Source organism: Taudactylus pleione, unplaced genomic scaffold (assembly GCF_031769625.1).
Source record: "Taudactylus pleione unplaced genomic scaffold, aTauple2 ptg001032l, whole genome shotgun sequence".
Taxonomy (NCBI): domain Eukaryota; kingdom Metazoa; phylum Chordata; class Amphibia; order Anura; family Myobatrachidae; genus Taudactylus; species Taudactylus pleione.
Window position 1 is genome coordinate 612,565 of NW_028285433.1, and position 288,358 is coordinate 900,922.

Consider the following 288,358-nt stretch of genomic DNA (forward strand, 5'->3'; position numbering starts at 1 on the left):
AATCTTGGGTCTTCAACTTGTGTGCATGGAAAGCAGTGTTATTGGTGTGCCGTATGAGATACTTGGTAAGGGCTTTGCAGATACTTTCCACAAGAACTGAATTAGTAAGGACAGCTCCCTCATATGACTCTTGCTAGGTTTGGCCAATCAGGTAGACACATATTGCCAGATTCTGAATCACATGCGACCAGATAGCATGTGCAATGAGTTAGAGTTGCAATTGAGGAGCACAGGAGATGCATGGTCTCAGAAATATCTTGAAAATGTAGTGGGGGTACCTGGGCGGTGGCAGGACTGTGGCATAGCGCACGATTAGAGATTGTCCGTCTTATGGGCATGTTATGGGAATGATGCAGGCATGTTGTTAGAAGCATTTTTGTATCTAGAAGCTGAACCACTCACATAGGAGGCCATAGCTGGACAGAGAAACTGAATCTAACATAGGGCTGATGCTAATTTCGTTGTTGCGACCAAAGACACACCAATCAGTCTTATAGCATTAATGGACACTGACAGTGGGTTTCTCAGTCCTTACACATTCTGACTCATGTATGTACACCAGGGAAGGGCTTTATAGCAGCATTTGCATAAAGTCGCATATGGGCGACCTCCAAAAGACACAGACACGGCTAAATACAAGGTTTTTTTTTTAAATGCAGTATTTTTTATTAATTTTAAGAAAATATAAACATATATAACAAAAAAAAAATACCCCAAAAATGTGGTAGACAAGAAATATATAAATGCGGGAATGATAATAGCATATATCATAACATGTTGAAAAATATATATGAGCAACAGGATATATATATAATCCCCAACAGATAATTGGATAGAACAGGTACCCGAAGGCGCCATCCGGATACCAGCATCTTGAACCAGTATAAGAAAAAAAGTAAAAAAAAGTCAAGACATAGAGAATAACCACACTATATAATATAAAATATATATATATATATAATTATATATATATATATATATATGTAAAAGGAAAAACAAATCTCATCTACCAAAATAAATCATACACCCAAAACAAACCACCCAATTACCCCCCACCCTATATAACCTATCTCCAACCCAGGCATACTTGGATCCCCATAACATCCAACCCACCCAATCTACACTAGCTACCTAAGAAACTAAACCCCCCTCCCTCCATCCCTAATACAGGATATTAGAACAATGTAAATAACCAGGGCTATAGATTAAGCTAGGTCAACTCAGCTCTCCCGCTTTAAAGAAAATAATTATGGAGCTCCCCCCATACAAATTACTTAAAACAGCACATTCAAATATATAAAAATCGGGATTTTATAAACTATAATATTTAGTCTCGCCAGGCCTCAACTTCATGCCAAAATGAAAACAGAAAAATGGTCCCGTCCCATCCTGCTCGGGAACAAATAAAAAAACATGTAAAATATTTGAGTTTCAAATCTTGGAATCTTAGCACATCTAATTTTAATAGAGACAGAATTTTGTGGCAAACCATTGTAAGCCCAACACCCCCAGACACAAAATAGTTGACAAATACGGGCAGGACCACAGCCAGTGGAGAAAATAAGTCCAGAATATCATCTTTTGGAGAGGGTATAAGGACAACAGGAAAAGGAGATTTAGGCACATCCTTCTCATCCCCATCAGATATCAACCAAGAAGCAGAACAGGGAATCATGGTATCCATCTGTAAGGAGAGAGAGAAGAGAAAAGAGAGGAGAGAGGAGAGAGAGAGAGAGATGCACTCACCAGTTTTCCAGAAAGCTTTTAATCCATCTTATCCATATGGGTACATGCAGTATAGCATCAACATTTCGGTCCTATACTTGGACCTTTGTCAAGATACCTATAAAAGAAGCCCTGTGGGTTCATAAACTGGATACAGTTTGGCCACGTGGCCTGAATGATTCTATTCACCTTGGAATTTTCTTGCATTAGTGACAAATAGGGGTGACTTACCAGCTTCATCAGTTCGGATGTAACTTTAGTTATTTGTTTTAATTTTATTTTTATTTTTAAAGTGACATTTTTTTTGGAGTGACATTTGTTCCAGTGACATCAGCTTTTTGTATTTTTGTTTTTTGCATTTTCTTTCATACTTCCTGTGATGTCTGTGTCCTTAGATATATATAAGTTTATGTAATTCTGCTATTGCACTGATTTTTATATCCCCTAATTGCGGTCTATATAGATGGCATCTAATTATATATTTGTTATAATTATAAATGGGGTATTTCTCTAGCACTTTCTAACTTCTTTAGAATGGTACAACTTATTTATTTACATGTATATGCCCGGGTAGCTGTGTTACTTGAGTCTTCCCACCAGCGGTCACGTGATTGAGTGGTATGAACCACATGATATGGTGTCACTTCCTGCTGATGTGCTGTGCGTTCCACCCAATAGGAAATGGAGCCCTGCTGGAACGCACGCCGCAATCATGCTGGATACATGCTTGATGGAGATGTCCAGTCTCTGTCTTATTAGGTAAGACTGCATGCTGTCTTTTTCATATACATAGGTGTGGTTATTAGTTCTTCACTCACCATGGAGTTTATTATTAAACTAATTGATAAATAGATGAGTGTTGGTTTTAATTATCGTGGGAGGTTCTATATGGGTGTTTAAGGTATATAAGGGCAATGGTATCACTTTTCTAGGTATCTTGACAAAGGTCCAAGTATAGGACCGAAACGCTGATGCTATATTGCATGTACCCATATGCATAAGATGGATTAAAAGCTTTTAGGAAGACTGTTGAGTGCACCCCTGTGACTGATTTCTCTGAATCTAAAGAGGATTATTTATCTGTCCTCTTTTTTTGGGTTGTCACCCCAGCATATGATATATAACCTGGTGAGTGTGGACCCTTCTGGAATTATATATATATATATATATATATATATACGACAGGCTCAATCCACGGCACTCGACCATCTGGGGTGCCCTTGGTATGTGACCACACCATCTACATAAAAAATATCATACAAACTCGGCACTCACATGCTTTTCAAACTGCAACTCCTTTGAACATAGGGAATGTTGGTTCCAAAATATTGCAATAATTTGTTAAGCTGGCCACCGCTTCACGGTCATTCCCATCTAGCCAGTCCCTACACTGATTCTCAGATAAATGAACTTGATCTGCCATCTTGGCCTCAAGCTTGCATACATTTTAAACAGAAAACTGGGTCCTGCCTTAAAGAGACAGGACCACACCCAGGGCTATCAGTTAATAAGCACCTGGAAAAAGAAAAAAGTTTGTCTTACATTTGAAAAACAGGGTGCCCTAGCAAGTGTGACCACAAAATTTAAATAAACGACAGGCTCAATCCACGGCACTCGACCATCTGGGGTGCCCTTGGCAGATCAAGTTCATTTATCTGAGAATCAGTGTAGGGACTGGCTAGATGGGAATGACCGTGAAGCGGTGGCCAGCTTAACAAATTATTGCAATATTTTGGAACCAACATTCCCTATGTTCAAAGGAGTTGCAGTTTGAAAAGCATGTGAGTGCCGAGTTTATATATATATATAGCCATGCGAAGGTGCGGCACTCTCAATAAATAAAACACGACAACTGTGTCTTCAATAATCAACGTTTCAGTACATTTGACGTACTATCTTCAGGGTACAAATACATACAGTGATTTCTGACCTTAAATACTATCGCCACTCGTGAACCGCGCCGGGAGCGGAACCAGCCACCCATCCGGCGTAAATTAGCCAGCGTAAATTTAAAGAGCATATGGCTCTGCATCGCTCTAATATTAGAACAGCGCTGGCTAATGGCGCGAGCGAACAACCCGTAGCATGTCATTTTCTTGAATTTGGGCACAATCTTGCCAGCCTGCGCTATCGCATGATTGACCACATCCCACTGCCTAAGAGGGGGGGGTGATCGTGGTCGTCTTTTATTACAACGCGAAGCGAGGTGGATTCACCGCTTGGATGTTATTTCCCCTAGAGGTTTGAATGATGCTATCCCACTATCCTGTTTTTAACTAATATTTGACCTTGCTATGGTATATACCTTTGATATCCTGTCAAGTTTTCCCATATATACGGTGTATATCTGGTTGTGCTTTATGCAGATATGCCATATTCTGATATGCCATCTTCTAACATTATGCTGATTCTTCCTATATATTTGATGTATATCTTTTTATTTTTTATGTAGATATGTCATCTTTTGATATCTGTCCGTTGTGTTTACATTACTATTTCAGCGCTGTAATGGATTTGTTTGCTTTGGTTGCCTGGTGATGGGTGCGCACTGCGTCACACACCCGCGACAGTGCGGACGTGATGACGTCATTGGTAGCCGACTCCGGACGGGTGGCTGGTCCCGCTCCTGGCGCGGTTCACGAGTGGTGATAGTATTTAAGGTAAGAAATCACTGTATGTATTTGTATCCTGAAGATAGTACGTCAAATGTACTGAAACGTTGATTATTGAAGACACAGTTGTCGTGTTTTATTTATTGAGAGTGCCGCACCTTCGCATGGCTACATTACTTTATATGTGAGGGCACCTCCAAACATTGTTGTCAGTTATTGGGAGTGCCGGACCTCTGGTGGACTATATAATATATATATATATATATATATGGAGCATAAGTCCAGGATATTAAATAGCAGGATATTTGGAAAACAACGAGGAGAATGCCGTAATATATTCAGCAGAGAGTCTCCCACAAAGCACAAAGAGGGCAGGAGAGATTACCCCACGGTAGGAGGCAATCTGGAGCAAAGACAACCAAATACAGGATATTTTATCAGGATTTCACCGGGAGAGCTGAGAGGCTGCTGTCTACTCCAAGCTACTCATACTATCTTTAACTAATACATGGGATATTATATATATGCACAGCCTTAAAAGATACTACATCGAGAGGCAGATTAGAAACTTACAGTGGCCCTGGCAAAAAAAGATACTGTAGGTGTAAAAAGAGCTCCCATCTGCCCACTGGGAAATGTCCCTGTGAAGCCAGTCCCTGTGAAGCCAGTCCCTGTGGCCAATTCACTCCTGAAAACATTAAAATCATGGCAACATAATTTTTGCATACTTTCCTTGTCATGCATTTTGCAATTCATAGATGCGTATTACTATTTACTACATAGACATGTTAATCCTAAACAATTTAATTATGTGTATACGGCTATTACCCACCATAAATAGTGAATATTAATAAACAGACAAAAAGATAAGAATTTCCTGCTTGCAAATGTGCAATATACAGCAAAATAGGAATTTAATACATTACATCAGAGGTTCCCAAACGCGGTCCTCAAGGCTCCCCAAACGTTCAGGTTTTAGAGATATCCATGGTTGAGCTCAGGTGTTAAATCAAATTGACTGAGGTACTAATTAAGTCACCTGTGCTCAGCCATGGATATCTCTAAAACCTGAACTGTTGGGGAGCCTTGAGGACTGTGTTTGGGAACCTCTGCATTAGATACTATAAAGCGGGACATGTGACATATTGGGTCAGATAACATGCTTAGTGTGTTTATATGATCCAGTCACTCTGTAATGTTGGTTGTCTAATATAAAAAAAGAAAAGTTTGAGTAGTAATTTGGTGGAATAGCCTAGAGCAGTTATCATTAGTATCACTGGGCTTGATTGGTTGGAATTGCAACAGTCAGTGTGGGAAATCAGTGCATTAATTACGTTTATTTTGTAAATATGAATTATGAATACGTATATTTGTATAGAAGATACAGATTGGATTTGGGGAACAAAGGACAGTACTGAAACAAGGATGCCACCAATATGAGTGACCGTTTACTATACCTCATATTAGTTTTTATTTCCTTAAATGTTATAATTTTTTGGTACTTGTGTACTTTACAGACTCATTGCATAGAGAACCCAATGAATGTTTTGTCGTCCTTGGGAGACCTGCCCTTCCACATCACTCCATCAATCAAAGGGAGGAGGGAACCTGAGTCTAGAAGGCGTGTCCATGATTCGTGTGGTAAGGAGACTGCGGAAAAAGTCAGGAAAGAGTCTTAAATGTATAACTGATGCTCTCTGTGTATAGTGACAGGAAATAACATTGCTGGGTATACATAACTCTCATCACCCATTGCCCTCCTGGCCGAGACAGTCATATGTGCAGCCGCTGCTGGCGGACCTGGTCTGCCTTGCAGTTACAAAGGGATGACGCGTCCGACTGGGAGATGCTGTGTGAGCTGGGCAGAGGGTGCTGCAGACTTATTATTATTTTTTCTTATATTCTTTCCTATGTTCACCCCACTGCTGCTGCTGCCGTGAAGTGTTTCCCCTCTGTCTGTTTCCTGGTGGCACTTGTAAGTGCTTCTTCAATTAATTGTTTAAAGTAAACATAGGGGAGACGCTTCCCGTGAGTAGCAGCATGCAGCGGTGGGGTGAACACAGTGCAGCCGTAAGCCTGAGGAGGGAGTGATGGAGAACCAGAGAAGGACCTGCTCACACTGAAAGCAGGTAAGTATAACCTGCCCTTCTGCTCCATGGGAGGTTTCTGTCCTCCCTGAGCTCGCCTTAGGATACCTGCATTACGGTTTGACAGGTCAAACTCCCCACCTGCCACTGTCCCCGGAGGAATGCAGGTGAGCGCTTTTGGGGGCTGTATGGCGTACATTTATATAATCAATTACCGAAAATCTAAGCTTTTCGGGCTTTGATAAATACAAGAATTTTGACATCCCCATATTACTACTTAACCAGGAGATATTAGTCATATCTTCTGCGTTAAAACTTTTAATGAATACAAGTGATACATAATTATGGCAAAAAGTAGCTTAAAAACTAAAGTTTAGGTTTGATGAATAGGCCCCTCTGTGTGTCTGGAGACCGGCTATGTCTGCGACAGCTTAGACTGACTCAGAAGGCCGATGGCCGCCTGATCTGAGTTTGATGTTTCTGGTTTTGTGCATGTGTGGCGGATGTAAGATGCTTTCAGTGGGCGGCGCTAAACATTGGACAGCAAATGGGTCATTATCAAATTTTTGCAATTGCCATACATGAGAAATTGCCACATCTGAAGCAGGTCCTAAGTTCTAGATTTTGGAAATGTACAAAAACATGTTTTTTTGAAAAGTGATAGTGTCTGCACAAAGAAGATTACATTTAGAAGTTTGCACTAGGGCTGATATAGTACAATATAATTAATATTATAAATTTTAATTATTACTATTATTCAATGGGAGTAGAGTTCATGGACACAGTGTTCCTATACCTAAAGAACTCATGCAGTTCAATCAACAATATTTAGGTATCTTTAGAAATATTTCATGTTTAAGGAATGGTTAAAAAAAAGTCTCTCAAAGTCTTACACATATTGATCATCTTTCCCTTATTTCCACACAATTTACATCAATTGGCCTTTACTGGTTATTTTTTATTTCAGCCTCCATTACAGAAGCTTGAACAAGTCTGGTCTGTGTCACAGAGTTCCTCAAAACCACATCATCCATTTCTTTAAGTTTCCTTTGTATTATGAGCCTAGGGTTTTTCAAAAGAGTGTAATACAGGAGCCATCTTGTTCTGGCTTTTACTGATGGACGAGGTCCTACAAAAAAAGAAAAATTGATCACATATTGTTTCCTGGGTAGCTAAACCATACATGCCGATATTTTGCCAGCCCCCTCCGGGAGAGGGTAGCCAGGTTGGACAAGCAGGGCTGCATGGTACGGTAGAGGGGGGCGTGGCCATGGATACTACCTGGCAATGGGGGCTGATCGGGAGGGCGTGGCCACTGAATCGCATAATTTTGGCCCAGCCCCGCTACACAGTGTCGAGATTTTCAGCATTGTGAAGCAGTGGGTGGGGTCATGATGACACGATTCAGCACGAAACGCGCCATTGCCCCCCCCCGATGCGGGAAATTGTCTGGGATTCGCGGGGGGTCACGGGGGTCGGCGGCCGGCCGGGAGGTTTACCTACTTTTCCGGGGAGGCTCTTGGACAAATCGGGAGAGTAGGTAAATATGAGCTAAACCTAAAGAACATGTTGATCCAAGGTATCAGAACTATAGACAGACAGTAAATAGGTTTGACAATGTCTAGATAAACACCAAATGTTAGACAGTCAATAGGTCGACAGGGACAAAAAGTTAGACAGGGACAAAAGGTCGACATGGTAGAAGGTCGATAGGTACAAATGGCCAACAGTATCAAAAGGTTGATAGACCTTTTGTATTTAGGCATGGATAAGGGTGACCCGGCTACAGATATATGTACAAGTCATTATACCAGTGAGAATACGTATTTAGTCCTGTGAATGCAATGCGGACACAATTACGGCCTGCTTGTATTCAACTCTGTGAGGGGATATGAAATGGCAGCTGAGAACAGCCACGGTGAACCAATTGTGATTGAATTACTCATACATTTTAGACATCTGACCACAATTTAGTTGTGTAGAGTGTTAACTCCATCCAATCCTTGCAACAAAGTGATTTATACCAGGAGAAAAACAGAATTGTGTCACTGACCTGCTGCATTATTGAACGCATTGTGTGCAGGTGATTCTTTCAGCCTTTTTTCAGCTCTCATTGTAAGAAGAATGTTGCAGAAACTTACAAGTACCGGGTTAGTATGATAGTGATCCACATATATCATGCCTATCCATGTTTTGTAGCCTTGAAAAAAAATAAAACAACATTTTTATAATTATTTCATTATAGTTTTTCTTGAATACTATTAAAATATTTCCTATAGTAATGAAATTAGGGCCCGATTCAGACCCGTTCGCTAGATGCGTTCGCTCGCAGCCGTCAGCTGCCAAAGTGTGCAAATCCCACGATCACATGGCAAGGCATTAGCACGCCCACTATGCCTTGGCGTACGATTGCGGTGTATATTTAGACGCCCACTTTCCCTTAGAAATATACATAATCTCCAGGAAGTGTATTCAACAATCTGTAACATCGAACCCATACACAGCACTTGTGGCTGACCATACCCTACCGAAAGCACTGCGAGTGCTTCAGTGTGTAATTCTGCCATGTGACGTGTATTATGATGCTGCGTCTTAATTATGCACGCCTCTGAAATGGCGTTAAGACGCACAAAAACACACCTGCGTTCGCACCACCACACCCCTGTTTCCATCGACCACCCCCTGTCACCACCCACAAATGGCTCGTCCTGTCAATCATTCTAGCGAGGCTTCTATGTACAAGGGGCGATCGCTTTGTGATCGCATGGACTAGTTCACGCACGCGCACTGCGACTTATATGCATGCGCAGATTGCAAACATCGGCAGGCTACGAGCGAACGCATCCTAGCGAGCGGGTCTGAATCGGGCCCTTAATCCCTAACCTCTAATTGTCAAATGTATGTCCCTTGTCTGTAATAAATTAACTGGAATAACAGCTGGGATGATCCATTTGACTACATTGCCAACCTTACTGTGATTAAAATGTACTTTCAGCATGTTGAATTACTTTCAGTATTGTGAAATACCTGTTTTAATTAATACTAGCTGTATGAAGGCTTGGAATAGAAAATGTCACTTTAAGGCATGGAAACACTATGTTGACAGTGAGTCCACACTCACTATGTTGGCAAGACAATGTCAGCACCAGGATCCCGACATGGGTGTAATGCAACTTAGAGCATTTTAACATGCGAGTCTTATAACTTTAAACATGCTGGTAAGTGTCATGTTTAAAGTTAGAATACCGGTAAGGTTGAATTCCGTATGCGACATTACACCTTTGTCTGGATCCCGGTGCCGACGTTGTCATTTTGACATAGTGACAGTGGACATACTGTTGACATGCTCACCGTATACCCCACTTTACAGAATACTTATTTATGGTTTTCATTATCCTAGGTTTTAGCTCAATTACTAAAATAGTTAATTTATAATATACTTGTCCCTATATTTGTATACTGGTCCCTGACAAAAACAAACATTATGTTTTATGCAATAAACACATGTAAAACCAATTGGTATGCTTACTGGGACAGTCACTCTTTTTGACCAAAATCCCTGTCTTTCAGTAGGTCCTTTGTTTGGGTCTTTTAAAAAAACTTTATAAATAAAATTATCCAATGATTGGAAAATGTGTCTGCCTAGATCCTAACTATACATGTGTAATGCCATAAACTGTTTATTATTATTGTCAGCTATTTTAAAGGTGACAGGACATTCTCTGCAAAAGTGCTTGTGTGGGTGAACCTTCATGTAGTTTTGCGTTATCTTAGTATTATAGTTAAATGAACACGTTTGGGTCAGAAATCAGGCTGAGCTGTCAGCGTGGTGTATCAGTGTGGTGAGTGTACTGACTGACAGCTGTCATCAGCCTACCTAATGTTCAGGATTGTTTGCAAATGATACAACAATATGAAGTACACCAAACTTACATAGACACTGTCACATACTATACTTGTATAGCGTCAGTTTTATAACATCATCATATATCATATTCAAACATACAATATAGAATTTATTCAAACATTTTTATTTTTATCACCATCCCAAAATAAAAGTTAATAATCATCATCATCATCATCATCATCAAACTTTATTTATACATTGCAACAGAGTTGCAGTGCCATGTAGAATAATACATATGTGACATACAGGCAAAGAGTAGAGCGGAATAAAGGGTGCATAGGTGCAATTAATGACCAAATTGCAAGTATGCATAATATATATGTAAAATTACAGTTAAGCAGAATACATCTAAATCTACGTAATTTCAACCTAATTCCATAGCAGGCAGGAAAATTCAGTATAAAACATACAAGACAAACAAGAAGTTTACACTTGACCAAATTGCATGGATAACAGAAGAATTCAACAAAAGGGGATTTATATACAAAGTGGCGGCTTTTGTAAGTCGCTGCTTTCTGGCAGGTTGGAGGTGAAAATTTAAAGCGGCACCCGCAGTCAGTGTAAAACTCGCTGGTCTTTGGGTGCCATGACTGTGGGTGCCATTTGAAATCTCCAAACCGCCTAGGAGCAGCGGCTTATAAAAGACGCTGCCTCATAGAGTAATAAAGCTCAAGATATGGTAGGATGAAAGAGGAGGAAGAGTGGACAGACAGAAAACAATAAGAAAATATAGCATTTGCAATTTATAAGGAGGGGTAACAGACAGTAATAATCCTTGTTAAATAGGTTTCCCTATGCATAAGAATAGGAAAAAACATAATTAGCAAAAGCCAATCAATCATTACGGTCAATAGGGTCAGCAATACCATCTGCTCGCAAGTAATAGGTCTTTCTTCACTTTGATAAATATGTTCTCAAATGCCTTACCCTTGTCAGCTGCCTCATATCCTCGCTGTAATATTGTACGGTCAATCCTTGCAACTAACAAACTTCCCAATAGCAGACTACAGAGAATCCGAAGTAGGCAGGCACCCAAACCAAGGATCACATTGTAGAAGAAGAAGAAATAATTAAAATTATGGAATGCCTTTCTGAAAAAATAAAAAAAAATGTGTTTAGTACAAGGATATGAGTATAAGAACTATGTACAAAAATAACATATAATTATGGGTTTCCTATGTGTTATGCATCATGTTCAGACACATAGCTTTTTAGGTATAAAGGATCCACTGTTATAAATTCTGTTTCTTTGTGCCACTAGACAGCAATGAGATAGGTGGCTCTTAGGTGACGGATAAAAAAGGGTGATTGGGTCATTTCCTTGTACTTTGGCTATATATAGCATTGCTCTTGGTGTGAACATTAGTGGTGGCATTTCATGCAGTTTAATAGACCTCTGTGCTATCTCAACTGCAGTTTTCTCATGCTGTGTCCCAGTTACAATGCAACTTGAGAAAACTCTCATGTTAATGTTCCCTAATATGTTTTTTTTCTGCACACTATCGGGTATGTTTTGCAAGACAGATACTGTACCTTTCTGCCCCTACACAGTACCATTTTTACAGTAGATGTACTGGCCACAACCTCATGGAACATTTTGTATTGGTTTACAGGAGCTGTACCTAAGGTACCCAGATCCTGTCAGTGTCAGCGGATTGTACAATTGGTGGGATCTGTCCTCTTTTGCCTCAAGTAGGATGCTGGTCGCACATTCTGTTTGCAATGCTGGAGCTTTATTGACTGCCTGCCAAGTGCAGGGGGCCCTGGCACAGAAGACAGAGAAGTATAGGGCAAATCATCGCTGGAGGGTATATTGACCAAACAGTGCTGGGATCACTAAATAAGTATGGAGATCAAGCGAAGAGAGGGAGGTAAAGAATTAAGAGGTGGAGTGAAACAGAAAGTAAATCAATTGGGGAGTTATTGAGCAATCAGTGCTGGGATCACTGCATAATCAACAATTTGTTGCACACTTTGAGACAGGGCCGGACTGGGACTAAAAATAGGCCCTGGCAGTTACAGAACACACAGGCCCACCTTGTGTCTGCACCTGACTCCTGGCATAGACACCTCCCCCTACTATTCCTGACTCTTCCTACTTCTTAGTCTATGCTTTTAGACATATAATTAATATCAGAACAACCTACAAGTATACATCATTAACTGTATTAAAATACATACAACAGATAACATTCTGCAGGGGATTCAAACATGTGCCATAGTCAGATATTTGGTCATTGGTTGGTTCTGTTAGGTAAAGCTGGCACTTCATTGGTGTAGGTCACACACAAAGAAAAGGGAAGGCATTTTCCCAATTGATGAAGCCCTAGCTTAGCAGTTGTAGAGGATTAGATATAGATCACTGTAGAGCTATTACTACACTTTTGGTGCCCTGTGTACCTAAAAAGTATTGGTGCCACCATTCATAGGTGCAGAAAATAGAGTGCGCGCCGAAGACGCGCATGAAAAAAACATTTTATAGTCTCACTGGGAAGGGGCATGATCATACAATAGTACCCCCAATTCAATTTATGCCACACTGTAGTGCCCCTTAGTTACATTACACTGCACAGTACTGCTCCTTCGTCACATTACACAGCACAGTGGTGCCCCTTAGTCACATTACATTGCACAGTATTTTCCCTTTGTCACATTACACCACACAGTAGTGCCCCTTATACACATTACACAGCACAGTAGTGCCCCTTAGTCACATTACATTGCACAGTATTTTCCCTTTGTCACATTACACCACACAGTAGTGTCCCTTATTCACATTACGCCACACTGCTCCGGTATCCCGATTGCCGACATCCCGAAGGTAATGCCGGTAATGTTGGGGGTTAGGGAAGGATAAAGGTGCCTACACACTTGGCAATATTTTACACGATTTGCCTGATTCCGACGCATCGTGATGACAAATCGTGTAAAATATGTCCAAGTCATGATTGTCCACTCACTATCACGATGCCGATGTGCGTCCCCGCAGTCGTCCATCGCATCTTCAGATCTGCCGTGCTGTACAGGAGATTTGCCGATCACAGACACAATACACTGGATAGTTAGGATGCACGGTAGATCGTGTGTCAATTTGGACAGTTTTTAAACACCAGATCGTCCCCACGACTGCCGGGGAGCTGCTGGGGAGAGTTCAGGGGGAAATCGGACACAATGTCGGATCGTGAGCACATCGCCAAGTGTGTAGGCACCTTCAGGTTTAGAGGTTAGGCACTAGGGGAAGAGATAGGCACTAAGCGGGGAGGGTTAGGTTTAGGGTGTAGGAAGGGTGGGTTTAGAGTGCGGGAAGGGTGGGTAAGGTTTAGGCACTAGGGGGAGGTTAAGTTTAGGCATGGGGAGAGAGGGTTAGGGGAAAGGGTTAGTGCTAGGCAGGTTACCTTGTAGTGTCAGGATTCTGACTGGCGGCATCTCGACTGCTGGGATCCCATACCCAACTGCAAGGAAACAGGTACAGTGGCAGTGAAGGCCACTGGGGGCAGGGCCGGCTCCAGGTCAAGCAGCACCCTGGTACTGCACCGGTGCCTTCCTCTGTCACCTCACATGGATGGGGAAGAACAAAATATAAAAGTGCAAGCAGGTGGCACTCGTAGTGACTGGCGTAAAAACAGGTAAAGGACCCCTGTAATTGTAAATCAACGTTTCAGAACTTTAATAGCGTTCTTTCGTCAGGATATAAATGAAACAATGAACAAACATACCTTTAAAGCTACACCTCGTGGAGACGCTTGCTCACCGCCCGGACGCGGATGGTGATGTCATTGTATCAAAGTGAAAAAAACCCCATCACCATGGTTACATCCAAAGTGGATAAATATAAAAACAAGCACAATTACAGTGACCACTAGTAACAGTTTAAATCCATAGTAGATTAACATTGTGACAATATAGGAGGCTACATATATCAACAACGCTAATTGCAATAAGGTTACTACGGAGGCAACCCTCTGTCTTAACTGGGATATCCAAAAGGAACATTGCATCACAAATATTTTACAAAAATTACGGAGTAATCCTTAAATATATAATCTTGTAACAACATAGGCTGCTGATAGCGATACTAGAGTTCAATAATATACAATGTAAAGCCATAAAAAAGAGGTCACAAAAAACACTAGGAAATCAAATATTCACAAAAAGCACTGGAGACCCAAATGTTCATTTAGTCCTAATGGAGACAAAGGGCTCTATTTATTAACATTATTTTTACTAAAATAAAGTGAAAAAGGGTGTTTTCACACCCTTTTCACATTATTTTAGTTTCACCTGTAGTTATTACAGGGCAATTGGAGTAGAATTAGTAAAATTCTACTCCAACCCCTAAGTATCACTTATTTTTAGTAAAGCAGATCGCATTTCCCATAATTGTAATGGGAAATGTGATCCGAACATTGGCCCTCATTCAGAGCCGTACGCTCTGAGCAGAGCGCACGCTCTGAATGAGGGCCGCCCTCCATAAAAATGGAGCGTCTTCCTGGACGCTCGTATAGCTGTGGGTCACCACCCACAGCCTATACGAGCGTGCATTTTGATGGCCGCGATGGTCGTGACCATCGCGACCATCGAAACTGCGAGCCGGAGCCTGCGGTTGAGGTTTTCAACCGCAAGCTCCGGAGTGATTTTGGCTCTATCAGAGCCAAAATCACTCACAGTGACATCACTAGTGATGTCAGTGGGCCGGCTTCTGACAGGAGGCGTTCCCGTGGGAACGCCCCCGTCAGGGAGGCACGCCCCCGGCACGCCCACCAAAGGGGGCGTGCTGTCAGTCAACATCGACAGCACGCCCCCTTTGAAGAGACACTACGAGCGAAGGAAAATCCTTCGCTCGTCGCGTCTGGCGCATCCGCACGACGGAGCTCCCTCCGTCGTGCGCATGCTCAGTGCAGAACATCGACCCACTTGCGAGCAGACAGCCGCTCGCGAGTGGGTCTGAATCAGGCCCATAGTTACTAAAAATAAATTGTAAAAAATACCGGGGGAAGCCCTGTGATAATAACGCCACCTGGAGGTTACCGGGCTCCCACTCTGCTCTAAGGGGGAGAGCAGAGGCGGGAGCCGGTAGCAGTAATCAGCTATGTGGTCTAAACAGACCGCAAGCTGATTGCTGTAAAAAAAAAAAAAAAAAAATTGAAACATTATTTTTTAACTTACCTGAATCCGGGGACCGGTGATCGGCCCTCCGGTGATGGCTCCTCTCCGGTCAGCTGGTCTCCCACAGTGCACTGCTGCCCGGTCATCAGGTGATCGGGCCCCAGTGCAGTATGGGAGATCACCTGATCGGGAAGCCCGGAGAAGATCTCCGGAGGCCAGGAGGATGCAGGTAAGTGTAATGAAGGTAGGGGGGGTTGCGGGGGGGGGGGGAGGGGGGACACGGGGGTCCGCGATCGCAGGGGGCAGGGCTTAGTGTCGGGGGGGTAGCAGCGACGGTGGGTCGGCGCATGCGCAGGCTCTTAGTCGTGGTATTTTTTCTGAAAATACCGCGACTAGAGTGCGGATGGGATCCGCAGGGACAGAGCTTTATCGCACGCTCTGCCCTTGCAAGGGATTCATAGTAAATCCCTGTGATATTTCCTGAATTCGCAATGCGAATTCACTCGGTAATATCACACATATTGAATGCGGATTGTAGTAAGTAGAACCCAAATTGTTTAATCTAAAAATCCAATGTGACTCCAATTGAAGCAAACGTTTTGATCTCCACCCCTCCACATTGGAGGGACATGGTCGATAATTTTATAGCGTAGAGTCGCAAGGTTATGTTTTGCCTGGGCAAAATGCAGAGCGACCGGCTGCTCACTGGTGCCCTTTAATAGGGCTGCACGGATGGCACTTCTATGCAGTGCCATCCGTTCTTTGAACATCCGTTCAGTTTTGCCTACGTAATTTTTGCTGCATGGGCAGCTAATTACGTAGACTACAAACTTAGTAGTACAAGTAAGGTAATGTCTTATAGTAAATATTTTACCTGTAGAAGGATGTCTAAATGTATTGCCTGTGGATAAATATCTACAAGTGAGGCAGTCTAGGCATTTAAAGCAACCTGTCTTCGAAACTTTGCCTGTAACACTATGTGTAATGTCTAAAGAAGTGCCGTCTACCTTAACCAGTAAATCTCATAAACTTCTACCTCTTTTGAAGCTCTGCATTATAGAGGTATTAGAAAATGATTTAAGTTCTGGATCCGAAGTTACTATCAGCTAGGGGTGAGCGGGTTCGGATTTCTGAAATCCGAACCCCCCCGAGCCCCCCCGATCCGAGTCCGATCCGAATCAGGCTCGACTTTTCCCGCCTGACTCGGATCTGAAATCGAGGCAAAACGTCATCATCCCGCCTTCCGAGTCTCGCGGGTTTTGGATCCTATATAAGGTACCCACGTCGGCGCCATTTTCTCACTCGGCTGTGGACAGTGAAGAGGGAGGGTGGGAGTTAGGGCTGTGTAGTGTAGTGTAGTGTAGTGCTGCTGTTGTCCACTACTTCAAAGTCCATAGGGGCTGGCTGTGTTGTGCTGTGCTGCTGTTGTTAATAGGGGCTGTGTCCACTACTTCAAAGTCCATAGGGGCTGGCTGGACTGTGTTGTGCAGTCAGTTCTCCATAGGGGCTGTGTCCACTCCAAAGTCCTGTGCAGTGTCCCAGTCCTAAAGGAGTGCTGCAGTGTTGTCCAGGGGGTGCTCTGTCCATCAGGGGTGCTCCCCCCAAGTGCTAAAAAAATAATATATTTTCTGTGTTTGTGAATTGTGCGCAGTAGCCGCACGTGCATCAACAAAGTAGTGCCAAGCGTGCGCCTGTGTCATAAGTAAAGGGCCGGCTGGCTTGACCGTTAAAGGGTGCTGTAACCCCCGAAAGTACACTCCAGTCCAAACCAAAAAAAAATTATTTTCTGTGTTTGTGAATTGTGTGCGCGGTAGCCGCACGTGCATCAACAAAGTAGTGCCAAGCGTGCGCCTGTGTCATAAGTAAATGGCCGGCTGGCTTGACCGTTAAGGGTGCTGTAACCCCCGAAAGTACACTCCAGTCCAAACCAAAAAAAAAATTATTTTCTGTGTTTGTGAATTGTGTGCGCAGTAGCCGCACGTGCATCAACAAAGTAGTGCCAAGCGTGCGCCTGTGTCATAAGTAAAGGGCCGGCTGGCTTGACCGTTAAGGGTGCTGTAACCCCCGAAAGTACACTCCAGTCCAAACCAAAAAAAAAATTATTTTCTGTGTTTGTGAATTGTGTGCGCAGTAGCCGCACGTGCATCAACAAAGTAGTGCCAAGCGTGCGCCTGTGTCATAAGTAAAGGGCCGGCTGGCTTGACCGTTAAGGGTGCTGTAACCCCCGAAAGTACACTCCAGTCCAAACCAAAAAAAAAATTATTTTCTGTGTTTGTGAATTGTGTGCGCAGTAGCCGCACGTGCATCAACAAAGTAGTGCCAAGCGTGCGCCTGTGTCATAAGTAAAGGGCCGGCTGGCTTGACCGTTAAGGGTGCTGTAACCCCCGAAAGTACACTCCAGTCCAAACCAAAAAAAAAATTATTTTCTGTGTTTGTGAATTGTGTGCGCAGTAGCCGCACGTGCATCAACAAAGTAGTGCCAAGCGTGCGCCTGTGTCATAAGTAAAGGGCCGGCTGGCTTGACCGTTAAGGGTGCTGTAACCCCCGAAAGTACACTCCAGTCCAAACCAAAAAAAAAATAATTTTCTGTGTTTGTGAATTGTGTGCGCAGTAGCCGCACGTGCATCAACAAAGTAGTGCCAAGCGTGCGCCTGTGTCATAAGTAAAGGGCCGGCTGGCTTGACCGTTAAGGGTGCTGTAACCCCCGAAAGTACACTCCAGTCCAAACCAAAAAAAAAATTATTTTCTGTGTTTGTGAATTGTGTGCGCAGTAGCCGCACGTGCATCAACAAAGTAGTGCCAAGCGTGCGCCTGTGTCATAAGTAAAGGGCCGGCTGGCTTGACCGTTAAGGGTGCTGTAACCCCCGAAAGTACACTACAGTCCAAACCAAAAAAAAAATAATTTTCTGTGTTTGTGAATTGTGTGCGCAGTAGCCGCACGTGCATCAACAAAGTAGTGCCAAGCGTGCGCCTGTGTCATAAGTAAAGGGCCGGCTGGCTTGACCGTTAAGGGTGCTGTAACCCCCGAAAGTACACTCCAGTCCAAACCAAAAAAAAAATTATTTTCTGTGTTTGTGAATTGTGTGCGCAGTAGCCGCACGTGCATCAACAAAGTAGTGCCAAGCGTGCGCCTGTGTCATAAGTAAAGGGCCGGCTGGCTTGACCGTTAAGGGTGCTGTAACCCCCGAAAGTACACTCCAGTCCAAACCAAAAAAAAAATTATTTTCTGTGTTTGTGAATTGTGTGCGCAGTAGCCGCACGTGCATCAACAAAGTAGTGCCAAGCGTGCGCCTGTGTCATAAGTAAAGGGCCGGCTGGCTTGACCGTTAAGGGTGCTGTAACCCCCGAAAGTACACTCCAGTCCAAACCAAAAAAAAAATTATTTTCTGTGTTTGTGAATTGTGTGCACTGTGGCTGCACGTGCATCAACAAAGGAGCAGCGCCAAGCGTGCGCCTGTGTCCCATAAGTAAAGAGCCGGCTGGCTCATTTCTTAAAGGGTGGTGTAACCCACAAAGTGCACTACTCTCCAGCAAAAATAAAATAATATTTTCTGTGTTTGTGTGCGCTTTAGCCGCACGTATATATATCAATATAACATAAATGGAGGACCAAACTTTCTCCGATAAAAATAAAATAGGGAAAGATCAAGAACCACTTCCTCCTAGTGCTGTTGCTGCTGCTGGGAGTTGTTCATCATCCCAGAGAGGAAGTAGGAACATCACTACTTTTACTAAACAATTGACCCTCCAACAGTCCCTAGCGATGAGGATGAAGTACGACAGCAGTCATCCTGAAGCAAAACGTATAACTGAGGCCTTGACTGCTATGTTGGTGTTAGACGTGCGTCCGGTATCCGACATTAGTGCAGTGGGATTTAGACAATTGATGGAGGTAGTGTGTCCTCGGTTCCAAATCCCGTCTAGATTCCACCTGCATCCTCAAAGCAGCAGCGACAAGCGTGCGTCTGTCTGTTAAAGGGTGGTGACACCCTCAAAGTGTGCTACACAAACAATTAAAATATTGTTCTTTTTTTTTCTGTCTTTGTGAATTGTGTGGGCTGTAGCCGCACCTGCATCCTTAAAGCAGCAGCGACAAGCGTGCGTCTGTCTGTTAAAGGGTGGTGACACCCTCAAAGTGTGCTACACAAACAATTAAAATATTGTTCTTTTTTTTTTGGTCTTTGTGAAATGTGTGGGCTGTAGCCGCACCTGCATCCTTAAAGCAGCAGCGACAAGCGTGCGTCTGTCTGTTAAAGGGTGGTGACACCCTCAAAGTGTTCTACACAAACAATTAAAATATTGTTCTTTTTTTTTCTGTCTTTGTGAAATGTGTGGGCTGTAGCCGCACCTGCATCCTTAAAGCAGCAGCGACAAGCGTGCGTCTGTCTGTTAAAGGGTGGTGACACCTCAAAGTGTTCTACACAAACAATTAAAATATTCTTCTTCTTTTTTCTGTCTTTGTGAATTGTGTGGGCTGTAGCCGCACTTGCATCCTCAAAGCAGCAGCGACAAGCGTGCGTCTGTCTGTTAAAGGGTGGTGTAACCCTCAAAGTGTGCTCCACAAACAATAAAAATATTCTTTTTTTTTTCTGTCTTTGTGAATTGTGTGGGCTGTAGCCGCACTTGAATCCTCAAAGCAGCAGCGACAAGCGTGCGTCTGTCTGTTAAAGGATTACATCGGTGACAGCATCCAAGTAGGCATGTCAGACAGTCCGTACCTGTACTGGCAGGAAAAAGAAGCAATTTGGAGGTCCCTGTACAAACTGGCTCTATTTTACCTGAGTTGCCCCCCCTCCAGTGTGTACTCCGAAAGAGTGTTTAGTGCAGCCGGGAACCTTGTCAGCGAAAGGCGTAGGAGGTTGCTTCCACAAAATGTGGAGAAGATGATGTTCATAAAATGAATTATCAACTCTTCCAGGGAGACCAGCCTCCAGAACGTACAGAGGGACCTGTGGTTCCAGCAGGGACGAATTAATACTCTGTGAGGATGAGGATGTACACACTGAAGAGGGTGAGGAATTGGTGGATGAGGAGGATGAGGATGACATCTTGCCTCCGTAGAGCCAGTTTGTGCAGGGACAGATAAATTGCCAGCTTGTTTTGTGGGGGCCCAAACGAACCAATCATTTCAGCCACAGTTGTGTGGCAGACCCTGGCGCTGAAATGATTGGTTTGTTAAAGTGTGCATGTCCTGTTTATACAACATAAGGGTGGGTGGGAGGGCCCAAGGACAATTCCATCTTGCACCTCTTTTTTTTCTTTGCATTATGTACAGTTTGGGGCCTAGTTTTTCAATGCCATCCTGTCTGCCACTGCAGTTTCACGCCTAGATGGGTCACGTGTTTGTGCCGCCCACTTGTGTCGCTTAGCATAGTCATCCAGCTACCTCGGTGCAACCTTTTGGACATAAAAACACTATTGTGAGGTGTGAGGTATTCAGAATAGACTGGAAATGAGTGGAAATTAAGGTTATTGAGGTTAATAATAGCATAGGAGCAGAAAAACCTACAAATTCTGTGATTTTAGCTGTTTTTATGCTTTTTTTCAAAAAAATACAGATCCAAAACACAAAACCCAGAACCCAAAACACGCAAGGGTGGTTTTGGCAAAACCAATCCAGATCCAAAACACGAAGAAAGATCCAGATCCAAAACCAAAACACAAAACACGAAAAGTGGCCGGTGCACACCCCTACTATCAGCCAGTATCTTTTGATATCTTGATTAATAGTTGATGCTAGATGGATTATAGTGGTTAATCCATGGGATTCTCTGCAATGTAGAGGTTGTTTTATGTTTCTGCATCAATAAAGTCTCACGTGAGATGATCCTAGCTTTCTCACGCCAGTCACTACGAGTGCCACCTGTTTTGTAATTTGGCCGATTCCAGTGCAATATTGTGCAGTGTGTATGCACTACATTGTGTAGTGTGCGCTCCCGTGGGGACGTCAGCCGCATCTCCTGATCTTTTGTACATGCAGTAAAATCTGGCGATGCAGCTGACGATCCCATGCAGCGCTTTGCATGAGGGCCGACATATCAGGAGGTCGTCCACCGGATTGCCCAGTGTGTCTGGACCGCCTGATATGTCGGCCAGTCAGCGCAGCGCTGGGGTCGTGGAACGCATCGCTGGGTACACTGGGTCTCATTCAGAGCCGCTCGTAAGCGGCCGCTCGTTCGCTCCGAGCGATGTTCGCACATCTGCACATGCTTATGGGTTTTAGTACGCATGCATGAACCAGTCAGTACGGTCAGAAATCGTGTGTTCGCAATATAGCGAATGCCTGCTAATTTGAGTGACAGAGTGAGGCGTTTGTGGGTGGTAACAGGGGAAGGTGCTTGAAAACGGGGAGTGGAGATCCGAACGCAGGCGTGCCAAACGGTCAAAACGGGCGTTTTAAGGGTGTGCATAATTAACAAAGCAGCGTCATCGACCACGTCAGTTTGGTGTCTTTTAGACAAAACTGCTCGCATGATTGCGGTAGGAAAATGCAACCACAAGAATAGCGAGCAGTTCATTCGCCTTTCGATGTACTCGATTCATCTAATAAATAGCGGATATGACGTATGATGCGAGCGGCCAGGGGGCGTTTTAGTCAAAAAAAAGTCTGCATGTTTTGTTCGCTCGTTCAGACCTAGAGGCTTCAACAGACCGCAAAGAGAGAACGGTCAATTTAAATAGCTGGCCCCTTTTTCTGGACGAGCGAGCGCAAATAGCGTCCGGCTCTGAATCAGACCCACAGTTGTTTAGTGTGTACCCAGCTTAGGATTCCTAGTGCCACCATATATTTCTTCATTATCTGTATTATATAAGAGGAGGGCACCGGAGCAGCGCAGTCTGCATAAAAGTGTGAGTGCTGAACTGCTATCACAGACTCGTGTGTATATGAATATATATATATATATATATATACATACATACACACACACACACACACACATATATATATATGTATGTATATATATATATATATATATATATATATAGAAAGAGAGAGAGAGAGAGAGAACATAATTTGGTAGTTTGACCTACCCATGTATCGATGAAGACTGGGGTGTAGCTGTCTCATCATTATCTTCACTGTTCTTAATTCTTTATAGTGCAGGCAGCAGGGAGAAGAGGGATTTCGGACTGCAGGGGGAAGGGGTCTTATGGGTGCAGGGGAAGGTGGGTTTCTGTCTCCGGGGGAAAGGGAGGATCTGAGCTGCACTGCAGGGGAAGGTAAGTTTATGTCTGCAGGGGAAAGGGGGGATTAGGGCTGCACTTCAGGGGAAGGTTCAGTATATGTCTGCAGGGGGGATTAGGGCTGCACTTCAGGGGAAGGTTCAGTATATGTCTGCAGGGGGGATTAGGGTTGCACTTCAGGAGGAAGGCTCAGTATATGTCAGCAGGGGGGATTAGGGCTGCACTTCAGGGGAAGGTTCAGTATATGTCTGCGGGGGGATTAGGGCTGCACTTCAGGAGGAAAGTGGGTTTCTGTCTGTAGGGGGAAGGGGGGGATCGGGCTGTATTGTAGAGGGAAGGGAGGCTTCTGGCTGCAGGGGGAAGTGGGGGTTTCAGTTTGCAGGGGGAAGGTGGGTACAAGCTGCACTACAGGAGGGAGGGGCGTCTGGCTGCAGGGGGAAAGTGGGTGTTAGTCTGCAGTGGGTCTTTTGGGTGATGGGGAAGGTGGGGCTTATTGAAGGGAAGGAAACAGACGCATTCGGGCTGCAGGGAGGAGGTATTCGGGGAGGGAAGGTTGCAGTGCTGATTGAAAGCAAGTCTCGTGAGATGTTGGTGCAGCATCCCACGAGACCTATACTGTAGCTCCACAGTGGCTGAACGGTCAATTGAGCAGGCTTGAGGACAGACCAGAGAGGCGATATAAGCTGCTGCCCTCCCCTCCGGCTCTGCAGACCGCACAACTGGCAGTATTCTCTCATTCTTAAGAGCAAGAGAAATACTGCCAGTTTGTGGTAATCTGGCTCTGCGCGGTCTGAAGAGCCGGAGGGGAGGGCAGCCGAGAGCAGCAGGTCCGGGTAAGCTGGAGGGAATCTAGACATGACCTACCTAAGCTTTTAAACAGGCGGGGACACCAGAAGGATGTCAGCTAGGGTTCCGAAGGGAACATAAGCTCTATCCATCTATTAGTCAAGGAGCTGCAGTGCAGAAGCTACGGGACTGAGCCTCTCCACCAGGGGTTGCTCTCACTCCCGGGCCTGGCAGGAAGGTTGCTCTGGCCACTCATTAAACCAGCCTGTGACATGTTGCCTCACTGCCACCACCAGGAACCCCCTCGCGGCACTGCCCGGATGGGCCCATCTGGCCATCGGCCCTTCTGGCATTTGCTAGAACTGCCCAATGACCAGTCCAGCCCTACTTTGAGATGTCACATGTATAGCTGAGTATATTGTGAGAATATTGTGCTTGGAGAAATACTGTATCTACAATGCTGGAGAACTGGGAGTTGTAGGGGAAGTCTATGGCCAGAATTGTTCTGCAGGGGAATATAGCATGCCAAAAATATGTTGAGAGGGCTGGCAGATGCATTGTGCTGCTGGGAATGCACTTGCATCATAGTGGGTGTGAAAATGCTACCAGTGGGCATGGGCACACCACAAGTGGGTGCGATTAGCACTTCTGAAGTACTAAGCCGCCCTCCACTACTTCTGAAACACCATTTTATTGTCACACTGGAAAAACCTACCTCCAATTTGTGTGATGGTGTATATTCATCCAAACCTACCACAAATGTGGACAAACTTGCCAATTATCGGTCGGAGAGACAGTCCATTCAAATTTGGACTGTTCTTGTAATATCAGGATGACTGGGAGGTATGTATATTTATGTAATGTCAGATATCCTCCTTTTTCATGATTGTTGATTTTTTGAAACTTTTTTGTTATATATATTTTCATTTGTCTCATGTATTGCCAGATCTGGCATTGTGATTGTGAAGTATCGTGCTAGCTGGCCCATTTCTTGGCTGCTGGGCATAAGTGGTCTCCTATTAAAATTGCATTGAGTAGTTGTTGATAAGCAGCTTTCATCACTTGCTGACACCGATGTGGCTTGATGTGCTGAGGAGGCCGACACTGATTGATCGCATTGTATATTAGTTTTGTATGAAAACAATACATAGGGCCAAATGTAATAGGGTGAGAGTTTAGAAAAGTGAGAGTTTCTGACACTTTTTAAACTTTGCCAATGTAATAGAGTCCAAAAACAAAGTAACAGAGCGAACTCGCATGTTTTTTTAGACTTAAAAAACTCTCACGATTTAAAATCTCATTCAGATGTTTTCCCATTTTGTAGATAAAACTCAACCAATGTGATAGTTTACTGCTAGACTCTCACATTTTCTAAACTCTCACCCTATTACATTTGGTCCATAGAGTTTAACTGGAAACGCTGTGGAAATGTGTTTATTGTCACTATACGTTTTTCCTGTGATACATTCCGCTGTATGCCTTACAAGATCAAGGCAAATTATTTTACTTCCACAAGATGTGCTGTTTTCTTCAGATTTTTGCTGTCAAGTCAATGACAACACATTGTGATGACACCTGTAAGACCTCTTACAGACTTCATAAAGGTGCATAGTATGCATTTTATGAGCACTGTGTTTGTGATTTCTTTATTTCTCATGGAAGAAGGAATGAAAGCTCATATACAGTAAGCACTGTCAAGCACATTTCAAAGCAGAACTGAATAATACCACCTTTCCACCAAAATTCCCGGGTCTGACCCGGGATTTGGGACACAGGGCCTGATTCAGAGCCGGACGCAATTTACGGACGGTCGTTCAGGAAAAGGGGGTGGCTATTCAAATGAACCGTTCGCTCTTTGCGGTCTGTTCACGCCTCTATGTCTGAACGAGCGAACAAAACTTGCGGTCGTTTTTTGGATAACTACGCCCCCTGCCGCTCGCATCATACGTCATGTCCGCTATTTATTAGATTAATCGAGTACATCGACCAGCGTATGAACTGCTCGCTATTCTTGTGGTTGGTTTTTCCTACCACAATCTTGCGAGCAGTTCTGACTATAAAATAACCCAGTGACGTGGGCAATGACGCAGCTGTATTAATTATGCACACCCATAAAACGCCCGTTTTGACCTTTAAGCACGCCTGCGTTCGGATCTCCACTCCCCGTTTTCAAGCACCTTCCCCTGTTACCACCCACATATGCCTCCTCCTGTACTCATATTAGCAGGCATTCGCTATTTAGCGAACAAATGATTTTCGGCCGCACTGACTAGTTCGCGCATGCGTATTACGATCCGTACGCATGCGCAGTTGGGCAAACATCGCTATGAACGAACGAGCGGCTGATTACGAGCGGCTCTGAATCAGGCCCACAGTTTCAAGCCAGGTCAGACCCGGGATTTATCCCTTTTCCATTGCGGCGTTGAAACGGGAATATCCAAGGTCGAAACCCTTCACACTGCACCCGAGTGTCATCACCAAGCGTCGGAAACTCTACAGTCCAGACCATATGGGGAGGCTGTAATCTCTCCCTCCCGGTGACAGCTGTCAGACAGACAGCCTACCGAATAACAGCCAATCACCATGTGGGAAACGGGTCCCAGGTCGGAAGACTCGGGTAACCCGTTTCCACTGAGCCTGACCAGGGTTTTACCCACGTAAAACCCTGTTCAAGACCCGGAAAGAAATTCTGGGTCAATCAACCCGGGATTATTTCCTAGGACCCTTTTCCACTGAGCAACTACCCGGGTTGACATGGCAATAATCCGGGTATTATGCCTGCAACAAACCACATAACCCTGCAATTGAAGCTACAAATAAAAGCTAAAGCTCATTTTCAAAGTTTTGTTTTGCGGCATAACTTGGCATTTGCAGTTAATGACAACTTTAACAAAATGGTTTCCAAGATATTCCTAGTCAATCTCTCGTTGTGTAAGCGTGTGTGTATCTGTGTCAGCGTGTGTCAGGCTTGCCTACCCTCCCGATTTGGTCGGGAGCCTCCCGAATATCGGGTGCCGCTCCCGACCCCCAGCAAAGGCAGGCAAGCCTCCCGGCTGCCGCCTAACCCCCAAGACTACTAGTAAAAACCCCCGCTGCCGGGGGGTCCGATGACGCGATTCGCGTACTCGAGGCTCCGCCCCCTGCTTTACAATGCCTTTTTTCTGGCATTGTGAAGAGGGGGCGGGGCCATAATGACGCAATCGGGCGGTAATGCCCCGCCCCCAAAACGGCATCATAGCCCGGCCACGCCCCCCACAGAATGCAGGCATTCAGCTCCCTCCCGGAAGGAGGGAGCTGAATGTCGGCAAGTATGACGTGTGTGCATCTGTCATTGTGTGTGTGTGTGTGTGTATCTGTGTCAGGGTGTATGTATCTATGTCAACGTATGGGCATCTGTGACAGGGTGTGTGCTTCTGTCGTTGTGTGTGCATGTGTGTATCTGTGACAGCGAGTGTGTATCTGTGTCAGGATGTGTTATCTCTGTGTCAGGGTGTGTGCATCTGTGTCAGTATGTGTGCATCTGTGTCAGGGTGCGTGCCACTGAGTCAGGGTGCGTGCATCTGTGTCAGTGTGTGTGCGTGTGTGTGTATCAGTGTCAGGGTGTTTGCATCTGTGTCAGCGTGTGTGCATCTGTCGTTGTGTCAGCGTGTGTGTATCTGTGTCAGCGTGTGTGCATCTGTCATTGTGTGTGCGTGTGTGAGTGTATTTGTGTCAGCGTGTGTGTATCTGTGTCAGGGTGTATGTATCTATGTCAGCGTATGTGCATCTGTGTCAGGGTGTGTGCATCTGTGACAGGGTGCGTGCATCTGTGTCAGCGTGTGTGCATCTGTGTCAGGGTGTGTGCATGTGTGTCAGGGTGTGTGCATTTGTGTCAGGGTGTGTGTATCTGTGACAGGGTGTGTGCTTCTGTCGTTGTGTATGCATGTGTGTATCTGTGTCAGTGAGTGTGTATCTGTGTCAGGATGTGTGCATCTGTGTCAGGGTGTGTGCATCTGTGACAGGGTGTGTGCATCTGGGACAGGGTGTTTGCATCTGTCGTTGTGTGTGCATGTGTGTATCTGTGTCAGCAAGTGTGTATTTGTGTCAGGGTGTGTGCATCTGTGACAGGGTGTGTACATCTGTCGTTGTGTGTGCGTGTGTGTATCTGTGTCAGCGTGTGTGCATCTGTGTCAGTGTGTGTGTATCTGAGTAACTGTGTGCATCTGTGTGAGGGTGTGTGTATCGGTGTCATTGTGTGTGCATCTGTGTCAGCGTATGTGCATCTGTGTCAGGGTGTGTGTATCTGTGTCACTGTGTGCATCTGTGTCAGGGTGTGTGTATCTGTGTCATTGTGTGTGCATCTGTGTCAGCGTATGTGCATCTGTATCAGGGTGTGTACATCTGTGTCAGCGTATGTGCATCTGTGTCAGCGTATGTGCATCTGTGTCAGGGTGTGTGCATCTGTGTCAGGGTGTGTGCATCTGTGTCAGGTTATGTGTATCTGTGGCATTGTGTGTGTATCTGTGTCAGCATATGTGCATCTGTGTTAGGGTGTGTGCATCTGTGACAGGGTGTGTGCATCTGTCGTTGTGTGTGCGTGTGTGTATCTGTGTCAGCGATTGTGTATCTGTGTCAGGGTGTGTGCATCTGTGACAGGGTGTGTGCATCTGTCGTTGCGTGTTTATCTGTGTCAGCGAGTGTGTATCTGTGTCAGGGTGTGCGCATCTGTGTCAGGGTGTGTGCATCTTTGTCAGTGTGTGTGCATTTGTGTCAGGATGTGTGTATCTGTGTCAGGGTGTGTGCATCTGTGTCAGGGTGTGTGCATCTGTGTCAGCATGTTTCTATCTGTGTCAGGGTATGTGTATCTGTGTCAGGGTGTGTTTATCTGTGTCAGAGTGCGTGTATCTGTGTCAGGGTGTGTGTATCTGTCATTGTGTGTGCGTGTGTATATATGTCCTTGTGTGTGTATCTGTGTCAGGGTGTGTGCATCTGATACACACACATGCACACATAATGACAGATGCCCACACCTTGATCTGTCATTGTGTGTGCGTGTGTATCTGTGTGTACACATTGGTTGTGTATCAGTGTGTCAGCGTATGTGTATCTGTGTCAGTGTGTGTGTATCTGTGTCAGCGTATGTGGATCTGTGTCAGGGTGTGTGTATCTGTGTCAGGGTGTGTGCATCTGTCATTGTGTGTGCGTTTGTATATATGTCATTGTGTGTGTATCTGTGTCAGGGTGTGTGCATCTGATAAACACACAAGCACACAAAATGATAGATGCACACACCTTGATCTGTCATTGTGTGTGCGTGTGTATCTGTGTCAGCTTATGTGTATCTGTGTCAGGGTGAGTACATCTGTGTCAGCGTATGTGCATCTGTGTCAGGGTGTGTGTATCTGTGCCAGAGTATGTGCATCTGTGTCAGGGTGTGTGCATCTGTGTCAGGTTATGTGAATCTGTGTCAGGGTGTGTGCATCTGTGTCAGGGTGTGTGTATCTGTGTCAGTGTATGTGCATCTGTGTCAGGGTGTGTGCATCTGTGTCTGTATGTGTGTATCTTTGTCAGGGTGCGTGCATCTGTGTCAGCGTGTGTGCATCTGTGTCAGGGTGTGTGCATCTGTGTCAGTGTGTGCGTATCTGTGACAGGGTGTGTGCATCTGTCGTTGTGTGTGTGTGTGTGTATCTGTGTCTGCGAGTGTGTATCTATGTCAGGGTGTGTGCATCTGTTACAGGGTGTGTGCATCTGTGTCAGGGTGTGTGTATCTGTGACAGGGTGTGTGCATCTGTCATTGTGTGTGCGAGTATGTATCTGTGTCAGCGAGTGTGTATCTGTGTCATGGTGTGTGCATCTCTGTCAGGGTATGTGCATCTGTGAGAGGGTGTTTGCATATGTGACAGGGTGTGTGCATCTGTGTCAGTGTATGTGCATCTGTGACAGGGTGTGTGCATCTGTGACAGGGTGTGTGCATCTGTTGTTGTGTGTGCGTGTGTGTATCTGTGTCAGCAAGTGTGTATTTGTAATTATTGGAGTGTGGTGTCCGCACTCTGAGGTGCTTTTGTGTCATGGAATGTTATTAAACTCTAGAGTGCATATTGGTGTATCTGTTATGATATGTAAGGGAATTGCGGATATTGCAGAATGTCTATACTCAGGATACAAGCTCCTGAGATTAAGGTCTTTATCAGAAATGTCATGGTGTAATCCACCTCATGAAATCTGTGGGTTGGTAGTTCTTAAAACAGCAATCCTGGTGGTATTTACTGGTGGGCAAAAACTTTTGGCAGTATGTTCATCTGTATGTAAGTCAAAGTTAAAGTGAGTGCTGTTTAAAGTTCTTGGATAATAGATGGCGTATATAAGGTGAAAGGTATATCCTCCCCTCTCCAATGGTCTCTGTCCCAGGAATGAGCCACTCCACCTCAGGGATTCACAAAAACAAATCGCAGTATCAGGTGCTGGTGGGCACTATAGTGCAGAAGGTAAGTAACATGTAGGACTTACCCAAGTCTCGACGTACTCCTGCTGGTCCACCGGGTATGCCTCCTTTTGCGTATGTTAGAGTGATGGGTGTAAAGGGCAGGGGAAATAACCGATAAGTCCTGGACAGAACACTAGGTATATGGAGTGGGGATAAATACTATTTATTGTTCTGCACCTAGCCCGGATGGGCAACAAACGGTGTCAGAGAATAAGAATAAAAACTTGTAAACATACAACATATGGTCTAAGGTTAGAAATTCTGAAGTCACATCAGTCAGTAATGTTCCAACACGTTTCATCCCATGTGGGAACTTTTTCAAGGGTAGGTGAACAGTTAGTCCCAGTAAAAGGGTTTAAATACCTTGTACAATGAGTCCATCTGGTAATTACACAGTTACTTCCGGTTTTCCGATGTGTTCGCGCCCTCTGCGTCTCCCGCTAGAGTGCGATCTTCTCCTGATCTGTACCATGTGTGTGGTGACATGCGCATGCTCTGCGGCCACAGCGCAGACACAATTTAGCATAGCAAGGTGTTCATAAGTGTAGCTTCAGCGCTTCTGTTATCCTAATCTCCACTGTTATTATTAGTGGAGATAATGGCCCTGATTCAGAGCCGTTCGTTAACAGCAGTACGCTCGTTGCGTTCCGATGTTGACTAACCGCGCATGCGTCGGTGTTACACTGCGCATGTGCGTACGGCCGATTGCGAGGTTTTTTTGTCTCCTTCGTCAAATAGCATACAGGAAGTGACATGTCAAATGTGATTGACAGAACAGGGCGTTTTTGGGTGTTGACGGGGGAGGAGATGGAAAAACGCAGGCGTGGCGAGGCGTTTTTGGGGCGTACATTCATTAACAAATGCGAACGTCAAATGTGTTCGTACCAACTCATTCGTCACTGGATGATCCTCTTTCCCTTCAAAATGCTTGCACAGCTTAGGGTCTGGATTACTCGACCACATTGGCGATGGCCTTCTCCTCCGTCCCGGCACTCCACGATGTAGCATCGATTAATCACGGCTTGTCAGAAAATCAATTAGTGTTGGATTGAAAACCGGCTTGGTATGTGTTTGGAAATCAGTTTTTTGGGTTAGCACAACCACCGGGACGACCAATTACATTTGGGATCAACTCACTAACATCTGCACTTTCCCAATATATAGATCAGTATCTACAGATTTATGTTAAAAAGCAAAAGATCATACTTGAGGGATACTACTCAAGTTTTGAACATACTGCAGAATATTAACTGTGCTAATGACTACTGGCTAGCAACAAGCGATGTAACATCACTTTACACTGTAATAGACCATACCCAGGTTCTGTCCAGCATTAAGTATTTCCTGGACCAAGATCCAGAAATAGGAACCACCCAATCAAACTTCTTACTCCGGGGAATAGAGTTCATCCTCAAACATAATTACATGTGGTTTCAGGATGAATTCTATCTGCAGCAATGTGGGACAGCAATGGGGACCAAGTTTGCCCCAAGCTACACGAATCTCTTTATGAGTCATTGGGAGGATAACAACATCTGGTCCTCCAGCGAGCTTGGGGCAAACTTGGTCCTATGGAGATGCTATATAGATGACGTGCCCTTTATATGGCAAGGTAGCGAAACATCATTACAAACTTTTTTGGAACACATCAATATCAATAATTGCAATTTAGTGTTCACCACACATTACAGCAAAGAGCGGGTACAATTCCTAGATCTCGACATCTTCATCCTTGACAATGAGATACACACAAAAACACACCATAAAAAGTAGACGTTAACAGCTATATTAGGGCCGATAGTAACCAGCATCCCAGTTGGCTGAACAGCGTACCCCTTAGCCAGTTTACACGGGTGAGGAGGAACTGCTCCAATATAGAACATTTTAAGGAACAAGGCAAAGATTTAATACAACTCTTCCATGAAAAAAATTATGATATGGATAAGGTGGAACAAGCATTCACTAAAACACTTGAAAATCCCTGAGCCCCCCTCCTAAAATACAAGGATAAAACACAAAAGATGGAGACAGACAAAGTCTTCTTTATTACGAATTACACCAAATCTGCTAATCAATTTAAAAAAATCCTACAAAAACATTGGCCGCTACTCCACATGGACGAGAAACTAAATAAATTTTTACCTACATGACCAGATTTAGTTTTTAGAAAAGCACCAGACTTGGGGAGAAAATTAGTGGTAAATCATATAAAAAATAAATATCATCAAAAACAATCCACCTTAGACAAACAGAAAGTGAAGGCTGGGTTCTATCATTGTGGATGCTGCAAAGCCTGCCAACAATTAAGCTACAGAAGCACAACACCAACACAACAACTAATCGCTTTGAACACTGGAAAGACATACGTTATTAGGAATATGATCACTTGTGATAGCCGTAATATCATCTATGTCCTACAGTGCCCTTGTAAACTACAATATGTAGGAAGGACAACCAGGGCACTCAAAGTGAGGATAAACGAGCACATTAACAACATAAACAAATCCTTTATTGGACACAGCGTATCAGATCACTTTAGGAGTACCCATAACAGTAAACCAGACGGCCTCAAATTTATTGGATTAGAACTAGTAGAACCCAACTGGAGAGGGGGGCACCATTCTAATAAGATTGACGACAGAGAAAGCCGTTGGATTTTTGAGATGAGGACATTGCAACCACAATGCCTAAATCTAGATCCATGATAATAGATTGAAGTCCCTGCATGACTTATATACACCTGCGCCAATTGTAAACATCTATTGGCCCAGAGCAATGAGGGAGATATATCTAACGTCAAAACATCAACACCAATCTATATCCACACAGTATGAAAGATCGGTGTATTGATTACTACAAACACGGGCCAGCAATTATTTTATTGGGTATGGACAATTTAGAAACACATTATACCTGCAATCTTAATTAACCTTCAGGCGCTAGAACAATGTAGTGAATACTAACACATCATTATTGCGCAAAATATGCAAAATTACAGCTACCGCAACTCCATCTATAGAACTGCAGTCAATAACCAATGTAACAATGTCATATCGCATTTAATACTGCTCTAATTATGCAAAGTCGCTTATCTACATACTTAGACTAGTACACCATGACTAATTACAGCACAATAAACATTACATGAAATTGTATTGCAGTCAATGGCAAAAAACATACCCAAAATGGCCGCCTGCACACAGGAGACATTATCTCCACTAATAATAACAGTGGAGATTAGGATAACAGAAGCGCTGAAGCTACACTTATGAACACCTTGCTATGCTAAATTGTGTCTGCGCTGTGGCCACAGAGCATGCGCATGACACCACACACATGGTACAGATCAGGAGAAGATCGTGCTCTAGCGGGTGACGCAGAGGGTGCGAACACACCGGAAAACCGGAAGTAACGGTGCGATTACCAGATGGACTCATTGTACAAGGTATTTAAACCCTTTTACTGGGACTAACTGTTCACCTACCCTTGAAAAAGTCCCCACATGAGATGAAACGCGTTGGGACATTACTGACTGTTGTGACTTCAGAATTTCTAACCTTAGACCATATGTTGTATGTTTACAAGTTTTTATTCTTATTCTCTGACACCGTTTGTTGCCCATCCGGGCTAGGTGCAGAACAATAAATAGTATTTATCCCCACTCCATATACCTAGTGTTCTGTCCAGGACATATCGGTTATTTCCCTTGCCCTTTACACCCATCACTCTAACATACGCAAAAGGAGGCATACCCGGTGGACCAGCAGGAGTACATCGAGACTTGGGTAAGTCCTACATGTTACTTACCTTCTGCACTATAGTGCCCACCAGCACCTGATACTGCGATTTGTTTTTGTGAATCCCTGAGGTGGAGTGGCTGATTCCTGGGACAGAGACCATTGGAGAGGGGAGGATATACCTTTCACCTTATATACGCCATCTATTATCCAAGAACTTTAAACAGCACTCACTTTAACTTTGACTTACATACAGATGAACATTCTGCCAAAAGTTTTTGCCCACCAGTAAATACCACCAGGATTGCTGTTTTAAGAACTACCAACCCACAGATTTCATGAGGTGGATTACACCATGACATTTCTGATAAAGACCTTAATCTCAGGAGCTTGTATCCTGAGTATAGAGTTATAGACATTCTCCAATATCCGCAATTCCCTTACATATCATAACAGATACACCAAATATACACTCTAGAGTTTAATAACATTCCATGACACAATAGCACCTCAGAGTGCGGACACCACACTCCAAACATTGCAATTTATAAAGGAAGGTGGGGATACCTTCCCGGTGTCCTCCTGCCAGAGGTACTACTCAAATAGCGCGAAACCTTATAATTACCCGTAAGTGTGTATTTGTGTCAGGGTGTGTGCATCTGTGTCAGGGTGTGTGTATCTGTGACAGGGTGTGTGCATCTGTCGTAGTGTGTGCGTGTGTATATCTGTGTCATCGAGTGTGCATCTGTGTCAGGGTGTGTGCATCTGTGTCAGGGTGTGTGCATCTGTGTCAGTGTGTGTGTATCTGTGTCAGGGTGTGTGCATCTGTGTCAGGGTGTGTATATCTGTGTCAGTGTGTATCTGTGTCAGGGTGTGTGTATCTGAGTCAGGGTGCGTGTATCTGTGTCAGGGTGCGTCTATCTGTGTCAGGGTGTGTGCATCTGATACACACACATGCACACAAAATGACAGATGCACACACCTTGATCTGTCATTGTGTGTGCGTGTGTATCTGTGTCAGCTTATGTGTATCTCTGTCAGGGTGAGTACATCTGTGTCAGCGTATGTGCATCTGTGTCAGAGTGTGTGTATCTGTGTCAGAGTATGTGCATCTGTGTCAGGGTGTGTGCATCTGTGTCAGCGTATGTGCATCTGTATCAAGGTGTGTGCATCTGTGTCAGCGTATTATTATCTGTGTCAGCGTGTGTGCATCTGTGTCAGTGTATGTGAATCTGTGTCAGGGTGTGTGCATCTGTGTCAGGGTGTGTGTATCTGTGTCATTGTGTGTGCATCTGTGTCAGGGTGTATCTTTGTCAGTATGTGTGTATCTGTGTCAGGGTGTGTGTATCTGTGTCAGGGTGTATGTATCTATGTCAGCGTATGTGCATCTATGACAGGGTGTGTGCATCTGTCGTTGTGTGGGCGTGTGTGTATCTGTGTCAGCGAGAGTGTATCTGTGTCAGGGTGTGTGTATCTGTGTCAGGGTGTGTGTATCTGTGACAGGGTGTGTGCATCTGTGTCAGGGTGTGTATATCTGTGACAGGGTGTGTGCATCTGTCATTGTGTGTGCGAGTATGTATCTGTGTCAGCGAGTGTGTATCTGTGTCATGGTGTGTGCATATGTGACAGGGTGTGTGCATATGTGACAGGGTGTGTGCATCTGTGACAGGGTGTGTGCATCTTTGACAGGGTGTGTGCATCTTTGACAGGGTGTGTGCATCTGTCGTTGTGTGTGCTTTTGTGTGTATCTGTGTCAGCAAGTGTGCATCTGTGTCAGGGTGTGTGTATCTGTGAAAGGGTGTGTGCATCTGTCGTGTGTGCGTGTGTGTATCTGTGTCATCGAGTGTGCATCTGTGTCAGGGTGTGTGCATCTGTGTCAGGGTGCATGAATCTGTGTCAGGGTGTGTGCATCTGTGTCAGTGTGTTTGCATCTGTGTCAGGGTGTGTGTATCTGTGTCAGGGTGTGTGCATCTGTGTCAGGGTGTGTGCATCTGTGTCAGGGTGTGTGCATCTGTGTCAGGGTGTGTGCATCTGTGTCAGGGTGTGTATATCTGTGTCAGTGTGTATCTGAGTCAGGGTGTGTGTATCTGTGTCAGAGTGCGTGTATCTGTGTCAGTGTGCGTCTATCTGTGTCAGGGTGTGTGCATCTGTGTCAGGGTGCATGAATCTGTGTCAGGGTGTGTGCATCTGTGTCAGTGTGTTTGCATCTGTGTCAGGGTGTGTGTATCTGTGTCAGGGTGTGTGCATCTGTGTCAGGGTGTGTGCATCTGTGTCAGGGTGTGTGCATCTGTGTCAGGGTGTGTATATCTGTGTCAGTGTGTATCTGAGTCAGGGTGTGTGTATCTGTGTCAGAGTGCGTGTATCTGTGTCAGTGTGCGTCTATCTGTGTCAGGGTGTGTGCATCTGTGTCAGTGCGTTTGTATCTGTGTCAGAGTGTGTGCATCTGTCATTGTGCGTGCGTGTGTACATATGTAATTGTGTGTGTATCTGTGTCAGGGTGTGTGCATCTGTGTCAGGGTGTGTATATCTGTGTCAGCGTGTGTATATCTGTGTCAGTATGTATCTGTGTCAGGGTGTGTGTATCTGTGTCAGGGTGCATGTATCTGTGTAAGGGTGTGTGTATCTGTGTCAGGGTGTGTGCATCTGTCATTGTGTGTGCGTGTGTACATATGTCATTGTGTGTGTATCTGTGTCAGGGTGTGTGCATCTGATACACACACATGCACACACAATGACAGATGCACACACCTTGATCTGTCATTGTGTGTGTGTATATCTGTGTCAGAGTATGTGCATCTGTGTCAGGGTGTGTGCATCTGTGTCAGGGTATGTGTATCTGTGTCAGGGTGTGTGTATCTGTGTCAGTGTATGTGCATCTGTGTCAGGGTTTGTGCATCTGTGTCAGCGTATGTGTATCTGTGTCAGCGTGTGTGCGTCTGTGACAGGGTGTGTGCATCTGTGACAGGGTGTGTGCATCTGTGACAGGGTGTGTGCATCTGTCGTGTGTGCATCTGTGTCAGCGAGTGTGTATCTGTGTCAGGGTGTGTGCATCTGTATCAGCATTTGTGCATATGTGTCAGTGTGTGTGCATCTGTGTCAGGGTGTGTGCATCTGTGTGAGGGTGTGTGCATCTGTGTCAGCAAGTGTGTATCTGTGTCAGGGTATGTGTATCTGTGTCAGGGTGTGTGTATCTGTGTCAGAGTGTGTGTATCTGTGTCAGGGTGTGTGTATCTGTCATTGTGTGTGCGTGTGTATATATGTCCTTGTGTGTGTGTATCTGTGTCAGGGTGTGTGCATCTGATACACACACATGCACACATAATGACAGATGCAAACACCTTGATCTGTCATTGTGTGTGCATGTGTATCTGTGTCAGTGTATGTGCATCTGTGTCAGTGTGTGTGCATCTGTGTCAGGGTGTGTGTATCTGTGTCAGGGTGTGTGTATCTGTGTCAGGGTGTGTGTATCTGTGTCAGGGTGCATGTATCTGTGTCAGGGTCCGTCTATCTGTGTCAGGGTGTGTGCATCTGATACACACACATGCACACAAAATGACAGATGCACACACCTTGATCTGTCATTGTGTGTGCGTGTGTATCTGTGTCAGCTTATGTGTATCTGTGTCAGGGTGAGTAGATCTGTGTCAGCGTATGTGCATCTGTGTCAGAGTGTGTGTATCTGTGTCAGAGTATGTGCATCTGTGTCAGCGTATGTGCATCTGTATCAAGGTGTGTGCATCTGTGTCAGCGTATGTGTATCTGTGTCAGCATGTGTGCATCTGTGTCAGTGTAAGTGAATCTGTGTCAGGGTGTGTGCATCTGTGTCAGGGTGTGTGTATCTGTGTCATTGTGTGTGCATCTGTGTGAGGGTGTATCTTTGTCAGTATGTGTGTATCTGTGTCAGGGTGTGTGTATCTGTGTCAGGGTGTATGTATCTATGTCAGCGTATGTGCATCTATGACAGGGTGTGTGCATCTATGACAGGGTGTGTGCATCTGTCGTTGTGTGGGCATGTGTGTATCTGTGTCAGCGAGTGTGTATCTGTGTCAGGGTGTGTGAATCTGTGTCAGGGTGTGTGTATCTGTGACAGGGTGTTTGCATCTGTGTCAGGGTGTGTATATCTGTGACAGGGTGTGTGCATCTGTCATTGTGTGTGCGAGTATGTATCTGTGTCAGCGATAGTGTATCTGTGTCATGGTGTGTGCATCTGTGTCAGGGTGTGTGCATATGTGACAGGGTGTGTGCATCTGTGTCAGTGCATGTGCATCTGTGACAGGGTGTGTGCATCTGTGTCAGGGTGTGTGCATCTGTCGTTGTGTGTGCTTTTGTGTGTATCTGTGTCAGCAAGTGTGTATTTGTGTCAGGGAGTGTGCATCTGTGTCAGGGTGTGTGTATCTGTGAAAGGGTGTGTGCTTCTGTCGTTGTGTGTGCGTGTGTGTATCTGTGTCATCGAGTGTGCATCTGTGTCAGGGTGTGTGCATCTGTGTCAGGGTGCATGTATCTGTGTCAGGGTGCATGAATCTGTGTCAGGGTGTGTGCATCTGTGTCATCGTGTGTGTATCTGTGTCAGGGTGTGTGCATCTGTGTCAGGGTGTGTATATCTGTGTCAGTGTGTATCTGAGTCAGGGTGTGTGTATCTGTGTCAGAGTGCGTGTATCTGTGTCATTGTGCGTCTATCTGTGTCAGGGTGTGTGCATCTGTGTCAGTGCGTTTGTATCTGTGTCAGGGTGTGTGCATCTGTCATTGTGCGTGCGTGTGTACATATGTAATTGTGTGTGTATCTGTGTCAGGGTGTGTGCATCTGATACACACACATGCACACAAAATGATAGATTCACACACCTTGATTTGTCATTTGTTTGTGCATCTGTGTCAGGGTGTGTGCATCTGTATCAGCGTGTGTGCATCTGTGTCACTGTGTGCATCTGTCGTTGTTTCAGGGTGTGCGTATCTGTGTCAGCGTCTGTGTATCTGTGTCAGGGTGTGTGCATCTGTTGTTTTTTCAAGGTGTGTGTATCTGTGTCAGCGTCTGTGTATCTGTGTCAAGCTGTGTGCATCTGTCGTTGTGTGTGCATGTGTATTTGTCAGCGTGTGTGCATCTGTCATTGTGTGTGCGTGTGCGTGCATCTGTGTAAGGGTACGTGCATCTGTGTCAGGGTCTGTGTCAGGGTGTGTGTATCTGTCATTGTATGTGCGTGTGTATATATGTCCTTGTGTGTGTGTATCTGTATCAGGGTGTGTGCATCTGATACACACACATGCACACATAATGACAGATGCCCAAACCTTGATCTGTCATTGTGTGCGTGTGTATCTGTGTCAGCGTATGTGCATCTGTGTCAGTGTGTGTATCTGTGTCAGGGTGTGTGTATCTGTGTCAGGGTGCATGTATCTGTGTCATTGTGTGTGTATCTGTGTCAGGGTGTCTGCATCTGTCATTGTGTGTGCGTGTGTATATATGTCATTGTGTGAATCTGTGTCAGGGTGTGTGCATCTGATACACACACATGCACACACAATGATCTGTGTCATTGTGTGTGCATGTGTATCTGTGTCAGCGTATGTGCATCTGTGTCAGTGTGTGTGTATCTGTGTCAGGGTGTGTGTATCTGTGTCTGGGTGTGTGCATCTGTCATTGTGTGTGCGCGTGTGTGTGTATCTGTGTCAGCGTGTGTGCATCTATATCAGTATGTGTGTGAGTGTGTGTATATGTGTCAGGGTGTGTGCATCTGTGTCAGGGTGTGTGCATCTGTGTCAGGGTCTGTGCATCTGTGTCAGCGTGTGTGCATCTGTCACTGTGTGTCAGCTTGTGTGCGTGTGTGTGTATCTGTGTCGACGTGTGTGTATCTGTGTCAGTGTGATTGCGTCTGTTTCAGCGTGAGTGCATCTGTCATTGTGTGTGCACGCATGTGTGTGTATCTGTGTCAGCGTATGTGCATCTGTGTCAGGGTGTGTTCGCCTGTGTCAGTGTGTGTGCGTCTGTGTCAGTGTGTGTGTGCATCTGTGTCAGCATGTGTGCGTATCTGTGTCAGGGTGTGTGCGTCTGTGTCAGCGTATGTGCATCTCTCATTGTGTGTGCGAGTGTGTGTGTATCTGTGTCAGCGTATGTGCATCTGTGTCAAGGTGTGTGTGTCTGTGTCAGCGTGTATGCATCTGTGTCAGGGAGTGTGCATCTGTGTCAGGGTGTGTGCATCTGTGTCAGGATGTGTTGCATCTGTGTCAGGGTGTGTGCATCTGTGTCAGTGTGTGTGTGTCTGTGTCAGCTTGTGTGCGTGTGTGTATATCTGTATCGACGTGTGTGTATCTTTGTCAGTGTGTTTGCCTCTGTGTCAGCGTGTGTGCATCTGTCATTGTGTGTGCGCGTGTGTATCTCTGTCAGCGTATGTGCATCTATGTCAGGGTGTGTGCGTCTGTGTCAGCGTGTGTGTGTCTGTGTCAGAGTGTGTGCATCTGTGTCAGCGTGTGTGTGTATCTGTGTCAGGGTGTGTGCGTCTACGTCAGCGTGTGTGCATCTGTCATTGTGTGTCTGAGTGTGTGTGTATCTGTGTCAGCGTGCGTGTATCTGTGTCAGTGTGTGTGCACCTGTCTCTGTGTGTGTGCATGTGTGTGTATCTGTGTCAGCGTATGTGCATTTGTGTCAGGGAGTGTACGTATGTATCAGAGTGTGTGCGTCTGTGTCAGCGTGTGTGCATCTGTGTCAGCGTGTGTGCCTGTGTGTGTATCTGTCGTTGTTTCAGGGTATGTGTATCTCTGTCAGCGTCTGTGTATCTGTGTCAGGGTGTGTGCATCTATCGTTGTGTGTGCGTGTGTGCGTGTGTTTCTGTGTATCTGTCAGTGTGTGTGCATCTGTGTCAGCGTGTGTGCATCCGTGTCAGCGTGTGTGCATCTGACGTTGTCCTTGTGTGTGTGTATCTGTGGCAGTGTGTGTGCATCTGTGTCAGAATGTGTGCATCTGTGTCAGCGTGTGTATCTGTGTCAGCGTGTGTGCGTCTGTCATTGTGTGTGCGTGTGTGTGTGTGTATATGTGTCAGCGTATGTGCATCTGTGTCAGGGTGTGTGCGTCTGTGTCAGCGTGTGTGCATCTGTTTCAGCGTGTGTGCATCTGTATCAGCTTATGTGCACCTGTTTCAGGGTGTGTTCGTCTGTGTCAGTGTGTTTGTGTCCGTGTCAGCATGTGTGCATCTGTGTCAGCGTGTGTGCTTGTGTGTGTATCTGTGTCAGCGTGTGTGTATCTGTGTCAGGGTGTGTGCATCTGTGTCAGCGTGTTTGCATCCGTCATTGTGTGTGCGCGCGTGTGTGTATCTGTCAACGTATGTGCATCTGTGTCACGGTGTGTGCGCCTGTGTCAGCGTGTGTGCGTCTATGTCAGCTTGCGTGTATCTGTGTCAGGGTGCGTGCATCTGTATCAGCGTGTGTGTATCTGTGTCTGCATCTGTGTATCTGTGTCAGGGTGTGTGCATCTGTCGTTGTTTCAGGGTATGTGTATCTGTGTCAGCGTCTGTGTATCAGTGTCAGGGTGTGTGCATCTGTCGTTGTGTGTGCATGTGTATCTGTGTATCTCTCAGCGTGTGTGCATCTGTGTCAGCGTGTGTGCATCTATGTCAGCGTGAGTGCATCTGACGTTGTGAGGGCGTGTGTGTATCTGTGGCAGAGTGTGTGCATCTGTGTCAGGGTGTGTGCATCTGTGTCAGGGTGTGTGCGTCTGTGTCAGCGTGTGTGCGTCTGTGTCAGCGTGTGTGTGTCTGTGTCAGCGTGTGTGTGTATCTGTGTCAGCGTGTGTGTGTATCTGTGTCAGCGTGTGTGCGTCTGTCATTGTGTGTGTGTGTTTCTGTGTCAGCGTATGTGCATCTGTGTCAGGGTGTGTGCGTCTGTGTCAGCGTGTGTGCATCTGTGTCAGCGTGTGTGCATCTGTGTCAGGGTGTGTTCGTTTGTGTCAGAGTGTTTGTGTCCGTGTCAGCATGTGTGCATCTGTGTCAGCGTGTGTGTGAGCGTTTGTATATGTGTTTCGGGGTTGTTTTTCTGTGTCAGGGTGTGTGCATCTGTGTCAGGGTGTGTTGCATCTGTGTCAGGGTGTGTGTATCTGTTTCAGGGTGTGTTCGTCTGTGTCAGTGTGTGTGTGTACGTGTCAGCATGTGTGCATCTGTGTCAGCGTGTGTGCTTGTGTGTGTATCTGTGTCAGTGTGTGTGTATCTGTGTCAGGGTGTGTTGCATCTGTGTCAGGGTGTGTGTATCTGTTTCAGGGTGTGTGCGCCTGTGTCAGCGTGTGTGCGTCTATGTCAGCTTGTGTGCATCTGTGTCAGCATGTGTGCGTGTATCTGTGTCAGCGTGTGTGTATCTGTGTCAGGGTGTGTATGTCTGTGTCAGCGTGTGTGCATCTGTCATTGTGTTTGTGAGTGTGTATCTGTGTCAGGGAGTGTGCATCTGTATCAGCGTGTGTGCATCTGTGTCAGTGTTTGCATCTGTCATTGTGTGTGCGTGCGTGTGTGTGTGTGTATCTGTCAACGTATGTGCATCTGTGTCAGGGTGTGTGCGTCTGTCAGAGTGTGTGCGTCTGTGTCAGCGTGTGTGCATCTGTGTCACCGTGTGTGTGTATCTGTGTCAGCGTGTGTGTCTGTGTCAGCATGTGTGCGTCTGTCATTGTGTGTGCGCGTATATGTGTATCTGTGTCAATGTGCGTGCATCTGCATCAGCGTGTGTGCATCTGTGTCAGTGTGTGCATCTGTTGTTGTTTCAGGGTGTGTGTAACTGTGTCAGAGTCTGTGTATCTGTGTCAGGTTGTGTGCACCTGTCATTGTTTCAAGGTGTGTGTATCTGTGTCAGCGTCTGTGTATCTGTGTCAGGGTGTGTGCATCTGTCGTTGAGTGTGCATGTGTATCTGTGTATCTGTCAGGGTGTGTGCCTCTGTGTCAGCGTGTGTGCATCTGTGTTAGCTTGTGTGCATCTGTGTCAGCGTGTGTGCATGTGTGTGTATGTCTGTGTCAGCGTGTGTGCATCTGTCATTGTGTGTGCGAGTGTGTATCTGTGTCAGCATGCGTGTATCTGTGTCAGGGTGCGTGCATATGTATCAGCGTGTGTGCATCTGTGTCAGTGTTTGCATCTGTCATTGTATGTGCGCGTGTGTGTGTATCTGTATCAGCGTATGTGCATCTGTGTCAGAGTGTGTGCATCTGTGTCAGCGTGTGTGCATATGTGTCAGCGTGTGTGCGTATCTGTGTCAGCGTGTGTGCGTCTGTGTCACCATGTGTGCTTCTGTCATTGTGTGTGCGCGTATGTGTGAATCTGTGTCAATGTGCGTGCATCTTTATCAGCGTGTGTGCATCTGGGTCAGTGTGTGCATCTGTCGTTGTTTCAGGGTGTGTGTATCTGTGTCAGGGTGTGTGCATCTGTCGTTGGTAATGCGTGTGTATCTGTGTATCTGTCAGGGTGTGTGCCTCTGTGTCAGCGTGTGTGCATCTGTGTCAGCATTTGTGCGTGTGTGTGTATCTGTGTCAGCGTGTGTGCGTCTGTGTCACCATGTGTGCTTCTGTCATTGTGTGTGTTCGTATGTGTGTATCTGTGTCAATGTGCGTGCATCTGTATCAGCGTGTGTGCATCTGTGTCAGTGTGTGCATCTGTCGTTGTTTCAGGTTGTGTGTATCTGTGTCTGTGTATCTGTGTCAGGGTGTGTGCATCTGTCGTTGTTTCAGGGTGTGTGTATCTGTGTCAGCGTCTGTGTACCTTTGTCAGGGTGTGTGCATCTGTCATTGTGTGTGCGTGTGTATCTGTGTATCTGTCAGGGTGTGTGCATCTGTGTCAGCGTGTGTGCATCTGTGTCAGCGTGTGTGCATCTGACATTGTGAGTACATGTGAGAATCTGTGTCAACGTGTATGTATCTGTGTCAGGGTGTGTGCATCTGTGTCAGGGTGCATGAATCGGTGTCAGGGTGTGTGCATCTTTATCAGCGTGTGTGCATCTGGGTCAGTGTGTGCATCTATTGTTGTTTCAGAGTGTATGTAACTGTGTCAGTGTCTGTGTATCTGAGTCAGGGTGTGTGCATCTGTTGTTGTTTCAGGGTGTGTGTATCTGTGGTTGTATGTGCGTGTGTATCTGTGTATCTGACAGAGTGTGTGCATCTGTGTCATCGTGTGTGCATCTGATGTTGTGTGTGCGTGTGTGTATCTGTGTCAGCGTGTGTGTATCTGTGTCAGGGTGCATGCATCTGTCAGGGTGTGTGCATCTGTCATTGTGTGTGAGTGTGCGTGCATCTGTTTCAGGGTGTGTGCATCTGTGTCAGGGTGTGTGCATCTGTGTCAGTGTTTGTGTGTATCTGTGTCAGTATGTGTGTATCTGTGTCAGATTGTGTGCATCTGTGTCCGGGTGTGTGTATCTGTGTTATATTTGTATATCTGTGTCAGGGTGTGTGCATCTGTGTGTGTGCATCTGTCATTGTGTGTGCATATGTGTGTATCTTTGTCAGTGTGTGTGTATCAGTGTCAGGGTGTGTGCATCTGTGTCAGGTTGTTTGCATCTGTCATTGTGTGTGCGTGTGTGTGTATCTTTGTCAGTGTGTGTGTATCTGTGCCAGTGTATGTGTGTATCTGTGTCAGCATAAGTGTGTATCTGTGTCAGGGTGTGTGCGTCTGTGTCAGGGTGTGTGCATCTGTCATTGTGTGTGCGTGTGTGTGTATCTTTGTCAGTGTGTGTGTATCTGTGCCAGTGTATGTGTGTATCTGTGTCAGCATATGTGTGTATCTGTGTCAGGGTGTGTGCGTCTGTGTGCATCTGTCATTGTGTGCGTGTGTGTGTGTATCTTTGTCAGTGTGTGTGTATCTGTGCCAGTGTATGTGTGTATCTGTGTCAGCGTATGTGTGTATCTGTGTCAGGGTGTGTGCATCTGTGTCAGGGTGTGTGCATCTGTATCAGCGTGTGTGCATCTGTGTCAGTGTGTGCATCTGTCGTTGTTTCAGAGTGTGTGAATCTGTGTCAGCGTCTGTGTATCTGTGTCAGGGTGTGTGCATCTGTCGTTGTTTGTGCGTGTGTATCTGTGTATCTGTCAGGGTGTGTGCATCTGTCGTTGTTTGTGCGTGTGTATCTGTGTATCTGTCAGCGTGTGTGCATCTGACGTTCTGAGTGCATGTGTGTATCTGTGTCAGCATGTGTGTATCTGTGTCAGGGTGTGTGCATCTGTGTCAGGGTGTGTGCATCTGTGTCAGGGTGTTTGCTTCTGTGTCAGGGTGTATGAATCAGTGTCAGGGTGTGTGCATCTATATCAGCGTGTGTGAATCTGTGTCAGCGTCTGTGTATCTGTGTCAGGGTGTGTGCATCTGTCGTTGTTTGTGCGTGTGTATCTGTGTATCTGTCAGGGTTTGTGCATCTGTGTCAGCGTGTGTGCATCTGTGTCAACGTGTGTGCATCTGACGTTGTGAGTGCGAGTATGTATCTGTGTCAGCGAGTGTGTATCTGTGTCATGGTGTGTGCATCTGTGTCAGGGTGTGTGCATATGTGACAGGGTGTGTGCATCTGTGACGGTGTGTGCATCTGTGTCAGGGTGTGTGCATCTTTGACAGGGTGTGTGCATCTGTCGTTGTGTGTGCTTTTGTGTGTATCTGTGTCAGCAAGTGTGCATCTGTGTCAGGGTGTGTGTATCTGTGAAAGGGTGTGTGCATCTGTCGTGTGTGCGTGTGTGTATCTGTGTCATCGAGTGTGCATCTGTGTCAGGGTGTGTGCATCTGTGTCAGGGTGCATGAATCTGTGTCAGGGTGTGTGCATCTGTGTCAGTGTGTTTGCATCTGTGTCAGGGTGTGTGTATCTGTGTCAGGGTGTGTGCATCTGTGTCAGGGTGTGTGCATCTGTGTCAGGGTGTGTGCATCTGTGTCAGGGTGTGTATATCTGTGTCAGTGTGTATCTGAGTCAGGGTGTGTGTATCTGTGTCAGAGTGCGTGTATCTGTGTCAGTGTGCGTCTATCTGTGTCAGGGTGTGTGCATCTGTGTCAGGGTGCATGAATCTGTGTCAGGGTGTGTGCATCTTTGTCAGTGTGTTTGCATCTGTGTCAGGGTGTGTGTATCTGTGTCAGGGTGTGTGTATCTGTGTCAGGGTGTGTGCATCTGTGTCAGGGTGTGTGCATCTGTGTCAGGGTGTGTATATCTGTGTCAGTGTGTATCTGAGTCAGGGTGTGTGCATCTGTGTCAGTGCGTTTGTATCTGTGTCAGTGTGTGTGCATCTGTCATTGTGCGTGCGTGTGTACATATGTAATTGTGTGTGTATCTGTGTCAGGGTGTGTGCATCTGTGTCAGGGTGTGTATATCTGTGTCAGCGTGTGTATATCTGTGTCAGTATGTATCTGTGTCAGGGTGTGTGTATCTGTGTCAGGGTGCATGTATCTGTGTAAGGGTGTGTGTATCTGTGTCAGGGTGTGTGCATCTGTCATTGTGTGTGCGTGTGTACATATGTCATTGTGTGTGTATCTGTGTCAGGGTGTGTGCATCTGATACACACACATGCACACACAATGACAGATGCACACACCTTGATCTGTCATTGTGTGTGTGTGTATCTGTGTCAGCGTATGTGCATCTGTGTCAGGGTGTGTGCATCTGTGTCAGGGTATGTGTATCTGTGTCAGGGTGTGTGTATCTGTGTCAGTGTATGTGCATCTGTGTCAGGGTTTGTGCATCTGTGTCAGCGTATGTGTATCTGTGTCAGCGTGTGTGCGTCTGTGACAGGGTGTGTGCATCTGTGACAGGGTGTGTGCATCTGTGACAGGGTGTGTGCATCTGTCGTGTGTGCATCTGTGTCAGCGAGTGTGTATCTGTGTCAGGGTGTGTGCATCTGTATCAGCATTTGAGAAACCGAAAGATTGCATAAGAAAAGAGGTGTTTTAAACCTCTAGGATGGGGGCAGGCATGTATGCAAATTACTTGTGGGAGTTAGCCTATGGCAAGCAGGGGCGGGTTTGTAACAGGAACATTATATAGTGGGATAAAAGTGTGGGCCAAAGCCTCTTTGTTCCAGATTCCTCCAGGACAGGGAAGTGCATTGTGTCAGTTGTCATTTTCCTTAATAAAACTCTTAGTGCTTCTCCTTCTTCTCTTCTTCTCTCCTCCTTTTCCTTATTGTATTTAGTCATTCTTTTCATTTACTTCATATCATTGCTTTTACTTTTCCTTTCTGTCCTCAATCAGTGTCTTTTCTGATTTCTTGTTCTGCTGGGGGTGGGTGTAGCTATGTCCTGCCTAGTAATGAGCCTCCCCAGACCCTGGTCCCTGGCTCCACAGTGCCCCCATGTTATTAGGAGCTGCAGGTGTGGTTCCCCTATTGATAGTTCTATCCCCCCTCAGGCTGCAGCAGCTTTGTGGAAGGTGTGCCAGTGCGGGGGAGGGGTGCTTCCCTTCAGTCCTTAATGCCCCTGGTCAATATCATCTTTGTGGCTGCAGTGGCCAGCACCATAGGCAAATGCAGGAGGGGTTTATGAGTGCCTTGCCTGAACCCCCCCTCAGCCCACACCATGAGGACTACAATAGAAATAGCATATAATACTAAAGTTGCATGTTTTTTAGGATCCCCTCAGTGTCACAAATGAAATAACTAGCACTACAGTCCCTGTTGATCTTTTAAATGTGTCAGCCAGTAGAAAAAGTTAAAAGCCAGTAATGAATATTGTTGTGCACCAACTAGATCTGGAAAACATGCACTGTACGGGGTGCACTGATATGGATCACCTATTGGATCAATTATTAATACTGGATAATACACCATCCAGTACATAAGGGGACCAATCTGTGCATCTATGTCCAGGACAGTGCACGGTTTCTTTTTCTGCCCTCTCCCAGATACCCCAACTTGCTCATATGATCTGTAAAGGAGCCTGCACATGAAATAAAAGATTCAGCTCAGACAGGATGGCTCTACTTCTACATATAATTGCTTACTGTGTTTGCTGGTCCTGTATATGCCAGAATTATATCATTCAGTACATTCGTATGATGTATTTTATAGATGGTCTAAGTGCTGATTATGGCTCTTAATGGTAGAAAACAGTTGCAGCAAACTGTCAGTATTATGCTGGGCATTGAGGTATCATTGGGGGAATAGAATGCTTTAGTGATGCGTTATCTGACAGTAAGGGGTAATGGCTTTGACACTGCTTTATTTATGTATGGCACCTTAGATCTAGCTTTTATCTCCTTTGAATCAGGGTGTGTGTATCTGTATCAGCATTTGTGCATATGTGTCAGTGTGTGTGCATCTGTGTGAGGGTGTGTGCATCTGTGTGAGGGTGTGTGCATCTGTGTGAGGGTGTGTGCATCTGTGTCAGAGTGTGTGTATCTGTGTCAGGGTGTGTGTATCTGTCATTGTGTGTGCGTTTGTATATATGTCCTTGTGTGTGTGTATCTGTGTCAGGGTGTGTGCATCTGATACACACACATGCACACATAATGACAGATGCAAACACCTTGATCTGTCATTGTGTGTGCATGTGTATCTGTGTCAGTGTATGTGCATCTGTGTCAGTGTGTGTGTATCTGTGTCAGGGTGTGTGTATCTGTGTCAGGGTGTGTGTATCTGTGTCAGGGTGCATGTATCTGTGTCAGGGTCCGTCTATCTGTGTCAGGGTGTGTGCATCTGATACACACACATGCACACAAAATGACAGATGCACACACCTTGATCTGTCATTGTGTGTGCGTGTGTATCTGTGTCAGCTTATGTGTATCTGTGTCAGGGTGAGTGCATCTGTGTCAGCGTATGTGCATCTGTGTCAGCGTATGTGCATCTGTGTCAGCGTATGTGCATCTGTATCAAGGTGTGTGCATCTGTGTCAGCGTATGTGTATCTGTGTCAGCATGTGTGCATCTGTGTCAGGGTGTGTGCATCTGTGTCAGGGTGTGTGCATCTGTGTCAGGGTGTGTGTATCTGTGTCATTGTGTGTGCATCTGTGTCAGGGTGTATCTTTGTCAGTATGTGTGTATCTGTGTCAGGGTGTGTGTATCTGTGTCAGGGTGTATGTATCTATGTCAGCGTATGTGCATCTATGACAGGGTGTGTGCATCTATGACAGGGTGTGTGCATCTGTCGTTGTGTGGGCGTGTGTGTATCTGTGTCAGCGAGTGTGTATCTGTGTCAGGGTGTGTGAATCTGTGTCAGGGTGTGTGTATCTGTGACAGGGTGTTTGCATCTGTGTCAGGGTGTGTATATCTGTGACGGTGTGTGCATCTGTCATTGTGTGTGCGAGTATGTATCTGTGTCAGCGATAGTGTATCTGTGTCATGGTGTGTGCATCTGTGTCAGGGTGTGTGCATATGTGACAGGGTGTGTGCATCTGTGTCAGTGCATGTGTATCTGTGACAGGGTGTGTGCATCTGTGTCAGGGTGTGTGCATCTGTCGTTGTGTGTGCTTTTGTGTGTATCTGTGTCAGCAAGTGTGTATTTGTGTCAGGGAGTGTGCATCTGTGTCAGGGTGTGTGTATCTGTGAAAGGGTGTGTGCTTCTGTCGTTGTGTGTGCGTGTGTGTATCTGTGTCATCGAGTGTGCATCTGTGTCAGGGTGTGTGTAACTGTGTCAGAGTCTGTGTATCTGTGTGAGGTTGTGTGCACCTGTCATTGTTTCAAGGTGTGTGTATCTGTGTCAGCGTCTGTGTATCTGTGTCAGGGTGTGTGCATCTGTCGTTGAGTGTGCATGTGTATCTGTGTATCTGTCAGGGTGTGTGCCTCTGTGTCAGCGTGTGTGCATCTGTGTTAGCTTGTGTGCATCTGTGTCAGCGTGTGTGCGTGTGTGTGTATGTCTGTGTCAGCGTGTGTGCATCTGTCATTGTGTGTGCGAGTGTGTATCTGTGTCAGCATGCGTGTATCTGTGTCAGGGTGCGTGCATATGTATCAGCGTGTGTGCATCTGTGTCAGTGTTTGCATCTGTCATTGTATGTGCGCGTGTGTGTGTATCTGTATCAGCGTATGTGCATCTGTGTCAGCGTGTGTGCATCTGTGTCAGCGTGTGTGCGTATCTGTGTCAGCGTGTGTGCGTCTGTGTCACCATGTGTGCTTCTGTCATTGTGTGTGCGCGTATGTGTGAATCTGTGTCAATGTGCGTGCATCTTTATCAGTGTGTGTGCATCTGGGTCAGTGTGTGCATCTGTCGTTGTTTCAGGGTGTGTGTATCTGTGTCAGGGTGTGTGCATCTGTCGTTGATAATGCGTGTGTATCTGTGTATCTTTCAGGGTGTGTGCCTCTGTGTCAGCGTGTGTGCATCTGTGTCAGCATTTGTGCGTGTGTGTGTATCTGTGTCAGCGTGTGTGCGTCTGTGTCACCATGTGTGCTTCTGTCATTGTGTGTGTTCGTATGTGTGTATCTGTGTCAATGTGCGTGCATCTGTAACAGCGTGTGTGCATCTGTGTCAGTGTGTGCATCTGTCGTTGTTTCAGGTTGTGTGTATCTGTGTCTGTGTATCTGTGTCAGGGTGTGTGCATCTGTCGTTGTTTCAGGGTGTGTGTATCTGTGTCAGCGTCTGTGTACCTTTGTCAGGGTGTGTGCATCTGTCATTGTGTGTGCGTGTGTATCTGTGTATCTGTCAGGGTGTGTGCATCTGTGTCAGCGTGTGTGCATCTGACATTGTGAGTACATGTGAGAATCTGTGTCAACGTGTATGTATCTGTGTCAGGGTGTGTGCATCTGTGTCAGGGTGCATGAATCGGTGTCAGGGTGTGTGCATCTTTATCAGCGTGTGTGCATCTGGGTCAGTGTGTGCATCTATTGTTGTTTCAGAGTGTATGTAACTGTGTCAGTGTCTGTGTATCTGAGTCAGGGTGTGTGCATCTGTTGTTGTTTCAGGGTGTGTGCATCTGTCATTGTGTGTGCGTGTGTATCTGTGTATCTGTCAGGGTGTGTGCATCTGTGTCAGCGTGTGTGCATCTGTGTCAGCGTGTGTGCATCTGACATTGTGAGTACATGTGAGAATCTGTGTCAATGTGTATGTATCTGTGACAGGGTGTGTGCATCTGTGTTAGGGTGTGTGCATCTGTGTCATCGTGTGTGCATCTGATGTTGTGTCAGCGTGTGTGTATCTGTGTCAGGGTGCATGCATCTGTCAGGGTGTGTGCATCTGTCATTGTGTGTGAGTGTGCGTGCATCTGTTTCAGGGTGCGTGCATCTGTGTCAGGGTGTGTGCATCTGTGTCATTGTTTGTGTGTATCTGTGTCAGTATGTGTGTATCTGTGTCAGCATTTGTGCGTGTGTGTGTATCTGTGTCAGCATGTGTGCGTCTGTGTCACCATGTGTGCATCTGTCATTGTGTGTGCGCGTATGTGTGTATCTGTGTCAATGTGCGTGCATCTGTATCAGCGTGTGTGCATCTGTGTCAGTGTGTGCATCTGTCGTTGTTTCAGGGTGTGTGCATCTGTCGTTGTTTCAGGGTGTGTGTATCTGTGTCAGCGTTTTTGTACCTTTGTCAGGGTGTGTGCATCTGTCATTGTGTGTGCGTGTGTATCTGTGTATCTGTCAGCGTGTGTGCATCTGTGTCAGCGTGTGTGTATCTGACATTGTGAGTACATGTGAGAATCTGTGTCAACGTGTATGTATCTGTGTCAGGGTGTTTGCATCTGTGTTAGGGTGTGTGCATCTGTGTCAGGGTGCATGAATCGGTGTCAGGGTGTGTGCATCTTTATCAGCGTGTGTGCATCTGGGTCAGCGTGTGCATCTATTGTTGTTTCAGAGTGTATGTAACTGTGTCAGCGTCTGTGTATTTGTGTCAGGGTGTGTGCATCTGTTGCTGTTTCAGGGTGTGTGTATCTGTGGTTGTATGTGCGTGTGCATCTGTGTATCTGACAGAGTGTGTGCATCTGATGTTGTGTGTGCGTATGTGCATCTATGTCAGGGTGTGTGCGTCTGTTAGAGTGTGTGCATCTGTGTCAGCATGTATGCATATGTGTCAGCGTGTGTGCGTCTGTGTCACCATGTGTGCTTCTGTCATTGTGTGTGCGCGTATGTGTGAATCTGTGTCAATGTGCGTGCATCTGTATCAGCGTGTGTGCATCTGTGTCAGTGTGTGCATCTGTCGTTGTTTCAGGTTGTGTGTATCTGTATCTGTGTATCTGTGTCAGGGTGTGTGCATCTGTCGTTGTTTCAGGGTGTGTGTATCTGTGTCAGCGTCTGTGTATTTGTGTCAGGGTGTGTGCATCTGTTGTTGTTTCAGGGTGTGTGTATCTGTGGTTGTATGTGCGTGTGTATCTGTGTAACTGACAGAGTGTGTGCATCTGATGTTGTGTGTGCGTGTGTGTATCTGTGTCAGCGTGTGTGTATCTGTGTCAGGGTGCATGCATCTGTCAGGGTGTGTGCATCTGTCATTGTGTGTGAGTATGCGTGCATCTGTTTCAGGGTGCATGCATCTGTGTCAGGGTGTGTGCATCTGTGTCAGGGTGTGTGCATCTGTGTCCTGGTGTGTGTATCTGTGTTATATTTGTATATCTGTGTCAGGGTGTGTGCATCTGTGTGTGTGCATCTGTCATTGTGTGTGCATGTGTGTGTATCTTTGTCAGTGTGTGTGTATCAGTGTCAGGGTGTGTGCATCTGGGTCTGGTTGTTTGCATCTGTCATTGTGTGTGCGTGCGTGTGTATCTTTGTCAGTGTGTGTGTATCTGTGCCAGTGTATGTGTGTATCTGTGTCAGGGTGTGTGCGTCTGTGTCAGGGTGTGTGCATCTGTCATTGTGTGTGCGTGTGTGTGTATCTTTGTCAGTGTGTGTGTATCTGTGCCAGTGTAAGTGTGTATCTGTGTCAGCATATGTGTGTATCTGTGTCAGGGTGTGTGCGTCTGTGTCAGGGTGTGTGCATCTGTCATTGTGTGTGCGTGTTTGTGTATCTTTGTCAGTGTGTGTGTATCTGTGCCAGTGTATGTGTGTATCTGTGTCAGCGTATGTGTGTTTCTGTGTCAGGGTGTGTGCATCTGTGTCAGGGTGCGTGCATCTGTATCAGCGAGTGTGCATCTGTGTCAGTGTGTGCATCTGTTGTTGTTTCAGGGTGTGTGTATCTGTGTCAACGTCTGTGTATCTGTGTCAGGGTGTGTGCATCTGTTGTTGTATCAGCATGTGTGAATCTGTGTCAGCATCTGTGTATCTGTGTCAGGGTGTGTGCATCTGTCGTTGTTTGTGCGTGTGTATCTGTGTATCTGTCAGGGTGTGTGCATCTGTGTCAGCGTGTGTGCATCTGACGTTGTGAGTGCGTGTGTGTATCTGTGTCAGCGTGTGTGTATCTGTGTCAGGGTGTGTGCATCTGTGTCAGGGTGTGTGCATCTGTATCAGCGTCTGTGTATCTTTGTCTAGGTGTGTGCATCTGTCGTTGTTTCAGGGTGTGTGTATCTGTGTCAGCGTCTGTGTATCTGTGTCAGGGAGTGTGCATCTGTCGTTGTTTGCATGTGTGTATCTGTGTATCTGTCAGGGTGTGTGCGTCTGTGTCAGCATGTGTGCATCTGTCATTGTGTGTGCGCGTATGTGTGTATCTGTGTAAGGGTGCGTGCATCTGTATCAGCGTGTGTGCATCTATTGTTGTTTCAGGGTGTGTGTATCTGTGTGAGGGTGTGTGCATCAGTCGTTGTTTCAGAGTGTGTGTATCGGTGTCAGCGTCTGTGTATCTGTGTCAGGGTGTGTGCATCTGTCGTTGTTTGTGCGTGTGTATCTGTGTATCTGTCAGGGTGTGTGCATCTGTGTGAGCGTGTGTGCATCTGTGTCAGCGTGTGTGCATCTGACGTTGTGAGTGTGTGTGTGTGTATCTGTGTCAGCATGTGTGTATCTGTGTCAGGGTGTGTGCATCTGTGCCAGGGAGTGTGCATCTGTCGTTGTTTGCATGTGTGTATCTGTGTATCTGTCAGGGTGTGTGCATCTGTGTCAGCTTGTGTGCATCTGTGTCAGCGTGTGTGCATCTGACATTGTGAGTGCATGTGTGTATCTGTGTCAGCATGTGTGTATCTGTGTGACGGTGTGTGCATCTGTGTCAGGGAGTGTGCTTCTGTGTCAGCTTGTGTGCATCTGTGTCAGCATGTGTGCGCGTGTGTGTATCTGTGTCAGCGTGTGTGTATCTGTGTCAGGGTGTGTGCGTCTGTGTCAGCATGTGTGCATCTGTCATTGTGTGTGTGCGTATGTGTGTATCTGTGTCAGGGTGCGTGCATCTGTATCAGCGAGTGTACATCTGTGTCAGTGTGTGCATCTGTTTTTGTTTCAGGGTGTGTGTATTTGTGTCTGCGTCTGTGTATCTGTGTCAGGGTGTGTGCATCTGTCGTTGTTTAAGAGTGTGTGTATCTGTGTCAGCGTGTGTGTATCTGTGTCAGCGTGTGTGCATCTGTGTCAGCGTGTGTGTGTGTATCTGTGTCAGCGTGTGTATCTGTGTCAGGGTGTGTGCGTCTGTGTCAGCATGTGTGCATCTATTGTTGTTTCAGGGTGTGTGTATCTGTGTCAGCGTCTGTGTATCTGTGTCAGGGTGTGTGCATCTGTCATTGTGTGTGCGCGTATGTGTGTATCTGTGTCAGGGTGCGTGCATATGTATCAGCGAGTGTACATCTGTGTCAGTGTGTGCATCTGTCGTTGTTTAAGAGTGTGTGTATCTGTGTCAGCGTGTGTGTATCTGTGTCAGCGTGTGTGCATCTGTGTCAGCGTGTGTGTGTGTATCTGTGTCAGCGTGTGTATCTGTGTCAGGGTGTGTGCGTCTGTGTCAGCATGTGTGCATCTGTCATTGTGTGTGCGCGTATGTGTGTATCTGTGTAAGGGTGCGTGCATCTGTATCAGCGTGTGTGCATCTATTGTTGTTTCAGGGTGTGTGTATCTGTGTCAGGGTGTGTGCATCAGTCGTTGTTTCAGAGTGTGTGTATCTGTGTCAGCGTCTGTGTATCTGTGTCAGGGTGTGTGCATCTGTCGTTGTTTGTGCGTGTGTATCTGTGTATCTGTCAGGGTGTGTGCATCTGTGTGAGCGTGTGTGCATCTGTGTCAGCGTGTGTGCATCTGACGTTGTGAGTGTGTGTGTGTATCTGTGTCAGCATGTGTGTATCTGTGTCAGGGTGTGTGTATCTGTGTCAGCGTGTGTGTATCTGTGTCAGAATGTGTGCATCTGTCATTGTGTGTGCGCATATGTGTGTATCTGTGTCAGGGTGCGTGCATCTGTATCAGCGAGTGTACATCTGTGTCAGTGTGTGCATCTGTTGTTGTTTCAGGGTGTGTGCGTCTGTGTCAGCATGTGTGCATCTGTCATTGTGTGTGCGCGTATGTGTGTATCTGTGTCAGGGCGCGTGCATCTGTATCAGCGAGTGTACATTTGTGTCAGTGTGTGCATCTGTTGTTGTTTCAGGGTGTGTGCATCTGTGTCAGCGTGTGTGCATCTGTATCAGGTTGTGTGCATCTGTGTCAGCGTGTGTGCGTGTGTGTGTATCTGTGTCAGGGTGTGTGCGTCTGTGTCAGCATGTGTGCATCTGTCATTGTGTGTGCGCGTATGTGTGTATCTGTGTCAGGGTGCGTGCATCTGTATCAGCGTGTGTGCATCTGTGTCAGTGTGTGCATCTGTTTTTGTTTCAGGGTGTGTGTATCTGTGTCAGCGTCTGTGTATCTGTGTCAGGGTGTGTGCATCTGTCGTTGTTTGTGGGTGTGTATCTGTGTATCTGTCAGGGATTGTGCATCTGTGTCAGCGTGTGAGAATCTGCGTCAGCGTGTGTGCATCTGACGTTGTGAGTGCGTGTGTGTATCTGTGTCAGCATGTGTGTATCTGTGTCAGGGTGTGTGCATCTGTGTCAGGGTGCGTGCTTCTTTGTCAGGGTGCATGAATCGGTGTCAGGGTGTGTGCATCTGTGTCAGGGTGTGTGCATCTGTATCAGCGTGTGTATATCTGTGTCAGCGTCTATGTATCTGTCTTAGGGTGTGTGCATCTGTCCTTGTTTCAGGGTGTGTGTATCTGTGTCAGGTTGTGTGCATCTGTCGTTGTGTGTGCGTTTGTATCTGTCAGCGTGTGTGTATCTGTCAGCGTGTGTGCATCTGATGTTGTGTGTACGTGTGTGTATCTGTGTCAGCATGTGTGTATCTGTGTAAGGGTGCATGCATCTGTCAGGGTGCGTGCATCTGTCATTGTGTGTGCGTGTATCTGTGTCAGGGTGCGTGCATCTGTGTCAGGGTGTGTGCATCTGTGTCAGTGTGTGTGCATCTGTGTCAGTGTGTGTGTGTATCTGTGTCAGTGTGTGTGTGTATCTGTGTCAGTGTGTGTGTGTATCTGTGTCGGTATGTGTGCTTCTGTGTCAGGGTGTGTTCATCTGTGTCAGGATGTGTGCATCTGTGTTAGGGTGTGTGCAACTGTGTGTGTGCATCTGTCATTGTGTGTGCGTGTGTGTGTGTCTTTGTCAGTGTGTGTGTATCAGTGTCAGGGTGTGTGTATCTGTGCCAGCGTAAGTGTGTATCTGTGTCAGGGTGTGTGCGTCTGTGTCAGGGTGTGTGCATCTGTCGTTGTGTGGGCGTGTGTATCTGTGTATCTGTGTCAGGGTGTGTGCATCTGTGTCAGCGTTTGTGCATCTGACATTGTGTGTGCGTGTGTGTATCTGTGTCAGGGTGCATGCATCTGTCAGGGTGTGTGCATCTGTAATTGTGTGTGCATGTGCGCGTATCTGTGTCAGCATATGTGCATCTTTGTCAGCGTATGTGCATCTGTGTCAGCATGTGTGCATCTGTGTCAGTATGTGATTGTCTGTGTCAGGATGCGTGCCACTGAGTCAGGGTGTGTGCGAGTGTGTATCTGTGTGTGTGTGTGTGTGTATCGGTGTCAGGGTTTCTGCATCTGTGTCAGGGTGTGTGCATCTGTCGTTTTGTCAGCCTGTGTGTATCTGTGTCAGCGTGTGTGCATCTGTCATTGTGTGTCCGTGTGTGTGTATCTGTGTCAGCGTGTGTGTATCTGTGTCAGGGTGTGTGCATCTGTCGTTGTGTGTGCATGTGTGTATCTGTGTCAGCGAGTGTGTATCTGTGTCAGGGTTTGTGCATCTGTGTCAGGGTGCATGAATCTGTGTCAGGGTGAGTGCATCTGTGTCACCGTATGTGTGTAACTGTGTCAGGGTGTGTGTATCTGAGTCATTGTGTGTGCATCTGTGTCATGGTGTGTGCATCTGTGTCAGGGTGTGTGCATCTGTGTCAGGGTGTGTGTATCTTTGACAGGGTGTGTGCATCTGTGTCATCGTGTGTGCATCTGTGTCAGGGTGTGTGCATCTGTGTCAGCGTATGTGCATCTGTGTCAGGGTGTGTGCATCTGTGTAGGGGTATGTGTATCTGTGTCAGGGTGTGTGCATCTATGTCAGGGTATGTGCATCTGTGTTTGGGTGTGTACATCTATATCAGCGTGTGTGCATCTGTGTCAGTGTGTGCATCTGTCATTGTTTCAGGTTGTGTGTATCTGTGTCTGTGTATCTGTGTCAGGGTGTGTGCATCTGTCGTTGTTTCAGGGTGTGTGTATCTGTGTCAGCGTCTGTGTACCTTTGTCAGGGTGTGTGCATGTCATTGTGTGTGCGTGTGTATCTGTCAGGGTGTGTGCATCTGTGTCAGCGTGTGTGCATCTGTGTCAGCGTGTGTGCATCTGACATTGTGAGTACATGTGAGAATCTGTGTCAACGTGTATGTATCTGTGTCAGGGTGTGTGCATCTGTGTCAGGGTGCATGAATCAGTGTCATGGTGTGTGCATCTTTATCAGCGTGTGTGCATCTGGGTCAGTGTGTGCATCTATTGTTGTTTCAGAGTGTATGTAACTGTGTCAGCGTCTGTGTATCTGTGTCAGGGTGTGTGTATCTGTGGTTGTATGTGCGTGTGTATCTGTGTATCTGTCAGTGTGTGCATCTGTGTCATCGTGTGTGCATCTGATGTTGTGTGTGCGTGTGTGTATCTGTGTCAGCGTGTGTGCATCTGTGTCAGGGTGAGTGCATCTGTGTCAGGGTGTGTGCATCTGTGTCAGTGTTTGTGTGTATCTGTGTCAGTATGTGTGTATCTGTGTCAGAGTGTGTGCATCTGTGTCCGGGTGTGTGTATCTGTGTTATATTTGTATATCTGTGTCATTGTGTGTGCATGTGTGTGTATCTTTGTCAGTGTGTGTGTATCAGTGTCAGGGTGTGTGCATCTGTGTCAGGTTGTTTGCATCTGTCATTGTGTGTGCGTGTGTGTGTATCTTTGTCAGTGTGTGTGTATCTGTGCCAGTGTATGTGTGTATCTGTGTCAGGGTGTGTGCGTCTGTGTCAGGGTGTGTGCATCTGTCATTGTGTGTGCGTGTGTGTGTATCTTTGTCAGTGTGTGTGTATCTGTGCCAGTGTATGTGTGTATCTGTGTCAGGGTGTGTGCATCTGTGTCAGGGTGCATGCATCTGTATCAGCGTGTGTGAATCTGTGTCAGTGTGTGCATCTGTTGTTGTTTCAGGGTGTGTATATCTGTGTCAACGTCTGTGTATCTGTGTCAGGGTGTGTGCATCTGTGTAGGTGTGTGTGCATCTGACGTTGTGAGTGCGTGTCTGTATCTGTGTCAGGGTGTGTGCATCTGTGTCAGGGTGTGTGCATCTGTGTCAGGGTGTTTGCTTCTGTGTCAGGGTGCATGAATCGGTGTCAGGGTGTGTGCATCTATATCAGCGTGTGTGAATCTGTGTCAGCGTCTGTGTATCTGTGTCAGGGTGTGTGCATCTGTGTCAGGGTGTGTGCATCTGTGTCAGGGTGTGTGCATCTGTGTCAGGGTGCCTGAATTGGTGTCAGGGTGTGTGTATCTGTGTCAGCGTCTGTGTATTTGTGTCTAGGTGTGTGCATCTGTCGTTTCAGGGTGTGTGTATCTGTGTCAGCATCTGTGTATCTGTGTCAGCGTGTGTGCATCTGACATTGTGAGTGCGTGTGTGTATCTGTGTGAGAGTGTGTGCATCTGTGTCAGGGTGTGTGCTTCTGTGTCAGCTTGTGTGCATCTGTATCAGCGTGTGTGCGTGTGTGTGTATCTGTGTCAGCGTGTGTGTATCTGTGTCAGGGTGTGTGCATCTGTGTCAGCGTGTGTGCGTCTGTATCAGCTTGTGTGCATCTGTGTCAGCGTGTGTGTGTGTATCTGTGTCAGCATGTGTATCTGTGTCAGGGTGTGTGCGTCTGTGACGGCATGTGTGCATCTGTCATTGTGTGTGCGCGTAAGTGTGTATCTGTGTCAGGGCGCATGCATCTGTATCAGCGAGTGTACATCTGTGTCAGTGTGTGCATCTGTTGTTGTTTCAGGGTGTGTGCATCTGTATCAGCGAGTGTACATCTGTGTCAGTGTGTGCATCTATTGTTGTTTCAGAGTGTATGTAACTGTGTCAGCATCTGTGTATCTGTGTCAGGGTGTGTGTATCTGTGGTTGTATGTGCGTGTGTATCTGTGTATCTGTCAGGGTGTGTGCATCTGTCATTGTGTGTGAGTGTGCGTGCATCTGTTTCAGGGTGCGTGCATCTGTGTCAGGGTGTGTTCATCTGTGTCAGGGTGCGTGCATCTGTATCAGCGTGTGTGAATCTGTGTCAGTGTGTGCATCTGTTGTTGTTTCAGGGTGTGTGTATCTGTGTCAACGTCTGTGTATCTGTGTCAGGATGTGTGCATCTGTGTAGGTGTGTGTGTATCTGACGTTGTGAGTGCGTGTCTGTATCTGTGTCAGCATGTGTGTATCTGTGTCAGGGTGTGTGCATCTGTGTCAGGGTGTTTGCTTCTGTGTCAGGGTGCATGAATCGGTGTCAGGGTGTGTGCATCTATATCAGCGTGTGTGAATCTGTGTCAGCGTCTGTGTATCTGTGTCAGGGTGTGTGCATCTGTCGTTGTTTGTGCGTGTGTATCTGTGTATCTGTCAGGGTGTGTGCATCTGTTTCAGCGTGTGTGCATCTGACGTGAGTGTGTGTGTGTATCTGTGTCAGCGTGTGTGTATCTGTGTCAGGGTGTGTGCATCTGTGTCAGGGTATGTGCATCTGTGTCAGGGTGCCTGAATTGGTGTCAGGGTGTGCGCATCTGTATCAGCGTGTGTGTATCTGTGTCTAGGTGTGTGCATCTGTCGTTGTTTCAGGGTCTGTGTATCTGTGTCAGCGTGTGTGCATCTGACATTGTGAGTGCGTGTGTGTATCTGTGTCAGCATGTGTGTATCTGTGTGAGAGTGTGTGCATCTGTGTCAGCGTGTGTGCTTCTGTGTCAGCTTGTGTGCATCTGTATCAGCGTGTGTGCGTATCTGTGTCAGCGTGTGTGTATCTGTGTCAGAGTGTGTGCGTCTGTGTCAGCATGTGTGCATCTGTCATTGTGTGTGCGCGTATGTGTGTATCTGTGTCAGGGTGCGTGCATCTGTATCAGCGAGTGTACATCTGTGTCAGTGTGTGCATCAGTTGTTGTTTCAGGGTGTGTGCATCTGTGTCAGCGTGTGTGCATCTGGGTCAGTGTGTGCATCTATTGTTGTTTCAGAGTGTATGTAACTGTGTCAGCATCTGTGTATCTGTGTCAGGGTGTGTGTATCTGTGGTTGTATGTGTGTGTGTATCTGTGTATCTGTCAGGGTGTGTGCATCTGTCATTGTGTGTGAGTGTGCGTGCATCTGTTTCAGGGTGCGTGCATCTGTGTCAGGGTGTTTGCTTCTGTGTCAGGGTGCATGAATCGGTGTCAGGGTGTGTGCATCTATATCAGCGTGTGTGAATCTGTGTCAGGGTGTGTGCATCTGTGTCAGGGTGTGTGCATCTGTGTCAGGGTGTGTGCATCTGTGTCTGGGTGTGTGCATCTGTGTCTGGGTGTGTGCATCTGTGTCTGGGTGTGTGCATCTGTGTCAGGGTGCCTGAATTGGTGTCAGGGTGTGCGCATCTGTATCAGCGTGTGTGTATCTGTGTCAGCGTCTGTGTATCTGTGTCTAGGTGTGTGCATCTGTCGTTGTTTCAGGGTGTGTGTATCTGTGTCAGCGTCTGTGTATCTGTGTCAGCGTGTGTGCATCTGACATTGTGAGTGCGTGTGTGTATCTGTGTCAGCATGTGTGTATCTGTGTGAGAGTGTGTGCATCTGTGTCAGGGTGTGTGCTTCTGTGTCAGCTTGTGTGCATCTGTATCAGCGTGTGTGCGTGTGTGTGTATCTGTGTCAGCGTGTGTGTATCTGTGTCAGAGTGTGTGCGTCTGTGTCAGCATGTGTGCATCTGTCATTGTGTGTGCGCGTATGTGTGTATCTGTGTCAGGGTGCGTGCATCTGTATCAGCGAGTGTACATCTGTGTCAGTGTGTGCATCAGTTGTTGTTTCAGGGTGTGTGCATCTGTGTCAGCGTGTGTGCATCTGTATCAGCTTGTGTGCATCTGTGTCAGCGTGTGTGCATCTGTGTCAGCGTGTGTGTGTGTGTATCTGTGTCAGCGTGTGTATCTGTGTCAGGGTGTGTGCGTCTGTGTCAGCATGTGTGTATCTGTCATTGTGTGTGCGCATATGTGTGTATCTGTGTCAGCGTGTGTGCATCTGTGTCAGTGTGTGCATCTGTTTTTGTTTCAGGGTGTGTGTATCTGTGTCAGCGTCTGTGTATCTGTGTCAGGGTGTGTGCATCTGTCGTTGTTTAAGAGTGTGTGTATCTGTGTCAGCGTCTGTGTATCTGTGTCAGGGTGTGTGCATCTGTCGTTGTTTGTGGGTGTGTATCTGTGTATCTGTCAGGGATTGTGCATCTGTGTCAGCGTGTGTGCATCTGACGTTGTGAGTGCCTGTGTGTATCTGTGTCAGCATGTGTGTATCTGTGTCACGGTGTGTGCATCTGTGTCAGGGTGTGTGCTTCTGTGTCAGCTTGTGTGCATCTGTGTCAGCGTGTGTGCGTGTGTGTGTATCTGTGTCAGCGTGTGTGTATCTGTGTCAGGGTGTGTGCATCTGTGTCAGCATGTGTGCATCTGTCATTGTGTGTGCACGTATGTGTGTATCTGTGTCAGGGTGCGTGCATCTGTATCAGCGAGTGTACATCTGTGTCAGTGTGTGCATCTGTTGTTGTTTCAGGGTGTGTGTATCTGTGTCAGCGTGTGTGCATCTGTATCAGCTTGTGTGCATCTGTGTCAGCGAGTGTGTGTGTATCTGTGTCAGCGTGTGTATCTGTGTCAGGGTGTGTGCGTCTGTGTCAGCATGTGTGCATCTATCATTGTGTGTGCGCGTATGTGTGTATCTGTGTAAGGGTGAGTGCATCTGTATCAGCGTGTGTGCATCTGTTGTTCTTTCAGAGTGTGTGTATCTGTGTCAGCGTCTGTGTATCTGTGTCAGGGTGTGTGCATCTGTCGTTGTTTGTGCGTGTGTATCTGTGTATCTGTCAGGGTGTGTGCATCTGTGTGAGCGTGTGTGCATCTGTGTCAGCGTGTGTGCATCTGACGTTGTGAGTGCGTGTGTGTATCTGTGTCAGCATGTGTGTATCTGTGTCAGGGTGTGTGCATCTGTGTCAGGGTGTGTGCTTCGGTGTCAGCTTGTGTGCATCTGTGTCAGCGTGTGTGTGTATCTGTGTCAGCGTGTGTGTATCTGTGTCACAATGTGTGCATCTGTCATTGTGTGCGCATATGTGTGTATCTGTGTCGGGGTGCGTGCATCTGTATCAGCGAGTGTACATCTGTGTCAGTGTGTGCATCTGTTGTTGTTTCAGGGTGTGTGCGTCTGTGTCAGCATGTGTGCATCTCATTGTGTGTGCGCGTATGTGTGTATCTGTGTCAGGGCACGTGCATCTGTATCAGCGTGTGTGCATCTGTGTCAGTGTGTGCATCTGTTGTTGTTTCAGGGTGTGTGTATCTGTGTCAGCGTCTGTGTATCTGTGTCAGGGTGTGTGCATCTGTCGTTGTTTGTGCGTGTGTATCTGTGTATCTGTCAGGGATTGTGCATCTGTGTCAGCGTGTGTGCATCTGACGTGAGCGCGTGTGTGTATCTGTGTCAGCATGTGTGTATCTGTGTCAGGGTGTGTGCATCTGTGTCAGGGTGTGTGCTTCTTTGTCAGGGTGCTTGAATCGGTGTCAGGGTGTGTGCATCTGTGTCAAGGTGTGTGCATCTGTATCAGCATGTGTATATCTGTATCAGCGAGTGTACATCTGTGTCAGTGTGCATCTGTTGTTGTTTCAGGGTGTGTGTATCTGTGTCAGCGTCTGTGTATCTGTGTCAGGTTGTGTGCATCTGTCGTTGTGTGTGCGTGTGTATCTGTCAGCGTGTGTGTATCTGTGTCAGCGTGTGTGTATCTGTGTAAGGGTGCATGCATCTGTTAGGGTGCGTGCATCTGTCATTGTGGGTGCGTGCATCTGTGTCAGGGTGCGTGCATCTGTGTCAGGGTGTGTGCATCTGTGTCAGTGTGTATGTGTATCTGTGTCAGTGTGTGTGTGTATCTGTGTCGGTATGTGTACATTTGTGTCAGTATGTGTGTATCTGTGTCAGAGTGTGTGCATCTGTGTCCGGGTGTGTGTATCTGTGTTATATTTGTATATCTGTGTCATTGTGTGTGTATCTTTGTCAGTGTGTGTGCATCTGTGTCAGGTTGTTTGCATCTGTCATTATGTGTGCGTGCGTGTGTATCTTTGTCAGTGTGTGTGTATCTGTGTCAGGGTGTGTGCGTCTGTGTCAGGGTGTGTGCATCTGTCATTGTGTGTGCGTGTGTGTGTATCTTTGTCAGTGTGTGTGCATCTGTGCCAGTGTATGTGTGTATCTGTGTCAGCGTATGTGCATCTGTGTCAGGGTGTGTGCATCTGTGTCAGGGTGCGTGCATCTGTATCAGCGTGTGTGAATCTGTGTCAGTGTGTGCATCTGTTGTTGTTGTTTCAGGGTGTGTGTATATGTGTCAACGTCTGTGCATCTGTGTAGGCGTGTGTGCATCTGACGTTGTGAGTGCGTGTCTGTATCTGTGTCAGCATGTGTGTATCTGTGTCAGGGTGTGTGCATCTATATCAGCGTGTGTGAATCAGTGTCAGCGTCTGAGTATCTGTGTCTGGGTGTGTGCATCTGTCGTTGTTTGTGCGTGTGTATCTGTGTATCTGTCAGGGTGTGTGCATCTGTGTCAGCGTGTGTGCATCTGTGTCAGCATGTGTGTATCTGACGTGAGTGCGTGTGTGTATCTGTGTCAGCGTATGTGTATCTGTGTCAGGGTGTGTGCATCTGTGTCAGGGTGTGTGCATCTGTGTCAGGGTGTGTGCATCTGTGTCAGGGTGCCTGAATTGGTGTCAGGGTGTGCGCATCTGTATCAGCGTGTGTGTATCTGTGTCAGCGTCTGTGTATCTGTGTCTAGGTGTATGCATCTGTCGTTTCAGGGTGTGTGTATCTGTGTCAGCGTCTGTGTATCTGTGTCAGCGTGTGTGCATCTGACATTGTGAGTGCGTGTGTGTATCTGTGTGAGAGTGTGTGCATCTGTGTCAGGGTGTGTGCTTCTGTGTCAGCTTGTGTGCATCTGTGTCAGTGTGTGTGCGAGTGTGTATCTGTGTGTGTGTGTATCAGTGTCAGTGTGTTTGCATCTGTGTCAGGGTGGGTGCATCTGTCATTTTGTCAGCCTGTGTGTATCTGTGTCAGCGTGTGTGCATCTGTCATTGTGTGTCCGTGTGTGTGTATCTGTGTCAGGGTGTGTGCATCTGTCGTTGTGTGTGTGTGTATCTGTGTCAGCGTGTGTGTATCTGAGGCAGGGTGTGTGCATCTGTATCAGGGTGCATGAATCTCTGTCAGGGTGTGTGCATCTGTGTCACCGTATGCGTGTATCTGTGTCAGGGTGTGTGTATCTGTGTCATTGTGTGTGCATCTGTGTCATGGTGTGTGCATCTGTGTCAGGGTGTGTGTATCTTTGACAGGGTGTATGCATCTGTGTCATCGTGTGTGCATCTGTGTCAGGGTGTGTGCAACTTTGTCAGGGTGTGTGCATCAGTGTCAGGGTGTGTGCATCTGTGTCGGGGTATGTGTATCTGTGTCAGGGTGTGTGCAACTTTGTCAGGGTATGTGTATCTGTGTTAGGATGTGTGCATCTGTGTTTGGGTGTGTACATCTGTGTCAGGGTGTGTGCATCTGTGTCAGGGTGTGTGCATCTGTGTCAGGGTGTGTGCATCTGTGTCAGGGTGTGTGTATCTGTGTCAGTGTGTGTGCATCTGTGTCAGGGTGTGTGCATCTTTGTCAGCGTATGTGCATCTGTGTCAGGGTGTTTGCATCTGTGTCAGCATATGTGCATCTGTGTCAGGGTGTGTGTATCTGTGTCAGGGTGTGTGCATCTGTGTCAGCGTATGTGCATCTGTGTCAGGGTGTGTGCATCTGTGTCAGCATATGTGCATCTGTGTCAGGGTGTGTGCATCTGTGTCAGCGTATGTGCATCAGTGTCAGGGTGTGTGCATCTGTGTCAGCATATGTGCCTCCCAATGAAGGTAGATGCAACACTCTTTATTATTAAAATAGTATCTGCAATTGACTGACACTTTTTTAAATATAGAAACAGTTACTTAACTTGCCCAATGCTCTCTGGATACTGTACCCTGAGAGCAGAGGCATCTCTGTTTCATATATCAGGCTGTGCCTATCTATGATTATTGTACATTGCAGAATTTCCACTTTGCAGACAATAGGGTCAATCCAATTTGGTGCGAGATGCGAGGTGCGAGTTGCCGTTTTCTCAGCGAATTCACATAGCAAATTCATTTTGCAACTAAATTAACAACTCACATTGAACCAGTCAGAGTAAAATCACATTTTTCCCTTCGCACCTCCCTGATCTGTGTCAGCGTGTGTGCATCTGTGTCAGCGTGTGTGCATCTAACGTTGTGAGAGCGTGTGTGTATCTGTGTCAGCATGTGTGTATCTGTGTCATGGTGTGTGCATCTGTGTCAGGGTGTGTGCTTCTTTGTCAGGGTGCATGAATCGGTGTCAGGGTGTGTGCATCTGTGTCAGGGTGTGTGCATCTGTATCAGCGTGTGTATATCTGTGTCAGCGTCTGTGTATCTGTCTCAGGGTGTGTGCATCTGTCGTTGTTTCAGGGTGTGTGTATCTGTGTCAGCATCTGTGTATCTGTGTCAGGTTGTGTGCATCTGTCGTTGTGTGTGCGTGTCTATCTGTCAGCGTGTGTGTATCTGTGTCAGCGTGTGTGCATCTGATGTTGTGTGTACGTGTGTGTATCTGTGTAAGGGTGCATGCATCTGTCAGGGTGCGTGCATCTGTCATTGTGTGTGCGTGTATCTGTGTCAGGGTGCGTGCATCTGTGTCAGGGTGCGTGCATCTGTGTCAGGGTGTGTGCATCTGTGTCAGTGTGTAAGTGTATCTGTGTCAGTGTGTGTGTGTATCTGTGTCGGTATGTGTGCATCTGTGTCAGGGTGTGTGCATCTGTATCAGGGTGTGTGCATCTGTGTCTGGGTGTGTGCATCTGTGTGTGTGCATCTGTCATTGTGTGTGCGTGTGTGTGTATCTTTGTCAGTGTGTGTGTATCAGTGTCAGGGTGTGTGTATCTGTGCCAGCGTATGTGTGTATCTGTGTCAGGGTGTGTGCGTCTGTGTCAGGGTATGTGCATCTGTCGTTGTGTGTGCATGTGTATCTGTGTATCTGTGTCAGGGTGTGTGCATCTGTGTCAGCGTTTGTGCATCTGACATTGTGTGTGTGTGTGTGTGTATCTGTGTCAGGGTGCATGCATCTGTCAGGGTGTGTGCATCTGTAATTGTGTGTGCATGTGCGCGTATCTGTGTCAGCATATGTGCATCTTTGTCAGCGTATGTGCATCTGTGTCAGCATGTGTGCATCTGTGTCAGCGTATGTGCATCTGTGTCAGTATGTGTGTATCTGTGTCAGGATGCGTGCCACTGAGTCAGGGTGTGTGCATCTATGTCAGTGTGTGTGCGAGTGTGTATCTGTGTGTGTGTGTATCAGTGTCAGTGTGTTTGCATCTGTGTCAGGGTGGGTGCATCTGTCGTTTTGTCAGCCTGTGTGTATCTGTGTCAGCGTGTGTGCATCTGTCATTGTGTGTCCGTGTGTGTGTATCTGTGTCAGCGTGTGTGTATCTGTGTCAGGGTGTGTGCATCTGTCGTTGTGTGTGTGTGTGTATCTGTGTCAGCGAGTGTGTATCTGTGTCAGGGTGTGTGCATCTGTATCAGGGTGCATGAATCTGTGTCAGGGTGTGTGCATCTGTGTCACCGTATGCGTGTATCTGTGTCAGGGTGTGTGTATCTGTGTCATTGTGTGTGCATCTGTGTCATGGTGTGTGCATCTGTGTCAGGGTGTGTGTATCTTTGACAGGGTTTATGCATCTGTGTCATCGTGTGTGCATCTGTGTCAGGGTGTGTGCATCTGTGTCAGCGTATGTGCATCAGTGTCAGGGTGTGTGCATCTGTGTCAGGGTGTGTGCAACTATGTCGGTATGTGTATCTGTGTTAGGATGTGTGCATCTGTGTTTGTGTGTGTGCATCTGTGTCAGGGTATGTGTATCTGTGTCAGGGTGTGTGCATCTGTGTCAGGGTGTGTGCATCTGTGTCAGGGGGTGTGCATCTGTGTCAGGGGGTGTGCATCTGTGTCAGGGTGTGTGCATCTGTGTCAGGGTGTGTGCATCTGTGTCAGGGGGTGTGCATCTGTGTCAGGGTGTATGCATCTGTGTCGGGGTATGTGTATCTGTGTCAGGGTGTGTGCAACTTTGTCAGGGTATGTGTATCTGTGTTAGGATGTGTGCATCTGTGTTTGGGTGTGTACATCTGTGTCAGGGTGTGTGCATCTGTGTCAGGGTGTGTGCATCTGTGTCAGGGTGTGTGCATCTGTGTCAGGGTGTGTGTATCTGTGTCAGTGTGTGTGCATCTGTGTCAGGGTGTGTGCATCTTTGTCAGCGTATGTGCATCTGTGTCAGGGTGTTTGCATATGTGTCAGCATATGTGCATCTGTGTCAGGGTGTGTGTATCTGTGTCAGGGTGTGTGCATCTGTGTCAGCGTATGTGCATCTGTGTCAGCGTATGTGCATCTGTGTCAGCATATGTGCATCTGTGTCAGGGTGTGTGCATCTGTGTCAGCATATGTGCATCTGTGTCAGGGTGTGTGCATCTGTGTCAGCGTATGTGCATCAGTGTCAGGGTGTGTGCATCTGTGTCAGCATATGTGCCTCCCAATGAAGGTAGATGCAACACTCTTTATTATTAAAATAGTATCTGCAATTGACTGACACTTTTTTAAATATAGAAACAGTTACTTAACTTGCCCAATGCTCTCTGGATACTGTACCCTGAGAGCAGAGGCATCTCTGTTTCATATATCAGGCTGTGCCTATCTATGATTATTGTACATTGCAGAATTTCCACTTTGCAGACAATAGGGTCAATCCAATTTGGTGCGAGATGCGAGGTGCGAGTTGCCGTTTTCTCAGCGAATTCACATAGCAAATTCATTTTGCAACTAAATTAACAACTCACATTGAACCAGTCAGAGTAAAATCACATTTTTCCCTTCGCACCTCCCTGATCTGTGTCAGCGTGTGTGCATCTGTGTCAGCATGTGTGTATCTGTGTCATGGTGTGTGCATCTGTGTCAGGGTGTGTGCTTCTTTGTCAGGGTGCATGAATCGGTGTCAGGGTGTGTGCATCTGTGTCAGGGTGTGTGCATCTGTATCAGCGTGTGTATATCTGTGTCAGCGTCTGTGTATCTGTCTCAGGGTGTGTGCATCTGTCGTTGTTTCAGGGTGTGTGTATCTGTGTCAGCATCTGTGTATCTGTGTCAGGTTGTGTGCATCTGTCGTTGTGTGTGCGTGTCTATCTGTCAGCGTGTGTGTATCTGTGTCAGCGTGTGTGCATCTGATGTTGTGTGTACGTGTGTGTATCTGTGTCAGCGTGTGTGTATCTGTGTAAGGGTGCATGCATCTGTCAGGGTGCGTGCATCTGTCATTGTGTGTGCGTGTATCTGTGTCAGGGTGCGTGCATCTGTGTCAGGGTGTGTGCATCTGTGTCAGTGTGTAAGTGTATCTGTGTCAGTGTGTGTGTGTATCTGTGTCGGTATGTGTGCATCTGTGTCAGGGTGTGTGCATCTGTATCAGGGTGTGTGCATCTGTGTCTGGGTGTGTGCATCTGTGTGTGTGCATCTGTCATTGTGTGTGCGTGTGTGTGTATCTTTGTCAGTGTGTGTGTATCAGTGTCAGGGTGTGTGTATCTGTGCCAGCGTATGTGTGTATCTGTGTCAGGGTGTGTGCGTCTGTGTCAGGGTATGTGCATCTGTCGTTGTGTGTGCATGTGTATCTGTGTATCTGTGTCAGGGTGTGTGCATCTGTGTCAGCGTTTGTGCATCTGACATTGTGTGTGTGTGTGTGTGTATCTGTGTCAGGGTGCATGCATCTGTCAGGGTGTGTGCATCTGTAATTGTGTGTGCATGTGCGCGTATCTGTGTCAGCATATGTGCATCTTTGTCAGCGTATGTGCATCTGTGTCAGCATGTGTGCATCTGTGTCAGCGTATGTGCATCTGTGTCAGTATGTGTGTATCTGTGTCAGGATGCGTGCCACTGAGTCAGGGTGTGTGCATCTATGTCAGTGTGTGTGCGAGTGTGTATCTGTGTGTGTGTGTATCAGTGTCAGTGTGTTTGCATCTGTGTCAGGGTGGGTGCATCTGTCGTTTTGTCAGCCTGTGTGTATCTGTGTCAGCGTGTGTGCATCTGTCATTGTGTGTCCGTGTGTGTGTATCTGTGTCAGCGTGTGTGTATCTGTGTCAGGGTGTGTGCATCTGTCGTTGTGTGTGTGTGTGTATCTGTGTCAGCGAGTGTGTATCTGTGTCAGGGTGTGTGCATCTGTATCAGGGTGCATGAATCTGTGTCAGGGTGTGTGCATCTGTGTCACCGTATGCGTGTATCTGTGTCAGGGTGTGTGTATCTGTGTCATTGTGTGTGCATCTGTGTCATGGTGTGTGCATCTGTGTCAGGGTGTGTGTATCTTTGACAGGGTTTATGCATCTGTGTCATCGTGTGTGCATCTGTGTCAGGGTGTGTGCATCTGTGTCAGCGTATGTGCATCAGTGTCAGGGTGTGTGCATCTGTGTCGGGGTATGTGTATCTGTGTCAGGGTGTGTGCAACTATGTCGGTATGTGTATCTGTGTTAGGATGTGTGCATCTGTGTTTGGGTGTGTGCATCTGTGTCAGGGTATGTGTATCTGTGTCAGGGTGTGTGCATCTGTGTCAGGGTGTGTGCATCTGTGTCAGGGTGTGTGCATCTGTGTCAGGGTGTGTGCATCTGTGTCAGGGTGTGTGCATCTGTGTCAGGGGGTGTGCATCTGTGTCAGGGTGTGTGCATCTGTGTCAGGGTGTATGCATCTGTGTCAGCGTGTATGCATCTGTGTCAGCGTATGTGCATCTGTGTCAGCGTATGTGCATCTGTGTCAGGGTGTGTGCATCTTTGTCAGCGTATGTGCATCTGTGTCAGGGTGTTTGCATCTGTGTCGGGGTATGTGTATCTGTGTCAGGGTGTGTGCATCTATGTCAGCGTGTGTGTATCTGTGTCAGCGTGTGTGCATCTGATGTTGTGTGTACGTGTGTGTATCTGTGTAAGGGTGCATGCATCTGTCAGGGTGCGTGCATCTGTCATTGTGTGTGCGTGTATCTGTGTCAGGGTGCGTGCATCTGTGTCAGGGTGCGTGCATCTGTGTCAGGGTGTGTGCATCTGTGTCAGTGTGTAAGTGTATCTGTGTCAGTGTGTGTGTGTATCTGTGTCGGTATGTGTGCATCTGTGTCAGGGTGTGTGCATCTGTATCAGGGTGTGTGCATCTGTGTCTGGGTGTGTGCATCTGTGTGTGTGCATCTGTCATTGTGTGTGCGTGTGTGTGTATCTTTGTCAGTGTGTGTGTATCAGTGTCAGGGTGTGTGTATCTGTGCCAGCGTATGTGTGTATCTGTGTCAGGGTGTGTGCGTCTGTGTCAGGGTATGTGCATCTGTCGTTGTGTGTGCATGTGTATCTGTGTATCTGTGTCAGGGTGTGTGCATCTGTGTCAGCGTTTGTGCATCTGACATTGTGTGTGTGTGTGTGTGTATCTGTGTCAGGGTGCATGCATCTGTCAGGGTGTGTGCATCTGTAATTGTGTGTGCATGTGCGCGTATCTGTGTCAGCATATGTGCATCTTTGTCAGCGTATGTGCATCTGTGTCAGCATGTGTGCATCTGTGTCAGCGTATGTGCATCTGTGTCAGTATGTGTGTATCTGTGTCAGGATGCGTGCCACTGAGTCAGGGTGTGTGCATCTATGTCAGTGTGTGTGCGAGTGTGTATCTGTGTGTGTGTGTATCAGTGTCAGTGTGTTTGCATCTGTGTCAGGGTGGGTGCATCTGTCGTTTTGTCAGCCTGTGTGTATCTGTGTCAGCGTGTGTGCATCTGTCATTGTGTGTCCGTGTGTGTGTATCTGTGTCAGCGTGTGTGTATCTGTGTCAGGGTGTGTGCATCTGTCGTTGTGTGTGTGTGTGTATCTGTGTCAGCGAGTGTGTATCTGTGTCAGGGTGTGTGCATCTGTATCAGGGTGCATGAATCTGTGTCAGGGTGTGTGCATCTGTGTCACCGTATGCGTGTATCTGTGTCAGGGTGTGTGTATCTGTGTCATTGTGTGTGCATCTGTGTCATGGTGTGTGCATCTGTGTCAGGGTGTGTGTATCTTTGACAGGGTTTATGCATCTGTGTCATCGTGTGTGCATCTGTGTCAGGGTGTGTGCATCTGTGTCAGCGTATGTGCATCAGTGTCAGGGTGTGTGCATCTGTGTCAGGGTGTGTGCAACTATGTCGGTATGTGTATCTGTGTTAGGATGTGTGCATCTGTGTTTGGGTGTGTGCATCTGTGTCAGGGTATGTGTATCTGTGTCAGGGTGTGTGCATCTGTGTCAGGGTGTGTGCATCTGTGTCAGGGGGTGTGCATCTGTGTCAGGGGGTGTGCATCTGTGTCAGGGTGTGTGCATCTGTGTCAGGGTGTGTGCATCTGTGTCAGGGGGTGTGCATCTGTGTCAGGGTGTATGCATCTGTGTCGGGGTATGTGTATCTGTGTCAGGGTGTGTGCAACTTTGTCAGGGTATGTGTATCTGTGTTAGGATGTGTGCATCTGTGTTTGGGTGTGTACATCTGTGTCAGGGTGTGTGCATCTGTGTCAGGGTGTGTGCATCTGTGTCAGGGTGTGTGCATCTGTGTCAGGGTGTGTGTATCTGTGTCAGTGTGTGTGCATCTGTGTCAGGGTGTGTGCATCTTTGTCAGCGTATGTGCATCTGTGTCAGGGTGTTTGCATATGTGTCAGCATATGTGCATCTGTGTCAGGGTGTGTGTATCTGTGTCAGGGTGTGTGCATCTGTGTCAGCGTATGTGCATCTGTGTCAGCGTATGTGCATCTGTGTCAGCATATGTGCATCTGTGTCAGGGTGTGTGCATCTGTGTCAGCATATGTGCATCTGTGTCAGGGTGTGTGCATCTGTGTCAGCGTATGTGCATCAGTGTCAGGGTGTGTGCATCTGTGTCAGCATATGTGCCTCCCAATGAAGGTAGATGCAACACTCTTTATTATTAAAATAGTATCTGCAATTGACTGACACTTTTTTAAATATAGAAACAGTTACTTAACTTGCCCAATGCTCTCTGGATACTGTACCCTGAGAGCAGAGGCATCTCTGTTTCATATATCAGGCTGTGCCTATCTATGATTATTGTACATTGCAGAATTTCCACTTTGCAGACAATAGGGTCAATCCAATTTGGTGCGAGATGCGAGGTGCGAGTTGCCGTTTTCTCAGCGAATTCACATAGCAAATTCATTTTGCAACTAAATTAACAACTCACATTGAACCAGTCAGAGTAAAATCACATTTTTCCCTTCGCACCTCCCTGATCTGTGTCAGCGTGTGTGCATCTGTGTCAGCATGTGTGTATCTGTGTCATGGTGTGTGCATCTGTGTCAGGGTGTGTGCTTCTTTGTCAGGGTGCATGAATCGGTGTCAGGGTGTGTGCATCTGTGTCAGGGTGTGTGCATCTGTATCAGCGTGTGTATATCTGTGTCAGCGTCTGTGTATCTGTCTCAGGGTGTGTGCATCTGTCGTTGTTTCAGGGTGTGTGTATCTGTGTCAGCATCTGTGTATCTGTGTCAGGTTGTGTGCATCTGTCGTTGTGTGTGCGTGTCTATCTGTCAGCGTGTGTGTATCTGTGTCAGCGTGTGTGCATCTGATGTTGTGTGTACGTGTGTGTATCTGTGTCAGCGTGTGTGTATCTGTGTAAGGGTGCATGCATCTGTCAGGGTGCGTGCATCTGTCATTGTGTGTGCGTGTATCTGTGTCAGGGTGCGTGCATCTGTGTCAGGGTGTGTGCATCTGTGTCAGTGTGTAAGTGTATCTGTGTCAGTGTGTGTGTGTATCTGTGTCGGTATGTGTGCATCTGTGTCAGGGTGTGTGCATCTGTATCAGGGTGTGTGCATCTGTGTCTGGGTGTGTGCATCTGTGTGTGTGCATCTGTCATTGTGTGTGCGTGTGTGTGTATCTTTGTCAGTGTGTGTGTATCAGTGTCAGGGTGTGTGTATCTGTGCCAGCGTATGTGTGTATCTGTGTCAGGGTGTGTGCGTCTGTGTCAGGGTATGTGCATCTGTCGTTGTGTGTGCATGTGTATCTGTGTATCTGTGTCAGGGTGTGTGCATCTGTGTCAGCGTTTGTGCATCTGACATTGTGTGTGTGTGTGTGTGTATCTGTGTCAGGGTGCATGCATCTGTCAGGGTGTGTGCATCTGTAATTGTGTGTGCATGTGCGCGTATCTGTGTCAGCATATGTGCATCTTTGTCAGCGTATGTGCATCTGTGTCAGCATGTGTGCATCTGTGTCAGCGTATGTGCATCTGTGTCAGTATGTGTGTATCTGTGTCAGGATGCGTGCCACTGAGTCAGGGTGTGTGCATCTATGTCAGTGTGTGTGCGAGTGTGTATCTGTGTGTGTGTGTATCAGTGTCAGTGTGTTTGCATCTGTGTCAGGGTGGGTGCATCTGTCGTTTTGTCAGCCTGTGTGTATCTGTGTCAGCGTGTGTGCATCTGTCATTGTGTGTCCGTGTGTGTGTATCTGTGTCAGCGTGTGTGTATCTGTGTCAGGGTGTGTGCATCTGTCGTTGTGTGTGTGTGTGTATCTGTGTCAGCGAGTGTGTATCTGTGTCAGGGTGTGTGCATCTGTATCAGGGTGCATGAATCTGTGTCAGGGTGTGTGCATCTGTGTCACCGTATGCGTGTATCTGTGTCAGGGTGTGTGTATCTGTGTCATTGTGTGTGCATCTGTGTCATGGTGTGTGCATCTGTGTCAGGGTGTGTGTATCTTTGACAGGGTTTATGCATCTGTGTCATCGTGTGTGCATCTGTGTCAGGGTGTGTGCATCTGTGTCAGCGTATGTGCATCAGTGTCAGGGTGTGTGCATCTGTGTCGGGGTATGTGTATCTGTGTCAGGGTGTGTGCAACTATGTCGGTATGTGTATCTGTGTTAGGATGTGTGCATCTGTGTTTGGGTGTGTGCATCTGTGTCAGGGTATGTGTATCTGTGTCAGGGTGTGTGCATCTGTGTCAGGGTGTGTGCATCTGTGTCAGGGTGTGTGCATCTGTGTCAGGGTGTGTGCATCTGTGTCAGGGTGTGTGCATCTGTGTCAGGGGGTGTGCATCTGTGTCAGGGTGTGTGCATCTGTGTCAGGGTGTATGCATCTGTGTCAGCGTGTATGCATCTGTGTCAGCGTATGTGCATCTGTGTCAGCGTATGTGCATCTGTGTCAGGGTGTGTGCATCTTTGTCAGCGTATGTGCATCTGTGTCAGGGTGTTTGCATCTGTGTCGGGGTATGTGTATCTGTGTCAGGGTGTGTGCATCTATGTCAGGGTTTGTGTATCTGTGTTTGGATGTGTACATCTGTGTTTGGATGTGTACATCTGTGTCAGGGTGTGTGCATCTGTGTCAGGGTGTGTGCATCTGTGTCAGGGTGTGTGCATCTGTTTCAGGGTGTGTGCATCTGTTTCAGGGTGTGTGCATCTGTGTCAGGGTGTGTGCATCTGTGTCAGGGTGTGTGCATCTGTGTCAGGGTGTGTGCATCTGTGTCAGCGTATGTGCATCTGTGTCAGGGTGTGTGCATCTGTGTCAGGGTGTGTGCATCTGTGTCAGGGTGTGTGCATCTGTGTCAGCGTATGTGCATCTGTGTCAGGGTGTGTGCATCTGTGTCAGCGTATGTGCATCTGTGTCAGGGTGTGTGCATCTGTGTCAGCATATGTGCCTCCCAATGAAGGTTGATGCAACACTCTTTATTATTAAAGTAGTATCTGCAATTGACTGACACTTTTTTAAATATAGAAACAGTTACTTAACTTGCCCAATGATGCCCAATGCTCTCTGGATACTGTATCCTGAGAGCAGAGGCATATCTGTTTCATATATCAGGCTGTGCCTATCTATGATTATTGTACATTGCAGAATTTCCACTTTGCAGACAATAGGGTCAATTCAATTTGGTGCGAGATGCGAGGTGCGAGTTGCCGTTTTCTCAGCGAATTTACATTGCAAATTCATTTTGCAACTAAATTAACAACTCACATTGAACCAGTCAGAGTAAAATCAAATTTTTCCGTTCGCACCTCCCTGAGGGTGAGAGATGGTAGGGAAAATCTTTATTTTAAGGTTAAAATGTCGGGGCACCATGCAGAACACCATGGACACCTCCCAAGTGACTAATTATATCATTGGAAGTCTCCAATTAGCTTAATTAGTCCAATAATTGCATGTCATTTTTGGGGTGTAAACAATATGGACTCAAATTACTTTAAAATCAACTATTTCATTGTTTTATGCATCCCAAATTTAATTGGACTATTTTTTAAGAAAAATATATAATTGCCTATTATATTTCTTTTATATTTTTTTAAAGTCACCTCAAAGTACCCAAAAGCATTTTTTTTCCTACTTTTTTCTTGCATTTATTGTATGTACCGTATATACTCGAGTATAAGCCGACCCGAATATAAGCCGGGGTATCTACTTTTACCCCCAAAAACTGGGAAAACTTATTGACTCGAGTATAAGCCTAGTGTGGGAAATGGCAGTAGCTGGTAGTGCCCCCAGTAGTAATTCCCCCTGGTTGTGCCCCCAGTAGTAATCCCCCCTTTCAGTGCCTCCAGTGGTAATCCCCCCTTTCAGTGCCTCCAGTAGTAATCCCCCCCAGTGGTGATCCCCCCTTTAAGTGCCCCCTGTAGTAATCTCCCCCTGCTAGTGCCCCCTGTAGTAATCCTCCCCTGGTAGTTCCCCCAGTGGTAATCCCCCCTTCTAGTGCCCCTGGTAGTGCCCCCTGTAGTAATCGCCCCCTGGTAGTGCCCCCTGTAGTCCCCCCCCCCCCCCAGTAGAGAGAGATGTGATAAGAATAAAAAAAAAAATCACTTACCTGAAACTCCCGCTCCTGGTCCCGCCGCTGTCCGCTCCTCCGGCCGCTTTGCATGGGAGAGACGTCGTCATGACGACGTGTCTCCCATTACCCACTGCGGGAGCCGGAAGATGGCTCCCGCAGTGGGAGCAGCAGCAGCCGCTGAGAGTCTGACAGACTCTCAGCGGCTGCTGATTACAGCAAACACACAGCTGCCGGCTCTTGTCTAGTTAGTGCCCAGATGGGCTAGCGTTTACTTTTATGTTTTGTTTTCATTTTACGTTGCACAATAAAGACTGGTGCCGACCAGCTAGTATGAGACCCCAGACTGGTGTACTATTTTTCCGGCTGCTGTGTGCGTGAAGAGGGAGTATGTCTACCCCAGGGACCCCTAATCTGGTCATGTTACACAATACATTGTGCACATGTGGAATATCTGGGGCTGGACATCAGAGCTGAAGAACCTGAACTCACATTTCAGTGATCCAAAGGCACAGGGGAGACAGGATTCCTGACTGTGGACAGAGCTGGAGCCTGTCCAATGGTAGAATAAGGTCCACATGGACTTGAACCTGAAATTTACAAAGGGCCACCACAGGGGGTGTGGCTAGTGATGTGGTGGGGCATGACCAGTGCTGTGGGTGTGTGATCTGCATAGGGGGTGTGGCATGCATCATGGGCTGTGGCTAGCACCTTCCTTTAATCAACTCAATTGCACTCCCCACTCCGCTTGTATCAAAAGTGTAATGTGAAAGTCTACAAACAAAAGCAAATACCCCTTTTTAACGTGACAAAAAAAGAAAAATCGCACTTAGCGATCAGAAAGGTATATTTCCCTTTCAGTTTTAGTACATGGAAGTGACGTGCAGTGAGGGTGGAAGTGCGTTTCCATGTCCATACAGTACACCAAAAAAGAGAAACTTGTCCCTTTGTGGGCTTCACCCGCCGCACTTCCCCTCTATGTCCATGTGCATGGTAGGAAATGACGTTGGACAGTAACTGATGACGTCAGGGTACAAAAACTGAAGGGGATCTATCCACTTACCTTAGTGATCACATGAATTTGAACCCTCTCTACTAAAGAGCATGTGGGTCAATTAGTGATGTCATGAATGTGACATCTATCTATATAAAAAGGACCTAATCTTATTAATAGCTATTCCAAGAAGATATTAGATATACTGTATACCCCATAGTGAGAACGAAAACAGAGTCACTAAGTGAAGCTTATAAATGTGTGTGTATATATATATATATATATATGTAAAAGCAGAGAGAGGCAGCATTCCAGGGACTGGCACAATATAGAAAAAATATGTGGTGACAAGTATTTTTTCTACATTGTGCCAGTCCCTGTATATATTTACTGTTTGGTTTTGGAAGGCACCAGGGCATCATATACTGAATTGACTGATTTACTTAAGTGTTCGGTGGCAGCAGTATGAGGTGACAGGAAAAAGATTTTCCTGTCAACGCTGTCAGTCTCCTGTGGGCCTATTTTTAATGGGGGCCCGGAGCTACAACTCCACCTACCCCATTGTTAATCTGGTCTATTGTGGTCATGGTGTGGGCTGAGGAGGGGGGTTTCCATGCAACCAGAAAACCCCCTGCGTTTGCCTATGCCTGAAGCTACAACACATGTATTATTATACTTTCTGCTCTGAACCAAAAGTTTTTAATCCCTGCCTTGACCACTAATACAAGATATTGTAGCCAGTGCTTAACTGATGGGAGTGAGAGGGCATGCTTGCCTACATTTGAAAAAGCTCTTCAGGGAGATCGTGAAAGAACCACCTATGAGCACGGCGGTAAAGAGGACGTGTACTACTACAGCTGAGAGGAGTGTCATAAAATTTACTTACTGTACATCCGGATGAAAACACACTGACACTTTTCAGAAAATGCATGTAGCCATTGGGATCATTATGCCTTAACCAATGCAGGGAAACTATACTAATGATCCCATTTGAATATACATATATCCAGAGGTGGGGCTGCAAGGCAGTCCTTAATTGAAATAGGGAAGCCAAACCAACCGCCACCCCAAATGTTGCCACACATCGCCAGCTGGGACTGCCATCAGAAATGATGGGGCCTGGGATTGGCAGAATAGACAGGGCCCGCCCCTTTTCCCCTAATCATTTTGCAACTCCATCACTGTAGTCTCTCCAGTTCCAGCCAGCCCCCCTTCTGTGTCTCCCCAGCCAGCCCCCCTTCTGTCTCCCCTGCCAGCCCCCCTTCTGTGTCTCCTGCCCAACCTCCCTTCTGTGTCTCCCCTGCCAGCCCCCCTTCTGTGTCTCCCCTGCCAGCCCCCCTTCTGTGTCTCCCCTGTCAGCCCCCCTTCTTTGTCTCCCCAGCCAGCCCCCCTTCTCTCTCCCCTGCCAGCCCCTCTTCTGTGTCTCCTGCCCAACCTCCCTTCTATGACTCCCCTGCCAACCCCCCTTCTGTGTCTCCCCTGCCAGCCCCCCTTTTGTATCTCCTCACCAGCCCCCCTTCTGTATCTCCTGCCAGCCCCCCTTTTGTGTATCCTGCCCAACCCCCCTTCTGTGTTAAATGTAAATTATTAGAACACTTCATGTAGTCATAAGCATGAACTGTATATAGCTCCCCCTTCTGTGTCTCCTGCCCTGCTTTGTCTGCCATTGTCCCCAGCCCCAGCCACAGCTAGCCCCCATGCTTGACTTACCTTCCTCTTGCTACTCGTCAAGCGTCAGCGACCCAGCTCCTCTCAGCGGTGCGGCATGATGTCACACGCGCCAGGAATGAGTCTCCAAAGATAAAAAAGTTTATTGCACGGTGCCGGCGGGCGCTAGTCACCAAGATGGATTGTGGGTGAGATGGATTGCGGGCGGGCAGCGGGATGGACTGCGGGCAGGCAGGCAGGAGGATGGATTGTGGACGGGCCCCGCTTTCTGTCCGGGCCCAGGACTACAGTCCCCCCCTGATGGCGGCATTGCCTGCAGCCCCAGCTCTGGAGCCGCCACTGCATATATCTGTTTTTTCTTTTATATAACAGCTTCATAATGAGGGTAAGCTCCAATCAGGGAGATTGCTGGACTCCTCAGGGAGTCAGAGAGATTGCTACTATTCCAAGGAGTCTCCCAGACAATCAGGGAGAGTTGGCAAGTATGTGATAGGGTTAACATTCGGGCTTTGTTGAAATTATGGGGCCTTATGTAATAGCCTGCGAGATGCAGGCATGGGTGCAATTTCAGCGAGTAAGCCTATATTTTCAAAGCTGCAATAATTTAACAGGCAAAACAAGGCTGGATTTGCCTTTTAAATTATTGTTGCTTTGCAAATACTGGCTTATGTGCCGGAATCGCACCCATACCTACATCTCTCAGGCTATTACATAAGGCCCCATAACCTAAACATAGCCCAAACCTTAACCCTAGAGCATGAAACAGTTATTTTCAGTACCCACATTTACTCTATTGACTTTATAACCTGTGTGTAACGTCCTTCGGGCTAGACACGTAATTTCTCTGTACACAATTTTCACCTATGATTCTGCAGTTGCAGATGAGGTCAAATACAGTAAATCCTTAATTTTAAAAACAGATCTCAGACTGGTTGCCCCTTCATACATCCTCACAGCACAATTGTCCCAGTCTCATATATTTTTAGAGCATTGGTACAAGTCTCACGGTCCTAGTCTCATGTAGTATTCCAGCACTGGTTCCAGTCTCATACACGTTTGCTGCAGTGGTAACAGTTTTATACACCCTTGCAGTACTCATTCTAATTTTAGACACCCAGTCAGCAGTGGTAGCAGTCTCATACACACTTGCAGCAGTGCTAGCAGTTTCATCATACTTGCCTACTTTTGAAAAAGCATTTCAGGGAGATAGTGAAAGCAGCACCTATCAGCGCAGCGGTAAAGTGGGCGTGTACTGCTACATCTGAGAGGCGTGTAATAAAATTGATTTACATCCACATGTAAATGAGGCACAAAGCAGTTAGTAAGATCTACTTGTTGATGAAAACACACTGATACTTCTCAGAAAATACATGTAGCCATTGGGATCATTATGCCTTAACCAATGCAGGGAAACTATACTAATGATCCCATTTGAATATACATATATCCAGAGGTGGGGCTGCAAGGCAGTCCTTAATTGAAATAGGGAAGCCAAACCAACCGCCACCCCAAATGTTGCCACACATCGCCAGCTGGGACTGCCATCAGAAATGATGGGGCCTGGGATTGGCAGAATAGACAGGGCCCGCCCCTTTTCCCCTAATCATTTTGCAACTCCATCACTGTAGTCTCTCCAGTTCCAGCCAGCCCCCCTTCTGTGTCTCCCCAGCCAGCCCCCCTTCTGTCTCCCCTGCCAGCCCCCCTTCTGTGTCTCCTGCCCAACCTCCCTTCTGTGTCTCCCCTGCCAGCCCCCCTTCTGTGTCTCCCCTGCCAGCCCCCCTTCTGTGTCTCCCCTGTCAGCCCCCCTTCTTTGTCTCCCCAGCCAGCCCCCCTTCTCTCTCCCCTGCCAGCCCCTCTTCTGTGTCTCCTGCCCAACCTCCCTTCTATGACTCCCCTGCCAACCCCCCTTCTGTGTCTCCCCTGCCAGCCCCCCTTTTGTATCTCCTCACCAGCCCCCCTTCTGTATCTCCTGCCAGCCCCCCTTTTGTGTATCCTGCCCAACCCCCCTTCTGTGTTAAATGTAAATTATTAGAACACTTCATGTAGTCATAAGCATGAACTGTATATAGCTCCCCCTTCTGTGTCTCCTGCCCTGCTTTGTCTGCCATTGTCCCCAGCCACAGCTAGCCCCCATGCTTGACTTACCTTCCTCTTGCTACTCGTCAAGCGTCAGCGACCCAGCTCCTCTCAGCGGTGCGGCATGATGTCACACGCGCCAGGAATGAGTCTCCAAAGATAAAAAAGTTTATTGCACGGTGCCGGCGGGCGCTAGTCACCAAGATGGATTGTGGGTGAGATGGATTGCGGGCGGGCAGGAAAGCCTGGGTAATGGTCTCATACAGAGTCAGGGGTAACAGTCTCATACAGAAGCAGTGGTAACAGTCTCATACAGAGCCAGTGGTAACAGTCTCATACAGAAGTAGGGGAAACAGTCTCATACAGTGTCAGTGGTAACAGTCTCATACAGAAGCAGGGGCAACAGTCTCATACAGAAGCAGGGGTAACAGTCTCATACAAAAGCAGGGGTAACAGTCTCGTACACTTTTGCAGCAATTGTCACTATCATACATCCTTACAGCAGTGGTAACAGTCACATATACCCTAAAGCTGCGTACACACTGGGCGATAAAGTGGACGACTGAACGATAACGATATCGTTATCGTTCAGTCGTCCACTTTATCGTCCATTTTTAACACCAAAAAGATGAACGATGACGACGACGCGCGTTCCCGCGGGTCGTTCGTCATCATCGTTCATCGGGCTGACATGCAGGCCAACCTGACGATCTCGTCAGGTTGCTGCATGTCAGGGAATGGGGGAGAGATATGATATCGTTCAGCGGCTGTGCTCAATGTCATGAACGACATTGAGCACAGCCTGCCGGGGACACACTAGACGATATCGCTCAGGGAGCATATCATCTAGTGTGTATGCACCTTAACAGCTACTGCAATTCTCAATGCTCTCGTCTTTGAACTATGGCACATTTGAATAACACCCAACATTCCAAAATCCTAAAGCACACTGGATGTGTGATCACACCACAGTGGACATGCTTAAGGTGCATACACATGGTAATATTAAAATGCACGATATGAATGATACCGATCATATAGTTATAGTTCATATTGTGCATTTGTCGGTGCCTCCAACCCACCAACGACCTGCGATGCTCGGGCACGTATGAACAATAAAGATATCTGTTGGCATGCAGGCCAACCAGGTCGATATCAACCAGGTTACTATAGGGACCCGTTATCTATGATCGCTGGCTGTTGGTGGTGTGCTGGATGATCGATATCGATCATCCAGTACACCCGGGAGATCGTTCAGCGATATCGTTATCACCGACGGTCGTCCCATGTGTATGCACCATTAGCACATCCCTGGAGCGCCAAGAGGAGGGGGGCAGTTAGTACTAATTACTCTGGCCCGGGCTTATTAGGGGCCCGCGTCAGCTACTTAAGGGGACAAATGTCCCCCTTTGCAGTGCTGTTGAGGGGGATAAATGTCTCCCTTTGTGGCACGTATTTTTCCTTTTTTGTTTTACATCACATCGCACTGCCGGCTGGGTCACACATTGTATAGTGTGTTCCCAGCTTTAGGATCAGCTTGGACAAGCAACTAAATATACAGTCGAAGTTCAAAAAATAGAGGATGAAACTGGGTGCTTCAGTAGAGCAGGCTGCAGCCTTTTCGTAACCAAATAAGATCTATCCCTAGAGATCTAAAAGAATATAATGTATGTAGGAATGGTAGAAAATGGCGCTAATTTCTACCATTCCTATATACATCATAACTTATATACAGTATCTTGATTAAAAAACAATACACTGATAGCAGGGTCTCGCCCATCACGTCCATGATCCTTTATTAAGAGGCCTATTAGTGGGGAAATAAAATTTTCCTATTTACTAAAATGGCATTGTCATAGTATTCATAGAGTGTTTTTTTTAACATAATTATCATGGTTAGGCCCATCAATGGGTTTACCATTACCAGTAGTTCCTAAACTGGGTGCGGTGGCACTTTGAGGTACCACGGTATCTATTATAGGTGCAGGGTGTGCGGTGCACAAGAGCACATGGGTTCGGGGGGGCCCACACCACACACCAATATTTTCTAATACTTACCTCTTGGAAGTCCTGCATTGGCTGTAGCAGCCCTGCACAAAATGCCCCAAAAATTGATGCCGCGGCCATATACCCGGCGTTTTGTGCATGCGCAGTGGGGAAATCGCTGGGAGAATGGCTGCTCTGCCATTTTCCCAGTGACCTGCGCATGCGTGGTAAACTCTGGGCATAAACTAGTGCCCAGAGCCTACTGCTACGGTCAGTCCGCTGCTGGCCGCCGGGGAGAGAGGAGGGGGCCCCAGACGGGGAATGCACACAGGCCACCTCCTCTCTTAATACGCCCCTGCACTGTACACTTGCAGGGGGTACCATGTGTTGATGATCCAGGACAAAATGTAATTATTTATGGACCATGTGATATGTAAAACCCTTTGCTGGTGTCTGCCAATCATAAAATATGTGGACAAACAGAAGCGCAGCCTTGTCCGCCATCACATAACTAAACCAAAGGATGACAGGTAAGCGCAACTGACATAATTTAATAATTTGTTTATAAATTTCTCAATAAGAAACTTTTTTTATGGGTTCTGTAAAACAACAGTACCTTTTGTGTACTTTACACATGTAAATGGAAATTGTGACATTGTAAAAGAATCAAAGTGAAAAAAAAAATCCCTAACAATTAAATAGAACCGTAAACAAGTAATAATACTTACATGGAAATTCCTAAGCCCTTCAGAAATATTATAGCTTGGCCATGTATAATTGGAAAAACAACAGTATATGCAAAAACTATGCCAAAAAGACTTTGCACTATGTGCAATATCAAGTACCCTGCAATATAAGAAAAATATGTTGGTAATTCTACAAACAAAATACTGTCCATTTTGTTCTCCAGGCGGAATTCTGAACATACCCCATAAAATATATGCAACTTGCCAGCCAGAGTATCTTGCTATTGCAGCCTAGGTATGATAAAGAAAGACATGTTGACACAGTTTATCACCATAGACATTGTTTTAAAGGCACATATACTGTGTATATATATATATATATATATATATATATATATATATATATATATATATATATGTGTATTCCATAGACAAAAAAGCCTACGGTTTCATATGTCCCATTAGGGCTTCTTAGACATGATCTGAAAATTCACAATATCTACTGCATTTGTGCCACACAAACTTCAAAAAGCAATGAAATTACGATCATTAAGGCTGACGCCTTAATGGACGTGTTTCTTGCATAATACAGATATGGTATGCCATGATACCATGTGGTTAACTGCAGATTCAGCACTCTCACAGAGTGAGATTGCGGTCATTAAAAAATGGTGGAGCTGCTAATTCACAGAATTGTGTGCTCATTGGAATACACACAGGCATGCTATGCAACTGAGGTCTGAGCAGTTATGTGGCACACACATCCCACTCAGTACCCACATTCTGCCCATTCAGTCACCACAAATATTTCACTGAGTTCTAACATCCTTCTCACTCTATACATCCATCTCATTCATTATACACATTCAGCTTCCCAATTGCTAAAACTATCATACTCTGTCTATACATGTACACTATCTTTGCCTCCATGCTGCTAATCCCTACAGCTGTGTGTTTTCCCAACTGTGCTAGTCTGCATGCCCTGATCCACACCAATTTGTCTTTCCCCATGTGCACCGCCCTGTCTTCCTGCATCTGTGCCACTGTTTCCTACCATCTGCACCACTGCCTTGCCCCCAGTCACGTCACTCTGTCTTCCCCTTATCTCTGCCACTCTTTATTCCTCCATCTGCACCAATCTATCCCTCCCAACCATGCCACTTTGTCTTTCCCCTCCCACCCATACCACTCTGTCTTACCCTCATCTCTGCCACTATTTCTTCCTCCATCTGCACCACTCTGTTCAACTTAACCATGCAAATCTGTCTTTCCCCTCCCATCCGCACCAATCTGTCTTCCCCAATCCATATTGTTGTGTGTTCTCTTATTGTGCTAGTCTGTATTCCTCCCCCACACCAACCTTTCTTTACCCATCTGCGCTGCCTGCATCCATGCTACTCTGTATTCCCCATTCATGTTGCTCTGTTCCCACATGGTGTCATGGCATACCATATCTGTATTACGCAAGGAATATGTCCATTAAGGTGTCAGCGTTAATGATCATAATTTCATTGCTTTTTGAAGTTTGTGTGGCACCAATTCAGTAGGTTTTATGAATTTTCAGATCATGACTAAGCAGCCTAAATGGGACATGTCAAACCATAAGGTTTTTAGTCTATGGAATTTCATCGCTTTTTTAGAATTTATTAACCATCAGGGTTTTGACAAGCAAACTGGGCCACCTGCAGCGCAGTAGGACAACAAATAGATACACTAACATGGGTGGAGGAGCAGACAGCACATAGGAGGTGTTTTAAGGGTGCAGAGGGAGAGACGGCTGTGGGGGCAGGCTTCAGGTGTGTGGGGACAAATAACGTAGGGGTTCCCTGTATAAAGCACAACCAGCACCAGGCTAATCAGAGCCAGTCCTGATTACCAAAATGCAGGGGACAAACGACGTAGGGGTCCCCTAAAACAAAACGGAATTTTCCCATAGAGAATTTCGGAGGGAGGGGGCATGGTGTTTAAGGAGCTACACCTCAAGAGCTATTGGAGTTACGGAGCTGAAATTTGGCATGGCCTGGTAGAATTGTTGCTCGGTGCTGCATGCCAAATTTCAGGGTAAAAGCATAAAAAACTTGGACTTGGAAGTAATCTAAATTTCCAACTGTAAGTTTATTCTGACACTAAATTAGGACCACTTTTCTGCTGTTCTCTAAATAAACCCAGAAGCACGGATGGGATCAGTGAGGCCCATCTATGCTTCTATGATTAAAAAAACCCTGTGAAAAAAAAAAATGGCGTGGCCCTATCCCCCCAAATGACAACCAGCACCGGGCTATGGAGACCCAGCACTGTTTGTGCTAAATACAGGGGACAAACGATGTAGAGGTCCCCCCGTATTAAGCAAAACCAGCACCAGGCTTTTAAGAACCAGTCCTGGTTACCAAAATATGGGGGACAAATGACGTAGGGGTCCCCCGTATTCAGCGCAACCAGCACTGGGCTCTGAGCTGGCCCTGGTTCTGGAAATACAGGAGGAAAAAATGCGTAGGGTCCCCCTGTATTTACCAGAACCAGCACTGGACTCTTCCTAGCAGGGACCACAGCCAGGGGAGCCCTTTCACTGGGCCCCCCAGTCGACCGCTAGTCAACTCAGGCCAGAGATCTGGAAATTATGGGTTAGAACTGCGCTCTACTGTATGGGCAGATGGGATGTGAGATGTATTGTTTGTGTCGGGGTGCTGCACCTTCCTAAAAGAAGGAGTACCGGGTCCTGTGTAACGATAGACTGGGGTAGAGGGTGCGTAGGGTGCGCTCGCCCTATGGGTGTAATGCTGGAGTAATAGTGTATTGTGGTCTTTTGTGTTCGATGTTGTGTGTGGAGTGATGGGGTGTAGGGAGGGAAGGGAGTCTAATGGACTGGAGGTGGTGGGTGAGGAAATGAAGACAGAGGCAGAAATGGGGACCAATGGGTTTATTGGAAAAAAACAGTAATAATCCTGTTCGGTCCCAGGCACCCAGGTGGGGTGAGCGATCCACTTAGGGTGGAGACTGGGGAGGTGAGTGGACCCTTTTAGGGGGCTCCTTTCCATGCAGTTCAATAGACCGGCACGTTACCCCTGCTGGACCTTTGGTCAACAGTCTTAGGATGTCTCGGGGGGAGGGGAGTGGTGGGTTGGCAGCGGGTCTGGCGGTTGTGGATGTACACCCTGGCGGCATCCCACGCAGGGGTATAAGTCTCGGAGTCACTTACCTACCGGTAGGATTTGTTGGTGAAAAAGGCTTGGGCTGCTGGTAGCTGGTGTTAGAGTTTCCTTTTGCAGATGCGGTGTTGGATGGCTGCTGCGGTGTCAGCAGTTGGAGGAAGCTCTGTGTGTGGTAGTGGCTTGCTGGTGCACTGTGGGGCTTGGTGCACCGCGTTGCTGGCATTCTGTTCCCGCTGCCTGGTGGGTGCCTGCTGGTGTGGATCGCTTAGGGATTGCTGCTGGATGAACAGCTGTGAGTGGAGCTGGTGTTGGTTGCTCCCAGGGGGCGGTGCGTGGTCGCCTGGGTCTAGCAGGTGGAGTGGTGATCAAGAGGGGTGCGCAGGGCTTTGCTAGGTGTGATGCCCAGCGCGGCCCTGCAGGTGGTGGGTAGAGAGGGTTCTGGAAGCAGCAAGGCTCGACCGAGTTCTCCGCGGGAATGAAGAGCTCTGGTGTAAGCTGGCTGTGGTGTCAGAATGTAGGGGGTTTCCGACGCGTTTCGGCAGGGGCTCTGCCTTCTTCAAGGAGGTAAGAAGTGTGGCTAGAAACACAGAACCCGGAAGTTCCACATTTAAACCTCACACATGCATAGCCACACTTCTTACCTCCTCTTACCACACTTATTACTCCAGCATTACACCCATAGGGCGAGCGCACCTTCCGCACCCTCTACCCCATTCAGGCCAGAGATCCCTGGGGAGCAGGAGATCCCCCAATAAAGGGGTCCCCCTTTCCAGGGCACCCCAAGCTGATAGCACGGGACTATCCCCAGCACCCCTGGGCGGTGGGTGCCGGGTTGATTATGTAAAGTGTGGTGCATATGATAATATAAATATTGTCTTTTGCAGTAGTACCACAGGTCCCAGCAGGCATCCCTGCAAACTGGTACAGTACTTGGAGAACCACAAGTACCAGTAGGTGGGGAATTAATGGGCCTGCCGGTACCTATAGTACCCCTGCAAAAGAAATATTACAATTTAAAAAAGAAGACAGTTTTTAAAATATTTTATTTTGCCAGACCTTCACCTTCATGGACCTTCAAGGCAGCCGCTCCCCCAGGACTTCTACGGAGTCTTAACTGAAGGGTGGCGGCCGCCGCCCATCCAGGACCTCTACGGCGTTGTCTTCCTTCAGCTGGTCTCTCCAGCTCCCCGGCCGACAACTGAGTGGACGGCGCCTCAAGCTGGCTGTATTTAAGCCAGCCGAAGGGACGGGGCGATGACGTTGTGAGCCGTGATTGGCTTGTGGCGGCCATCTTTGAATTTCAAAAATGGCGCTGAGGTGCCATTTTTATAAAGAGCATGCTCGGTTCTCACCATTGAAGTCAACAGCTCATTGGATGAGAAACGGAAGGCTCGCCTCTCTCAGCCAATGAGCGCTCCGCACCGGGATTTCTGAACTGAAATGCCGGGTGAAGCTGTCATTCGGGTAGTAGTGTCCTTAGAGAACGCTACTAATGTGCGAGGGTCCGGGTATCTCAGTTGTTTTTTTTTGCCAAGACCCTGGAATGCCTGAAGAGGACACAGCCACGCATAGGAGACGGTGAGTATGGATTTTTTATTACAGGTACTCCATTGGATTGTCTACTGGAGAAAAGGACAGATTGGCTGGATACATAGGTGAGTATGTGAGATAGTGTGCATGTATGTGTGAGTACATGTGTGTGTGCATGTATGTTTTAATAAAATTGTACTTTTCTATGGTGTGTGTGTTGTGTGTTTTTTTAATATAGCTTTTGCTGTGAAACTACAGTTACCAGCAGGCCCGTAATGCCCCGCATGCTGATACTTGTGGTTCTCCAAGTACCAGCATGTGGGGGAGGCATGCTGGGGACTGTAGTTCCACAGCAAAAGACAATATTTTAACTTTACTTGCACCACACAACACAATCAACTCGGCACCCACCACCCAGGTGTGCTGGGGATAGCCCCGGGCTATCAGCCTGGGCCTGGGGTGCCCTGGAGAGGGGGACCGCTTTATTGGGGGACCCTCAGCTCCCCATGGATTCCCGGCCTGGGCTGACTAGTGGTCAAGGGTGATGCTTCGGCTGGGGGACCCGGTGAAAGGGCTCCCCTGGCTGTGGCATCACCTCCCCCCTGCTAGAAAGAGTCTGGTGCTGGTCCAGGTAAATACAGGGGGACCCTACGCATTTTCTCCCCCTGTATTTCCAGAACCAGGGCTGGCTCAGAGCCCAGTGCTGGTTGTACTGAATACGGGGGATCCCTACATCATTTGTCCCCCATATTTTGGCAACCAGGACTGGTTCTCAAAAGCCTGTCGCTGTTTGTGGTTCATACAGGGGGCCCCTACGTCATTTGTCCCCTGTATTTAGCACAACCAGTACTGGCTTTCCAAAGTCCGGTGCTGTTTGTTGTTTTTGGGGAGGGGGCCTCGCCATTTATTAATTTTTTTTTCTACACAGGTTTTTTTATTTAATTAAACACAGAAGCACAGACGGGTCTCACTGACCCATCCCTGCTTCTGTGTTTTTTTTTTTGAAACACAGATGCAGGTATTAAGGATATACCAGATTCGAGCCTGCATCTGTGTGCTGCTACCTTCCTGGGTCCTAACACCTGCTACACCGCCGCCCACACTGCCACCACTAATGCCCGCTACCACCCGCTAACTCCTCTCCCCCGCATCCCGGCCGCAGCAAACATCGGCTTCCTTTCCCCCGGACCCGGCCCACGCTACCACCCACAAACGACGGCCATCTGAAGGCTCCTACTGCAGCTGCGCAACAAGTTGAAAACACCTATCTATACAATATCAGATTCTTGAGGTAATAGTTTAAAAACAGTAACTTTCTAATTTACCTGAACCACAAAAGGCCCTAGCCTGGCACAATACCTACCTAATAAAACAAACTCTAAATTTGCCCCTACCCTGAGTTATGCCCTCCCCCAAAAAAACATAGACTACAGCATAAAAGTGGTCCTAATTGAGAATGTCAGAAAAATGTGACAGTTGGAACTTTAGATTACGCCCAAATCCTAATTTTTGATGTTTTTGCCCTGAAATTTGGCATGCAGCACTGAGCGACAGTTCTACCCTCCCGTGCCAAATTTCAGCTCGGTACCTCCAATAGCTTTTGAGGTGTAGCCCTTAAACATCCTGACCCCCTCCGGAATTCTCTAAGGGAGAAATGCAGATTTTTACACACAGCCTTAATATAAGGGCACAACCGTGCCCTTATTATATATATATATATATATATATATATATATATATATATATACACAGTATATATACATACACATATATATCCAAGTGAAGAAAAGGCACTCATGGGACACAATTTCATAGCAACATAAACCAAGTGTGTCCTGACGAAGGGGCTGATGCCCTGGGACGTTGACCATGATTTAATACACTTGGTTTTTGTTGCTATGAAATTGTGTTCCACGAGTGCCTTTTCTTCACTTGGATTTCTATGACATTATGATTTATGGCACCGGCACTGGCTGCAGTGTTGATATAGAAGTGCCGGCAGTTTTGGAAGGAGATATATATTTGTCTATATCTATAGCCAAACTGACAAGACAAGTCCATTCAGTCTTTTGGGGCTGAACCAGATCGATTCTGTCCTCACTGGGGCCAGTTAATGCAACCAGAAGCCAATAGTGGTAATTTTTGGATTACAGATACCAAAATGTTACATATGATCTGATCAATAACAGTCAGATTACTATTGGGCATTTTGGATGTTTTTCGTGTCACACTCGTTGCCCAACTTCAGCTGTACTATGTTAACATGTGACTAGCATAATGTACTTACCGAGAATCCAGGAACAATTTATCCTCTCTTAGAAAATCGGCACTGACTACAATAATTTAATATGAAACATGTAACAAGTAGGGGGTAAATTTACTAAGATGGGAGTTCTATCTAAGAAGTGATGTTGCCCATAGCAACCAATCAGATTCTACTTCTCTTTTATCTAGCACCTTCTAGAAGATAATACCTGGAATCTGATTGGTTGCTATGGGCAACATCACTTCTTAAATAGAACTCCCATCATAGTAAATTTATCCGTAGCTGCTGTAGAATTAACTTTTCTCCATTTCTGTATTTTCAGCTAACAACCTAACACATTCTGTCTAATTTGTCAGGGTCAGGGTCATGTTGTGGGGCTAGGTAGTAAGTAGATCAGAGATGCTTGGGGGGGGGCGGCGGTGTTATGTGGGCTGTTAAAATTCATTCGATTGGGCTTGGAATGTGTGTAAAGGCCACATCAAGTTAACAACACTAGTCATTAACACAGATGTAAATATACATATTAACATACAATTTGCTGGACACATTGTTGGACATGTTAGGTCAGAAATAAACTAAATAAAACTATAATGATAGGACTCAGATTCATCTTCACATTCACCAAATTGGCCAATAGTGGGCACACTAATCTTAATAGAATTGGCTATATTGGTCATGTGGTGACGTTGCCAGAAATATTACTGACATTGCCTGAAATATTGCCTTGTGTGTGGCCAGCAATAGTAATAGCACCACGCAAAAGTCATCTTCTTTTGATATTCTGCCACTGAAAGACAATAATAAAGAATAACTTCAGGATGGTTTATTAGCCCTTTTCTGACATGATCCATACTTAGGGCCTAATTCAGAGATGGACGGAATTGCATAGCAACACACAAGCAGCTTTGCAATTCTGTCCATCTTAATGCAGATGGAGGTTTCAGACACCTCAGGCACCATCGCGACCGGTTGCTCCTGTTGTCAGGCTGCATCAGCTGAAGCTTCCCACAGCCTGACCTGGTGCCGGTCACTTCAGAGGCCAGGAATCTGTGTCCACCGATGCAGACTCTGACCTCATCCCGACACCCCCCGTTTTTGGTAATGGTGACCAGCCATGCCCCCACTCCATCCCCCAAATGCTGGAGCATGTCAGTTATGCTGTGGCTTGGGGGGTCTGCAAGCGTAATTGCAGGACCCATTCTGCACATGTGCAGAGCGGGTCCTGTGCAGGCACAGACCCATAACCATCGGAGATGTACAGTACGTTCATCATAGTGAACGTACTGTACATCTCTAAATCAGGCTCTGTGTCTGTGAATCAGTTTTGTGACTGTTCAGTTTTTAATTAATAACATGCCTCCTTTTAAATATTGCAGACGCTATTATTTTAAAGTTTAAATATATAGGGAACTGTGTAATAGAATTGTAAAATGACAGAATTTATTAATTGTACTGCACAATATGTTTACCCAGAGATTTTAATTTCCCTTGAATGGCTTGGCATCCCTTGTTCTGGGTCCTTTGCTTAAAGGGACAGTAAACACCTAAGGGGCATATTTACAAAAGATCACCAATCTTCAGCGGTTTTGAATGCTGGATTCAAAAGTACAATACTAATACCCACATAAATCAGACTTGCATTGCCTGTATCACTATTGCCCTTTTAAATCCAGCCCTGCAGAGAATTGCCAATTTTGAAAAGACAATCTTTAGTAAATATACCTTAATGCCACATCATTTATCACAATGCTGTTGGAAGACTGGGCAGCAGTTGGATGTACCTTGACGCTTACAGCCACACCTGGTACTACCTATTCTGCCAGGTATACCACTGCTGATTCATCCACCTGGCCGCAGTATGATATATGTATGTAGTGATACGGTCTGGGGTTTCAATGAACATTTGACACAAAATGTGTTCGGGGTTGAAAAATGTTCAGAAGAAGAAACTTACCACACATTGGGAGGATGAAGGTTTGTGATATTTTATAGGAAGGAAACCTTTTTCCCCAATCCAGAGTCTCCTCATGTGTTTTCTGTAAACATATTACACCAAAGGATTATTAGTTAAGTAGCCACATTGATGAACAGCTAACTTACCCTAAACAAATGTTATTTATAAAATGAAGTAAACAATGAGAAAGATTAAAGGCAGCTCTGAAATCTTATTGGCTGATACATTGTACTACTAGTAATGTTCTACAATAACCATCATTACACATCATCCCTTCAGTGGCCTGTTAGAGGCAAGCAATAGGAACTATCGCTGTATTGAGCCAAGTAAGAAGGACTCAGGAGTCATGGAGAGTGGCCACTGGCATCTATACAGAGTTGAAATCATATCAGCACTAACTGGTTTGTACAAAGTGAGCTCCCACCACGTAAAACCCTGTGCTTAGATTAGCAACCCCATAACTACCATAGCTGCATGCCTACCATTATAACCAACCTCATGTCCATTGTACCCTTTATTAGGCTTGACATATCATCCCTTTAATTCAGGACATACGTGAATTACACATGTTCTGTGGCTGATTAAAAATAGGTGAAATGGAGACTTGAAGCCAGCCAGCCAGCCAGCCACAGAATCTGTGTAATCATATGTATCTCTAATAAAAGGGATGAAATGACAAGCCTAACTATATACACTGAAGTGCCAAAAGTCATGGGATAACAGTATGTAAAGGAACAGTAATTGTAGGTGGCGTCACCGTACTGTGACATCTTGAAAATACCCAGACCTGCATCAGTCATAATGAAAAAATATATATATAGTCGAGCCACAACCTAACTGCGCACAAGCAGTCCAAAGGTATTCCCCTGAGTTCTTAAGGATATCACCTACTCCTCTAATACACAATAAACAAAATGAAATGAACACAAGGGTATAGTATTAGGCGCTAGTAAATATAAGAAAATAAAATATACATTCCTTAAAGGGTTGTAATTTGTAGAATTTCTGTTATCTTTTAAATGGATCTGAAGAATCGAAGCATATGCAGTTTTCTCATTCAATGCAGGTGAATATAAAAGAGAAAAACATAGCCAATGTTTTCACACGCTTATAGTGTATATGTTTACAATGGAAAAACAGGGAGGGGGGTGTATTTAAAGAACACCACTAAGTTGATGAAAGTGCGATTAGTTCCTCCCATAAAGGTTTCTTTTTAGGGGTCCACCAACACTCATTATGACGTATAAGAAACTTCCAACAGGTGCGTACCAAAACTCACATGGGCAGGGTGATGACGAAATACATAAAGGTATCTTTAAGGGGTATCCTTAAATACACAGGCGGCGTACCCCAACTTACTAAAAGTGGCATAGGAATCCTCACATCGAGGTATCTTTGTACGTCCACCGCTCGTGTGAATCTCTCCACACAAATTATTCCATCCCAAAAAAATAATTCTCCATAGCAAAAATAAATAGTCCAAAACAAATTTATTTAAATGTAACCAACATATCAAAAAATTATGTATATACGACCAGTGGCTAATACGAAACCACCAGGCTAGTATATCAGTAGAAATTTAAAAAACACATATAATAATGATGGTCACAAGATAAAAATGTTCAAATGATTATACCTCCGGCGTTTATGGGTCACAAAATCCTCTAGGTCGACGCGCGTTTCGGCTCACACTGGAGCCTTTGTCAAGACATCATTTCATTGGGGGGCGTGGCCTGGCAGCCATCAGGGACGGAAGTGTGGCTTAAGAGCTCCTGATAGCCCTTCTCTAAAACTGCCTACTGCTCAGGTTAAAGGCATCTTACTGCCAAATATTTACTTTCCCCTGCGTCTCTCACCCTGAGAGAGGCCAGCAGAGGTGTCTGCGGTGCCTGGGTGACCTTCCCTGCCTCCCCGAGAGCTGCGGCCTACCTTCCACCCTGCAGCCGGGACCTAGATTTCAGAGGCCCTCCGACTTCCATAGCTGCGCTGCCGCGAGTGTCCACCTGCTGCCTTCAAGCTCAGGGGCAGCAGACACATATCTAAAGGTACCCTGGGGACTTACCTAAGTTGTTGGGAGTTCCCCATATCAAGACCACAGTGTGGGGGACGCTGGGCTCCGGAGCCCCGGGACGACGCCATCTTGGTTTTTTTTTTCTGCAATATTCCCCATAGAAACAGAGCTTGTATGAGGTGTGAGCTCCCTCTGGTGGCCGAAAAGTATATTACATGGCACACTGATGCAGTTCTCTATGCCTGATGATTAAATTCTCTGTCCTGTCACCCTGATATCTCAATGGCCTAACACTTTTCTGAGTTAAGTGGAACATACATTCACGTGATACCCATTTTTATTCACTTTATTTTTTTTTATCGTGAGAGATTACGCTGGATTTTACTATGGGCCCGAAAAAAGTTAAAATCTCTAAATCTGTCTCAAAAATAGCCTTTTTCAAACCCTCTCCTCAAACTGTTAAAGCTATCGGGATGGAGACGTTGGCTCCCCAGAAAACTAAATTGACTACTCCATCTAATGCAAGTTCCTCCCCCACTCATACCGATTCTGCACCGAGTTCCCCTAAAGATTGTGACTCTCTCACAGTCGGCACCATGAAACTACTCCTCTCACAATTTAAAGTAGAGGTTGCTGCGGAATTTCGTGCCACTCTTCAAGCTTGTCAACAGTCAATTGACGACCTCGGTGATCGAACAAATAACCTTGAAAATAAAATGGAGGAGGTAGTCGGGTCACACAATGACCTCATAGTTCAGCATGAGTCTCTCCAAACTGAAATTACTGCTCTTCGGGAGAAAGTCGGAGATTTGGAGGACAGATCAAGACGCAACAATATTAAACTCCGAGGAGTTCCTGAAACTGTTCCCCATAGTGGTCTCCACGAATTTACGTTGAATTTATTTCGGAAGCTCCTGCCTGAAGCGCGATCAGATGACCTTCTTATTGATCGCATTCATCGACTTCCAAAAGCCAGAAGTGCTCCGGAGGGTGCATCTAGGGATGTATTAATGCGGATGCATTTCTTTCATATGAAGGAGGCATTATTGAAGGCAGCTAGACCTTCAGAGGAATCAGCAGCGGCTTTGAAAGGCCTCCAATTATTTGGTGATCTCTCTCAAGCAACATTGGCAAAGAGACGCTCCTTCTATCCAATTACTAGTGCCCTCAGGAGAGCTAATATACTTTATCGATGGGGTTTTCCTACCAAACTCCTAGTGTCACGTGATGGTTCCACAGTCATAATTACAAACCTGGATGAAGGGTGGAAAACCCTATCTAGGTGGAACATTGCTGGAAATTCTTTTGATTCTTCATCCAATCAAAACCTGCAGAAAGACTGATCTATAGCGGGATTTCAAGCATAAGTACACATTATAATTTTCTTTCTGCTGTATGCTACTATATATAGCCTGAGAAAGTTTTGTGAGTATTTTGAATGTCTTAGTCTATTCAGAGTGGCAATAATGCATTTTCACTGTATTATTTTACTCGAATTCTAGTATATGTTTCATTTACAAGTAGGCCAGTTACTTATTTAAATTTTTGTATGTATCTTTGGATACGTTTTTTTTTATATGTTACCAAGTTTTGTATGGCCATGTTCTCCTAGGGGGTTACACTTGGGTACTGTTTATTTACGGGTAATGTTTCCTGCCCCTTCCCCGTAAATTCGGGGGGGAGGCTGAAACTACGTGCTATCTTTTTCACATAATTGCATTGCCTGAGTGATCTCGTTTGTATGTAAAGATATGGTTCTATGCTTGGTTTATTTATAGTGTTAATTAACTTTCGTTTATGGGTGACGGGGATAGGCTACTACCCCCCAATCACAAATTCCTAAGAGTCGTAGTTTTTTACACGACTCTTGTTGGCTCCAAGTGGGGTCGTTTATGTTCTCTTATACCCCTTCTAATGTCTGCTGTTTTTTTTTTCCTTTTTATTTTCCTTTTTATCTATGTTACCCTGTTATGTGTTTCTCTTTTCCCCAGCCAGATTTGCAATCCCAGGATTGTTATTTTGATGTTGGTCACTGCACAGTATTTTACACCTTGTCTGTATAGATATGGTTAATTTATTATCAATCAATGCGAAAGGATTGAACTCTCCCCAAAAAAGAAATTTAGCACTGCGGTATTTTTCTAAGGTTAAAGCCCACATTGTTGCGATTCAGGAGACGCATTTTCAGCAGTCTGCCCCTCCAAGATTTTATAACATCAGATTCCCTCATTGCTACACAGCTAATGGGCCTCAAAAGAAAGCAGGAGTAGCCATCCTTATTTCTCAACATTGCGCATTTACACTAACCTCAAAATATGCAGACCCACAGGGAAGGTATCTAATTCTAGTGGGATTACTAGATAATGTTGAGGTTACTATTGTCTCATGTTATGTTCCAAATACAGGGCAATTGGCCTTCTGTAGAAAATTCTGTTTGACTTTACAAAAACACTCTAAGGGAGCATTATTGCTCCTCGGAGACTTTAATATGGTCCTGGATCCAACCATGGATAGATCCCATTCAACAACTTCCCGTTCAAATAGACCACAGGAGTTTTCTAAGGGTTTCCAGCAGCTTTTAGTAGAGCACGGGTTGTTTGATGCCTGGAGAGCAAAACACCCTACAGTAAGAGATTATTCCTTTTATTCGAATGTCCATAGGACGTATTCCCGGATAGACTTGGCCCTATGTGATAGATGGACCTTATCATCTATTAGTAGTATCAATATTCTTCCCATGACTTGGTCAGACCACTCCCCCCTTTTTGTTAAATGGGATATAGGGAATAGGAGAGTAATCCCGGGCCCGTGGAGACTAGGTAATCACCTGTTGACTCAGCCGGAGGCTCATAAAGCAGTTCAGGAGGCTCTTTCTATTTTTCTTAGTACCAATAAGCCGGAAGAAACTTCCATATTTAACTTTTGGTGCTCATTGAAGGCAGTTATTAGAGGTTCAGCAATTCAAGTTGCGGCTCGGCTTAAGAGAGAATATAAACAACAGTATGAGAAAGCGGAAGTTGAGGCAGCGCAAATTGAAGAAGCTCATAAAGCAGACCCCTCTAATAAAATATTATATAAACAACTCCTCAATGCTCGAGAAAGGGTGAATGTCTTCTCACTTAGAGAAGTACAGCGTAATATTGCCAGATTAAATCAAAAGTTCTATGTATTTGGTAATCGAGCAAGTCGACTGTTGGCTAATAAATTACGTGGACGAAGGGCTAGGGGGCAGATACAGAGAATCTACAATCACCATGGGGCTAAAGTATCGGACCCTGTAGAGATAGCTAATGCTTTTGCAACCTATTATGCGCAACTTTATAACCTCAAAGTTGACCCCAATATTGCCCAACCAACGGCAGCCCTTATTGAGCAATTCTTGAGTGGGCTTTCTCTCCCGAAATTGTCTTCTGAGGCTTGTCTGTCCCTTAGCACTCCTTGGACTCTGGAGGAAATAGATGTAGCCATTAGCAAAATGCAATCAGATAAGGCTCCAGGTCCGGACGGCTATTCTGCCAACTTTTACAAAACATTTAAAGCTGAGCTGGCTCCGGTTTTGTTGTCTGTGTTCGGTGAAGCAACGGAATCTAAGCAATTCCCTGAAGAAATGCTGGAGGCACGTATAATTGCCATACCAAAACCCGGCAAAGACCCTAATGCTGTAGCTAATTACCGACCTATTGCTTTGCTGAACACAGATGTCAAGTTGTTTGCCAAAGTGATTGCTAGTCGCCTGTCTCGGCTGTTGCCGGTTCTCATTAAACCGGATCAGGTCGGATTTGTGATGCATAGGCAAGCCCCAGACAATACACGTAGAGTTCTCAATATTATAGAATATTATGACTACCGTAGGGAGCCTTTATTGATCCTATCGCTTGATGCCGAAAAGGCGTTTGACCGCCTGCACTGGGGTTATTTGATGAAGGTTTTACACAGTTTCGGTTTCCAGGGAGGTATTTTAGATTCCATTTCGGCCCTATATACTTGCCCTTCTGCGAAGGTATTTGTAAACGGTTGTCTATCTGACAAATTTGACATAACCAACGGCACACGTCAGGGGTGCCCACTTTCGCCACTCATCTTTGCGCTTGCCATTGAACCTCTGGCGGAGATGATCAGAACCCTCAAATCCATACATGGTCCCTTGCTCGGAGGTTTCTCCCATAAAATAAACTTATTCGCAGATGATATTTTACTGTGTTTACTCCACCCAGAAGAGTCCCTTCCAGCATTGCATGCCATTTTGGATCAATACGCAGCAGTGTCCTTTTACAAACTCAACACAGCAAAGACAGAAGCCCTCCCTCTTAACATCCCAACTGTAATTTTGGAGAAACTACAGGAGACGTATAGATATACATGGAAATCTAGGTCCCTCAAATATCTGGGGGTGCATTTAGCTAGAGACCATGATCTTATTGATTGTAATTTTGGGCCCCTCTTGAAAGCTTATGAAACTTTAACAAAAGAATGGATGCTACATGAGGTGTCCTGGCTAGGAAGGATTGCAGCTGCAAAAATGGTGCTGCTCCCGAAACTAATGTATTTATTTCGGACCATTACTAGACCCCTATCCAAATCCATATGTAACAAATTTTACCAAATACTAACTAAATATATTTGGAAGGGGAATCAACCCAGAATAGCGAGAAATACCCTCTCCCTCTCTAAGGAGACAGGCGGAGTGGCCTTCCCAGACTTGGAGAGATACCATTCAGCATGTATACTTAGCCAGGCAAGGGACTGGTTCATAATAGACTCTCCCAAACCCTGGGTAATTATTGAAAGGGAACTTATGCGCCCCTTTCCCCTTCCTGATCTATTCTGGCTGCCCTCTTCTGAAATCTCCTTCAGACCGGGATTCTGTAAAGCAGTTCAGACTACAATAGTATGTTGGCATACCTGTGTTTCCTTAGATGAAGAGATTTCCCTGCCTTCTCCTAATCTGTCTCTCCGATCAATAGCCAATTTGATCCCTGATATGCACTTAGGTTCCTGGGCGAAGGTGGGCCTCTCTTCTTTGGGGGATGTATTCGCGGGGGAGGATTTGGCTTCTTTTGTGTCCCTTCAAACGCAATTTGGTTTAACGAGGCAGGACTTTCATAAATATTTACAGCTGAGACATTGGTTGCACAGTCACCTCCCTTCTCCACTTAAAAAACCTGCCTTCCCATCACTGCTGCTGACTCGCCTACGATCCTCTAATCACAAAGGTGGTATATCTTGCTGGTATCAGTATCAGATAATGTTAATGTTAAAAAAAAAAGGGAAACTTCCGTGTCGGCTTAAATGGGAGAGGGATCTGGCTGTGAACCTTTCTGATGAGGACTGGAATATTATTTTTCGTTCCAGTTTTACTATATCCAAATGTATCAACCATTCAGAAATGTATTACAAATTACTTCAGAGAGCATATTTTACTCCTGAAAGGCTGCATAAGATCTGGCCCTCTGTCTCGCAATATTGCTGGAGAGGTTGTGGTTTGGTGGGAGACATCTTTCATGTCTTTTGGTCCTGTCCTCTACTTCGCCCCTTGTGGAATGCAGTATTTTTTATGATTAGTAAAATAGTTGGTGTAACTATTCAGGCGGAGCCTCTAGTTGCCTTATTCCACTTCTATCCTGGGGAATTATCACGTGGCGAGAGATATATTATGGGTCATGTGCTGATTGCTACAAAAGCTACAATTGCTCAGGGGTGGAAGACAGCCTCTCTCCCCAACATCACAATCATAGAAAACAAGATCCATAAGCATTTTGTTTTTGAAACAACAGGTGAGAAATACTCCTCCTCCGTCAATTCCATCCATATGAAATGGTTTAAATGGGGAGAATATAGGGAAAAACAAGGCCATTCCACCATTTATAGTGTTCCGGTTGTTCCCGGTGTTCTCTGTTCACCTCACGCAGATCCGGGGCAGCTCCATTAACTGAATATTTAGTATTTTGTCTATATGTGTTGTGAAGTGTTTTATAAAACATTTTTCTTGTCCTAAAAAGTTTAAGTATCAATTATATGTACAAGGACCAAGATCGATTGATTTATATTGTGATATGCTATATGTCTGGCTTACCCCTTTTCCCTTCTTTTTCCTTCTGTATCCCCATTTCTTTGTATTAAACTTTCAATAAAAACTATTATGAAAAAAAAAAAAAAAAAAAAAGACATCATTTCATTGTGTTTATTCTGCATCAGTCATAATCTGACATCTTGTGAGTCAGTTTGAACACCGGCTAGGCTGTTCACGGCAAGGCAATGTGAATTATCAGAGTTTGAACAGGGCATGATAGTTTCCATTTCCGAAGTTGTGCGGACATTCAACATTCCTCATTCTACAGGCTCACGTGTGTACCGGTAATATCTCATGGAAGGCATTACCACCCACAGTGGACATCACAGTGACCGACCACGGATGCTCAATGACCATGGCCAGTGGCGCCTGGCCAGAATTGTCCGTGGTAACATACAAGTGACACTGGCTCAAATCACATCCACTTTCAATGCAAGAGGTACCAGATGTATATCCAGCAGGTCAGTGCAGCATTCTTTAGCTTCCAGGGATATGGGAGCAGAAGATCCACCTGAGTGCCCCTGTTAACAATACGACACCAGACATAGCACCTCACCTTGCCAATTGGACCCTAGAGGACTGGAAACATGTTGTATGGTCTGATGAGTCATGGTTCCATTTGTTTTGGACTGATGGTAGGGTTTGGGTGTAGCACAGACTCCATGAAGCCATGGACCCCAGTTGTCAACAAGGCACAATGGAGGCTGGTGGTGGTTATATAATGGCGTGGGGTGTGTTCATATGGCATGAGTTGGGTCCGCTGGTTTGTCTGAACAGGTTATTGACCAGTAACTGCTACGTTGCATTGCTTGATGAACATTTGCATGTACCCCCACATGATGGAATATTCCAGCAGCATAACGCACCATGTATTTGGTGCCAAGTTGTCCATAATTGGTCCAGGGAGCATTCTGGAGAGTTCCAATGAATGGTGTGGCCACCATGTATGTCCAACATGAACCCAATCGAGCATTTACACCCAAGATCCTACACCTACAAATATCAGGTAGCTATGGGAAGCTATCCAGGTGGCATGGGTCAACATCTCTCCAGAGATCTTTCGTCCTCTTGAGGAATTTATACCACATCAAGATGCTGCACTTCGCCAGGCTAGAGGGGGTCCTACACAATACTAGGCATCTATCCCATGACTTTTGGCACTTCAGTGTACAATCACTATCTCAATTAGAAGCCTCATGTCCACTGTGTGCTAAACAGCAATGTGCCCGGAACTTCAGTCTCATACCCACCAAATACATCTCTAAAACCAGGATAAACCACATTGTGTCCAATGGGACCAAAAGATGCCCCGGAACAGAAAATATGGCAAACTACTGTTCCAACCTCTTTTAACTTCTGTCCTCTCAGTTTCATTACCTTGTGTCTGTGGTGGTTTGGCATTCTCTCCACATTTGTAAAGATGAGAACGCCTTCCCAGTGTTCAGAGATAATGTATACATCAAATTAATTATGTGGGGCTGTTATCTGATGAGTTCAGAGGGTGTTTCAGCCAATAAAACACTTTGTCTTTATGTAGTGAAGTCACAGTGGTTTCATGCTGACATTGTACAGCTTCTACTACATTTCAACTAACGCAGTTCAAGATCACACCTAGAAAGTTGGACAGTACTTCTCTAAAACATGGCCCTTTGCCTATTTAGCACACATCTTAAATTTTATTTTTTTATAGAATGCCCCTCCCAATGTGTTACTTTGCCAATATATATTTGCCATCTAACATTTCGCTGCCCTGTTTTCACACTTGCATTTATCTTATATATCTTGTATGCCCCAGTTTTGGGTCTGCCCTGCTTTTTCTATTATCCAGTGTGAAGCAATATCTCTTTTTTTTTGTCCATGTATCCAAGGGCTGAAAGATTAGACCTCCATGACTCCATTACCAGTGTACATGTAACAGTGAGCACAACTGTACCTGCTATCTTTAAATTAACTGGGCTGTTCATAGTTTGAGTCATCTGCTGGTGTGTACCTATATAACTCTGCAGTATCACCACCTGCACACAGTATGCAGTCATATCTTGGCAAGGTACTAATGATAGGCGTCAAAATCCCGACACCTATCATTAGACTTACGCTGCGAGACCGACACCCAGCATATCGAACAAAGGTAAGGCGGGCAGCAGCAGGGGACAGCTGCAGGGGAGGGTTAGGTTAGGGGCTCCTGGGGGGGACTTAGGGTTAGGCACCCCCCCGGGAGAGTTAGGGTTAGACACCCCTGGGGAGCTTAGGTTTAGGCACACCCCTGGGTTAGATTTAGGAGAAGGGGAGGGGGGATTAGGTTTAGGCACCCCTGGGGCAGAGATTAGAGTAAGGCACTTGGGGGGGTTAGGGTTAGGTACCCCTATAGCAGGGTTAGGGGGGGAAAGGTTAGAGATAGATTAGATACCTTTAGTGTCAGGATCTAGTCCTCTCGAGCTTCCAGCGTCGGTATTACTGTACATCCTGTCCGGCGGGATATCATACCGATCCTCTGCACACATCATTTCCAACAATATAAGGAATAATTAACTTTCTCTGCTTCCACTAAGAAGTAGGGATGAGCGGGTTCGTATCTCGGAGATCCGAACCCACCTGAATTTAGGGGGTCCGAAGCAGATCCGAGTCAGCTCGGGTTTTCCCGCCTGACTAGGATCTGAAAACGAGGCAAAACGTTATCATCCTGATGTCGGATTCTCGCGGGCTTTGGATTCTATAAAGGTCCTGCGATCACTGCCATTTTTCATTCCTGCTGTGGAGAGTGAAGAGTGAGGGAGCTGTGCTGTGCTGCTGTGCATACGGCTGGCTACAGTGTTGCTTAATGTCCATAGGGGCTGGCTGTTATCCATATAGGGGCTGGCTGGCTGTTGTGTGACTGAGGTTGTCCTGTCAATCCATAGAGGCTGGCTGTCTGTTGTCCATATATAGTGGCTGGCTGGCTGTTGTCCTGTCCATAGGGCCTGGCTGTAGTCCATAGGGGCTGCTGTTGTCCATAGAGGGTGGCTGTTCTGATATGTTGTCCAGGGGGTGCTCTGTCCATAAGGGGTGCTTTTCACCCACCCCCAGTATGAAAAAAAACAACAATTTTTTTGTGCACTTGTCAGCAATGTAGGTGTGCAGGTTTGCTGTGCTGCTGTCTGTCAAGGGGCTGCTGCTTCTTTCAGGGGTGCACCCCCAGTGTTAAGAAAAGCAAAAAACTATTTTTCCTGTGCGTGTTAGCCACACTTGTCAGCAATGTACATGTGCAGTGGTGCTCTGCTGCTGTCAGTCAAGGGGCTGTTGCCTCTTTTAGGGGTGCTCTTCACCCCCAGTGTTAAAAATAAATAAAACATTTCTGTGTGTGGTTGTGTGCATTAGCCCCAACTTAACTGCACTATAATTGCTTGGTGACACTGCTGTTAGACCGCAGTGAGTATGGAGGACAGTCACATAACCAGACAGCAGGATCCACATACCAGTCTTGTAGCTGCCGGCAGCAGTCATGATGACCAGTCCAGTGTCACCAAGCTGCTCCCTTCTATCTAGATCCAAGCGCCTGTAATATCCACCACCAACACCATCATCAACATCCTCATTCATGATCGGAAGCAGTCCGGCATCCAATATCATAAGGACTGACTCCTCTCCTATCCGTTGTTCCTCAGAATGATCCTTGAGTGTTACGCCTGCTGCTGCTGCTGTTGCTATGAGTGGATCTTCATCCCAGAAGGGGACCAGGAAGAAAACTACTTTTAGTAGTTCAAGAAGTTCAAACAAACAATTCACTGTCACACAGTCCTTTGATTTGGCAAAAAAGTATGATGGCAAACACCCAGTTGCACAGCGGATTACTGATGCCATAACAGCTATGCTGGTATTAGATGTGTGTCCAGTATCCACCATTAATGCAGTGGGTTTTACACAGTTAATGGAGGTCGTGTGTCCCCGCTACCATGTCCCTTCTAGATTCCACTTGTCTAGAATAGCAATTCCCAATCTGTACAAGGACATTAAAAAACACCTTACTAATGTCCTCTGAAATGCCGTTGTGCCCACTGTCCACTTAACCACAGATATGTGGAAGCTTTTGCCCTTCTGCTCCATGGGACGTTTCTGTCCTCCCTGAGCTCGCCTTAGGGCAAACTAAAGATTACATGACTGTGACAGCCCACTGGGTAGGTATATTGCCTCCAACAGTGCAAACAACAGCAGCAGCTAACTAATGCCAGCTCATTCAGAGGCAGGCTACTCTGTGTATCACTGGTTTCAGTAAGAGGCATAGCACTAAGAATCTCTTAGAAAAACTCAGGGAAATCATTGCAAAATGGCTTACCCCACTTGGACTCTCCTCGGGATTTGTGATTTCTGACAATGCCAGCAATATTGTACGAGCATTACATGTGGTCGAATTTGAACACATCCCATGTTTAGCTCACACATTGAATTTGGTTGTGCAACATTTTTTTAAAAATGACAGGGGCATGCAGGAGATGCTCTCGGTGGCCCGAAAGATTTCTGGACATTTTCGGCATTCAGCAACTGCGTGTCGAAGATTGCAGCACCAGCAAGAACTGTTGAATTTGCCCTGCCATCAGCTGAAGAGGTAGTAACTAGGTGGAATTCTACCCTCTATTTGCTTCAGAAGATGGAGGAGCAGAAAAAGGCCATGCAAGGCTACACTATGGCCTATGACATAGGGAAAAGAGCGGGAATGCACCCTTTGAACTTGCCACACGTGAAGTCAGGGCCTGATTCAGAGCCGGACGCTCTGACCAGAGCGCTTGCTCTGAATCAGGGCCGGCCTACCTAAAATTGCAGTGGCCTCTTGGACGCTCGCATAGCTGTGGGTTACCACCCACAGCTTATACAAGCGTCCATGATGAGCGTCCTTGTGGTAGGGTTTCGTTGCCGCAAGCCCTGGAGTGATTTTGGCTCTATCAGAGCCAAAATCACCCCCACTGACATCACTAGTGATGTCAGTGGGGCCGGACCCAGACGGTAGGCATTCCCATGGGAACGCCTCCGTCTGGGCAGCCACACCCCCGGCATGCCCACCAAAGGGGGCGTGCTGTCACTCACCATCGACAGCACGCCCCCTTTGGTGCGAGACCCCGAGCGATGGCTTCCCCGTCGCTCACCGGGTCTCGTGCATGCGCACGACGGAGCAGCCTCCATCGTGCACATGAGCACTAGGGCACCATCGACCCGCTTGCGAGCATTCAGCGCTCGCGAGTGGGTCAGAATCAGGCCCTTAGTTCAGACACTGCCAGCTTGAGTCAGGTCATTCCCCTAATTAGACTTTTGCAAAAGCAGCTGGAGAGACTGAAGGAGGAGCTGAAACTGAGTGATTCTGCTACATATGTGGGACTTGTAAATCAAGCCCTTCATTCGCTTCTACAGAATCCAAAGGTTGTCAATCTCTTGAAATCAGATCACTATATTTTGGCGACCATACTTGATCCTAGGTTTAAGTCATACCTTGTGTCTTTCTTTCTGATGGACATAAATCTGAAAAGATGCAAAGAGCTGGTAGTGAAAAAATTGTCAGCTCAAGGGTAACGTGACATGGCAGCATCTCCTCCTTCAGTTTCTACAGCTGCCAGGAAAAAAACTACATTTTCCTAAGAGATGGTGATGCGGATCAGTCAGCAAAATCTAATAAAATCTGGTTGGGTCTGAAAGAACTGCCTACAATGAGTGACATGTCTACCCTGACTGTCTGATACGGTCACCATTCAGAGAATGGTGGATGACTATTTTAAGGATAGCATCCAAATAGGCATGTCAGACAATCTGGTTCACTACTGGCAGGAAAAAGAGTCAATTTGGAGTCCCTTACACAAACTGGATTTGCTGTACTTAAGTTACACAGTCTACAATGTGTACGCTGAAAGAGTTTTCAGTGCAGCCAGGAACCTTGTCAGTGATCATCGTAGGAGGTTACTTCCCCAAAATGTGGAAAAGATGATGTTCATCAAGTGAATTACAAATTCCATGAGGAAGACCTTAACCAGCACTTAAGTCCAAAAAATACAGAAGCGTTTGTAATGGTGGATTCCAGCGGGGACAAATTCATATTGTGTGAAGAAGAGGAGGATGCACACGCTGATGGGGATGACGATGATGACATCTAATAATCTAATGTATTGTAAAGCCATTTTGTGTATGGGACCATTGCCACCAATTTCCACTGCGCATTGGCAGCTTGTTTTGTGGGGGGTCCAAACAAACTAATAATTTCAGCCACAAGTGGCAGTCCCTGTTGCTGAAGTGATTGGTTTGTTAAACTGTGAATGTCCTGTTTCATATATACAACATAAGGGTGGGTTGGAGGGCCCAAGGACAATTCCATCTTGCACCTTTTTCCTTTCCATTATGTGCTGGTTGGGGCCTGACATTTTAATGTTATGGTTTATGAATGTCCAGAAATTGTAATGGCCACAAACAGTATCTCCTGCATGCTCCTTTAATTTTTTTAAAAGAAAATTCTGAACCAGTTGCTGCTTGTTGTGTCAACCCGACGGCACAAATCGCACAACAGTGACATTCAGCCAAGGGTGCTCGGCCCTTAAGGCTGTTACACGGCCCAAAGTCCGCACCCTGCTTCACGGCCCAAAAGCCACCTGTCGTCACTCCTCACCAGCCCTCAAGGCTGTAATGGCCGCAACTTGCTAAGAGTTCCAGGCCTCAAGGCTGTTGCAGGACTAATCTTAGCTCTGTATTACCAATTCTTCAGCCAGGGGCTGCACCAATTATCAATTCTTCAGCCAGGGGCTGCACCAATTATCAATATCAAATCTTCTCACTTCAGCCAGTGGCTGCACCAACTATCAAATATCAGTTCTTCAATCTTCAAGGGGTACCCCAACCATCATGTTTGCACAGTCCTGAACTCTATTTATCACTCAGTTTTGAGCCAGCTAGCTGGATGCAACCTTTTGGCCCTTTACTAGATGAAAAAATCAATATTGTGAGATGTGAGGTTGGCAAAATTGACTGGAAAAGAGTGGAAATAGATGTCATTGAGGTTAATAATACTGTAGGAACAAAAAAAAAAAGCCCCATGTTAAGTGATTTTAGCTGTTTTTATGATTTTTTAAGAAAAAATCCAGATCCAAGAATAAAACCAGAATACAAAACAGGGAGGTGAGGTTTTGGCAAAACCAATCCAGATCCAAAACCAAAACATGGGGGTCAGTGCACATCTCTACTAAGAAGTAACAATAATTTACCCAGGTACACATAAAGATAATGAGAGATCATTGCTTAGATTTTTTTAAGCAAAAACGTAACGATCATTTTTCATGAGGTCATAATATAAAAGGGTACATTTGCATCAACAGTCTCTTACCTGTAGCAAACTAATATGTGAAAGACGTATGACACAGTAACTGCACTTGCAAAAAAAGTAGTGAAAAACCAAACACCTAAAAAAATAAAAAAACAGGAAAGCAAATCAATACAAATGAAATGAACAATTATTACATGTAAAGCACTGTGTAATATGTACAGTACAGTCTGAAATGTCATAGGTCTTAATCCTACCATGTACAGCTCTCATATATTAGTCTGCTCCTTCTACTTTGGCGGACTTTATGCATTAAATGAGCAAAAATAACTCTTGCCTTATGTTTAGCATTTCAAGATGCTCCTTAGCACCTGTGCTGAAGTATCTTCATCTTCAAGTGTCAGGTCTTCTGCTTATAACGGCTCCTCACAGATGTGACCAAATACATCAGGTTTGAATGGAATATCACAAATGCTAACTATGCATCTCAGTTAAAATCTGCAGTACACGTACTTGATCTCACTCTGTTAGAATGTATCTAGTAAACATTTTGAACAATTAAAATGAAAAATAAAATTCTACTTAATACGTAATATTGTTGGTGAAATGCAAAGGTAAATATTGCCCGCCAGTGGTCCTTTCTGGAATTAGCCATACATAATAAGAAAATGACTGCATGTGCAGCCTTAAGGTGGCTACACACGGTACGGTGTACCCACTCATGCGACCAACGGTCCGAGGGCCAACATATCGGGCAGTCCCTACACACGGGGCGATCTCACTTCTAAAAACTCTCACTTTAGTAAATTTACCCCTAAGAGTTAAGTGTTATTTTTTTACTATACATTTATTGTTAACTCTATTTAAGAAATTCTACACTTAGGGGTATATTTAGAAGTGGAGATGTTGCCCACTTCCAAAAACTTGCACTCCGTAAATAAAACCCTTAGAGCCTTCTGGTACATTCTCCCTGGTGGTATGGTAACGTCTGACTGAGGGTGGCTTGTCAGAATTGTATATCCAAGCTCACTCACATGTGCTTATGCTTATTTCCTAAGTAATGTAAATCTAGCAACTGGTAATTCAACCAAACATAGAAATTACTTTGTAATGTATACAAGTGATTACCTATAACGTATAAACTAAAATAATTTGAATCTGAAAAGTAGAAGCATGTGCATTCATCATCTGAAAGCAGGAACAGGTCTTAACAAAGCTGGAAATTATCTGGCAGTTTGGCCTGGGCACCAAACATCTAGATGAGGTTGCAAAATCGTCAGTTATCCTGTTACTCTGCGCTCCAGCATAATGGCCACACAGACCAGTGAGTGGTTAGAGTTAGTATACAGTAAGATGATGATCTGCTATTTGGTCTATGTGATCCACTTATTGATGGTTTGTCTGCCTACAAAATCTATTCTAAAAAAATAAATTGTTTAACAAAAATGTTTTTAAAGAACTGCTTACCCACAACGATATCCTTAAACTCCTTAAATGAGGCAACGGATTGGTTGTATCGTTTCCATGGCACTTTAGGTGCCATCAGCACCATTTGTTCTTCCTTCTGCTCAAGCCGTTGTTTAAAAGTGGCAAAAACACGATATTCCAAAATAACACACTGTGGAATAAATTATCATAAAGTTAGAAAATATAGCTGAAATTTGACCATATATATATTTATACCGATCAACCATAACATAAAAACTACTGACAGGTGAAGTGAATAACATTGATTATCTCGTTACAGTGGCATCTGTCAAGGAATGGGATATATTAGGCAGTAAGTGAATTTTCAGTTCTTAAAGTTGATGTACTGTACACAGCAGCTGAAAAGATCTAACTCTCTTCTGGCATAAATTTAAATAGTTTATATATATAGGGCCGTATTGAATTGCCAACGAAAAGTGCCGGACTTTTCACTTGCCGGATTTTGCCGTCCTCGCAAGTTTTACCTCCGGGAAAGTATCGCGCTCGTCACCGCAATTCACCCTATTCAATTGCAAAGGACAGGAGAACGCGTCACGGCGAAACTGAAATCGGCGAAAAGTCCTGTCAGATTTGGTGAAATCAGCCTGACACCCCCCAAAACATGCACTGACATGGGGGATCACTATGGATAACCCCGAATAGACCTGCTGAAGGTATTTGGGATGCTTAAATGCTATCATTTGGTGCTATTTAGCATCTTTGTGGTGAAGAATAGCATTTAGCAGTTTTATTTTTACAAAAATAAGTAGTCCCAGCAAATTTGGAGTACATGAAAATGGGTGAAGCATGCTTAAAATTTGCTTAAATGTGTTTTTAAAAATACCAAAAAACTCACCTTCAGCATGCACCTGCAATCAAAAAAACACCTGGGGCATACTTGGGGGACCCCCCTAAGTCTACTCCGCTAGTTTTTAAGTTTTAAGTTGTCCCCCACCTTTGGACTTTTTTCCCCCAAAACAAAAGTACTTTTTTGGGGTGTTCTAAACTTTTTTTCCCACTTTTTTTGATGTAGTTTACCTTTGGGGGACTGTACCAATGCTGCAGGGGTGTTGTCACAACTTTGCACTCCAAACCCCCAATTCTGCACTTTTTTCCACCTCCTTTCAGAGGCGAATTTTGTCCACTGGTTACAAGGCGCAAGACTTTTCGCAGCGGCGGAAACTCTTTGCACTTGAATACGGGGAAAAGTTCTTGCCTGGTGAAATAACGTCACCGGTGAGAACTTTTCGCCGGCAATTGAATATGGCCCATAGTTGGAATGAGCTCACTCACTTGGTTGTATGTTTTTGCACATTCTTCTTTTTTTCGGCAGCAGCATCTCCACACTTTCAGGTTTTATTGGGAGCGCTACTATTCATCAGTTCTTTCTTTCATTTTCTTAAAGTTGATGTGTTGGAAGCAGGAAAAATGGGACAAGTGTAAGGACCTGAGCAACTTTGTCAAAAGCCAAATTGTGATGGCTAGATGACTGGTCAGAGCATCTCCAAAACGACAAGTCTTGTGGGGTGTTCCCAGTAAGCAGTGGTAAGTACCTACTAAAAGTAGTCCAAGGAAGGACATCCGTTGAACCGGCAACAGCGTCATGGGCGCCCAAAGCTCATTGATGTGCGTGGGTAATGAAGGCTAGCACATCTGGTCCAATGCCACAGAAGAGCTACTGTAGCATAAACTGCTGAAAAAAATGCTGGCTATGATAGAAAGGTGTCAGCACACACAGTGCATCACTGCTTGCTGCATATGGGGCTGTGTAGTTGCTGACCGGTCAGAGTGCCCATGCTGACTCATGTCTCCTGCCGAAAGCGCCTACATTGGGTACGTAAGAATTAGAATTAGACCATGGCGCAATGGAAGAAGGTGGCCTGGTCTATTAAGTCACATTATGTTTTACATCATGTAGATGTCCGGGTGCATTTGCATCGTTTACCTGGGAAAGAGATGGTACCAGGATGCACTATAGGAAGGAGGCAATCAGGGGAGGTAGCGTGATGCTTTGGGCAATGTTCTGCTGGGAAACCTTGAGTCCTGGTATTCATGTGGATATTACTTTGATACTTACCACCTACCCTAACATTGCTGAAAACCACATACACCCCTTCATGGCTATGGTATTCACTGATGGAAGTGGCCTCTTTCAGCAGGATAATGTACCCCGACACACTGAAAAACCTGTTTAGGAATGGTTTGAGGAACATGACTAAGATTTCAAAGAGTCGACTAAAAATTCCCCAAATCTCAATCCGTTTGAGCATCTGTGTGATTTGCTGAGTCATGGAGGCCCCACCTCGCAATTTACAGGACTTAAAGAAACTGCTGCTAATTTCTCTGTAACGTCTCTGTGCCAGAAACCACAGGACACCTCCAGAGGTCTTGTGGAGTTCTTGACTCAACAGGTCAGAGCTATTTTGGCAGGATGAGGGAAACTTACACAATATTAGTGGTGTAGGGCCAAGCGGTTTTAATGTTATGGCTGATGGAGTTGTGTGTCATGTATATATATATATATATATATATATATATATATATATACAAATCCGGAAAAGAGAGGGCACACTTGTCAAGCAAGATACTTAGAAAATAATGCTGACAAGCATAAGTCATTTTTAATGCTTTAAAAGGCAAGACATATCTTCATCACCACCCAGTGAGGGAATGTTTTAACTCTTTGCACATATTGGAGTAATGTCAGTCAGGTAGTGGCATTGCTGACAAAATGCATTAGCACTCCAGCTAATAAGGTAATACAGTGTCCATCATTATGTTAAGATAAGTCTTAAAGATACTTATTCAGTCTCAGTCTGTCGACCTCGGTCCCTTTGATACTGGACCGTTAAAGACCTGCAGCATAACAGCATGGTATTTCCACCTGCGCAATCCAGAGTAAACTAAATGAAACACTCACCCCAGGCCATCCTAAATGCGCGCTCCTTGATGCAATCAATCTACATGTGTGCCGCCGGATGTACTCTGCATGCGTCCCAACCAGATGACACTGGAGCTCCCGCTCTTCCGGGGGCATCTGATGACGTCATACGTTCCACCAGTGTGTTCCACTGCCCAGCCGTGTAGAACACAGCTGCTTCACTATATCCACACTGCCCCGATAAATGCCTGGCACATGCGCACTATATGGCAACCAGGACCTCAGGTTTACTCACTTAACCCCTCAATGTATAGGGGTAACCTCAATGAAATAAAGACCACTGGGGTAAAATAACTATCTGCCCAGGCGCACATCCCCTGTGTCCTTGAGATGAGTGTTTCTAAACAAGGTGCCAAATCTAACTATAAATCTGAACTTACATTACTCAAAAAAAAATGTCACTATAAACATAAAACACCTATGTGACAATAATTCAAGAAATACACAAAATGTGACAAAAATAGAAAAAAATTATATAAAAAAAAACTATAAATAAACACTGAACCTTAAATCATGAACTGTTACACTTGACTCACAAGAAACACCTAAAATTTATATTCTCATTTAACTCTCTCGGGGCAATTGTGTCCAAATTAAATATCCAGCGTGCCTCTCTTTGCAATAACAATTTATTGTGGTCACCACCCCTATCAGGCTTAGGGACATGATCAATCAAGATGAATTTCAATGATTTCACCTGATGTCTGTATTCCAAAAAATGATGTGCGACAGGTTTGTCACTCTGTCCGTCTTGTAAGGCTTGCCTAATAGAGCACCTGTGGTTCGCCATCCATTCAGGGAAACTTCTAGACGTTTTCCCAATATAATAAAGTCTGCACAGGCACATCAGGGCATAAATAACGTATGAGGACGTACAGGAAAGCCAATACTTTATGCCCAACTTTACACCTGTGTGGGGGTGGGCAAACTCCTTGTCAGCTATCATCCCCCCACAAGTGGTGCAGCCAAGGCAGCAGTAACATCCAACCTTTCTCCTGGTCAACCATGATGAACCACCTTCTCTTTTAAAATTTTTAGTTGGACTCATCAGGAGCTGTTTTAAGTTTGGCCCCCTCTGGAAGGCAACAAGTGGAGATCTCCTCAGGTTTTTTAGGTTGGGATCACTGTCTACAATCAGCCAATGTTTCTTGATTGCTTGTGCAAAAGTTGGTGCTGGGTGGTGACAATTAGGCGTCCCTCAGTTCTCTCACCTTTATTAGGTGAAGTTCTTCTACAGATATTCCTGGCTCTTTTCAGGCATCTGGCCACCACTCTGTTGGACTATGCCCTTTCAATAAAATGTGCAGCCATTTCTCCCAACTGAACATCAGTATTCTCTCCAAGTGTATTGTTGCGAATCACGAGAACAAACTGCGAGAGAGGTAACCCCTCTTTTAATGCCTTGGGATGGTGACTAGTCGCATGCAAAAGGGTATTCCGATCAGTGGACTTGCGAAAAAGAGTCCTACCTAAAGAGTGTCCTTGTCTAAAAATAGACACATCTAAAAACTATACTAGTGCTTTCAACCCTACTGGTGAATCCAATGGGTGTATCAAGTGTATCAAGCTCATCCACCATCATTTGAAAAGATTCACTGGTGTCCCGCCACAAAATAAGGTTGTCATCTATAAATCTAAAATAGTGCAGAATGCTGGGACCGAATTTGGGATAAATATGTGTACGTTCATATTGTGTCATATACAAATTGGTGTACTCAGGCTCCAAATTCAAACCCATTGCGGTCCCAGCATTCTGCACATAATACGAATCACAATATTGAAAGTGGTTTTTGACCAAAACACACTCAATAACATCGCAAATGAACTCAACTGGTGGACCAGCAAAATCAGTGGTAACTAGAATAACTCTTACCGCCTGAATCCCACAATGGTGGGGAATCACGGTATACAAGGACATTACGTCCATTGTCACCAACACTACATTCATTGGTGCCTCTACTAATGCTTGTCATTTTTGTAGGAGGTGTGGTGTATATTTGATGTAACTCTCACTCTGTACCATCACTGGTTGTAGTATTATGTCAATAAACTGTGCAAGTGGTTGCAGAACCGAGTTACAAGCTGACACTATTGGGCGGTCCGGTGGTGATGTTAAGGACTTATGGATCTTTGGTATGCTGTAAAAGATAGAATAGGCCAGATGGTCTACCATCAGTAACCTGACCATGTTCTCAACCAACCACCCATGGGACAATCCCATATTCAATAGACTGTCAACTTTGGTCTTTATGGAATCCATTGGATTTTGTCATACTTGCTGATATGTGGCCACATCTGCCAATTGTGTTCTAATGTCAGCATCATACTGATCCCAGTACAACACTACCGCCGCTCCGCCCTTATAAGCCACCCGGATAACAATATCATCATTCCTCCTCAAAGACTCAATTGTAGCACTTTGCTGTATAGTCAAATTGTGATATACACGATGTTCTTTATTCGTGGATTTGTAGTCATGCTCTACCATATGCAAAAAGGTCTTTATACTTGCATTAGAAGAGGAGGGGTCGAAATTGCTGGGATGTTTAGGCAATTTCAATTGATCCCCATCTACTCTCGAGGCCATGTCTTGAAAATGTTCTATTATACTTAGTTTCCTCCCCATTTTGTATAAATCCACCTCAAAATCAAAGTCACTACCCTTATACGTCAGGACAAATGTCAGTCCTAGGGTCAACACCGATTCCTCAGCTTGTGTAAGAACATGATTTGAGAGGTTAAAGACACTGTCTCTTACCACCTGCGTCTTCCTCTTTTTGTTCCTCCTCCTCGTTCGTGACCTCTTCCTCCCCTGGGTTCTAGATCTTGTGGAATATCCCCAGTTCCCCTAAAAAAAACAACTAGGGTCCCTAGGGGGGAGTTAACTATTGCTTTCTCTGTGACCTTTTGGTCAAAGCAGATATTTCTAAAAAATCACCTGATGTGACCCCCTCAACACTTTTTGTCAAACAAAAAGAAGGGGTGTTTTAAATGCACGTGTGTCACATGTAGATATCTGCTAACAGGTGATTCGTTTCACCACCCCCTATCAGGGAAAAAGTATTTCATGCAACACTCCCTAAATTGTAACAGCACATTTGTAGTGTACCAGATTGTATGCCCTTGTGGGCTATCATATATAGGGAAAACTCATCATAAGTTTAAGGAGCGGATGGTGATGCATTGCTATAAATATTAGAACAGCTTTGAATAACAACAATAGCGAATTCCCAGTAGTCCTACATTTTGTAGAGATGACACATACATTAGCCAGCTTACGATATAGAATGATTAACCACGTCTCACCACCCTTAAGAGGAGGTGATAGGGGACGTTTGTTGCTTCAATGTGAGGCCCGGGAGATTCACATATTGAGGGTAATTGCACCCCGTGGCTTGAATGATGGTTTGTCACTATCGTGCTTCTAATCTCTTACCCAGACATATTCCATGAGAGTTTATCTTTGAGGTTATTTTGGGGAACTTTATCTGAGAATTATTATACTGATAAATGTAATTGCTTTGATATTTAAAATGTCTCTGTAGACTATGCAATATTTTTTTAATATATACCCATTGTTACTAATTCCCTGCTTTAGACTTTAACTATGTGCAGGCTGTGTTCATGTCGTGCTTTTTTGTGTGTATTCATTTGTTTATATACGTTTTCAGCACCATGTTTATATTGTTTCCATGGTGATGGGTCTCTGCTAGTCACATGGGCGTCGCGATGAAGTCATTGACCTAGGAGGCTGAATGGATGTGTGGTTCTGTCTCCGGCATGGTCTCACATAGGGGCAGAGGCGTCACTTACCTCTGTGACACCCAGTGTGGCAGGACGGAAATGCTTTGCGCGCCTTTGACGTGCTCAAAAGGGGGTGTGGCTTTGTGAAATGGGGCGTGTCTTCATCTGCGAAGCCACGCCCCCTATGTGTGCCGATTCGGGAGGCGTTAATGTCTACCATTCTCGGCACACAGTAGGCTTCCCCAGCGCTCCTGCAGCTGCTGGGGCAGCCCACAATCTCTCCCCTTCCTCTCTCCATGTCACGGTGACACCATCTGATGGGGTGACACCAAAATAGCAGAGCAGCTCTGCTATTTTGGTGTCACCCCTTGGATGGTGTAACCCAGTGTGGCCCGCACCCCCTAAGTGACGCCCCTGTCTTTAAAAGGTAAGCTGTATTTTCTGTTCTCTTTTACATCCTGAAGATAGTGCTAATAAAGGCACTGAAACGTTGATGGCAATTACTTAAATGCGTGGATTGACTTTTTATCAGACGAGTGCCGCACCTTTTTATTGAATATATATATATATCTATATCGATATAGATATAGATATATATATATATCTATATCATATCAAGCAAATGAAAATGCTTTGTACAACTTTGGTCTTTGGTCTAAGAAGCAGACCCTGAACTGTATACATTTTATTTTATAGGCCTAAATGTAATAGAGGGAGAGATTTGCCAAGTGCAGATATTTTTGTAATTTAGCAGGAAGATTTAAAGCGCCGATTTTGTACAATGCAAAACCAACCTGTAACTTACAATGTATAGGCAGAACAGTGACAGGACAGTAGTACCAATCATTCTGCTGGGAAACTTAAAACATGGATCCCAGGTATATATTTTTCTTTCAAACCAAGACTTCTGCACCCTGTAATAAAGATATACATTGTTAAGTATGTAAAATTGAAAATTAAATTTTTTTTAAAGCAAACTGAGCTGCCATTGCGCAAAACTTGTCCATTCCCTCACTTGTTATGGAAACCTTGTGAAACCCTTAAGGCCCCCATACACCTGAACGATTTCGGGCCGATTACCCGATTTTCAACCAATCATAACATGAATCTTGTGAAAATCGTGTCTTTTTTTTAGTAACATACTATCCAAAGCGCGCTCCTGCAGCTCCTAGAATCGTATCTTATGATCAGATGTGCAGTACATATGGTCCATCTGATTGTGTGCATATCGTGACGTTTATTTTGTTCATGCGATCCATCGTGTGGCATTTCAAGTAATTTCAATGACTGTTTCCCATGAGCCTGTGAGACTGAAAGGATCGATATTACGACAGATCCTGTGCTTCGAAAGACAACAAACATGCTGCCAGGACTGCCACGGAGCTCCGGGGAATCATAGGGAAAACGTATGATTAATCTGATCTTATGCTGGTCGTGTAGGTGTATGTGCCCTATTACTCTTAGTCAACCTCCTCTCCTCTGATTAAGAGGAATCCTTTGCATATATATGTAATGAAAGGGGACAGGGCTCCTCCCCTTCATTGGGGCTCCTCCCCTGCACCTTGTTGCTGTCAATGCCAAAGCCCATCCCAACCTTAATGAATCCTCCGCTGATGCTGTTGTTTAGATATCTACTTTCTGCTAATTGTGTGGCCACAACCCCTCTCTTAATATCTGGTAATCCTGATGATTTTAATGTATGTCATTCTAATTGCATTATATGCTTGCTGATGTATTGTGCTTTCCTTCCCCTATACCACCTCACTCTATCTTTTCTTCTATATTCAAAACTCTTTTTGTTTTTAAACCTCAATAAAAATCTATTTATGATAAAAAAAATGGTTTCAGAAACTCAAGATATCAGTACTGGTAGAGCCCAGGGGTGAATTGGGAATTAAAAATTGTCCTGAAAAAAAAGTTTGGAAGGGGCCTCATGTAGGTGAGAATAAATAAAATGTAGGTGGGTTAGCAAACCATATGACCTAGGCACAATACAGTACAATACAATGCAATACAAAGAGCATCTACATGAGAGAGAGCAACCATATGACTCAATTTATATGAACAGCATCCAGTTATCACCATACCGTACAGAGATCAACCATGTGAATGCCAAACAGTATAGATGGCATCGCAGTGACCACAATACAGTAAAATGCATCCCCGTGTTTGCCATACAGTACTGTTAGCATTCCATTGTGTGTCATATGGTATAATGAGTATCCCTATGTCTGCTATGCAGCATCCCAGTGACCCTAATACAGTACAGACAGCATGTCGCTGACTGCCATACAGTATAAACACATTTCATGGAGTGCTATACAATACAGACATCATCCCAGTGACTACTATATAGTACATACAACATCCCAATGATATTTATATAGTACAGCTAATTATAAGAACAACATCATCATTGTTTATGCATAAAGCACCACACATTTTATTTTTTTTTAGAGAAAGTTGCAGTTCATACATAGGACAAGATGAGGACTTGAATCAATAAGTATAGAGGGCCCTGTCATGTGACACTTTTAGAGGGGAGAGCAATGTGAGATATTAGGAATCCTGTTAGGGGGCAGTGTCAAGTAGGGTGGAAAAGGCTATCGTGATGTGTTGCTATTTGACAGAAGGTAAAGAATTGACAGAGTATGGTGGCATACCCATGACTCTAACAGATGGGTTAGAGGTATGCCGCAGGAAGTGAGTGGTGGTGTGAAAAATGTGAACAGAGTGTGGGGTCCTGGTTAGGAGTAGAGCGAAAGACAAGAGGCTCAGAGGGTAGATTAAGTGACAGATGGATAGGTAGTGGAGGTGGTGCATGGAGCAGAGCATAGTCATGTTGGGGTTGCTGATAGGAGTGAGAATGGGAGTGAGGAGGTGGATTGCTAGGTCGACAGAAAATAACGGATAAATGCCTTTATCTTTAAGGCAATGAATGATGGTAGAGTAGGTGACCGCAGATTCCACCAGTAGTAGTCTTGGGTCAGCTACAGCTACAAAGGCTGCATTCATCAGATGCTGTCAGATCCAGGGGAGGATGTAGGCTTCTGGCCATGGGCTGTGATGCAGGTCTCTGCATAAAGGGTGTGCTGCAATGTAGGGATGGCCATTGATCATCATGATTTGCCACCGATGGCCGATAGTTTTGTATTGATGGTGGAGATCCAATGGTTCTCCGCCATTCTGTCAGCGATGGTTTGGGGTTTTAATTCCAGATGCAGGAAGGATGGAGCTTAGCCCCACCCCCATGTCATGCCACTAAGCCCCGCCACTGAACTTGATCTGCCTACGGCTTGCCATGCCCTACCGCAGGGACAGCCATTGATAGGTGCAAACTATTGATTGTTCTCTGTCAATGGTTTCATTTCATACCATTGATATTGACTGCTGATGGCACCATCGATGGTTAATGACTGATGGCCATCACTACTGCAATGACAGGCAGACTGCTTGTCTGTCTAACGTGTTCCTTCAGATCCGTCCCCATTAGGATGGGGCTGGCCCTGGTGAGTTCAGAAAGCAGATTCACACAGCAACAAAGCTCCACTCTCTTCCTCCCTCCCTCCACCTTCCACCCAATGGCAGCTATAAAATATAAAAATAATAAAAAAAAATCATCACTTGACCAAAAGGGCAAATCCCGGCGAATCCTATAGCTTTTCCGACTCTAGCAGTGCTGAATAACAGCTCACTCACTAATACTGTATTCCTCACAGCTGTTTCTACCATTATCAAACATATAGCAATGAAAGGAGGTCAGTCCTGATACTGATAGAAAGGTATGAAACTACAGAAGTACATCAGCACCCTACATAGCACATTTGTGATATATAAAGTTAAATGTGCAAGGCCATGCACAGTGTAAGATTTTGGACATATTATGAGAATGCCATATGAATACTTTCTTCCTGTACTGGACTCGATTGCAAAGATTGAGCAGCTCACTTCATTAAAGGAGACTCAATACATTGCAGGGCTGTTTGGGTTCTGGAGAATCTTTTTATTTAAGACTTAAGATGTATATATATACACTAGTGGAGGTGATTGAAAATTTGCATAATTAAGCCCCTTCCCTTTGCGGCAAAGTGCCACGATTGGCTCAAATTTAAATAGGGGGTGGGGGGCTAAATGATGTGAATCATGAAGAATAGCATAAAAAAGCCCCGCCCCTTTTCGGCAAAGTGCCACGATTGGCTCAAAATTAAATAGGGGGTGGGGCTAAATGACGTGAATCATGAAGAATAGCACAATTAAGCCCCGCCCCCTGCACGGAGACCCACGATCGCCGCAGAAATTCTCCCCATTCTGCCCACTTCACTAGGAAATGGGCAGAATGCGGGAGAAGTGCCTAACCTTCCGGGGGTTTGGGGAGTTACCCGAAAAATCGGGAGCCTCCCGCAAATTCCGGGAGTGTAGGCATGTATGGTTTATGCTCACCCAGAAAACGGTTTAAATAGTCCAGACAAGCCTTTATTTCTCAAGCCCCCCCATTACCTCCCCAAAACACTGACTACCTGTTACTCACTTTGCAAAAGAATACTCGGTGCATGCATTGTGCATTGTAAAATAATGCATAGCTCTGCAACTAATGGTGGGTACACACCTAAGCGATATATCTGCAGATCGAGTGATATATCTGCAGATGATGGTCATTCATACACACTGAACAACCATCATCTGCATGCTGCAGCAGGTCCCGGTGGCATGTCCCGGCAGGCGGGGGACGTGTCCCGCCCCTTTCCCCGAGGCTGCAGACATATCTGTCCATCGGACAAGAAAATTCACAGGTAATAAGCGCTAGTGCTACAAATTTATCCTCATATGATCAATATTACTAAAACTCTGTTGAATTAACTCATCAAAATCATGAAAACTAGGAAGGTGAATATAGAAGCGCTGACCAAAAAGAGCACAAATGTGGAAATAAAACACATATATTTTAATAAATATTATAATAATCTCTGTAGGAGATATGACCACTGTGTATTTACAGCTAAAAAAAGTCAATACTTAGCACCAGTGACCTGAACACAATATCAATATAACATCAAATAATCACATACATTGAAAATACCATAAAATCCCTAAATCTGCAGAGTCACAGTTCACAGTCCAATAAGGGTCTAAAATGGAAATCCAAAATTTGTATAGGCAATCAACCCTAATGGGTACCGTTGATATCCCTCTGCAGGGTTAGGAGGCTGGTTATGTATAGAGAAAGATACGTTTTTGTATCCAGAAAAAACTTAGTAACACCAATGTGGTGAACACCACCAGTCCTCATCCGATAATGTGCTTTGAGGGATGAAAATGAGACCATACAGCGCCCTGTACGCAGCTACCGTCCACAGTACTGTCTAGTGTTGTCTGGCCATGCACAGCTCTCTGAAATAGTTCCACAAACTGAGTACTCACTTGGTGCAGCGCTGCACTCGCAATGGGAAACTGTAAGGGCTCACGTGTCTCTGCGGGCTGATTGCACCGCTGCCCCGTCCTGTCTCTCCGTCCCCTCCTCATGCAGTGGTCCTCACCATGCCTGGGACCGTGTGTCCTGCGTGTGTAGCGTCACACTGGTGTATTGACAAATGACAACAGGACAGCCGATGTCCGGGCACGTGACTGCCGATGTGTTGGTGTGTCACGTAGCTGAGGAGTCCCAGGGAATCCCACGAATGGAGACGGTAGAGCTGGTGGGTCAGAGCTAGGCTTCCTGCCAAAGCAGCACTCATGCATGCGAATGAGGGAGTGTGTCTTGATGCCTTCTCAGCCGTATGAAGCAGGCTGTTTCCTCAGAAGTAACACCCCCTGTGTTAGATGTCCATTTATACTTGGTCAGACCAATCTGAAATGATCTCATTAATGAGACCAAAGGTTACTGTTAACCCCTCATAACCTATTTCATAGGTTGTAGCTATAATGGTAATATATTTCCTGATTCTTACATATGAGGTAAGTAAAATCACCATGGCACAGCATACTAAAAAATATATATATATATATATATATATATATATATATCCTGACACAGTCAGGTTAGGGGGTCCCTCTCCTGGGTAGAGGACGCCTTCCTTTCACACACAGCAGCTGGGAAACAGTACGCCAGACTGGATTCGGGTACAAGCTGGTCGGCGCCAGTCTTTATTGTACAATGTCAGAAATAACATAAAGAAAACAAACATAAATCCTAGCCCTGTCGGGGCACTAACTTCACAAGTGACTTCCCTCACTACAAGAACCTGGCAGGGCCTAATGCCCTCGCCAGCAACAAAGGCACAGCACAGCACTTACAAGTAGGTTTTCAAGTGTCTCTGAGCAAACTCCCTGCCTGCTCTCCCAGGTGAGACACTCAACCCTAAACACACAAGGCTTATATTGGCCACTCTCAGGTGGGAACCCTAACAAGCCTGTTACCAGGCTGCGAGAACCAAAACCCGGAGTGGCTGTGGGTGGAGCCCTCCCTCTCCTCTCACCCACAACCCCCAGGTCCCAAACCGGCTTTTCAAAAAGCCGAGACTCAAGCCTGCTACACTGCAGACTTTCTCCTGGGGGTTTAGAACACATAAGACAGGAATCTGGGACAAATGTACCTGCCACAGACCACTTTACCAGTGATCCTATCACATATCCCCCCCCTTTGTTTCGACCTGTGGGGTGGAACAACTGAAGCCCCCAAACAATGAACGCGTGACAACGCGTCTGCATTGGCCAGCTGGCTTCCTGGCCTGTGTTCCACTGCAAATTTAAAAGTTTGTAACGCCAAGAACCATCTCGTAATTCTCGCATTACTGTCCTTATTTTCGGACATCAACTTCAAAGGGGCATGGTCAGTGATCAATTTGAACTTTCTTCCAACCAAGTAGTACCTGAGAGCCTCTAACGCCCACTTTATGGCCAACGCCTCCTTCTCCACTGTGGCATAGTTTCTCTCATGTACATTCAACTTTCTGCTAACATAGAAAATAGGGTGTTCCTCACCCTCCTTGTTCTGGGACAGGACCGCTTCTATACCTACTTCTGATGCATCGGTTTGCACTATGAATTCCCTTTCAAAATTAGGAGTCATCAGGACTGGTTGGGAACACAACGCTACTTTCAACTCCTGAAAAGCTTTCTCTGCCTCAGGACTCCATTCTACCATGACTTTTTGTTTGCCTTTGGTCAGGTCAGTCAGTGGGACTGCCATGGTGGCAAAGTTGGGTATAAACCTCCTGTAGTACCCCGTAATTCCCAAGAAGGCTCTCACCTGCTTCTTATTCAGAGGCCGTGGCCAGTTTTGTATGGCATCAACTTTATTGAGCTGAGGCTTTATCAGGCCTCTGCCAATGGTGTATCCCAGATATTTTACTTCCTCCATGCCTAGACAACACTTTTTTGGGTTGGCTGTCAAACCTGCCTTATAGATGGAGTCCAACACTGCTTGTACCCTGGGTAAGTGAGACTGCCAATCAGGACTATGAACGACCACGTCATCCAGATAAGCAGCCGCATACTGTCTATGGGGCCTTAGAATCCTGTCCATCATTCTTTGGAAGGTAGCAGGTGCCCCATGTAGCCCGAAGGGCAACATCTTGTACTGAAACAAGCCCTCTGGCGCTGAAAAAGCTGTCTTTTGTTTGGCGCTCTCGGTTAACGGTACTTGCCAATACCCTTTGGTTAGGTCAAGAGTGGTTAAATACCTTGCCATCCCTAGTCTCTCAATCAGTTCATCCACTCTTGGCATCGGGTAGGCATCGAATTTTGAAACACTGTTCAACTTTCGGAAGTCATTGCAGAAACGCACACTCCCGTCGGCTTTGGAATCAACACAATGGGACTTGACCATTCACTATGTGATTCTTCAATAACCCCTAACTCTAGCATATTTTTAATTTCTTTCGACACCGATTCTCTTTGTGCTTCTGGTAACCTATAGGGCTTTAGATTACCTTTAATCCCTGGGTCAGTGATGATGTCATGCTTAATGACCGAGGTTTTCCCAGGTACGTCAGAGAACAGCACCCTATTTCTGATCAGAAACTCCTTGACCTCTTGTTGTTGAATTGCCGACAGGGTTTTTGCCACTGTCACTTCGGGAACTAAGGGCACTGGATTTACTGGAGGGGCTCGGACGGCCGACAGTACCGTTCTATCTTTCCAGGGCTTTAACAGATTTATATGGTATATCTTTTCCGGCTTTCTTTTCCCCGGCTGGTAAACTTTGTAATTGACCTGCCCCACTCTTTCTAAGATTTCAAAGGGCCCTTGCCATTTAGCCAAAAGTTCATTTTCCACAGTGGGAACCAATACTAACAATCTGTCCCCAGGAGCAAAGCTGCGTAACCGAGCATTGCGGTTGTATACCCTCTGCTGTGCCTGTTCCAGGTGCTCTCTCACTATCGGCACTACCGCAGCAATTCTCTCCTGCATTTTGAGAAACATACTCAATCACCGTTTTGTAAGGACTAGACTGCCCCTCCCATGTCTCTTTGGCAATGTCTTGTAACTCCCTTGGGTGTCTCCCATACAACAAGTCGAAGGGTGAAAACCCGGTGGAGGACTGGGGAACTTCTCCTATGGCCAACAATAAATACGGCAATAAGTAATCCCAATCCCTACCATCCTTGTCGACCACTTTCCTAAGCATGTGTTTTAACGTCTTGTTAAACCTCTCGACCAGCCCATCGGTTTGGGGGTGATAAACCGAAGTTCTTAACTGTTCGATTTTGAACAGGCGGCATAACTCTTTCATGACTTTTGACATAAACGGTGTACCCTGGTCAGTTAGTATCTCCTTAGGTATACCCAGCCTGCTAAAGACATGAACTAGCTCTCTGGCAATGGTCTTGGTTGACGTATTGCGCAACGGGATCGCTTCCGGGTACCTGGTAGCGTAATCCATTATGAGAATATACTGGTGTCCCCTGGCAGACCTCATTAAGGGTCCAACCAAATCCATCGCTATTCTTTCAAACGGCACCTCTATAATAGGCAATGGAACTAGTGGACCCTTAAAATGTGGCCTGGGAGCATGATACTGACACTCAGGGCAGGATGCACAAAAGTCAGATACCTCTTTATGAAGCCCGGGCCAGAAAAACCTCTGCATTATTCGCTCACTGGTTTTCTCTACCCCTAGATGGCCTGCCGTTATATGACCATGGGCCAGATCCAACACTGTTCTTCTGTAGGCTTTGGGAACTATTAGTTGTTCCACAACATCTTCCTCCTTCTTAGTCACCTGATATAACAAATCCTGTCACATTGCCATGTGGGGATAGGACAAAGGACTATCAGGGTCTACGGGTTTACCATCAACTACTTTTACATTCTCCCTGGCTTTTACCAAAGTAGGGTCATTCAACTGCTCCATGGCAAAGACCTCTCTTTTGACCTCTAAATCAGGCAGACGATCACCTGGACCAACAACACTTCCCACCTCAATGGGAGGCACATCAGTTGGCGGGCCACCGTCACGCTCCGCATTCTCTAGTTCGCCAATCATAGTAGAAAAAGGGAATAACTCTGACTCAGAAGAAACTCCCTCCTCCACTACATCGACAACCTTCTCAATGGATCGGGGTTGTTCACCTCTGGAACAAAACGGCTTTCCCACAACTTCCAGAAGTGAGCAAAGTCTCTCCCCAATATTGCATCATACATCAGATCATGCACCAAACCCACAGAAACTATAGCAGAACCACATGGTGTCTCGATGTTCACCTCGGCAGTAACATAATATCGAGTATCCCCATGTATGCAGGTCACACCAACAGTTTTCCCCTTACGCCTCAAGGGGTTCACCAGCTCAGCTTTCATCAGTGTCACCAAGCTACCAGAGTCTAACAGTGCCTCTACGCGGTTGCCATCTACAGTGAGTACACACATATGCTTATCAGTCTCAGCCTGCCGGTCAGCCGTACAGGCTGTCTGTGCAAAGAAAGACCCCCTGCGGTAGACATGAGCAGTATCACATTGCATAGGTTCAGTTGTAAGTGAACAATTAGCGGCAATATGGCCAAAGCCACCACATCGGAAACACTGAGTCATATTAATGTCTAGTCGTTTACGGGGCAAGAACCTTCCTGGCCTGGCAGGCCTGTCTCCAGGTTCTACACCCTCAGTCTTAGATACATTCCACCGCCCAGCACCCTTCTCCCCTGGAACAGTCTTACCAGTGTCTGTGGGAGTTCGCCGGTGCGCCATCGGGGCTCGGTGGGGCATACTCATCAGCTCCTCAGCCGCCACGTACCTCTCCACCAGCTCGACCAACTGGTCCGCGGACTTAGGGTCTGCATGGCTCACCCACTTGCGCAGAGTCGCAGGTAATGATCGCAGGTACCGGTCCATCACAACCCTTTCCACGATCTGTGGTCCCGTCAGCGTCTCGGGCTGTAGCCATTTTGAGGACAGATGGACGAGGTCATGCATCTGTGAACGTGGAGGCTTGTCCATATGGAACTCCCAGCGGTGGACCCGTTGGGCACGAACAAAGGTGGTGACTCCCAAGCGAGTTAGGATCTCCTGCTTTAGTTTTTTATAGTCCTTGGCATCAGCCAGGCATAAGTCGAAATAGGCCTTTTGTGGCTCCCCAGACAAAAAAGGTGCCACCAGACTTGCCCACTGCTCCTTGGGCCAACTCTCCCTTTCGGCCGTTCTTTCAAATGCGGTGAGATAGGCCTCCACATCATCACCCGAAGTCATCTTTTGGAGGAAGTGACTGGCTCGTACGGAGTGAGTGGTGGTGGGAGGACCAGTATTAACATCTCTGGGCCGGGCGATCAAGTGCTGTACCACCTCTTTTATGGCCTGGCTGTTTTCCGCTAAGGCCCGGCGGGTTTCCTCGATGGCAACCTGTTGTTGCCCCTGGGCTGTCTCCAAGGCCGACAGCTGCACCCTGGTGGATTCCTGCAGAGCCCTGGTAGATTCCTGCTGAGCTCTGGTAGATTCCTGCTGAGCTGCTGTAGCTTGGAGCAAGGCTTTAATAATGTCCTCCATTTTGTCCTGGGGTGTAGGTTGGAAGCTGAACCTTGCCTCTCTGAGCATGGGCTGACGCCTCCTCTATGGGACTCCAAGGACACAGCGTTATTTCCACACTCACAAATTGGGTGTCTGTCCCTTTAATTTTTAAACGGAAAGTTTTCCTCTTGCTGCAACTTCAGTGTGTGTGGGTGCCCGCATTCTCCACCATATTGTGACACAGTCAGGTTAGGGGGTCCCTCTCCTGGGTAGAGGACTCCTTCCTTTCACACACAGCAGCTGGGAAACAGTACGCCAGACTGGATTCGGGTACAAGCTGGTCGGCGCCAGTCTTTATTGTACAATGTCAGAAATAACATAAAGAAAACAAACATAAATCCTAGCCCTGTCGGGGCACTAACTTCACAAGTGACTTCCCTCACTACAAGAACCTGGCAGGGCCTAATGCCCTCGCCAGCAACAAAGGCACAGCACAGCACTTACAAGTAGGTTTTCAAGTGTCTCTGAGCAAACTCCCTGCCTGCTCTCCCAGGTGAGACACTCAGCCCTAAACATACAAGGCTTATATTGGCCACTCTCAGGTGGGAACTAACAAGCCTGTTACCAGGCTGCGAGAACCAAAACCTGGAGTGGCCGTGGGTGGAGCCCTCCCTCTCCTCTCACCCACAACCCCCAGGTCCCAAACCGGCTTTTCAAAAAGCCGAGACTCAAGCCTGCTACACTGCAGACTTTCTCCTGGGGGTTTAGAACACATAAGACAGGAATCTGGGACAAATGTACCTGCCACAGACCACTTTACCAGTGATCCTATCACAATATATACATATCTCACAAAAAATGTTAACAATATAGAAAAAGAAACATAATGAAAAATATATTTTATATGTAATCAAAGAAAAAAGGGGGAACACATTATACAATAGAAATCACATTGCATCTTCCCATTAGAATTCAATATTCTTATAAATACTCTAAAATATCATCCTATAATGGAAAGAACCCCATTCTTGTTGGATTTATATAATATATAACACATATGAAATTGCAATATAAAGAACCCCAGTGGACGAATAAATAAACAGATTTCTCTACCCATCTAATATATGTTTATAATGGTGAGATCCAACATCTCTGTCAACATATATATTACTAAACCCATTTCATAGTTTATATACAAAAGGGAAAGAAGAAGAAAAATGAAAAAAATTAACCAGAGAGAGAGTAACAGGTAAATAACAAATCGGCTATGTACTGCACATAGTGGCTAAATATTCTATACAGAATAGATACAGCAGCAGAAGAGTACTAAAACTAGTGGACTTAAAAACGAATATTGGTATAGGGATGGAGGGGAACCTCTGGGTAACAGATGTTATTGTCTATTGTGGATCTGTGCGGAATATCACTGTTGAACCTACAGGGTCCTGGAGTGTCCACTAATGAATAACCCCAAACAACACCCCCCAAAAACAATTTGTGCATATGTATATATATGCAAATACATGCACACACATACACATATGTACACATATGAATGGACATACAACCACACAAAAAACACGTGAGTGCATACACATGATAATTTCCTATATAGTACCCCAGAAATCCTATGCCGAAATTTGTCTCCTCCTCTAACCGTTGGTTTAATTTGTTCTATAGCTAATACTTTGATGTTTTTAATATCACCAGAGGGACATGTCGAGATATGGTTGGGAAGACTGTGTGTTTTACATTTTTTTATCACACCTCGTCTGTGCTCCAGGAATCTAACATTCAAAGTCCGGGTGGTACGACCCACATATTGCATCCCACAGCCACATGTAATAACATATATCACATAATTCGACTGACAATTTAAACCTAACTCTCCTCCTAACCACAATACTTACCATCAGGATTCCAGCGCCGGAATTCTAAGCGCTGACATCCCAACTGTATTGGTTATAACTACATTCCGTTTTTTCTAAGTGTAACCTGTCTGCATTACTGCATTGTAAAGGGGGTTGTGTGAATTTTGGCAAAGTATAACGGTAATGAGTAAGCTCTAAAAATAGATAGCTATTTTATCTGCATGACATTTATAGTGGTTCCAATGAGCACATGGAAGCAGGAAGCAAACTTACTGTACAGGTTTCCTCAAGAGTCTCTTGACATGTTTGACTTGATGTATATGTAAAAAACATGTTTCTTCCTTTGTAAGAAAATGAAAAATGAAATCATTATTAAGAAAGCATTATGGCACAGAAAAAAATGTGTTTTAGGTTTGATATAATATGGTATCTTAACATGGGTACTCTTTGTGAAGAAACTCAGTCTCTGCAAAAGTTTTGAGTACTGGAACAGGCTGCCCTCCGAATCCTCAAGAATCCATAAATACTAGAGATGTGCGCGGACCCCCGTGTTGTGGTTTTGGTTTTGGACCTGGAGTCATCTTTGTGTTTTGGTTTTGCAAAACCACCCTTAAGTGTTTTGATTTTGGATTAAAATCGAATAAAAAAAACGATAAAAATCGATAAAAACAGCTAAAATGTCCGGATCCAAAACCCAAGTTTGGTCTTTAAATCAGAGTTCCGAACTGGCAACAGATCTGAACCAGGACTCTGGGCCTGATTCAGACCTGGTCGCAAGCGCTGAGCGCTCGCAACTGGGTCGATGGTGGCCCACAGCGCATGCGCATGACGGAGCCGGCTCCGTTGTGCGCATGCGCGAGACCCGACTAGCTACGGGCAATCCGTCGCTCTGGGTCTCGCACCAAAGGGGGCGAGCTGTCGATGTTGAGTGACAGCTCGCCCCCTTTGGTGGGCGGGCTGGGGGGGGTGGCTGCCCAAACGGAGGCATTCCCATGAGAACGCCTACCATTTGGGGGCGGCCCCACTGACATCACAAGTGATGTCAGTGGAGACCTTCCGGCTCAATTTGAGCAAAAATCTCTCTGGGGCTTGCAGCCGCGAGACCCTACCAAAAGTGTCTTGTCGCAAGCCCGATGGTCGTGATGGTCTTGACCATCGCAACCATCATCATGGCCACTCGCAATAGCTGTGGGTGGCCACCCACAGCTATGCGAGCGGCCAGGAGGCAGCTCCAAAAAAAAATGGCCCGACCCTGATTAAGAGCGAGCGCTCTGTCAGAGCATCCGGCTCTGAATCAGGGCCTCTGGGCCTGATTCAGAGCCGGACGCTCTGAATGAGCGCCCGCTCTGAATCAGGGCGTTTTTTTTTTTATTGTTGCGGCCTCTTGGCCGCTCGCATAGCTGTGGGTTACCACCCACAGCTTATGCGAGCGGCCATGATGATGGTTGCGATGGTCAAGACCATCGCAACCATCGGGCTTGCGACGAGACCCTTGCGGTAGGGTCTCGTTGCCGTAAGCCCAAGAGTGCTTTTGGCTCTAACGGAGCCAAAAGCACTCCCACTGACATCACCTTTGATGTCAGTGGGGCCGGCCCCAGACGGTATGCGTTCCCATGGGAACGCCTCCGTCTGGGCAGCCACGCCCCCGGCCCGCCCACCAAAGGGGGCGTGCTGTCACTCAACATTGACAGCACGCCCCCTTTGGTACGAGACCCGGAGCGACGGCTTGGCCGTCGCTATCCGAGTCTCGCACATGCACACGACGGAGCCGGCTCCGTCGTGCGCATGCGCACTGGGCCACTATACTACCCACTTACGAATGCTTAGCGCTCGCGAGCGGGTCTGAATCAGGCCCTCTGTTCGAACCGGGACACAAAAGTGAATCTGAACCTTGACCTGGTTCTACGTGGTACCCCTAAATTCAAGTGTGTTCAGATTTTAGAAATCCATAACCGCACATCTCTAATAAACACAAAACCCAGGAACAAGATTTGTTTGATAGATCTCAAGTACTTTCAGAAATAAAACTGGTAAATTGTGAATGTTGGGAAAAGTTCTTACTTACATTTTGAATATCAGCTCCCATTAAAATTCTAATGAATTTTATGAATACGTGAACAAAACGTCCCATCAAGAAGACTAGACACAAAATGGATGGCCAATAAAAAATGACCTTTTCAAAACGTCCTATGACCTGCAAAACACACAGCGCAAGCCAAAGACCAATAACGGTTATTACATTATTACATTTATGTAACTGTATACTAAATAGCATTTTTGGGAATACACTTAAAAGACAAGCGCATCCAATATGAAAAGGAATATTGTAAGAATAGCAAATATATATATATATATATATATATATATATATATATGCAAAAATATTATAATGCGCTATTCACCAAAATATATTTAAGTTCAATAGATTGTAGTTCTGGATGCTTCTGTATTCATTAGCTATTATTTTAGACTTTTAGCACAGACAAGTGGCGCTTCCATGGTTAAAAAACGGTTGTTATGTTATAAACACAACCAGACATTCCGTAGTAAAATCACTTAGAATTTTTTTTATCAAAGACTATTTCCTGCTCCACCTTGTACACTTCAATACCACTGTGATAAGTGTTATTACTACAGAATGTCTGGTACCAATTTTTAAGGGTGTTGTTAACATAATAAAGAAAAAGTCTTTATACTTTGGAAGTGTCCCCTGCCTGTTTTGTATATTTCCAAATATACTGTTTGTTTAAGCTCCCATATATAATGAAAGATATTTGATGTTAGTTGTTGGTGCTAGCTAACCAGAGTAGTGTAATGGGCACCCTACTCTTCACCAGAGACCCTCCAGATTGTCTGTAATGGAAGTTCTATATAGGTAGCAGCCTACTTCTGAGTAAAATTAAATCTAATGTCGGGTACACACTAGACTAAATGTTATACGACCTTGCGGATTGTTCTGACATATCGGGCACATCATCTAGTATATACAAACTATGCGCACTCTCGCGGGTTATTCGTCGGGGTCGTTTCTTCGCCCTGCATGGAAGGCCGATGGAACGACCCAGCTGCCGACGCCGACAAGGTCAATGGTGATGGTGAACGATATATCAGGTGGTTGCTCACTGGTTCGTGCAGTGTGAACCAACCACCCAATATATATATTGTTCATCGGCACATCAGGTGTCACATTGGCGGGTCGCTAAGTGTATACCCAGCCTAAGCCATGACAGGTAGAGCCAGGGCCGCCGTCAGGGGGGGACTGCGGGTACTGGAGTCCCGGGCCCGGACCCTGGTTGAAGGAGGGGGGGCCCGCTATCGATATTGCACAGTATGCAGCCCGTGAACAGAAGAAAAAGGGCCCAGCCGCCGGCGCCGCTGTTACCGGCCACCAACCCGGTCCACATGAATGGAGGAGGCAGCGGGCCCACTCGGGCCGCTCCTCCACCAAACTGATAAACACCCGCCTGCGCCCTATGGTCAATAAAGTTTTTTAATTTGAAGCCGGCGCACATGACGTCATTACGTCGCGCCGCGCCGCTGGAGGGAGAGCCTGGAGTAGGAGCCGCAGATCGAGAGGAGCTGGAGCAGCCAGTGTCTGCAGTGCTGGGGAAGAGGCAGAGAAGAAGGAAATAAGGTAAGTGAAATCGAAAGTTATGCACAGCGGACAGAGGGCCTGATTCAGACCCGCTCGCGAGCGGACACTCGCAAGCGGGTCGATGGTGCCCGAATGCGCATGCGCACGACGGAGGGATTTCCATCGTGCGCATGCGCGAGACCCGGCGAGCAACGAGGAATACGTCGCTCGGGGTCTCGCAACAAAGGGGGCGTGCTGTCGATGGTGAGTGACAGCACGCCCCCTTTGGTGGGCGTGCCGGGGGCATGGCTGCCAGACGGAGGCGTTCCCATGGGAACGCCTACCGTCTGGGTCCGGCCCCACTGACATCACTAGTGATGTCTGTGGGAGTGATTTTGGCTCTGATAGAGACAAAATCACTCCAAGGCTTGCAGTCACCGAGACCCTACAGCAGGGTCTCGTCGCAAGCCCGATGGTCGCGATGGTCTTGACCATCGCGACCATCATCATGGACGCTCGCTATAGCTGTGGGTGGTAATCCACAGCTATGCGAGCGTCCATGAGGCCGCTCCAAAAACAGGTAGGAGGGCCCTGATTCAGAGCGAGCGCTCTGGTCAGAGCGTTCGGCTCTGAATCAGGCCCAGAGACTGGGTTTAAAACCATGGGGGGGGGGTGGGGTAAAAAAAAGTTGGGCAGAGACTGGGTTTAATACCCTGAGGGGGATGGTAAAAAAAAAGGCTGGGCAGAGTCTGGGTTTAATAACCTCGGGGGGGGGTGGGAGGGGGGGTTGGGGTAAAAAAAAAAAAAAGCTGGACAGGGACAGGCAATAGTTCGAACAAGGTCAAGAAGAGTCGGTGGTGAGACTGAAAGTCAGTTTTCAGGTTTGTTAGAGCAAACAATTGTTTAACGTTAATCTACCACATGCACATTGGTCCTGAAGACAAGGTCCGAGGAGACCTTGAAACGTCGACTACTTTTGTGTATAATATGACCTTTTAATACACATCGTGTTCTATATCTTTGGAGTGCCGCTTGATTCTTTCTACGTGGGGCTGCAGTGGCTCCTCATAGAAATACCTGGACTATATATCTATATGATATAGATAGAGAGAGAGAGAGAGAGAGAGACGTAACAAAACCTACCTTTCCATGAGGGCACGATGTAATGTATATCGTTGTTACTATAAACTAGGGATGTGCAGGCTCGGATAGGTTCGAGTTTGCACGTGGAGTTCGGATTTTTCCCTCCAAAAAAACGGAACTCAGAACGAGGCAAAACGTCATCTTACATGGACGAACATCATCATTCCTGGTCTTTTGTCCAGGAATGATGATGTTCGTCCATGTAAGATGACGTTTTGCCTCGTTCTGAGTTCCGTTTTTTTGGAGGGAAAAATCCGAACTCCACGTGCAAACTCGAACCTATCCGAGCCTGCACATCCCTACTATAAACCTAAAAATATTTCCATAATTAGTAAAATAAAATAAAAAAAACAACAGAAACACTTTATATTCATAACTGTATTGATGGCTCCATTAATGTACTTAGCATTGAAAAGATCATGTAAATATTATTGTAAGAGTTATTGAAGGGCATGCAACTTTCAGCCTGGGCAACTATGCCATTGCTGGTACTTTTCTATTTGGTCAACACATGTCTACAATGCATTTGCAAACCTGTTACTTAGGACAGTACTTCCATAATAATATATGGGATCGGTATCCGGCGGTTCAAATCCTGACGCTGGAAGACCGGCACCAGTGAAGATCCCAATTGGGAAGTAAAGTAAGTATCCCTAACCCTCTCTCCCCCCTAACCCTCCCTTAGATGTGTCTAACCCTAACCTCCCCCCTAGTGCCTAACCCTAACCCCCCATAAGTGCCTACACTTAACCCCCCCGTCCCTGCAGCCTAATCCGAAGTCTCCCGGGGAGGGTTCCTAGCCCTAACCTCCCCCCGGGGTTGCCTAATGCTAACCCCCCCATCCCCTTAGCCTGACCGTAACCCTCCCGGGGGGGTGCCTAACCCTAAGTCCCCCCGGGAGCCCCTAACCTAACCTTCCCCCCCCGCAGCTGTCCGCGCCCGTTGTCCGGCTTACCTTCGTTACATATGCCAGGCATCGGGCTCTCGGCGTAGGGATAATGATAGGCGTCAGGATTTCAACACCTATCATTGGTTCCCTGTCGGGATTGCACAGTCAGGAAGCTGGCGGTTGGCATTTTGACCATCCGTTTCCTGACTGCATCCCTAATATATATATTGTTTTACTGGTGTTTGTAGTTCATCATGTCCTAACTGATCAAATGTATGAAAATACAAGAAAGCTTCAACAGCTAATAAAATAATTGGACTAATCACAATATAATTATTATCAAATCAAATGAGCTTTTATGGTTTCACATGTGTGCACGTTTTCATTATATTTATTACCTTTAGACTTACTTCTTCATTATAACTATTGGTCCGTTACATATGCGGTCAGACCCGGTAGTGTAAAGTTATGTTGCTACTAATTTGCGGCGTAACTGCAGATGTTAGGGGTCGTGGGTACAGCTGCTTATTTTAGCAACTGTTCTTGCACCGGAACAATGCTGAATTGCTCTGGTAGTTACGTATCCACCACCACAACTCCCGGCGAGTTGAGTACTTAATTATCGGGGGCCTATTGCCCCCCAATAATGAATAGACCCCTTTAGATTTAGTAGTTTAGATCACAGGTTTTTAAACTCGGCCCTCAGGACCCCAAACAGTGCATGTTTTCCAGGTCATCTCACAGAATCACAAGTGACATAATTAGCTCCACCTGTGGATCTATTAAAATGTGTCAGTGAGTAATGACTACACCTGTGCACCTGCTGGGTGACCTGGAAAATGTGAGCTGTGTGGGGCCCTGAGGACCGAGTATGAGAACCACTGGTTTAGATTGTAGGCTTGTGAGCAGGGCCCTCTTACTTCTTTGTCTGTCTTACCCAGTCTTGTTTTATTACTGTTTTGTACACAATTGTAAAGCGCAACAGAATATGTTGGTGCTATATAAGTAACTGTTACTTATAATAAATAAGCATGGTCCCCGTTTTCAGGAGGGTGCACAGCTTTTTCACTCCTGAAGAAAAAAATTAAAGATTTTAATTTTCCACATCTTCTAAATGGGATGTAGTCGGCATTCTGACAGTCAGAATCCCAACACTCACTATACCGGCTGCGGGATCCCGACGGCTCAAAATGCTGACAACTTAAAACGATAAGTATTAAGGGGAATGCTAGGGTGAGGCTGCGAGGGTGAGGAAGGGTTAGGGTTAGGATGACGAAGGGGGAGGGTTAGTGTTAGGCTGCAGGAGGGGAAGGTTAGTGTTAGGCTGATGGGGGTGCAATTAGGGTTAGGCTGCAGGAGTGGTAGGTTAGGGTTGGGGTTCAGGTTAGACTTAAAATACTTACGGAAAATCGCCAGCATTTTCACCATTTGGATTCTACTAACAATATTCCAACCATCAGAATTCTGACTTTCGGCAGACCATACCCAACCTCTTCTAAAGTAGCAGAGATTATGCCAGGTCTTATGTTTTAGCGAGATGCATTATGTATATAATCTCTGAATCCAAGCCATATCAGTTGATGCGCCTGGGGCACACCTTTTCACACCTTTTCTCAGATTCCTGTATTCTAAATATCTTAGGCAGACTCTAAATAATTGCATTAGGCAAATACAAATGGCAAAAAATTTAAATAGTGATAAAAATTTATGTTTAAAAATATTGGCCCTCATTCAGAGGCGGTCGCAAGAAGCGACCGCTCGCTCTGAATGAGGGCGGCCGCTTCTCTTTTGAAGTGCGGCCTCCTGGTCGCTAACTAAGCTGTGGGTTACCACTTACAGCTTTAGCGACCGACCAGGGTGATGGTCGCGATGGTCAAGACCATCGCGACCATCGGGGCTTGCGACGAGACCCTAAGGTTGGGTCTCTGCAACCGCAAACCCCAGGGAGCTTCCTGCTCTGATCGAGCAGGAAGCTCCACACTGACATCACTGCTGATGTCAGTGCGGCCGCCCACAAAACAGCAGGCGTTTCATCAGGAATGCATCCGTTTGTGTAGCCACCCCCCCCCCGCCTACAAAACGGGGTGAGCTGTCGATCAACAGACAGCTGCCCCTTTTGTAGTGAGCTCCGGAGCGAGAGATTTTCTCTCTTGCTCTGGCACTTGCGCACGTGCAGTGCGGCCGCTGCACGTGCGAAGGGCCTAAACATCGACCTGGTTGCGAGCGCTCAGCGCTTGCGACCAGGTCTGAATGAGGTCCTTTGTCTCTATAGGATTGTGCTTGTAGAGCTCACCATTCAGCAATTGTTTATCTCTCCCTAGAGTTCTACTGCTATGTAAATGCAATGGGACATGGCTAAATGCCAAGATATATATTTTTGTGATTATTTGATGAATCAAGTTATTAGATTTCATGTAAACCTTTTGTATGTATTAAAGATATGTCCTTTCATTTCCAAGCTTGGTAACCTGCAGGTGACCTGTATTGTGTAAGGTCCAGAGTTGGTTTTAATTATTTGTTTAAAAAGTTGTCTCCCCTCTAACATACCTGGAGCCAAAGAGTCTGGAGATGTAAAGAGATACTGATTAAGAGACTAGATAATGGTGTTTGATGCCTCCTGTCTGAAATATACTGATGTCCCATGACATTTCAAAATACTTCTAAAATTCTGGTGCAAGACCTGTAGTGTGTCTCACCTCTTTTCTGCAAATTCTGATTTTCTATCAACATCCCTCCTATTTTGCATGAACACAGAATCCCATGGAAAGGGGGGATATTGAACAGCCCATTGCAGGCATAAAATGCCATGAAAAAAAGTCCATGTACATTTGAGATTGATCTTGAAACCCTTATGTCTTCCCACAAACAGATTCATATTTCATGTAAATTATACTGTTCACTTTTTTTTTTTTAGCAATCTATTTTTTATTGAAAACAGAACCAGTAACGGACACTGAGAAAGGCATATACAGTATACCAACACAGTAGACATAGTCAACAAAATAAAATGTTTACAAATTAAGAAATATAAGAAATAAAAATAAATATATGACACAGTAACCATTATTCAGTTTGAGTCAATGCTACATAAAACAATACAAAATGTGTAAAATAAAGGATAAGAAAAGTAAAAGGAAGGAGAGGGAGGGGGGGGGGGAATGAAATTGTCACCATATCTATGAAAATTAAATAGGAGAGGGAGAGGTGAGGTGGTTATTATATTATATTATAAGGACCCCTTAAACTCCAACCAGTCAAACCAGGTGGCCGTAAAGGCAGAGGAAGTCAGCTGTAAGGAAGATGTAAGGTCTTCCATAGTCATGTAATGGTCAATTCGCTGGAACCACCTGTAAATAAAAGGGCACACAGAAGTCTTCCAGAAACAAGGAATTGTTGCTTGTGTCGCATTCATTAAGTGTCGGAGTAGAGATTTCTTGTACTGAGAAATGGACATGTCCATTAAGTTGAAAAGTCAAAACTCAGGTGTGTTGGGAAGTGGTAGACCAGTTATCCTCTCCGAGATCTCATGGATGTTCCGCCAGAAGCCGGCCAAAACTGGACGATGCCACCAAATATGTAGCAGAGACCAGAGAGATCTGGAAACATTTGGCAAAGAATAGTGGGACAGCTATACCATTGAGACAGAATCTTGTATTGCGTCTCAGTACCTGTATTAAGGGAGAGCTGGAAAAGGTGTAACTTATCTGGGACCACTGGTCGTCCATCAATTCCCTCTTTAAGTCCCTATGCCATGCAGCAACATAAGCAGGCAGAGTATCGGTGAGGCCCTCTAGACAGAATTTATACAAAATAGATATTAAATGTCTAGGTGGTGTTTGGGAGAGACACAATGACTCAAACGGAGTTGGATCCCACCCATCATTGCATGCTAGCATCGACGAAACAAAAGACCTAAATTGGAGATAGGTCCAAAATGAGCTAGACGAAAGGCCAGATGCAACCCGAAGGTCTGTAAAAGATCGCAGCCCACCAGCATCCACCAAGTGTCCCAAGGAGACCAAGCAGAAAGTGAAGAAGGTGACAGCCCAGGTGGGAAATAGGGATTATAAAACAAAGGCTTTAGTAGCGAAACACCAGGGTTAAAAGAGGGGAGGCGTCTAAGTTTTGTCCAGCAGTTAAGAGTGGGGTCCATTGTAGGATGATGGAAACAAGAATTTTTTTTAAACCATGGAATGATTGGGGTGGGGATATTAGCAGAATCACCTTCAATAAGTGGCCATTGTTTAGTGGCTGGACATCTAGACATCTCCACAATTCTAGCCAAGTGTGTCGAGTGATAGTAACTAAGAAAATGAGGGAGTTGAAGACATCCCCTTAGAGCGGCTTTGGACAAGTATCTTTTGTGATAACCTGGGCCTACTGTTACCCCCAAACAAATTTCCCTACTATACCTTGAAGTTCCTTAAAATAAGAAAGTGGGACCTTAAAGGGGAGTGTTTGAAACAGGTAAATAATTTTTGGCAGAACTGTAATGACGACCATTTCAAAAAGTCAGTTTTAAATTTGATTAGCAAAGGGGAAAAATTAAGTTGAAAGAGGTTAGAATTGTCCTTAGTAAGGATGACACCTAGATATTTAAATTGATATGGGTTCCAATTGAACAAAAATGCCTCCCTCAGACCAGTCACTACAGAATCAGGTGTCGAAATACTAACAGCCACCGATTTTGCATAGTTAATTTTAAAATTAGCTAAGAGTGAAAACTTCTGAAACTCATGCATGAGAGCAGGGAAAGAGGTCACCGGGCTAGAGATGGAAGCAAGAAGATCGTCGGCAAACAATGCCAATTTATTATCAGTGGTCCCTACCTGGACCCCTCTGATGTCATTATTCGCCTTGGTTGCCCTTGCCAATGCCTCCATACAGAGCACAAAGATCAAGGAGGACATGGGGCAGCCCTGTCAGGTGCCATTTCAAATTGGAGAACAGTTTGAAAGAGACCCGTTAATTCGTACCCTAGCTAAGGGGAAACAGTATAAAGCAAGTATAAGATGGAGACAATGCGGACCCAAACCCAAGTGCCCAAGAAGACCCTCCATAAAAGTCTATTCGGTCAAATGCCTTCTCCACATCAGTGGACAGGAGGACTACGTGGGATCCACCCTGCCTGGGGAGGTGAATTAAGTCGATAATTTTGGTGGTGTTATCCTTAGCTTCTCTACCAGCAATAAATCCCACCTGGTCCCCATGAACCAAACCCGGCAGGAGAGGTCCCAATCTTTTGGCAAGAAGTTTGCCAAACAATTTTAAGTCTGTGTTCAGGAGAGCTATCGGCCTGTAACTCGAGCACTGGGCAGGGTCCTTCCCATCCTTAGGAATTATGGAAATATGAGCCTCAAGACTCTGGGGAAAAAAAACTGTCGCCCAAAACAGCATTACACGCCTTTAAAAAAAGGGGCATGAGAGTGGCATTGTACGTTTTATAGTAACTAATTGGGAAGCCATCTGGGCCTGGACTCTTCCCATTTGGAGCTGATGACAACGCCACCCTCAACTCTTCAATTGTAAACGGTTGTTCCAGGGAAGCTATATCTTCCTCAGCAATACGTGGGAAGTTAACAGAACAAAGATACGAGCCAATTGCTTCCTTTAATGAAGGTCGTTCAGAAGGTGAGTGGTCACCTCTTAAGATATAAAGACCTGTATAATAAGCCTGAAAGGCTACAGCAATCTCAGGGAAAGTATGAACTTTTCTCCCCACAGAGTCTCAAATGGAGTGAACATAGGACTGTAACCTCTGTGTTCTCAATGCTCTAGCCAGCATCAAGCTGGGTTTGTTAAACCATAGATAATAATATTTATGCCTACACTTTCGTATATCTAGCTTGGTCCTATCTTGGAGAAGATTAGTAAGTGCTAACCTAGCTTCTGTGAGTTCTTGTAGTACATCTGCCAAAAGTGTGGATTTGTGGGATGTTTCTAGTGCTTTAATACGATCTAGGAGCTGTAATCTCTGGGCCGTCTTTTCTTTTTTAATCTGTGAGCCCAGCTGTATGCACTTACCTCTAATAACACACTTGTGCACCTCCCAGACCGCAACCGGAGACATCCCTTGATCATCATTAAGAGAAATATAAATCAGATATGGCAGAGCTAAGTTCATCCTTAAGGTGGGGATCAGATAATAGAAGTTCATTGAGATGCCAGGTCCATGGCCCGGGAGGAGCCAAGTGGAATTTCACAGAAGCATACATTGGGGCATGGTCTGACCATGTGATTTGTCCAATCTCACTGCTAGAATAGAATTGTAAATATCTGTGGTCAACAATAAAATAATACATTCGGGAATATACCAAATGAGGAGCCGAATAAAAAGTATAATCCCTAACAGTGGGGTATTGTATCCGCCACAAATCTATTAATTGATGGTCATGGAGAAGTTGACGCATTCTGCGGCAGTCTTACATCCAAAAATGAGAAGATTCAGCAGAACAGTCAAGAGTAGGATCTAGAGACCAATTGAGATCGCTCCCTAAAACAAGGTAACCCTCCTTTAGAGGCTTTAGGAGTTGAAGGACTTTAGCAAAAAACTGGTACTGGTTACGATTGGGGGAGTATATATGTAGAATGTAAGCTCTCATGAGCAGGGACATCTTCCCTCATGTGCTTCTCTTTACATTTTCTTCTACTCTTTACTCCCCATTAGGGCACCTAACACGTGACTGCCAACTCCTGGCTGCTTATTGTGAGTGCTTTAATTGCTATTGCAGCAATGTATATAAATCGTGTCCTTGTCCTGCACTGTAATATACTGTAAGTTACATGTTTCTTTCACCTATTAGTTCTATGTACTATGTAAGGCGCTGAGAACACTTGTGGCATCATATAAATAAAGGATAATAATAATAATAATTTACAAACGTATACATTTGGGTGAATACCTTACATTTGAGGACCTGACAAATACTGTCCACTAAAATGTGATGGGAAATCTCAGAGAGTGGTAATCTATGGGAGAGAAGGATAGCTACACCTAAAGATTTACCCAGAGCATTATCATCACGAAAAGTTTGAGGGTAATAGTAATTACCTAATTTGGGGGAAGCGTGTAATTTAAAATGCATTTCCTGTAAAAACGCAACATGTACCTTTTCTGATCTAAGCTCTCCAAGTAGAGTAGAGCATTTTTCAGGGATATTAAGCCCCATCACATTTAAAGTGAACAGTTTTATATCATTCCGATCTACGTGTGCCATAGAAACCATGGTGGGGAGAATACAGAAAACTGTGATAGGATATGTTAATCGGAGGCATAAATTGCCTGTTGATCTCTAAGCAAAGTGGACATGGTGACAAAAGGAAGGATTAGAGTTTGGAACAGAGAAGACAAAAAAGGAAAGAAAACAAACATACAATAATAATAAAAACATAAAATAACAAAAACAGATATCAATAAATATTGATGCGACATAAAAAGCTAGTGGACCTATTGGGCGGACTAATACAACCCATGATTCAAGAATGCGATGCGGTATAACCCAACTGGGGTAGGGCAGCCACAGCCGCCATCTGGGAACTAAGGAACAATTATACAAGTAACAGCTACTGTCAACATAGTGTATAACCAAGAAATGTGATAAACCATGAAAAAAGGATACACATAGCCTGTATGAAAGTAAAACAAAAGTAGCATCACAGATAAATTTGTAAAAGGCATATAATAAGTTTGCTGTAAAACATAAGAGGGGAAAAACTTCTTATTAAGAAAAAAAAACAATTATACGGGGGGTTGTAACGGAGCCTATGATCATAGTAAACAAATGCCAAACATTTAACGTGGCAGTCCCATCTCCTGAGGAAATGAGGAAGTCTTGTATATAGACATAAAAGGTCTTCAGGTGACAGTCTCCGAGCGATCAGGGCGAGGAGAAGGTATCCCACGTTTGTGGCCACATACCAGTTGCCAAGGTGCTTGTTGTGCAGGTAGACTAGGAGGATCAAGGCGAGAAGACATCGGAGTCCAATCTGTAAGGGGCGGCTTTACAATATCAAGGGCAGTTCAAAATTTGTCCAAATCTTCAGAATCTTGGAGAGTAACCTGACATCCTTCATGGGAGACCTGGATGCTGAGCGGAAAGCCCCAACAAAACCTAATGCCTTTCTGTTTCAAAATATCAGTAAGTGGTTTAAGAAGGTGTCTCTGTTGAAGGGTGTTCCATGTAAGGTCAGGGAAGATTTGAATCTTGACAACATTAAAGTCAATGTCCTCTAATTTACGGGCTTTGCTGAGGACCTCTTCTTTTACAGTGTCTTAGTGTAAACGACAAATAATGTCTCTAGGAGCCTCAGATTGAAGACCACGTGGACGGAGGGCTCGATGTGCGTGGTCAAAGAGGATGATATTGTCAGGTTCAGCACCAGTAATGTCGTTGAAGACTTTGGTAAGCGCGTCTACAATACCAGGGCCTTGTATATCTTCCGTGATCCCCCGGAAATGGAGATTATTGTGATGGACTCTATTATCTAGATCGTCAGGCACCACTGAGCATGCATAGAGATGGTAGCATGCAATTGAGAATGGAAAGTGTCAATATTCCCAACATGATCCTCCAAGTCAGATATCTCTCAAGTCACTTGAGAGATATCCACTTGAAGCGCAGAGATTTCTGTTTTAACTGTTTCACGAAGATTCTTCTCAAGATCCAAAAAGTCCTGTTTGGAAGGAAGGTCTTTTTTTGTGGGGAGAGTATGAAGATGGGCCATGACATCCACCATGGTGAATTCAGCACTAGAAGAAGAGCTGAGATGTGCTGGAGAATCCATGCACCTTGTGTTATTAGACGAATGGGATGAGCCAGATTGAGAGGGGGCGTCCTCAGAAGAAGCATCAATGTCTGGAGTAGGAAAACGAAGCAGACTAGGGTAAGAAGGATTGTCACTCGTTTTCTTAGCACTGGGCGTCCGAGTCCCTTTTTTTATTTTTCCCTTTGAGAAAGTGTTACTAAAAGAAAACAGCAAGTAAAAAGAGCATGTTCACAGCATCAAAAAGGCCTTTTGCATAGGGTTCCCGGATCACAGCCACCAGCCACCGTTCCCCGTAATATGCGGGTGGTCATGGGGTCATGACCTTACAGGGCAGCAAGATTCAAACCATGTGTACAGATAAGGTAAGTCTCAGATACATGTGAGAAAAAATAAGCAGGCATTGACATGTAATTCGGAAGTTCTCCACTAGATGGTGTTGCACGCTTTGAAAATGGGAAACACAATATTTAGGTGTACAATTGGAATATTTAGGTGTACAATTGTCTAGAGAATGTGATATTGTTCACTGGAATTATGACCCCTTGCTGAGGGCTTTTGTGACTGGGGAATGAATGATGCATGAAGTGTCATGGTTGGGATGGATTGCAGCAGCAAAGATGGTCCTTCTCCCCAAATTAATGTACTTGTTTCCTACTATACCTAGACCATTACCTAAGTACATATTTAATACATTTTATAAGATTATTATTACATATGTTTGGAGAGGAAACAAACCAAGAATAGCAAGGAGCACACTCTCTCTCCCTAAAGGAGCTGGGGGAGTTGCTTTTCCAGATTTAGAAACTATCAATCAGCCTGTCTCCTTAGCCAAGTCAGAGACTGGTTTACACTTAACTCTCCCAAACCTTGGGTACTTATTGAAAGATCCTGTGCTTCTCCTTATCCCCTTTCAGATTTATATTGGATGCCCCACTCGACTATTCCCCCAAGAGCTAATTTATGTAAAGCAACCCACACTACCCTGGCTGTTTGGCACAAATTGACGTCCTCTGAAGAGGAGATATCCCTACCTTCTACTATGTTACGGTAGCCAAATTGATCACTAACCTATATTTGGGGTCCTGGATGGAGGGTGGCCTACTTACCTTAGGCGATCTGTTTACAGGAAATGATTTTGCATCATTAATATCTCTGCAGACGCGCTGTGGGCTTGAGAAACAAGATTTTTACAAATATTTACAGATACGCCATTGGTTACAAATTTATCTTCTGTCCCCACTCAAAAAACCTTATTTCCCTGTTTTATTGGTAACCCGGTTGAGATCCTTGAATCACAAAGGAGGTATTTTTTGGTTGTATCAATATTTGACACGAATAAATAAAAAATGGAAATTACCCACCCAGGTTAAATGGGAGAGGGATCTAGACCGAAATCTCTCTGAAGAGGAGTGGGATATAATTTTTTGCACCTGTTTTATTATATCCAAGTGCATTAATCATTCAGAGATGTTCTATAAGTTACTTCAGACAGCATACTTCACCCCTGAGCGTCAACATAAGATATGGCCATCTGTCTCTCAATATTGTTGGAGAAACTGCGGATGTGTGAGAGATATTTTTCATATATTTTGGTCATGCTCCCTACTTCGACCATTAAGGAAAGCAGTGTTTACTATGATTAGTGAGGTTGTAAACACCCCAATACTTCCTGACCCTCTCATGGCTCTATTCCACTTTCATTCTAGTAATCTGTCCCGAGGAGATAGAAACATTATGGGATACATTTTGGTTGCTACGAAAGCGTCCATCGCCCAGGGGTGGAGGACTGCTTCCCTTCCTAACCTAGTAGTAATAGAGAACAAGGTTCAAAAGCATTTTATATTCGAAACAATGAACAGCAAATACTCATCATCTGCTAAATCTATTCACATGTGGTGGTTCTGCTGGGGGGAATACAGAGAGAAACGGGGTAATTCTCCTATTTATAGTGAACCTATAGATATGTCGGACCTTGGATCCCCTTCATAGGTCCTAATTAAAAGGATTCTTTTCTGATGTCCCGTTCAGGGTTTGCTCTTATTTTCTTTTTTCTTTTTATATATAGTATTGGTATTCTGACTGTATATTTTACTATGTAACTGTGATCATATTATCATATTATTATTCGCTGTATAAATTTGTATATTCTGGCTGGAGCTCCCCTTCCTTTTCCCTTTTTCCTTCCCTATCTTAAGTTTGTTTGTTTGTTTGTATAAACATTTATTTGTCCTTGTAAAAATCTCAATAAAAATTTGTTGTTTAAAAAAAAAAAAAATGAGAAACACAATATTGTGAGCCAGCCACAGGCAGGGATTCCACTTAGTGCTGCCGGGCAAACTGTTGTGAAAGTAAACAATAAAAATAAGTATTTAAGATACTTCAATAGGTCAAAGGAGGCTCCAAGATGGCAGGTGTAGGAACATCCCTCAACACCGCAGGGAGAGTGAATATAACAATGCTAGATACACAGTTCCTTTAATGTATGGGGTTTTCAGGGAAGCCACACATCCACTATAGTAAGGAGCAAAGGCTGCATTCAAGTGCTGGTAACCGGTAGCTGGGAAAGCTCAGCACAGTGAGCAAGAGAGCTTAGGGAACACTGTTGGAATCAAGGGGTTAAAGCACTCACCCAGTGCACAGGCAGGCAGTGTGAGGGAGGGATCCGTCGGCTGGGCAGGCTCAGCCAAATCAATGGGGACACAGCCAGCTCACAGAAGGGGTATGAAAGAGGTCACCCATCAGTCCGAGGGCCTCACTGCGTCTGGCGCTGGGTATGGGGATAGCCACTGATCTCAGCGCTCCGCCGCGTGGCTCAGCAAGTCGGAGAGCTGTAGTTAGAGAGCGGCAGCGGGGGAACAGCAGAGCAGCCGCGTATACGACCGCAACTTCCGTCAGCCGTCACGCAAGGTCACCACTCCAGCCGCGGTAGTAGGAATCAGTGCTGGATCACAGTTCCCGCTGCAGCGCACCTCACAGGAGCAGCACCAGGTAAGGAAGGGGGGCAGCAGGAGCTCTCAGCATGTATTTGGAGGCCCAGATGGGTAGTATAAGGAGTGGGAATACCCCAAAATAGCGGGAGCTCACAAAGTGTATGTCCGCACTAGTCCACAGTTAGGCCATGCCCCGATACTGTTCCTTCTTAATCCTTTTTATTCAATAGAAAACTTTGCCTAAGACTATCTGTATATGTCTCTTTTTATTAAGTATTTTTTGGGTATATGTTAAGCATTGTGAATACATTTTGCATACTTAATTTCATTTAAAAAGACTAGTCTCTGCGATTCTTATCAGATCCACTGTGTCTATGGATTTGGCCAGGTCATGCTACATATATGTGTTACAGTTATCATTTGGCTAATAATAACTAGCCTAAAGTGTAAGCGCCTAGGAAACTTATTCCTATGGAGTGTGATATTTTTGAATTAACTTCTGTGTTGTCAGATCAATGATAAATGAATAGTGAGTTGGAGGATTTTGTGGAGTGTAATTATTGCTGTAAACAGATTAGGTGGTTGTTTTTAATTAACTCTGCATCTGACCCACATCACGCAGGCTTAAGTGAGTGCTGACCTGACGAAAGTTATGGACAGCAGTTAGAGATTGGAGCATCTTGAAACCAGGTCTCACACACACACACACTTTGGTATACAGCGGCTGTGTGATAATATGTTAATGCCGCAGAAGGTATCTTGTGTAAATAAACACCTCCTTCTTTGTTTCTTTGATCCGATGCTGCATCCAAGGATGCAGCATTGGATCATCTGTCTGAACACCAGTAACCTGAGTTACCCTCAGATGCTTCAGGATGGCTGAGAAATTCAAACTGTTGAAGTCAGTGAAGCTGCATCCTAGGACGCAGCCCCTGGCTTCAGCATGCCCAGAAGACAGAGCAGACATGCCTCCATTTTATGGGAAGCTGTCTGTTGCCTCCCCGAAACACCAGCACCATGTCAGCATGCTGTGACTTTTGGTGCACTGACAGCGACATCTCAGCCCGAGATCTGCGCATGTGCAAATCTAAAAGCATCCAAGATATGCATAAACATCAGGGTTTACATACATTTCTGAATCAGGTCCTAAGTATGTTCATAGAATGCCCAGAGGCATAACATAAGCTATGTGTAACAGGTATATTCCCCGTATTTTAGACACAATGAAGCACATAAAAAAAAGTTAGCGTCTCTTTAACACATACTGGGGTATATTTACTAAAGTGCAGATTTGTAGAAGTGGAGATGTTGCCCATAGCAACCAATCATATTCTACTTACCATTTATTTAGCACCTTCTTCGAGATATTAGCCAGAATCTGATTGGTTGCTACGGGCAACATCTCTAATTCTAAAAACCTGCACATTAGTAAATATACCCCATACTATCTCTTTGCTGAACTACGCACAACAAATAAATAGAAAAATCTAGTGATACTTGCCAAGTGAGTGTGTATAAAAATCCTGCGAGAGACCCAATTATTTTACTATTTGTGCTGAGACAGGCAAATATGGGATAATAAGACAGTCCAACTTCAATGGCTCCAACTAGAAGGCCAAGTGCTAGAAAAGAAATATAATCATTGTGTAATCTTTTTATTTTAAGGTAATATATGGTACAAAAGGCAGTGGAGAGATTTTCATAAGCGGTTACAAGAATTGTATTAATGAAAGATCAGAACACAGCTGTACAAATCAGATAACATTTGCATAAGGTAGTAACAAAAAGAATAAATAAAACTTCTACAGTATATACTGCACTTGGTAAAAGCTGTATAAATAAACAGGTCTGCCTTTGGACATAGATACATTAGGGACTCATACTGTACTAATATTGTATTATTCATATATGTAATTATATCTTATTACTTCTTTAAATTATATATTATTATTGGAGATGTTTAAAGCATCTGCTTTTTCCCTTTCTGGGCTTTGCAATACCCCACATGACTTGCAGAAGAAACAGAGGGCCTGATTCAGACCCGCTCGCGAGCGCTATGCGCTCGCAAGCGGGTCAATGGTGGCCCAGTGCGCATGCGCACGACAGAGCCGACTCCGTTGTGCGCATGCGCGAGACCCAGATAGCGATGGGCAAACCATCGCTCCAGGTCTCGTACCAAAGGGGGCGAGCTGTCGATGTTGAGTGACAGCACGCCCCCTTTGGTGGGCGGGCCAGGGGAGTGGCTGCCCAAACGGAGGCGTTCCCATGTGATCGCCTCCATTTGGGGGCGGCCCCACTGACATCACAAGTGATGTCAGTGGGAGAGATTCTGGCTCTGTGAGAGACGAAATCTCTCTGGGGCTTGCGGCCACGAGACCCTACCACAAGGGTCTCGTCGCAAGCCCTATGATTGCGATGGTCTTAACCATCGCGACCATCTTCCTGGCCGCTCGCTGTAGCTGTGGGTTGTCACCCACAGCTATGCAAGCGGCCAGGAGGCTGCTCTAAAAAACAAGAAGGCCGGCCCTGATTCAGAGCGAGCGCTCTGTCAGAGCGTCCGGCTCTGAATCACGCCCAGAGTACAATGGACTAAAGAGACAAATGTAATTTACAATTTGAAATATTGTATATTTTATACAAAATTTCAATTAATATAATTTCACTACATTTTAAATATATATATTTTTTTAATTGTGTTAAACGGCGGTTTTCTTGAATAATCGTTAACATTATAATGTAACAGCACTTCTACTGTTGCAGAAGTCAGAGTACACATTACCTGGTGTGCTTTATAGAACAATCCCTGAAAATCACAACATGTAAAATAATTATATGTAGAGGCTGGTATTATAATGATTTTTGGAATCCCTGTTCATGGGTATATCAGTGATCTATAAATATGACAATATTATTTCAATGGGTATAGCCATAGGAGTTTATAAATATGGGTTATTTCTTACAGATATAGTAGTACTAGGACTACATATATAGTATATAGTAGTCCTAGGGCCTGATTCAGCATGGATCGGAATTGCAACAGCGTACGCAGATCGGCCGATTGTTGTATACTGCGTAGTAACACTGCTACTATGGATGCACTGTGGAATCCATCGCAGAGTGAGTGACAGACCATGAGCGTTTGGAGGTGGTGACTGGGGAGTGGTTGCAGAAAGGCAGTCGTGCCTGTCCGTTTGAACACCGTTGCATGGGCATGCATAAATTAGCCACTGCAATTGCCTACGCAGCTGCGTGCAGCACTCACTGCGTGCAATGAGACTTGCAATTCTGACACAGGTTAGAGATACTGTAATTGTGCGTGATGGGCCAATGTTCTCCGATATTACTGATATATATACGCAGGACTGCGAGGTATTACGGATGTGAGATAGCGGTAGTGGGCATCCCTATGCCGGCTGAGCGGTGGCAGCATATTTTCGCAGATTCATTGCGTTTGATTACGCAGCAGCGATCCATGCTGAATCAGGCCCCTAGTGTTTACTTTCTATTTATTTTTATATTTCCCTCATTTCATACTTCCCCCTAATGTAGTGGGACAATACATAATAGAGTGATAACAAAAGTAATCTATAGAAAAACTATGTTTAAAATAAAGTGTTATATTCTGAATGGCCAGAAACGTTACAGGTTGTGGACCATAAGTCCAGTAGGCCCATGGGAGTTTATTTGAAAATTAAAATACAACAAAAGTGACTTTATGTCTAAAATTATCAGTTTCATTATGGAAATCAATGTGTAATTATTATAATTAATATTATTGTTGTTATTATTATGATCCACCTGTATTTTCTAGTGGTCAACTCATTTCTCATTTATTATAAACATTTATTTACTCACCAACATAGGCGAAACTGGGGGGTGGTCCGGAGGTGCACCGGACCACCCATTAGACCGATCCGCCATATTTAATTTAGGCAACAGTGCCTAGTTGAGCCGGGTGTCTGCAGCAGCCTAGCTTGCATAGTGAAACAGTGCCGGCCGCGAGCCAATCAGGAGCGGCCACTCCAGATTGGCTGACGTTTTGTAAGCTGTGATTGGCAGATCACAAAACTGCCAATCACAGAGTCGGGGGCGTGGAGTGGCATGGCGCGCAGGCTGCACAGCATGGACTGTGTAGCCAGTGAGAAAGGCTGGGATCCTGTGAGGGGTAGAGGAGGAAGTTATCTGCGATCTGCGGGCAGGAGACTCAGACCTCAGTGCGTTCAGTGAGAGGAAGAGGTGGAAGGACGGGATATGCAGTGAGATCTGATGTGGGATCCAGTGTAATCTGTGAGGGTGCAAGTGCGTTATGTCAGGGGGAACCGTGTGTTCTTTGAAGGGATAGTGCAATCTGTGAGGGGGGAGGGGGCAGTGTAAACTGTGAGAAGGGGGTGCTGTGTGAGGGGTGCAGTGTGATATGTTAGGGGATGCTGTCTGAGGGGGGCAGTTGGATCTGTAAGGGGGTGCTGTCTGAAAGGGGGCAGTGTGATCTGTAAGGAGATGCTGTGTGAAAAGGGGCAGTGTGATCTGTAAGGGGGTGCTGTGTGAGGGGGACAGTATGATCTGTAAGGGGGTGCTGTGTAAGGGGGCAGTGTGATCTGTAAAGGGGTGCTGTGTGAGGGGGCAGTGTGATCTGTAAGGGGGTGCTGTGTGAGGGGGGAGTTGGATCTGTAAGGGGGCAGTGTGATCTGTAAGGGGGTGCTGTGTGAGGGGACAGTGTGATCTGTAAGGGGGTGCTGTGTGAGGGGGGCAGTGTGATCTGTAAGGGGGCAGTGTGATCTGTAAGGGGGTGCTGTGTGAAAGGGGCAGTGTGATCTGTAAGAGGGTGCTGTGTGATCTGTAGGGGGGTGCTGTGTGAGGGGGACAGTACAATCTGTAAGGGGGTGCTGTGTGAAAGGAGGCAGTATGATCTGTAAGGGGGTGCTGTGTGAAAGGAGGCAGTATGACATGTAAGGGGGTGCTGTGTGAGGGGGCAGTGTGATCTGTAAGGGGGTGCTGTGTGAGGGGGCAGTGTGATCTGTAAGGGGGTGCTGTGTGAGGTGGGGCAGCGATCTGTAAGGAGGTGCTGTGTGAAAGGGGGCAGTGTCATTTGTAAGGGGGTGCTGTGTGAGGGGGCAGCGGGTATGTTAGGCTATAGAAGACATAGTGTGTTTGAGGCTATGGTGGCAGCATGCATGTGTGAGGCTTTGTGTCAGTGTGTGTGAGAGGCTATGGGGGCAGCGTGTGATAGGCTATATGGGGCAGTGAGTATGTGTGAGGCTAAATTCTCACCCTGGGCTCCACTGACTAGCACCTGCCGCAATAAAGGGGCTCACTGCAGACTGTAGCACAGAAGGGATGTTGTCTGGCAGGAGAAGGGCCCTCCCTTTTGCTCCCAATCCCTCCCAGAGTCCCCAGCACTTTCTCCCTATCTGCTAGTGACCTCCCTCTCCTCCAGCTCAGGTATCCTCCGCTGCTCTCCTGGCTGCCTGGTGCCGCTTGCTGCTCTGATTATGTAGTAGCTACAGTTGCTGTGGTGTTGGAATTTTCGGCAGCTGGTGGTCCCCGGTGCAGGCATGGAACAACTCTCTTTTCCTCATCCTGGGATCTCCCTGTGAGTTGTTCCTCCAGCTTCCTCCCTGAGGGACCATCGCTGTTTATCCAGACCTCCTCAGCCTGACTCAGGTACTGATGCTTATTTCTCTTCTGATCCTAACAGCATTTGGCCAGCTGCTAGCTGCACCTACTCCCTGACTGACCCTATTGTTGGAGACTGTGCCACCCTCTGACTTTTTGCTGTGTGACTGATTAGGGTGCCCTCCTGTTTGCTGATCTATCATCTTTGACTGCCTACAGGTTCTGTGCCTAGCGACGCAGCCTCTATTACTGCTGGGTCATTCCATGGTAACTCACATTACAAAGTTACATAGCAAACAATCAGCAACTCCTGTATACAGTCTTCCAAAGCATGACCCATCTTATCACTTTCTCAGCAAACAAAACCAACCTCACACAAACTGTTGCTGTTGATAGTCATGTACACACTCACCATGTCACCCTGCAACATGAGTTACCATGGAATAAGCCTACTCTCCCTCCAGGCCTCTCAATATTTACAACCTCTCGCCATCATCCACAGCCTCTCCCAGTCACCCACAACCTCTCCTACTTACCTACAACCTCTCCCCATATCCCACAGCACCCTCTATCTGTCACCCTTGCCTCTCCAAGTCACACACAGCCTCTCCTCATCTACCTTTTGTCATCATCATCTGCCTCTTACCACCCCCCACAGCCTCTCAGTCATCATCTCCCCCTCACTCGCTGCCTTTCCCCGTCACCCAATGCCTCTCCCCGTCACCAGTGGGGACAGCATATCCTGCAAGACCATGCCTCTTTCAGTGAGGCCACACCTCTTTCTTGGGAACACGCACACCAAAGGCGTGCACATATAACAGTGTCGAAACAAATTTCTGACACGGGTCTAAAACTGGGACCACCCATTACCAGATCTCTAGTTTCGCCTATGCTCACCAACACCCATAAAAACATTGCAATTACTTAAACAAAGGTACCTGTAGCCCATGAGGGGACTCCTACTGGCAGATATTCCTCAGAAAAGAGTGACATGACCTTGTTAGCAATTGCTCCAAATGCAAAGCCATATGTCCATCTGTTGTTAAATGTGCCTAGGAGATCTAAAGGACTGTCAACACAAAGCAATGGATTAGATGAACATCTATTTATGGTTTTTGTATATATGTAGAACATGTGATCATGAATTGTTTGAGCCCTCCACTAAATTTTACACAGGAGGTTATTTACCAAGGATGCAAAGTCAGCTGATCAGTGCAAATGCAGATTTAAACCTACTCGATTTCCATTGTAGCTCATGGCTTTATTTACCAAAGTGGTGGTGTTTGCGGAAGAGTAGAAGTTTGCACAGGCTGAGGCAAGGGAGTGAAGACTTGATGTACACCAGTGTCCTTCGTTTGGTGGAGCAGTTCAAATACAGGATCTCCTTTTGCAGAACAACATTATGTAAATTAGATCAAAAGGGGGGTGTTGGTGGACTTTTAGTGGCATTCTTGTATGAAGTGGCACATGGTCATTTCTATTTGGCTAAAGAGTGTGCATTTTACACAAACTCAGAGCTACTGTAGTGCCATTTATTTTGCCATATACTGTACACAGTACCTTTTAGAAACAATATTGAAAAATATGCAGTATCTGATATTTCAATTACATACTGAAAAGTCAGGTGTTCTTGAAATAGGATTTGTTTCAATACTGCATAAACAGTTACAGGTTGAGTCTCCCATATCCAAAATGCTTGGGACCAGGGGTATTTTGGATAACGCAATATTCCGTATTTTGGAATAATTGCATACCATAATGAAATATCTTGGGAATAGGACCCAAATTTACACACAGAATGCATTTATGTGTTATATAGACCTTATACACGACCTGCAGGTAATTTTATACAATATTTTCAATAATTTTGTGGCTCAAACAAAGTTTGTGTACAGAAATGAAATTCATTTATGTTTCATATACACCATATACACACAGCCTGAAGGTAATTTTATACAATATTTTTATTTGTGCCTTAGACAAAGTTTGTGTACATTGAACCATCAAAAATCAAAGGTTTCATTATCTGAGTCATGCCAAAAAAATTCTGTATTTTGGAATATTCCCTATTTCGGAATATTTGGATATGGGAGACACAACCTGTATATGGCCATTTGTGTTCCATTTTCAACATTTATCACATTTTATATTTTTATTGTCAGATTTATTTATTTTTTATTTGATTTTATTTCACTTTTTTTTCTTATTTTATATTGTTTCTTTTTGTGTCCAAGCCACCAACAATAATATATATATTATATAGTACTGTTAACAGTATCCTAGTAGGCAGTATAATTAAATATCCTTATCTTTTCATTTTAGAAGTGCAGACTATGGGGTATATTTACTAAAGTGTGGGTTGTTAGAAGTTGTTGCCCATAGCAACTAATCAGATTCTATTTATCATTTATCTAGCACTTTTGAAAAAATAATAGCTAAAATCTAATTGGCTGCTATGGGCAACAACTTCACTTCTAAACATCCACTAGTAAATATACCCTTATGATCGAACATGTATTATACTAGATGGGGTATATAGTGTTTGCTTAGCATTACAGACTGTTAAATAAGCTGATGGTGGGGGAAAAATAAGTGGAGTGGGTCTTCAGTTAACTTTTGTTCAGAGGCCGAGGTCCTGTTATTTAAAACTCATGTATAGTTACAATAAAATAACTAAAATGACATGTAAAATACTTACACAACAAATCCAAATCTTCTATCGAGAATCTGTATTTTGTCATCAAAATGTGACCTATTACTCCGTCTCTCAAGAAATGAAAGTGCCAAAATTATAATTACCTTAAAAAATAGAAAACATAAGATGAACTTAAGATTGTTATATACCACCAACTTTCAGAGATTTATAAATGTTTTACAAATAATTAAGTATTTTAAAATGCCTTTTCTATTGTCCCTGGATAATTTTAGCATTTCTGGGTTTTTTTACGTTCTTTTGAAATATAAATACATGGGCAACTAAGCTGTGTCACTGCCTGAGGAATCGGTCTGATGCACCAAGAAACTTGTTGCAGATACACAAGCTTCTTTCATGCAAGAAATCCATTGTTATTTTGTATTTATCTTTTATTTCTGACTTATCATCAACATTTTTTATTGCCTATGATGTTTTAAAAGTTGGATTTTTTGTGATGTTATTGTATATATATTGTATTGGTTCAGAACATACTTGCCAACCCTCCCTGATTGTCAGGGAGACCCTGTCTCCCTGAAGAGTCTGCGGGGTATATTTACTAAAGTGTGGAATTTTAGAAGTGGAGATGTTGCCAATAGAAACCAATCAGATTCTACTTACCATTTATCTAGCACCTTCTAGAAGACAATAGTTAGAATCTGATTGGTTGCTATGGGCAAGATCTCCACTTATAAAAACCCGCACTTTAGTAAATATACCCCTGCCAATCTTTCTGATTTCACCTTACCCCCATTATGAAGCGGTCATATAATATAAAAACAGAGATATATACATTCAAATGGGATCATTTTCCTGCATTGGTTATAAGGCATAATGATCCCTATGGCTACATACATTTTCTGAAAAGTATTAGTGTGTTTTCATCAACAAATAGATCTTACTAACTGCTTTTGGGTGCATTTACATTTGGATGTAAGTAAATTTTATGACACGCTTCTCAGATGTAGCTGTACACTTTCCCACCACGCTCATAGGTGTCGCTTTCACAATCTCCCTGAAATGCTTTTTCAAAAGTAGGTAAGTATGGTTCAGAAGCATTTTAAAACATCTGTTTTTTTAATACACAGTACTTGCTTTGTGTTCTCCACCTAGGTGGAAATGCAATTCAGCCCATTAAGTTGCCATGGGTAAAAAAGGGAGGAAGCCTTCGGGCTTTATCACCTGAGGTGTTAACTCATAAAGTCCGTAAAAAGTTCACAGGCTTATGCATCAACTGGGTGTTTTTACCCAGCATACTTATCGAGGAATTCTGTTTTTGTATCATGAGACCAGAAAAGAAATCCCAATAATTGAATACCTGCCGGCTGTCAATTAGCATCTGTTAACTTAACGGGGCTAACTGAATTCCGCCCTTACAAAACTTGCTTTATGAGACAAATATTCTAAATATAACCTGCTATATATCTTAGTACACCATTAGTTTCTGGGAGTGACGAAATGACCACCCCAGACATATGTGTTTCTTTAATTTGATTCAATAAAATGATTACAATAACCAATTGACTGATCTTTTCTATACTGTACATCAATGTCTCATTATCATATGAGTATGAAATTAGATCTGCACTATATGGGAATAACTATGACCACAAATAGAGCCCACAACATTTTATTTAATAGAGCTTGCACAGTGTTGGTCTAACTAATTTCTCCTGCTATTTGTAAAGAAAATATATGTTGTGCAGGAGAAACACACTTTACATTTTTACATAAGCCTTACTTATGCCAAGGACTATGATAAACTAGAAAGTGATATTTTGACTTGTTTGGGTGTCATAATGTCTGTTCGAGCATGAGTTCATCGCTGGGGATACCAAGTAGATAAGTCAACCTCACTCTCACACCCTAGATGTAACCCTGGTTAAGGGTTAAAATAAGAACTGTACTTATAAATCTATGTAATATTTATAAATGTACAATTTATGAGGTTATATATATATATATGTATGTGGTACTTTTTTATCTCTGTGGTGAGGCTGTGCTACAGTGTGTTGGATGCACTGGAGGAAAATGGGCGGAGTAATATAGGTGGGAGTGAATTGGTTCCTGTCAGGAAAAGAGGATCCGGTGAGAGGGAGGATATATAACAGCTGTTAGCAGCAGATGACAGGCAGTCTGCTGATCCCTCCCTCCAGTGCCTGCCCTCCTGTGACCCGGGCAGCCAGTGAGCAGCGATGAGCTGCCAGACGCAGGGGTGCAGAGCCGGAGAGGGAGCTCAGCTGGAGCTGGGGAAGCAGGTGGGCAGCAGTACTCACCCTGCTTTATTGTTGGAGCGGAAGACGCTTACCGCTGACAAGAGGCAGTAGAGCAGCAGGGGTGGTCCAGGCAGCAGAGCAGCAGTTACCAGAGGCATTTCCTGTGGGAGGAGGCAACCGCAGGGGCTCATCAGTGGCTCCAGATAGACAGCTTATCGGCTGTCAGAAGGAGGGGACAGACACCCAGCACCACTACCTGTAAAGCAATGCTGGCATATAAAGTCAGCTGTACAAAGGGACCGGCTTCAAGGAGGTGGTGAGAAATATTTTAATGGAGTAGACTTACACTTAGCAGCCACAGTTACTCTGTGGTTTACACCACATCAAATATAGAGGCTGTATAATGGGACCAGCAGCCTCCTGGCTGCCCCACAGCTGATAGGCTGTGATAAGGGAATGCGCAGCTGATAAGGAGAGAGGGATGACCTCAGCCAGTGTGAGGATAATCCTTCAGTGTGGAATTCCTGAGGCAGCGTGGAGTATTCTGATAGCAGTGAGTAACTAACCCACTCTGTACCACCACACAATGACTGGCCAGCTACTACAGTACAGAGAAAACAGGAGGGCACATAGAGCTCTAAGGGATCTGTCAGATGGGACAGTTATAAAATACCCATGCATTACAATGTACTGTCATCAGGATACAGCTATAATTGAAGCTTGGGGGAGCATGTTCTATATTTTTTGTAGTAACAGAGGAGCAAAAGCTAAAAAGTGACTTATTTCAGCTGCGGCCAGATAGGGAATATTCTATGCTATGTCAAAGTTTACAGCCTTATACTCTGGCTTCTGCGTGGCTGAACATATGAGGTATCGTTAGCGTCCAGCTCTTAGGCTATTAATCCTTAATGAACTTTTAGCTATATAAGTGGAAACCTATATGAGAGGGATACTTTGAGTGTTCACCTTGGATACTATTCATACAGGAGATACAGTGAATTGACGACTTGGACAAAATGTATTTAAGTTGTTAGGAGTGGTATATTCCAGCACAGTTGAAGGCATATTTACCACCGTATAGCATAACAGAAAAAGGACATTTTATTCTTCCGGATTCCAAGCATAACTTAATTTATGGCGATAAACTGTGCATCTGCTTAAAACTGTACAATTTGTTACAATCCTTTAATGTACAATTTAGAAAGCCACATATCTGCTTTCATTGTATTGATTTTACCATTTGCTACAATGTTCAGTTAATATTTATGTATACTTATATGTATATGAAACTGTGTATGATTTCATCTCTGAGTGTAAAGGAAGTATTTATTGCCATATTATATTGTTGACACATAAAGATGTTAAAGCTATAATTATAGTGAATTTAATTCCTGGAGGAGTCTGACAGTCCTTGGGTCTACGTGAACGAAGAAGAACAGGTCATATATTTATAGATATATATGTGATGTTACTCTGTAATATTATATGTCATTCAATCTTCATGCACAAACATCACATTACACTATCAGGACCTTATTAATATTATCCTATACTGATCCTAATAATTATTTATTAAACTCTTCACCCTTCCTTTATCTTATCTATTTTGGGTACTTGTATTCACCAGATCATAATCATATTTTGTCTTTCCATTATTAATTGGAAAGAATGCAGGAAGAGGTGCTAACCCTTCTCACTATATATATATATATACTGATTAAAGAAAGAAGAAAAGTGTGTGAGACTAATGGGTGCACTCTTGGGCGAATAAGGGAAAAAGAGCTAGACTCCAATCTATGTTTGTATAACAAAAATCATCATTATGTTAAAAATTAACTTTTATTAGTACATTAAAAAATATATGAACACTTGTAACATATCATTAATAAAATTAAAAGAAGTGGTATATAAAGTAGGAAAAGTGTTTAAAAAATCCTGATAAGACTGCTGGGTCCTTTGATTTGTTCTGAATAATTATTCTAAATTAAATAAAGGCACAGAGTGTGTGTAACTGCTCATTTATTCTAAAAATTAATTATTGCTGTTTAGTAGAGCAGCATGAAATGACTACCACGAGTCAGTGGCAACAATTGTTGCAAACAGTCACCACAGTTCTCTCTTGATTGATACAGTGTATTATTCTGTATTCTATTCCCTATTGTTGGCTACTACACACAATTAACCTTGTGTAAAATGCATTAGCTTGTGTTTAATCAGTGTTGTTAGAAAATATGCTTTGCATTATTTACAGTTGATAGATCCCTTATGATTCATTAATTATGATTCATTAATTGTGCATATAATTTTATTATTAAACTAGACCACTATAGTTGCTGTGATGTTTGGTATATTAGTTGAGTATATTACCAGGCAATGATATTTTATTACAGAATATTTGTCTCCACAGTGTTAATCATTCATATATATATCCCACATTGATCATATTGTGGTTAAAATGAGGCTATATCTGTGTCTCTTTCATATGTCTGTTCTGCTGTTCTTTATTCAATTCGATTAGAGACTTCTGTTAATAGATTAATACAGACAAGTCACAGACCCAGTTTGATATGGAGCTGTTAAATCACTGTTGTACTTGGTGTTAGATAGGCACCGCAGAATGCTTTCACTACACCTTAGTTGTTCCTGCTCACTGTTACACAATAAGAATGAAGCTGAGTCTGCCTGTCTGTGAAGCCGCTCATTGTGCTGGTTAGTTCCCGATTCTCTGTTAATGAGTAATTACAGGTTCACAACAGATCTATATTGATATAAATCTATCATTGAGGTGCAGATATCAGCAAATCATTGCTATTAAGCAGCTTATTTCATACAATTGCTATTAAGCAGCTTATTTCATACAGTATTAAGCAAGCACGTATTATCCTAAATCACTGGTGATCTCTGGAGTATAAAAAAAACGGCATGGATTGCCACAGCTTTATTGCAGCTAACTCCTTGAGTTCATATCAGTGCTGTGTTTTAATATATAAGGGGTCTATTATTTAACTTTTAATCAAAGCATTTCAGTGTGGACATGTGTGTCCTTCTGACCCAGTGGTCTCAGGTGCCGATGCACATTTCACCGGATATCCGGCTTCCTCAGGGCAAGCCGAGCGCTTAGCCTCTTTCAGTGTAAGTAGCTGTTCCTAGACAACTGTTGTTAGGGGGCGTGTCCGCCCTATCTTCAATAACCATAAAGAAAGTATGTGACATTCTTGTTTAATTCTAAAGTATAGTCATATTATTATCCTTTTCTACATTTTTATGGGAAGATAATACATCCCATTATGAACCTTGGAATTGCTGTTTATTACATAGTTCTTTATTTAATATTTTGCTCCATTTTGAGTAATAAATAGAGGAGCTATTCTACTACACTCTATACCATATTCAGATATAGCATATAATATAGTCTCCCCTTAATATATATATATAGTGGATTTAATTAATCATCTAATTAGTGTTGAATACTCCTTTTGTACTTTTAGTATATCATATAGTTATTTATCATATACAATCAAATAAATATAAACATATATTGTGTAAACGAATTAGGTGATGTGTGAAATATTATAATCAATAATTCCTAATGAATATTAGTGTTTATTTTTTGGTGTAAATTTTAATCCAAGAGTGGTAACAAGTAATATTTATTATAAATTAAGTGATAGGTATTATAATTGTGTATATAGATGTACTTGTACCTTGATGAAAAAAATATGAGTGAGAAGTAGTGAATAATAGGGTGTGAAAAATATATAATATAGGTGAATTTATATAAAAAAAAATTTTGTGAAGCTAGATTAAATAAAAATTATAAAGTGTAAAAATTAATATATTAGTGAATAATCATCAAAAGTGCTCTTGTATTGTATAAGTAATACCCTATTTATTTTAATAAATTTGCTCATAACCAATTTAAAACAGCAAACAAGGTCCTAATTATGTTATTAAATTCCCTTATAGATAATTTTTTAGATACTTTCAAATGTCACAGACTAGATACACAGAAAAAGACGATTTATTTTATTTAAAGAACGGTACATGTCTATAATTTGGGTATTGCTTTCACATGTAATAACCTGAGAATAAATATATGAAAAACATTTTTCGTAAAGTTATTGACTATTACGCATCCATTACTTATTAGGTTAGAAGCATTATATTTTCCAATATATGTAATTATAAGTACTGTTATTTTTGTCGTATTATCCAGAGAAACGTTTTAGGAGTTACTATATCCTATAAGTGGGGTTAATCTAAAAAAACTGTAAAGTTATTATTCTCTTTCATTCCTTTGGTACAATAGTATCCATCATATATATCATTTTTGTTTCTCTCTTTAACAATTCCTTCTTCAAATCTCCACCCCTGATCCCCAGGTGTACTTTCTCCATTCCAAAAGCCCTCAGATGTCCAGGATTTCCTCCATGTTTTTTCAAGAAGTGTCGGGCCACACTGGTAAGTTGTTTCATTCTTTGTTGATCCTTTTTAGCGTTCTTAATATTTCCTACATGTTCTAAAATTCTCTGTTTTAGTTTCCTACTAGTCACACCTATGTACTTTTTTTGACATTCGCATTCCAGGCAGTAGATGACCCCTTGTGTATTACAGTTGATGTACCCCTTTATTGTATTCATCTTATTATATCTGTCTGTGAAGTTTTTGGTGTTCTTCATATACTGACAGGCCTTACACTTGCCGCATGTATAACTCCCATCTAGTCTCTCTTTTCTATTATGCTGGGTAAAATGACTGTGAACTAATTTGTCACCTATATTTGTTGTTCTTCTCCAGCCAATGTCCACATGATCGTCCAAATGCCTTGCCAGGTATTCATCTGTAAGTAATACATGCCAGTGTTTTTGGAATGCCTCCCGAATTTCAGTCGATTGAATGCAGTAAGTACTTATAAGCCTGATTTTATTCTTTGTTGGATCGGTATCTCTTGTTTTAGGTGTCAGCAGTTCCTTTCTCTCCTTTCTTCTTGCATCTTTATAGGCTCGTTTGATGCATCTTCTACTATATCCCCTGTTTATTAGGCGATTTTCCAGTTCTTTTGCTCTTTGTTCAAATGTTTCGATGTCTGTGCAATTTCTTCTTATTCTCAACATCTCGCCTTTAGGGATATTTTCTCTAGTCGCTTTATAGCTGTTAAAGTGTAGTATGCTATTCGTAGCCGTCTGCTTTTGGAACGTATCTGTAGTTACTCTACCACTTTCACTTATATTGATGGTAATATCTAGAAAAGTAACAAGTTTTTGACTCATATCCATCGTTAATTTTAAATTGAAGGTGTTTTTATTCAATTCCCCTATAAATTCTTTAAATAGGTGTTCTGGTCCTTCCCAAATTATCAGGAGGTTGTCTATGTACCGATACCAAGCATTGATATGATTAGTAAATCTTTCCAATTGTTCTCCAAAGACATGTTCCCTTTCCCACCACCCGAGGTACAGATTCACGTACATCGGAGCACACGTAGTTCCCATCGCTGTACCTCGGGTCTGTAGGAAGAACTGTTCATTAAAAATAAAGAAATTTTTATTCAAAATGAATTCCAATAATTCACAGAGAAAATTGTTATGGTCATTTATTTTATCCATTTTCAGGAAATAGTCGACTGCTTGTATCCCAACATTATGGTTAATGCTGGTGTATAGAGATTCGATGTCACATGTGCAGATCCAAGTGTCTTCTGTAATATAAAGATCTTCCAGTTTTTTGAGTACATCCATGGTGTCCCTAATGTACGATGGTAGCTCTGTTACAAATTTTCTTAAATGTGCATCTACATACATGCTTGCCTTTTCGGTTAGGCTTCCCAGACCTGATACTATAGGTCTGCCCGGTGGCTTCTCTCTATTCTTGTGTATCTTGGGGAGAACATATAAGGTAGGAATTTTGGGGTTCTCCACCCATAGGAAATCGTATTCTTCTTTTCTGATGATATTTTCCACCTTGTGTATCACAAGGCTTACCCAGGCAAGCCTTATTTAATTAGCTTGGGTGGAGGCACTGGATTAATGATAATATAAAAGGTACAGTACCTAGAGAGGATAAGGGTGGGTGCATTATACAACATGGGAGTTAGAAACCTGGTGTCCCTTTAGAGGGTAAAGGGGGGTTACATAGATACTTCCCTATGGGAAGGATTCCTGGTCGCAAAGAGGGATCCATTCGGATCTCTCTGCCACAGCTCAGTTTCTTCCACCAGAAGTCGCATGTGCGTAAACCCAAGTTCACGCTTGCGCAGTAGCACTGCTGAGTCAGACTAGGCAGTACTAAGTTTCATTGCTACTAAAGAAGTGGTGAAAGGATTCCCGGGGAGAACTGATCTTCTGATCAGCTGTCTTCAAACAGGAGTAATGTTAAATTGACCTGGCGCACGTGGCGAGTTGAATACTTAGTTATCGGGGACCGTCTACCCCCAGATGATTAAAATAATGAATAGGCCTCTAAATGTTGTTTCTGCTGACTGTTATATTTGTACTGGCATACATACATTATTGCATTTTTCCTGTTGCTAATTTTTTCTTAAAAAGCCATCTCTATAAATGGTGTAACCAGGAGGGGGCTGGGCCCAAGAGCTGCGAGAACCAGGTAAGTGCATGTACTGTACATAACTATATTATTTTTTTAATAAAAATACCATTAAGGGGAACAAATAGAAAAATCCAACAGCACGCAGAAAACATTGTGTCCAGAGCAAACAGACAAAAAGTTGATATTAAAAAATTTAACACTGCCGCAGTGCTTAGTATGCCTGCCTACATTTACTAGCACTTAGGGTTTGGTTTCACATGGAGTGTTTGGGTATTGTTCCACATGGTGGTTGTTTATTCCTCTTACGGCTTACAGATGTTCATTACTGGTAGCCTGATTGCCGTCCTGTATAGCATGAACAACATGTTTGATATTTGTGGGGAAGGCAGTCAATCTATTGTACAGATACAGTAGCCATGTAGAACACATAAAATATATCTACAGTAACATTTCTGTAATTTATTCTCTGCTGTATAATACTCACGGAGGGAATTAGCGAATAGTGTAGAAACAAATCCATATCAACTTGACTTTCACAGGTGTCATTTGCTTGGATTGTTCTGTGAAATCAAATGCAATAAAAGGATTATAATGATACCACTATTGATACTAATGATACTATACAGCTACTGTTCTATGACATCGTCTAGTGTAGACATGTCAAACTCAAAATACCAACCGGGCAGAATATTCAAGGTCTAAGAGTGTGCGGTCCGCAAGAAAAAAAAAGTCTTATATGCAATTTTGAAAGGTTTATTATTAATAAAAACCAATGCCCCCTGTAGTAGTGCCCCTTATGCAATGCCTCCCTGCATTGGAGCCCAATATGCAATGTCCCCTAAAGTTGTGCCCATTATGCAATGCCCCCTGTATTTATATGCGCACGCAGGGGGAGTTTCTGAGTACCAAACCCCCCCCCTGCCTGCCGATCAGTAAGTGTAGTGCGGATCGCAGTGAGTTCAGTCCGCACTACACAGTAACAAGCACACCACCGCTGGCAATGGGTAGTACACTTGTACTACCCGGCGGCGATGTGTTTGTTTTAGCTGTCAATGAGAGTCAGACAGACTCTCATTGGCTGCTGCGCCCACTGCCGGAGCTGGCCTGGAGGTCACTCATGAGCTCTACCTTCCGACTCCTGCAGTTGGTGATGGGAGAGACGTCATGACGTCTCTCCCATAGTGCACAATGGGCCGGGAGGACAGAGGAGTGGACAGCGGCAGGTGTGGGGATCCAGGCAAGTGTTTTTTTCCTTGTCCTATATATATGTAAGGGGCACTGCATAGGGGGGACTACTACTGGGGGCACTAGATAAGGGGCACTACTGAGATTATTGCATGGGGGGGTCACTATTGGGGCACTGTATAAGGGGCATTACTGGGGGCACTGCATACAGGGGACCACCACTGGGGGCACTGCATAGGGGGGACTACTACTGGGGGCGCTGTATAAAGGGCACTGCATAGGGGGGACCACTACTGGGTGCATGGTATATGGGGCACTACTGAGGGCACTGTATCAGGGGTACTCCTGGGGGCACTACATAGGGGGGACCAGTACTGGGGGCACTTCATAGGGGGGACCACTACTGGGGGCACTGTATAAGGGGCACTGAATATGGGGCACTACTGGGGATACTGCATAAGGGGCACTACTGGGGGCACTGTATAAGAGGCACTGTACAAGAGGCACTGCTGAGGGCACTGCATAGGGGGACCACTACTGGGGGCACTATATAAGGGGCACTGCTGGATGGAGGGGGTGCCTTTAACAAATCATGCTGGCTGTATTTATTTGCCTGCTGCATTCATGTTTTTTAGTGATAGAGGTGTGTGTGTGTGACTGTGTCAGTCAGTGTGCGTGTCAGTGTCGGTCATGGGCTGAGTGGTATATTTTACTGTAGTGGTCCTAAATCCTGTGTAAGCTGTGCCTATTATATATATATTTTCCAAAAAATAAGTTATGCTTTAGTGCGCAAAAACAATCTTGCAGCTCCAATGGTACTAAAAACTGGAGTAATACCACCTCCACAATGAAAATTTCTACAGATATAAGTACCCTGATAGCGCTGATTGAAGATAAACCTAATTAAAATCGGGATACATAAATAGGATATCCCTGGGTATAAAATGATGTCACTTTATTCATATTTATACATAACATACGAAGAAATACAAAATCATAAAATATCATAGGGTATGACACGAAGGGGACAAGGGTTCCATACAATTTCTCACCCAAACAAGGTGCTGCGGTGGGCAAGTGCTAAATGAGCAAAGGGTCCCGGGCCTTAATGACTCGGCACCACCGCAGATAATGTGTAAGGTCCAACAACGTGGCTGGGTTTCCAAAACGTGTCCCTCTTGGTCCTTCCGATAGTCACCTTTCTGCAACGCGTTTCGGATCAATAATGGATCCTTTTTCAAGCAAAGGAGACTTGCTGTCTATCGCTTTCCCTTTTTAAACCCTGGATCCAACATCCGATTGGTCATCGCGTCCCCACGTATTGTCGGCGTGTGCGGCAGCCGCGTCACTTCCGGTGTTGGCCGGAAGTCTCATGCGTTCCACCTGACTAACTTCCTTCAGACATCCGGAAGTTATGTGCGTTCCACCAGTCGGCAAGGAGGGCTCTCTTCAGGATCACATATAGTGGTTACTAGGGGATAAGTACTTAGGTTCCGATCACGGCCATCTTTGTGTAAAATCAAAATCCAAAATAAATAATATCCTATCAGACTTTTCTATGTCTGCTGGATAAAAAGAAACTATGCCGTACTGCGTATTCCGGCACTGTCCATCCCTAACATCCAGCTAGACATTTCCTTATTGGTCCTCCCAATAAATTGGAGACAGTGGTACGGGAGAAAAATGAAGGGAAAAATAAAAAGAAAGAAAATAGGGTTAAATACAATATTAATTAAAAACTGAATAAAAATGTTAATCTAAAAACCACTTTAACTCAAAATCGGAGCCTAAGTACTTATCCCCTAGTAACCACTATATGTGATCCTGAAGAGAGCCCTCCTTGCCGACTGGTGGAACGCACATAACTTCCGGATGTCTGAAGGAAGTTAGAGTCAGGTGGAACGCATGAGACTTCCGGCCAACACCGGAAGTGACGCGGCTGCCGCACACGCCGACAACACGTGGGGGACGCGATGACCAATCGGATGTTGGATCCAGGGTTTAAAAAGGGAAAGCGATAGACAGCAAGTCACCTTTGCTTGAAAAAGGATCCTTTATTGATCCGAAACGCGTTGCAGAAAGGTGACTATCGGAAGGACCAGGAGGGACACGTTTTGGGAACCCAGCCACGTTGTTGGACCTTACACATTATCTGCGGTGGTGCCGAGTCATTAAGGCCCGGGACCCTTTGCTCATTTAGCACTTGCCCACCGCAGCACCTATTATATATATATATATATATATTTATTTATTAGGGATGAGTGGGTTCGGATACTGAGTCCAGCTTGGGTTTTCCTGCCTGACTCTGATCTGAAATCAAGGCAAAACATCATCATCCTGCTGTCGGATCTCACGGGTTTTGGATTCTATAAATGGTCCCCGCGTCGGCGCCATTTTTCACTCCGGCTGTGGACAGTGAAGAGGGAGGGTAGGAGTTAGGGCTGGCTGGGCTGTGTTGTGCTGCTGTTGTCCATAGGGGCTGTGTCCACACCAAAATCCATAGGGGTTGGCTGGGCTGTGTTGTGCAGTGTCCCATAAAGGCTGTAGTCTTAAAGGGGTGCTGTAGTGTTGTCCAGGGGGTGATGTGTCCATCAGGGGTGCTGCCCCCAAGTGCAAAAAAACAATTATTTTTTTCTGTGTTTGTGAATTGTGTGCGAGCAGTAGCCGCACATGCATCAACAAAGTAGCAGCGCCAAGCGTGCACCTGTGTCATAAGTAAAGGGCCGGCTGGCTCATCTGTTGAAGTGTGGTGTAACCCCCAAAGTGCACTCCAAAAAAAATAAAAAAATCTTTCTTCTGGGTTTGTGAATTGTGTGCGCTGTAGCCGCATGTGCATCAACAAAGTAGCAGTGCCAAGTGTGCGCCTGTGTCATAAGTAAAGGGCCAGCTAACTTGTCTGTTGAAGGGTGGTGTAACCCCCAAAGTGTGCTCCATCCCCCCCAAAAAATAAAATCTTTTTCTGCATTTGTGTGCGCCTTAGCCGCATGTATATATCAATATCACATAACTGGAGGACAAAAATTTGTCCGATAAAAATAAAATAGGGAAAGATCAAGAACCACTTCCTCCTAGTGCTGAAGCTGCTGCCACAAGTCATGACATAGATGATAAAATGCCATCAACGTCGTCTGCCAAGGCCGATGCCCAATGTCATAATAGAGGGCATATAAAATCCCAAATGACAAAGTTCAGGAAAATGACCTTAAAAAATACATTTAAATCATCTGAGGAGAAACGTAAACTTGACAATATGCCATTTACGACACAGAGTGGCAAGGAACGGCTAAGGTCTTTCCCTATGTTCATGACTAGTGGTTCAGCTTCACATGACGATGGAAGCCCTCCTCCCACTACAAATATCAAACGAGTTAAGCTGGCAAAAGCACAGCAAATAACTGTGCGTTCTAAGAAGATATCACAAATCCCCAAGGAGAATCTAATTGTGGTGGTGGTTGCGATGCCTGACTTTCCCAACACTGGACGGGAAGAGGTGGCTCTTTCCACCATTTGCACGCCCTCTGCAAGTGCTGGAAGGAGCACCCACAGTCCAGTTGCTGATATTCAAATTGAATATGTCACTGTTGAAGTACAACAGGATGAGGATACTGGTGTAGCTGGCGCTGAGGAGCAAGTTGACGAGGAGGATTCTGATGGTGATGTGGGTTGTTTAAATCAGGCTACGGGGGAGACAGTTGTTGTCCGTGGGATGAAAAAGCCCATCACGGTCATGCCTGGGCAGAAGACCAAACATTCCACCTCTTTGGTCTGGCAATATTTCTATCCAAATCCGGACAACAACTGTCTTGCCATATGTACCATATGTAAAGGTGGAATAAGTAGGGGTAGGGACGTTAACCACCTAAGAACATCCTCCCTTATACGCCACCTGCAGTGCATTCATAAAAAGTTACTGTCAAGTTCAGAAACTTTGGCTAAGACCGTAAGCAGTCCAGGGACACTTAAATCCCTTTGTCCTGTTGTATCCAAGTGCCTGCAAACCACACCGTCAACTCCCTCTTCGTCAATTTCCTCCTTAGTCAGGATTGGAAGTAGTCCTGCAGGCCATGTCACTGGTATGACTGACTCCTCTCCTATCCGGGATTCCTCCGGAGGATCCTGCATTGCTATGCCTACTGCTGCTGCTGCTGCTGTTGCTGCTGGGAGTTGTTCATCATCCCAGAGAGGAAGTAGGAACACCACTACTTCATTTACTATGCAATTGACCCTCCAACAGTCCTTAGCGAGGAGGATGAAGTACAACAGCAGTCATCCTGAAGCAAAGCGGATAACTGAGGCCTTGACTGCTATGTTGGTGTTAGACGAGCGTCCGGTATCCGCCATTAGTGCAGTGGGATTTAGACAATTGATGGAGGTAGTGTGTCCCCGGTACCAAATGCCATCTAGATTCCACTTCACTATGCAGGCAATACCGAGAATGTACAGAGACATCAGAAAAAGTGTCCTCAGTGTAGTAAAAAATGCAGTTGTACCCAATGTCCACTTAACCACGGACATGTGGACAAGTGGAATAGGGCAGACTAAAGACTATATGACTATGACAGCCCACTGGATAGATGTATCACCTTACGCGGCAACAACAGCAGCGTCACCAGTAGCAGCAGCTCAGAAACACCAGCTCGTTCCAAGGCAGGCTACGCTGTGTATCACCGGTTTCAGTAAGAGGCACACTGCTGACAACATCTTAGAGAAACTGATGGCTTACCCCACTTAGACTCTCCTGAGGATTTGTGATATCTGACAATGCCACCAATATTGTGCGGGCATTACACCTGGGCAAATTCCAGCACGTCCCATGTTTTGCTCACACAATAAATTTGTTGGTGCAGAATTTTCTGAAACACAACAAGGACGTACAGGAGACGCTTTGGGTGGGCCAAAACATTTCTGGCCTTTTTTGCCTTTCAGCGGCTGTGTCCCGAAGACTGGAACACCAGCAAACAGTCTTGAACCTGCCCTGCCATCACCTGAAGCAAGAGGTTTTGACGCGGTGGAACTCAACCCTCTATATGCTTCAGTTGATGGAGGAGCAGCAAAAGGCCATTCAAGCCTATACATCCATCATTGACATAGGCAAAGGAGGGGGTATGCACCTGACTCAAGCACAGTGGAGAATGATTTCCGTGTTGTTCAAGGTATCCAGCCCTTCGAACTTGCCACACGTGAAGTCAGTTCAGACACTGCCAGCTTGAGTCAGGTCATTACCCTCATCAGGCTTTGTGGAAGCAGCTGGAGAAAGTGAAGGAGGAGCTAAGACAGAGCGATTCTGCTCGGCATGTGGAACTTGTGGATGAAGCCCTTCATTCGCTTTGCCAGGATTCGAGGATGGTCAATCTGTTGAAATCAGACCACTACATTGTGGCCACCGTGCTCGATCCTAGGTTTAAAGCTTATGTGCTGTCTCTCTTTCCGGCTGACACAAGTCCGCAGAGGTGCAAAGACCTGCTGGTGAAAACACTGTCAGCTGAAGCGGAACATGACACGTCAACAGCTCCTTCTTCATTTTCTCGCGCAACTGGGGCTGCCAGGAAACAACTTCGGTATCCTAAGCAACCCGCTGGCAGTGATGCAGGGCAGGCAGGACCAAGTTTGGACATCTGGTCTGGACTGAAGGACCTGGCAACAATTTCTGACATGTCTACTGTCACTGCATATGATACTGTCACCATTGACAGAATGGTGAAGGATTACATCGGTGACAGCATCCAAGTAGGCATGTCAGATAGTCCGTACCTGTACTGGCAGGAAAAAGAGGCAATTTGGAGGCCCCTATCCAAATTGGCTCTATTTTACCTGAGTTGCCCTCCCTCCAGTGTGTACTGCGAAACAGTGTTTAGTGCAGCCAGGAACCTTGTCAGCGAAAGGCGTAGGAGGTTGCTTCCACAAAATGTGGAGATGATGTTCATCAAAATGAATTATCAATTCTTCCAGGGAGACCATCCTCCAGAACGTACAGAGGGACCTGTGGTGGTGGATTCCAGCGGGGACAAATTAATACTCTGTGAAGATGAGTATGTACAGAAGAGGGTGAGGAATCGGTGGATGAAGAGGGTGAGGATGGCATCTTTCCTCCGTAGAGCCAGTTTGTGCAGGGACAGATTAATTGCCAGCTTGTTTTGTTGGGGCCCAAACGAACCAATCATTTCAGCCACAGTCGTGTGGTAGACCCTGGCACTGAAATGATTGGTTTGTTAAAGTGTGCATGTCCTGTTTATACAACATAAGGGTGTGTGAGAGGGCCCAAGGACAATTCCATCTTGCACCTCTTTTTTTTCTTTGCATTATGCACTGTTTGGGGCCTCGGTTTTCAAACTGCCATCCTGTCTGCCACTGCAGTGTCACTACTAGATGGGCCACGTGTTTGTGCCGCCCACTTGTGTCGCTTAGCATAGTCATCTAGCTACCTCGGTGCAACCTTTTGGCCTAAAAACAATATTGTGAGGTGTGAGGTGTTACTGAGGTTAATAATAGCATAGGAGCAGAAAAACCTACAAATTCTCTGGTTTTAGCTGTTTTTATGCTTTTTTCCCAAAAAATACAGATCCAAAACACAAAACCCAGAACCCAATACACAGAAGGGTGGTTTTGGCAAAACCAATCCAGTTCCAAAACCAAAACACGAAAAGTGGCCGGTGCACACACCTAACATATATATGGCCAGATGTTTTTTTTATTGGTTCGGTAACCAAGGATTTGGAAACCCCCCTTTCAAAAACCTGCATTTGCCACTGATATTAGAGCCCATTATGTAATGCCCTGTGTATTAGAGCCCATTATGCAAAGCCACTGTAGTTGTGCCAATTATGCAGTGCCCCCTGTATAAGAGCCCCCTATGCATTGCCCCCTGTATTAGAGCATCTTATGCAATTCCTTTGTAGTTGTGCCCATTATGCAATGCCCCTGTATAAGAGCCCTGTCACAATCCTGGCTAGTTTTTACCTTTGCTTTGAGACTTACCTCTGCCAGCTGCTCCATGGATCTGTGTTTGTAACTCTCTGGGGAGATCTGCTCTGGCTGAATCATGCTGGCTGTGACATCTCTGTGTGTGCAAACTGCTCTCCTTCCCACACTGATTAATCATTTGGACTCTGCTCTGTCTGTGAGCATTGCTAGTCTTAATTGGAATCACAGGTGTGGTCCTGATTCTCAAGGGCTGCAGAGATGATTACTCCCTCTGCATGTTGTGCCTTGCTCCACTCAGAATGCCACTGCCAGACCACCTGTCTGTATCCACCAATTGCTGCCAGACTCTAGGTATATAGATCCTCCTCTGATAGCACTCTGTGCTTGAACATCTCGTTATGCCCCGTGGTGTACAACTTATGCTATAGCTGTACCTCTGAGTACAGGTGTGTCCCAGGCTCCTGTTGGTTCCTAGACCAGTGCTATCTGTAAGCCTGCTGCGTTCAGCTATCCACGTTACCATCTCTCACCTACGGCTCCCAGGCCGCAACAAGTAGCTCCCATGCTACCATCTCTCACCTACGGCTCCCAGGCCGCAACAAGTAGCTTCCATGCTACCATCTCTCCACACGGCTACCCAGCCGCTCCAAGTAGCTTCCACGCTACCAGCTTCTCAACACGGCTACTCAGCCGCTCCAAGTAGTTTCCACGCTACCATCTCTCCACATGGCTACCCAGCTGCTCCAAGTAGCTTCCATGCTACCAGCTTCTCCACACGGCTACCCAGCTGCTCCTAGTAGCTTCCATGCTACCAGCTTCTCCACACGGCTACCCAGCCGCTCCAAGTAGTTTCCATGCTACCAGCTTCTCCACACAGCTACCCAGCCGCTCCACGTAACTTCCACGCTACCAGCTTCTCCACACTGCTACCCAGCCACTCCAAGTAGCTACCATGCAACCAGCTTCTCCACACGGCTACCCAGCCGCTCCAAGTAGCTTCCATGCTACCAGCGTCTCAACACGGCTACCCAGCCGCTCCAAGTAGCTTCCACGCTACCAGCTTCTCCACACGGCTACCCAGCCACTCCAAGTAGCTTCTATGCTACCAGCTTCTCCACACGGCTACCCAGCCACTCCAAGTAGCTTCCACGCTACCAGCTTCTACACGGCTTCCCAGCTGCTCCACGTAGCTTCCACGCTATCATCTATCATCTACGCTTCCCAAGCCACAACAAGTAGCTTCCACGCTACCATCTGTCTGCAAGCCCATCTACTAGTAACCTGACCAGCTCAGTCAGCCTTCCTGCCAGTCCCAGTCCGGTTCCTCCAAGTTCCTCCTGGTCCCACTCCAACTTTTCAAGTTTCCAGTTCCAGTCATTCATCATCAAAGACAGTTCTCACTGCTACCCAATTCTTATATTAAAAGAGCTATTCATGTTACCCATGGTTCCAGTCCAGCCGGCCTCCAGTAATTCCAGTTCATCACCTGAGACAGGTAACTCACTAGCACCAACTGTGACAAGCCCCTCATGCAATGCCCCTGTATTAGAGCCCATTATGCAATGCCCCCTGTATAAGAACCCCTTATAAAATTGCCCCTTGTATTAGAGCCCCTTATGCAGTGCCCCCATTAGTGCCCATTTTGCAGAGCCCCCAGTAATGCCCCTTATGCAGTGCCCCAGTAATACCCCTAGTAGTGCCCCCAGTAATGCCCCTTATGCTGTTGTGCCCCCTCCCAGTGTAGAACAGACCCCACTCCCCTGTACAGTACTTCCCTCTGTTCATGCTGGCCGCTGGACACTGCTCCAGTCCACTTGTGCATTAGGGGTAGAGAAAGTACTGTGATTGCAAGCTTAGCTGACCAAAAATCCTGTGCTGTGTCTTTTAAATTTGAGGGGTAGCATATATTACTATACTTGCTGGGTTTTTGTGGTAAAAAAAATATTTTCGTCTTTAAGTCATTTTAGATATTTCAAGGGATGATTGTTTTTTGAGAGGCATCATATATTACTGCACCTCAAAATAATAAAAGTTTAAAAAATAATTTCTCCTAAAAAAAATTCCTCAAGTCTTTTAATTCAAGTTAGATCATTCAAGTGTGTTTTTTTTGAAAGGCAGTGTATATTATTGTACTTGCTGGGTGTTGTGGCCCCATCACAAAAAAATAAATAAAAGTTGAAAAAATACATTTTTATCTAGTTAGCAAAAAAATCTCAAGTCTTTCAATAAAACTGCATGGTAAAGGTAACGGTCCCTCATTTCACTATCTTATTGTACATTCACTTGGTGTGGTAGCAGTTACAAGTTCAAGTACAGTATCTTTGCTCTTGTCTTGATGTAAATCAATCATGACATCAGCATATAAAAGAATAGGAGCATCTCACTACTAGTGCCTGCAGTCATTGCATTTGTTCAACATCTACTTTAAAGAAGGTCAAGGGGTAAGAAAATGAAATCCAATCTAAACAATTTTGATAATATTTAAGAGAACATAACCACTAACTATGAACGGAAAAGTTACTGCTGAAAAAACATACAATTGTCAACATGCCATACACCATATGCAGTGGCAAGAAAAGGCCCAGTTCATGGAGTTGTGGTCCTGCTACTGCTCTTTCATGCATTAGAATGTCTATAGTGTCAGGCATTTTCTGTAACCTCATCTCTATGTCAGGGAAATCAGTGCACAAAATAAACACTTAGGCTGAAGAACAAACTGTGTGTACACAAACTTCACAGATTCCAGAGGAGAGTCCAAGGGTGTCCACGACTGCTATGTGTGAGTCTGACATTTCTGACACTGTAATCCTAGAGAAGCCTCCTTCCCCTATTTCTGAGCCCTCTGCAAATGTGAGGATGAGTAGTAGTAAAAGTAATGATGATGATGGTTTAGAAATTGAGGATGCTACTATGGAAGTTGTAAATGTGCATGACAAGTAGGATGAGAGGGATAATTGTGAAACTGACACTAATGAGGATGATGATGAATGTGTTGGACAAGAACATGTTTATAAAATGCAAGATAATTCACACCTCTAATCTAGGAAGGAAAGTATTAGACATTTGGGACCATATTCAATTGCAGGCGAAAAGCTGTTTTCGGCGATACTTTTTCACCGATTAAGTCATTTTCACCCGGAATCCCGGATAGTAGAGTCAGTCATGCCAGTGACATGGCCTGCAGGACTACTTCCGATCCTGACTAAGGAGGAAATTGACTAGGAGGGAGTTGACGGTGTGGTTTGCAGGCGCTTGGATACAACAGGACAATGGGATTCAGGTGTCCCTGGACTGCTTACGGTCTTAGCCAAAGTTTCTGAACTTGACAGTAACTTTTTATGAACGCGCTGCAGGTGCCGTATAAGGGAGGATGTTCCTAGGTTGTTGACGTCCCTACCCCTACTTATTTCACCTTTACATATGGTACATATGGCAAGACAGTTGTCCGGATTTGGATAGAAATATTGCCAGACCAAAGAGGTGGAATGTTTGGTCTTCTGCCCAGGCATGACCGTGATGGGCTTTTTCATCCCACGGACAACAACTGTCTCCCCCGGAGCCTGATTTAAACAAACCACATCACCATCAGAATCCTCCTCGCCAACTTCCTCCTCAGCGCCAGCTACACCAGTATCCTCATCCTGTTGTACTTCAACAGTGACATCTTCAATTTGCATATCAGCAAGTGGACTGTGGGTGCTCCTTTCAGCACTTTCAGGGGGCGTGCAAATGGTGGAAAGAGCCACCTCTTCCCGTCCAGTGCTGGGAAGGTCAGGCATCGCAACCACCACCACACTTGGACTCACCTTGGGGATTTGTGATATCTTCTTAGAAAGCACAGTTCTTCGCTGTGCTTTTGCCAGCTTAACTCTTTTGATTTTTTTAGTGGGAGGAGGGCTTCCATCGTCATGTGAAGCTGAACCACTAGTCATGAACATACTAGGGATCGACCTTAGCCGTTCCTTGCCACTCCGTGTCGTAAATGGCATATTGGCAAGTTTACGTTTCTCTTCAGCTGATTTAAATGTTTTTTTCAAGGTCATTTTCCTGAACTTTGTCATTTGGGATTCTATGTGCTCTATTTTTTTTTGGTTTGGAGTGTACTTTGGGGGTTACAGCACCCTTTAACGGTCAAGCCAGCTGGCCCTTTACTTATGACACAGGCGCACGCTTGGCACTACTTTGTTGATGCACGTGCGGCTACTGCGCACACAATTCACAAACACAGAAAATATTTTTTTTTGGTTTGGAGTGTACTTTGGGGGTTACAGCACCCTTTAACGGTCAAGCCAGCCGGCCCTTTACTTATGACACAGGCGCACGCTTGGCACTACTTTGTTGATGCACGTGCGGCTACTGCGCACACAAAGATAACCGAGGTTCGGATAGAACAGAGGGCACATAAACCCCTAGGCAGGGATGCGTGGGGTTAATAAAGTTACAGTAGGTAGGGGAGTTTTAGTGTTTTATGGTCAGATTGACATTAGGTTAGGATTGGTGGAGTGTTGTGTAAGGGGTGTGGTTAATAGGAGTGTGGCTAGGTCAGCACTGTTACTCTGTCTCTTTGGAATCTGATCTGCAAGCTGTACAGTCACAAGGTTGTAATACTCTGGTCTTTGTTTTTGGTATTTTTTTTTCCCTTTTTCTTCTTACATTTCTTTCCAGCTTTCATCCTTATCTCTTATTCTGATCTGTTCTTTCCTGCTTTTCTGTTTCTTTATAGTATCCATTGCTCTCTACAGTATACCTTGCCCCTGGCACGCCCGTTTTTTCTCCCTGGATGATGCTGCAGATCTGGGTTTCATAGTCCTCTTCCCCCCCTTCCCTCCTCACTGTGTGAGGCTGGGAGCTATAACTGCTTGATCTATCTTTGGAGGAGCTATTACTGCATGGGCTATCTCAGCTTGAGCTATCTCTGTGTGAGCTATGTTTATGTGAGCTATTACAGCCCTGTACCCCTCATAGCACAACAGCACAGCAAGGCATGATTGCTGCCATGGGTTTCCCATTGCCTTCAATTGTAATATATTTCCAGCTGTTCGCGCTGGTGCTGCCGCACTGGATTCTGGGTCTATTGCCGGACAGCTGGTGGCAGTGGGGGTGCTCTGACACCCCTATGGTCTTTGCAGTCTGAGGGTGTGGGAGTAAGATTTAGCACCTTGGCTGCACCTGCGGCACACGTCACACGGGCTCAGCAGTTAGAAAATGTGTGCGGCATCTCCCTCCTCCTTGTCTTTTATACAAAGCAAAAACTATTAGCAGTGCATGTATATTCAGTAATAACAGGCTGAATGACACGCACAGTGGTAAGGGCACTATTAAGTTGGTCCTTTCGGACATTAGGTATATGGTTACGAATGTGGTAGGTTATGTATCGGTAAGCCAACAGTTTGATATATTAAAAAATGACTGTATGGAGGCAGCTGTATTCATATCTGGTTGCAGTCAAAAAGCAGTTCTCCAGCGCTCATGTCAGCCGCAGCTCCTGGGCTAGGCTGTGGGAATATATAAGGTACAGGACTGGGAGGTTCCCTCGCTGCTCCGTGTCAGGAGACGGCGGTCTTATGCTCGCTTGTTGTTTGTGTTATTGGGAGGGCTCATTTCATACATAACCCACGACTACAAGGCCGTGGCGTATCTCGTTTCTCGGCCATATGCTGTTTCCTCAGAAGCTTACCAGCCCACCTCCGCACATCTTTTTATTTGGTCTATTCACAGCGGCTGGTCATTGTCAACAAACCAGTTTTTATTCATCTAGTCATACAAAACAGTTTTATTAATCAATACTATTGGTAGAGCACTTATTTCATACATAAATGCTGTGCATTTTGTATACATGTTAAATGCGTTACAGCACGTTATCATTATTACCAGTTATTATTATTATCGGTTATTTATATAGCACACACATATTCTGCAGCGCTTTACAGAGAATATTTGGCCATTCACATCAGTCCCTGCCCCAGTGGAGCTTACAATCTATGATCCCTACCACATGCTCACACACATACACACTAGGGTTAATTTATGTTTGGAGCCAATTAACCTACCAGTATGTTTTTGGAGTGTGGGAGGAAACCGGAGTATCCGGAGGAAACCCACGCAAGCACAGGGAGAACATACAAACTCCACACATATAGGGCCGTAAGCCAGCATGTCAGAAACCACGGTGCCGTTGGCCCTTTGTTCTGCAGTTCTTCTGCACGGTTCCTTATTAAATTATTGCGTTAAGATGTTGTCATATGACCTTCATTTATTACAACAAACATTCATGTTATAGTCATGCACATGGTTGACTTTCGAAAATTATAAGTCAGTACGCACAATGAAGTTATATTGATTTAATATTAATACAAGTAATTCATTACCTCAATCTTAATAAGACCGTATCATCCATTAAACTCATTTATTACAGCAAAACATTCATGTTTAGTCATGCACATGGATAAGAAAATAAGTGCGGCAGAGAAGTGTGGATAAGGAACATATGTATCATGGACTATTCATCAGCTAATCGATCACAAATGTGTTCTTGCACACTATTACTAATATCACGCTATTACATACTTTCTATTTCATAAATGTACTAAATTACATTACATGGGTATCCCTAAGTTTCATAGAGTTTGGGAGTGTCTTTGGACCCTATGACCACGTAGGGACTTGAAGCGTGTGCCGCTCCCCCTCCCACCATGCGCTCAAGTTGGAGTCAGCTTGTGAATGGTATCACTGGCTCATAGTCTAAAATCAAGTATTAGGAGCCTATCATCTCATATTCTGTTATTCTTCACTTGTTTACTCTCTTTCTCTGTTATAAAATGTTTGGACCACCCCTTTTTGGTCATAAGTGTGCATGCATAGGAACACCACGTGTCAGTGCGTTATTTTTCTTTTGCCCATATGATTTACCCTTATGCTTTCTGTAGTTGAATTGTATTAATCCCTGTATAGTAATTTATGCTCTTTACCTGTAGCCGGTGCTCGTGCATGCATAGGACCACTTCGTTCTGGGGTAATTTTTCTTTTGTCCGTATAATTTCCCTTATACTTTCGGTAGTTGATTGCATTTTATTCACATAGGGTTTTCTGGCCCTTTCCCTATAGCCGGCGCCTGCAGTTGGTTTTTCTTACCCATGAGTGGGTGCTTTTCCATACCGTTTTTAATTTGTTCGCTTTGTCTAATATATTGTGAGGTCATACATAAGGTACATTTATGCGATAACTGCTGGTGTGATTTCAATTATCCCCTCGGTGGTCCAGTTACTCCTCAGACTCAGTATCTGGCCTTTGGGAATATTTGTTTTATACTTTACATTTTGGTGTTGCAAATGTTTATGCCAAATATGGTTCATAGGATTTAGGCGAGCTACACATTTTTGCATGGTAGTCTCATCCATATTCCAATTGAGACCTAATCATATATATTTATTTTATATACAGATACAGGTTCGACCCGAGTCCACCCCCACATGCAACGCTCTTCAAAGTACTCCATATCTTATACACGCACACCCCCCTTTTTATTTTACAAATACATGTTCATAGGATTTAGGTGAGCTACACAGCTTACATTGCATCTGATCCCCATTCATATATATACCTAATCATATATTTATATATAAATCTTATATTGGGAAACAGGTTTGACCCGAGTCCACCACACCCACATACAACGTTCTTCTAAGCACACCAGGGGCCGAGTGTGATAGGGTGAGAGTTTGGAAGGTGAGAGAGTTTAGCAGTGAGCTCTCACATTGGTTGAGTTTTATCTTCAAAATGGAAAAACATCTGAATGAGATTTTAAATCGTGAGAGTTTTTCTAAGTCAAAAAAACATGCAAGTTCGCTCTGTTACTTTGTTTTTGGACTCTATTACATTGACAAAAAGTGTCAGAAGCTCTCGCTTCTCTGGGCTCTCGCCCTGTTCCATTTGGCCCCATATCTTATACACAGCCCTATGTAATAACGGGACATGCCCCTGGCTTGGGTTTCCCCGGGTCATGGGTTGTGGTCTCCTAATGGCTTGTAGAAGCTCGGTCAGTGTTTATGCGGGGTTGCATATATCGGGGAATACTACATCCCTGGATTCAGGAGCCATCGCTGTGTTGCTTGTATCAGTGGGGGTGTTTTTTGAGGCCCCTGCTGTCATAACAGTCGGGGGCTCTGTTTACAACAAGGGTTGGCATTGTTTGCTCCCCCAGCATCCGATATGTCGGCGTGCTGAGTCCACTAATTAAGCAGCTAGGTATGATTTGAGGCTGTTGTTCCTTGTGTCTCGTTTGCTCTTTACACTGCTGCGCCTGCGCATACGGTTCATTGCCTAATGCAAAGGACCCTGAATTTCGATACTGCCCCTGTTTTTCTTTTGTTTCAGACATCGATGTGGCCGGATCCCCTCCTACCGCCACCCCAGGGATCGATATTGTCGCTTCTGTTGTTGCCAGGAATGGAGTCATAAGCGCAGATGATACCCTGTTCAATTCTCAAGCCGCCATGGAGAGTTTTCGCATGTTGGTCCTTGGCTCCTCAGTCCTTTGATTGCCTATCAGACTTTGTGGCAGCATTGAGAGTCTTTCTGGCAGTCTCAGCTCGGCAAGAGATACAGGCTCTATGATGATGGAAGTCCTATGCCTATGTTCATGTGGACTAATGATGTGTAATGTTTGTTTGTGGACTTGAGTGCTCCGGCCAACTTGCCACCTTTCCGGTGGGGGTCTCGAGGGATTTTGCCCTATTTTTTGCCCTGCGCAGGACAACGTTTGGCTAATACCAATAGTTAAACTGAATGACAAATAACAACATGAATATGAGAATGACATTACTAACGAAAATAAAAAGATCCAGCAGGTTTTTTGTAGGTTTTTACCTCGGGTCAAGTCCTCCTTCCCCCCCTTTCCCTCCCCCCCATCACCTTCCTCTGCAATATGCCATAGTCACAGTACTCATGTGTATTTCATGTATTGCAGGTGGTTTACAGGATTATAGCTCATTTGTTTATCAGACACTTGTTTATATTTTGGGCAGGTCATCCCGCTTTACTAGTTTGGGTTGGGGGTCATTAGTGCCCTGTATACGGATGTCAGGGGAGGACTTTGGTTTCTCCTTTGGTCTTAGCAATTCACCTGGGTGAGAATGATTTGTGCCAGCAATTGTCGCTTTATTTGCGGCACACTATTTGTCATGATTTGGGTGGGTTGCTTGGCTTTGGCCAGATGTGATATTTTGTCCGATATTGTGCTAGTTTTTTCCTGGTGATGTTAGGTGCATGGTTGGGGGGGGGGGGGTAGAGTTGTGGAGCATCACCCTTTAATGGGGTACAAGATGCCAAGCAGGGACAAATTTCATTTATAGAGTGTTTTTTGTTCGTTGCGGGGAGGTTTTAGAGAGTAGGTTGTATGGTGGCGGGCATGTTCCATCATTGGGAACATGCGTGGCGGGAAAGAACGGCAGTATCTATAAAGCGTCCACCTTGCTGCAGTATGAGCGGTGCGCCCCCTTCTATGCATTGGTTAGGCTGATTTTACCCTACTGGGGTCAGCGGCACCTCTCGTCGGAGAGGGCTAAAATAGTGCATTGGGATAGGGCTGGATACCGTCTCACTTGCCAGAGAGGGATATCGGCCCTTGCAAGTTTTATATCACTATTACACTTGAATTGGGATATTGGCCCGTTCAGTGAGTGTTTTTACATCCTTGCATAAGTCAAGTGTGGGGCGTCAGGTTACTGGCCGTTCTTTCTTATGCCACCATACTCTGATTGTAAAATAAATAAAGCTGACCATATAATTTTGATCGCATATATACTTGGTCTGTCTCTTTATTATATTTAAGCTTGGTTTAATAACTTTGTGGTTGCACGCATTATCTGCCGATAGGGAGTTTAAGATAACCGAGGTTCGGATAGAACAGAGGGCACATAAACCCCTAGGCAGGGATGCGTGGGGTTAATAAAGTTACAGTAGGTAGGGGAGTGTTAGTGTTTTATGGTCAGATTGACATTAGGTTAGAATTGGTGGAGTGTTGTGTAAGGGGTGTGGTTAATAGGAGTGTGGCTAGGTCAGCACTGTTACTCTGTCTCTTTGGAATCTGATCTCCCACCCTCCCTCCCACTTTTTTCCTCTTGTGTCTTGTGTCGGCTTTATTTCAAGGGCGGGAAAGAACGGCAGTATCTATAAAGCGTCCACCTTGCTGCAGTATGAGCGGTGCGCCCCCTTCTATGCATTGGTTAGGCTAATTTTACCCTACTGGGGTCAGCGGCACCTCTCGTCGGAGAGGGCTAAAATAGTGCATTGGGATAGGGCTGGATACCGTCTCACTTGCCAGAGAGGGATATCGGCCCTTGCAAGTTTTATATCACTATTACACTTGAATTGGGATATTGGCCCGTTCAGTGAGTGTTTTTACATCCTTGCATAAGTCAAGTGTGGGGCGTCAGGTTACTGGCCATTCTTTCTTATGCCACCATACTCTGATTGTAAAATAAATAAAGCTGACCATATAATTTTGATCGCATATATACTTGGTCTGTCTCTTTATTATATTTAAGCTTGGTTTAATAACTTTGTGGTTGCACGCATTATCTGCCGATAGGGAGTTTATTCACAAACACAAAAAATATTTTTTTTTTGGTTTGGACTGGAGTGTACTTTGGGGGTTACAGCACCCTTTAACGGTCAAGCCAGCCGGCCCTTTACTTATGACACAGGCGCACGCTTGGCACTACTTTGTTGATGCACGTGCGGCTACTGCGCACACAATTCACAAACACACAAAAAATATTATTTTTTTAGCACTTGGGGGAGCACCGCTGATGGACAGAGCACCCCCTGGACAACACTACAGCACCCCTTTAGGACTTGGACACTGCACAGGACTTTGGAGTGGACACAGCCCCTATGGAGAACTGACTGCACAACACAGTCCAGCCAGCCCCTATGGACTTTGAAGTAGTGGACACAGCCCCTATTAACAACAGCAGCACAGCACAACACAGCCAGCCCCTATGGACTTTGAAGTAGTGGACAACAGCAGCACAGCGCAGCACAGCACAGCACAACACTACTCTGCACTACACTACACTACACTACACAGCCCAGCCAGCCCTATCTCCCACCCTCCCTCTTCACTGTCCACAGCCGAGTGAGAAAATGGCGCCGACGCGGGTACCTTATATAGGATCCAAAACCCGCGAGACCTGGAAGGCGGGATGATGACGTTTTGCCTCGATTTCAGATCCGAGTCAGGCGGGAAAACTCGAGCCTGACTCGGATCGGCCTCGGATCGGGGGGGCTCGAGGGGGTTCGGATTTCAGAAATCCGAACCCGCTCACCCCTAGTTATAATTATGCTTCTTGATATAGAGTTACAATGTGTTGCAGAGATATAGATAATAGCAATGTCTGCTACCCAGGGCCAGATTAACAATGGGATGGATGGAGCTACAGCTCTAGGCTTCCTCATAAAAATAGGCCCATCATCAGCATGATGATGACCAGCTGCCTTGCTGGTCGCACAGTCAGACATAAATTATAGGTATTAAAATAGTTTTTCTAGTTTTCTCACAAAGTAATATTTTTTTTCTATTTTTATGTATTTAGGGACACAGTGGGGCTGATAGTGTATGAGGTGTATACACCCACTTGGCTCTGATCACACACACACACAGCACTGGTCATAGCTCATTCCCTTCTCGGTATAAGCCCTTGAATATTTTTTGCCCCAGGCACATGTGACACTTAATCCGGACCTGCTGCTACGTGGATGCCAGTGTTTCTACTGTCCAACCATTTGTCACTAGGTCATAGGATGGTGGATGAGAGGACCATTGTATCAGGTTCAGAGACAGGAAGGAAGGAAAGGAGGCGCCTCTGCTGTCTGTATATGGTTAGCCACCCCCTACTATAGCAAATATTCCCAAGGGGGAATTTAGTTGCCTTAAAAGGAACTGTTCAGGCCCACAAATATATGAGGAAAAGAGCATCAAACTCTCTTCCAGGCTGAATGAAAGAGTATACAGTATGCAACATCAGCACTGAGGATGTTCCAAGTGACTGTGCAGATTGCCTGTCTGGAGAGTCCAAAGGAGGCCATTCCAGACACCCTGCTTGCTAGAAGGGTTATGGGGCAGTAATGGTGTCGCCCCGAGAACCCTGCATCCTGCACTCTGTGCAACCACCGCACCCTTTGCACACCCCTAGTTATGGCCCTGGGACAGGACTTCACCCAAACTTGTCTGCCACAGGCAGGTCTATTGTTTGGATTACTTTTTTTTTTCCAATACATTTTTATTGAATTTTTCAAAAAGAAAACACATAACAATACAATGGCAATAGCAAAATAAAATATAATGCAATACTGATAATAGTAATAATAAAGTAAAGTAAAAATTCAGGGGGGGAAAGTATACAAAACACAAAACGGGGAAAGGAGGGGGAGGGTACCACAATCCACATAAGTGAATATTACACCATACAATTATGAAACATAAAAATGAAAATACAGTAATAAACAGATCAAACAGATGGCATAATATAGAAGAGTACCAGAACCAGGATAAAGTCTAATGATATAAATAGCTTATTTTGATAAAGGCATAACCCTAAGCAAAAGATCCGCACCCTCACCATCAGTTACAAATTCATGCCACTTAAACCATAGCATCAGTGGTGATGAAGCGGACGTGGAATAAGTAACATCTGCTGTTTCCATCAAAAATGCAAATTGTACCTTATGAATAATTTTGTAGATAGAAGGTAGGGTAGGGGATTTCCATAATTGTGCTATTGCTGTCTTAGCTGCTATTAGGATGTGACCCAATATATACCAGTCGCTGTTGGACAGGTTTGAAGGGTAAATGTGGAGTAGTGCGAAGGAAGGGGATGGCTGTATACTAACATTCAAACCATGGAAACCAAAACAAACACATCTTGCCACAAATCTTGGAGCTGAGAACAACTCCAGAAAATATTAAATATATACGTCTCCAATGTTCACAGTACACCTCCAACAATACTTTGACTGAGCAGGCCAGATTACATGCAATTTGGCTGGGGTGAAGTATATCCTATGAAGTATTTTGTATTGTAATTCTAAATGGTTATAACATTTGAACAATTTGAACGACCCAGCCAGGAAACCTCAAAGCCCAACCAATTGTGTAACAATTCTGCTATTTTTTTAAGGATCGGATCAAAGTTTATCTTAGCAAAGTCATCAAGACGATTTGGTATATTAATACTAAGATAGAGAAGGTAGTCTGATTTCCATTTCTAGCTAAATTGGGATTGTAAATGAGACAAAACTGAACCAGATATGTTAAAAGGCAGAGCCTCAGTCTTATTAGTATTGAGCTTATACAGAGATGCTGCACTATATTTATCTAGCAGTCCATGAACGGTGGGCAACGAGGAAACCAGGCCAGGGGTGTATCTAGGGATCAGAGCGCCCCTGGCAACGTAATGGACTGGCGCCCCCCATTGTTTCTGAAAAATTACACTATACACTAAGTACTTATGTCTCCCCAGCAAGTCTCCCTTCTGTCTCACCAGTCAGCCCCCATGTTTCATCAGCCAGCACCTCCATCTGTCTCCTCAGCCATCCCCCTGTCTCCCCAGCCATCCTCCTTCTGTTTCTCCGGAATCGGTATGTATTATCCTGACGCGAGAACCTGTGCCTAACCCTAACCTCCCCCCAGGGGTGCCTGTCATTAGTACCCTGCGGTCAGAATCTTGACCGTTGGCTTCCTGACCGCATCCCATTTCTCCAGCTACCCCCCTTCTGTCTCCCAAGCCAGCCACCCTTATATACCACACTGTATGTATATATATATATATATATATAATATTTCTAGCTGGACTATATAAAATTAGTCACCCAGTCCGCCCCCATAAAGGCAGTGCGATGCCAGTAGTGAGGTCTCGATGAGTAGGAGGAGTCCCTCCCAGGCCGCCTTCACAGAACTCAGCTCTAGCTTCTCACTAAATCTACAGGCAGGCGGCCGGCAGCATTCCTGACCTTGTAGGTGATGTCACCTGGAGGAGACACTGAGACCCTATGCGGCGCATGAAGGGCTTGTGAAGCCTTTCACTGCACCAGTCTTTTTCCCAGGTTATGCCCCCTGTTCCTCCGGTAAGTGTGGTGATGACCCGGCAGGGTTTAATGGGTGGGACCTCGCTCGGACAGGCTGTTTTGAGGAAAAAAATACTTCTGTCACCAGCGGTTTCTGAGGGGGCAGTGGGCCTATTTTCATTGGAAGAATTTCTACCCCTTTTCCGCGGGTGGCACCGCCGGATGGCGCCCCCCTTTGACGGCGCCCCTGGCGAGTGCCATCCTGGCCAATAGGTCGAAACGCCCCTGAACCAGGCTAGTAACAAACGAAAGTATCTTGTCTGCAAACAGACATAATTTGTGGGGGGTCAGGCCAACATCCACCCCAGGAAAGGATGGGGAATTTCTAATTGCTGATGCAAGGGGTTCAATAGCCAAGATATACATCAGACGGAACAAGGGGCAGCCCTGTCTAGGACCATTTCTAATGTTAAACGGGGAGGATAAAAAGCCATTGCTAAGAAACCTAGCTGTAGGATTGCTGTATAGAGCCTTAATAGATTGCAAAATTACACCCTAAAACCCAAAGCATAATAATGAATCATAGAGAAACTGCCAATGAAGGCTATCAAACGCCTTCTCAGTGTCTAGAGATAGAAGAATGAACTCCTCAAGCTGCCTCAACATTAGTTCTGCCAGGTCAAAGACTCTGCATGTGTTATCTGATGCTTGTCTGCCGCTGACAAAGCCCACCTGGTCTGGATGGATCAACTGAGGGATTAAAGGGGATAAACATGTAGCTATCATTTTTGCGTAGATTTTAATATCGGAATTGAGTAAAGCTATTGGGCAGAAATTCGGGCAGGTAAGTGGGAGGTTTTCCTGGTTTAGGTAAGGTAATAATTTGAGCTTCTAGCATCTCTGCCGGTAAGGAGCCCTGACCTGAAACAAAATTAAATAAAGAAGTGAGTATGAGAGAAATAGAATTTGCTAAATATTTATAGAATGAATTAGTAAAACCATCCGGACCAGGGGACTCCCTGTGGGCAACGCTTTAATAACAGTCAAAGTTTCTTGTTCTGTCCATGGGGCGTTTAAAATGGCCAAAGACTCCTCCCCTAATTGGGGAAACTAAGATCATGTAGAAAAGAAGAAATAGAAGCATCAGAAGGCTGTGTCATAGTACTATCAGTATGCAAATTATATAGTCCAGCATAGTATTTAGCAAAGGCATTAGCGATTTAAGCAGGGTTAAATAATTTCTTATTTTGGGGTGTAAAAAGATATTCAATTCTATTTCTGGCCTGACGTTTACGCAGTTTACGTGCTAAAAACTTGCCTTCCTTATTCCCCGAATTGTAGAATTTCTGTTGAAATTTAGCTAAACTGGATTTCATACGAGCCAAAAACTATTTTTGTAGCTGGTTTTGAATTGAAACCAGCTGCCTTTTAAGGAGGTGAGAAGGGCGAGCCCTATTTAGAGACTCGACTTGTGCTAAGCTCATTTCCAAAACAGATTGTCTGAGCAAATTCTTCAGTCGAGAACTCGTTTGACTGGCCACTCCACGAAGAACAGCTTTGAGAGCGCACCAATGGGTTGGAATGGAAGTATCTTGTGGATCATTAGTTGCCTGATGAGAAGCCCAGGCGTCCACTAAGGGCTGAGCAACTAGTGAAAGCGCCATAGTCTAGGTGGAATTTTAATAGTGTGTCCATCCCAGGACCACGTTACAGCAGCATGGTTGGACCAGACAATAGGAATAATTTTAGACTGGCAAGTGTGTTGAATTGAATAATTATCCAGCAAAATCAAATCGATACGTGAATAGGTATTGTGTACATGTGAGAAAAATGTATAGTCCTTCACAGATGGTGAACGTACCCGCCAAACGTCATATAAATCATATTCCGCCATGAGCTTCCACAATAAAGCTGATCTATCCGTGTTGCCACTACTCGTTCCAGAAGCAGGGGTTGATGACTTATCTAACCGAACGTCAGGGACTAAATTAAAGTCACCCATTATAATCGTATGACCGCGTCTAATCTGCTGGACAGCCTCAAATACCCATCTAAGAAATGGAATTTGGTGTGTATTGGGAGCATAAAGGGAGACTAATGTGACCTCTTTACCATCCATCTGACCAACTAATACCAAATAGCATCCGTTCTTATCTTCCAGCTTATTAGTAAGATTAATGGACACTGAATTATGAAACAACATTGCCACACCATTTCTTTTAAATGGACCATTAGCATAATATGCAAAGTTATACCTCGTATCTATCAGCATCTGAGGGGCTAAAGATGAAAAATGGGTTTCTTGTAAAGCTACAACTTTAGCCCTGTGTCTGTGAAAGGTGGACAAAGACAGCCTATGTTTGTTAGGATAGTTTAGTCCATGGAAATATAAAGAAAAAATTGAACCATAATATATAAAAAGGGACATCATGCGTGAATACCCAGGGAAAAAGGCAGAAAAATACTGGAGTGGTCAATGGCACCCAAAATAATATTTAAAAAAAAACTGAAACACAAGGAAGAAAAACACACATAATGAAAAAAGAAAAATAGTGCAAAAACCAAGATAGCCCAAAAAATTGGGGCTACAGTGTTTGCTGTGGGGGTAGGAAAACGGCAAAACCAAAAACATGATGGAGCATGCCCTGTGGCCAAGACCACCCATGCAGTGTATCTATAACCAAATACATATATATGCAAAAACATATATATAAAAAAATAGTGATATCATTATACATAATGGGGCATAGTGCATATCAACCATTTGAAACCTCAATAGGCACTAAAAATGCATGACAGCCATTATCATATAAAATTAGTCAAAATAAGAAAACAAAATTAACGGTTGAGTCGCTAAACCCACATAGCAACAAGAATAATATTAGCAAATGAAACTGCAAAATCTTAAGATGGTATAACTAGAGAACATAAATCGTGACTAGTTCAAAAAATGCACGAGATGGACCACAACTTAAATCCTGAAAAGGTAATAAAAATACTTATGTAGTCCCTCTCCCCATTTATTAATATTGAAATAGATCATTAAGCTAGCATGTTATACATATATATAAGCAACCAATTACTACCCATTATATTACAAACAGGCACAAGATAGCAAAGCAGAACATATGGAAGACGAATTTATCTTAGTCAAAACCTCTGGGTATATAGAAGAAACGTCACTGGGATGAATTCAACATAATCAACACAGTAACTGTATGTAAGGAACATTCTCACGTGGCTTTAGACCAGTCCTGGGATACTTGACCGCTAGAACCGGAGACACGTGTAGGCACTGTAATATCCCATTCTGCCAAAAGCTTAATTCCAGCTTCTACAGTGGAAATATAAGAGGAGGAATCGTAACTGACCAGGAGCTTCACGGAAAACCCCCAGCGATAAGTGATGTCATTGTCCCTTAAAGCTGTGGTGATGGGTTGGAATGAGTGTCTTTTAGACAGAGTAGCAGCAGACAGGTCCAGAAAGATTTGAAGACCCCCCCAGGGAGTCAGTGCTTCAGCTTGGTGTGCAGCATGCAGGATTTGCTCTTTGAAGTGAAAAAAGTGGACACGCATTAGAGTATCTCGCGGAAAGTTTCTTGATCCTGTTCTTGGTTTGGGAAGGCGATGGACCCTATCGATTATCAAGTCCTGTTGAGAAGCCATAAGAACCAGCTTGAGAAACTATTTTGAAACGTATTCTGACAGTTCTGCATTTTACACACAATCTGGAATGCCACAAATCTTCAGATTGTTTCTTTGTGAGCGATCCTCCATATCTGCCATTTTATCTTTCATAGATGATACTTTGGCTTCGAAATCAGTATGGGCTGTGAGGAGATCGTTATGTGATGATACCAGTTCATGCATTTTCCCCTCCAGATGGTCGGTGCGATTGCCTAGCCCCACAAGATCAGCCCAGATAGATTGTATAGAAGTGTCCACACCCTTCAGCACATCAGCTCAAAATGCAGCAAAGACTTGAAACATTGCTTGTGTGGTAAGGGGAGCGTTTACATCCAAATCTAGACCCAAATGGGCCGGGGATATCGAATCTCGTGTAGCAGACACAGAGGTTGATCCAAGTGCAGGAGAAGGCATCAGTCCCACTTTGGATACAGGGGTAGCCAGAAAACGGATAGGCATTGGTAATTTGTGTGGTCTTGTTTTCCTAGACGGCATTGTCGAGGGTAAAAGTAGATATGCCAAATTAAACCAGAGAATCTTGCTCGTTGTGGAAATAGCGACTCAGGGAAAGGAGATCACTGCATGGGTGGGGAAGGCATTATCCTTAGCAAGATGTCATTCTTTAATCAGGCATATTCACATTGCTGACACTGGTATGCAGCAGGTAGGAAATTTTACATTTCTGCAATGTAGGGATAAAACCAATAACGCTCACCAGGAGAAAGGTGCAAGGAGTGTAGATCTTGAAACCATCACAGTGATTATTTTCCTGAAAACATACACTGCAGCTTCATCCACAGCCTGTGAAAGTGTATCCCAGGCTCCCTTAATCAAAATGGAAGCCAATTCGTGGGATCCTTCCAATGTTTGGTTAGAAGGTAGCCTGCAGGTAGCTTGGGCGTGGGCTTTACAGTCATGGACTTTAGTAGAATAAATTTAGCAGTGCTCCAGAAGATGGTATATAAGGTTTATGCCGGAGAAGGAGCATATTCCCTACAGGAAAGGAGCTGGTGTACAGAGGGGTCTGGTTTGTAAAGGGTTAAAGCTGCGGACTTCACCGGGGGATGAGAGGAGGATCAATCCCAGGGCCACTATACTTAATCCAGACTAATATGCAGCTCACAGGGGCCACGGCAACAGCATACTTAGCTCCAGTGCTAGCAATGAGTCTGGGGAGTCAGAGGCAATTCAAGATGGTGGATGGATGTAACTGCCACTGTCAGAGTGCTCCGTTCTCCCGGAGCACTCCTCTGCAGCAGCTTTGTGGCCCCAGCGGTTAACAGTCACGGGGGAGGTAGGAGTCAGCGTCCCCGAGGGGAATCCAGAGTCCGTCAGTTGCGCAGACACTACCGCGAACTGCCGTGGAGGAACTCCCATACTACAGGCTGCGGCTTCAGCCTATGAGTAGGCCTGGACCCTCCAGAGTCCTGTAGACGTGTCTATCTGCAGCACAGAGGTGCCCCGGCACAGCATTGTGGGCACACGGAGCAGGGAGAGACAGTGGGAGTAAAGGTAAGGGGGGAAGGCACCCCAAAACAGCATCCAGGGATTCTGGTATGCAGGAGCTGGGGAACAGCACGTCTGCTCACAGCTCTGTCCAGATCACGCCCCACCTGTTTGGATGTCTTTGATGTTGTTTTATGGCCGAGTTATGGTCATTTTGAAACATGATGCTGCGGCTTCTATACTTGTATATATAAAATAACTGATAGTTGCTCAGATGTTCTAAAGTCAGTATTTTGGTAGTTTTGTTGTCAGTCTTGCACTTGGTAGATGGGTGGTTTGCAAAACCGACTGAAAAAACAACCAAAATACCAAATCGACCTTTGGTAATTAATACCCTTAGATGGACAGCACACTCATTTGTAATAAGAGATGTGCACAGTCCATAGTATAGTAAATGCAGCAAAAAAAAAAAAATTAAAGTACATATTCCACAATCAAAATCAACAGCAATAGAGCAAAAGGATGATTGCATAGCCATCAATCAAATATATAGTTCCATCTATTTATCATCATGTCAGGGTGGCAACATGAAGACATTGTGAATGAGGACAGTGGGCATGTCAACAATTGCATTCTCATTCACATTTACTCAAACCTTAACGCTAATCACAGACATAGGCACCAGAACTTGGGGGCAAGGGGGCATCTGAGAGAGGCGCCAGCTACATGTTGGGACTGAGCATTGGGGCACACTGAGGGGCCTATTTATCATACCTTAAAACTCTCTGGAGGTAATTAGGTTTAGAACTTGCATGGAGTTCTACCTAATTGCCAGAGGAATTCATCATTCCTCCTCTCCATAACTATCTATTTTGAAAAGCTATCATTTTTGCGATTACAGCTTTTTGGAAAATAGATAGTTATCTCTATCTACACTAACTTACCGCAGCTGGAATCCATTCTGCGCATGCGCTGTTACATTCGTAAAGCCAGCACATGCGCAGCACTGCCTACAGAGGGCAGTAAGTTTGTGCCCCTGAGTCGGCAGATGTGCAGTGTTATCCAAACTATAGATAGACAGTTAAAAGTTTGACAATGTCTATATATACAAAAAAACATTCCTGCACAGACAGGCCACTGTGGGGGAACTCAGAGCTGGCCCTAGGCATAGGTATTCTAAGCAAATGCCTAGGGTGACTGGAATGCCCTAAGGGCATTCCAGGGCTCTGCCGCTTCCCCCTCTCTCTGCAATGCTGGCCCCCCTCCACGACGCTGCCCCCCCAGGGCCGGATTAAGGGAGGAACGCTGGCGGTAAGTAACCCTGGGCCCCCCCCGCCACAGATCGGTTCTCTATTACTGATCTGATCTGCAGCGCTGCGCACGCGTACCACGCTGACAGCTATGACAGCCGTCACAGCCGTCAGCGCCGCAGAGAAGTGCTGGGCAGCTGAGCGATGGCTCAGCTGTCCAATAGCGTGTGAAGCTGCAGCCTGCTGCTTAGTGACTGGCTGGTGCGCAGGCTGCAGGGAAGGAGGAGGCGCTATTTTAGAAAACAAGATCGCAAGACGCCATTTTGCGAATGGCCACCCAAGCGCCAATTTAAGGTAAACTCACACTTAAGTACATATGGCGATATTACTATTAGCATCATGCAATTGCATCTTTCACCATTTCTCATACACACATTAATATGCACAATTGCGCTGTTAACTAGTCGCATATTAGCGAATGCATAAGATCCTGTATGAAAACGCTGTTTATTAGCTTCATGTGCACGCATCTGCCCCAAGTTTACTAGCGTCTTTATATCAAACCCCAAATACCTACACATTACATACTCACATAAAAGGTTCCATAAGCTTTAAAGTATAAGATTCAAGTTTGTTCATTTATTATAATTGCTGTGAAATAAAGGTTATTTGGTAGCTAAGGTTTAATACATGATAAGTAAGTCATGTTTGATATTATACTGATCTGCATTCTTTCAACAGCATTCCGGTATCGTCGGTGTGAAGAACGCAACATGCATTCTCAACTTATGGACCGCAGAGCCTTAAAGCACCGAAATGCACATTATATGACCAACTGTTAGGATGTGCATGAGGCAGGAAACCAGAGACAACCAGTTGTTAGAGGCTGGACTGTGTCTATTTGAATCAACCTGTTAAATGCTCTGCAACGGATGTATCCTACTTGGGAACCAATGGCATCAGCGACAAGCCTCTCTATTGTGTTGTCTGTTTCTGTGAGAGTATAAATGTGTGTGTTGTGACCCCAGTCTGGAGTCGTCTTGCTGAATGCTGATTGACGGGTGCTTCTTGCTGATGCCTACATCTGGTCCAGAGCGCATGCGTATGTATACTGTACTTGGGTCTGTATAATTCTTTGCGCTAAATTGTACTTAGATCATAGCGTGTAACTGACTGTACTTTTTACTTGAATATTACTTTGTGCTTTGGAACCACAGGTTCAAGGTCTGGAGTCTTTATTTACTGTATGACTGCGTATGCAAAATAGCGTCATCCTTAAGAGGTTTATAGGCAGGATTTTAGAAGGTATAAGCAGGATATTAGAAGGTATAGGCAGGAGTGTATAGAGGTTCAAATCTAGAATCCTTAGTTGGGGGCTCATAGTGAAGTCACGTACCTAATTACACGATATATACACGGATATCTATATCTCAGTAAAGGGTGGATAGTGGCCACAAGCAATCCTACCTGCAACCATTCGATGCTGATAGATCGCTACCCGTTATCGTGTGACCAAGAGACGCTGACTAGAATCCAGGGACAAGAGAGGAAACAGTTTGTTTTCCTTTGTTGATAGAACCTTATGTTTAGAGGGGTGCCGTATTATTGAGCACGCGGCTGAGTCGCAGTTTTGCACACAGTCAAGATGCACTTTTGTGTACGCAGCTAAAGGTTGTCATACGGTTGTGTGGTAGTCGCATTTTTGTGTATACGACTGGTTGCATAATAGCGTATACGTACTTCCGGGTTGTGATGCCACGTGTTTAAACAAAGCCGTTGAGGTTTAAATTTTTCAATTGTTATCAATATCTGGGTTAACGTGTATTTTTCTGCGCAGGAAAAAAAGTGTGTAACAGTGAGTATTTGTTGGTAGGGGTAACTTGTTCCCTAAAGTTAGAGGTACCGTATGACCTTTAAGGGCTAAGTGCTAGCCGCTCGGTAAGCAGCTTACCGTTCTATACACATTGGCAGGTGTACATGTTGTCTTTGTTGTAGAGAGGTACGTGGAAGTAGCCGATTTAAACTTCCATAGGTGTGGAAGTTGCCTTCTTAAATCTTATCCGGGTAGTGGAGTAGCCTTCTTCAAATCTTCACAGGTGTGTGGGTGCTGCCGTTTAAATCGTCCACAGGTAAGTGAAAGTATCTTGATTGTCTTTCACCAGTTTAAATCTTTATTGAAAAACGTAGGAGTTGTCTCAGAATGGGAGCCATGCAAACAATAGAGATGTTAGATAATGATGTGCTGCTAATGGAAGCGCCGCTTGGATCGGCACGACGTATTATGCATACTAAGTACGGTACTTATGCAATAAGGTATTGGGATGTATGGTTTAAAATTTACGATGAAGAGTGTTAGACCGTTTCCCAGAATTGGTAGTTTTGATAAAGATGTATTGGATAATGTCCGGGATCACATCAGTCTGATGCACTCCCGAGAGAAAAAGGTAAAATATTACGAATGTTTAAAATTGTGGCAGCATGAGGGGGATGCGTGGCTTAAAAATGTGCAAGCGACGCAAACTAGCGTTGCGAGCGCATTGCCAGAATATACACCCGCGGCGCTAAATTGCAATGCGTGCGAGCCACAAATGGCGCGCACATGTGACAGGGTAGCATTGCGGAAGGTATTGCCGGCAGTTCACGCACACCACCTCCACCTTATGTGGATGGGAGTGCAAGTACAGTTATCAAAAATACCCATAAAAATGTAACAAGCAATTTGTACCCTCTCTTAAGCAACCATAAAGAAAATGTTCATGATATGGATGATGAGCCTATTGTAATGTCTGCCATTTCCCATGCTGTACAGATGATAGATGATAGATGCTGCACCACAACAATCACGAGTGATGCCTCCATCTTCATCGGTAACAGCAAGGGAAGTGCTAACACCCTCTGCACCTTCTCTTAACAGACCAAGTAAACCAAGGTAACATTTCCCGCATTGAAACTCAATTGGGTATATATTTTCCGGTAGTAGTTAACTGCAACAAAGTTTTCACAATAAAGCAAAAGGAGAGTGAATCTGCAGAAGATTATTGCAACCGGTCTCTGCAGGCTATCACCCAGTACACTGGGTTAGAGGATATTAAAGATAGCACTCACCACAGGGGAATGATAGTCATGGTACTCATGGACGGTCTTAAAGAGAACTTAAAGACCCGGGTTCAGACCTCACAACCTGGCTGGAGGGGAGTCACAATAGATATACTCATAGAATCTGCCATAGAACATGATAAAAATATCTCAAAGAAGAGAGAGACCCAGAGCAAAAAACTAATGGCTGTCAGGATCCAGCTCTGGAAGGAATGACTGTAACATCACAGCCAACAGACACACTTGCATCTACACACACACTTACACCTGAACAGTTGTACGTCCTCACTAATCCCACACAACAGCAAACACAGCTTTATCCCACTTACCCCACACAACCAGAGGTTCCATACTACCCACAAACTTCATACCCCCCACAATACCCTAATCCTCCATATCCCTACCCATATCCACCACCTTTCCCCCCTGCTCAAACCTCACAACAACCCGTGTCTTCATCCGATCCACAAACATGTTTTAATTGTAACCAGCCAGGACATATTAGTATAAACTGCAGAGTAAAAAGGGAAGGACCCCCAAATCAGGGAAAGCCGGCATATCCCCATAAGGGATATGCACAGAGACCAGCAAATATCCAGCAAGCACCAGCTCCAATTGTGGCCGTTAATGCTTTATTGGAGAATGGTAGCCAACGCTAGGGGTCAGGTCATACCTGTAGTCTACAGATAGTCAGGTTAACGGGAAGTACTAGGGAAGAACCGGTCATGATGGTTGATGTAGCTGGTAGTGAATATCCTTTTCTTGTAGACAAAGGGGCGACCAGGTCAGTGATAAAATCTCCCATTAATTTACAGGTGACCAACGAGACAGTACCAACAATGGGTTTAACAGGTAAAGTGGAACGTTATCCTTTAACAAAATACACAGAGATTACTATCGGGCCGCTGCATACCAGGCAATCTTTCCTTCTGGCTGCTGCGGCTCCTACTAACCTGCTGGGTAGAGATTTGTTATGTAAGATGGGATGTGTCATATATTACACCCCTGATATGATTTCACCCCTGATGTGATTTCTAGATATCACAGAGAGAGTTGAGCATGAGGTGAGAGATATGTTGGACACTCCCCAAAGGATAATGTATCACTCTACCAGTTTAAATGAAAATCCATCTCAGGTTGATCAAATGTTGTCCCAAATTCCAGATTCCCTTTGGACTAAGGATGGACAGGACACTGGATTAATGGCAAACGTAAGCCCTGTAATGGTAAATTTAAAAGGCGGTAGGCAAGCTCCAAAAATTCCCCAGTACCCACTAAAACAGGAGGTAGAATTAGGGGTTTTTCCAATAATTGAGCGATTATTGCAACAGGGAATTTTAGTTCGCACAGCTAGTGTAGCCAACAGTCCCATCTTCCCGGTGAAGAAGGGTGGTGGGAGGGGTTATAGGCTGGTACAAGACCTTAGAGGTGTTAATAAGGTAGTAGAGAGCCAATTCTCCATAGTGCCAAATCCAGCTGTCATCCTGATGCAGATCCCTCCAAACGCAACCCATTTCACTGTCATTGACCTCTGTTCTGCTTTCTTCTCTGTGCCTCTCCACCCTGACTGTCAGTATTTATTCGCATTCACATACAGAGGTGTATAATACACATGGACACGGTTGCCCCAAGGTTTCATAGACAGCCCCAGTATCTTCTCCCAGGCTTTGCACGACTGTGTACAATCTTTTCAACCTGCCAATGGATCTGTTCTAATTCAATATGTGGATGATTTATTGCTATGTTCTGATTCGTTTATGTCATGTTTGAATGATTCCAAACTTTTGTTGCTTCATCTCTCGCATACAGGACACAAGGTTGCTAAGGACAAACTACAGCCGTGCAAATCCAGAGTAAAATATTTGGGACACTGTCTAACCCAAGGGTTACGACATCTCACAAATGATAGAATCCAGGACATACAGAACATGACACTGCCGCAGAATCAACAGCAAATTCATACCTTCTTGGGAATGTGTGGATACTGTAGAAGGTGGGTCCCAGGTTTTTCTATTTTGGCATTGCCTTTGCAGGACTTAGGACCTCATTCAGAGTCGGTCGAAGTGGCCGCACGGTCGTATAGAAAAAGGGGCCGGATATGCAAATGATGCACACGCATGTTGCGTCCCTAAGGTCGGATCGTTAGCTGGCCGACCAAGGGGTGTATGCGGTTTGATCACTAAAAATACGCCCACATCTCGTACGCATAGCACGTCATCTCCGGCTACATAAGGATTACTCGTGAGCATCGTATACCATCGGAACTGGTCGTAGAGCTAAAGGTTGACCTTACCCTCTCTTAAGCTCTACGATCATGTCAGTGTAAAACCTCCCCTGTCATGTGTGCCATGACACTACTTTGTTAATTATGCACTCCCTTAAAACGCCGTTCGCATAATGAGGCACACCTGCATTCGGATCTCCACACCCCCGTTTTCAAGCACCTTCCCATGTTACCACCCACAAACGCCGCAATCTGTCACTCAAACTACAACCTGGCGTTGTTCAAGGAGAGAGAAATTTCTGATCGTAGCCACTAGTTTGCGCACACGCATTGCGAAGTGCATGCATGCGCAGTTTAGCAAACATCGGCTGCGTACGACCGTGCGGCCGCTTCAACTGACTCTGAATGAAGTCCTTAGTCTCTTCCTCAAAGCCCGATCGTGTCATACACACAGAGGAATCAGAGCAGGTATTTCTTAATCTTAAGGATAGTCTGACAAAAGCACCTGCATTGGGAATACCTGATTATGAAAAACCTTTTGATTTGTATTGTACGAAAGCCGATGGTTGTGCTGCAGGTGTCCTCACATAAAAACATGGTGATGCCAGTAAGCCCGTAGCATACTACAGTGCCCAATTGGACACTGTGGCAAGATCACTCCCCACCTGTTTGAGAAGTGTAGCAGTTACCGCTCTATTGGTGAGTAAAAGTGAGGATGTAGTATTGGGTTATGATATGATTGTCTCCACTCCCCACACTGTATCTGCTCTGCTGAACTCTGCTCAAAACGCACATGTCTCTTCAGCTAGGTTTACCAAATGGGAACTAGCTCTAATCGCACCTGCAAACAACACTGTTAAAAGTTGCAGCACGCTGAACCCAGCAACGTATTTAACATATGTACAACATGATGTACAAAGGGTGGAAGGAGGCAAGTTGCTGGCGGGAGGTGAGTTCAGTGGACATAATGATGCACATGATTGTATGGAATATCTGAATCAGACCTTTACTGCTAGACCTGACATACGTGACACACCTTTAGAGAATGTAGATGTGACATTTTACAGGGATGGGAGTTGTCATAGACAAACAGACAGGTGAATTATGTACAGGTTATGCTGTTGTAAATGACACAGACATCATAGAAGCTGAACCTCTTGGTCCTCCTCACTCAGCCTAGTTAGTAGCACTAACAAGAGCGTGTGAACTGGCAGCAGGCAAATCTGCTAACATTTACACTGACTCGAGGTACACGTTCGGGGTGGTGCACGATTTCTGGGCTCTATGGCGTCTGAGAAATTTTATGACAGCAGCCGGCACACCAGTTGCACATTTCCGACACATAAAACATCTTTTAGAAGCAATCCAACTGCCCAAAACGGTGGCAGTAATTAAGTGTAAAGCCCATACATGTGAGGATGATCCGGTGTCATCGGGCAACAACAGAGCCGATGAAGCTGCAAAATGGGCAGCAGGGTTAAAAATGTTTTCTCCAACTGAACAAATTATGTCTTTTCAATTAATTGATATGCTGAAATTAATTGAGATGCAAAATTTGCGTTCAATCCAGGAAAAGTCCATCTGGAAGTCCAAGGGATGTGGGCAAGAGTCCTCCGGGCTCTGGCGGGACGGACAAGGTAAATCAGTAGCCCCCAAGGCATATTACCCAAGCCTGGCTGAGGCAGCACACGGTCTGACTCATCTGGGAAAGCAAGGTATGTGCAAATTGGTAAGAGCATACTGGTGTGCACCATGTCTTTCTTCACAAGCAGAAAAGAGAGCAATGTCCTGTCTGTCCTGCTTGAGGAAGAACATAGGGAAAGTGATCCCTACCAAACCATCCCACATTCCACTGACTGATGGACCTTTTCAGGTGATACAAATTGATTTCATCCAATTACCACCCTGCAGGAATCTCAAGTATGTATTGGTGTGCACTGACGTATTTTCTAATTGGGTTGAGGCCTACCCCGCGGCCACTAATACTGCTGTGTTTACTGCCAAGAAATTAGTTCAGGAATTTGTATGCAGATACGGTATCCCTAAAATCATTGAGAGTGACAGGGGTACTCATTTCACAGGTGATGTTTTTCAAATTATGTGTAAGCTGATTGCTATTAATAGCCGACTTCACACCCCCTACCAACCCCAAGCCAGTGCCAAGGTAGAGAGGATGAACGGGACTATTAAAAATAAGTTAAGTAAAATCATGGCAGAGACTGGACTAGGATGGCCAGAAGCATTACCGTTGGTCCTGCATAGTATAAGGACCACTCCCAGACCCCCTCTAAATCTGTCACCCTTTGAAATATTGTTCGGTAGACAACCTCATTTGATTATAAGTCCACAGGAAGACTTGAAAGGTAACAACAAGGTAACTGTAAGGTATCTTATATCAATAAGTAAGCAGTTAAAACAGCAACAGCAGAAACTGAAATTGTTGTCCAATGATATGCCTGAAACTAACTGTCATGATGTTGAACCATGAGAATATGTTATGATCAGAAATTTCTTGCGTTCAGGTTGTTTGACTGATCGGTGGGAAGGTCCGTACCAGGTGCTGCTGACAAGTACTACATCTTTGAAGGTGGCTGCGATAGATACCTGGGTCCATTCCACTCACTGCAAAAAGGTCAATCAACCGGTGGAGAAACAAGTCGGAGACAAGGCTGATAGCGTGGACCTGTCAATCGTGAGCTTGTTCCGGGAGGATTGAAAAGGTCGTAGTGAGATACCTGAACTAAAAGAAATTTGCAGGTCTTGTTGTGGCAATGGACGGGCCTGCTGCATTCATTTTCATATTCTCTTTTAGAGTGTTCACCATTCTGGTTGGTTCTGGGATATCCGGTTTCTGTGACAGGGTACCGATTGAGGAGATGGGAGCTGATGTCAGTGCTGATGGAGTGGAACCAGGAGGAGTGCTATGCCAATCAGGGGAGTGTCTGACCAATCTTAGTACTGTTATTGTTAAGAGAGCTGTTATTCCGGATACTTGGGGACGGTGTGGAAGATTATCGTCTGAAGATTCCTGTATTTGTGAGCTTTGTGGGTCCCTAGTTTATAAGAACTGTATTCAACGGTGCCAGCCTAAATATAACCTGTACTGGGGTGGGTATCCTTTAGAGGATTATCATATCATAGGCAAAGTATTAAATCAAACTGATTGCTGGGTGTGTTCACATGTGCCACAGGGACAGCATAATGTAGGGTTGGTGCCATGTCCGCTGAATATCTCGGAAATTTTATAATTACAAAAAGGGAAAACATTGGATGGAAAATTCCTCTCATCCAAACCACCTCATTTTAAACTCTATCAATTCTAAGTAGATAGATCACTTTTGTGTTTGAACATAACCAACCCCAATAAACCCGGGAGTTGGGAAGTGACAGGGAATAATCAGACAATTACCTTTTCACAGAGAGCTGATAATGAGTCCATAAATCATGATCTGTTACTTTCAATTAAATCTAGTGGGAAACATTTTAGGTACCGGTATACATTGAGTTCCACCAAAGAAATTATTGGTAAGGTACCAGATGGTTATTGTGCTAAAATAATACAACCAGAAACTTGCATATACCAGATGAAAGAGCCTGAGATAGGATTGTTTGCAAGGGAAATGTGTTTAATGATAATGATGCATACCATTCCTTATGTTCTCCCCGATAATGTTTATTCTATATGTGGAAGAAAGGCGTATTAGTGGCTCTCCCCAAGTTCCGAAGGTTTGTGTTACCTGGGAAGAGTAGTCCCAGAAGTTATGACCCTCACACATGTTGAAATGCTTGGTATCCAACACACCATCACCAAACCTTCACACGCAATATGAACACAGAGGCAAATGAAATATGATACCTGGTGACGTGCATAAAGCCACTCAGTTAATTAGTGAGACAACTGGCTTCCAAGTTTTAGTCGCACTGGATCCCACCAGGATCGCTCGGGGTACATTAAATTTTAGATATATTCAAGAACTTGCTAAATTGATAGATAATATCACTGAGATGTATGATGACACATTCAGGTATACAGGGAGAGAATTGCAAGCATACAAGAAAGAACTGGTGCAACACAGGCTAGTGTTAAATTATTTAACTGCTGTTACTGGAGGGTACTGCGTTACTTTGGCCACCCAATTTGGAGTAAAATGTTGCACCTATGTCACCAATGATACCAGCGACCTCAAGGAGGTGATAGACCGGAAGATGGATGAAATTCTGCAGTTAAAATGGGAGTTTCATAAGAACCATAATGCTTCAGTGGCTGAAGTAGGGGAAAAGATAGAAGGATGGGTTTCATGGCTGAACCCAGTGAAATGGTTCTCAGGTCTAAGCGAATGGGTCCAGGAAGTAATTTCCAGCATAGGCAAATTCTTGATCCTTATACTGATTGTCATCATAATAATTGGCATATGTGTCCAGTGTGTTCCTATTGTGTTGAAGTGTGGAAAATGTAAAAATAAAGTAAAATAAAAGAGCGAAATTATGATGGTGGTCAGTAATGACAATATGAATACCGAGGTAAATATAGAACTGCATTACAACCCTGAACTAGGAAATACCATCATTTAATGTATTGTATTTAGACATGCATAGAATGTATTATTGAAATGTTATTTTTGAAACACCTCAGATAATGTAAAGTCTCAATTCTCCTTCAAGACTGCCTTTATAGGACTGGTGTATCCCCACACCTTTCACGTGATCTCCTAAGATCCGCGGTGTGCGTATAATAGTAGGTTTATGTCCCCACCCAGAGACACATTATTGATGGATTAAGAGCCACCTTGTGTCATCCCATAATAACACTAAATAATATATAAATGTAAGCCTAAATTAATTTTTAAAATCAGATTGTGATAGCATGTTGTTCGCTATCAAAGTGTGGACTGTCGAAGCTGGATAATTGGCTGAGACAAGATCAGCTTAAAATTAGATTGTAAAGATGTCATCTTGCGACTGGCCGCAAGACGCCATTTTAGAAAATAAGATCACAAGATGCCATTTTGCGAATGGCCGCCCAAGCGCCATTTTAGGTAAACTCACACTTAAGTACATATGGCGATATTACTATTAGCATCATGAGATTGCATCTTTCACCATTTCTCATACACACATTAATACGCACAATTGCGCTGTTAACTAGTCGCATATTAGCGAATGCATAAGATCCTGTATGAAAATGCTGTTTATTAGCTTCATGCGCACTCATCTGCCCCAAGTTAACTACCGTCTTTATATCAAACCCCAAATACCTACACATTACATACTCACATAAAAGGTTCCATAAGCTTTAAAGTATAAGATTCAAGTTTGTTCATTTATTATAATTGCTGTGAAATAAAGGTTATTTGGTAGCTAAGGTTTAATACATGATAAGTAAGTCATGTTTGATATTATACTGATGTGCACTCTTTCAACAGCATTTCCGGTATTGTTGGTGTGAAGATCGCAACATGCATTCTCAACGTCTCAGATACTTAAAGCACTGAAATGTATATTATATGACCAACTATTAGGATGTGCATGAGGCAGGAAACCAGAGACAACCAGTTGTTAGAGGCTGGACTGTGTCTATTTGAATCAACCTGTTAAATGTTCTGCAACAGATGCATCCTCCTTGGGAACCAATGGCATCAGCGACAAGCCTCTCTATTGTGTTGTCTGTTTCTGTGAGAGTATAAATGTGTGTTGTGACCCCAGTCTGGAGTCGTCTTGCCGAATGCTGATTGACGGGGGTTTCGTGCTGATGCCTACATCTGGTCCAGAACGCATGCATATGTATACTGTACTTGGGTCTGTATAATTATTTGCGCTAAATTGTACTTAGATCATAGCGTGTAACTGACTGTACTTTTTACTTGAATATTACTTTATGCTTTGGAACCATAGGTTCAAGGTCTGGAGTCTTTATTTACTGTATGAATGCATACGCAAAATAGCGTCATCCTTAGAGGTTTATAGGCAGGATATTAGAAGGTATAGGCAGGAGTGTATAGAGGTTCAAATCTAGAATCCTTAATATATATATATATATATACACATACACACACATATATATATCTATATCTATATATATATAGCTACAGTAAATGGCGGCTCTTGGTGTCTCCAGAGGAAGAAGTTACTGTTTGTTACCGACGTTTTCAGGTGCCCACCCGTTATCAAGGATAATAAACAGTAACAGTACTTCCGTATCTTTGCGGCCCCCTGGTTATGCTCCTTATGCATCTTCACTGAATAGTGAAGATACGTAAGTAGCGTAACTAGGAAATACTATTCAGCCCCTTGTGGGCTCGCTGTGCTTGCCTCGCTGCGGGCACGGTGGCTCGCTTCACTCGTCACATGGATTTATTCCCCCTCCATGCCCACTTGGATGGTAGGGAATGAGATTGGATGGTAGGGAATGACGTTGGACATTAGCGTAAAAATGAGCCAGTGGTGCCTAACCCTAACCCTCCCTTCCTGTAGCCTAACCCTAACCCTCCTTGGGGGTTGCCTATCCCCAATCTCCCCCTGGGGGTGCCTAAACCTAACCACCCCATCCCCGGGGAAACTAACATACTTACCCAGGTCTGGAAGTACAGGATTCCGTCCTTCTGGACGCCAACGCCTTCAGAATATCGGCATCAGCATTATGCTGGGCAGCGGGATTCCGGCATCGGTATATCAACGGCCGACATCCCTTCTGTCACCAATATAATTACATCTGCGGATAAACACTTAGATTGCTGGTGGTATTATCTGCTAGGGGGCACCAGTCAATATTTTGCCTAGGGCACCAAATTGGCTAGGGCCGGCTCTGTATATTGTAATAATAACTAATGAGCATACTTATTAGACACAATCACCTTGTATTGGATGACTGTGAAAAAGAAATTACCAATATTGGCAAAAAACTAGAAACATGGGAACAGAGTGTCCATTTCCAACAAACATTTGAGAGGTACAAAAAAGATCTTGAAGTGTATGAATCTAACATCATGGAACGAAAGAAAGAGAAATTCTCTACAGATAAGAGAGATTTTCAGACAGAGAATATCTTTAAATGGACAACGAGAACAAGAAACTCAGTAACAAATAAATATCAAGATTACTATAGCTCCTCAGAAACTGACTTTTCTGAATCTGAAGGCAATTTGCTTTCTGCTAGACAGAATAAAGAGTCCATACTGACAGGATCAAATACCACGGAACAGCTCTCTTTTTTAGGGAAGAAAAGAGGACATCAAGACTATCAAAAAAGAGGAAGATTAGGCGGGGGAAGAAGAGGCAGAAACCGAAGATGGGAATCTCCCTCACCAGTGCGTTATCAAACACGCACCAATAACAACAAAAAATTCTAACATCTTCCTCCCTGCTAAGAATTATTAACCTCTCAAAACACATTTAAACTGAAACACAAACATCTGTTTTAGAATGAGGTTTATCCTTCTCTCCATCTAGTAAATTTGACAGATTTTAGTGGGAAACTTATTTAAAAATTTTCGGATGAAAATTATTCCTCACCAAGTTTTATGCTGTCAAAGATGACCTAGCACAAGGAGGCATACACTCCCCGAATCTGACTAATCAGAACAAGGACCAATCACCCAGTATCCAAGATAATATTTCATGGACAAGACGAGAACAAAAAATACTACAGATTTTGGAGCAATTGGATGATATGCCCAATACTTCACCCATGATCTCCACAACATCTAGACCTATTTGTAAGAACAACTCGTCTTTCTGGCCCCATGAAAATATATGTCAAGAAATTAAAGTTTTTCTTAACTTGGTCTAAAAAGAATTTGATGATCTTTATAGAAAACAGAAATATCAGACACATCATGGTAACCCGAATAAGGAAGAAATCAAGGCAATTGATGAATTGAGATCCATACTTGATATAATCATCAAACAGTCAGACAAAGGTGGGAATATTGTATTGTGGCAACTTGATATGTACCTCAAAGAAGCCAATAAACAACTCAAAGATACCAACTGTTACACAAAATTGCTTCTTAATCCTTTGGAGAATTGCAAGGAACACTATGAGACAATGATCAACAAAGCAGCCCAGGAAGGCATCATTACCAAGCAAGAACTCATTTTACTAACAATAGACAATCCTAGGATCCCGACCCTTTACTTTCTTCCAAAGGTTCATAAAAACCAACATGAACCTCTATAGCCATTTAGGGGTATTCATAGTTGGGGGCTCATAGTTTGGAGGTCACGCTACCCGATTTTACATGGTAACATGGCTCTCGCTTTCTCAACAAAGTGTGAAAGGCGCCATACGCAGAAAGAACGCACAGTGTTCGAAACCTGCTACCATCTAGTGTTGGGAAACCGATACCCATTATTGTATGATTTCAAAGGGGCGCTGACTAGGACCTGGGGACGGGAGAGAAAAAAATCTGTTTCTTTGTTAGGTTTGGTGCTAAAGTGTGACTTGCACATTAGCATACACGTGTTTCTTATATTGCTTCCATATTTTTAAACAATCAGTAAGATAACATTGTTGTATTGATAGCGTGATTGCATTGTTTAAGGTCTCTGAATCATACTGCCATACTGGGAAAGGTTTATTTTTCTGTGCAGAAAAGGTGTTTGAAAGTGAACGTGTGCTTGTGACGTGAATAGGAGTACTGTGTGTTTCCTATTGGCCTAGGTACTGTGTGTCGGTCCTTAAGACTTGGTAGGTGTCTGACGAGGCAGAAAGCTACTGGGTGTGTACACATAGCAGGTGTATTGCAGCAGGGACAGGGATTTTGTACCGTGGAGAAAACAAGTATGTTTTCGAAATTCGGCCCTCAAATAGTGGTCGCAAAAATCCATTGATCAGTTAGGTTCTCTGGGCATTGCGGTTGGACCACATGGTTGGGCAGACCGGGATTGTGACTGGGGGTAGTGGACAAAATCACTGGAAAAAGGGTGAGAGTTATTGGAAGTCTTAAATGCTAACAGTGGAAAGTACTCAAAAAGGAAGCTTAGATGAAGCTTGTGTGGATTCGTCTTGAGTCAGAATAAGTGCATAGGCATTATTTTGATCCTCGTTGTGTGCACTGGCAGTAACGCTCAGCGGTTGGTAGCACATAACGGGAAGAAGCCGAGATAGAGCTTTTGTCAACCTGATAAATTTGGTACCTATCTTGACCTACAAAAATTTGTCAGAAAATTGTCCATTAAAAAATACTTCCTCAGTACGCATACCGAAGGGAAGAGTGAAAGAGAGTTATTCAAACCTAGATCTACTTTTAATCCCACCTTTAACCGTGGTTGTTTTATTGACAGCTTTACGAGGGCAGTCAGTATGGATTTGGAGGGTATGAAAATGAAAAAGAAGCCTTATGAAAGGGACAATCTTACATATAAAGAAAGAAAGGCCCTCAAAGATCTAGGAAATAACCCAGAGATTGTCATAAAGCCAGCCGACAAAGGTGGGAGTATAGTGATTATGGACACCAGTAATTACAATACAGAGGTGATGAGATAGCTGAATGACACAGACACTTACAAGCTACTTAAAAACAATCCTAGTGATAGAATTGAGAAACTCTTATTAAATCTACTAGTAAGGTATAAGGATTTAGGTACTATCACAGACAATTAAATGCAATATATGGTCATCTCAACACCTACTATTCCAGTATTCTACATTCTCCCGAAGATACATAAAGATCTTTGTAATCCACCAGGACGTCCAATTGTAGCAGGGACGAACTCGATAATGGCTAATCTATCTCACTTTGTTGATCACCACCTACAACCGGAAGTACTTAAACTTAGGTCTTATATTAAAGACACTTCTGACATACTAAATAAGACCAAAGGCATCATATGGGATGAAGATTTTCTGTTAGTGACTGCCGACGTCAAAAGTCTCTACACCATCATTGACCATAATAAGGGCTTAGAGGCTGTCGATTATTTTTTGAAAAGGGGAGAGTTAGCAGCAGAAAAAATAAGTTTTCTTGAGGAGGGCATTGAATTCATTTTGAAGAATAATTTTTTCTGCTATTTAGGAAATTATTACATGCAAACGAGAAGAACGGCCATGGGCACTCGGTTTGCACCCTCGTATGCTAACCTCTTCATGTGGTTCTGGGAAACAATGTTTATCTGGAATAATAATCCTTTTTTGGAGAATATAGTCTATTGGTACAGATACATAGATGACATTTGGTTCATATGGAAGGGAGATGAAATTATATTAGAATCCTTTAAAAAAACCTTGGAACCAAACACCTTTAATATTGAATTAATTTATAATTCTAGTAAGGTGGAAGTAAACTTTCTGGATCTTACTTTTTATGTGGAGAATAACATTCTCAAAACTCGTAATTATTGTAAAGCTACGGATTGCAATGCCTATATAGATTGTAATAGTAATCACCACATGAATTGGCTCAGAAATATCCCGAAGGGTCAGGTCAGAAGGATAAGAAGGAACTGTACGGATGTGAAAGTTTTCCAAGATCAAATCAATACATATAAAAATAGATTCATCGCTAAAGGATATACTGATAAAGAAATGGATGAACATATAGAAAATATGATCAATGTAGACAGGGAAACACTACTAAAACCGATGGGTTCTCAAGAGAATATTTCAGATTCCTTTAAGTTACCCTTTATTACTTCTTTTAATGTCCAACACAAAGAATTTGAAAAAATAATTCGGAGACATTGGAACAAACTTACTCGGGATCCTGTTTTACAATCAGTAATTCCTCCTAAACCCAAGTTTGTTTATAGGAAGGCACCTAACATTAAGAATAAAATTGTTAAAAGTGCCATCCCGCCTAAAAGAACAGGAAGGGTGAAAACCAAAGGGTTCCATCGCTGTGGAACGTGCCTAGTATGCAGATCCTTTACTAAACAACCTACAAAAATTTAAAATTTTTATTCTAAAACTGGGGAATCCCACCCTATACCAGATTTTATAACTTGTACAACAAAAAATTGTATCTATTTAATAGAGTGTACATGTGGTTTGTGGTATATTGGACGGACAGGCCGCTGTCTAAAAGACAGATGGTCAGAACACCTCAGAAACATCAAAATGGGCATTGAAAACCACTCTTTATCTGCTCATTTTAAATAAATGCATAACAACTCAATTGGAAATATTAAACAAATGATTGGAATTAGGCAGGTGTGTAACCATTGGAGAAAGAAAGATCAGGAAGCACGTTTGGCTCAGGTAGAAATGAAATGTATATTTGATTTTAATACTCTCAAACCCAATGGTCTCAACACAGACTTTGAGATAAAATGGTTTTCATGATAAATGTATTTTTATTGTCATTATCCATTTTTAAATTTACTAGTTTTAATTCTTTAGGATTTTATATTCTTACATTTTTTATTTATTTTCCCTGATCCAAGATGGCGGAAAGGGCCTCGTTTCACACAAAGCTTTTAGCTATTCATAAATGGCTCTTTTCTTGTGCACACACCCCTGATAACACTTATATGCTAATAGTATTGAACTTTCTATTGGGGGTAGTAGCGGGAATCAAGTCCCTTTATGTTATGTGCATTTACCTCTTCCGATACCGGAAGTGACGTTTGCATGTCACTCCGGACCGGATATAACGAGGTTCACTACACACCCGCCTCACATGGACAGGAAGTGACGCGTGCATGTCATCACTTACCGGAAGCTAGCCACTTCCGCGTTCCGTTTTAGCATTATATATTGCTTTTAAGTTTTAATAATGTTTACTGTTCTCTATGCACATATTTATAAGGTCTTTTATGTAATGTATGTGGATTTTACTATTTTCTAATACTATTTGTGTACATTTTTATTAATGTTGGATCAACCAATGAGATCTCTAGGGAGGGTATATATATATATGGACTTCACTCCACCATTCTTTACACCTTGAAAAAGACTAAAATTATAGTTGAAACGCGTTGGTGTTCCAGTTCAAGGTCTGATCCAGGAAGTGAAGCTCTTTTCAAAGACACTGCAGATCATTTTGGGACCCCCTGTTCCTGTTCCTCATGAAGGACTCCTATAGCGCTCTTGGTGTACTTTGTCTACACCCCCACTTTCCAGTATGCCTTGATTCTTATCAAAATATGGTGGATTTTTTATGTCTTGTATTTACATGTCTTACTTTAATAAATGGTAATACACTAGGAAGGTCCCTTTCTTTTCCTTTCTTTTATGTGCACGTGAGTGACATGGGATTAAGGAGACCTTCATGAAAAAAGCATCCTGAACATAACGAAGCAACCCTCCTATTGTGACTACGGAGATAGTCTACAGAGACTCTTACCACACACTTCTTTTTGAAGTTTCTGTCATGTTGTATACGAGTATATAGTGGCAGCATTTACTATTCTAACTCTATGTCCTTGTCTTTTGTGCGCTCTGGTGACTACATTGTGTTTTATAGAGCTTTTGCGAAGATCTGTCTGAAAGCTGGATAATAACATAGGAATATTCTGCTCCTCTTGTGCACGCTGTCCGCAACGCTTATCGGGCTGGTTGTGCACAAGAGAAGGAGTGCGTGAACGTAGCTCTCGGGAATCGTTCACCGGTCCACATACTAGCGAAAAGTGCTTAGCGTTTTCCCAGATGGGTGCCAGGCTGACGCTGGGTATGGTGGACGATGTGCTGCTTTTGGAAGGACCGACAGGTTCGGCAAGGCATATAATGTATACAAAATATGGTGCGTATGCAACACGTATGTACTGTGATGACCAGAATGTGTGTGAAACCTTTTCCTAAAATTGGCAGTTTTGATGCGGAGGTGTTGAATAATGTTAGGGATAGCATGTGTTGTGAAATCTCTAAAGAATCGAATAAAGTATGATTGTTTAAAACTATGGCAACATGAGGGGAACACATGGCTTAGCGCCGTGCACGCGACGCAAAATAGCGCCGTGCTCATGATGCAAGGGAATGCGCACGCAATGCTAAATGGCGCCATGTGCGCGCTTCAAGGGAGCATGCACGCATGGCAAGATAGTGTTGCCGAAGGTGCAGGCATTAGCACAGGCGGACCTTCACCGCCCTATGTGGCTGAAGGTTCAGGTACAGCTGATACCAAAAATAATAAAAATTTAACAAGTAACTTGTACCCTATCCTGAGTAAGTATAAGGAAAATGTTTATGAATCAGATGATGAACCTGTTGTAGTGTCTGCCATTTCACATGCTGTTCAAATGTTAGCTATTCCACTGCAGCAAGCACAGGGAGTGACCCCACCAAGTATAGCAGCAGAGGTGATACCATCAGCTGTAGCGCCACCAACTAGAGCGACAGCTGCAGTTGGTGGAAGTAATATAATATGTAGCAGTAGTAGACTGAACCCCCAAGTACCAAGGCCAAAGGTAGCAATGTGGTAGGCGTCCATCCTGTCTGGACAATAACAGTTCCCAATGGGAATCCGGACGCAAACGGTGTAGTGCCTACAAGGGATGTAACAATGCATTGTCCATGGACGAGAGCAGAGCTGCATTCTATAATGTCAGACTTTCCCAACCCTAGAAAAGAATTAGCTAAATGCCCAAAATTTGTTAAGGATCTCGGTAATGCTCACGAGCCAACCAACAGGGATTGGTGGGTGGTATTACGGGCATATCTTCCATCTAATATCGACGTGAAAAGATGCATCATGGCCTGTCTATTGGATGGAACAATCCCTTAAGTGATGAAAGTAACCAAGATAACATTGCCCGCATAGTCACCCAATTGGCCGTATATTTTCCAGTAGTAGTGACCTGGAGTAAAGTTTTCACCATTAAGCAGAAGGAGGGTGAGTCAGCAGCAGATTATTTCACCCGAGCACTGCAGACTATCACTCAGTACACTGGGATAGAAGACATAAAAGACAACACACACCACAGGGAAGTAGCAGTCATGGTACTTATGGATGGTCTTAAAGACAACCTAAAGACCAGGGTTCAGACCTCCCAGCCTAACTGGAGGGGAATCATGGTAGATGCTCTCAGGGTATCTGCTATTGAACATGATAAAAACATCCTCAGGAAAAGAGAAACACAAAGCGAAAAGCTAATGGCTGTTAGCATTCAAGCTTTGGAAGCAATGTATATACAGCCACAAGAGACATGTACACCTGTGCAACTACATGCTCTCAGTACATACCATCCTGCGCAGCCACACATGCATCAGCAACAAAACACATATCAACATACCTCACCTCAACGCACATACCATACACAGCCTCAAACTCTTCATGTACCCCAACCCACACAACAACAACCTTTCAATACATATTCACGAAGGTGTTATAACTGTAATCAGATAGGACACATAAGTAGAAACTGCAGGGAGAAGAGGAGGGGGCCACCTTACCAGGGGGCACCTAAACACCAACAGAAGTAAGGACAGTTCCAACAGTCACCAGCACACATAGTGGCAGTAAATGCTTTACTGAAAGAAGATAGTCAGTGCTAGGGGTCAGGTCATACCTGTAGTCTACAGCCAGTAAGGTTAACTGAGAATACTATGGAAGAACCTACAATGACAGTTGATGTAGTTGGTACTAAATATACATTTCTTGTAGACACAGGGGTGACCAGGTCCATTAAATTTTCAGGTTACTAACAAGACCATACCAGCCATGGGGGTAACGGGTAAAGTGCAACATTATCCTTTAACCAAATCCGCAGAGGTTACTATCGGACCATAGCAAACCAAATATTTTTTTCTCTTGGCAGCAGCGGCTCCTACTAACCTACTGGGAAGGGATTTGTTGTGTAAAATGGGATGTGTCATTTACTGTACCCCTGATGGTATATTCCTAGATATCCCAGAGAAGGTTGCGCATGAGGTAAGGGATATATTGGACACCCCACAAAGACTAATGTTGCACTCTACCGTTCTAGAGCAAATTTCACCCCACGCTCACCGCCGGCTCTCCCTCACCTTCAGCGGCTACTGACACTTGAGGTCCGGCTGCTGTATCGCGGGACCCACCAAGAATAGGTCTCCAACTTTGTCATCAGGACCCGGTGAGCAACCAGACAGAGGCAACATTACATCCCACAGATATCAGCACAAAGGTAGGAGGTGCGCGCACCGCCCCATTCATGCAAACTATCTGGAAAGTCTAACTATATCTTCGAGACAACGGAGAGAGTTTAAAGTAAAGACTGGAGACTGTCTTACCTGACTGAATCCATTTTGGGAAACCTACATTTTCCAACATCCACCCATTCACCTGCTATGGTGAATTTTAATGACTGATGGTATTCAAAACAGCTGATTAATAAAATTCTGCAAACTACAGCAACTCAAAGGGATTAATATGTGTGATGGTAAATCTAAAAAGTGGTAGCCAAGCTCCAAAAATTCCCCAGGGACGCATTAAAACCAGAAGTAGAGAGAGGGGTTTATCCCATAATTGAGCGGTTATTGCAACAGGGAATTTTAGTCCGTACAGCAAGTGTAGCCAATAGTCCCATTTTTCCAGGGGCTATAGATTAGTACAGGACCTTAGAGGGGTTAATAAAGTAGTTGAGAGCCAATTCCCCGTAGTGCCAAATCCAACTGTCATCCTTATGCAGATTCCGCCATCCACAACCCATTTCACGGTCATTGACCTGTGTTCTGCATTCTTCTCTGTCCCTCTTCACCCTGACTGTCAGTATCTATTTGCATTCACATACAGAGGGGTACAATACACATGGACATGATTTCCCCAGGGCTTCATAGATAGCCCCAGTATTTTCTCTCAGGCCTTACACGGCTGTTTGCAATCTTTTCAACCTGCTAATGGATCTGTTCTAAATTCAATATGTAGATGATTTATTGTTATGCTCTGATTCGTTTATGTCATGTTTAAATGATACTAAACTGTTGTTACTTCATCTCTACCAAACAGGGCACAAGGTTGCAAAGGACAAATTACTGCCTTGCCAGACTAGTGTAAAATATTTGGGACATTGTTTAACCCAGGGGCTACGACATTTGACAAGTGACAGAATACAGGACATACAAACCATGACACTGCCGCAAAATCAACAGCAAATCCATACCTTCTTGGGAATGTGTGGATACTGCTGAATGTGGATCCCAGGTTTTTCTATTTTGGCATTATCATTGCAGGAGTTAGTTTCATCCTCAAAACCCGATCGTTTCACACACACTGAGGAGACAGAACAGGCTTTCCTTAACCTTAAGGATAGCCTGACAAGAGCACCTGCCCTGGGAATACCAGATTATGAAAAACCCTTTGAGTTATAGTGTACGGAAGCTGTTGGCTGCGCGGTAGGTGTCCTCACACAAAAACATGGTGATGCTAGCAGATGTGTAGCATACTACAGTGCCCAATTGGACACTGTGGCAAGATCACTCCCAACGTGTTTAAGAAGTGTAGCAGTGACTGCTCTTTTGGTAAATAAGAGTGAGGATGTAGTATTAGGTCATGATATGATTGTTTTTACACCCCTGCTTTACTGAATTCTGCCCAAACAGCTAGGTTCACAAAATGGGAACTAGCTCTAATGGCACCTGCAAATATCACCATTAAACGATGTAACACTTTAAATCCAGCAACATACTTACCATATGTGCCTAGGAAGGCACAAAGGGTGGAGAGAGGTGAGCCACTGGCTGAAGATGAGTTTTGCAGGTATACTGATACACGATTGTATGGAATATTTGAATCAGACCTTTACTGCAAGACCAGACATACGTGATACACCCTTAGAAAATGTAGATTTGACGTTTTACACGGATGAGAGTTGTCATAGACAAACTGACACAGGTGAATTATGCACAGGTTATGCTGTTGTAAATGATGAAGATGTTGTAGAAGCTACACCACTTGGTCCACCTCACTCAGCACAAGTAGCTGAACTGGTGGCATATAGGGAGCGTGTGAACTGACAGAAGGTAAGTCAGCTAACATCTACACTGACTCCAGGTACGCCTTCGGGGTAGTGCATGATTTGGAGCTCTTTGGCATCTGAGAAATTTTATGATAGCAGCATGCACACCAGTCGCACACTCATACCACATAAAAGGACTGTTGACAGCAATTCAAAAACCAAAGGCAGTAGCCGTCATTAAGTGTAAAGCCCACATGTGCGAGTAAAGACCCAGTGTCACTGGGCAATAACAGGGCAGACAAAGATGCCAAATGGGCTGCAGGTTTAATAGTGAATATGCCAATTAATCAAATGATGATTTTCCAAGCAATTGATGCGCAGAAAATAATTGAGATGCAAAATGTGTGCTCCATACAGGAAAGGGCAGTCTGGAGATCAAAGGGATGTGTCCAAGAGTCCTCTGGCCTTTGGAGAGATGGACAAGGTAGGCCTGTTGCACCCAAGGCATATTACATAACCTCGGCTGAGGCAGCACACGGTTTGACTCACCTAGGAAAGCAAGGCATGTGCAAGTTGGTCAGGGCATATTGGTGTGCGCCAGGCTTCTCCTCTCAAGCTGAAAAGAGGGCTATGTCCTGTTTGACTTGCTTGAGGAAAAATGTAGGGAAAACAATCCCTACTAAGCCATCCCACATCCCTCCGGCAGACGGACGTTTTCAGGTAATACAAATTGATTTCATCCACTTACCACCTTGCAGGAATCTCAAGTATGTATTAGTTTGTACAGATGTGTTTTCTAATAGGGTTGAGGCATAACCAGCTGCCACTAATGCTGCTGCTTTTACTGCTAAAAAGATTGTTCAGGAGTTTGTATGCAGATACGGTATCTCTAGAATCATAGAAAGTCATAGGGGTACTCATGTCACAGGTGACATCTTCCAGAACATGTGTAAGCTCATGGGTATTAATAGTAGACTTCACACCCCCTACCGACCGCAAGCCAGTGCCAAGGTGGAGAGGGTAAACGGTACTATTAAGAAGAAAATAAGTAAGACCATGGCAGAGACTGGACTCGGGTGGCCAGAAGCCTTACCGCTCGTCCTCCATAGCATCAGAACCACTCCTAGAGCTCCTCTTAAGTTGTCCCCCTTTGAAATACTGTTTGGGAAACAACCGCACTTGATTGTAAGTCCACAGGACGATTTGAAAAGTAATAATGAGGTTACAGTAAAATATCTCATAAGCTTGAGTAAACAGCTGAAGCAGCAGCAGGAGAAATTAAAATTGTTGTCACCTGATATGCCTGAAACAAACTGTCATGATGTTGAACCTGGAGAATTTGGTATGATTCAAAATTCTTATGTTCAGGTTGTCTGACAGATCGGTGCGAAGGTCCGTATCAAGTGTTGCTGACAAGTACAACATCCTAAGTGGCAGAGAGAGATACCTGGGTCCATTCCACTCACTGCAGAAAGGTCAACCAAACGGTGGAGATACAAGGTGGAGTCGAGGCAGATAACGCAGACCTGTCAATTGTGAGCTTGTTCCGGGAGATTTAAAGACTGCAATGAGATACCTGAGCTAGAGAAATTTGCAGTCCACTATTCCAGCAATGGAATGGTGAGCTGGGTTTGGGTTCCTATTTTCTTCCAGAATTCCCATCATCCTTGTTTGGTTCGGGATGTCCTGTTTCTGTAACAGTGGGCAGATGATGGAGGGAGAGGTTGATGGTGAGATCAATGGAGTGGAGTCGGGAGAAGGAGCCATACATTCACAAGGGCAGTATCTGACCAAACTCAGGGCCTAATTCAGACCCGCTCGTGAGCGCTGTGCGCTCGCAAGTGGATTGATGTTGCCCAAGTGCGCATGCGCATGATGGAGGCCGCTACATCGGGCGCATGTGCGAGACCCGGATAGCGACGAGGAAGCTGTCACTCCGAAGCTGTCACTTGGGTCTCGCACCAAAGGGGGTGTGCTGTCGATGTTGAGTGACAGCACGCCCCCTTTGGTGGGTGTGCCGGGGGTGTGGCAGCCCAGACGGAGGTGTTCCCATGGGAACGCTTACCATCTGGGTCCGGTCTGATAGAGCCAAAAGCACTCCAGGGCTTGCAGCCAACGAGACCCTACCGCAAGGGTCTTGTCGCAAGCCCGATGGTCGCGATGGTCTTGACCATCGCGACCATCTTTTTGGCCGCTCGCATAAGCTGTGAGTGGTCACCCACAGCTATGCAAGCGGCCAGGAGGCCGCACCAATTTTAGATAGGACAGCCCTGCTTCAGAGCGAGCGCTCTTGTCAGAGCGCCCGGCTCTGAATCACACCCTCAGTACAGTAATTGCTAAGAGATCTGTTATCCCAGAAACTCAGAGACAGTGTGAGGGTTTATTGTCTGAGGAATACTGTATTTGTGAGTACTGTGGGTCCCTAATCAATGAGAGATGTCTCCAACAGTGCCAGCCCAAGTATAACCAGTATTGGGGTGGGTAACCTTTAGAGGAATATCATGCCTTGGTGGGCAAAGTCTTAAATCAGACTGAATGCTGGGTATGCTCTCACGTGCCTCTTGGACAATATAATGTAGGACTAGTACCACTCCAGTTAAATGTCTCTGAGGTCCTTGAAGTACATAAGGGGAAGACGCTGGATGGAAAACTTATTATGTCCAAGCCTCCAAATTTTAAGCTCCATCAGTACCAGGTGGATAGATCCCCGTTATGTTTAAACATCACCAATTCCAATAAACCAGGAAATTGGGAGGTGTCCGGGAACAATCAGACAATGACCTTTTCACACAGAGCTGATAATGAACCAGTAGATGGTGGACTTATACGCAACATTACCAGTGGAAGACACTTCTGGTATAAGTATACACTTAGTTCCACCAAGGTAATGGTTGGCAGAGTACCAGAAGGGTACTGTGCAGTTATTGTACAACCTAAAACATGTATTAATCAAATGGGAAAATCTGGGGTAGGATTATTTGTCAGATAATTGTGTCTGATGATAATGATGCATTCTATTCCTTATGTACTCCCAGATGATGTGTATTTTATATGTGGAAGGAAAGCGTATAAGTGGCTCTCTCCGAGTTCCGAAGGTTTATGTTATCTGGGAAGGGTACTTCCAGGAGGTAAAAGCACACCATCTCCATATCTTCATAAGCATTATGAACACCGTGACAAAAGAAACATGATACCTGGTGACGTACATGCAGCTACACAGTTGATTAGCAAAACAACTGGTTTCAAAATTTTAGTAGCACTAGATCCCACCAGGATTGCACGGGGTACTTTAAATTTTAGATACATCAAAGATCTTGCTAAATTAATAGATAATATCACCGAGATGTATAATGGCATGTTCAGGTATACTGGCAAGGAGCTACAAGCTTATAAGAAAGAACTTGTGCAACATAGGCTAGTGTTAAATTATTTAACAGCTGTTACTCATGGGTACTGTGTAACCTTGGCCACCCAGTTTGGTGTCAAGTATTGCACGTACATCACAAATAACACTAGTGACCCCAAGGAGGTGATAGCCCGGAAGATGGATGAAATTCTGCAGCTGAAATGGGACTTTCGGAAGAACCATAATGCTTCAGTGGCTGAAGTAGAGGAAAAGGTAGAAGAGTGGTTCTCTATAATAATTGGCTTATGTGTTAAGTGTGTTCTTAATGTCTTGAAGTGTGGAAAATGTACAAGGGCAAACAGAGAACCAGAGATGATGGTGGTAAGCAATGATATTATATATACCAAGGTCAAGGAAGAACTGTATTACAACCCCGAATTAGAGTGTACCATCAGATGATGAAATATAAAATCATGTGGTCATGCATGAATGTATTGTTAAAGTTATTATCAAACATCCTAGATAATGTAGTCTCAATCCCCCCAAACTTCCTTTATAGGTTCGATGAGATCCCACATCCCACCAATGATCCCTATAGATCTGCAGATGGCGTATAAGGGTTTTGAAATGCATTATTAACGGTTCAGTGACCTACTTGTGTCACACCATTTATAACTTTGAATAATACATTATTATGCATGACTACAAAAGGTTAAGAACAGAGTGTGATAGCTTGTTGATTGCTATCAAAGGGTGGTCTGTCAAAGCTGGATGATTAGCTGAGATCAGATCTTTGCAAATTTCTGAAGATGCCATGTTTGCGTTGTCTGCATGACGCCATCTGGAGTAGTCAGTATAATATCATTGTGTACGGCGCTATTTAGCATTGTGTACATCTGCCGTGTTACTGCACACTATTAGTCTTTACATAATAAATGCACACGCATACACATATGTATTTAAAGACTTTATATATATTTAAAAATGCAAGGTTTGGTCAGTGCTGGGAGACTAGTCCTGTGGACATGTCTGTGACTAGTAATTGAAAAACACACACATACTGTAAGGTGCAGACGAGTGATTTGAATGAACCATTTTCTTTAAGTCTGACTATCATTGTATGCCTAAAGGAACTAGCGTTTGCATTCTAAATAGGCTAGAAAGGCCTTTCATTACATTGTGATTCCATCAAGTATCTGCTGACCATCTGATCAGAACAACTCCATTGTCTGTCATTTTTTAACTCAGTTCAGACAGAAGTAATATCAATAATACCAATTACTGGGTAAAGCTAGATATATATACATTAATATATGTATATATATAAATCCATGACACTGATGCACATTTGCACACACACACACACACATATATATATATATATATATATACACATATATACACTTAAATGATCGCATATGTATCCACAATGCATGCACACATATACACAGTTGCTATTGTAAATATAAACACACACACAGCGCATGTTTGCACTGTACACAACCCCTGCACACAGCGGTCCTTTTACGCTGCGTGTAGATGCACAACACATACTTACATATAATCATAAATATACACGCACTCATTCACACTAAACATAATATTAGAGGTTTTAGTAGCATTTAATTATGTTGTTCGAAATGTATGTATATGATATTTAAGGTATACAACATGGTAGACATGGCATGTTTGGTACTATACTGACACACTGTTTATTTCCAGATATATGAATCTATCAGCAAGGGAGTCGTATCTTGTGTTCGATGGTTATGGATTATAGGAAATTATTGGTTAGAATGTATACTCTGTAATGTAGTGCCTTTAGCTAGTTTAAACCAATTAAAGAAAGACAATGTAATCTCAACAGACTGTGGAGAATTGAGACATACCACTTGTGACCTGTCCTATGAACTACAGCGTACTACAAAGACCAAGAACCAATGGAATTATGTTTGTCTACATTGTTGTTATGATCTGTTAGGGTATATAACCTGTGTCCCGGTCCCAGTCAGTAGCCATGCTTCTTGGATGACCACAGGCTTCTGGAGTGACAACTGTTTACTGGGAGCAGTGCGCATGCGTATGTATCAAGCTGTATCTTATTTTCTGTATTTAATTGTCTTTGCACTAATTGTGCTAGATCAAAGCGTGTACCTTTCTTTTTGAATGCAATAAGAATTTTTGTGCTTTGGAACCACAATTATTGTCTGGACAGTGATTATTTCTCTCTAGCCATTTAGGGGTATTCATACCATGTCAAAGAATTACCATCTTATATACAAGACACCACTGATGTTTTGAAAAAAATCCATGATATCCTTCTAAATGACAATAATCTCCTGGTTAGTACTGATGTAGAGTCCTTATATACCAGCATAGGACATGATCATGGCATTGAAGCAGTTAAGTTTTTTCTCAGGAAGGAGCAATTCAATGACTTCCACATGTTCCTCCTCAGGCTCTTGCATTTTGTTTTATATAAAAATTTCTTTACATTTGATGATCAGTTCTTTTTACAGATCAGAGGAACTGCGATGGGGGTGGCTTGTGCCCCATGTACGCAAATCTTTTTTTAGGGTGGTGGGAGTGTGAAATTGTTTTTGAAGAAAACAATGTACAACATATGTAATATATCACCACTTGGCTACGCTATATCGATGATATACTGTTGATATGGGATGGCACTATGAAACAACTGGAAGAATATATGCGTATCCTTAACAGGAACAACATCAATCTTAGGTTCACATGTGAGGCAAGCCCAACTGAAATCTCTTTCTTAGATCTAAAGATATATAGGGATGAGAACAATATGCTGGCCACAGAACTTTATAGGAACAAAACAGCCACAAATAGTCTCCTACATCACTCCAGTTCTCACTCCCCCCCAACTTTGGATAATATCCCGAAAGGGGAATTTTTGAGACTGAAGAGAAATTGTTCTGATAATGCCACTTACCATATTCAAAGTTTGGAACTTGCAGAATGCTTGAAAGAGAGAGGATACAGTAAAAAGACCATTAAAAGGGCATCAAACTATGTCTCTAAGAGCACAAGGAAATCCTTGATCTTTGGAAACAAAACTTTCAAAAAAATCAGAAGATATCAGATTTGTGGGCAACTTCTGCCACAATTGGAGAGATATCAAACAAAGGATCCAGAAACATTGGCATATATTGCTGACAGATCAAGATGTAGCAGCCAAACTGGATAGTGGTGTCTCCATGAGCTGGATATAAGCAATAGTACTAAAATCCAGGATAAATTTGGCAATACAATAACCCTGAGAAATTATATAAACTGCCGTACTAAGAATATCATTTACTGTATAGAATGTCCCTGTAAAATGAGATACGTGGGAATGACCACTCACATGATGAAATTAAGAATCATGGAACACATGGGTACAATTAGAAAAATCACAATCCGATGTAATCAAAATGAAACAACTGACAACCATAGCTCGGCATTTTCTCCATAAACACAATAATTCCTATCAGGGAATGAAAGTCTATAGCTTGGAGACAGTCAACTTGGGTATAATAGGAGGAGATGTGACAAAAGAACTCCTCAAAAAAGAGAGTAGCTGGACTTAAAGACTAAATACTATTGCACCTTATGGCTTGAATGAAAATATAAATTTCAGTGTATTTTTATAACAAATTCCTTTATTATTACAATATATTATCATTGACCCTTTTATCAGTAATCTTTATTTACACTATACAAAGCACTTGATTCACATTACTTATTCCAATTGTTTATTTACAAAGGAACTACATTTTCCCTACACATATATGACATAAATTTGACAGCACTCACATCCATCACATTCATCTTTTTATTATTTACTTTGAGCTAACACTATTCCCCTACACTCACCTTAACACTTCCACAATGGTTCTCATTATCAATGTATTAATTTATTTTCTCCCACCATACATTTCACATGTTCCACACCTATCCTTCACCTATTCCACTTCCACACAATTTTCAAAATGTATCATCTAATAAATAGGGTTCTCATCATCAATCTTTATTTAAATTATTTATAATTACTATTGATTTTTTACATATATTTATATATACAGTCAGGTCCATAAATATTGGGACATTGACAGAATTTTCATATTTTGGCCTCTATTCACCACCACAATGACTTTGAAATGAAACAAACAAGATGTGATTTAACTGCAGACTTTCAGATTTAATTTGAGGGTAATTACATCCAAATCAGGTGAACGGTGTAGAAATTACAACGGTTTCTATATGTGCCTCCCACTTTTAATGGGTCAAAAGTAATGGGATAAACTAAACAATCCTAAATCTAACTTTCACTTTTTAATACTTTGTTGCAAATCCTTTGCAGGCAATTACAGCCTGAAGTCTGGAACGCATAGACATCACCAGACGCTGGGTTTCATCCCTGGTGATGCTCTGCCAGGCCTCTACTGCAAATGTCTTCAGTTCCTGCTTGTTCTTGGGTCATTTTTCCTTCAGTTTTGTCTTCATCAAGTGAAATGCATGCTCAATCATATTCAGGTCAGGGGACTGACTAGGCCATTGCATAACATTCCACTTTTTAGCCTTAAAAAACTCCTTGGTTGCTTATGCAGTATGCTTCAGGTCATTGTCCATCTGCACTGTGAAGTGCTGTCCAATGAGTTCTGAAGCATTTGACTGAATATGAGCATATAATATTGCCCGAAACACTTCAGAATTCATTCTGCTGCTTTTGTCAGCAGTCACATCATCAATAAATACAAGGGAACCAGGGAACCAGTTCCATTGGCAGCCATACATGCCCACGCCATGACACTACCACCACCATGCTTCACTGATGAGGTGGTATGTTTTGGATCATGAGCAGTTCCTTTCTCTTCTCTTCCCATCACTCTGGTACAAGTTGATCTTTGTCTCATCTGTCCATAGGATGTTCCAGAACTGTAATGGCTTTTTTAGATGTTTGGCAAACTCTAATCTGGTCTTCCTGTTTTGTGGCTCACCAATGGTTTGCATCTTGTGGTGAACCCTCTATATTCACTCTTGTGAAGTCTTCTCTTGATTGTTGACTTTGACACATATACACCTACCTCCTGGAGAGTGTTCTTGATTTGGCCAAGGGGTTTTTCTTCACCAGGGAAATAATTATTTTGTCATCCACCACAGTTGTTTTCCGTGGTCTTCCGGGTCTTTTGGTGTTGCTGAGCTCTCCGGTGCGTTCTTTCTTTTTAAGAATGTTCCAAACAGTTGATTTGGCCACACCTAATGTTTTTGCTATCTCTCTGATGGGTTTGTTTTGATTTTTCAGCCTAATGGTGGCTTGCTTCACTGATAGTGACAGCTCTTTGGATCTCATATTGAGAGTTGATAGCAACTGATTCCAAATGCAAATGTCACACCTAGAATCAACTCCAGACCTTTTACCTGCTTAATTGATAATGAAATAACGAGGGAATAGCCCACACCTGTCCATGAAATAGCTTTTGAGTTGATAGTCCCATTACTTTTGGTCCCTTAAAAAGTGGGAGGCACATATTGAAACTGTTGTAATTCCTACACCGTTCACCCGATTTGGATGTAATTACCCTCAAATTAAATCTGAAAGTCTGCAGTTAAAGCACATCTTGTTTGTTTCATTTCAAAAACATTGTGGTGGTGAATAGAGGCCAAAATCTGAAAATTCTGTCAATGTCCCAATATTTATGGACCTGACTGTGTGTGTATATATATATATATATATATATATATATATATTCTATATTCTTTATAAATGTCTCTATACATTTGATTTCTCGATACAAATTTCTGTTTCTAAATATGTATTATGATTCCCATGTACTTTGCAATTCATTATTAATATAATAGGAGTGACAAAAGCAACTGTTTTGAGTCCAACATTGTAACTCAGTTAGGATTGACTAATACATTCTCAAATGGCTGACCTTTTCCAGTTTCAAACCAATGATTGGCCTTGGAATACATCAATCATACAGAGGTCACTGAGATTGGCCAGTACAAGTACTTATACTTATACACTGACTCTCCCACAATCTGGGCAGTCCTATGTGAACAAGCCTCCGGGTGAAACGTGCGTCATATTTGAGCACATGTCAGCTGACCGCAGTCACGTGACTCACTGCACGATCCACTGCAGACTATACTGAGCCAGACCAGATACTTTACCAGAGGGCTACAGGCACTTACCTCCTACTCAGACGCCGGGCGGCTGATCATGGACACGTGACCGTCACACGCTCCCTACTACAGGCAAACTTCTCTTTGAGCCAGATGCTCTGGATTACAGACACACAGCGTTTGAGCTGACAGATATAGAGCACAGCAGCACAGCGCAGAACCCCTTCTCTTCTTTACAGTGCAGTATCTCAAACGGTCAAACATGTACCTTTTCTATCTATCTCTCCTGGTAGTGATTTGACTGCTCCTGACCGCATTTAGCCCCTGCAAAGCCTTAATGGTAACAGGGCTCCTCAAAAGAACTCCTCCAAAAAGAGAGTAGCTGGACTTATAGACTAAATACTATTGCACCTTACGGCTTGAATGAAAATATTAATTTCAGTGTATTTTTATAACAAATTCCTTTATTATTACAATATATTCGGTCAGACCTGGCAGAGCTTTAACAAATCCTATCATTGCTGCTGTTTCACAGACACCAGTTTCCTCACTCTCTCATCACTTGGCTTGCACCACTCCCATGTGAAAGCAGAAGTGGAGAAACACTTAACAGTGTCTTATTTTACTTTTTTCTATGCCCTAATATACCAAGAAATAATGCTTAAATACATACATTTTCTTATACAATAATTATGTGCATCATAATGTGATATTGCTGAATAACTATTGATGTATTACCAAGAATATTATGCTATCTCTTTCTTTGGATCCAGGGTTTAGGCAAACTGTTTAGCACTCAATAAGATATAGATTTCTAGTGCTACATATCAGTGTCTTACTTTACAAAAAAAATGTTTTGCTATGCCCTGTTGTATCAAGGGCTAACGCTTAATACATAAATTTTCCAATATGCAAACTACATGCATTGTGATATGACACTACTCAAGTACTTTTGATGCATCATGACCAAGGATACTGTATTATCTCTATTTTTGAATTAGGATTTAGACAAACTGCTTAGCACTTGACACAATATAGATTTTCAGTGCTCTATACTAATGATCATTGTTAAGTATTATCTCTCTGCATATAGAAGGTTTATATTTGAGATTACTCATAATGGGGTAGATGTATGAAGCCCAGAAACGGTATCAGCTCACGTTATGTGCGCTGATACCGCTTCTCCCCGATGTATGATCGGGGTCTGGGCGGTAAATGACAGGGGTGCTATGCGCTCCCCCTCTGCGGCCGATGAGATGTTTATACATCTCATCGATAGTGCTTCCTGCTTCGCCTCGGTAAAGAGGCGAAGCGGGAAGCGTTATAGCGGCACGTTAAGTGCCGCTATAATACATCTACCCCATTGTATTATAATATTTATCCACATTTGCCTGTGCTTGCTGTAATATATACGAATACTTACCTCTTTTTTCCTTAATAAAAGGTACATTAGAATAGCTCTATAAGTAAATATTTTCGCCCTATTTTTTCTGCTGTAGAAGGAACTATCCCTTTCTCAAGCAGGACTAATTATTAATATAATATTGTTTATATTTGTACATATTTTTCTGACTATCAACAAAAATTGTTTTGTTTTGTTTTTCATTTTTCTTGGTGTCTTGAGCACTATTATTTTAAGAGTATTATTAAAAATATGTTTTAAATCATTAACTTAATCATATTCAATTTATTTCTTAAGAGTGCCCCACAAAATAGTCTTCTTAGCCTGTCTGTGCAGGAATTTTTTTCTATATTTGCAATTCATGACTACTGGGTGAACCACAAACAATATTTACTTTGTAAGGGAATATTTATTCCCAGATAGAGTTACCAAAGCCATAACTAGACTTTTTGGTGCCCTGTGCCAGAAAGAGCATTGGCGCCCCCTCATTTTTCAAAGAGACACAATGCACCCAAAAAGGGCCATGGCCTCATGGGGAAGGGCCAGGGAAGAGATAGGGGAGGCCAGGAGATGCTGGGGATGAAATAAGAGGAAGCTACAAGCAAGAATGATAATAAACAGATATTTTACAGGCCCAAACAGCACCCCCTGACCTGTGGTGCCCTGTGCGATGGCACTGGCTGCACTACCCTAGCTACGGCTCTGAGAGTTACTACGGTTGGTTAATCACATATCTTGTATATATATTAGTCAATTATTTAATATTTATTGTCCTCCTGTGCAGAATCTTTTTTTCACATCCTCCCTTTTCCCATTCTTTATGAATGTCTATATATACACTAGGGGCCAAATGTAATAGGGTGAGGCTTTGGAAAAAGTAGGAGTTTAGCATTAAACTCTCACACTTTTTAAACTCGGCCAATGTAATAGACTCCGATAACATGCAAACTTGCATGTTTTTAGACTCAAAAAAACTCTCGCGATTTAAACTCTCATCCAGATGTTTTCCCATTTTCAAGATAAAACTCGGCCAATGTTATAGTTTACTGCTAAACTCTCACATTTTCTAAACTCTCACCCTATTACATTTGACTCCAGATGTTAGACAGGTAATATGTCGACAGGGACAAAAGGTCCACAGGGACACATGGTTGACACACTAAAGGTCGACATGGAAGGTTGACAGGTACAAATGGTCGACAGTGTCAAAGGGCCGACACTAATGGTCGACACACAGATTGTAGATACATTTTTTTTTGTTAGGGTTATGGTTAGGTTTAAGATATACCAGAGGGTTAGCGTAAAGGTGCCCATCCACTTAAAGATCTGAAAACGACTGCACGATTACGACATTGTAACGAGCAGTCGTTCAGTGTAGGCACATCAATCATCTGCAGACATGCTGAACCTGATGATATCGTCAGGTTGTCCAGCATCTTTGCATGATGATAGATGTCTTAACGACCAGCGGGCACGCACATCGCCAGTCATTTTAATCATTTTTGCAAATGATTTGCAAGTGATTTGCAAATGATTTATGAACGATTGAATGATAAGGATATCGTTCAATCGCTCACATACATCGTCTAGTAAATGGGCACCTTTAGGCACTTACCTCTACGGTTATGGTTAGGTACCAGGAGGGAGGGTTATGCTTTGGCACTTACTGGAGGGTTAGGCACTAGAAGGGTCAGTTAGGGTCAGCCACCTACCCTGATGGTTAGGTTTAGGCATCAGCAGGGAGGGTTAGGGTTAGACACCAAGAGGAGGATTAGGGTGAAGATTAGGGTTAGAAAAAAAATAACATGAGTTGACCATTTTTGTGTCGACATTCTTTCATGTCGACCTTTAGCATGTTTACCTATTGCATGTCTAACATCCGGTGTCTAGACATTGTCGACCTTTTAATGGTCTATCTTGTATACCACACTCAAGTGCAGTGCATTGCATTGTAAGTCCCATGGTACACCTCAAAAGGTCAGATAGCCATGTGCTGAGCTCTGATTGGTGTAGCTCATCACATGCTTCTCTGACCCATGGAGGAGATCAGCAGCAGCAGCCTCATGGGAGGGATTCATTTGAGTGAGGCAGTGCCTGCTGCTGTTGGGTCTGTGTGACCTTTGCTGAGGAAGCATTATCGAGCCCCCCCCATAAGGAAGAGAAGCAGTGAGGTAATTACTAGATTGGATACACGTAACATGTCTGACTTATTAGAGATAAAGTTTAGGGAAAACTGAGTTTGCATATTTGTTTAATTTTGACCATATTTGTCAACTCACAATCAGGGTCGTTGCAAGTTTTCTGGGCACCCTAGGCAAAACTTCAGCCTACTGCCCCCCGCCATCACTTATACCCACTTACCAGTCAGTAAGGTAAAAGTGCGGAGGCGGATTCTTATAAGTTCCCCAGCTGCCTGCCTGCATTGACTACCACAAGGATGTCTCTCACAGAGGCATACTTAATGATGTCATGGGCAAACTTATTATTGAATTATTGGGGTCCAAACGGACCCTGATAATTAACATTCTAATTCCCCGCGGCCACCGGAGCAATTCAGTATTGCTCCGGCACAGTGGCAGCTGATGTGAAAATTTTCACTGCTCCTATCGGAGCAGTGATAGCGGTGCGCATGCGCGACCTACAGGTCACGCATGCGCACAAGATCCCTGACGTCCGGCGGAAGGAGCCGGACAGGGGCGGAGGGATCCGAAAGGATACCTTCTTGCAACCCGGACCTTCTTCCATAGGGAAGAACGGGTTGCGAGCTACAAGCGGGGGTATTCTCCATCTGAAAATGGGGAATGCCCCGCAGTCAAGCTCCGAAAATATAATATTTTCGGAGCTTGATGAATTCTGTCCCCATACTAGTGTATGGGGACAGCAGGCCATTCCGCAAACAGAAGGTAAGTAGGAGATATCTGTGATCTCCTGCTTTACCTTCTTAATGAATGGCCCAAATACTTAATTGTCACAATTGCAGGTGAAAATGTGCTTTTTCACCTGCTTTTGTGACAGTTAAGTGATGATGACTAGGCCCCATAGAAATCATGTCTGTGTCGACATTGTGAATGGTGATATGTTGTATGTCAACATTATGTACATGTTGACATTTTGAAAGTCTACATTGAGACATTGTCAACATTATGCTGTTGACGTTCTGAATATCAACAATATAACTATATACCTTCTACAGTCAGTTTTGTAAAAAAAAGTACTTCTTTAGATTACCTTTCCCTCTCTCTCCCTTTTAGCATCTGATTATAGATGTTTCTTGTTCATAAAAGGAATTACACTGTACAGTAGGCCTCATATACCAAGTAATTGCAATAGAGAAGAATTTGTTGAAGTAGTGTTAGAAGCAGTGGCTGTTCTCGCAAAACTTGTTGCCAGCTATTAGTAACAGATACAAGCCTTTTGCATGCAGACATCGCTGCTCTTTTGGCTCCTGGGCCAATTATCTTGGAGAACCCTGAAAGTGTCTTTCTCTTCCCCCAAGCCACCTCAATAAGGTGGTTAAAACTGTGCTTGGTTTTCAGGGGCGTATCTACCCATTGGCCAGGATGGCAATCTCCAGGGGCGGCGGCCAAAGGGGGGTGATGCCCGGTGGTGTCACCTGCAGCTATGGGGTATATATGCGCTTGTAGTCGCCTGCACCGGCCGGGGGGAGGCTCATCAGGGGCACTGAGGGTGCTAGGCCAGGCCCACGGTGCTGCGACTGCCTCCAAGGGGGACAGAGCGAAGATGGAGGTGTTCTCAGGCATGGGAGCTTGTGTGGGTATGCTGCAGGAGCCGGAGATCGGTTGCCCGGGGAGGGAGTGTTGGGAGGAGGGCAGCGGCACCCGGACTCTGACAGCTTGAGCCCTGTTATGTGCCAGGGGCTGGAGCTCCTCCATTGCGGGGCTGCGTTCTCCTCTTCCTCGTCCTCTGTGGACAAGCTGAGCGCAGAGCAGCTAATCAATAACGTTTTTTTTGCACAAGGCGCGCGTGACGTCATGACGTATTGTTGTTCTCACTGAGGAGCCTGCCGCAGCCACTCCGCAGCAGGAAGGTACGGTAAGTATCTGTGTGGGCTGCGGGGGCTGGATGTCTGGGGAGGAGTAGAAGGGGGATGCCTGAGGACACAAAAAAGAAATGGCTGAGGAGAGAGAAGGGGTAAAGGCTGTGGAGAATGAAGGGGGATGCCTGGGGACACAAAGGGTTGGCAGGGACACAGAAAAGAGAATGCTGGGGACACAGAAAGTGGAAGGCTAATGGCTGAGGACACTGAAGGGGGATGGCTGGGGAGAGAGAAGGGGCAAAGGCTGTGGAGAATGAAGGGGGATGGCTGGGGAGACAGAATATAATTATTCAGAAAATTTGGAAGGAGGGGGCGCTATTCCATTATTTTGCCAGGGGCGCACAGCCCCCTAGATACATCCCTGTTGGTTTCAGGCAGAGCCTGGCCCTAGCCAATTTGGTGCCCTAGGCAAAATTTTGACTGGTGTCACTTAGCAGACAATCCCACCATCAATCTTATATACACACACATATTATATATCCATGTATATGTACGCTCACATATACAGTGTGTGTGTGTGTGTGTGTGTGTATGTGTGTGTATATATATATATATATATATATATATAATATACACACACATACAACCTACATATATATATATATATATATATTAAATATATTTTATTTATATATATATATATATATATATATATATAATACAACCCCTCTCCTCTCATAAAGGCCTATTCATCAACACTAAAATAAAATATTTAAGGACATTTTCCTTAATTACCATTATTTTAGTATTCATGAAGAGACAACACAGGAGATATCACGGATATCTCCTGGTTAAGTCCCCGTGCGTTACTTCCCACACTCCCCATAAAAAAATTATGCAATTTCGGAATTTGATGGAGTTACTATCCGCCACTGTGAGGTGGCGAATAGCAGGTGACACTTATCATCTTTCAGTTGGACAGGTGCCCCGGTGTCTTCCTCCGTCGCTCTGGTCCCTCCTCTGGCTCCGGTGGCTGCTCGGACACTGTGTTCTCCCAGCATAAAGTTTAGAAAAAAAAAGTTTTTTTTTTCTCTAAACTGTACTGTGGTCTGCTGGGAGAACATGTGTTAGAACAGCCACCGGAGCCGGAGACGCTGCAGCGGGCAGGTAAGTCGGGACGGTGGGGACACACAAAATTACTGCAGCTGTAGGCAGTGCTGCGCATGCGCTGGTTTTACAAATGTAACAGCGCATGCGCAGCACAGATTCCAGCTGCGGTAAGTTAGTGTAGAGAGGGAAAACTATTTCCCAAAATGTTGTCAATACAAAAATTAGTTTTTCAAAATAGATAGCTATGGAGGAGGAATGATGAATTCCTGCGGTAATTAGGTAGAACACCATGCGAGTTCTAAACCTAATTACCTCCATAGAATTTTAAGTTATGATGAATAGGCCCCAAAGTCAGATGCAGCACTGGTCTGGACAAAGCCTCTCTTTGTCCCAGGCCCCAGTCATGGATGCCAGCCTTTTTCCCAACTAGCCAAGCTAACTAAACATTATTTAACACACACCTAATACCCAGAGAGTGAGAAAGCAATCACTCATCTGGCTTGCCTCCTTGTTTGTTTTAATTTATTATGGCGCAGCACAGCTAATTATGCTGTTGTCAGTTGTATTGCGCTTGCCCTGCTAGACTTCATGTGCGATGACTAGGCCTGAGCGTCAAGATGGAGGCGGAGGTAGCTGTGAGTTGTTACTCATGGCTCTGCTCTGCAAAGGCCCATGGGAGGAGTGGCAGAGGCAGGCCACCTTGTCTCCTCCTGTAGTCAGAATGAGCTTCTTTTGCAGAAGTATCATTCTGACTAAGAGCAGATGCAGATCACGGTTACAGTCACATGACTAGCCATCCACTGAGCTGCCCGGTCGGAGAGCTCCTATCATGGCAGCGCGCTGGGAGAGAGGAAAGGTAGCAGCACCAGGGTTTACAGCACGGTAGGTGGGGGCAGCAGCTGGCGGGGGAAGGGGGGGTAGCAGCAGAGCCCTGGAATGCCCCTAGGGCATTCCAGTTGCCCCTAGACATTTGCTTATAATGCCTATGCCTAGGGCCAGCATTGGCTTTAGGGCCTGATTCAGAGATGCAAGTAATGCCTGTCACTGCTGCAATCCCGTGAGCAGTGGACTTGTAAAATTTGGTAATGACTCAGCCGCCACCTTGAGCACAGAGATGCCGACCTCTGGCGTCTCACATCTGCCACTTATGTACAAAAGAGGAAACATCAGTCACACTTAGATCGCACATTTAAACCTATGTTGTCTTAGAATGAGTGTCTCACCTAAGACACCAGGGCCTCTCACAGCTGCATACAAATTTGCACAGGATCACTAGGGCACACCCAGAAAATGGTCCTCGATATGCCTATTGTTTTCTGTTCTGTTGGCATCTGAGTATCAGAATAGATGTATGGGATATATGGCTTGCAATAGGTGAAAACCTTGTTAAGGTGTAATCCCTTCATCCTTAATAATCCCCCTCACATCAAACTCACTTGATCTTTTTTCATCTGCCATTGATTAGAACTGGAAGCACTATGCAAACAGTACAATATTAAAGATTAGGGAATCATAGCAAGATAATTAGAATATTTAGTGGCATTGCCATGATGGGACATAGTTGGTATCCCGACGGTAAGGATGCCAGTAAGTATTAGGGTTAGGTTTAGACACTAGGGGGAGGGTTAGGCTGCATGAGGGGAGGGTTAACTGTAGGCTGCACGGGGGGGTTAGGTTTAGGGGTAGAAGTAGGGGTAGACTACTTACCTACAGGTGACGGTATGTCAAACCAGTCGGGATTCTGAGACCGAGTATTGTGTGCGACAGAATCCTGTACCCAACCCGCCATGATAAACTAGTGACTACATTTTAAAGTACTACTCCATTGAAATAATGTATGCTGAATCTATATATAGATCTGGCATGTTTGGTTGGGTAAAAACAATTATTTAATGTTAGAGACAATGGTTGTATGTTGTCTCTTTTACTAGGAGCTGGGCACTAGGACCCGAAGCAGCTGGAGGCATGACCTCCATCCTGCACATGCAGCTCCCCACGTGCCTTCTCTCCTAGTTCTATCCATTGTAAGAGAAGTGCCTGAGTGTCTACACACCACTGAGACTGTATATAACCCTATCAAGACCCCAATCTACACGATATCACAGCTGATGCCACAGCTGTAGTATACGTGCATAGTGTACACTAGAGACACACTACAATGCCCAACATACCATGCACACTCCTGGCTGCAACTGGAATATCCTTGCATACTGTACCTGCTACTGTACACCCTGTGTTATCCTACTACCTGCTTTTACCATTTAATAAACCAATCCCTGCTTAAGTTTATCTACCCTGTGGCCTGGCCTCCATTGTACACCACTCCCACCTATTACCACTGTAAGATGTTTCAATACCTAATACAGTATAAATATGCACTTAATGCAGCAAAACATGTGCTATAATGAAAAGAATAAAGACTAAAAAATATTTAATGCAAGTGGTGTGCCAAAGCAAATACTCCCACACAACTTTACATTAGCTGGCAATTAATTTACTGTACCAGTAAGCTCTTTCGAAAGTGAGTATGTTTTCTTTGGGTGCTACAGTTTCCTCTCAAACACATCTTATGTCGCCATACAGTAATAACGGGATCTGGCTAAAAAAGGTAGACAATGTCTAGATAGACACCAAATGTTAGACAGTCAATAGGTCGACAGGGACAAAAGGTCGACAGGGTCAAAAGATCGACTTTTTTTATTTTTAGGATTAGGCACTTGGTGGAGGGTTAGGGTCAGACACTTACCGCAAAGGTTAGGATTAGGCACCAGTAATAATCCACACCCAGTAATAATGTTTAAGTTTACATAGTAGTTTACCATGCCTAAATAATAACCATTATACCGCCATTGCAGTAACTCATGCCTCAATGTAGTCCTCCTATATCATATACCCCCTTGTTTGCCTTGTATGCATGGGAAGGCTATATTACAAGGTGGTTCCAGTTGGAAATGATGTGTGTGCAGGTGTTGATGTTGCAGAGTTATGTAGGCACACACCAACAGATGACTGAAACTACAGTATGAACAGCCCAGTTACTTAGCCAGTAGTGTTGGTTTATTAAAGTACAGCAGTACTCGATGTTACATATACACTGGTAATGGAGCCGAGCAGTTTTCTATACAGCTCACCAGCTGATGAGTGTATGCTGCTTGCGGGTAGTGGTGCAGGATGCTGGAAGATCTTTATATGCAGGTATTAACCAGGTTCTCTATAGGAGCTAAACAGAATAACTTATGTCTCACACCATGTCACTCTAAACAGCAAAAAGAAGATGGTCCCTGCATATGCTCAGAAGTTATCTCGCCGGCCATCTTGTAACAGTTCATGAAGCCTCCCTGGAGGGAGTGGAAACTGGATTCTGTGCAGTAGCACACTTCTCTTTCAACAGTTCTAAGGAGAAGCAGCAATGGTTGTATGTGCTGACTGAGTTCCTCCCCATCTTTACCCTTACATGTCTTTTAATTGGTGATATCCAGTGAAGAACACAGCAATCATGGCCGGTGCAAGGTTTCCGGGCGCCCTAGGCAACATTTCACCAACCGCCCCTGCTCCCTCCAATTCATAATATGCCACGCATCAGTCTCCCCAGTTAAATAACATGCTACACAGCAGTGTCTCAAATTCATAATATACTATATAGAATACTACACACAGCAGAGAGCCAAAATCATAATATACCTCATAACACTGCTGCAAATTCATAATATGCCACACAGCTGTGCAAAAAATTCATTATATGCCACTCAGCCATGAATTATGCCATTCATTTATTTTATAGTGGACTCAGCGGCGCCCTCCAGTGGCCGACGTCCTTAGGCGGCTGCCTATGGTTGCCTAATGGTAGCACCGGCCCTGACAGCAATTGTGCAACCAAGGCCAGCCCAACAGATACTCCAGATGCACAGCTGAGCAGAGTGCTGAACAGAGAAGAACGCTTGCAACTGTCAGCCAGATGAATGCAGGGGCGCACACAGAAGTTTCTAGGTCCACGTGAACATCCCTCTCTGCCTATCCAAAAAGAAACCCTCCCGGGAGCATAAAAACACCTCTCCCTAGTGGGTGTCTAGAAGTTGCTTGGTAACACGTCATGTGACCAGAGATGCAGTATCCTTATACTTTGGCTTTATTGTGCTGTGATTACTTTAGTGGGGACAGCCAGGTTTATACACTAATGGATGTCCTGTGATGGTTGTAATATTAGATTTCATATGTATTCTGACCCTCATTACACGTCAGGAGTGTGTAACTATTCAGATATCTAAACCAAGCTCATCTCTTAATCCACAGACAATGAGATTTCTGGAACTTTCCCCCTTTTATTAATACAGACAGGAATGATTGTCTATATAATACAACTGTGGTTCTGCAGAGTAGGTTTAACCAGCAGAGTGCAAAACATAAGCTGGTCACATAAAATCACTGTCAAGACTATATGATACAATAATAGAAGTACTATGGTTACAATACACTCCCCATCTGATATCTGTAGATATCACTATTTAATTATGCAAACACATAAGAAAAAGAAAGCCAAAATCCTTGTAATTCATGCATAACAATTACAATAGATCCTTGTGAGACATAAGAAGCACAGTCTCTGTAATTGCTCTGACGAATGTCTTTAATTACTTTAACTGCTACTTTCCAAATCTTTCCATCTCCACTGGGAAAGGTTGTAACAATTAGTCCCATTGGCCACTAATTTCTATTAACCTGCTTGTTTTTAAGTAGCACAAGATCTTTTCAGTTGTTACAATTAGATTGCCATTTACAACGATTTTGTAGTCAGGTACTCACGCTTCCAACAATTCCAAAAGGTATTGGCAAGACACTGCGCAATATAAATGAGTTGTGCTATAGCTCTATAGCGCTTATGCCAGATCCGCAAAGCAACTGGGCGTGGCCAGCATTGGAGGTGGAGGGGGTGTGGTCAAACATTTGCATCTCTTTGGTCCCGCCCCCGCTACACAATGTTGAGATTACTGCCATTGTGAAGCAGGGGGCCAGGCCAAAATGATGCGATTCAGCATGAATCGTGTCATGGGCCACCACCATTGTGGGGGATTCTCTCATGGGGGGGAGGGGTTGGCAGCCATATCGGGAGGGTAGGCAAGTATGATCCTTTGTAACAGTAGTAACAAACAACGTAGTTACTTGTGGGCAAAGCTCTGCATCAGATTCAGGGTTTATCAATTGGAAGGAGTTTCTGGCAATGAGTGATTCATCATCTGGACGTGCAATCAAAACAAAGAAAACATTATTGTCAATGAATGGATGCACTCATGTTAAAAAAATTACTTTTATTATATGTTTATTAAAACTATAAACATGAAGAAACAGGACAGTGAAATATAAAAGAAAGTATGTGTGTGTGTATTCAAAGAAGGAAATAAGTGAATTAAAATGATCCTGACCGCACGGGGCTCCTACCTGAATTGAAGTAATAATGCCTTTGTGTGATGTCAATACTCCAATGATCGCTATAATGAATAAACAGGCTTAATCACTGTTAAATATATATATATTGCTTAAAGAAATGTGTCAGTTTCACTTTTTCAAACTGTTTGTTCATGGGACCATGATTCAAATCTGCTCAGAAACACTATATTCACACAATCTAACAGATACAAATTATCTGATACGGTTCCAAAGTAATAGTTACACTGAGGGTTACTCTGTATCTTGCAACTCCCCAGGTTACACTCAAATCTCTGTGTTTATTTAATTATCAGGCTGAAGTTCTATTCTCCACATCAGGGCCGAAACTAGGATATCTGTCACCTGGTGCAAGGCAGCAATTTTGCGCCCCCTCCCTTCACGTACCTGGATTTTGTCCTTGCTCCTCCATAAGGCAGTGCACTAGTCAAACATCCCTGGCATAGTGACTTACATTATTCCACACACCATAATGCCTATTACACATTATGCCACACACTGTAATGCCTATTACCAAAGTGCCACTTACATATTTACCCAACACCATTTTATGCCCCACAGGAAGGCATCTAATTACTCGCCGTCCGCATGGAATCTGCTGAAAATGGGCATCCAAAAATGGCCGCCGCCAAGGAGGAGACAGACACTAGAGGCCCAGTAAGGACCTCTAGCATCTGTCTCCTCCTTGGCGGTGGCCATTTTTAGATGGCCATTTTCTGAATCTGCGGCCCCCAAGCCACCGTGAGTCAGCCCTTTTTCACCCCCTGCATTCCGGCACCCGGTGCATATGCACCTCTAGCCCCCCCCCCCTAGTTGCGGCCCTGTCCACATGTATATTGTATGCATATATTGCAGATATTTTGTAGATATTCTATTCTTTAATCAAAATTAGTATTCCTCTAGCAACACAGGAATATTTCCAATATTGTATCATCCTTTCATATGGAGATGGTAGCAAAACTATAAAATATATGACATTCCTTTTATGCCAACAAACTCAATACTGTCTAATATATTATGGGCATGTTCTAAATCCAGAATGTATATAGTATTTGAAAAATTCCTGCATGTCATCGGTAACTGCAAGCAGGATGGTGACTGGGCTACATTGCTGCATAACACTTGAATAAGCAGCATGGTGTCAGCAACCTAGGGTTGGGTGCTGTTGCAAATTAAAGTATAATTAAATGAAGGAGAAGCACATGAGGGAAGAGGTCCCTGCTCGTGAGAGCTTACATTGTAAAGGGGAGGGGGCAGACAAACGGGTGACACAGATGGGCTGGATACAAGGGTCACAGTAATATAAGATCTATGCAAATGTTAGTCTAAACTTAAGAGGAAAAGACAATTAGGGGAATTCAATATGGAGCGAAAACTCAGTTTTTGCGTTAATATCGCACCTATGACGTCATTATCACAGGTTTTAGTTTTACACTGTATTCAATTTCAAAGACTTTTCGCAGGTTCAAAAAGTCTTTGAAAAAAAACGGGGATAACTTTTCACCACTGAATAGGTGGCGAAAAAAAGTGCAGAATTGGAGTTTAGGGGTGCAGGCTTAAAAAAAATAGCCTGCACCCTTCAGAATGACCCCTTGAAATGATCTGTGTCAAAAAAAAAAAAAAAATCGGGACACCCCAAAAAAAGCACTTTGAATTTGGGGGCCAAAAAAAAAAATGTTGGGGAACAAAGTAAAAAAATAGCGAACTTGACTCTGGGGGGGTCCCCAAGTATGCCCCAGGTGTTTTTTTCATTGCAGCTCCTTGCGCAAGTGGGTTTTTCATGATTTTTTCAAGTCTCTTTAGCAACTTTAAAATATGCTGACCCCCATTTTCAAGTACCCCAAATTTGCTGGGCATAGTTACTTTTCCCCCCCAAAAAATCTAAATGCTCTTCTGCACCACTTTCTTCAAAGTCGCATTTATGCACTTGCCGCGGCTATTAGAAACCCCGACTTCCTTCAGGAGTTAAAAATGGGGGTACCCATAGTGATCCCCCATGTCTAGACATCATTAGGGTGGTCTATAGAATGTTTCCTGAAAATTCCCGTTTTTGTTAACCTGTAAAAAAAATTTGTAAAAATTTAGAAAAAAAATGACATAAGCCCCCCCCCCCCCAATAGCCAAACCAGCCCCAGGCTTGCCAGCCAGTGGTGGTTTCTAAAAATACGGGGATCAAAATGTATAGGGTTCCACCATATTTTAGAAACCAACACCAGGCTGCAGGGACTAGTGCTGGTTTTGAATATAGCGGGCAAAAATTACGTGGGGTACCCCATATAATTAAGACCAGCACCAGACCCAACCGGCCGGGGTGTAATGCCACAGCCCGGAGACCCAATCACCGGGGCTCTAGGTCCAAAGCATTACACTTCAAGTCGGTCAGCGCAAGCCGGTGATCTCGGGGGAGTTGGGGATCCCCCAAAAAAGAGTCCCCCCTCTCCCGAGCACCACAGGCTTACGCTGAAGCCTGCGGCTCATCCCCATACCCCTGGAGCGGTGGGTATGGGGGTAATAGGGGGGCCAAATAATGTAACACTATTGTAATTTACAGTTCCACAAGTGCCAGCATGCCTGCCATTTTGCACTTGTGGAACTACAAGTGCCAGCAGACAAGCGGCACCTGTAATTTCACTGTAAAATAAATAGTTAAAAAAAGACAAAACACACACACCGTGCCCAGTATAAGTTTCGACGATTTCAAATTGAATACAGGGATAAACGGGAGCACACGCGATACTTTTTCACTGGCAAAACCTCCGATGTGCGGTGAAAACCTCGCTGGCGAGGTTAACATTTCATATTGAATACCCCTCAATGAGTTGAGCAAAACTGCACCAAGCCTCATGATTCCCAATATTGTATCATCCTTTCATATGGAGATGGTAGTGAAACTATAAAATATATGACATTCCTTTTATGCCAACAAACTCAATACTGTCTAATATAATACGGGCATGTTCTAAATCCAGAATGTATATAGTATTTGAAAAATTCCTGCATATCATCGTTAATTGCAAGCAGGATGGTGACTGGGCTAAAAGATTCCTTACTGCGGGATATCATGCTGTGATTAAATGTGTGTCTACAACGAGTAATCATATAAAGTGTTACATTATATATTGAGTCTCTAGTGAATGCAATAGGCGTTACTTACCTGTAAATCTATTAGTAATGCATATGTAGACTACGTATCAGAGTGTGTCCCATGGACTTATAATCAAGTAGGATCATTCTCATACATTCACTGTAGTTGAGATAACTGAAGAACACTCCTACATTAGTTATTAATCAGGCATGACATAGTGATGGATACAATGTAACACTTACAGATCACTCCCGTATTAGTTTATTAGTCAGGGTGTCTTCACATTCATACATAAAGAAACTGCCCTTGTGCTTATCACGGCTACTGGAGAGGTGTTTCTACAATAGCTTGTCAACAAACACAGTGTGATGATAAATATAATGGAATTATTAAGCATCACTTCTACATTTATTAAACAACATGTTAGTATGTTCCTCGCATAGAAAATATGTCCTTATATCGCAATGGTTAGGAAATGCTTCTGTATGAGCTTGTCAGCAGGCACAGCTGTGAGTATAATGAAGCAATAGGAATCTGTTAGTCAAGCAGTCTGACCCTATATTCACACATGGAGGAGAAGCCCTTGTATCACAGCTAATGGAAACTCCTCCTACATTGGATTGTTGGCATGCATAATATTATAGTGAGTATCATAGAACAGTTTAAAATCATTCCTGTATTAGTCAGCCAGCGTGTCACTTTCACACACAGGGAATCTACCCTTGTATCCTGGCTGCTATTGTCTCTTGTGTGTCAGTATGTATTTACAGGAATGTTTGCTACAATTAGATTATGCACCAATCTACATTATTGGTCTCAACAATTATATATCGTGTTTTAGCCACTCATTTTATCACATAGTGATCACGAAATAGTAAAGTCACATTTTAGAGCACCATGCGGTCGGGAGAAAGCCGACACACATTTCTCTGTTAAAGCTTTTAAATTGCAAGCCGAGTTCTCCGTAGCATCTGGCTTAAGTAGTTAGCATATTCAAAGTAGTATCCAATCCCTTGATGCCACGTTTTGAATCTCATTCTCCAATCTAAAGTAATTACATCATTCAGAATATATCCATTGATGTTACTATCCACGGTCTCAATATATAATGTGAATTATATGTACAGTAGCCATAATATGATGTGTTGAGTGAAGAATTCATTAGTATCATTAAATACAATTTCCTTCTCCCACCAACCTAATTATAGGTTGGCATATGTAGGGGCACATGTGGTCCCCATTGCCGTTCCGAGAAATTGCAAGAAAAACTTCTCATTGCAAACAAAATAGTTTTTTAAACATTCAAAATCATTTTGAATTCTGGATTTCCATATTAATCATATTTGAAATCTATAGTCTCCTATGTACTGGGAATTGTCTTAATGAATAAAACCAATATCACATATCTTCTGGAATATTGGAGTTTGATATATATGAATGTATGTATAATTTGAAGTTCATTTTGAAGCAGGATTTGGTATTCGATTTGTACATGAACTTGCAAAATCGATTAAATCACTGTTCAAAATCGAACCAAATCGAATTCGATTTAGAAAAGGCTTCTAAAATTGAATTTTAGTAAATGTGGGATTTGATGAGAGATTTGTTCATTCGATTTGAGGTGAGCTAAATCGAACATTAAATCAAATGTAAAATCAAACTGATAACTATACCCCATTGTCTTTTTTATAAAGATAATATTTTTTCTTATACTACTGGTTTTGTAGAAATATAATAATTTTTGCACCTTGTATTTCTCATACACTATATTGCACCTACACACACATATTTTAGTCTGATTTATTAATTATAATAATTCTACTAATTTGGGTATTTTTTCAATTAGGTTATAGGTTTTGTTTGTGTTTTTGCATCACTTTTATTCACATAATAAACAATTAGACTAATTAATGATTTACTACTAAATAACAATTTATTAAATATAATCACACTTCACAACAAACTAGTATTATTTTATGACCCACATCACGAATACATATGGATGAGTATGAATGATCAATCACACATTAATTACATTTCATTGAAGCACGTCCATCATATTTATTGATATAAATTTCAAACACCTAACACTAGTATATTTTACACAGTTTTAGTATATTAGTCAATTTTTATATTGTTTTATATTTTTGGATATAATTATTTTTAGATTAAGTCATTGATTATAAATATATATATATATATATATATATATATATATAGATATACATTCATTTTGGGAAGAAAAAATTACAAACTTTCAAGTATAAACATAATATATGTATCATTAAAGAAAATGAATATAGTATAATTTGGGACAAATAATATACATGAACAGTATTGAAACATCATTGGATCATATTACTTTTGTAATAAATGTAGACTACATACAATAACATCCTTTCTAATATGACTGATACGGATGAGGAATTATTAAAACTAACCATTACTATGGGATTATATTGGTTACACTATCCATGTGTGATAATTCACATTATATATTGTGAAGTGATCACTTTAGATTGGAGAATGGGATTCAAAACGGGGCATCAGTGGATTGGATACTACTTTGAATATGCTAACTGCTTAAGCTGGATGCTACAGAGCTTTCGGCTTGCCTTGAAAAAGCTTTAACAGTGAAACGTGCGTCGGCTTGCTCCTGGCTGCACGGTGCTCTAAAATGTGACTTTAGTATTTTGTGATAACTGTGTGATACAATTAGTGGATAAAACACAATATAATTGTTGAGACCAATAATGTAGATTGGTGCATAATCTAATTGTAGTGAACATTCCTGTAAATACGTACTGACACACACAAGACACAAGCAGACTTAGGGACCTGTGTATCAAAGCTTGATGACATATAAAATTGTGAGATATAAATCACCAACCAATCAGCTTCTAACTCACATTTTATAGGCTGTGTTTGAAAAATGACAGTTAGGAGCAGATTGGTTAATACTTTTTCTCTCACAATTTTATCTCCCATCAAGCTTTCACACATAGGCCCCTTAATATAAGGGCAGATTCCCTGTGTGTGAAAGTGACACGCTGGCTGACTAATTAATACAGGAATGATTTTAAACTGTTCTATGATATTCACCATCATATTATGCATGCCGACAAACCAATGTAGGAGTTTTTTCCATTAGCTGTGATATAAGGGCTTCTCCTCCGTGGGTGAATATAGGGTCAGACTGCTTGACTAACAGATTCCTATTGCTTCATTACACTCATGGCTGTGCCTGCTGACAAGCTACTACAGAAGCGTTCCGTAACATTTGCGATATAAGGACATAGGGGTCTATTTACAAAGCAGTGTTAGGAGACAGAGTGAAAAGTGATAAGGTGCCAGACAATCAGCTTCCAACTGTCATTTTTCAAACACAGCCTATGAGATGGCAGTTAGGAGCTGATTGGCTGGCACCTTATCACTTTTCACTCTGTCTCCTAACACTGTGGGGCCTAAATAGCCCCCACATTCTCTATGCGAGGAACATACTAACACTTTGTTTAATAAATGTAAAAGTGATGTTTAATCATTCCACTTTATTTAGCATCACACTGTTTGTCGTCAAGCTAATGCAGAAACGCCTCTCCAGTAGCCGTGATATAAGGGCAGTTTCTTTATGTATGAATGTGAAGACACACTGACTAATTAACTAATACGGGAGTGATCTTTAAGTGTTACATTGTATCCATCACTATGTCATGACTGATAAATAACTACTGTAGGAGTGTTCTCCAGTTATCTCAACTACAGAGAATTTATGAGAATGATCCTACTTGATTATAAGTCCACAGGACACTCTGATATTAACGTAGTCTACGTACTGTATGCATTATTACTGATAGACTTCACAGGTATGTAACTCCCATGTCTGTTGCAATTCACTAGAGACTCAATATATAATGTAACGCTTTATATGATTACTCGTTGTAGACACACATTTAAGCACAGCACGATATCCCACAATAAGGAATCTTTTAGCCCAGTCACCATCCTGCTTGCAATTACTGATGAAATGCAGGAATTTTTCAAATACTATATACCAGGGGTCAGGGAACTTTTTTACCTTTTACCACAAAATATATTTAGATACGCCGATGTTACCCCCTTGATTTGAAAGGAAGGAATTCATATAGTAGTGCCATAGCTATGGCCCTGTAGAAGTGCCCCCATATAATGCCCCTGCAGTGCCGCTTGTACAAAAAACCCACTTACCTTAATCCCCGCTCCTGCATCCGCCGCTGTCCTGTCCGCCCGGCTGCTCCTCGGAACTATGGGAGAGACGTCAGAAGCTGGAGATCAGTAGAGAACTCCAGCCTCCGGCTAACGCGGCGCTACAGGGAAGGAGCCGGGCACCCGCTGGTAACAACATCTCAGCGGGCGTCCAGCTTAGAGCCTCCCTGCGGCATTATAGAATGATTCATATGCATGCCCGTCAATTACCCCCAGGAATTTCATTTTTACTCCATGTGGGGAAATTTACCCCTGTTCCCTGACCACTGCTATATACATTCTTGATTTAGAACATGCCCATATTATATTAGACGGTATTGAGTTTGTTGGCATAAAAGGAATGTAAGATTTTATAGTTTCACTACCATCTCCATATGAAAGATTGATACAATATTGGAAATCATGAGGCTTGGTGCAGTTTTGCTCAACTCATTGTCTTTTCCTCTTAAGTTTAGACTAACATTTCCATAGATGTTATATTACTGTGACCCTTGTATCCAGCCCATCTGTGTCACCCCTATTTGTCTGCCCCCTCCCCTTTAGAAGGTAAGCTCTCACGAGCAGGGACCTCCCCTCCTGTGCTTCTTTAATTATACTTTAATTTACAACAGCACCCAACCCTTGGTTGCTGACACCATGCTGCTTATTCAAGTGTTATGCAGCAATGTGTTTATAATGTATTTGTCCTGCATTGTTTGTACTGTTAAGAACTTTTCTTGTATGCTTATTTGTTTATGTACTGTGTAAGGTGCTGCAGAACCCTTGTGGCACCATATAAGTAAAGGATAATAATAATAATAAAAATAATAATAAAATATTCCTGTGTTGGCAGTGGAATATTATTTATGATTAAAGAATAATATATCTACAATATATGCATACAAACTTCAGCCTGATAATTAAATAAATACAGAAATTTGAGTGTAACCTGGGGAGTTGCAAGATACGGAGCAACCTCATTGTAACTATTACTTTGGAACCTTAATCAGATAATTTGTATCTATAAGATTGTGTGAATAAAGTGTTTCTGAGCAGATTTGAATCATGGTCCCATGAACCAACACTTCGAAAAAGTGAGACTGACATTTCTTTAAGCAATATATATTTAACAGTGATTAAGCCTGTTTATTCATTGGAGTACTGACATCACACAAAGGCATTATTACTTCAATTTAGGTAGGAGCCCCGTTCATATCTTAGGTCTGTCTCTTGTAGTTGGGCTATTTGCATTTACACAAGAGACTGGGAGAATAAAGAGTTTTTCTTTTGAAGCCTGGGAAAGGTGGGGGCCTGCTGACAGAGAGGGCATGTGGAACTATCAGGCTCAGCATGTCACATTGCTAGATGTTCACTTAGTGAAATTTTAAGTGCATCATTTCTCATACACACATTAATACGCACAATTGTGCTGTTAACTAGTCGCATATTAGCGAATGCATAGGACTTTGAATGAAACCGCTGTTTTATTAGCTTTATGCGCACGCATCTGCCCCAATTTAACTAGCGTCCTTATATCAAACACCGCACACTCACACATTACATATTCACACATAAGGTTTAATAAGCTTTAAAGTATAAGATTAAGTTGGTTCAGTTAGTTTAAATGCTGTGAAATAAAGATATTTGATAACTAAGGTTTTATACATGTTAAGACAGCCATGTTTGGTTTCGTACTGATGCGTACTCTTTCAACAGAATTCCGGTACTATCGGTGTGGAGATCGCATCAGGCATTCCCAACTTATGGACCGCAGATACTACAAGCAACAAAATGTATATTTTAGGAACAACTGTTAGGATGTAGCATGGTGGTGGGAGGGAAGAGACCCCCAGTTGTTAGAGGCTGGGTGGGTCTATTTGAACCAGCCTGTTAAATGCTCTGTAACAGATGCTTCTCCCCGGGGAACCAATGATATCAGCAACAAACTTCTCTATTGTCCTGTCTATTCTGGGGGGTATAAATATGTGTGCTCAAACACTGGGTCCTTAGTCTTCTTGCTGGACGCTGAGGGATGAGGGGTTTCTTGCTGATACCTAACATCTGGACCAGAATGCGCTGCGTATGTATACTATACTTGGGGTCTGTATAATTCCTTTGCGTCTAATTGTGTCTGGATCAATAGCGTGTAACTGACTGTACTTTTTACTTGAATAATACTTTGTGCTTCGGAACCACACGTTCCAAGTCTGGAGTCTTTTATTTGCTGTATGACTGCGTACGCAAATTAGTGTCATCCTTAGAGGTTTATAGGAAGGATTTTAGAAGGTACAGGCAGGGGTATATAGAGGTTCAATTTTAATATCGTCACTATCTTGTCAAGTCTCAAATTTGCAACATTTAACATCGCTTGAGCTATATTGAGTACATGTATAGCTTCATCTTCAGTAGGCAGGGATTTAGGTCCATCATCCACATAAGTCCCTTTCAATGAATTGCCTTGTATCAGTGCCATTTTCCATTTCTCCCTCTTGAGCTGTTCTTCTAAGTCCATAGGTCGCCACTGCAGGTGAAGGACTATTACCAAAAACATGAAATTTTATTCGGTATTCAATGTTTACATCATGCACATGGCTGTTGCAGTACCACAGGAACCATAAATTGTTTCTATTGTCTTCTCAAACTACAAAGTAGTAAAACATCTGTTGGATACCTGCTGTTATAGTAACATTCCCAGGAGGTTGTTTGTAAGATCTGGTACAGTGAGGAGGACGCTGTTCAATTAAGTACCTTGAAATGTAGCACTTGAGTCAAATACCATCCTAATCTGACCTGACTTTGTGGATGGTACTCTCCAAAGATTGGGAGATACCAACATTCTTCACTCTTTTCAAGTGGAGGAGCTTGTTCTGCATAGCTACAAAATACTCTCATTTCTGAATTATTTTCCAAGTTACGCCTCAACAAGTAGAATCTCTCAAGAACTTGTTCCTTATTGTTGGGAAGATTACATCTAGTTGAACAAAAAGGGAGTGGAGCAACCTAACTATTTGATCTTTGAATAAATCTTTATCCATAATTTTTAGAAATTCCTTGTCTTCCATTGATGGTACAGTTTTATTGTCATGGGGCCTGATTCAGAGCCACTCGTAAGCGGCAGCTCTTTCGCTCCGAGCGATGTTTGGCCAACTGCGCATGCATACGGATCGTTATACGCATGCGCGAACCAGTCAGTGCGGTCAAAATTCATGTGCTCGCAAACTAGCGAATGCCTTCTAACTTGAGTGACAGAATGAGGCGTATGTGGGTGGTAACAGGGGAAGGTGCTTGAAAACGGGGAGTGGAAATCAGAACGCAGGCGTGCTTAAAGGTCAAAATGGGCGTTTTATGTGTGCATAATTAAAACAGCAGCGTCATTAACCACGTCACTGGGTTATTTTATAGCCAGAACTGCTCGCAAAATTGTGGTAGCAAAAGCCGACCACAAGAATAGCGAGCAGTTCATACCCTGTTCGATGTACTCAATTAATCTAATAAATAGTGGACATGACGTAGGATGCGAGCGGCCAGGGGGCGTAGTTTCCCAAAAAACGACCGCAAGTTTTGTTCGCTCGTTCAGACCTAGAGGCGTGAACAGACCGCAAACAGCGAACGGTTCATTTGAATAGCCACCCCTATTTTCAGGATGAGCGAGCGCTAATTGCGTCCGGCTCTGAATGAGGGCCATAGTTCATTGTCTGAAATACAGCATCACCAAGACCTTCACCACCTTTCTCACATGTAGTAAGCTCTCTGTCAGTATTATTTATTTGACCTTGATAAACTTTTCTGGTGAGACTCTCTTTTATAAAGAAGTGATTAAGGCATGGTTCAAATAGGGATACACAACCATTTTCCAGTTTGTTTTGAAGGCAGTGATATTGTCTGGTCTGTGCACCTTGTTAGTAAAAAAAATCACACACTTTTATCCATCCTAAGTCAAGTCTTTGGCCATAGGGTGCATTGTGAAGACTGTTGCATTGTGGATGAACGTTGTGTGCCCTCAGTATGTCTCTGTCAAGCAGAAGAATTATTGCAGCATTATCCAATGGTGGGATGTGATGAGCAATAGTTCTCAAGTAGGGGTGATGACATGCAATGTCAGGAGTAGGGATCTCACTCTTGTTGTTTGGCAATTGATCACTCTATAATTGTAGGAAGAGGACGTTTTAGGCTTCCATCTACAGTCTCTATGTATCCACTTGCTCTTCTTCCTAATGTATCTTTCGTCCTGGCACACGTGTTTAGTATGTATGTAGTGGGATTCTCCCCTATGTTAAATAGGTCAAAAGAACTCTGACGCAGCTAAAGATCTATTACTTTGATCATCCAAAATGGCATTCATTCTGACGGATGTTTCAGAATGTCCTTTAAGATACACCTTGACCAGGCATATTTTTGTACAGGATCGACTGCTATCACCTTGTTTGCATACTTCAGTACATGTAGATGTGACTAAAGTTTCCATCTTTTCACCCTCCTTTTCCTTGCCATCCTTTGACACAGGGCCGAGGGTGTTGGCAAAATTACGGTTATAGGTGTTTGGGTGTAAAGCAGTTACATGCTTCTCACTGTCACACTCCAAACATTTAACAGTTGATTTACAGTCGATAGAGAGGTGATTTGTAGAAGAACAGCATCGGAAACAGATTACATAGTTTTTAAGTAAATTCTTACTCTCTTCTAAAGGTTTCTCACTGAAAGTATGACATTTCTTAAGAGGGTGCGGTTTCCAGGCATTGTCTGGATCCTCTACTTTTTTACCCGTTGTGAAAGGAGAAGTCGCAAGTGTTTTCACCTCTGTCTACTGTAATGAAATAGGTATTTTGGAGTTATCGTACCTTTTCATAGTTTTCACTTTTTGGATTACCTGGACTGGCTGTAGTTTGGGAGCTAAGGGCAAACTTGGATCATTTCTTGCTTTTGCTCAGTTCTGAATGAACTTTCTAAAGAAAGAGAATGGCGGAAATGCCACTTGATTTTCTTCCTTGTACCTTGAGCTTTGGAAAGTCCATTTTTCTTGTATGCTATATGATAGATTTTCAACAATTGGTTTCACCCCTTAAGCAGTATCTAAATAGCTGAGTCCTGGTAAAAATGGATCAGTTTTAGCTGCCTCTAATTCTACCAGATCTCCAAGTTGTCAAATTTTCTTATTGTTTGTTTTTGAAATTTTGGGAAAGTTTTTAGCTTTGTTTAGAAGGGATTCTACAATAACTGCTTGGTTACCGTAACACTCTTCAAGTCATTCCCATACTAGTTTGAGTCCTATTTTGAAATTATTCACATTGACTGACCAGAGTGTTCTCACATATTCTGAAGACTTGCTCCCCAATCATTTTGCTAAAAGCAAGTTCTTCACTGGCGGTGACGTTCAGGTCATCGATTGAGTTCTTAAGGCTGGACCTCCACAATCTGTAGTTCTGGATGGTCATAAAACTTTGTAAGTCCTGTGTTAACTAGTCTGATTAATGAAGTCCTAATGAAGTCTGTCATCTCTGATTTAACAGCCTGTGTATGGTTAGGTGTATATAGGATGTTGTGATTCAATGTATCACTTTTCTTATTTTGTCTGAGTGGGGCAAGTTTCTGCTGATCAGGTATTTGTAGTCTGCAAGGTTTTTGTTCTTGAAAGCAAAATAGGTAATCCTTCGGCTGATCTAAATTTGGTATGTGAGCCTAATGAAGTGAATTTGCATGCAAGAAGGTTTGTAAATCACTGCAGAGACTGCCAATGTGCCTGTCAGATTGTATATTTACAGGTTTAGCATTTACAACTATTTCTGAATTGTCAGAGCAGGGTTAGCTGCTGTGCTTACTGGTATAGCTTAGTACATATACTCTGGTGCATTTATCAGGGTCTTCTGAGGTTGTGGGTTCGATTCCCACTATGGCCCTAACTGTGTGAAGTTTGTATATTCTCCCTGTGCTTGCGTGAGTTTCCCCCGGGTGCTCCAGTTTCCTCCCACCCTCCAAAAATATACTGATTGGTTAATTTTTGATGGGAGCCAATTAACTTTAGTGTGTATTTGTGTGTTCTTGTGGTAGGGAAATAGATTGTAAGCTCCACTGGGGTAGGGACTGATGTGAATGGCCAAATATTCTCTGTAAAGCACTATGGAATGTGTGTGCTCTATATAAATAAGTGGTAATAAATAAATAAATAATTTGGCTACTTAGATCCTCTCTGCTATCTTGGTCTATGGCTGCTTCAAGGTCCTCAGCCAGCAGCTGCTTCTTTCTCTTGACGCAATGCATCTAAAATGGCTTCCAGACGCGCGTTTTCTAATTTTAATGCAATCTCCATTTTCTGCATAAGCGGCCCGTGTTTCTGCAGCATCAGCGCCTGCACATGCTTTGATTGCGGCAGCGCTCATTGTGGACATGTTGGAATGCAATGATCTTGATTTTTTTGCATAATGGCTGGATGAACGAGTGTTGGGACTGAACTTCACTCAAGCTGTCTAATCTAGTTTCAGCCTCTGTGATTTCAATTACATATAAGACTGTCACCTCCCTGATCAATGTCTCTCTGTATGTCACATTCCTTCAAGCTTTCTTCCATATTTGTTTTGGTTAATAAGGTGGAATATTTCTCTGACTGCAATCTATAGGTCGCATAACTGGACCTGAGTTGATCCAAAGTATTTTGAATTTGTTCCTGAACACTCCTTGCATTTGTCACTTTAAGCACATCGGTTTCAGTTCTATCCCATGCCTTTCCTAGTCTTTCTTGGTATTCATCTCTCTCACTGGCCTATTGAGATAGCTTAACTGTACGTATAGGTCAAGTGCTATCTTGGGCCTGCTGGGGCTGTGATGGGATTTCATCATCTGCATTTTCAGCAGTTTCTACAATAGACCCAGAAATGGTCAGGTAAAACCCCATTTTTTTAAAGTGGCGGGTCCCTGGGACCCACATATTTTGTCACTGGGGACATACACCCACCCACACTATTACATAGGGACATACATACATACAGACACCCACCAACACTATTACATAGGGACATACATACATATATACATACACACCCCCACACTATTACATAGGGACCTACATACATACACCCACACTATTACATAGGGACATACATACACACACCCACACTATTACATACGGACACACATACACACACACCCACACTATTACATAGGGACATACATACATACATACACACACCCACACTATTACATAGGGACCAGTGATCGCAAATACGTGCTATAGCACGTATTTTACCCATATATGAGGACCAGGTACTTTTTCAAAATGGGAGGGTCCCAGAGGACGCGCTTCGCTACCGGCCAATTCCCTGGCTCCTTGGCAGATGATTGATGTTTCCCCTCGCCCAGCGGCAGGGAGAACTATAACAAGGGGTGGAGCCAGCAGCAGCTCAAAAGTGAGGACACTGAGGACTGGTGTGTGGACTGCCCTGGCGTGCAGACTGTGGCCCGGCCCCCCGCAGTGATGACGACACCCGGCATAAAGAAGGCGCAGCGGACCAGGCAAGAAAACACTGCGCGTGTGGCTGGGACAGGTAAGTGCATAGCGGGTAGTGTCACGATAGCGCACGGGGGGCTGGTGAAGGACAGCAGGTAGTGCGCAGTGGGGACTTGTGATGAATAGCGGGTAACGCGCTGGGGTGGCTGGTGATGAATAGCGGGTAACGGGCTGGTGATGGCTAGTAGGTAGCGCCGCGATAGCGCGGGTGAAGGTGGTGAGGTGCAGTGGGGGTTTAGTTACAATGTGCAGCAGCTGCGGTGTTGCTATTAATACAGACAGGGTCTGAAAGAAATGCATACAGGTAGGCGAGAGGGAGGGGCAGAGTGACGGAATGTGTCTCAGCAGAATATAATACCTTTACAGTGTATTTAGTCAGGCTGAGACCTGATTGAGACAAACTTTGTTCCCATCTTCTACTGTATATTTTTATAAAATATGTCCTTCTAAAGGCATAAGATGACACCCAACCTCTGCCAGTGCAGGACTGCTGCAAACCCCTAGGTGACAATTGCATGCACCCCACCACCCCTAAGGGAGGGTTAGGGGTAGGCACCCCTAAGGGAGGGTTAGGGGTAGAATAGGTTAGTGAATACTTACCTTCCACAATCTGGATTTTCACCCCTGCCGGGCTGCCACTGTCGTGATTTGAACCGTAGGCGTTGGAAGTAAGTTTAAGTGAAAGAACAACACCAGGGACAGAGGTGAACTGGGGCCCAGTGGGGAGATATAGTGGTAGGGGATCGTGAAATAACGCCGATGAACCAACATGGGCAGCCATAAGATATGGTGTGGCCAGTCCATAGATGACATGGAGCAGCTGTATTTATGCAAATACAGTGCACATGCTGGGTTCCACCTTCATGGACTGTAAAATCTTAGCCTGGGACAGACATAGAGCACATAGGGCCTAATTCAGAGTTGTACGCTATTGCACATCTGCTGTGCAATAATGCCGCAGGAGGTATCTCATATAAATAAAAGCTCCCTGACTCTACCTGTACCCTGCACCCCACCTCCTACTCCTGTACCCTGCACCCCAACTCCTCCTCCCATACATCAAGAAGACGAGGAGCCATAAGGACCTGCAGCATGAGTGCAGCCGCCTCCATCCAGCTCACACAGTAAAAAAGACAGAACAGTACACAGCTAGAAACAGAGAATTCTTTGAGCTTTTTTGTTCAAAAGTAAGAGTAGAAAATCTTTTTGTTATATTTTTAAAATGTATGTATTGGTTTGTGGTTTTTCATAAATTCATGCAGAAACTACAGTTTCTGCATAATTTTATGTATCACCACTATGTAAGAACTGTCTGATGCAGAAGATTTTACAGAAATCTCCTGCAGAAAGCTAACTACCGTAGCAGACTGCAGTCCCCATTACTGTCAATGGGTACTGAAGTCTGACATTTCTGTACAAAACCAATGCTATTGGGGGTATCAGATGGGCAGTCCAGGGATATGTGGGGAAGTGTGGGGGCATGTGGGGAGCTCTAAAGCATAAATTATGATGGGACCCAGAAATGGTCAGGTAAAACCCCATTTTTTTTAAGTGGCAGGTCCCTGGGACCCACATATTTTGTTGCTCAGCGCGATCACTGGGGACATACATACACACACTATTAATAGGGACATACATACATACACACACACACCCACACTATTACATAGGGACATACATACACACACCCACACTATTACATAGGGACATACATACACACACACACCCACACTATTACATAGGGACATACATACATACATACACACACACCCACACTATAACATAGGGACATACATACATACATACACACACACACACACCCACATTATTACATAGGGACATACATACACACACACACCCACACTATTACATAGGGACATACATACACACACACACCCACACTATTACATAGGGACATACATACATACACACACACACCCACACTATTACATAGGGACATACATACATACACACACACACACACCCACACTATTACATAGGGACATACATACATACATACACACACCCACCCACACTATTACATAGGGACATACATACACACACCCACACTATTACTTAGGGACATACATACATACACACTATTACATAGGGACATACATACACACTTATATAAATGTAATTATAAGACGCACTTACTTTTGGAGCCTATCCTGACATGCTGCTGCTAATTGTTGATGGGGGCAGGGCCGAGCAGTTTCCATCATTAGGCTCCACCCCCCACAGCATAATCCCACGATTCGCGGGTCTGTGGGAGTGGATGATACCTCTGACCCTAAGATTGTGACCTAGTCAGGTGGAGTGCATTGTCCCTGGGGAGGAGCAGAGCAGGAGGAGGGTCCATCAGCCAGCAGCAGCATGTCCCCGGACACAGGAGAAGGGGGAGGAGCAGAGCGGGAGGAGGGCCCATCAGCCAGCAGCAGCACTAGTTCCCGGACACAGGAGGGGGAGGAGCAGAGTGGGAGGCGGGCCCATCAGCCAGCAGCAGCACTAGTCCCCGGACACAGGAGGAGGGGGAGGAGCAGAGTGGGAGGCGGGCCCATCACCCAGCAGCAGCACTAGTCCCCGGACACAGGAGGAGGGGGAGGAGCAGAGCGGGAGGCGGGCCCATCAGCCAGCAGCACAGCAGTATGCAGCACAGCAGCACTCACCTGTATGAAGACGCCGCGCTCCCATTCCGACTTCCGAGTCCTAGAGCCAGAGAGGCAAGGACGCTAGGGGGGGAGATCGCTCCAATCACCCCCTCCTGGATCCGCCACTGGCTAGGCATAGGCAAACTAATACAGATCTACACAGAACAGAGTAGATTTAACCAGCAGAGTGCAAAACAAGCTTGTCACATAAAATCACCGTCAAGGGTATATGATACAATAATAGAAGTGCTGTGGATACAGTACAATATGTGAATAGTGGGTGATTTAGTCAAAGTAATTTATCACCTACATTGGTATATAATTGTGTATGTGAACAAGCTTTATTTGTTACTGAATATGATTATGGGGTCTAGTCTTGTATAGAGATAAAGTACCAACCAATCAGCTCCTAACTGTCACTTTACAGGCTGTGTTTGAAAAATGAAAGGAGCTGATTGGTTGGTCCTTTATCTCCATCCACTTTCCCTATATCCAAAGCTTAGTAAATAGACCCCATATATTACCCAGTTTTCCCCAGTATTATACTGAAGCTGAACATGAGTGGACCTAACTATTCTGCTGACAGTAAAAGCAGCACTACTCTTATCCTCCCACATACAGTATATCAACATGAGTATTTGTATTAGTGCAGTGCACTGTTATTACTGGCAACTCTTTTAGTGGGATGCAGTCATAATTTCGGCGCTCTGGATTCCGGTGCCGCCAATCTGACACCTGTCAGAAATCCGGCGACGGCATTCCAACCGCCAGCATCCCAAAGGTAAGTAGCAGAGTTAGGGGGAGGGTTAGGGTTAGGCACTAGGGGATGGGTTAGGCACTAAGGGGGACTGTTAGGTTTAGGGTGTGGGGAGGGGGTGGTTAGGTTTAGGCACCGGTTAGGGTTAGGGAGAGAGGGACCATTAGGATACCGACCGACAGGTGTCAGAATCCTGTCCCTATTGGGATACCGGTGTTGAGATTCTGACCGCCGGGATACCATGCGCCGACATGTGTGCTATATACAGTATACGTATGTTTTTTATTTTATGTGGCACTCCTTGACAATGGTGCTTGTGTTGGCAACAAACAGATGTTGGATTTGACAACAAGCCTTTTATTGCTCTGATGGGTATAACACACGCATATGTTTTATATTATATATATATATATATATATATATATATATATATACACACACATAAACCAGCACGCACATGGTATCCACAAAATAATCTGCCCGGGTGCCCTCCATAACCACAATGGACCTCTCACTGTGGAACATATAGCAAAGATATCGGCGGCACTCAGGATAAATAAATCACGTGAAACTTAGCGTTGTAATATCAATGTTTCAGCGCTTTAATGTAGCGCCTTCGTCGTTATGCTGTTCCTGACGGAGGTCGTTACATTAAAGCGCTGAAATATTGATATTACAACGCTAAGTTTCACGTGATTTATTTATCCGGAGTGCCGCCGATATCTTTGAGATATAGAGATATATATATATATATATTATATATATATGCACACACTCCGTAATGAAAGGCGGCACTCAGACTTGAAATCTACAAACCCTCACCAGAGGGATTTATTAGTGCATGTCAATGTTTTGGGGCCTTACACCCCTTCCTCAGGACCGCATGTTTTGTATGTGTGTGTGTGTATATGTATGTATGTATGTGTAATGTATATATATATATATATAGTCACATATATAGTCACATTAAGGGGTCTATTCATCATCCCTTAAGTTTTACAAAAGGGGGTGAAAATTAACATTTTCCCCCTACTTTTGTAAAAATTAAGGATCAGGGCTACAGTATTCATAAGAATGTATCACAGGATATGTCTCAGATACTGTATCTCCTAGTTACAATTCTGCCCCGATAATATCCACATTCCCCATACTTTAGCATGGGGCCATAGAAATTATGTAATTCATCAAGTTCCAATAAAGCTTTTTTTCTGAACTTGTGAGTTATAATGTATGCCAGCCTGAGATGGCATACAGCATTCGATACCATGCACAAGCTGCTGTGTAAACGGCTCTTCTCCATGGGGGCCAGGAAAGCTTGTGCCACAGGGGCACCGGGGAAAGCGTGCGGGGTGAAGGTGGGGATGGACACCAGCGGGGAGAGGGGGAGTGGACACCAGCAGTCGTGGGGGTGGGGGGATGGACACAGGCAGCAGCAGGGGGTTGGGGGGGAGGACAGACACTGCAGGGTGGAGGACACCAGTGACAGGAGCGAAGGGGAGCAGGCAAGGGGGGGGTGTAAAACAGACCAACAGCAGCGGTAGAGGGGGGCACACCAGGACAGACACCTGCGGCTGGGGGGAAAGACATGCAGCAGTTAGGAATTCCTAGTGAATACTTCAGCCGGATGGGGAAAAGTATCCCTTTTCCGAAAAGCTGACTCCACAAACAGAGCAGCTTTTCGTAAGTGATACTTTTTTTAGGGAGGCATGATGAATGCCTACAAAAGTTATTTTAAACTCGTAGTAAGTTTAAAACATAATTATCACTAGTGATAATTTTTATGTAATGATAAATTGGCCCTTAACTCTGACAAGTATACAGATGTTCTCCATAACTCTGTGCTCACTACATTGTGACAGTTCATACTAAAACAACAAATGTTTTTTTCAGGACTACAATACCACTTGTCATGTTTCCAGGGCGAAGCTGTACTGGTATACAGAAAATTTGGTAACCCGGATAGACTGGCCAGATCAGAGACAGATCTTAACCTAATTGAGAACTTCTGGGATGAATTGTAGTGACTGGTGCATTCTAGGCATACGCAACCTTCTTCCTTGTCACAGTTGGTCACTGTACTTAAGGCAAAATGGCAAAACGTACCGCCTACAAATGCAGAGAGCCATTGCTGTATGGCTGTTACTTGCGCCCGATGCCTTCCCTAATTACCTTCCCAAGCATGAAAAGGAATCTTTAAAGATGTATAGGAGGTCGGCACTCATCGGCGACTGTACATATGAATAACAGCTTTGTCTTGTTTATCAATAAGCAAGACAAAGCTGCGATTCATAAGTACAGTCACGGATGAGTGCCACCCTCCTATAAATCTTATATATATACACATACACACACACACACAGTACATACAGCGGGTAAAATAAGTATTGAACACAAACATTTGTCTCAGTAAATATATTTGTAATGGGGTTATTGTAATGAAATTTTCACCAAATGTTAGCAACAACTCATGCAATAAACGAATGCAAAGAAATCAAACCATAGATATCCATAAGTTATGTGTAAGTTATGTGTCTGTCTGTGTGACCCTGCCTGTGTGTGTATATATCTATATGTAACCCTGCCTGTATGTTTGTGTATATTTCTATATATGTAACCCTGTCTTTGTGTGTGTATGTCTCTATATGTTACCCTGCCTGTATGTTTGTGTACATTTCTATATATGTAACCCTGTCTTTGTGTGTGTATGTCTCGATATGTAACCCTGCCAGTATGTGTGTGAAAATCTCTATATGTAACCCTTCATTTTCCCTACACTTTTCTGCACTCTCTCCATGCTGTTGTGATACAGTATGTACATATATACATACTGGTTACTCCTGATGTAAACTTGATGCATAGACTACTGTTGTACAGGTTGAGTCTCCCATATCCAAAATGCTTGGGACCAGGGGTATTTCGGATATCAGAAAATTCTGTATTTTGGAATATTTGCATACCATAATGAGATATCTTGGGAATGGGACCCAAATCTAAACACAGAATGCATTTATGTTTTATATACACATTATAGACACAGCCGGCAGATAATTTTATACAATATTTTCAATAATTTTGTGGCTCAAACAATATTTGTGTACATTGAACCATCAAAAAGCAAAGGTTTAACCATCTCAGTCAAAATTCTGAATTTCTGAATATTTTGCATTTCAGAATATTTGGATATGGGAGACTCAACCTGTACAGCTGAACATATCTTAGGACGCATATGCATGTAAATGTCCTTTTCCATGTGTTATTTTGGGCAATGCTAAGGAGCAAATTTGTCCAACTCTGCGAGATGCCACGTGTGAATTAAAAAAGGAGCATTTATACTCCTAGTACTATTGCATGTACAGTATCATACATCCACCACCATTACAGTAAAATATAAAAAATAACCAAGCGCCAAGAGGGGGGGTGAGAGAACTAACTACAAGACAACATAAATAAATAAATTGATATATAAATAGACTAATATATAATGGACACAGCTGCCTGCCACCTGGGAGTATGCCACCACTCCCAATGAGCACAAGGTGCCCAAAAAATGCAAAGAATGAAAAGGTGGGATGGCGCTATCACATGTAAAACATAATATAATTGCATAAAATGTTTATTGTGAATATAATACAGTACTGAATGTCAACAAAATGACAACATGTATAAAATGCAATAAAAAGATATATACACACTCTGCACCAGATTATGCGTGTTGCCAATCGGTATATTGTAATGTAGCAACTAGTGTATCACATACCTGAAAATGATCCAGAAATTACCAGGAGAAATGAATGTGTTAGAAATTAGAATGTTAGTTCCCAAGGGGCTGATAAATATGAAGCTCCAAAAAAAATAGCCTAGTTGGGATAGACCAAAGAATATGATGTAAATCTGTATATGGTTGATGATGGAAAATAAATAGTATTAAATATATGAAAGTCAGTCAATGGAGCAAATAAATCCGGATAGCCTATGGATAATCCTATTAAATAACTCGCATGTCTGAAGTCACCCCAAAGCAATGATGATGTATTGCTCCAGAAATGGATGCAGTGCCAGCCTGTTGGTATGAGGCCGGTACGCAGCTAGAGAGTGCCGAGGAGTGTGCAGAGTGAGTGCACGCGTATGTGCCAAGAAGGACTAGCCGCTCTGGCGGTCGTGGGACACGGCCCAGAGCCCCACTGTGAAGACTGTAATCAGTGAACTGATGAGCTGTCTGGCAGTGAAGTCGCTCTCTCCAGAGAGATAGAATGATGCAGCCGCGTGTAAGTACTCCGCTCTTCTGAGCCGAGGCTGGCGGACAAACTTAGCGTGGCAAATGCTGAATCCTGGATATGAAGTCAATTCACTGGTGCGCAAAGTGGGTGACCTTTTCTGTAATCCTTAACGCATTTCACTACATATAGTATAATGTACAATGGATGGCCTTTTATACCTTTACTCATTAGTGAATCACCTGTGGGTGTGCACCTGTCAATCATTAGTAGCTGACAGGTGCATGTTGGAATTTTGTTGTTTTACTGGTCTCAATCCAAGTCCTGGGTAATATAAACTAGAACACTGAACATATATTAGTGGTATCCTACTAAAATACAGATAATCTGGTGCATTCAATCCAGGTCAATCAAATTACTACAAAGACTATTATTTGGCGTGTTACTATTTCTGATAGCTGTAAATAAATACTATATTATATCATAATAGCTACTAATGATTGACAGGTGCTGAAAACCAGACTAATGTATTTTTAAATGATCTTGCACTCCAGCAGATAAGCCGTGATGTCACTTGTTCTTAGTGTATATATGTCTCTATATGTAACCTTGCCTGTATGTGTGTCTATATGTCTCTATATGTAACCCTTCTGCATGTGTGTGCATATATCTATATGTAACCCTTTTGTTTGTCTGTATATGTAAACATGTCTATGTGTGAGCATGTCTCTATATTATAAGGGCACAGTCGTGCCCTTATATTAAGGCTGTGTGTAAAAAAAACAGCATTTCTCCCATAGAGAATTCAGGAGGGGGGGCAGGGTGTTTAAGGGGCTACACCTCAAAAGCTATTGGATATACCAAGCTGAAGTTTGGCATGGGTGGGTAAAACTGTTGCTCAATGCTGCATGCCAATTTTCAGGGCAAAAACATAAAAAATGAGGATTTCGGAGTAGTCTAAAGTTCCAACTGTCACATTTTTCTGACATTCTCAATTAGGACCACTTTTATGCTGTTCTCTATGGGGTTTTTTTTGGGAAGGCATAACTCAGGTTAGGGGGCAAATGAGGGCATGCAGACTAGCACAGTTGGGAGAACACATAGCTGTAGGGATTGTGGAAGTTATAGCAGCATGGAGGCGAAGTCAGTGTACATGCATAGACAGAGTATGAACGTTTTAGCAATTAGGAAGCTGAATGTGTATAATACATGAGATAGATGTATTGAGTTAGAAGGATGTTGGAACCCAGTGGGATTATTGTGGTGACTGAATACTGATTACTTTGGCGAAAAATGACCATGCAAATTTTGGGTGAAAAAAAACAAAAAAAAAATACATGTAAACATTTGTACAATGTAGAAGAAAAAACTACACTTAATTCTGAATCATGAAGAACCTAATAGAAAGTTTGAATAAGTGTAAAGCTGCATACACTATTACACACACGATTTTGTTACCAACGACTTAATGAACGATTTTCTGTCAGATTTTTTAAAGTGTAATGAATGATTTTCTTGAACTACAAACGATTTTTGCATATTCCTTTAATGAAAATCGTTCAGTTGGTCAGTCTGACTGAACTACAAACGTGAACGCGCATGAACGATAATCGTTCATCGTTTTAACTCAGTGAACGATTTTTACGATTGAACGATAAACGATATCGTTAACGATAATCGTTCAAAATAATCGTTGTGTGTATGCAGCTTTATACAATAAATCCATTTGTGTATAGTATATAAACTGAATATTTTTGTAGATGTTTTCATTAGCACAAAATAGGTACATACTGTATACTTATTAATACATATAATGCATGGTGAGAATATATTTCAGCTCTCCATAAATACCAATAAATATTAAAATGCAAACATTGTTTAAAATGCCAAATATGATATCAGTATAGTACATAAATATGAATGAAAGTATAGTTTATCTTACCTCTCATTTTGGAAGTACATGTTGTCCTCTATGCTAAAGACTGTTCTATGGGACACTTATGGAGGCAGCAGAAGAATGCTGGTAACCGCAGGTTATGAGCTGTGTATTATGGATGCCAAGAATAATGAAACTACATGTGCTGAGGTAACTGTATTTTTAAGTTGGTGACTATTGGAGTGTGTATTAATATCACTATATGTACAATATTAATCAATATAGTCAGACAAACCAGTTTTGAGCTTGCTATAGGTAATTAATTTATCAGGGTCATTTACATATGAACAGACGCAGGCTCAGCTTGGCCAGTTCACAAAAGCACGCGAATGCTAGCAAAAGCATGAGAGGACAATAGCACCCTGTTTTTTATTGTAGCAGTACTAGTTAGAACTGGTTTTGGGTTGCAGTATCGTTATTAGTAATTGTAGCGTTCAGTCAAAGCTGACAGCCTATCAGGCGGGTTCTGTTTAGGAATATTAGGGTACTGGGAGGAGTCAGCTTCCTCTTTTCCAGTTGTGATCGTATAGATAAGTACCTCAGTGTCACACTGAAATGCAATTGTCTATACTGTATTTTCACATCCCCTTTTCACTCTTTGCTTCATTTGCTTATATCTGCAATTTTTACCCACTATTTAATTCCTCCATCACTCCATATCTCTATTCTGACCCCCTCACCCCGTTTTGCTTCACCCCATCTGTACATCAGCCTTCTCACTGCCCTCCCAGTTCATCCATCCGCTGTTACTTTCTCCTTTTCTTCCCCCTAACCAGCCGCCATGCCACGTCCCCGCTGGAATGCACCCCCCCCCGTCGCCTGCGGGAGGTGGCTTGGCCACTAGCCTTAGCGGCCGCCTCTCCTTATACGCGTGGGACGTGCACTGCACCCGCGCACGTGACCTCTGGGCCGGCGGCACCCGCCACGCCCGGAGCGCTAGTCGGAGCACCCGCTCCTTCGCCATCTAGCCTACAGGCATGGCTGGCGCGAGCGGGTGCTGCATCAGTCCCCCCCTGCTCGCCAGCCACTTCCATAAGGCCGGGCAGTGCGGGTTCCTCAGGTCCTGCGTTAAGCCCCGCCCCCCAACTAGCGGGCGCCATTTTAGGTGGAGCAAAGAGCAAGGAGGGCTTTGCAGCTGACCCCAACTAACGTGCAGCCCCTTTCCAGGGGTCAGCTATTTTCCAGCCCGGCTGGGCTTATTAATTCACCAATGAGCCACATTGTTGCTGTGGACAGCTATCATGGTACCTCACCCCGCAACACCCCTTTAATGCAGCAGTTTTCTTACCCAGGTTTGGCCCCATTACCACCTGTCACCAGCGTTCCCATCAGCTGTTTGGCCCACCATAATTTTTCAATAGGTACCGCACCGCCCGCTGCACAGTGGTCCCCATATTTTGGCCAGGGTTTTAGCCAGCAGACGCTTCCGCCAGCCCTACCTGTTTTTTCCCAGCAGTTCATTAACCCTCAGTTGCCCCATATGCTAAGCCATTATGTCCCGCAGGCACTGCACCCTTCTTTTGGTCAGCAGTTTTATTCCACCGCGCCCTTATATAACCCTTAACCGCAGTTTGTCCAGTAGGTGCCCAGGGACATTTCACAGCCGAATCTTACCCTTCAACCCCCGCTTGCCACTGGTCCCCCCACCTGTCAGGCCTCCAACCCCTTCGCACCCCACCCTAATTCAGCCCCAGGCCCCCACAACTGCTCGAGCTAGAACTCCCACCCCTGTTGCAGTTTCGGTTTCAACATTGTCCATTACTAACGTTGATGTCCCTAGTTCACATAACATCGTGTCACAGGCAACTTTGGCTCCAGCTGCCGATGTCACGGAGGACGTTCCGGCGTTGTCGGGTCAAGACAAAGTGGGCGCATCTCACAGCACGGGACAGGAGTCGGTTTCCACAGTCGGGGCGGCTACCCCATCAGTGTCTGGAGCAGGTGAGATAACTTTGCCCCTTCACACTGCCACATCATCACATTATGAGGACTCATCCGACTCCTCTGGCTCAAGCGAAAAACCGCGCAAGCTCATGCGTTATTTTGTTCAGAAGCTTAAAGGGAAGCGTAAGAGCCCAATTAGATCACGTAGTTCAGCGGTCAGCTCGGTTCCGGAAGGAGCCTTGTTAGCGCAGTAGGTAGCGCGTCAGTCTCAATCTGAAGGTTGTGCGTTCCGTTCTCACACAGGCCATAAGATCTTTAGCTTCGGGTACAAGGATGTTGAAGTAAAATAGAAGTTCTAGAGTCTTGGCTAGGTCGCTATCCTCTTAAGGAGGAAGCGTCCTTTTTGTTAAGAGATTTTATTGTCAAAAGGAAGCTTAAGGTTGCCAGGGACTACCCAGTTATTGTGAGGGAAAAAATAGCGGCGGAGGTGGATGCAGGCCGCATGGCTGGCCCTTTTCCATCTCCTCTCTTAGTCGATATGTGCATTTCCCCTTTGGGAGTTGTTCCTAAAAAGGAGGCCGGTAAATTCCGGTTGATCCAACACCTTTCCTATCCGGAAGGGGGGTCTGTGAACGACACTCTAGATCTAGAGGATTGCAGCATTGTTTATCAATCTTTTGAGGATGCCCTACGGTTGGTACAGGAATTCGGTTCAGGAGCCCTATTGGCAAAGATTGACATAGAGTCCGCTTTCAGGCTTCTTCCTTTGCATCCTGATTCTTTCAAATACATGGGTTTCAAAATTGATGCGTCATATTTTGTGGGTAAGTGTTTGCCAATGGAATGCTCCATTTCCTGCTCCTTATTCGAATGTTTCAGCTCTTTCCTACAGTGGTGCATTCAGGGCAGTCGGGAATAGCCCATTATTTAGATTTCTTATTGGTTGGGCCAGCTGATAGTGCCATTTGTAGTGAGCTACTTTTTTCGGTGCAGGCCCTTTTTTGCGTTATGGGTGTGCCCATTGCTGCGAAAAAGACGGAGGGGCCGACCACAGTTTTGTCCTATCTGGGTATCGAGATTGATACCGGAATGGAGTTATGTCGGTTGCCCAGTGATAAAGTTACTAAGATGCGTGAGTATCTAGGACTTTTCCTTTCCGCTAAAAATCTTTTTAAAGCATTTGCAATCGCTGCTTGGCCTTCTTAAATTTCTCTTGCTGTGTTATTCCTATGGGCAGGATTTTCTGTCATAGGTTAGAGAGAGCCACAGCAGGAGTAAAAAAGGCGCACCATATGATTCATTTGAATAGTGAACTCAAGGAGGACATGTGCTTATGGTACACTTTTTTGCAGGATTTCAACGGGGTTCGGATTTGGCTGCCCAAGCCAGTGGCCAATTCTGAACTCCAGCTTTATATGGATGCGTCTGGTGCTTTGGGTTTTGGGGCCTTTTTTGAGGGTCAGTGGTGCGCGGAAGCCTGGCCACAAAATTGGCGGGCTGCCGGGTTTTACAGCCAATATGCTCCTCCTGGAGTTGTTCCCAATCGTGGTAGCAGTAGAGATTTGGGCTGCACAGCTTAGTAATCGTAGCATAAATTTTTGGTGCGACAACCTGGGGGTGGTTCAGGCCATTAACAACCAGAGAACTGTTTGTCCCCAGGCTCTCAGTGTGCTTAGGCATTTAACATTATTATGTCTGATAGGGAACATTGAATTTAAGGCTCAGCACGTCCCGGGCATTGAAAACGAGATAGCGGATGCTTTATCTCGTTTTCAATGGTCCAGGTTTAGATCACTGGCACCCACAGCCAGCGTTCATGGCTTACCTTGTCCTGCTCATGTCTGGCAGATCATCAGGCCAGCATCGACTGACTCGCTCTGAAAGCTTTGGCACCGGGTACCCTACGGTCCTATATGACGGCGTGGAACTCCTGGAAAGCCTTCATTGCCAATATAGATCAGGGTAAGACTGTTCAGGATAACATGTTGCAGTTCATTTGGTTTTGGCATGAGCAAGGCCAGTCAAAGGAGACAATGTGTGGTGCTTTGGCTGGCATTTCATATTTTTCACGCTTGCATGGCTTGGTAGACCTAACTAAGTCGTTTATTCTTTCCAAAGCTCTGAAGGGTTGGGCTAGGGAACAGGCGCGTCCAGGCGATTCTCGCAGTCTGGTTGATACCAGTTTGTTGAAGAATCTCGTGGTAGCAGTAACAGGTGTGGCCCTGGGTGAATACGAGGCGGTGTTTTTTAGTTTGGCGTTCGTTTTGGCATTTTTCGGGGCGCTGCAAGTAGGAGAACTGGCGGCTGCTAACGAGAAGTCAGTGCAATCAGGGATCTTATTGGATAATGTGATCGTAAAATCAGACTTGATTTTGCTGAAAATCCAGAGATCAAAGACCGACCAATTAGGTAGGGGACATTGTTTGTCAATTCCTGCGCATATGCCCCATAGCCACAGCTAAGCGCTACATTCACCAGCGTCCACGTGGGGGGCTGCAATGGCTGGTTCATGAGGACCTTTCAACACTCTCGCGTTTTCAGTTCATTGCAATCTTTAAGCGCTGTTTGATAGCCCTTGATTTGCCGGTGGAGCATTACGGCACCCACTCATTCAGAATTGGTGCGGCCACTTGCGCAGCAGCAGCCGGTTCTTCCAGCGAGGCAATCAAATGATTGGGTCGATGGAAGTCTTCGGCTTATAAAAGTTATGTTACAGGTGACAAGCTGCTTACTTAGATAGTGCTTCATGCGAGTTTGTTTTTTGGGAAACCCAGTGCCTTATGCTACCTGCTGCTAGGCGGGATTGGAGTTCTTTTCACTTTTGCCCTCAAAGAGGTTTGGTGTTGTTCACCTCCATCTGGATCACTCAAAAACTCAGTTTTCCCTCCCTGGTTGTTTTAAACGTATGGTGTATGAACACTAACGTTCTTTATAAATCTTTTTTCATACAGGTGTAATTGATAGGGTGTGGATTGTGGGACATTCGTATGTGTATTGGGCTGGCAGACATACCCTTGCTCGAGAGACCTCCTTTAATATTCGATGGATAGGAGTGCGGGGTTTCAGATGGAATGGCCTTTTGAATCTTCTCTGGGATTCAGAAACAAAATGGGGTGTCCTGAACTGCTTAGTGATCCATCTGGGAGGCAATGATTTGGGCACGTGTAAGGGTGTAGAGATCATTGCTATGAAGAGAGACTTACAAATAATTGCTGAGTGTTTGCCACAGGTTCAGTTAGTTTGGTGAAGGTTTGGTCTTATTTGTCTCAGCTCTTTTGTCTGGTATTGGAGACAGTTAGCGGTCCTAATTAGCTGGTGGCGGTACGTCTTCAGTGGACCCTGTATTTGGCGGAAAGCAGTGCTCCTCGGCAGACTCAATTTAGTGCAGCTGAACTTGGCTAGCATCCCCCCTTTGAGTGAGGTGAGTCGGTGGCTGCCTTAAGGGAGGACCAGGTCTCCATCTTATGGAGGGACCAGCACTTTACTAGATTAAGGGAAGATGGTACTACTCAGGATAGCTCACACTTGGGGGTGAAATCTCCACCCCCATCTTAGCAATACATTCTTCATATGGGCTGTAGCTGAGTTAGCACTGCTTTTTCGCTACCACTCTCGAATATTACAGATCAATTTACAATCCGATTTAAATAAATTTGGCTGCGACCTCTTTATTGCAAATCTATTCACTTGTCAGTGTCGTTATTTTAGATGGTTAAGTTTAATTTAAGTTTGGTAAATAATAAAACTATGGGTGACTTAATAGCCTCAACACATTAGGCCCTGGTGTTGTAGCACAGAAAGAATTGAAACATCCTCTTTCTGAACACACCTATCAGGTAATAGCTGGGGGGTTGGAAGCCCAAAGGGAGCAGGCACTCAGTACAAAGACATACAGACACTTGCAGAGAGATATGAAGGACAGCAGACTTCCCACCCCCCAGACGGCAGCCAAGATGCAACTTCAATCACTAGGAGGCATGGGGATTTATCCTCTCAATCTATGCTAAGTATCTGACTTGATAGAAATATATAAAAGGAATAATGTAATGTCTCTAGTACTGTAGTTAGTAAAATTTATTTATTTATTACCAGTTATTTATATGGTGCAAACATATTTCGCAGCGCTTTAGAGAATATCTTAACATTCACATCTGTCCCAGCCCCAGTGGAGCTTACAATCTATGTTCCCTACCACATGCTCACAAACATATCCACCAATGTCAATTTTGTGGGGAGTCAATTAACCTACCAGTATATTTTTGGAGTGTGGGAGGAAACCGGAGCACCCGGAGAAAACCCACGCAAGCACAGGAAGAATATACAAACTCCCCACAGTTAGGACCGTAGTGGGAATCAAACCCATGACCTCAGTGCTGTGAGTCAGTAATGCTAGCCATTACACCGTCTGTGCTGTTAGTCTGTGCGTATAGTTAATGTAATGTATGTACTGTAGTTAGTAAAATGGATCGTTAATGTAATGTCTGTACAAGCAGTGCAAAGGGGCCTATCCATTAGCAGATCTTGCTCTTCGATGAAAGACAAAAGATTTATCCCTTGAAAATTCCTGGGGCTGTGGTGACAGATATCTGTCATGTACGTGACAGATTTTTGCAAACGACGAACAATCATGCATGACATCATTCAGGGAGTGGATTTTTTTATGATTCTATTCATTTTTATTAAAAATATTGTTCGTCGTTCACCGCTTATAAACTGACAGATATTTCTAATATCTGTCAGCGATAAGCGATAATTGAGCAACATGTTGGAGAGACGAAAGACACAATTTGTCGGCAGCGGGAGTACGCATCTGTCATCGTTCAGGGCCTATCTATGACAAATAAATTGAACGATATATCGTTCATCGTTCAAATTTATCTGCTAATGGATAGGCCGCTTAGTCTCTAGCAAGTTTGTGTTAACCTGTAGTAGATTATATGTAACAAGTTTGCAGTGATTTGGTAAAGTGATTTATAGTGTATTCCAGTGGTTCCGAAACTTTTTTGAATCACGGCGCCCTAGAGTATCAGAATTGTTTTCATGGCACCAATAAGCCAAAAGTTTTTTATTGAGAAATTCAGAAAAAATAAATAAATTAAGTAAATTGTGCTTACTTGTCATCCTTATTTTCAGTTATGTGGTAGTAGATAGGTTTGTCCTTCTGTTTGTCCACAAATTTACATTACATTGACAATAAATAATTTGATTTGGTGCTAGACCACCAACCTGAGGCACCCCTGCAAGTGTCCTAAGGCACCCCAGGGTGCCATGGCACACAGTTTGGGAACAACTGGTGTAGTCTTTATCTATTCCCATGTGCTTAATGGAAGCTACAGTTTATTAAAGTGATTCACCATGTGGTTTAAACAATAGCATGGCCTGAGAGACTTAGGGAAGTGTTATATTCTTGTGGTTTAGCTGTAACATGGTTTAGTTAGAATTAAGATGGAAACTGGTTGAATTATTGCAATCTGCAGTTTGATATCAGCTGGTGATAAAGGAATTCGTAATGGAGTTTTTGTATTATTCTGTGCTAGGGCCTTGAAACATGTGCTCCATCTCACCCCATTGAATCATATGCTAAACAATAGCCTGACCTAGTGAATGCTGGCTGTATTAGATATTGGAATACTATATAATGCAATGTTTGACTGATGATATCATACAGTTATGGTGTGTAAGAAGGAGGTTCCATGTGCTGTTCCCTTTGTGAGAAGGCCTGGAACCATGTGCTTGGTTCAATGAAAGTTGTGAATTACTAGTATTGTGATCATAGCTATAATTCTAGACAGTTTTGGTGTTGTATAGTTCAAATAGGTTTGTTATAGTTAATATTACATTTTATTTATAGGGCGCCACAAGTGGTCCGCAGCGCCGTACATACAGTAGGCATTATAGTAGTAGTACATAATAAGTATTAGGGGTGTGCACCGGCCACTTTCGTGTTTTGGATCTGGATCTGGATCTTTCTTCGTGTTTTGGATCTGGATTGGTTTTGCCAAAACCACCCTTCCGTGTTTTGGGTTCTGGGTTTTGTATCTGTATTTTTTTGAAAAAAAGCATAAAAACAGCTAAAATCACAGACTTTGTGGGTTTTTCTGCTCCTATGCTATTATTAACCTCAATAACCTTAATTTCACTCATTTCCAGTCTATTCTGAACACCTCACAAGTGTTTTTATGTCCAAAAGGTTGCACCGAGGTAGCCGGATGACTATGCTAAGCGACACGAGTCGGCGGCACAAACACGTGGCCCATCTAGGAGTGACACTGCAGTGGCAGACAGGATGGCAGTTTGAAAAACTAGGACCCAAACAGTACATAATGCAAAGAAAAAAAAGAGGTGCAAGATGGAATTGTCCTTGGGCCCTCCCACCCACCCTTATGTTGTATAAACAGGACATGCACACTTTAACAAACCAATAATTTCAGCACCAGGGTCTGCCACACGACTGTGGCTGAAATGATTGGTTCATTTGGGCCCCCACAGAACAAGCTGGCAATTAATCTGTACCTGCACAAACTGGCTCTATGGAGGCAAGATGTCATCCTCATCCACCGATTCCTCACCCTCTTCAGTGTTGTGTACATCCTCATCCTCACAGAGTATTAATTCGTCCCCGCTGGAATCTACCACCACAGGTCCCTCTGTACGTTCTGGAGGCTGGTCTCCTTGGAAAAGTTGATTATTCATTTTTAAGAACATCATCTTCTCCACATTTTGTGGAAGCAACCTCCTACGCCTTTCGCTGACAAGGTTCCCGGCTGCACTAAACACTCTTTCGGAGTACACACTGGAGGGGGGGCAACTCAGGTAAAAATAGAGCCAGTTTGTACAGGGGCCTCCAAATTGCCTCTTTTTCCTGCCAGTACAGGTACGGACTATCTGACATGCCTACTTGGATGCTGTCACCGATGTAATCCTCCACCATTCTGTCAATTGTGACAGTATCATATGCAGTGACAGTAGACATGTCAGAAATTGTTGCCAGGTCCTTCAGTCCGGACCAGATATCAAAACTTGGTCCTGCCTGCCCTGCATCACTGCCAGCGGGTTGCTTAGGATACCTATGTTTTTTCCTGGTAGCCCCAGTTGCGGGAGAAAATGACGAAGGAGCTGTTGACGTGTCACGTTCCGCTTCAGCTGACAGTGTTTTCCCCAGCAGGTCTTTGCACCTATGCAGGCTTGTGTCATCCAGAGAGAGAGACACCACATAGGCTTTAAACCTAGGATCGAGCACAGTGGCCAAAATTTAGTGGTCTGATTTCAACAGATTGACCACCCTGGAATCCTAGCAAAGCGAATGAAGGGCTTCATCCACAAGTCCCACATGCCGAGCAGAATCGCTCCATCTTAGCTCCTCCTTTACTTTCTCCAGCTGCTTCTGCAAAAGCCTGATGAGGGGAATGACCTGACTCAAGCTGGCAGTGTCTGAACTGACTTCACATGTGGCAAGTTCGAAGGGCTGGAGAACCTTGCACAACACGGAAATCATTCTCCACTGCACTTGAGTCAGGTGCATACACCCTCCTTTGCCTATGTCATAGGTGGATGTATAGGCTTGAATGGCCTTTTGCTGCTCCTCCATCCTCTGAAGCATATAGAGGGTTGAGTTCCACCACGTCACAATCTCTTGCTTCAGGTGATGGCGGGGCAGGTTCAAGAGTGTTTGCTGGCGCTCCAGTTTTCGGCACGCAGTCGCTGAATGGCGAAAGTGGCCAGAAATTTTTCGGTCCACCCAAAGCATATCCTGCATGCCCCTGTCACTTTTCAGAAAATTCTGCATCACCAATTTTTTGTGAGCAAAACATGGGACGTGCTGGAATTTGCCCAGATGTAATGCCCGCACAATATTGGTGGCGTTGTCAGATATCACAAATCCCCAGGAGAGTCTAAGTGGGGTAAGCCACTGGGTGATGATTTCCCTCAGTTTCTCTAAGAGGTTGTCGGCGGTGTGCCTCTTACTGAAACCGGTGATACACAGCGTAGCCTGCCTTGGAACGAGCTGGCATTTCTGAGATGCTGCTACTGGTGACGCTGCTGTTGTTGCTGCATAAGGTGATACATCTACCCAGTGGGTTGTCACAGTCATATAGTCCTTAGTTTGCCCTGTTCCACTTGTCCATATGTCCGTGGTTAAGTGGACATTGGGTACAACCGCATTTTTTCAGGACACTGAGGACACTTTTTCTGACGTTTCTGTACAGTCTTGGTATCGCCTGCCTAGTGAAGTGGAATCTAGCCGGGATTTGGAACCGGGGACACACTACCTCCATCAATTGTCTAAATCCCACTGCACTACTGGCGGATACCGGACGCACGTCTAACACCAACATAGCAGTCAAGGTCTCAGTTATACGTTTTGCTTCAGGATGACTGCTGTCGTACTTCATCCTCCTCGCTAAGGACTGTTGGAGGGTCAATTGTTTAGTAAAAGTAGTGGTATTCCTACTTCCTCTCTGGGATGATGAACGACTGCCAGCAGCAACAGCAGCGGCAGCAGTAGGCGTAGCAATGCAGGATCCTCCGGAGGAATCCCGGATAGGAGAGTCAGTCAGGCCAGTGACATGGCCTGCAGTACTACTTCCAATCCTGACTAAGTAGGAAATTGACGAGGAGGGAGTTGACGGTGTAGTTTGCAGGTGCTTGGATACACAACAGGATGAAGGGATTTAGGTGTCCCTGGACTGCTTACGGTCTTAGCCAAAGTTTCTGAACTTGACAGTAACTTTTTATGAACGCACTGCAGGTGACATATAAGGGAGGATGTTCCTAGGTGGTTAACGTCCCTACCCCTACTTATTTCACTGTTACATATGGCAAGACAGTTGTTGTCCGGATTTGGATAGAAATATTGCCAGACCAAAGAGGTGGAATGTTTGGTCTTCTGCCCTGGCAGGACCGTGATGGGCTTTTTCATCCCACGGACAACAACTTTCTCCCCTGGAGCCTGATTTAAACAAACCACATCACCATCAGTATCCTCATCCTGTTGTACTTCTACAGTGACATCTTCAATTTGCATATCAGCAAGTGGACTGTGGGTGCTCCTTTCAGTACTTGCAGAGGGCGTGCAAATGGTGGAAAGAGCCACCTCTTCCTGTCCAGTGCTGGGAAGGTCAGGCATCGCAACCACCACCACACTTGGACTCTCCTTGGGGATTTGTGATATCTTCTTAGAACGCACAGTTCTTCGCTGTGCTTTTGCAAGCTTATCTCTTTGATTTTTTTAGCGGGATGAGGGCTTCCATTGTCATGTGAAGCTGAACCACTAGTCATTAACACAGGGAAAGACCTTAGCCGTTCCTTGCCACTCCGTGTCGTAAATGGCATATTGGCAAGTTTACGTTTCTCCTCAGATGATTTAAATGTTTTTTTTAAGGTCATTTTCCTGAACTTTGTCATTTGGGATTGTATATGCCCTCTACTATGACATTGGGCATCGGCCTTGGCAGACGACATTGATGGCATGTTATCGTCTATGTCATGACTAGTGGCAGCAGCTTCAGCACTAGGAGGAAGTGGTTCTTGATCTTTCCCTATTTTATTTTTAACGGAGAAAGTTTGGTCCTCCATTTATGTTATATTGATATATACGTGTGGCTAAGGCGCACACAAACACAGAAAATAATTTTTGATTATTGTTGGAGACTAGTGCACTTTGTGGGTTACACCACCCTTTAAGAAATGAGCCAGCCGGCTCTTTACTTATGGGACACAGGCGCACACTTGGCGCTGCTCCTTTGTTGATGCACGTGCAGCTACAGTGCACGCAATTCACAAAGAGAGAAAAAAGATTTATTTTTTTTTTGTGGCGCGCACTTTGAGGATTACACCACCCTTATACAGATGCACGCTTGTCGCTGCTGCTTTGAGGATGCAGGTGCTGCTACTGCACATACATTTCATACACAAACACAGAAAAAAAGATTATTTTATTTTTGTTGGAGCGCACTTTGGGGGTTACTCCACCATTTAACGGACAAGCCAGCCGGCCCTTTACTTATGACACAGGCGCACGCTTGGCGCTGCTCCTTTGTTGAGGCACATGCAGCTACAGTGCACACAATTCACAAACACAGAAAATATTTTTTTATTTTGTTTGGAGTGCCCTTTGGGGGTTACAGCAATCTTTAACGGTCAAGCCAGCCGGCCCTTTACTTATGACACAGGCACACGCTTGACGCTACTTTGTTGATGCACGTGCGGCTACTGTGCATGTGCAGACAATTCACAAATACAGAAAAAATAATTTTTTTTGGAGTGCACTTTGGGGGAGCACCCCTGATGCACAGATAACCCCCGTGACAACACTACAGCATCCCTCTAGGATTACAGCCTTTATGGTACACTGCACAACACAGCCCAGCCAGCCCCTATGGACAACTGATTGCACAACACAGCCCAGCCAGCCCCTATGGACAACAGCAGCACAACACAGCCCAGTCAGCCCCTATGGACTGAGTGCACACAGCCCCTATGGACAACAGCAGCACAATACAGCCCAGGCAGCCCTAGCTCCCACCCTCCCTCTTCACTGTCCACAGCCAGTTTGAGAAATGGCGCCGACGCAGGGACCTTTTATAGAATCCAAAACCCGCAAGATCCAGAAGGCGGGATGATGACGTTTTGCCTCGATTTCAGATCCGAGTCAGGCGGGAAAAGTCAAGCCTGACTCGGATACGACTCAGATCGGGGGGGCTCGGGGGGGGTTCGGATTTCAGAAATCCGAACCCGCTCATCCCTAGTAATTATGATCATTAATGGATATAATTTATAGAGCTACAACATTATATGAGTTTTGTTACATTCAAAATGGAGTTTATCTTGGTACCATGAGGCCTGTGAACAAAGGCAGAACATGTGGTAGCCCATTCCCCCCACACAGAACATACATACCTATATTCCACCATGCTTTCTTTGCGATCATCTCTCTCTCAGCTCTGATTGTATTTGATTAATAATGTTTTACGAGATATTGTATTTTATTTGAACTATATAAGCATTGATTTGATTAATATAAATTAGAGATGTGCGCTGACCCTCGTGTTTTGGTTTTGGATCTGGATCCCCCCTGGTTTTTGGATCTGGATTGCTTTTGCCAAAACCTTACCCCCATGTTTTGTTTTTGTGTTTTGGTTTTGGATCTAGATTTTTTTCTTAAAAAAAACATAAAAACAGTTAAAATCACATAAAATGTGCATGTTTTTGTTCCTACAGTATAATTAACCTCAATAACATGTATTTCCAATTACAATATTATTTGCTTCAACTAGTTAAGGCCAAAAGGTTGCATCCAGCTAGCCGGCTAACTAAGCTAAGTGACACAGTGGGCGGCACTAACATGAGGCAGTTCAGCTTCTAATTTCCAATACAGATACAGGGGCCTATTCATCATCACTAAAATAAGGACATTTTCCTTAATTTACCATTATTTTAGTATTCATGAAGACACTTAACCAGGAGATATCAGTGATATCTCCTGGTTAAGTCCCCCTGCGTTAATTTCCACACTTCCCATACATTAGTATGGGGATATGGAAATTATGGTATTCATCAACTTCCGAAAATTACGTATTTTCGGAATTTGATGGTGTTACCATACGCCACTGTGTGTGGCGAATAGTAGGTAACACTTACCTGCTTCCAGCTGGACAGGTCCCCCGTCATCTCCCTCGGCACTCTGGTCTCTCCTCTGGCTCCGTCTGCTATGCTGACATTGTGTTCTCCCAGCAGAACACAATAAAGTTTAGAAGAAAAAAAAATCTTTTTTTTTTCTAAACAGTACTGTGTTCTGCTGGGAGAACACGTGACAGCATAGCAGACGGAGCCGGAGGCTGCTGCGCGGGCAGGTAAGTGCAGGGATGGGGGGAGGGGTGCAGGTGAGCAGAGGGGGGAGGGGTGTTGGGGGGTTACGCAAACTTACAGCATCTGTAGGCAGTGCTGCGCATGCGTTGGTTTTACAGATGTAGCAGCATGGATTCCAGCTGTGGTAAGTTAGTGTAGACAGGGATAACTATCTATTTCCCGAAAAGCAGTCATCGCAAAAATGACAGCTTTTTGGAATAGATCGTTATGGAGAGGAGGAATGATGAATTACTCCGGTAATTAGGTAGAACTCCATGCGAGTTCTAAACCTAATTACCTCCAGAGAAAGTTTAGGTATGATGACTAGGCCCCACAGTTTGTTATACAGTGTGGGTTGGATACACCAATAGTGAACTTACTGTGACAGCAGTGTCGGCAGAGCGGGGTTGCTGACGGTGTCCTCAGTACATGGAATGGCAGTGATGCGGTGCTGGCAGTGTTCTCAGTGAAGGGTACCAGTGATGTCGGCAGTGTGGGGGTGCCAGCGTTGTCTTTAGTGCAAGTTTGCTGGCTGTGTCGGCAGTGCGGGGGTGGCAGCAGTGTCTTTAGTGCAGGTTTGCTGGCTGTGCCGGCAGTGTGGGGGTTGCTGGCGTTGTCCTCAGTGCATAGAATGGCCATGCGGGGGTGCCAGTGGTGTCTTTAGTGCTGGTTTCCTGGCTGACTTTTTCGGCAGTGCAGGGGTGTTCTCAATGCAGGGTGCCGGCGGTGTTGGCAGAGCGGGTGTGCCAGCAGTGTCCTCAGTGCATGTGTGCTGACAGTGTGTGCTGACAGTGTCGGCAGTGCAGGGATGCTGGTGGTGTCCTAAGTGTGGGAGTGTCGATAGTGTGGAGGTCGCTGACTGTGTCCTCAGTACGTGGGGCAGCAGTGCAGGAGTGTTGGCAGCTGTGGTGTCAGCAGCGTGGGATGCTGCCAGTGGGGGTGCCGGTGGTGTTGGCAGCGGGGGTGCCGGCGGTGTCAGGCGGCGGGGGATGGCAGGCGCCATCTTTTTCTCTCTCTCTGTGCATTTTCAATGGGCTTACCGCTGATTGCTGAGAGCCGTGACAGACGGCTCTCTCAGCCAATAAGTGTCAAACCCGCTCAAAACAAAACCTTGTGACCTGACAGCGGGGTCACGAGGTTTTGCCTCGGGTGAGTGATCCGGGGCAGGCAGGGAGATCCGAGCTGCACTCTGATTGCCCCGTATCCCCGAAATTCAGTTGGGTTCGGATCTCTGAGATCCAATCCCACTCATCTCTAATATAAATACACTTTACTTTACCACATCTTGTGTGCAATGTTCTTATTCAAATTAAATTGTTCTAATGGTCCAACAGTATATAAATTTAGGGCAACACTTTGCAAGTTCATATATATTAATAATAATGTTATTTAATGATAAAAAATAGAATATTTTCTTCCAATATATTAGGTTTAAGATGGCAATTGCCTGCAGGTACAAATAGGCAAGGGTAAAAGGAAAATAACCACCCCTTAGCATTCACGCCAGCCAGTTCTGTTTTTAAAATTGTGGAAATTATCATTGGCGCGGTTTACAATGTGATTCCCACAATTAAAAAAAAAAAAGCATAGAGAACCCACATTTTTTTTGTGTTTGTTTTGTTTTTGTTTGTACACAGGATTCCACTTATACAAATGGTATCCAGCAATGGCTGATTTAATTGTAATTCTCACATGTGAGCGACAAAAATTTGTTTGTTTTAATTTTTTAATGGTTGTACAAGATATTTAACAGTTTTTCTTTCCAACAAGAGTATTTTGCAGGACTGCCAAGGATTATTAAATCACACTGAACAGCAGACTCTAAGAAATGCTGGCTCCTGGCTTCAAGGTACTGTATTACCAAATCTGTTCCATTATAAACACAATCACACTTGGTACAATAGATCTCTTTACAACATCATGGCTGCATTACCATGAGGCTCCACCCCCCTACACATAACACAAAGCACACAACCCACACATGCACATACAAACACAAATAATTGTTTTCTCTGATAGATTGCAATCCACAATTTATCTATAGATTATTAATCTTGCCAGAAGTGCAGGAAAACATTTATACCTTAAAATATACTGTACATATATCCCCCCATACACACACGCATATTCACTTCTCACACTACTCCACGGTAATAACTATATGACTATTTATTCTGTTTAATTCACCCTGCAGTATATCTGCAGTAAAACTTGTGCATCAAGGTCACACATTACACATTGGCACATGTACAGTGCATGTTTTAAAGTACTAGAGAATTCATAATTAATCACAGCAAACCTAAATATGAATAATATTTATGAATATAAATTTTTCATATATTTGAAGCAAATGAATGTAAACTAGAAATTCATTTAGTGATGGTAAAATTATTTTACCTATTGAACTGCAATGTATTGCAGGCGTTTTCCAATGCGGTGTGTTCTGAGAATGTCACAAATATTACAATTGGCAATTTTTATGATGTTTGGTAGAAAACACCAATGTGAACCATGAGTTGCGTGCATTACCTTCTTTTGTTCTCAATGTCTGATTGCGAACAAAAGTGGGGGTTTACACAGTCTCGGAAAACACGGATCTGTGTCATATAGAACATTACTAAAAACACACATGGCTGCAATACAGAAGTTTTGAGGTTTATTTGTACTGTACACATGATATTGGTCATCTGTGTTTAGTCTGTATGTACCTATCTGTGTGTAGTTTGTATGTGCATAGTCTGAAAAATCCTTGCAATACAGCAGTTGATAGACTTATTTTATGTTAAGAAATTCACTTGTGAGTAAGTTATAACATGTGGTGTGTTAGTACTCTATTATCTGTGTATTTGATTGCATGTAAACCACATATAATCTTGCAGTTATAACAGAGTATTATTTGAAGGTTTGCTTAATATGCATAATACATTGTTTAAGATAATCAGAGGACTTGATGTATTTTGTCAAGGAATATTTGGGTGGTTATAGGCCCTGTGAAAGCTTGCATGTTTAGCTCACATGAAGCTTTGGTTGCTATACATAGAGTATAGTGATGGTGATCCGGTGTCTGGGGTCTGTGGTACATTACAGAAACGTAAGAAAACTGTATGGAAAGGTTAGCAAGGTTCAAAGAGATATACATAAAAAGAAATACAAGTGCACAACTCCAAATTAACTGATTTTAAATAAATACATTTTTGCAGTAAATAGAGGTTTTTGGCATAATCTTGGCCAAGGTTATGGGCCTACCTACCTCATCCGGGTAACCTCTGTAGGGAAGATCCCTAACATACTAGGGTTCAAATCCAGAACGTTGGACACCCCCAATCTAGCCCAGCTAAGCCACCCCAAGGCACAGCTATAATAAGAAAAGTGAAGTGTAAAGGAAATAGTTAAGAGCAGCTGCATATAAAAAATAAAAATAAAAAAGTTAGATACATATATAAAAAACAGACAGTGAAGAGTTAAAATGTGTTGAAAGAAAAATATGTTATACTGCGGTGCCCTGAAGCAGATCAACCAAAGCAATCCAGGGGGGCCCATGCCCCAAAAATTAACCAAAGCTCTTAGAACATGAAGTCTGGCATTGAAATATGCACACCAGTCAGAGGCACAATATAGGTAAATCCTGCAAATATTTAGACTATGTAGTGCAGCTTTGGTTAATTTTTGGGGCGTGGGTTTGTTTATACATCTATACATTTTATCTATCATTTATACATTTGTTTGTAAATCTTTATTACTGATTGTGCAGCATCAGACTGTCCTCAGGACATCTGTGCTGCCACTCCCAACACCCATCCAGGCACCGTGACTTCATAGCATTGCTTGGTAATTTCATCTGGGCTCCCGGGGACCTTGTTAGCCAACCCTGTGGAGGACCCCAGACTGCAACTCGGATGCAAGGGACAGGCAAGGTGGGTTTCCGCTTGCGGTAGCCTGCAGCTGGGTAGTCTCATCTCCAGTCTTAGGGTACAGACCGGAGGTGCTGACAGTGAACACTGGCTCTGACCACGTGATACACTAGACCACCAGGGTACATATGGAGTGGGAATCCAGCATCCCGGTGGTCAAAAATCAGCCAGGGGAGGTCAGCTTTCTCTATAACAGCTGCCCTGCCCTCAGCTGAAGACGCCATTCCACCGCGGTCTGGACGCTCTGAGCTGCTCTCCTCCTGGGACCCCGCCCCCTCAGAGGTCTCCAGCAGCCATCTTCTACAGGCTCAGCCACAGCTCTCTCTGGAATGCAGTGCTATAGGCTACCAGACATTGCATCTGAGTAGTTTAATGAAGCGCCCTTTTACAGTTAGTGTTTGTCTGCATAGTATGTGACTTTTGCTAGCGCTGTCTGTCGGTATGATTTTTCTAATCTGTCAGCCTATGCCTATCCCTTTCCTGTCACTATAACCCCATAATACCGATGTATTCAGGGTCAACTATACTTCAATTTTAAATGTGAAGGTTGTCAGATACTGTTTAGTTGCACTCTACCATATTCTGTGTTGTGCTCTCCTGCAGCTTATTTAAGCATAGGCAGGATCACTATACTCTATACCCATTTGTATACACTGTTGCATAATAGCGTCTGCATACCCATTTGTATTTGGTGTATTCTGTCACATAATAGTGTCTGCATACCCATTTGTATTTGGTGTATGCTGTCACATAATAGCGTCTGCATACCCATTTGTATTTGGTGTATTCTGTCACATAATAGTGTCTGCATACCCATTTGTATTTGATGTATTCTGTCACATAGTGTCTGCATACCCATTTGTATTTGGTGTATGCTGTCACATAATAGCGTCTGCATGCCCATTTGTATTTGGTGTACTCTGTCACATAATAGCGTCTGCATACCCATTTGTATTTGGTGTATTCTGTCACATAATAGCGTCTGCATACCCATTTGTATTTGGTGTATTCTGTCACATAATAGCGTCTGCATACCCATTTGTATTTGGTGTATTCTGTCACATAATAGCGTCTGCATACCCATTTGTATTTGGTGTATTCTGTCACATAATAGTGTCTGCATACCCATTTGTATTTGATGTATTCTGTCACATAGTGTCTGCATACCCATTTGTATTTGGTGTATTCTGTCACATAGTGTCTGCATGCCCATTTGTATTTGGTGTATTCTGTCACATAATAGCGTCTGCATACCCATTTGTATTTGGTGTATTCTGTCACATAGTGTCTGCATACCCATTTGTATTTGGTGTATTCTGTCACATAATAGCGTCTGCATACCCATTTGTATTTGGTGTATTCTGTCACATAATAGTGTCTGCATACCCATTTGTATTTGGTGTATTCTGTCACATAATAGTGTCTGCATAGTGCATACCCATTTGTATTTGGTGTATGCTGTCACATAATAGTGTCTGTATACCCATTTGTATTTGGTTTATTCTGTCACATAATAGTGTCTGCATACCCATTTTTATTTGGTGTATGCTGTCACATAATAGTGTCTGCATACCCATTTGTATTTGGTGTATGCTGTCACACAATAGCGTCTGCATACCCATTTGTATTTGGTGTATTCTGTCACATAATAGCGTCTGCATACCCATTTGTATTTGGTGTATGCTGTCACATAATAGCGTCTGCATACCCATTTGCATTTGGTGTATTCTGTCACATAATAGCTTTTGCAGTGCATACCCATTTGTATTTGTTGTATTCGTCACATAATAGTGTCTGCATACCCATTTGTATTTGGTGTATTCTGTCACATAATAGCATTTGCACTGCATACCCATTTGTATTTGGTGTATTCTGTCACATAATAGTGTCTGCATACCCATTTGTATTTGGTTTATTCTGTCACATAATAGTGTCTGCATACCCATTTGTATTTGGTGTATGCTGTCAAATAATAGTGTCTGCATAATACCCATTTGTATTTGGTGTATGCTGTCAAATAATAGTGTCTGCATACCCATTTGTATTTGGTGTATGCTGTCACATAATAGTGTCTGCATACCCATTTGTATTTGGTGTATGCTGTCAAATAATAGTGTCTGCATACCCATTTGTATTTGGTGTATTCTGTCACATAATAGTGTCTGCTTACCCATTTGTATTTGGTGTATTCTGTCACATAATAGTGTCTGCATACCCATTTGTATTTGGTGTATTCTGTCACATAATAGTGTCTGCATACCCATTTGTATTTGGTGTATTCTGTCACATAATAGTTTCTGCATACCCATTTGTATTTGGTGTATTCTGTCACATAGTGTCTGCTTACCCATTTGTATTTGGTGTATTCTGTCACATAATAGCGTCTGCATGCCCATTTGTATTTGGTGTATTCTGTCACATAATAGCGTCTGCATGCCCATTTGTATTTGGTGTATTCTGTCACATAATAGCGTCTGCATGCCCATTTGTATTTGGTGTATTCTGTCACATAATAGTGTCTGCATACCCATTTGTATTTGGTGTATTCTGTCACATAATAGTGTCTGCATACCCATTTGTATTTGGTGTATTCTGTCACATAATAGTGTCTGCATACCCATTTGTATTTGGTGTATGCTGTCAAATAATAGTGTCTGCATACCCATTTGTATTTGGTGTATTCTGTCACATAATAGCATCTGCATACCCATTTGTATTTGGTGTATTCTGTCACATAATAGTGTCTGCATGCCCATTTGTATTTGGTGTATTCTGTCACATAATAGCGTCTGCATACCCATTTGTATTTGGTGTATTCTGTCACATAATAGCGTCTGCATACCCATTTGTAGTTGGTGTATTCTGTCACATAATAGCGTCTGCATACCCATTTGTATTTGGTGTATTCTGTCACATAATAGCGTCTGCATACCCATTTGTATTTGGTGTATGCTGTCACATAAAAGCGTCTGCATACCCATTTGTATTTGGTGTATGCTGTCACATAATAGTGTCTGCATACCCATTTGTATTTGGTGTATTGTGTCACATAATAGTGTCTGCATAGTGCATACCCATTTGTATTTGGTGTATTCTGTCACATAATAGCGTCTGCATACCCATTTGTATTTGGTGTATTCTGTCACATAATAGCGTCTGCATACCCATTTGTATTTGGTTTATTCTGTCACATAATAGCGTCTGCATACCCATTTGTATTTGGTGTATTCTGTCACATAATAGCGTCTGCATACCCATTTGTATTTGGTGTATTCTGTCACATAATAGCTTTTGCAGTGCATACCCATTTGTATTTGGTGTATTCTGTCACATAATAGCGTCTGCATACCCATTTGTATTTGGTGTTGGTGTATAATGATGACCGTAGCCCTCAGACAATGTAAAAGAATTGCTGATGGTATATAATGGTGACCGTAGCCCTCATAGACACTGTACCAGTATCAACACCTTACAAAGTGCTGCCGTTATATTGAAAATCCTAATCCATATTATATATTAATCTAAAACGTGTGTGGACACTGACAAAAATAATAATAATAAGACACCAGAAAAAACCCGGGTGAGGGGTGATCCTAAAATGTGAGAAAATTATTATACAAAATTCAAACACAAACCAATAAAACCGTGCTACAATAGTGGAAAAAACCTTAATTTAGTTCCATACAAATGGCATGAACCCACGTAAATGGGTAGCATGTTGCCAATAAAACAATTATTCTGGGGTGTGAATGATCTCCTCAGTGTCGGACTGGGGCATGAAGGGCCCACAGGGGGAATGCAATGGTAGGGGCCCACTGAAGGGAGGCGGCGTAAAGCTGATGGTGTGTGGCCAGCTATTGGTGTTAACAGCCGGGGGTGTGGCTAACTACGAGAGGAGCATAAGTAAAATAAGAAAACTACACAAAGCCATATGAATAATTAAACAAAAAACAATAATGCTGAATCTGGCATTATAGTTATAGTTTAAAACCAGGTAATGCTGGCCATACACTGTCAGATAAAAATATCTGTCTGACCGACAGACCAATTTAAAAGCAACAGATATCTTGCCCATACACTGACAGATAAAAATATCTGTCTGACCAACAGACCAATTTAAAAGCAACAGATATCTTGCCCATACACTGACAGATATTTTAACACAACCAACAGATTTTTTCAAACAAAAATCTGCCAGGCTCTGTCATATTTTTGTTCGCTCACAGGGGAGGGACAAAAGAATTTGCACTTTAGCAACTATAAAATATGCTGACCCCATTTTCAAGAACCCCAAATTTGCTGGGCATAGTTATTTTCACCCCCCAAAAATTCTAAATGCTCTTCTGCATCACTTTCTTCAAAGTCGCATTTATGCACTTGCTGCGGCAATTATAAACCACGACTTCATTCAGTAGTTATAAATGGGGTACCCATAGTGATCCCCCATGTCTACACATCTTTAGGGGGGTCCCTAGAATATTTCCCAAAAATTCCCGTTTTTGTTGAACCTGTAAAAAAAAGTAGCAAAAATTTACAAAAAAAATGACATAAGGTCACCCCCCAAAAGACAAACCAGCCCCAGGCTTGCCAGCCAGTGGTGGTTTCTAAAAATACGGGGAACAAAATGTGTAGGGTTCCACCGTATTTTAGAAACCAACACCAGGCTGCAGGGACTAGTGCTGGTTTTAAATATAGGGGGCAAAAAAGACGTGGGGTACCCCCTATATTTAAGACCAGCACCAGACCCAACCGACCGGGGTGTAATGCCACAGCCCGGAGACCCAATCACCGGGGCTCCAGGTCCAAAGCATTACACCCCAAGTCGGTCAGCGCAAGCCGGTGATCTCGGGGGAGTCGGGGACCCCCCAAAAAAGGGTCCCCCCTCTCCCGAGCACCACAGGCTTACGCTGAAGCCTGGGGCTCATCCCCATACCCCTGGAGCGGTGGGTATGGGGGTAATAGGGGGGCCAAATAATGTAGCACTATTGTACTTTACAGTGGAACTACAAGTGCCAGCATGCCTGCCATTTTGCACTTGTGGAACTACAAGTGCCAAGCAGACATGCGGCAAGTGTAATTTCACTGTAAAATAAATAGGTAAAAAAATCCAAAACACACACACCGTGCCCAGTATAAGTTTATTACATACACCTACCCATTCACACATACTTACCTATACCAGATGTTCTGTCCCCTTCTCCACGTAGAATATCCAAAAAAAATGGACCTGCAAAGAAAGATTTCATACTCACCTACATCCAGCGCTGGTCTCCGCAGTAATCCATGGGTGTTTAAAAACAAAAAAACGTCCTTACCCGATCCACGAAACACAGCTATGTGTATGTGTGTTGTCACACATACACATAGCTCCCGAATGGCAGCTCTCGGCTCTTCACGGGGCATTGCAGTCCCGTGAGCCAATCAGCGGCAGCGGTCACTGTAGAGCGCCCGCTGATTTGCTCCGGCAACTGACAGTTCCCACGTGGGCTGAGTCACACCACGTGGGAACTGTCAGTAGCCGGAACCAATCAGCAGGCTCTCTACAGTCAGCGCGACCGCTGATTGGCTCACGGGACTGCAATGTCAGAACAGCGCTGTCTTACCATCTTCTCACTGCCTAGACTTCAACTAATCTATGACGCCGGAAGTGAACAGCGGCTACCCGGAAGTTCGTCGGCTCAGCGCACAGCTCTGCAGTCGCTGGGGATAGAAAGGTGAGTACATGCACATGGAGAGAACTGGGGGAAAAGTTGGTCGCTCGGGCAGTGACCGCATACACTGCCCGATGCGGCCGACTACAAACTTGCAAATATCGCATCAGTCCGACATGCTGGTCGATTCGGCATGCCAGACCGATCGATATTTTGATATTGGTCGCCCCCACACACAGTACAATTATCGGGGCGATCCGCGGATATCGGCAGGATCGGCCCGATAATTGTATAGTGTATGGCCAGCATAAGTAATAATGTTTATGGCTAATCTCCAGAAGGTATAGGGATTAGCATCTGTAGTTCTCTTCATACTGGGCCTGGATACAGCTATCAGGATTGTAAAGTCTGAATTGCATTTATGGTAAGAGAAAACCCATATTTTAGTCCTGTTACTTTAAGGTGCCAGCACCTGCTGCATTTATTCTGTGGTTCTTGCAGTGGCTAGCATAGAATGCAGAGAGTGTCGCAGTGGCCAGAATATAATGCAAAGAGTGCCGCAGTGGCCAGCATAGAATGAAGAGTGTTACAGGGCACTCCTTATAATGCAGAGATTGTCGCAGTGGCCAGTATATAATGCAGAGATTGTCGAAGTGGCCAGTATATAATGCAGAGAGTGTCAAAGTGCTCACTATATAATGCAGAGGGTCTCAATGCTCACTATATAAAGCAGAGAGTGTCGCAGTGCTCACTATATAAAGCAGGGAGTGTCGCAGTGCTCACTATATAAAGCAGAGAGTGTCGCAGTGCTCACTATATAAAGCAGAGAGTGTCGCAGTGCTCACTATATAAAGCAGAGAGTGTCGCAGTGCTCACTATATAAAGCAGAGAGTGTCGCAGTGCTCACTATATAAAGCAGAGAGTGTCGCAGTGCTCACTATATAAAGCAGAGAGTGTCGCAGTGCTCACTATATAGGCATTAAAACATGCATTTAAGGCCGGGGCTTGTGGGGATATCTGATGCTGTTGGGGATATGAGATCTGCATTTCTGGGCATGTCGGGATGTGTGGTGGCATGTGGGGAGGTCTGAGGCATATAGGGAGCTCTAAAGCATAAATTATGATGGGACCCAGAAATGGTCAGGTAGGACCCCATTTTTTTAAAGTGGTGGGTCCCTGGGACACGCAAATTTTGTCACTCACCACGATCACTGCAGAGAGTGTTGCAGTGGCCAGCATAGAATGCAGAGAGTGTCGCAGTGCTCACTATATAATTCAGAGAGTGTCACAGTGCACTCCATATAATGCAGAGCGTCACAGTGCTCACCATACAATGCAGAGTGTGTCGCAGTGCTCACCATATAATGCAGAGAGTGTCGCAGTGCTCACCATATAATGCAGAGAGTGTGGCAGTGCTCACCATATAATGCAGAGAGTGTGGCAGTGCTCACCATATAATGCAGAGAGTGTCGCAGTGCTCACCATATAATGCAGAGAGTGTCGCAGTGCTCACCATATAATGCAGAGAGTGTCACAGTGCTCACTATATAATGCAGAGAGTGCCACAGTGCACTCCATATAATGCAGAGAGTGTCGCAGTGCTCACCATATAATGCAGAGTGTCGCAGTGCTCACCATATAATGCAGAGAGTGTCGCAGTGCTCACCATATAATGCAGAGAGTGTCGCAGTGCTCACTATATAAAGCAGAGAGTGTTGCAGTGCTCACTATATAAAGCAGAGAGTGTCGCAGTGCTCACTATATAATGCAGAGTGTCACAGTGCTCACTATATAATGCAGAGTGTCACAGTGCATTCCATATAATGCAGAGATTGTCGCAGTGGCAGCATAGAATGGAGAGTGTCGCAGCGCTCACTATATAATGCAGGGAGTGTTGCAGTGGCCAGCATAGAATGCAGAGAGTGTTGCAGTGCTCACTATATAATGCAGAAAGTGTTGCAGTGCTCACTATATAATGCAGAGTGTTGCAGTGCTCACTGTATAATGCAGAGTGTTGCAGTGCTCACTGTATAATGCAGAGTGTTGCAGTGCTCACTGTATAATGCAGAGTGTTGCAGTGCTCACTGTATAATGCAGAGTGTTGCAGTGCTCACTGTATAATGCAGTGTGTCGCAGCGCTCACTGTATAATGCAGTGTGTCGCAGCGCTCACTATATAATGCAGAGACAGTGTTCGCAAATACGCACTATAGCGCGTATTTTACCCGGGATTGAGCAGTGGGGACTCACTTTTAAAAAGAAGGTGGGTCCCCGGGGACACACTGTGCTGTGGCCAATCCCTGACAGCTGCCTGCAGCACAGACCGTCCCCCTGCAGAGACAGACACAAAACTGTCTGTTAGAGTAGCCAATGGGAGTCAGATAGACTCTCATTGGCTGCTGCTGTGGAAAGCCGTATAGACTCTCATTGGCTGCTGCTGTGGAAAGCCGTGTTGGGATCAAGTGTCTGATCCCAGCATCGGCACAGCATACGTGCCCGGCGCTGGGACAGTGTGTTTGTTCCCAGCGCCGGGTAAGCCACCGCGGTGGGTACGTGGTGAAGGGACCGCCTGGTCCCTTCCACCAGGGGCGGCGGTAAAGTGTCGACGGGAGAAGCTGGGCTCCAGGCGCGAGCTTTTGGCTCACAGCCCAGCAGCCAATAGGAGGCAGACGCGAGCCAATCCCGGCTCACCGCTTCATAGCCCCGCCCACTCCCATCGTCTTGAATAGACGCTGCTGATCGGGAACGTTCAATCCATCGGCGGAGGGGAGGAGTGAAGACCTCCCGAAGACAAGTGAAGAGAAGAGCGGCGCGTCAACAGGACCGGCGGCCGTGCAAGAGGCCAGAAGATGGCGTGATTAAGAAGGAAGAGGCGGCGCCAGAAGACTGAAGCTGAGGACCGAAGAGGACTGCGGGGGGGGGGGGGAGGGAAACGAGCTAGCAAAGCTCCCCCCTGCAGTCTCTTCCACCGTGCCGGTAGGCGGCCTTGGGCCACCAGTATTTTACTCCTCCCTAGACCACCAGGGTTGTCGGACACTAGGCCCGTGGGATAAATTATATATAGGTGGGCACAAAGCCCGGGCAACATAGGGTGCATTAGGCCCAATTGATGGTAACTGCCCCCCAAATAGGTGTGTGACCTGGGCATTAGGCCCAGGTCACTAAAAGGCAAATAGGTGGGTCCCCAGCAGTTGACCCACCTATTTGCCCTTTAGTGACCTGGGCCTAATGCCCAGGTCACTCACACCTATTTGGGGGGCAGATACCTTCACTGCACTGCATAGGTGGTCTGAGAGGCATATGGGGGACTCCTGGGGGCACTGCATAGGGGGACTACTACTGGGAGCAATGCATAGGGGGACTACTACTGGGGGCAATGCATAGGGGGACTAAAGGGCATTAATGTGCAGCATAATGTGTAAAGGGCATTAATGTGTAAAGGCCGGGCATTGCTGTGTGGCATAATGTGTAAAGGGCATTAATGAGCGGCATCATTTGTAAGGGGTATTAATGTATGGCTTAATGTGTAAAGGCTGGGCATTAATGTGCGGCATAATGTGTAAAGGCTAGGCATTAATATGTGGCATAATGTGTAAAAAGCGTTAATGTGCGTTATAATGTGTAAAGACCGGGCATTAATCTGCTGCATAACGTGTAAAGACCGGGCATTTATCCTTTGATAAATATGCCTATTACCTAAAGTGTTATTAATAGGCTAACCATACTATCACTTTAAAATGGGACACATGAATTAATTACAAAAGGTTCTGTGACTGGCTGACTTCATGCCTGGATTTCACCGGGTTTTAGTGAGCCACAGAACCTGTGTAATCAATGAGTGTCCCAGTTTAAAGGGATGATATGGTAAGCCTACTTATTCACTATGGGTTTTGAGAACAGACAAGTCATATTTCCTGAAAGATCATGGAGGCATTAAAACATGCATTTAAGGCCGGGGCTTGTGGGGATATCTGATGCTGTTGGGGACATGAGATCTGCATTTCTGGGCATGTCGGGATGTGTGGTGGCATGTGGGGAGGTCTGAGGCATATAGGGAGCTCTAAAGCATAAATTATGATGGGACCCAGAAATGGTCAGGTAGGACCCCATTTTTTTAAAGTGGTGGGTCCCTGGGACACGCAAATTTTGTCACTCACCACGATCACTGCAGAGAGTGTTGCAGTGGCCAGCATAGAATGCAGAGAGTGTCGCAGTGCTCACTATATAATTCAGAGAGTGTCACAGTGCACTCCATATAATGCAGAGCGTCACAGTGCTCACCATACAATGCAGAGTGTGTCGCAGTGCTCACCATATAATGCAGAGAGTGTGGCAGTGCTCACCATATAATGCAGAGAGTGTGGCAGTGCTCACCATATAATGCAGAGAGTGTGGCAGTGCTCACCATATAATGCAGAGAGTGTCGCAGTGCTCACCATATAATGCAGAGAGTGTCGCAGTGCTCACCATATAATGCAGAGAGTGTCGCAGTGCTCACCATATAATGCAGAGAGTGTCACAGTGCTCACTATATAATGCAGAGAGTGCCACAGTGCACTCCATATAATGCAGAGAGTGTTGCAGTGCTCACCATAAAATGCAGAGTGTCGCAGTGCTCACCATATAATGCAGAGAGTGTCGCAGTGCTCACCATATAATGCAGAGAGTGTCGCAGTGCTCACCATATAATGCAGAGAGTGTCGCAGTGCTCACCATATAATGCAGAGAGTGTCGCAGTGCTCACCATATAATGCAGAGAGTGTCGCAGTGCTCACTATATAATGCAGAGAGTGTCGCAGTGCTCACCATATAAATGTAGCCATATTAATCTATGGCTAAGTTAGTGCTCAATCATCAGGCATATACTTTTATTAAAATTTATAGGGAAGTGTTGTTAGGGTAGGATAGATAAGTTAGAGATAAATAAGTGTATATGTATTAGGGGTGTGCATCGGCCACTTTTCGTGTTTTGTGTTTTGGTTTTGGATCTGGATCTTTCTTAGTGTTTTGGATCTGGATTGGTTTTGCCAAAACCACCCTTCCGTGTTTTGGGTTCTGGGTTTTGTGTTTTGGATCTGTATTTTTTTTTTTTTAAAAGCATAAAAACAGCTAAAATCACAGAATTTGTGGGTTTTCCTGCTCCTATGCTATTATTAACCTCAATAACCTTAATTTCCACTCATTTCCAGTCTATTCTGAACACCTCACACTCACAATAGTGTTTTTATGTCCAAAAGGTTGCACCGAGGTAGCTGGATGACTATGCTAAGCGATACGAGTGAGCGGCACAAACACGTGGCCCATCTAGGAGTGGCACTGCAGTGGCAGACAGGATTGCAGTTTGAAAAACTAGGCCCCAAACTGTACATAATGCAAAGAAAAAAAAGAGGTGCAAGATGGAATTGTCCTTGGGCCCTCCCACCCACCCTTATGTTGTATAAACAGGACATGCACACTTTAACAAACCAATCATTTCAGCGCCAGGGTCTGCCACACGACTGTGGCTGAAATGATTGGTTCGTTTGGGCCCCCACAAAACAAGCTGGCAATTAATCTGTGCCTGCACAAACTGGCTCTACGGAGGCAAGATGTCGTCCTCATCCTCCTCATTCACCGATTCCTCACCCTCTTCAGTGTTGTGTACATCCTCATCCTCACAGAGTATTAACTCGTCCCCGCTGGAATCCACCACCACAGGTCTCTCTGTACATGCTGGAGGCTGGTCTCCCTGGAAGAGTTGATAATTCATTTTTATGAACATCATCTTCTCCACATTTTGTGGA

The 288,358-nt window shown here is 44.2% G+C and overlaps 1 pseudogene; it reads right to left on the reverse strand.

Annotated features, from left to right (window-relative positions):
• Nucleotides 1–7,326: 7,326 nt before the first annotated feature.
• Nucleotides 7,327–163,379, reverse strand: LOC148454031 (stimulated by retinoic acid gene 6 protein-like; annotated as a pseudogene).
• Nucleotides 163,380–288,358: the final 124,979 nt, after the last annotated feature.